Here is a 288,358-nt window from a genome sequence, read left to right as displayed (position 1 = left end):
ACAAGGCACCTCTCCCCCACAAACTAGCCTTCGACAAGTTCAGGTCAATTTGTGAGGTTTTTTTTAATTTTCTGTAAATGCAGTGTATATGGGATGCTTTATAGTCAGAGCCTGTGTTTCATTGGCTCCAGGCACCATTAATACTTCTCTTCAGCACTTTTCAAGAGTTAGCCTGCAGCACAGAGCAGGCCACTTAGTTTAGATGCTGGGCGTAGTTTGGTGATACCGTCTCACCCCAGCTGAGGTTGGTGCTTGCTAAACAAGAGAGGTTGGAGCAGGGGCTGCTAGGTGATATCAGAGTACGGAATTGGGTATCCGGGATTGGTACTACTTGACTTACATAAGTGTGCAATTATGCCTATTGGATGCTCTCAAAAGGCGTTTTGCTCTCATGCAACAACTCCACCTAATGATGTTAGGGGAAGATTGAGTCCAATTTGAATTTTAACATATTTGTAGAGCTCGCTTATACCGGGACGGTTTCATGGCGCTAGGTAGCGGTGAACCAGTGGACACAGAGACGGAGGCTAGGCTGCTAGGGATCTGGAGAACAGGAAGGTCTTGAGATGTTTACGGAATTCCACATAGGAAGTAGAAGCTCTGAGGGTAAAAGGGAGAGAGTTCCAAAAAGATGGAGCTACCAGGGTGGGCCTACAAATGAGGAGGCAAGGTTCATCATCCTTTGGAGCATACTAGCCCATAATTGCCCGCCAGAAAGCGGTAAACCCAGTGAAGGAGAACTGAGCGCATAGGCATTAGCAACTGGAAGGTAAGCTATGCCAGGCAGAGTGTATCTGGGACAATGGGTAGAACCAACTTTCCCTAGTAGGATCAACTGCTTTTCTTCGGGGTCCAAAGGTCCATTGATTAAGCTTATGGGTGCATGACCATTGGGCAGGATTAAGGCCTCTCCTTTTTCCCCTATTCCCCAGTGAGAAATGAATGCGGATGGATGGATGCCAAAGGATGTGCAGCAACAAGTATTTGCTTTGTTATCTAGAAAATGGAGTGCCCGGTGTAGTACTGGGAGCCATTTTCGGGTGAGGCTGAATTTTTAGTGCTGTATGCTTATAGATGGGTAGGAGTGGGTTTTGCTGAGGTACTACAATGAGGTACTACAAGAGAGTGATGAGCCAAACTCTGGAGTGGAAAGTGGGATTCAATTGTAGACCATGCCTGGGTCAGTATGGCCAAGTGATTCATGCCACACAGTACAGTGTAACTCAGTGCAAAGGTGAACCTCGACTACACATAGAAACATTTTCAAACTTTTTGTCTGTTTGGGGCTCAGCTATTTGTACCATCAGGCATAACTTTGACTCTGGGTTCATGAAGGAGGAGCCATCTGACAATAGCTTGCTCCTGCCATGGGGGTGGGGTGTCCTTGATACAATATGGAGATACCAAAGAGGCTCAGAAGGGGGCATCCATCCATGGGCAAATTTGTTGAGCAAGGGCATGTTTGCCTCCTAATTTGGTGCAAACGGTGATCTGCTGGTATATTTACATTACTAGATCAAATTGATACATTGCATCTGGAGTTTTCAGGTAGTGCACTCTATGGCTGTGGTATGGTTACCAGTTTATGGTGCTGGAGTGGTCAGCCACAGACCATATACCCAATGGTAAATGTGGGTGCCGAAATGTGACTTGAAACACCCCTAGAGAGGCGTCTTGGGGATGGAGCGCTGTTGTATGGTGATGGGTACATTATTCCTCAGATGAGCTTCAAGTTTTTCATTGGATATTCACAAAATTTTACGGGCCATTGCTGAAGCCTTCCAGTGGTGTTTGGGTGGAACATGAGATTGCCAGTTACCTCTTGTCCCTGTGTAGGAATTGCTAGCAGCACAACAAGGGGGCTAACCAACCTTTATGGACAGATTTACTGAGCTGACCATGTGAAGGGGCATTGATTTCTGGGGGCACTGGGCAGACAGGAGGGGGGACAGACCTGCTTGTGGTCCTGGACCTTTCTGCCCTACCCTGGGATGCCGGGAGTTGAACATTTTGGGGATATTTGCCTGGTCACAGGTGCTCCAGTGTGGACAGAGCACTATGCTATGCCCTGGTGTATGTGTTGGTATGAAACTGAGGGTATTGCCCAACCCTGTATGAGATGGAGGGGAAGTTGCCACTAAGAAATGCTTACCAAGAAACGCTGGGTTGCCCTTGGTTGAGGGCATGGGTGATAGAAAGGAATGGGGGCCTTCTGGCACTCTGCATTCTGAAGTGTTGCACTGTAATGGAAAAGGTCACAATTGTTGTAATACTATATTGCTTGTACAATCTTTGAGCTGTTTTGCTGATCTTATGTCCTGTATTCTCATATTAATAATACCTATAATGTCTGCTTAACCATGGTTTTCGTTTCTCACTGAAGCTGTGTGAATAAAGATAAGGGGTACGGCCTTGTCTAAACCATAATCAACGCTGTCTGTCTCTTTGTGAGACTATTCAGTGGAGGGTAGTGACTTGCATGTTGTGAGCACACTATGGCCAGCCCCCCCCTGCAAATAGTTGAGGGGCACAATTAGTTGCTCCACAAGCAGAAACCAAGGAGGGAAGTCCATCAGTTTTGCCACAAAAGGAGGGTATGACGTCATCAAGAGGCGCCTGAAAAGAGAGCCTTTCAAACATTGAGGGTTGAGGGTTCAGTCTCTTTTCCCTCCACTGCACATCAGCATCCAGTTATACCTAAAGGTTTTGGACTGAATTACTGAGCTGACCCCATGGAAAGGTGTTGATTTCTGTGGGCATGGGGCAGGCAGGAGTGGGGACTGACCTGCGGGTGGACCTGGACCTTTCTGGCCTACCCCGGGATACCTGGAGTTGATCATTTGTAAGGGATTTGCCTGGTGACAGGAACCTCGGCATAGACGGATCGCTATGCAGTGCCCTTGTGTATGTGTTAGTATGGAACTGTGGGATTTGCCCTTCCCACTGTGAGATGGAGGGGAAGTTGCCACTAATGTATGTTTGCCTATAAACCCCGGGATGCCCCTGGTCGAGGGCATGGGTGATGGAAGTGAATAGGAGCCTTCTGGCACTATGCATTCTGGATCGTTTCACCGTTATGGAAAGAGGCGACAATCGTTGTATTGCTTGTACAATCTATGAGCTGTTTTGGTGATCTTATGTCCTGAATTCTCATAATTATAATAATTATAATGTATGCTTAACCATGGTTCTCGTTTCTCACGGAAGCAGTGTGAATAAAAATAAGGGGTTACACCTTTTCTAAACAATAATTGAAGGTTTTTCTCTCTTTGTGAATCCATTCAGTGGAGAGAAGCGACTTGCATGTTGTTAGCGCACTATAGCTTGATAAGTGCTTAGAAAATTCATGCAATTTCCCTTTTACCAATTGTTAGAATCTGCTTTCCTTTGTTGTTAGAATTTCGTGTCAAAGCATCTGACACTTTTATGCATAACTTCGTCTTGACTTATCTTTATGTGGAATCCTAGGGGTGCTGCGCTACTTGCTTTCCGTTACACTACCAGTGCATAAATTATCAAGTAGTTGGACAGTGGTGCAGAATTTCAAGAAAATACGTTGTGTTCGAGAAAGTTGACTGGTGCTACGCTTTGCGCTGTTTCGAGTCTTACGAGTCCCCACGCAAACCATTAACAAATCAGGGCCTACATTTATTTTTATTTTTTTATTTTATGCGAGTGCTGGCAAAGAAGTCCAAGAAGCAAGTGCACCCCTGGCTTAATTCCGATATTCTAGGCTTTGAACATGTATTTATATCACCGAAAAGCAGGTTCATGCACACAGTAATGGAATAATTTTCTCTAACAAATGAATCCCAAAGGACCTATAAAAGTGATGTTAAAAGCACGTTATTGTCTTGCATTAGATTACTTTCTGAAACAAGAGATCCAATCATGAAAAAAACTCATTGCATTTTTCCCTGTCAGTCCGTTGGGAGACTGGAATATGCACTATTACCCTGCGCTCCTTGGGATTCGAGCAGGCAAGAGCACAAATTCATATTTTTTACTTATTAGACGAACAGGAACCAGGTGTCAGTATCTTGTTCGCAAGAACTCAGAATTTTTAATGCAGCACGGATACAATACCACAGCCTACAAACCATATAGCATAATGCTTACAAAGTTCGCAAAGGTTGCAATGGAGCCATGTGCCTTTCCTTCGACCAAGTGTGCTTTTAAAAGGCGGAATAAAGACCATGAGGACATTTGTACTTCCGGGAACATATTCAAGTGGCCTTGCTATATAGTCATGATTAGGGCTCCCGGTTGTCCGTTTTTATAGATTTTTACATATAAATACAGACAGCTACCCTTAGCTTTTATGAGAAGATTTTGAGCCCACAGTTTCAATGGTTAAAACAAAACCACAGGTCTCAGAATGGATGTGTACTAGGTTAAAAAGGCGGGACTAGTAAAAGTGACATACAGACTAGAAGAACTCTTGGCAGCTACAATGGTACAGTCAAGAAGTCTTCCATTTATTCCAGATTTTATTTCACGTTTCACAGCTCAACTGACTGACAGAGGTTGTTTTCTACTTAAAATACACACAGAAATTGAGTTGGCTTCAGAGGAGTAAGCATCTCCTACTTCAATATAATTGACTGTTTGGGTGTATCATTGCACCACAGAGGATGTGTTTGTAGTGCATTTGTCTCATTAGATTGCATGGAAGTTGTGTTGAACAATGAAACATATTGGAAAGAAGCGTTTCACACACAAAACAGTGTATTCCGCAATACAAACTACATGTGTGCCTGAAATACAATCTAGATAAGGAGGCACATGCAATATTATATTTTTCAGATGTTATTTTTAAAGAAAATATTTTTTATGCACAAAAGCTACATAACAATAATAGTTTATAATATTACAACTTAACATGCATTTTAGTTTTAAACTTGTAGGTCCTTTTTGTATGTGGAGCCTTCGAAGATCAACTACAAAAGAAGCAATGGCACAATAGGACATCCTATTGAATTCTATTGAAAGAGAACTCAGCAACATCTCTGCCATGCCTCCTGGGCTGAGCAAATATTTATAGTTTTAAGCTAATTCCCTGCATTTTTCAAGTAATTTGTACCTCTAAGTATTTATTATAACCCTATAGCCTGCTGCCAATGGCTATACTGTTTGGTAAAGGCCCTGACCCCGAATTATAGGCCCAAGCTGCAGTTCTTAGAACATTCCACTCACTAGGTATAACATTTTCTAAATTATAAAGGGAGAAACATGAAGAAAAACATTGGAATGTTGGAGCTCCGGGTTTATACCAGCCATCAAAAGCCTGGAGCTACTTCATTGTCTTCAATTGAGCTCTCACCATTCCAATATTCAAATCATGTTTAGCTAACTTTCTATTTTGCTGTAAGGCTGCTACTTTTTTTGATTTTAGAATTTTATTTCACTCTCAAAAAACGGATTGTGATGAAAACATATGTAAAAAGTGACAACTTTCCACTGTGTTGCTTGAAAGATGCTCATTAATGTACGTGGTATTGCATAATTTTATTTGCACTTGCACCTTTATCTTTTATACAGATTATTTTTCAGACTGAAAATATTGCATTTTGAAACTTTTTGAGTTTAGTATGTGGTTATGCATGCTATTTACAACTGAGAAATGAAAACTAATTTTGACTGCCGGCTTCTGCTGCTCGTTCCTAAAATGCTTAGGGGCAGATTTATGTTAACTGGCGCATCCCCAGGGATGCGCCAGTTAACGTGCGCCACAGTGCGCCACAGCTCCGCCACCCATGGTGCGCCGCATTTATAATGCGGCACACCATGGTGCAAAAACGGCACAGATGCGTGACGCCCCTTAGTATCAGTTTCTACTATTCATTCTCAAGACACATAGTCAACCCTGTGGTACTGCTGTCTTATGCTACTAATACTTGGAACACTAAGTGACAGACTGTGGTACTGCAGGCTTGTGCTACTAACTTTTGAAACATCAAGACAGCTTGTGTTACTGTAGACTTGTGCTGCTCACTCTTACAGCACCCATTGACAGCCTAATGTACTCCAGGATTGTGCTACTCACTCTTGGACCACCTAGTGACTGCTTTTGGTATTGCATGCTTGTGTTACTTGCTCTGAGAACACCTAAAGACAGTAAGTGGTACTGCAGTCTTGTGCTATTCAGACTTGCAACACCAAGTGAGGACTTGTGGTACTGCAGGCCAAGTCAAGTTTTTATTTCATGATATGGAACTCCAAAGAGGTTCACATAAGACAAGAGCATACAAAAAAGATAAAGCAAGCACAAGCTATATACCATAACAACCAATTCAAATGCTTACATTCAGATTCAAAATCAGAAGAACAAAATTCATACTGAAGTTATTAACACAAGTTTAAAAAATACTGTAAAAAGCTAAACATTTGGCTACAAAACATTTGAAGGGCTAAACATCAATTTCGAGGCCTTAGATGTTGTTATTGTGGAAAGTCTCAAGAAAACTGGTTCCAACATCTTACGATGTTGTAACAAGAAGGCGGGCAGAATAATAAAACATGCTTCAAGTCCTGGACATCATTTTGACAAAGATTGCATACATTTGATGATCCATACCATTTAGACATAAGTACATTTAACAGAAGAATGAAGAATATCTAATCTCATTAGTATCCAAAAACGTTTTACCCCAAGGGGCATATTCCATGTCAAGTACAGTTGTGATCTTTTCACATTAATAGAGTTCAATTTTACTTCGTATCCCGTTTTTACTACAGAAGTTCGTATCCAGACAAAGGCTTTGATTGAGCAAAGCTTGTTTAAGATAGGCCTTTAATTGAGTTAGTGATAAAGAAGATATCAAGCTTTGGTCCAATTCAATTTGGTCTAGTGCATAACAAGTTTTTTAAAAACTGAGATTTTTTCTATTTTCCATTCAAAAATCTACTTGCAGATAAAATGCCATAGGCAGGTACCGTCACTTCTCAGTAGGAAAAAAGCCCAATGCAACACTTCTATCAAGCCCTGTGCAAATGAACTTTTAATCCCAAATTCCAACCTTAAAGCTGCAGTATCCACTATTGTTGAACATGAAACGTGGGAATGATTTTAGCCTGGTGCACAGGAAAAATGTCTCCTACCCACAGCATTGTAAAATACACCTAACTCCTTGGCCTGTGATTGCGCTTTACCAACACTATTTGAGATGTGAACTGAGTCATTTGAAGTGCTGCACATTATTTTCTATGAGAAAATGTAGACTCTAACTGTTTCCAGTTTTTGCAAACCTAAGTACCACAAATAATACGAGTGTTTACATACTTTCTTCCCCTGAAAACATAAGACTGTACTTTATGAGGAGGTGATTTTCAGATAATGCAAATTGGTGTACTGCTGTAAAACTGCTCAGCAGCAATTTAAATCTCTGGGGGAGATATCAAGAATTACAATGTTGTCTGCATATTCTAGGCAAGATGAAGATCAGCGCCCAAAAACTGGAGGAAAGCCCAATCCTTTTGAAAGGAAACTGGACAAGTCAAATATTACAGGAAAAATGATAATGGTGCAAGTAAACGCTCCTGCTTGAGACCATTTTTTATCAGAAAGCCGACAGATAGTCCTCGATCTTCACCTAACAAGACTTGTCACCAGGTTGAGGAGTGCAGGGCAAACATTCAATACAATAAGGTTCCAGGCATGGCTAGATTAAATAACTTTTTCCACTGAGTTTTTCCGATCAACTTTAGCAAAGACTGTGGAAAAATCAATAAACACAGCATATACTGAGGAATCCTTGATTGTCACATACATTTTATTAGTGAGCTGCAGGGTTGCAATTTTATCTAAGGTGCTGTGTTTTATAAAGCCCATTTGTTCTAATGGAATGATCATATTATCGTTAAATCAGGTATTAAGCTGATACCATAAGCACCTAGGACTTTTTATACAATGGTACGATTACACTAACAGTCCACAAAGAAGGCACTATAGAGTTAATCTAACAATATTGGAAGACCGGAAATAGTAAAGTTGCCCAAATTTAATTTCTGTGTTTTATAACCAAGATCAGCTCTTCTTCTGGGCCCATTGCACCTGAAGTCTGCATTGTGTGGATTGAGGTCTTGATCTATCTCACTTAAGTGAGGCCACTGCTAGCTGTTACCAACTCCGGACAATTGGAAGATCTTCAATATGAAGTGTAACTTCTGGATTCTCTGCATATAGTATTGAAATAAAACAACTCATATCTTTGCGGATGGGAGAAGGGCATGACCTCACTCTAGACCCACAGCAGTCTGCAATAATCTCCCAGAATCTTCTCACATTTCTCTTACGTACAGCTACTCCTAAGTCAATCCACCTATTTTAAAAAATTCAGCTTTTTATACCAGCCTTTGAACAATTTCTTTTCTCCTTCACTAGTAATACAAGTCTATCTCTTTCCTTTGAAAGAGGCTTAAATCATATACTGCCCTCTCCAATAGTCCTTTTATATTAAAAATCTTGATGGGGGTCCGTGCTTTCTACCAAAATTCCTATTGAATTTCAAATTGGGTCGATCAATTTTCCATGACCCTACTTGGGAGATACTGATCTCTAAGAAGAAGACTAGGAGCCTGTGATTACTAAGCGGGGAATCAATAATTTTAAATCAGGTAAAAAGTGAAAAATAGAATAATCAATAATAGACTATCCCAGCGGAGATTTATGGGTATAATGAGCCGGAGAATCTTGAGTATATCTTTCATTTGTAATCGCACATTAATTGTTTCTGAATTGGTCAAAAACTAATTGTCCTCTCTTGTCTGTTCTCAGTTATGACAGTAAAAGTAGTGGGGGAACGTACAATGCTACTTCTTTTTCAATATTCAAAAATAGGGTAATAGAGTAGATGGAGACTCTACAATTTAAGACTCCAACCCAAATAGTCTGAAGTCCACCCACCTTATCCGTAACCTTACTTATGAAGGTGGTACTGAAGGCTTCTGCTGCTCACTCTTGGAACACCTAGTGACACCCTGCGGCACTGCAGGCTTGTGCTGCTCACTTTCAGGGCACCTAGCATTCAATAGCAAAGAGAACAGATTTGGCTTTACTGTGCAAACATATGCAAACAGCATTTGTGCATTCCTTTGTTTCATTGCATTAGCACCAGTCCATGCCCATTGGCTCTGCCAATGATTGTTTACATTAAATATCTTCGCACAATGGAAGCATTTGACATACTGGCCATATTTTTAATAGAGGAGCCAAATGCCCATTTGTCAGTGTCAGAATGATGAAGTCAAACCAATGCATCAAACCTCACTTACCACATCATTCAGGGGAGATCAATTATTGTAATATTCATTTTCAACTGTGCAGGTTTACTCCTGGAAAGTGAGACATCCATCTTTATCAGTTGCATACCTTTAATTTCTTACAGTGTTTAATACGAATCCTGTGGTTGGGCCAGCCTCTCGCCCAATTTTGTAGGAGCAATATTTTTTAATTTCATTTAGACACATTCCAATTTATCATCATTGTTACTTTCTGAAAATTCAATAAGTTCCCATCTTATGAATTCAGTCAGATGCTTCTTGCTGGAGAATCTGTGCGAAGGGCTGGCTGTGCAAAAGTGAGAGGTGACTGCACCAGTTAAATACTTCAAACAGAGAATTTTGCTGTCTCTGCTGCCCAACCATTAATGTTCGCTGACTGTGTGCAGTGTACCCTGGCTGAGCTGTTCAACTATAATCATAATAAGGAACAGACTAAACATTTCAAACCTGCCTGCTGTCTCAAAGGATTGTTACAGTTTAATCAGTTTATTTTCTTTCATCTCCGCGCCTCCTGTTTCTCCTGCTTAAGCTTGAAATGCAATGTCAGGGTGCTTGCTGCTAGCTTTGAAGTTAATAATTTACACAAATTGACAACAGATAAGATCGCTTTCTTAGTGCTATCGACGAAAGCTGCTGTGAGGAATTTGAATACGTGGGACTGAAGCTCGGAAACGCCGTGCGCGCCGCCCCCCCAAGACTTCAGGATTAAAGGGAAGATGTTGTGTTCTTCTGCATTGAAAGATGGGAGGGGGCAGTGATCAAAGCACGCACGCCATACCGAAAAACGCGATAACTCGGAGTTTATATGTTGAATCACAGACTTCAAAAAACACAAAATATGCTGGAGCATTTTATTGTTTCAGAGAAACCCTAGAATCTCGTGACACCCAACTTGCAGAACTCAAAATGAAACGGATCCTCATTTTAAGGGGCAGATTTATGTTGGTAATGCTCCACGTTTGCGTCACGCAACTGCGGCGTAAACGTGGCGCATCCCTACGACTCATTTACAACGTGACGCATCTAGGTAGATGCGTCACGTTGTAAAGCCCTGCGCCACTTGTGGGCGTTCCGGCGCAGGGTGGGCGTTCCGGGGCAGGTGCGCCTCGCAAAAGTAGCTGATTGAAATCTATAAGATTGCACTCAGTCACTTTCAGGCCAATGCTGCGTCAAAACCCTGCGCCTGTTTGAAGCAGGCGTAGGTCTTGACGCAGCATTGTAAAGATGGGGCACCCCCGAGCCTTGCTGGAGCTGCGTCGCGCTTACGACGCAACTCCAGCAATGCGCCACCTTTACGGCACAGATGCGTCACGCATCTGTGCCGTTTTTGCCCCGTGGTGCGCCGCATTGTAAATGCGGCGCACCATGGGTGGCGGAGCATCGGCGCAAAATAACTGGTGCATCCCTGGGGATGCGCCAGTTATCATAAATCTGCCCCCCTGTGTTTTATAACCATAGTAGTTTAACAGCAATGTTACATGTATTATCATTTCCGAACTTTGTCATGGTCATTCCATTCACTGTTGGAGAATGAAAGACTGAGCAGACTGGGCACGAACTGAGCTTGTGACCTTGAGATGAAATCAGTTTACTGCAATAGGAACATAAATCACTGATCTATCTGGCCAAGTTTCCTTCCCAACTCCAAATTGGGAAGGTGTATTAGACTGTCAACCTGCCTCCTACAGACATCTATGGGTAGCTGCAGCTCTCAGAGACCAACACTAGCAAGATAGTTCACATGGTTAATGCACTAGCTACACACTCTGGGCCATAGTCTCAAGAGCATGTGATAACCATCGCAAAAGTAACTTAACGCAACTTCCAACATCGCAGTCTATCACGGGAAAATGAAGCCATGTTAACCAAGCATTCTCAACACGGCGGTACCATGCGATAGTCTCGAGATAACGCGTCAAATGTCCGCGTTAAAATCATTGCCACGCCGCATAAATGCGAAACTCGAACGCAAAAAATCCTGCAATGAGACCAATCATGGTACAAAAAGCAGTGAATACCAGCGACAGGCCTTCAAATCCCATGCGTCTGGTGGGAAAATGCACTATAAAAGCTCCAAATACAACACACCAGAAACAATCCAAAGTGCCTAGCAACATGGATACACCCTGACCGAGCGCAGAGGCCGAAGCAAACCCTACAACCCCCACAGACCACCAGAAAGGAACAACGGCGTCAGGGAAGGCCAGGGAGAAAAAGGAGAGGAAAACGGGGTGCAGTCCGCAGGAAAATCATATCAGCGTCACCGAGGTGACAGAACACTACCATCAACTGGCCCACAAATAATTACCGGAAATGAAGTCAGAGTGTCGAGGAGGCCAATCGAGCAGGCAAAGAGGCGCTGGCATGATGTGAAAATCTAAAACAGGCACAAAGTCGCTGCAACAGGAAGGCAGCAATGGCGACAGAAGGCGGAAGTCCTGCAACACAGGATGGATGAGCTGGAGAAAACGGAGGCCACAGTCAAAAGTGTGGGGACGGTGCAAGGAGTTGGGAGTCCGGACACAGCTCGGGAGGACCTGACACAACATCAACAGGGTGAGTAACCACCAGGGACTGGGGGCACGGGGGGAGATGGGCACAATAGCACACATGCACAATTTTGTGTAGCAAACTGTACACCCACAATGACCCAGGGTCATGTCCATCTTCCCTGTAGCACACACATAGCAATAACAGCACACCCACATTGACGACAAAGTGGTACAATGCCCAAACATGACTCTGTATAACAGAGGACACAACTGGGTCCGCACACTTGCAGAAACAGGCCTACTACATCTGACAGAGCTGGAAACTGTGAAATGGAAATGCATGCATACAACCACACATCCTTCATGTTGTAAAAAATGACATGGCCCACATCCAAATCCTGCACCTCCCAAAAAGTCACAATGTACATTGTCTACTAGTCAGCATGTATACAAGAACATTGTGCCAACATACATCTCAACACAATGTCACCATGCATCTCCCCTTCACATGACAGAGGGACACACAACACCTCTAGCAGAGCAGAGAAGACCACACAACAGTGATGCCGGAGAGGACGGCCACACCTCCGACACCGACAGCCTACCACAGCCCGTGGACATCCCACGCAACCCACCACCAGGACCAAGGCAGCCAAGCTACATAGAAGAAAACACAGAGCCTGCAACAGACCACCCATCAGGAAGCACCCGCAAGCACGGCTAGCTCACAATACTTCACCGAGCCACACATGGCACCCCAATGCCAGGTGTCAGAACACCAAAAGGAGGTGGAGGAACAAGTGCGGGTGGGGTCTGAACACACGGAAGGCAAACTAGATCACAGACATGGGTGTCCATCATCCTTCAGGCACCAACTACACCTCACAGAGAAGACCCACACTGCCATTGACACATGCAGAAGCACATACCCAGTACATAACCACGCCAATGGGCACGCAAACATAAGTTACACACGCACGTTGGCTCTGTGTACAATGGCCCACTCCACTCCCCTTACGAATTGAGTGGTTATCGACAAAGCTACATCTCCAAGCTCCAAACCGCTGCCTGCGGTGACATGGTTGCATCCGCTGTACACAGCACATAGTAATGTGGTAGGGCCCGGGTCCCTCATGCATACAGCAAGACCACAGGGAAACACGCATATATCATGTCGAACTGGCTAGGGTACATGTACAGTGACACCTGTGCTGGGTTTGTGTGGGGTGATTGTAAGCCATCCCACACAGAGTGTTTGGTCCTGGCAATAACCTGAACAGTGGACACCAGAGTAATGGAAACATAGAAACCTGCATAAGAATCTCCTGCTGAGCAACATGGAGGGAGCCGGAGCAAGTACAGAGGTCACCCAACATACAAACAGAAGTGTCCTTGAGTTGCAGTGCACTGAGGTAGGGGCACTAGAGCTGGGCACGCTCCTGTGAAGAAAATGTCTTATACTGTGTCCCTTCAGGATATTCGTGATGAAGACTCAGTGGGGTGTGTTAGACGTCCATCATCTTCCACATCAACGTCCCAGGTCTCCCACACTGCCTGAGGTGACGTGCTGCGCAACCTCTCTACAGCACCAATCTCAATCAGTGATGGTACATGGGCTGCAGTGAACTGAGTTAGTGGCACCTGGAGTGCTGAGCAGGGTAACAGGCAGATGATGGCATCCACGACAGGTGCAAGCAACTCCGTTAGAATGTCAGTACCACTATTTTGACTCTGGCAGATGGCGGTTGGAGGTGGTCCTGGCGATGGGGGTGTGTGCCTCCTGCGGTGCTGCGATGACCGGGTCGGTCTGGACTTGATGTCATATGTGAGCCCTGGTGGGCCGCATTTGTGGCCGGAGGCAGCGGACAGCGCAGGTCTACAGACACATGGCGTTGCTGACCCCAAGACCATCGCCTTGGAGGCCATCCAATATCTCAGAAAAATGGGTCCCGGACCTGACCAGCACAGAGTTAGTGGCCCCGGATGCACAGCGGCTGGCGCAGCACCCCGCCACCGGACAGTGACTTGCGGTACACTAAGGTAGGGCCACACAGACTGAGCGGGTCCACGTCGAGGTCCTAGGGGAATGTGACAGAGGGTAGTAGGGGACAGTGAAGATGGGCTCCAGGGCATGATGCAGAGGTTTCATCTTATCCGGAAACAGCAAATAGGGGAGTGAAAAGCGACAGCATCGTTGCCACCAACAATTCAGTGTCAGCTGCATGAGGATGAAAACTACCCCCTAGTCCATAGACACAGACGCCACCAATGTTCGACCAGCGAGCGTCCATGTATTTTGGGAAACTGACTTAATGGTATGGGGGCTGAGAGGGTATGCAGTCTGCGATGATGCCGGTACACTGATTTGAACTCCATCATTGCTAAATCAAGACTCTGTGATCTACTGGACCGCAGTTTAGGCCGGAGGCAGCAGTCAGCAGTGACCCACTGCCACGTATCGTAGGCTCATGATGCACAGAGTTAGTGACACCTGGGTAGTTGTTGGTAGTGTCCGATCACCTAAATAACGAGGATCCTTTTTCCTCCTAAATGCAACGCGTCATCCTCTTACGCCTCTCCTTGTGTGCATTGATATGTACTCTGCCTTTGAATCATCGATGTCCAGTTCCAATTCTGTGACATACTCGAGTGCAGCATAGGCCGTAGGCAGTAGTTTGCGTGAGCCCACATGCTCGTGTGGATTTGATGCTAAGCACAGACTTGATGGCACCACTTTGAAGGGAGTATACTGATTTCAAGTCAGCCAGAAACATCGTCCTCTACCATGGTGTCATCAGGACTTAGTTCCAAATGTGTGACCTACTAGTAAGCTGTGTCAGCCGGTAGAGTACGTAAACGAGACGAGTCCTGTGCTCCTTGCTCAGGAAGGCCGTGACGGTCGTTGCAGGTTGCCAGGGTCACAGGCATCAGGCTTGGTGTGTGCACTGGCATTTGGCGGGCCCTCTTCGGCACATGCTGGTGTCGGCAGTTGGGCATTGAGGCCTGCCTGTGCAGGGGCAGGCAGGACTGGTTTGGGGACCAAAGTCCTGAGGTGCAACAGATGCACAGGATCGCAGGCAACTCTTCTCATGGCGACACCAGCAGATTTGTGGCGGGGTGAGATGCGCCCTGATGGCAGAAACGTTGGGCATTCCAGGAGAGGACCATGCCCAGATTTACGAGCCTTTTATTCAAACCCCTATGCTGCCCTAGCTTTTTCTGGGCCATCCCACTCCGGTCATACTTACGGGGGTGGAATGTAACAAGCTACAGTATAGCGATCTTTCCCACTGGCTGGAGTGACATGGTTGCGTCCATTGTCCACTACACTCCAGACACCAGCAGTGCGTGTCGACATGGATATGAGTGTGGTCTGCATACCACAGTTTGGCCATCACATTCACTCCACACTTGGCATTGTGTACATGTTCATTCATCGGTCACTTGCCTCCTCCAAACATGCCTGGTCCCCACCTCTTGTGACATTTTACTATTGTAGATGAGGTGCCATGCTGTTGCTAATGTACATGGCTGGGCCACGTTCCCACAGTAAGTTGTGCTGTCGTGTCTGGTGGGTGTGCGTATTGTATGTGAATTTGTGACGTGTGCATTTCCTTTGTTGTGAGTTGCATGATTATGGACTTGAGGTGTGTAGTGGGTGCATTTGGTATTGGCCAATGAGCAGTGCATTACCGTGGGTACCATCCTGGTGATGCAGGTTGATGATGGACTGTCAGAGCTTTATGAACCATGCACACTGCCTGGGTGGTTGGCGGTGACGTTGGCAGAGATTCCCAGGTGGTCACTAGTGCCTGCACATTAGTGGAATATGTGCGATTTCTGTAGAATTTATTGTGTGCAAAGTTGCCAGGGGCACATGTGGAAAATTTGTGCAGTCATTTTCCCCCTGACACGGGCGGGAATCCAGCTGTGACATAGACACCTTGCTTGGTCTCCGGCAGTTCCTGCATAGTGTGTGGGATGTTTAGATAGTGGAGTACCAAGCTGATGGTGAGCTTTGCTGTGTGACTATCAGCTTGCATTGGCCTGGCTGTGTGACTCCACCAACACGGGCCGGTTGTTGGTTGGTGAGTACCAGAGGACAACAGGTGGATCACAGGCAGCATCTTTGTCTGAGCTGGGATGTTGGTTGTCTGCTGTGTGGGTACCATCATCCGGTGGCCAATGGAGGTCAGGATGCGGATGTGTTTTGTCCATTTGAGTCTGTAGTGGGCAATGACATTCTCTTGTGTTGGGTCTGTGAGGTTGGTACATTTTCTGGGATCGCTGTCTTTGTCTGTGCTGCCTCAGTGTTGGTCCAGGGGGGGTGGTGGGGGTCCGGGGAGGTGGACAGGTCCTTGGAGTGGTGGTGGTTGTGGCCCTCTTGGGTGTCCGTCCTGCATGTTCTGTGGCTCCATGGCATCTGTTGTTCTTCAGGTGTGGCTCTGTGCTGGGCTTCCTTTTGTGGTGCAGGCTGTGGTCTGACTTTGCAGCTGGTCAGAGGAGGTGTTAGTTTCCTGCTGCTAGCGCTCCTTATCGTATGTCTTGTGATCTTATTGCCGATCTGACTGGTTTTTGAGAATATTGTGAAGTGGTGTTGTTGCGGCATTTGGTTGAGGAACGCCTACTCTGCATCTCATTAGCGATAGTTGCGGGGGAAATCTGTGGCAATGTTTTTTTGTGGCTGCTATCACAGTTAAACTGGTGCTATGGGCACCAGCTTTTGAATGGGGCAATAAATTTATCTCAACTTTGGCTGCGATAAAGTGCTGTTAACTCGGCAATAGCTCCTTGAGTATATGCCTCTCTGTGTGAATAAGTAGATTTAAAGGTTTAGGGCTTTTTAAATGCGTGTCAAAGGGTTAGGGTTCCTATTTAGAGGTGAAAAAACAGTTTGTCATGGGGAGCTTCTTTCTTTAAAGCCATTAATCAGGATTGTTTTGTCTTTCTGAAATGATGTAATTATGTCTGCCCTTAGCAATTCTCTGCATTGAATGTTTTGCCACCGGGGCAAAGATCCCCGTGTGGTAAAGTATAAAGAAAATGTAAAACGTTTGATAAGCTTGAAAAGAATTGGCAAACATATTTTTATGTTACAGAAAAATGTAAAATATTGAATAGGTCTGTTTTAAATGTAGAACAAAATAATACATGTTACTAAATTATTAACTTAATTGTAAATTAAATAATTTAAATGCATTAAATGATAAGAAAGGTATGCATTTTATTACATAATAATGATAAAAAGTGATGTATAGAATGGCATAAACATAATGTAATTATATTTGATTAATAATAAATGTTACATTACAGGTTTTTATTAAAATATGTTACAATGAAACTACAATTATGTTTTTTTGCCAATTGTATAAACATTAAATTATATGTATTCATATTGCACCTATTTTCACTAATTTAAGTTACTTAAATTTATTTTAACATCATATGTATCATAAGTTCCTATCTTCATTATTTTTAATAAGAAGGTCTTACAACATCAGTGGTTAGTCATGTGTGGTGCTGGATGTACTACAGCTTTTTTTGTCAGTAGTAACTTACCCTCATAAATTTGGCTCCAGTTCATGTTTCAGGAGGTGGAGACATGTCAGGAAACATTTCGGAGAAATTTTTTAGTCGTAAATGGTGAATAGCTAAAAGTAGTATCTTTACTCAAAAGTGTAAGAGTAAACTTAGAAGTGTAAGGCACCTATGTGATTTGTCCTTCTTATACTTTAATCGACAGACCTGTACCAGCTACAGACTCCTTTTTAATCAATTTTGAATTTGTACTGTTTGGTGTTTTGTAACCCTGGGCATAGTATGCGTAGTGGGGCTACGCGAAGCTGCACAAAGTGGGTGAGAAACTATGCCCACCTACGCACTTCACGTAGGCCCCACTACCCGCCGCCTGACCCCCTCCCCTCCATACCTAATTTTTGAAAATATTGAAAGAAAAGTAAATAAAAAGGCACTTACCTTGGGGGCTGCGTCCCGGGGCTCCCTCTGCTCGTTCGCGCCGCCGTCGCCGCCATCTTGAATACCAATGCGCATGCGCGGCCACCTGCGCATGCGCATTTCTCGCGAGAAATGCGCATGCGAGGGCTGCCGCCCATGCGCATTGGTATCAAAGACGGTGGCGACGGCGGCGCGAACGAGCAGAGGGAGCCCCGGGACGCAGCGCACAAGGTAAGTGCCTTTTTATTTACTTTTCTTTCAATATTTTCAAAAATTAGGTATGAAGGGGAGGGCGGGAGGGAGGCGGGTGGCAGGCAACTTCGCTATGCCCACGGGGTGGGCGCAGTGTTGCCTGCTACACCTACTTTGCAAAGGGCGAAGTAGGCAACACTACGCCCACTCCGTGGGCGTAGCGAAGTCCTTTGCCCAAGGTTAGTGTTTTGATTTTATCACTGTTTTGGTACTACATTATTACTTCACAGGGTGTGCTGGTGCACTATTTCTGTTACCGGAACACAGAAGTGACATTGCGCTATCTGAGAGAGAGAGGAAGAGCTGCTCAGTGTCAGTGTCAGTGCTGCTGAAGGCTAACACTGTTTCGCCAATGTGCCCGTTTGTGTGTATTGTGTCATGCTCAGCTTTGAGCGGTTCACCATGTGGTAGGGTGAATTTGAAATAACTTGATATTCAGAAACAGGAATCAGGCAGTACTCGAAAAGGAAACCTGAGAAGAGCAGTTAACTGTAGAAAACTGTGGAGGTGACTCCAGAAGTGGTTGGGGTGTTCATGCCACACCTGCACAGCTGCCTTGTTCAGCTGGGGCTCCGCGATGCCCTGGTGCCATTGGGAGTGGCAAGAGTCATAGAGTGGACATTCCAGATCCTGTATTCCAGGACCCATTAAAACTCGCCAGCAGTGAAGGTCTCGGTGAGACCGGTGTGTGTAAGGTCGGGGAGACATTGTCACTCCTAACAAAGCTCCTAAAGAGGTGAGGTACAGCTTGGTCCCTACATGCGCTGGGCAGCTGCAGGCAACTGGTGACCTTAGTGTGGCTTGCAGCTCATTCCAGCAGGTGAAGTCCTGAATCATATCACCCGGTATTGATGAGGAATGAAGGAATACTAAGGTCAGGTATCTTCATCATCATATATCATCAACCACTCTGTGGATTCCCCAAGGAAGATAAATCCAACTCTCAAAAGTTGAGATCAGATGAGTTAAAGAAAGGAGGAAGGTAGCAGAAGAAACACAGCCATGCACTCTAACAACAGATCAGTCTTCCTAAGAGATAATGATATGGATACAAACAAGCACACATGTGGGAGTCTGAGGAGTTTGGAAATGGGACAACCCCATTAAAATTGCTAATGTCCTTAAGACTAAGTACCACAAAATTAAGGAATTAAAGAATGACACATTTCAAATTAAGAGGAACTGCAGAACTATCATTTAAAATAAACTACGTTTGTATGTTATGAGGGGAAAAAAGAAGCAACCAGTTACTATGGCTAACGGTAATCCAGTTACAACGGTTTTCCTAAATGAAAAACCATTTGTTGATATTAAAGCTATTGGTCTTTGATAATACGGTCCTTGAGCAGAAGGCTGTGATATCCGTAGCTACAGCAGTAGCCATAATGGTCCATGAGACAGCTGATTCTGTGGTCCATGGTCGGTTGGGAAGTAGCCGTTGTCAAACTCTGGATAGGAATATTGCTGGAAGGAAAGTATCAATCAGGGAGTATCTGATGGCAATGTCTGTATCAAAGGAAGCATTAAACACAAGAAAGTTATTAAAGAAAACAAAAGCTGAAAGTTTCAAATCAAACCTAGTAATTTCTCCTTAAAAACATATAGCAACATGTTGTGTGTTGATGCAGATACCGTATATAGATTTCCCTATTCATGCCATTATATAGATACAATTCCCATTGCCCTTATTTAGGCATAGAAATCCAGCCCTCACTTAGGCATTGCTTATTCTAACCAAATACAGGCATGGTCAACTACATACATTCATTTACGTCACAAAAAGTTCTTGGAACACCCTTGGATATTGATTTCTTCAGGAACTCATTTATTATGCATGAACATCTATTCCTTAGGTGTTCATTCATGACGTTCCTATGCCCGACTTGTAAGTCAATACTGGCATTCTTACCTTCAAGGTATAAATATACCTTCACTTACCATGGCAAACCACGGTTCTTCTGCCTACTTGCACGACACTGCTCACCATGGCAAGTTCAAAAGGAAGTCAAGTCCCCAACTGACGCAATGACCCGAAGCTGTCATCCTCCTTGCAGCGAATCCAGCTCCAGTGTTTCTCACTCCCCTTGCGGGGTGTTAGAGATCGAGTCTCAGAAAGTGATTCCAACCTCTCTCATTCTAAGGTATGGAGCAGACTAGAACCCAGAGTAACTTTTGGCAACTCTTGGCTAAACTAGTTCATATGTTCCAGATGATCCCTGTTTCCTAGTAACATTAGACATTGAAAGTCTTTATTTGTGTATACCTCAGGATACTACCATCAGGGGTAATACCTGACATTTTGGAGCAGTCCCCATGGGACTATACTACCTCTCGATTTTTGTGGTAGATTGTGCTACTTTGGCATCGAAAAGTAACTTCTTTGAATATCAAGGATAGATCTACCTGCAGGCCATGGTACTTCGATGGGCGGCACTTTTGCCCCAAACGTGGCAAGCCTTTATGTTTATGGTTTCGAGTGTTAGCACATCCTGTCCCAGTCCAATCCTTTTTTCATCAAATGTAACCTTCTGGCAGAGGTACATTGATGACGTACTGGTCATTTGGAAGGGCTCTGAGGAGGCTTTGCATACTTTTTTCGAGTGGATAAACACCTATGATCCACATTTAAGATTCACACACAACTATGACAAAGACAAAATTGTTTTTCTGGATGTAACAATTTCCAAAGCTGAAGACCAACTATCAACCAACTCTTCTCAAGATACCATCCTCGCCACCTGAGGGAGAACCTCCCCTTTGGGCAATATCTATGGCTCCGTAGAAATTGTAGCGAACTGGCCGATTATAAGGAACAAGCACGAGACTTGACTGACAAACTGCGCAAAAGAGGATAACCTAACCAGATTTTGTACAAGAGCTGTAAAAGGGCCAAGAACCAGCATAGGGATGCTTTAATGGAGGACTATCTCAAAGACCTCACTGAAAGTGTTCCTGTGACTTGTTTTACTACATATAACCCTATCTCCAATGCCGTGAGCCGATGCATTAACAAGCACTGGAACATTCTTAGAAGTAACCGACACGAATGGGATAAACGACTCTTCTCGTACAAACGGGAAAGAAGCCTAAAAGATTCTTTAGTGCATACACGCACTAGGCATCACCAGAGAGTAGGAGATCAAACTGTACTAAACGCTTGGGGCCTTACCCCTGTCACGGGACATTTCCGATGTGGAGGATGCAGTGTCTGCCATAATTTAACTACCAGTACTAAATACCTAAATCTGGAAGCAGGCAAACAATGGCAGCAAAGCAATCACACCAACTGTAATTCAAGTGATGTTGTGCATCTGATTTCATGTCCTTGCGATTTGAAATATGTAGGCATAACCACAAGACGTATGAAATAGCGTATCTGAATACCACCAAACTGACAGCATATTTTTTACAACACCATCATAGTCCCGATTATATTAAATGGACTATAATAGAACAACTCCATCTAAAGACTGGAACAGATGGACTCCTCTTTGAAAAGAAACAGCGATGGATGTATCGCCTTTCCACTCACCTTTCAGTACTCAATGATGATATCCCTTGGGGTACAGTGATGAAAAAGTGAGCTGTTTATTCAAACATTAGATGAAACCCTAACCCTAAGTATAAGCACCTAATCCAAAACCTTATGTTCCCCCTCTTGGTATACTTGTCATTTTAAAGTTTGAGACTTATTAGGATTCACTGCTGTTATTCCATGGGGAAAAGTGATGAAGAGTTGCTTATTCCAGCATTAGTTGCAGCTCTAGCCTTGAACATGAGAACTAAAATCCTATGTTTCCTTTCACGGTTGGTAGTTGCCCATTAATGAGGTATATTTTGAATCAAGTCACTAGGTCTTGTGAACTAATCGATTTGTCCCCCTCGATAAGCAGGAGGCGGCACTATAACTGATAACTCTACTGCCATACGACCGCACACTGTAATTATGCGGTACTATGCTTACCAAGTCTTTATCTTCTACACAGAAGGGATAGATTTAAAGTCAAATTCTTTTGTTTCTATACCCTGTGGTTAGAGGGCAAGTATTCAATACCAGCCTTTCTCATTTGCACATTACACAACTTTGCACTTTTGTAACACTCTTTTGGGTTTACTAATAAAGGGGCATATTATCAAGGGGGTTTATCTCCGCTTTTTTGGCTTTAAAAGCCAAGAAAGCGGAGATAAAATTATCTCCCTATTACCAAGCTGTAGCTAACACCAGTTAGTGACAGCTAATAGGAGGTAGCGACCATCTTGGGCCCCGCTTTGCATGTCAGTGATATTTATCACTAATGACATGCAAAGTGGGCGTGCCAAGATGTTAGCGACTGGAAACAGTCCCTAACATCGCTATCTCCTATTACCAACTTTTGGAGATATTCGCGCTAAGCGCGAATATCTCCAAAAGCTAACACCTGCCATGAGCAGTTCTTAGCCATGTTATCCAATGGGAGGTGGATAACATGGCTAAGAGCATTTGCTCGATAATGCATGAATATCGCTGACTTTTCAGCGATATTCATGCATTGCGGCCGTTTTTTATCGCATTTGCGATAAACCTTGCTAATAGCAAGGTTTATCTGCGATAAAAATCGCCGATGTGCGGCGATAATTTTTGTCTCTAAACAAGTTAGAGACAAAAATTATCGCTAGTTGTTGGTAATATGCCCCAAAGTTTCTTCAAATGATGCTACAAGCTTACACCTTTAAGTAAACACGTAAACGCCATGAAGGCGGGCACATGACTTGGTGTTTGAGCATTTCAACTTCCGCGTTCCGTAGTTACACCACCATTCGGGCTGCGGAAGTGAACCAAATAGGTTGCCGTTGAGGAGTCGCAGAGGAGCTAGTAAGTTCTTTCCCTTTGCGGTATACGGAAGCGTTTGTAGTTTGTCTGCCATTTCCTTTCAACTGTTTTAATATACGTACTAATAGAGAACTGTTATTCAAACTTGAACCTTTTCTTGTTTAAGATAATCCTCGGCGTGAATAAATAACCCCTGCCGCCGAGCCCAGGAAGTGTCGTATTTTTACTTTCCCAGTAAGTTCTCCGTTCTCACTGTTTTTATAACAATAATCCTCGATCTTGATGCCAGAGTCTTTCATGTTGTTTACGGGCCGCATTACTCGTTTCAAGGGAGTGCGAGCCAATTAGATTTACTGATGGGTCAATAATTATTCCTAGTTTTTTGTTGCTTTTCTAGTCGCTCATTCAAATTGAAAGTATTTGGTGTGATAATTTAAGGCAACATTCTATTTAGCACATTCGACGTAATGATGTTCTGGATAAACTTAACATCTGAGGCAATGAGCCGTGTGATAATGGGTTTGTTTTCAATCATAGACAGCCCCCTGTCACGTTCGGGTGCTATAATGCGGTTTTGTATAAATCAGGCCCAGAAGGGTGTTTGCTTTTTTATTTTCAATTTTTGGGTATGTCCCATTGCAAAGGTTTGTGTGGATGTTTAGACACTTTAAAAGTAATTGTGTACATTGCTATTTGAAAGGACAGATAAGATGTCTGGCTGCATGACTTAATGACTTTCTTTCTTCCACAGCTGGGGTCCTTGGAAATACCAGGAGTTCCCAGCAGGGTAGAACCGTGAGTTTTACCTAAATACACGCACACCCCCAAGGTTAGGGTATGCCTTAGCGTGCATACACCGCATGGGGTTTCCACCTGGTCCTGATGAAAGCTTTGCTGATCTAAGCACTAAAGCAGAAACATCTCGACCATTTTTCATTACGTTCTAAGGACACATTTGGTTAAAATTTTTACCACTGGTGTCCGACTCACTTATGTTTTAATGATAGCTGGCTGGCTCTATATTAAAGTTAGTGCTGGGATCAGCTTGCTACCTTTTAAATTCACCATTCACTATTTTTGGGCACCATCTTGACACATCCAATAATAACCAGCTCCGCTGTAAGTCAGGCATGGCTGCACACCAAGGAGACATTTGGTCTCCTTGGTGGAACCCAATTATGAAGCATGTCACCAACCATGTTGGTGAGTGAGGGTTCTTTTTAAATAAAGGTTATTCCCACTGCTCACGCACCCATCGCCACCCTTGTTTTGGTTTATAATTAACTTTGGCTGCAACTCGTAGAATTCACTATTTTCCATTTATTTTGCGCCGTTAGTCACTTCTTTATTGTTCACAAGCATTACTGAGGGGAAGAGGAGTGACTTTGAGCCCTATCTCTCCTGTTGTTTAAATATAAACTAGATTATAGCTAAACAACACCTGATTCTACCCTCGTACTACACTTAGGTTAGGTACACTGTGGTAGGATTATTTTAGAAGCACCAGATGAGTATTTTAGCCTGTGTTATTTATGTATGTATTTTTATCAATATATGTCATAGCTACAGACCATGATATCGCATTATTGTTTTAGCTTACTGCTAATGCTGCACGAATTATACTTCCCATTCTGTCTTACAATTGTAGCAGTTCATATCTCTTGCATGAGAAATAAGACTGTTCAATAAACCCTTTTTTATTGAAACTTCCCTCTCTCTATTTCTGTGCAACTCTGTAGAAACGAAGCATGCACGATTGACTGAGTGAAACTGTTATCTATTGTTTCCACGATTCTGAGACTGTTCCGATTATAAGGGAAATAAAGTTGTCATGTTTATGCGGTTGTCAGAGACTAATCCCTTTTTGTTTATTCAAGAGGTTTCTAGTGACCTCTGAGTTAGCTGTCGAACACAAGTAATTATGTTTAATGTACTCGATAGAGACTTACTGACCCTAGTCCTATGTCAAATCTATTGTGTATATTATTCCAATGCATAGAGCCTATCAGGGATATACTACACTACAAACAGTGAAGAAGAAAGCTAGAGTGTAATAGTCCTTGGAGCAAACTTTAGTGGAGAAGAGTAAGTATGATATTAATGTAGCCCCACCTTGTCTTCCACAAAAGGGAGACACAGATATCACTTTCGGGGGAAAGCACAAAGTACAGTCCTGGTGGATATCCCTCCTTAGCCAAATACACCTGGGCTATGTTTTGAGCAAGAAATGTTCAAATATGTGAATTAAGTGATAATTGGTCAAAGGTCGTTAAAAAAGTAGGTGAAAAAACGAATACTGCCAAACTCATGGAAACCATCAGAGTGCCTGATAAATTTGCAGGAAGATATCCCAGATTGTGACCTATGCTTGATATTCTAACTGATAAAAATTTAGAGAGAGACAAATCACTGCTTGGTACCCTCAAAGGAGATTGCACTCATAAGGATCATCTACAAATGCCACATTGCCCAATGCTCTTTGACAAACTAGAACTTTGTCCAGTTAAACATGCCACCAGTTCGAAATTCAAGGGAGTTACTAAACTAGAATCATTTCCAGCCTTCACAGCCATAACAGCAGTGTTTAAAAAACAAAAATATTTATTTCCATACTTATTTGATTCATCATTGTAGAATGACCACTTTCTCTCAGGGGAAGTATGACCCTCCCTAGAAAGGAAATGGGCGTGAGAGAAACTCCATTAGGGCTTAAAGATTCTATTCAGTAAATAAACATGTTTTTGACATCCACTGTGGAATGAACACTTGAATGTTGTAATTATTGACAAAGGTTGTCAAAGATTCATAACATTAATTGTTCTTTAGTAATGTTGCAGTATTTGGAGGATCTGAGGTTCAGAGATTCTGAGGACAATTAGAGCAATCTTTTTAACATGAGGAATTAGTATAGGATGATATTCTCAGTAAAAGCACAGACAAGCGTGTTTCTTCTATATGTAAAAAACTAAGAAACAATTGAGGGGATTAAATGGGACACAGAAAAGAAAGAAGAGAATATTTAGTAGGAATGTCCATAGAGTCTGCTGATTTACAGGAGATCAATTCAGGGATGTCTGTTCATGACCCAAATTCCAGTTCACAATGTGATAATAGGAGTACTGATAAATATAATGCAGACTGTGAGTTCTTACGTGGTTAAGTTCAACCTAAAGGTATTACAACATAAAAGCTTTCAACTTTGATAATTTGTGCTTCATTTTCGAATTAAAGACTAATAGTCTCCCTCGTACAGGAGAAAGCAAAACCTACACTGCCCAAATTGTAAGTGTGGTCTTTAGAGGCTTGGAAGGAACTTAAAGCATTTGGATAGCCAAGAACCATTGACAAACTCTGGAATGGGTTCACAGGAACTGTCCAGGAATGTGAATGATTTGCTGTGAATAGAACTGATGGATATATGTACCAATGGAGATCTGAACATATTCTTGAACCACTCAAGAATGTTAGCAATGTTTATTGATTTCCCCAGATTAATAAAAATCGCTTCAAGCAATATTACTTTGGTTCATCCGCATTCTAAACAAGACCATTCTCCAAGCGGGTCAAGATCTATGATTGACTTTTATTCTAGAATTGTTGTAGAATTAGCCTTGAATTATATTGATGACACAAGTCATCTGGGGTATGATCTGTATGTGGTGAATTCTATAGACAATAAAGTCAATGCTCTCCAGTTTGGATCCGATGGAGGTGCGCCAGAGGTAAGCCTGTCTGCGCCCGTAAAGACCCAGTACTTTACCCTCTAACCCCCACAACCCCCTAGAGTATTCTAGGGACTCCATGCTCCAATTGAGACAGCTTTCCCAGATGCTCTGCACCCATTCAATTACACCTGAAGGCCCTCACAATCATTGTTTCCATTGCCCATTTACGTTATCCTCTGGTGAGCCTTCTCTTCCTTCTCACACCACACTCAACATGGCCCTGTTAAATTGTGGATCCCTGCCTAAACACGCACTGGAAATCTCTATACTCCTAGAAGACCACCAGCTTGAGCTTGATGTGCTGTTTTTAACAGAAACATGGCTTTCCCCAGACTCTGACCCGGACATCGTTCTGGCTCCGCCCTCGGGCTTTCTCATTCTTCATCTTGACCGATCGAAGGGAAAGGGAGGGGGATAGCTATAATATATAAAGATCATCTTTCCTGTCTGCTTCACGGAAGCCCCATATCAGACTGTGAAAATGCCCATTTTGCTATCCAAGTTACCCCGTGTAAATCTTTTTCCGGAATCCTTATCTACTGCCCTCCAGGTGTCATTGGACAATTCTGCAGCTCCCTTTTGGAAGCCTCAATGACCCTGGCCAGCACTCTTCCCAACTTTGTGATCTTAGGGGATCTAAACATCCATTTTGACAATAGAGGAGATAAGTTAGCAGTTGAACTGTCACAGGACTTAGCCACATATCAGCTTCACCTGGGAAACCTTCAACCCACTCATGTACTTGGGCATCTTTTGGACCCCATCTTTTCCAACATCTCTGATCGGTACCGTGGTCAGACCATCTCCTCATTCCGTTTAGCTGGTGGATTTCGGCCATTCACCATCCTAGAGCAGCCCCAGTAGGCTGGCACGCCCCTGGTCAAAACTGGATCCGGAAAAATGGAAACACATTCTGGTGCTCTCCCCTCCATCTTGTGAGATGGATCCTGTATCGGCGGACACCATGTTCTCTTCGTGGATTGAAAACTCTTTGGACATAGTCCTCCTGAAAAAACCTGCACTTAAACTCGGGGCAGAACCACCTCACCCTGGTTTACTAAGGAGGTTCGACTCTTAAAAAACTTTGTAAAAGATCCGAAAGGGCTTGGAGGAAGAATTTTGACCCTAGTAGAAAGCAGGATTATAAACTTGCGATTCTAAACTATAAGAAAGCACTTAAATCCGCACAAGCCGCTTTCTTTAAAGAAAAAATTAAATCGGCTTCTAATTCATCAAGAGAAACTTTTCAAATTGTGAAAAAGCTTTTAAAAACCCCCGACCCCCCGTGTCCCATGGATCCCTCCGATAGCCGCTGCAATGAGCAAGCTGAGTTTTTTGACCAGAAGATTCAAAAAATTCTGAAGAACCTCCGCCTGCAGTCCATTGACAATCCACTAGAACCGCCTCTTCCAGTACCTAAGCAAGGAGAGCCCAGATTGGACACGTTTGCTCCCATTACAATGGAGACTCTTTCCCCCATCTTTCAATCAATTAAGAATGGATCCCCGTTAGATTCAGTCCCTCTGAACATCTTAAAACTAGTCGAACCCACCATCCTTACCCCTATGGCGAATCTTCGGTAGTCGGAGAGGCGAGAAAGATAATAGATTCAGGGGGATCAGTGGCAGTGATCCTCCTGGATCTGAGTGCAGCCTTTGACACCGTGAACCATGGCACACTGGTCCACCGGCTCAGAGACCTGGGCATTTCTGTACTGGCCCTCTCTTGGCTGACATCCTTTCTACACTGCCGCTCCTTTCAGGTGGCCAAGGGCAATTTCATCTCCAATATCCTGCAGGGCTCGTCCTTGAGCCCTACACTTTTTAATGTGTACATGTCTCCCCTTGAAAGAATTGTCACTTCATATGGCATTAAACTCTTGACCTATGCCGATGACACCCAGCTCGTTGTATCCCTAAGTCAGCAGGACCACCCTTCCATCGATCTCCACTCCTGTCTTGGGGATATAGCCGGCTGGACGGACAGGTCCCACCTTAGGCTTAACGGTGACAAGATGGAGATCCTGGTCATAGGGAACCAGTCACATTTTTGCCCTGAGACATTGTGGCCCCCATGCATGGATCCGCCCCGACGTCTGAAATTAAAAGCCTGGGGATCTGGTTGGACTAAGGCCTTACGCTTAACACCCAAGCTAGGAAAACCGCTGGAATTTGTTACGGCCTTCTTCGTACTTCCCACAAAATTCTACCTCTGCTCCCCACTCAGTCCTGAAAGCTTCTGATCCAGGGCCTCACATTGTCCAGATTGGACTATGGGAATGCCCTATACCTAGGCGTTCCAAAGAAAGTGACGGCTAAACTTCAGGTTGTACAAAACACCGCTGCCCGGCTCCTTACTGGCGCCAACAACCGAAGCTCAGCAAAACTGGCTCTCAGTTCACTTCATTGGCTACCTATTTTGGAAAGAGTTCATTTTAAGGCCCTTTGCACGACTCACAAAATCCTTCATGGCAAGGCCCCCCTATTCTAAAAGATCTTATTGTCCCCTATAAAACCAACAGAACCCTGCGGTCTACCCATCTTCATCTGACTTTGACACCCAGGATATCGAGGGCTCGATCAGGAGGCCGCCTTTTTTCGTATAATGCCTCTAAACGGTGGAATTCTCTTCCACTGGACATCCGTGCTCAGCCTAATCTTCTTTCTTTTCGTAAATTTCTGAAGACCTGGCTTTTCCCCTAATCCCCCTCTCTTGGCCTCACAGGCTCTATCACTAGCGCTGGGACGCTCATGGGCAGCCATGCGCTCTAGAAATCAACAAACATAAAACATAAACATAAACATCTATTTCACAGTTTATAAGGAATCTCGGAATTGACATGGAAGCATCTCTCACAACCGATTTAGATCAGATGACTAAAAAGATTCGGAAAAAGAAAGGTGACTAAATAATAATAACTAAAATACATTCAATGAGAAGGGTATTTGCAGGACCATCTTATACAAAAATAAATGGGAAAAAAAGATTGCTTTGACCCAAGGAACGTCGAACATGGCCATAATAAACGGTAGAACATATAGTGACTAGCCTGCAAGGAACACATCTTACTGGCATGTCTTTTGTTTTTCTTCAAGGACATGTCACAGAAGGGGGTGGGCTTTACCCCCATTAAGCTTCTGTTTGGAAATGCTACAAGTCACCGCTCAGTCTTGTAAAGGAAGTATGGCAGAAACACCCAAGGAAAGCTTCATAAGCCCTAATGTCTAAGATGGGGCAATACATAAGAGAGGCCAACATGAATTTGGAGGCTAGCCAAGAAATGATTAAACATTGGTACAACTAGAAGGCCACTCTGGGTAAATACCAATCTGGCCAAGAAATGTGGGTAATGGAGCCGGTGGAGCCCTGAGCCCTCCATGACTGGTGGGACCGTACGAGGACATGAAGAGAAAGTGAGGTCACCTACATGGTGGACCAGCAGTCTCCCAAAAGCCCTTTGAGGGTAATGCATATAAATAGACTCAAACCATACTTTGACATAACCATGCTCATGGTGACAGATATTGTGGAAAGGAGGAAAGTGGCCATGTGCCATATCTTCTATTGTGCCAGAACCAAGATGGCTCGGTGGAAGAAGTAGTCCTCTGCTACTCTGACAGAAGAGCAACAGAGGTAATGTCACCAGTTGCTGTGAAATTTCACTGCCTTGTTCTCACTGTTCCCAGGGCTCAATCACTGGTGTACCCATGATATGGAAACTTAGGACAGTATACTGAGTAGAAAATAAAATCTACAGAGTTTCAGAAAGGGTGAGGGCTAGCATCAACGATGAGGTGTCTAAGATGCTGAGCTTTGGAGTGAATGGTCCAGTGGTCCCTGGCCTAACTCAGAGGACTTCATGCCAAACGCTGTCCCACTGGGTGGCACCCTAGACTTGCGTGCAGTCATATTGGGACTCAACTCAGTCACCAACACTGATGCAAACACCATACCCCAAGCTAATGAGCTTATTGGCAGGTTACAGGCTGCCAGGTTCCTCCTCTGGCTCTTGACTTGGTGGCATGGTACCTGAAAATTGCCCTAACTGAGGGTGCATAGGAGAAGTCAACATGTTCTACTTCAGAGAAGTATTTCCAATTCCAGTTGATGTCTTCTGAATTATAGAATGGCCTGCCACCTCCCAGTGTTTGGTCAACTGGGTGCTGTCTGGGGTTGGGTGCTGCCTGCTTTGATGACATTGCAGTCTTCAACTCCAGCTGGAAGGACCACCTTGTCCACCTTTTAGGAAGTGCTTCAGGCACTGCAAAAAGTATGCCTGATTATCAAGGCAATAAAAGTCCAGATAGGACAGGGCTCTCTGTTATACCCGTTTGACAGTTAAGAAAACCTGATTTAAATATTACATTTCACTCCTAAGTGCACATTGCTGCACACAAAGTAGAAAGCATCATCATCACTGGTCAGGCTGTAACTGGTACAGTGTGAAAGTCTTTAACTTTTGACCTGTATAAACTACCAACTCCACTCAGAGTTATTTTTATATTTAATAAAAATCCAATCTAACGATGAAGTCAGATTTTTATTAAATATATTGGAAATTAAAATGTAAGAAAGATACCTCTATCCTGCCTGAAGCTGCCGGGCGCTAGTTTGCATTTGCTCTCCAGCCAATGCCCAGCTGTGTTTGGTCTGAATGAGATGTGAGACAGTGGCCTAGAAGTACGAAGGTATTTTCTTCCTCTGAAAGGGAGCCCACCTGGGGTGGACCCCAGGCCTTAATTTACTTCAAAGGGGCCTGCCCTGACTCAAGCAAATGTTGGATGACACCTTTTCATTTTATTACAAGGCTGGAGGCTCATATCATGCTTGGCTCTTCCTATTATATTAACGCAGCAACCAAGAAAAGAAAAGAACTTCATTACCCAGAAACCCTGGGAAAAGAACGAACATATTACATCACAAATGAATAACCAATAGAAAGTCAAGTACCACAATAATTATCTTGACTGAGAGCAACAAGCTCTCTTTTCTTGCTGCTTGCAGTAAAGATAAGCATTTTGCTCATCATTTTCTTCTATTTCATTATGTATTACATTGGTTCTTTAGACAGTACCTTGTTAGCTTGCCGTGTTTGTCCATCGTTTACTTAGACTGTTTTGTATGCATCACACTCTGTTCCTCAGCTCGTCCCTCACCCGCATTCCCTACTCTGCATTCTTTCTCTGAGCTTTTTTTGGGTTAGGCAGTCTGTTGGAGCCTGCAGTGCATCACTCATGCACTCTCCACTGTGAGGATTTTAATGACATCTGCTTCTCTTTTTGAGCGCTTCAATCCCCCCGCACTCACTGTTTGAAGTGTTGGCTTGCCTCAGGCAGCTTTTATCCTTGTTCAGAACTGCCGGAGATTTCTGCATCTCTGGTCATGCCTCTTCCCTGTTCAACCCCCCACTTGGCTTCCAAGGGTCGTTTTTAACATGTTAGTTTCCAGTTTAATTTCTTAGGTTTGCAATAAGCAGTTGTGTCAGCCTTTAAATATACATTTAGGCTGTTTATTGGTAGTTTTATTGTATTTTTGATTCAATTTGTCATGTCTGAGGACGAGGAAACAAAGTCCATGAAGAAAGATTTTAAATCCTTTATTAAGGATTCAGTTCAAAAGGCAGTCTCTGTTTCTATGTTAGATGTTTCCAAAAATCTGGAGGCTTCTTTGTCAAAGTTGTTACAGAGCCCTAATGAAATTCCTTTGAAGAAGGGAAAAAAATGTGTTGATCTTCAGTGTGTTTCTGCAAAAGGCGTTTCTGTTCAAAATTGGTCCTCCCACATTCTTCTGGGCTCCCTTTATCTCCCCTTCACATTACAATGTTACAGGACACTGATGGTGATGATGACAACATCCTTAAGGATGATGGGGCCAGAGGCAATGTTAAGGATGACTCTTATGATAATGGGCTTTTGGAGAAAAGGTAGAACCTATGTTTGACCCTTTTTCATCCATCATCCCAATTCCACTGAGTGGTTCCCTTCTCCCCGTGTATTAGATTATGTTTACTTTTTATATGCAACCCGTTAGATAAATCCTCTAGGAATAAGTTAAACTAAGAGTGTCCCCACACTTCCCTCCCTAAAAAAATGGCTGATACCAGTAGGATTGACCCTAATATGTTGTTATGTTTTACCAAGTTTAGCATCGACCCCAAAAAAAGTGTTGATAGGGCTGGTGAAATTGTCAGGACAGAATTTTGGATATGCTGGGTCCATTGATCAGGATTTTGGATTTGGTCAAGAGGCTAAGATGGATCCTGTCACTCTATTTACTGGGTTCAACGAGATATTTGGATGTTGGTCAATGGTAACACTTATTTTTCCCAAGAGAGGCGTAAGAGTCTTCTACTGAAAATAGATCTAAAGCTCAACAGTCTGGCAATGAAGGAAGAGGGTCCTCATCCAACGGCATTTTTGTTGGTGATTAATTTATAAAGGAAATGGGCAAGTATGTTTCCACTTTTGCCACTATCGGCAAGGCTCAAATATCAATGAAGAAGATTTTTGCCCTTGGATTTTTAGCAGGGCAAGCAAAGGCAGGAGTAGCTTTGCCAGACACTATTCCTTAAGTGGTTAGTCTTTCAGCTCGCCTTCAATCAAGGCTCACAGCAAAATTATCAAGAATACAAGCCATAGTTCTAACCCGCCATTCCAGTGGATTTAGAAACAGGATATAGAAACAAAGAAGATAAACTCACAAGATGTTCACATTTTGGCCAACCTCCTGTAGGAGGCTGGCTTGCTTATTGTCTGGATCCTTGGTTGTAACTAACATCAGATCCTTGGGTCATTCAAACTATGCAACGGTATTGCATAAATCTTTATCAGGTTCCACTTCAGTGTAATTTTCTCCCTCCTCTTCATTTTTCCCAAGAACAGTTTATTCTTGTCCGACAGGAGGTACGATCACTTCTTTTCAAACAGGCCATAGGGGAGACTCCATTCGGCCCCTCAGGTTTCCTCAATGCCATATTTTTGGTCCTCAAAATGAACCAAAAGTATTGTCCGGTTATCAATCCAAAAGTTTTCAATAATTTTGCTTTTACCACCATTTCAAGATGGGGACCATCCTTCATCTCAGAGATCTGCTTCAGCAGGACAATCAGTTGGTGAGTCTTGATCTCCAAGACAATTATCTGACGGTTCGTGTCCATCCTTTCAACATCCTTCTTACAGGAAGTTCCTTCAATTCCAATGGGGTCAGTCCTTTTTTCATTTCAAAACTCTTCCTTTTGGTCTCTTGTCAGCTAATTAGCTCTGTCTCAATGCTTTGAATTTCACAGTTTCATCATGGACACTTCTTGATCCATTCTCCAACTCCCTCTTCAGAAGGTGGTTGTAATAAAAAAGGAGATACGTCACACATTATCTCTTCCCATATGTTCCCTCCGATCTCGAGCCAGTCTGGTAGGACTTCTAGCCTCTTCCATTCAAGCCATTTTTCCCAGTCCTCTGCATTAAAGGGCACTTCAGTGGTTGAAGAATGGCCATTTGCGCAGAGGGTTGGCTTATTCAGATCCAGTTTCTCTAGATTCAGAATCCAGGGAAGAACTCCTTTGGTGGCTAAGCCACTTAGATGCCCGCAATGGGAGAATGAGTTTCTCTGTCGCCACAGATATTGTCTTAGAGTCAGATGCAATTCGGATAGGATGGGCTGCAAGATTGGAGAGGATATGGCCTAACAGCTAGAGCTGGGTAACCGGGTTTTAGTCTCGGCAGGGATTCTCAACATTCTGTGATCCTGGGAAAATCACTTACTCAAATCAAATCAAATCAAAAATAGCTTTATTCGGTATTTTGACAAAAAACCATAAAAGCATACAAAATACAAACGTAGGCAGACTAAATAGCTTTTCTAATTAAAAAACTTCTTACAAAAATACATATCATGAAGACAGAACAGATGAAGTTCATTAAAATGCATAAAAATTTCTAAAGTTCATTAAAAGACTCTTGGAATTCATACAGTCTCCTGTATTACGTATTATTTGATGTGATAAGGTACAATATAATACGATTTTACAATTTTTGTTTATCCATGAAGTCCTAATCATTACCCATGGTCCCTCTACACTGGAGTTCTGGACTTTTTGGTTCCGTCCAGAGGTGTCAGGGATAACACCCGAAGACCCCGGAGTTCTACCTGTCTCGGTGCACAAATAAACAGAAACACGGGCTTCTCGATGGTGGCGTCAAAGACCAAAGGTTTATTACTGCAGGGACACAGAAGTCACAGAAACTACACACGGGCAGTGTCTAGGAGCCTGTTCGATTTGTACAAAAAGGGTTGCTCCTTATATACTGAATATTGGGCTTCGGGCAAATTCTTTACATGTTACTACATTCCAAAACCTTTGTGTCCTAAACAATAAATTTTTGGCGTTGCACAGGAATCGTCAACAATATCTGATGTCAAAACATTACGAACGAGGGGTTCCCACTGTTCCATCATAATCCCATGTCAACTTTTCATTCAAGACCCGGACCGCCTCATCGTAAATTTCGTTACCTCCCCCTAATAAAGGCCCAGAAGGAAAGGAGCAGAGCCAGGTGCAGAAGATAGAAAAGCAGGATAAGAGATGTTTGTGGGTTGTAAATGGGCAAGGCTACCAGCTTCGGCCGCCTAATCATGATCAGGCCAACGAACACGAGAACCAGTATAGCAGGACTGGCCTCAGGCAGAGGAGGCAGTTTCTGTCGAGTCATGCAGCCATGGCGTGTTCTGTTCTAAGGTGCACGTGTCACTAGCAAGGTGAATCTCCGGCTAAAGCTTACGTGTCCTTAAGTGAAAAGGGGTCACTGCGTGTCCATTGTCTATGTGAGGGCAAGAAATACAAAATGGCTTCCGTGATCTAGGATGGATGCCATGGGTAGATCAGAAATGTGTTCGTAACAGGAGTGCTCTTGCTCGTAGCATGGCGAAAACACCAGGATATGCTAAATGGATCATTATGTATTTACGACAATGTTGAAAAACACGGGTTCAAATCGTCACGGAACCTCAGACCCTCCTTTTGCCCTTACATAGGCAATTTCTCTATGTCTGAGTCTATCTCTATGCTCATCAGGTCAGTGACATGTTGTTGCATCATCATTCTTTCTCGCGCCTTTTTTCCAAACGCAGGTGGTTTTCTGAAACATGTTGCAGCACAGAGACTACACAAAGCGGGACCACACTGGATAATCAGGCAGCATGAGAATAGAAATACTAGGATGACACCGATGACCATCAGAACCTTCCATCCCCACGCTGATATCAGAGTCCAAAACCACTCCATGAAGGACCAGTTTCCCTTGTCTACGTGTATAGAGTCGGAAATCTTGTGGAGCTTAGAGATCGCCTCATAGACAGTCGGAGCATTATTGGGAATAAAAACACAGCAGCTCGATTGGATCATTCTGCATACTCCACCTCGATCTGCAAGTATTACGTCTAGAACCATACGGTTCTGCAACGTCATGAGACGATCCGCCTGAAGCTCAGCTATTAAGTTACTAAGGGCACCAGCAGTTTCTGTAATAGTAGATTCAACTACCCGTGTTAGCTGACGTAGATTTCTACTATTGGCCATAGGCCCCCAAAACGGAAGGAAACCTTTGAAGAAGTCTCCAGCTTCCTGACCAGCGGTATCTTCTTTGCTGAAAACACCTCTTGCTACTCTGGTCTTGTGATAATCTGAAGAAGCAGTGTACGTTGGAGGCAACAGTCGAGCAATATAACATGAACCTGGAAAGTCAGCAGGCAGCCATGTATACGCTCTGTCTTGACAGATGAAGTAGGTACCCCTAGCAGTAAGAAAGGCAGGGGAAGAGTTAGACGGAAACACGTACGTCTCAACGCACTCACTCCTCCCTAGCTGAGCTCTCGGATTTTTCCCATTTCCTTGCAAACAGACCTGACCTCGGTGAGGCACGACCCAGACTGGAGTTGAGCTTTTACGCTTGCTTTCTCCCAAACTAAGGCGATACTCTGTAGAGTTCCAACTCAAATATACCCGTAATTCATCTCTAGGGTAAGATGGAGTATTATTGACGTCTTTAATCATGTCAATAATTCCCCGGACTAAAGCTTTGTTGGCAGAGTTGTATTTAGTGGAACGTGGTGGACGCGGAGGATAGGTCTCAAGGGCATAGGCAAAAATGGTCTGGAAGGCCTGAAATGATCCATTATAGCTAAAAGGCAAGACTAGATAGGGAATGCCTTTATCCATAGTGTGGGGTATCAAGCCACACACCTAGCAGTCTGTAGTGTTAACTACCAGTTGGTGTAGATGTAAGAGCTGTACAAAAGTGTTATTTATGAATTCTGAGCGTCGAGCTTGCTCGTGTTCAGGAAACGAGTGAAAAGAATGCATAGAAGAAAAAGTAGAAGTAGCAGGATCAAGGGGAGGTACTGTAGTTACCGGCATAAAAATCAAATGCACACCAAAGACGATTCCACCCACCAACGTTATTAAAACAATCAAAAACGTAACTGCACATTGCATTAGAAAGCATTTGCTGTGGAGAATTTTGTACAGTCTATTTCTGGGAACATAAATTACATTCTCTCGTTGCAGCTCAGGAAGCTCCATCTTCTACAATCCGCTCGCGACCACTGATGATGTGTACGTAGATGAAAATGCCTCTATCAGCCCTGGGAGTTCCCAGAACTAACAGAAAGATCGACCTTGTGTCTGACCCCCGCAGATTCAACTAGGCACACAGCCACGACCCTACGGCTACCCAGACGGCAAGGCAATTTTAAAATAACAAAACAATAGCAAACTTCCTGGCTGGAGGCAATGTATCAAAAATTCAGATGTATAAAATAGGCAGTTTCCTGCTTTATTTGTCCATATTGCGAGATCTTAAATTGTATCTCAGTTTAGCAGGAGCTGTTTGATCTGGAAACAGTGTATTTTCAGCAGACGTTGCAATGTTCAGGTTCGCAGATGGCAAATGTTCTTTTGTTGCAGATGGCAAATGTTCAGAGTTCAAAAGAGCAGTTTCAGGAGGAGAGTCAGAGTTCGATGTATCAGGGATTAGTTCTGCATCGCTGAAAGGGATAAACCTGGGTATATGTTCTGTCTCAGAGGCACCAATTCCCTTCTTCACCCAGTTATCGTAAGGAAGTGGCAGGGGCACACGTTTGACGTGTGTCGTGTGTATCCAGTTCTTTCGTCCAGCCACACGAATAGCAGTTCTCGTTGCTAGCAGCACCTGGTATGGGCCAACGAATCTGGGTTGAAGATTTTTCGTCCTTGCAAAATTACGAATGACGACTTGATCCCCTGGTTTCAGCTGATGACCTGGACTCTCCGGTGGCTTTGGCAATGCATCGAAAACCTGTTGGTGAATAAGACTCAATTTAGCAGTCAAGTCGAAAAGGTAATCAATCAACATTGGATATTCCAGAGAACAGAATTCTTTTGGCCTTGGCACTCCCCAAACATTGGCGGGACGACCAAAAACTATTTCGTATGGACTAAGCCCTACTCTAGAATGTACAGTCGCTCTCGTTGATAACAAAGCCAAGGGTAGTGCATCTGGCCAGGACAAACCCGTGGATGCCTGTATTTTAGCAAGTTTCAGCTTGAGGGTGCCATTGTAACCCTCAACTAAACCAGCAGACTGGGGATGGTTTGCACTGTGGAACTTTTGTTTAATCCCTAAACCGGCACACACACTCTGTATAACTTTCCCTACGAACTCACTTCCGTTATCTGACCATACAATCCGTGGCATGCCATATCTTGGGAAGTATTCTTTGAGAAGGATTTTGGCAGTGGACAAGGCAGTATTGTCCTTCAGTGGATATGCTTCGATCCATCTGGAAAAAGCACAAACTACCACTAGGACGTACTTTAGATTGTTGCAACGATCCATGTGAATGAAGTCTAACTGAATTACTTCAAAGGGACAGGAAGGAGGAGCGAAATGACCAGTGGGTGTGGGGATTCCCTTGCCAGGATTATGCATCAGGCATACCATGCAATTTCTCACCACTCTCTCTGCACATTTACTAATCCCATCATTCTTCCAGACTGGAGCCAACATCTTATAAATCCCTTTAGAACTGATATGCGCTGCTCCATGTGCCATCGTTACTACTGCAAGCACATACGCATCAGGCAACATCCAACGCTGTTGTTCCGACAAATCAATCCAACACCCACTCGAGTCCAATTTACCCGTACTCTCTTTCCACGCAAGCTTTTCCTCCTCAGTCGCCTCCTTCTGAATTTCTTTCACACTTTCCACTGTGTCCTCACACATTCCAGACTCAGAAATCCATCTTGCAGACTTAGCAACATACATTCTACTCATCATATTTCTAGCTGTCTGTTTAGCGGTCTCATCAGCAAAAGCATTCCCACGACCAACATCATCCGTGATTGCTTTATGAGCGCTGCACTTCACAATCGCAACTTCAGTCGGCAAGGTTGGAGATTCCAACAAGTTGTTAACTAGCTGACCATGTTGAATCTTAGTCCCATGGGACGTAATGAAACCTCTCTCTTTCCACAAACGGCCGAAACTATGGGCCACGCCGAACTCGTACTGACTATCTGTGAACACATTCACTCTCATTCCCTTAGCTAAAACACACGCTCTCGTTAGGGCAATTAATTCCGCAGCTTGGGCAGAATTCTGACTCACTCTTGCAGTCTCCACAATCATACTCAAAGTTGTTACTGCATAGGCAGCAGTCACATCACCATTCTCCAATTTAAAGCAAGACCCATCAACATACAACGTGCCATCTGGATCTGACAACGGGGTGTCTTTAAGATCAATTCGTTCTTTTGTCTCTTCCTCGGTTCTGAAGCAACAGTCATGAGGTTCGGAATCACTCGACTCTTGACTAGTCGGCAACAATGTTGCTGGATTCAATACATTGCATCTTTTGATCTGAATATGACTCGCTAGCAGTGTCAGCTCGTAGCCTGATAATATAGCACTGGTAAGGTGTTGCGTCTTAGTTCGATTCATGAGTGTATCCACAGCATGAGGAACCATGACCACTAGCATATTGTTCATCACCAAACCAGCAGATTGTCGAATGGAAGCCGCAGCTGCCGCTGTAGCTCTCAAACAACTAGGCAACGCTCTAGCTACCGGATCTAATGTTGATGAAAAATACGCACAAGGGCGTTGTTTATCACCAAATCTCTGTGTCAGAACACTCAACGCACAACCTTCTCTCTCGTGAACATAGAGCGTGAATGGCTTACTGTAGTCAGGTGTACCCAACACAGGAGCTGAACACAATGCATTCCGTAACTCAGAAAAACTCTCCTGACATTCGGCAGACCATGGCACCGGACTCAGAACATTTTTCTCAGTCAAAGCTGCCAACGGTTTTGCCAAAAGAGAAAAATTTGGGATCCACTGCCTACAGTATGAGGTAATACCTAAAAAGGCACGTACTTCTCTCTGTGTGCTAGGAACATTCATCTGCGTAATTGCTTTTATTCTCTCTGGGGTCAACTTCCTTCCCTCCTTTGACAAGAGATGACCTAGGTAGGTCACTTCTTGGCAACAGTATTGCATTTTCGAAGGTGACACCTTGTGATTCAAACTAGACAAATGATGCAATAAGGAAATTGTAGCCGCTTTGCAAGTTTCCTTGTCATCAGCAGCTACTAGAAGATCATCTACATACTGCACTAAAGCAGAACCAGGAGGAAGTACAAAGGAATCTAACTGACTTTTTAATGCCTGACTGTAAATGGACGGGCTCTCACAATACCCTTGTGGAGCACGTTTAAACCTGAAGCTTCGACCTCCTAAAGAGAAGCCGAAAATATCCCTGCTTTCCTCGGCTATTGGAATGCTGAAAAAGGCATTCTTCAAGTCGATAACTGAAAACCATGTGGCTGTAGCAGGAATCAACGTTAACAATGCAGTTATGTCTGGAACCACAGGAAACTGTGGAATCACAATCTTGTTAACCTCCCTAAGATCTATTACAAACCTATAGACTGGAGGCTTTGAAGGATCTGTACGTTTCAAAATTGGCAAGACAGGACTGTTACAGACATTTCCTCTAGTTTCTTCTACTACAACTTTCTCGATCAAATCTTGCACAATTAATAAAAGTGCGCGTTCACCTTCACTAGAGATTCTGTATTGTGGAATTCGTGGAAATTTGACATTCGATTTCAAAGTGACTACATATGGTGGAATTTCTAAAAGACCTACATCGTTAGGACCAGTCGCCCAAAGAGTATCAGGGAGAGAACGCAGCTCTGGTGGGAGCGCATCCATCGACAAGTACATCGGAGATGTGATTCTTTTACCCAACGTTAGCTGTATTCCTTTCGGAGAACAGTACAATGTCGCATATAGGCGTTTTAACAAGTCTAAACCAAGCAGATTTTCATTACAACCTGTCGTCAAAATCAAGGGTGCTTTCAATTGACGGGGTCCAACAGAAATAGACAAAGGACCAGATACGGGGTTGTAAACATGGGCGCCTGAAAAACCTACAGAAACATTCGTTAAGCCAGACAAAGGTGCGCCAGGGAGTTTCTCATGTATAATAGAACTTTTTGCTGCACCAGTATCCAACAGAAACGGTTCGACTACACCTGATGTTGCTACTGCGACATAAGGCCCACTCTGATCTACTGGAACTGATACTACTCCCTCTCTTTGTCCATGGCTGTCCTAGTACTCACTTTGCTGAAATTCTTCACCAATTTCACAATAGTCTTCAACATGATACTGCTGAGATTAATTTTGTTGAGCAGACTGTCCATTTCGCTGATCAAAATGATTAGAAGGGCGATCGTTCGTTTGTGGAGGCATAGCACCTCGTCCTCGACCCCTAGAATTTTGCATATAACCACCACGACCTCTCTGAGCTGCTGCAGCATTATTTTGCGCTAAGACTGGACACTCATTTTTATAATGACCTTCTTTCTTACAATATGCACACTGATTCCACTGGTATTGCGGTCTCTGAGATTTATAATCTGTCCTTTGATATTACCCTTGCTGTGTATTAGTCTGATTCGTGCGAGGCGGATACGCTTGCTGTAAAAGAACTTTAGTTTTTAAATCTTTTGTCTTCTTCTCTGATTTCTCCTTCTCCTCTTTATCCCTATTTTCATAGTACTGGGCAGTCGCAAGTATTTGCGCAGTCGTAGAGACAGCCCACGCACTCTCGGAATCTTTCAATTTATTACTAAGTTCTGGCAACAGATTGTGCACAAATTTATCAACGAATAATCTCTGTCCCCCTTCAGTACTCATATCCTGACCACTATGATCTACGAAAGTCTCTTCAAACCTTGTGAAAAAGTCGGAAACACTTTCGTCCTTCTTTTGCTTGCACGCGGACAATTTGTCCCAGTTAACGCCAATGCTGGCATCAGAGTCTTCATTAAGTCAATTATTCTACCGGGTAAATTAGCAATTAGAGGTTCGGGTTTGGAACCACCTATTTGTTGACCATCCGCTGCAATTATAGCTGCCCAATCACCACCTAGGGCAACTGGATGATTCTCTTTACGAATTTTAGCCCAGATTGGTTGCGGAACTACATTCCCAAATAACATGTCAATGTCCGCTAAATTCATCACACAAGCTTCAACTGTCTGCGCTAACTCTTTGTAATATCCGGCTGGATTTTTACGCGGATCAGGCAAGGCTTGTTTCACCGCTAACACTTCGGCTCGCTTCCACGGAATGTGTATCCACACTCTCTGGAACTGGGCCAGAGCGGCAGCAATACCATTCGGTACGTCAGCTTGTACAGCTTCGCGCAAAATTGGAGGAACCTCCCTCATTGGATATTGGCGATTCTGCTTCGTACTACGTTTCTCTAATTCCCTCGGTGAACGAAGTGATGGATCATTCCTATAACTTAAAATCAGTTCCATCGCTTCTTTTATATTTTGACCAACTATCATACCTGCAGCAAATTCTTTCTGAACAGTAATTAATTCTTCTAAATTTGATTCAGAGTCATCCTCTTCCAATTCGTCACGCAAAAGAGAGCACATTTCGTCGAACACATATCTTTGTGTCGGTTCCTTCCACTGCATAAATGTATCTAATACATCTCTAGTACTATATCTTCCACTTTTCGAAATCCATTTAAGAGCTGTGGAATCTAATATTCCCCGTTCTTCAGTACTGGGAAGCTGACTACGTCTCTGCACAGAGTCAGAGGTAGGAGTCTTAATTAGAGTTTTATAGAAGGGAGATAGAATATTAGAGACAGAATCAGTGATTCTCCGACGAACAGAAAGTGGAGTCATAACACTAGCAGAAGCAGAGAATAAAGTAGCAGTTGGGACAGATAGAACAGGAACAGTAGGAATAGCAGGCAGAGTAGCCTGTGAAATAGCAGGTGTAAGCGATACAGGTATAGGTAAAGAAGCCGGCAACCCTGGAAGAGGGGGTGCCAAAGGAACATTAACATTGACCACAGGAGGTACAGGAGCTTGATTCAGAGGAGCAGGAGCAGGAATACCAGGCTGTCCAGCAACCGGTAAAGGTGGAGCCGTAGCACCCTGTGCATACGGTGGGGGTGACCGTAACAAGTAAGACAACAGAGGATCATTTTCGGGGTCCTCTACTATCTTAGCTGTACTCGATGGCAAGGCAGGATAGCACTTGTCTATCGCTAAATTACGCTCTCTATTGGCCACCTCCATTGCTTTCTCAGACTCGTTGAGTTGCAGCTGCTTAGCAAACTGTTCTAAAGTCAACTCTTGCTCTTTCTGTTCTTTCTTCAACTTTTTAATTTCTCTCTGTTTAGATTCTTTTCGCCAATAACGAAGAGAATCAAACATTGCCGGCCGGGCTTTCTTCTTAAACAATTTCATTTCTAAATTATCAATAACTTGGGGTTCAAAACTACCATGCAGTGGCCAACTAAGGACACCGTCTTTCTCCGTATATCGGATCCACACCTCATTATAAGATATAGGACCCACTCCAAACTTACAATATAGATCATAAAGAGGAGTTCCAATCGGAGGAACCAGACATGAGTCCTCCAACCGGGAATCACTGTTGCAACCAAAACACGACAACATACAATTTTTCCGACTTACCATTTTATAATCCGGAACACAGAACAGACAAAAACACGAACAAAGGTGCGCACTTGAACCAAGAACTTAGGCCTACCAAAGCGAACAAATGTATCAATACCCAAAACTAAACCAAATGATTATCGTAACTAGAACAACCAGTGATAATCTTACGAAACCAAACCAAACCAAGAACTAAAAGGATTCTATCCTAACAGGAACAACCCTTACGAGATAACCAACTAGCAACCACTTAATACTTAACTGAGGCACTGAAGACGTCACCAAGGAGAAACCCGTCTTGTCTCGCCGTACTAAGGACTGCACCTCGGGTCCAAGACAGGGCGACGGTCAAGGCAACTGACCACTGCAGCCGTACGAACGGGAACCCTCGTGGAAGAGATCGTCGGGCCACTTTTGCGATATGCCGGGATCGATGAAGTGGGGCGCCTCCCTCAGGAATCTTCTCACGAAGCTTCTCGAACTCTTCAGGCTTTTGGACCGGTACCGAATGACGTCGCCCGACGTGGGCGCCAATTGGAGTTTCGGACTTTTTGGTTCCGTCCAGAGGTGTCAGGGATAACACCCGAAGACCCCGGAGTTCTACCTGTCTCGGTGCACAAATAAACAGAAACACGGGCTTCTCGATGGTGGCGTCAAAGACCAAAGGTTTATTACTGCAGGGACACAGAAGTCACAGAAACTACACACGGGCAGTGTCTAGGAGCCTGTTCGATTTGTACAAAAAGGGTTGCTCCATATATACTGAATATTGGGCTTCGGGCAAATTCTTTACATGTTACTACATTCCAAAACCTTTGTGTCCTAAACAATAAATATTTGGCGTTGCACAGCAATCGTCAACAATATCTGATGTCAAAACATTACGAACGAGGGGTTCCCACTGTTCCATCATAATCCCATGTCAACTTTTCATTCAAGACCCGGACCGCCTCATCGTAAATTTCGTTACCTCCCCCTAATAAAGGCCCAGAAGGAAAGGAGCAGAGCCAGGTGCAGAAGATAGAAAAGCAGGATAAGAGATGTTTGTGGGTTGTAAATGGGCAAGGCTACCAGCTTCGGCCGCCTAATCATGATCAGGCCAACGAACATGAGAACCAGTATAGCAGGACTGGCCTCAGGCAGAGGAGGCAGTTTCTGTCGAGTCATGCAGCCATGGCGTGTTCTGTTCTAAGGTGCACGTGTCACTAGCAAGGTGAATCTCCGGCTAAAGCTTACGTTTCCTTAAGTGAAAAGGGGTCACTGCGTGTCCATTGTCTATGTGAGGGCAAGAAATACAAAATGGCTTCCGTGATCTAAGATGGATGCCATGGGTAGATCAGAAATGTGTTCGTAACAGGAGTGCTCTTGCTCGTAGCATGGCGAAAACACCAGGATATGCTAAATGGATCATTTGCGGTTCACTGGTACCAAAATTATGTATTTACGACAATGTTGAAAAACACGGGTTCAAATCGTCACGGAACCTCAACACTTTACAGTGAAGGTCAAAAATGTTATCGCTGTCACTATGGTGAGTTCATCTTGCATCATGTACAGTCTGACCAGTGCAGTTTTACAGGTTCTCAAACCCCATGTCTTTAGCAATGGTAACAGATATCTTTTTCTCCCCCACTGATAATACTTGCAAAAGAAAATGCAATGTAAGTTTGACTGTTTGGATAGGTCATCACACGGGCATTTTTCCAAATTAGCAGACCTATCATTCGGGGCAGGAAATGATATTAACCTATAAAATGACTCCGTCCTCATTCGAGTCAGGAGCATTCTGTGATAACACGAATAGGTTGGGGCTAGATAAGCGTGAAGGCCTGTACCATGTAGGATGTTACGATGGGCTACTATTGTAGACTTGTGCCCATCTAAGTACCATCTCATTTCCTCAAGTAGGTCAAGGCATGCCGCTTTTAGAGCTTTTTTTGCTATTTGTGAGCATGATGCAGGATTTAGGTAAAGATCTAGTTTACCAATGGAGAACAAAAACTTTTTCACATAGGCTAACCATGGCTGCTTACTAGAAGCAAAATGATTTAAACAGTCTTGGATTACTTCCCTGTTGAAACCTGTATCATCACATGTCCAGATCTTAAACCACAACATCACTGGCGCTATCTTTATCAGATCGGTGATGTGGACTCTATCCAGTTCATTGTGGCAAATGGTAGTAGACGTGGAGCGGGGACTGATAATAAGTGCCTCAGGAAAGCATTTTCCACTGTTTGAATTTGTGTACAATCTGCTAGTCCCCAAATGCCGGCCCCATATACAGCGGTGGACACACATTTAGCTGCGTAAATCTTAAGTAATATGCCTACAGGTTTCTTACCCAGTCTTTTAGCAAATTGTTTAAGAGCACCTATCGTGCGAGAAATGGCCAGGTTCCAGGAGGTTATTGCTGTTGACCATGTGCTCCTGTTGTTGAATATGATGCCTAGGTAGGAAAAGGTTTTGGTCATAGCTATCTTAGTGTTGTTAACGAAGGTTTTACAATCTGGTATATTTTTCCTCAATGTACATGACATTGTGAATGTTTTTCCCTTGTTTATTTTTAAGCCTCTCGTGGTCATAAAGGTTGAGAATCTTGTTAGCGCTTTCTGAAGACCCAGCTGCGTGCGAGCCATGATCACGGCATTGTCAGCATATAATAGTAGTGGTACTGAGGTGCCATTTATTTTGGGGTAATCCACTTCAAGATCTTTTAAAAAGTCTGCTATCTCGTTAATATATAAATTAAAAAGGAATGGCGCAAGGATGCAGCCCTGTCGAACACCCTTTGCTATAGGGAATTTTTTAGTTCGCTCACCATTTTTACCGTATCTGACTGTGGCACCTGCGTCTCTATATAGTTCCTGTATAAAATATAGAATGTTTTTATCTATCCCCAATTGTTTTTTTTTTTTTTGGAAAACCTTTATTAGATAGTATGTGCAAAACAGATACGGGCCTACAACCCACAGGCCGGCCTCGACAATAAAAGGCACATCAGCAAGCAGTTAGGCAACCCAGCAGCATATCAGAGCAGGCACGATTAATCCAAGTTACACTATACATAATTGCGCCGCCGAGAAGTAGGATAATGAAGGTTTAATTTTAAAGTTTTGAAATGAGTCCATAGCAATAAGGGTCATGAAGGATCCGAGTCAGAACAATACGATTAGGACAGAAGTGGGCAACGATCAACAGAAAAATCAGCAAGCATTATCCGCAAAACAAACGGCTGTAAGCAAATAAGTCAGGATAGAGGATGAACACGCCACCTAATGACCCCCAGTCGCTACCCGCAAGATCCCAATCCTCCCCCTGACCCAAGGAAATAAGAAAGGGAAAGAATAGAAGATAAGAATAATAAGAAGAAAAAAAAAGAGAAAAATAGAGGCCCCTAGAAACTGAAACAATCGAATAAATAACCCCCCACCCTACACGCATGCAGAGGCTACGGCCTACCCCCCCCCCTAGCAGTGTGTCTGTCGCCCCAAAAGAGTACCCGAAATTCAGAAGAAAGAAAAAGAAGAAAAAAGGAAGAGAAAATTCACATATGACCGGAGGAGGGCCAAGGATATAACCAAAGCAATCAATACTATTACCCGCGGCCACCCAACCCCGGGCCCCGAACTAGCACCTAACCAACAAGTACCTCCAACAATTATCATTTACAGTCCCAGCCATGCACGTAGCAGGTTGCAGCAAAAGAAGAAACATCCTCAGCCCTGTCCCCTCCGAACCGGCATGACAACGGAGTCCAGTTCTAAAACAGCCAACATGGACGGGAAGGGCCACCGTGGAATCCATTGCAGAAGTCGAGACGCTTGGGACGAGTCAAACTGACTTGGAGCTCGATAGCAAAAGTCAAAAGAAGTCACCACCGCCTGTCCGGGGATAGTACAATAGGGAGCAAGACGAGGCGAGAGTTCCAGCGTAGCAGCCGGCCGATGCGCGAACAGCAAGTCCAGAAGGACGCCTGGAAGCATGCCACCAGAGGACAAAGGAGATGGGCAACATGGCGTCTGAAATATAGGCACCGGCCATCGCGAAGGATCAGTATCACCAAACTCCTTCAAGGCAAATCCGGAGAGTGCTGCAGCGGATACTGAGGCGCGCCCATCCGTCGCCTCCACATATTCCATAGCAGGTGATTCACCGTTAACCGGGTGAGGATGTGGCGTAGTGTGCAGCACTGAAGGACCATCATGGCCGGCTGGAGAAATCTCAGCAAGCCGGGCCCCCAAGCCATTGGCAGTGTCACGAAAGGCCAACCGCAGGTCTTCCAGAGCCTCCAGGATATCCCGAAGTCTCAGCGGCGTATCCAGAATGGAGGATGCAGCATTGACCCCCATCCATAGCGACCGGCTGCAGAGCGCCTCAGGAAGCAAGTCTCCCTCATCAGCCATCAACACTCGCGAATTCCGTAGAAAATCTGCAGGGCTCAGCTGGGGCAGAGACATGAAGGCAGCCGGTCGTGGGGAAGCTCCAATTGGGAGGAAGCCGGCAGAGCAGGGAACCCCCACGGCAGGCACAGGGTTCCCAATGCGGAAAATGGCGCCCGCTACGTAGGAAACTAAACAAAGAAGCAATCCCGGCCCTCTCCCAGCCAGGCCGGGATACAATGTATAGGAGCCGGTACAATGTTGCAAGGCGCGCTGGGCTGCCGAGCGGAGGGAAGAGCTACGGCAAGAAGCCCAGCGCCACACCGCAGGTCCAGTCAGCCGGCTCCTCCTCCTCCGCGGCGGCCGCTGCTGTTGTTGTCGCCGCTGGCCGTCTCTCCCAGGCAATGACCCTACTGTCTTGGTCTTTCTCAAAGTTTAGGAACAGACATGTGCATATATCTTTGTGAATATGCCTTTCGCAACTTGTATTTTGGATCTGTATATATAGAGATAAAAAAAAGGTTTTCATATCTGTGACAAGACCTAAAGTGATATGATAGCAAAACATGTATTAATGCCTATCAGTATAAAATAAATCTTTTTCGAGTGTATTATTTAATAAATAGGATATTCAACATGCACATCCCTCTCTCTTTAACAGTTGTCCCAAATGGAATTAAGTGAATGTTGTCCTTTATCATTAGGGATTACACTTGTGAACAATATCTTTATCATGTCTTGTTCCTATAAATTATGGAGTATTTGCTAATTAAGTTATGTGTTGCTTCAGAGACCAACTTATATGCATAGGTATTTTAACTGTTTAGTTGTTTTATTAAAGCGGTATATCATTAGCTTGGAATGAAGATTGTACTTTTACCAATAGAATGTAGTAACAAACTCTAAACTAGTTCAGTTGTAATCATGTGACGTTAGCATTACAATAACAGTAATACTATGTTATAATTATGTTTTACAGAGCTTGTTGATGGTTTAAGTCCTGATGAAGGCATATTGTATATGTCGAAACGCGTTGACTGGATGCCATTTGACCACTTTTTTATCTGTTTTGTGAATACATATGTATCATTATTTTTATCAATTGTGATTAATGTACTTAATTTTTATTACCCCTTTTTTATCAAATTAAAATAGGAATATTTTTTCTAACTGAGCTAGTTTGTTTGTTGAATCTATTGTGTATTTTCCTCAGTGTATGCCTGGGATTGTTATTTCTCACATATTGTTTACCCTGTCCCAGGATATCTATCCTCATCAGGGGGTCCTTGCTACCTACAGCCAATGACCCGGCTGCAGCCACTCGTAAAGGCCGGGAAATACACTGGGGCCCCTCGCCGCCGGGACCACTCCGTTTTCGCCGAGAGTTGCAGCAACGTGATCAGGAGCGTCCCACAAATAAGCGTAGCGCATGGAGGTACAGGATGTGCGGCAGGATAATGGAGAAGGGCACAAGGGTCGGCGGAGCCGAGGAACTAGGCGGCCATCTGGGCTGCAGGCTAGGCTCCTCCTCATCTATCCCCAATTTAACCAGGGTTTTCCATAGCACACTATGGTCTAAACAATCAAAAGCCGAGGTTAGGTCGACGAATGTTAGGAACAGATTCCCTTTTTTCCTTCCAATATATTTATTTGTTATTAAGGCCAGGTTTAAACCCTGCTCTACAGTGCCTACACCAGTTTTAAAACCATACTGTAATTTCGATAGGATCCCTTTGCTCTTAGACCAGGTTTGTAATTTAGATAGGAATACTCTACCTGCAACTTTCATCAGGGTGTCTAGCAAGGAAATAGGGCGATAGCATTTTGGGTCCTGTCTATCCCCTTTTTTAAATATTGGAATTACTATGGCTTCGTGCCATGTGTCAGGAAAACCCATTTTGCTGTACGTGTTTATTACATTTGCTAATAGAGGAGCCCAAAGATCTGCATTTTCTTTAAATAAATCAATGGGAACTCCATCTGGGCCGGGGGCCTTTAAGTTAGCGCTCTGGGAAATTGCTAGCTCGACCTCTGGGGGGGTAATGACTATATTTAAAGGGAAACTATCTTGCATCACTGCCTGTTCCCCCTGCCTATTATTAAAATCATATTCTGGGGTCATAGGTATTAGGTCTTTTTTATATAGGGAGGTAAAGTAATCAACCCAGACGTCTTCCGTTATGGCTATCTCCATCGAATCAGCCTTGCTGTCCGTGGAGAAGAAGGGGGCATTGATTTCTTTCCAGAAAGAAATATTATCCCTTGAGGCGCTTGCCTTTACTAGGGCTTCCCAGGCCTGGTTTTTCAGTTCGTCCTGTCTATCGCGTAGGGTCTGTTTATAGACTCGCCTGGCATCCTTAATCAAACTAGTATCTTTAGGGACTGTCTTTAATGCCTGTAGCAGGTCTTTATGGGCTTTGGAGCAGGCGGAGTTAAACCAGCCGTGTACTCTCTTTACTGCCCCTATCTTTAGTTTTTTTGTTAACTTATCATTTATAGTGGCAGTTATCCTTCCATAAGCCGCTATAATTGACTGAGGGTTAATATTAAATTCTAGGCAGGTCGTAAATTGTTTAATTTCTTTCTGGACTAAATCCTTCAAGAAATTTGTAGAATCGATTTTTGCCCATTTTATGGCATATCCATTCTTTCTTGCCAGTGACACTGAATGACCGTGAAGAATACTAGGTATGCTTGATACAGGGCTCTCGGACTTCCCAACAGAAATAGTGGTGCTAATCGGAAAGTGATCGCTTAATGCCAGGTCTTCCGTGTTAAACTCCTCCAAACAGCCCTGATTCCTATTGGACACTAGGATGTAATCAATTACAGTGCCTGACCCTCGACCAAAAAAGGTTGTCTGAAAAGCTACAGAAGACTCACATAATTCGTTAGCAAACCCCAGGTCCCAATCGTGCATTAATTGGTTTAGCATGTTACCCATAATGGAGTGTTCAAAGTGTGTGGTGGGGTCCCCTCTTAAGTTATAAATGCCACAGTTTTTTGTGGCACTGTAAGGACATAGATGACAATTATAATCGCCTACTATTAGAGTACAATCTGCGTCCTGCCCACCTCTCGTAAGCATTGTAGTGAGCTCAGCTATTAAAGCTTTAGGATCTACTTTTGGCACGTTGATGTATATGTTAATCACGAAAAGGGACCACCCCTTTGCTTTGACCATAAGTCCTTGCATTGATCCAGCCACCCCTACTTTGGGTCCACTTGCCATATATGTGGACAGTTTTGTGTTACACAGATTGGAGGCGAAGATACACAAACCCCCCGACCCTCTACCTCGATTACCCTGTATCGACGGGATATAGAAGGTACGAAAGCCCTCAATGTGGGTCTCCTCCTGGTCCCAGCATTCCTGTAAGCATATTATGTCCTGTTTTTCCATAAAGGATAGGAATGACTGGGCCCTTGATTTGTTGTTCAGCCCTGCGATATTCCAGGAGGTTATTTTTAGGTTGGATTTATGTTGACTGGCTTCTGGTGCCAGTGTCTGAGGAGTTAACCTCTCAGCGCCCTCTACGCTATGTTCTACCTCCCTTTGGGTTTGTGTGGTGTCCCGCGGGATTATGGGTATAGCCCCAACATTAAATTTCTCTTGGACTGCGGAACCTTCCCGTTTTGGGGCCTTAATTAGTTGGTCTGGTGGTTGCTGAAGTGTTAGCGATGTTTCCCCTATTGGGGAATCGGGTGTGTTCCCTAATGGCAGGATATTAGCGATGGGAATCTGGTGGTCATTTTTACAGGTCTCATCTGGGATACCTAAATTATTTCCTTTCTGTTTTGTTACCATTATTGGTCAATCGACCATGTCCAAACAGTCGTACCTATTCCTTGTGGGGGCCCCCCTCCAGTAGTCAGGATTTAAGTTTTCTCTTCTCGGTGGCCAGGGACGATTATCCCACCCTCTATTCCAGTGGTTGTTACTATTCCTATTTATATTTCTGTTATAGTGCCCCACCTGTGTCCAAGGCCAGTCCTGGGCTTCCTCCCAACTATTAGGGTCGCCATAATTAAAAGTGTTTAGAGGTGGGTAGAAGAAGGAGAGACGCTGTACGTCGACCCCCCCCCCCCCCTTTTCTCTAGAGCTGGCCATGAGGAAATATAATCAGCTGTAGCGGGGTCCTCACAATTAAGTACAATGCAATCGCCCTGTAAACTTTTTTTGGTATCGCCAATCCAAAACACTCTTCTCATTGAAATAATTCTGCTATGATTAGATGGATGGAGAGGTCTGTTTTGGCTCAACCACTGCAGTACCTTGTTGCGCAAAGACCAAGGGGGTTCGTCTATGCCATCTGCCAGCTCGGTGACCCCAGTAAGTATGATAGTGTATGGGGTCGCCTCGGGCGGCAGATGTATCGGACGCCTGTACCTTGGTCCTTTCCTCTCATTGGCTTGTGGCTGGGGTGGTTGGGCTTTTTGTGATGTCTGTGGGGTATCCTTCTGCTTCGCTGCTTGGCTATTTGACTCCACGGGAGCCGAGGTTTTTTGAGGGTTATCAGTGGGGCCTTTTTGTTTTCCAATCCCTTCTGTTGGGGCAGGTTTTGAAGTAATTTGTTTGTTTTGCCTGTCGTTTTTTAGAGCTTCAGTGTTTGCAACTCTTTCGAGCGGCAGGGGCTTGGGGTAGCTGGTAAAGACGGGGGTTGCGCCGGGTTATTTGTGTCTTTCGCGATCCCCAGGCCCTTGGCAGGTGTACCCAGTGATTTCTGCTTGAAAGCTGGGGTATTTAATTTAGCTAGTTGCTTCTCAATAATCATGATGCTCTTTTCCAATGGTTGCAAATGGTGTTTTAGCAACAGCCCCATGCTTTTTGTGATGAAATCGTGTAGTGTTACACATGCGGTGCATGGTTTCTGTATGCCACCCCCGAGGGCTTGGTTCTCTGTCAGCTCTCGGAGACCAGCGTCATGTGAGGTCAATATACAATCGGCACCACTATTGGTAGGGATCAGTTGATCTGACAGGATTGTATCAGTAGTTGGGTTAAGGGAGGTCGTGATGTTATGCAGAGCTCATGTGATCTCGTGTGGGGTCATCTCTGTGTTTTGCCTCTTAGCTATGGCACCCTCCCGCTTGCCCGTAGAATTAGGGTCTACGATATCCACCTGATTATGGGAAAATTGTAGATCTGGTGTTTTTTCCAAGTCCTCACTGGAGTTGGACCCCAGTGAGAGTTGGGTGGCGGATAGATCGACAATATTTGGAACCGTGTGTATTAATGCGTTCGTGTTGTCAGCTTGCTTAAGCAGTGGAATGATTGGACCCTGTTGAGTAGGGGTTTGTGCAGAAGCCAGGGGCCCCATGGACGATCTTCTTGCAACCTCCAGTTCATGAGATACCCTGCGTTCTAAAATGAGTATGCTTTTGTCTATGACTTTGTGGGTCTTAGTAATGAATAAGTCTATAGGGCCAGTGATGTCGGTTAGGCTAGAGGTCTTTTTACTTCTAGTGCGCTTATTCATTGTTGCGTCAAGTACGACAAAAATAATAATAAGTGCGGGTCAAATACAATGTCAAAATCCAACAGGGGGTCACAGATAGAAGTAGCGGGCTGAAAATGTGAATGTAAATACCGTGGCCCAGTCCAGTCTTGCTCAGTCTGGAACGGGCTGAAACGGGCCCGCCCTTGGCCCGGGCTTCGCCCGGCGTCCCGCGAGGTGGGCAGACGCTGGATTTAAGCACCTCCTGGCGCGGCTTGGTATGTTGCAGCCCGCTTGGGCTGATGGGGCTTGTAGTCTCCTGCCCCGCGCTCCACTCGGCGGCTCAGCTTGACCAGCGAGCGGCGGGAGGCGGGCAGGGTGTGCAGAGGCTGGTATGTTCTTTACCCCAAAAGGCGTCTGAGATACAGCAAGGCTCTCTTTTCCTGTGGCGATTCCACGCTTGTCAGGGCGGACGCTGGATTTAAGCGCCTCCTGGCGCGGCTTGGTACATTGCAGCCCGCTTGGGCTGATGGGGCTTGTAGTCTCCTAACCCGCGCTCCACTCGGCGGCTCAGCTTGACCAGCGAGCGGCGGGAGGCGGGCAGGGTGTGCAGAGGCTGGTATGTTGTTTACCCCAAAAGGCGTCTGAGATACAGCAAGGCTCTCTTTTCCTGTGGCGATTCCACGCTTGTCAGGGCGGACGCCGGATTTAAGCGCCTCCTGGCGCGGCTTGGTACGTTGCAGCCCGCTTGGGCTGATGGGGCTTGTAGTCTCCTGCCCCGCGCTCCACTCGGCGGCTCAGCTTGACCAGCGAGCGGCGGGGGGCGGGCAGGGTGTGCAGAGGCTGGTATGTTCTTTACCCCAAAAGGCGTCTGAGATACAGCAAGGCTCTCTTTTCCTGTGGCGATTCCACGCTTGTCAGGGCGGACGCTGGATTTAAGCGCCTCCTGGCGCGGCTTGGTACGTTGCAGTCCACTTGGGCTGATGGGGCTTGTAGTCTCCTGCCCCGCGCTCCACTCGGTGGCTCAGCTTGACCAGCGAGCGGCGGGAGGCGGGCAGGGTGTGCAGAGGCTGGTATGTTCTTTACCCCAAAAGGCGTCTGAGATACAGCAAGGCTCTCTTTTCCTGTGGCGATTCACTTACTCTCCCCGGGCCTAACAAAATGAATGTGTCTGTCTGTAACACAACTGGTGCTCATGTAAAGCTCTCTGATACCTAATACCTTTGGGTCGAGTTTGTGCTATGTAAAATTTCAATTTCCCAGCTTTTGTCCCCATATTCAGACCGACATGAAACTCAGTGGGAGGAACACTACCACTAGTAGAGATTTTGAGTGACCACCGAAGAGGGGACTGCTCATTACTCTGGCAAAACCTTTGGGCAGGCACACATGCTCTGTACAAGGGGAGAAAGTATACCCCACCTTGGATTTGAGGTTGAGTTGCACTGTGGGATTGTTTGCAATAGGACAAACAGGAACTGCTGAAAAAAGAGGGTAGGGTTGCTCGTGGGAACAGTCATTCCCACCCACTAGCTGATGTAAGCTTTAATATGGCACCCCAAGGCACATGCTTAGAACACTTTCTAGACCTGCGGGAGATAGAAGAGGACTGGACCCACTGCCTGTGGCCCAAGAGGAGCTGGACCAGCTGTTGTTGGAACCACTCACCTGAAATACAGGTAGTCTGCACGGGCAATGCTAGACCCCCTGACCTCCTGAAACACTTATCGACAAAGACAGATATGTTCTTCCTAATGTTGGTCAGAGGCCATTCCAACTCCAAGTTAGCGGATCACCTTCATTGACAACCAGAAAGGAGTGCATATCTGTAGTTATTTTGCTAGTTTGGGTTCCCCTGCTAGGATCAATCATTCCGCTGTGAAAGCCTGCGGCTCTTTGGATGGCTGGTTATTCAAATAATAGCTTCCTGAGGGAGTGGCAAGTGTCTTCCAGAGAATGCTGTACGCTTAACAACATCTTTGCAGGACCTGATGCCTTTAATCTGAGGGTTGTATCTAATTCTTTGCAAGGGCTTTTTACAAGTGCAAATAAAAGGAGAGGGTAGGTCGAATGTGTCACATTCCTGAGCACTGCCCATGTACCCTAACTTTGGTCTAGGGTGCCTCTTTATTACCCAGCATCAGGCATTCGTTTTTGAGTCCAGGCTATTTTAGTTGATCGGACTTGTGCCAAAACCAAATGGATGTTTGTACTGACCCAACCTCAGTAGCAGTTCCTTAAAAAATGCAAAGAATTTGGAACTGTGAAAAGATATCTTTTCAGTGCAAAACACCTTTTATTTTGGAAAGTAAATCACTGATGGCGATTTCTATCACCTTGCCATCGGAATACAGCCTTATTAATTCTAGGCCAAAGACCTGTATGCATACATTTGTACATCTGGCTTGACAGCATAGCTGCTTGCAAGACCTATTGCTACCAGTTCTTCAAAAGATCTCTGTTTACTTTGCCCTTAACTATTTTCCTGTATCTTTACTCCTTACCTTTATTTATGGGGATGCTTTGTATCCTTTTCTTTCTCATCCTAACTTTTTCCCTTCCCTTTTTGTTTTAATTTTCATATAAACCCTTCCCTAATTCAACATGCATGTTTTTTTTTATATTACTAATGTTTACCCAATGTAAAAAACAGGGACTTATGCGTTATGGAACGATCCTTAGGAAAAGACGAGTCATCTAGGTTCCTACTGATGTCTGGTATAATGACCGAAGGCTGCTAGAATCTAAACGTGTGCCCCAAGAATGAAACAGCATCCATGTCATTTTGTTTTGTTCTGTTTAAAAAACACTTTAGTAACACGGGAACCTCCAAGGACTCCAATGCCTCTTAATTAAAGTGAGTTGATCCAAGATTAACCACAACTGTTTAAATATCTCTGGGATATCATCTGAATTGGGTATTCATCAGGGCAGAATACATCTCCAGAAGGAAATGAAAGAGCTAAAGATAGTTCAGAAAGTGTGGCTTACCTTAGCAATTCTGGAACGGCAAGGTCTGCATTCCTCAAAAATATCCTTAACAAATACAAATATGTGGTTCTGGTGTGAACACACTTTTCACTCAGGACTGAAAAAAACACGTGATTTGAACAACACATTAACAGTAAAACGATGAAGTGGGCCTCTTATAGTAAAATATGTGGTCAATAGAAGCTTCAAAAGAACAAACACCCTTTGTTGAAGCAGATTTCCCATTGTTGCTGGCCTTCAGACTAGATGGTGTTGAATGGTGTTCTGTGGTATTATGGGTAGTGCTGATATGAATGTATATACAAATATGAAGCACAACGTAGTATAAAAAGTATAGGTTATAGTAAGACTAAAGGTATCTAAAAACACGCAATTGAACATTATAGCTACGTTGGCTACGTATGCAACTCATAACTACTAATGCTACCACAGCAACAATATTCTGTCCGGCCCTAAGTACTCAAATGTGTGTATCTGATATCCTGGTTTGTGATTTTCACCCTGGAGTTTAGTATGTGAGTGCAGGAATCAGCATGTCCCTTGACATGAGTAAGGTCTTAATTCTAGACTGTGACCTGTAGGAACTCACCACGTGCACTCTCGTTGACAGACAATGGACTATTCTCGCTGTTATATGTTAGCACATCGAATGGTGTTAGCAGTGTACCATGTTTTGTGAAACCTCAGTTGTGGCCAGACCTTTTTATCTGCATCACTGGAGTGGAGGCCTACTGGTCTTATTGAGTAAAGTTCCCTTATACTACTATCTGCTTAGCCAATGCTTAGTGCTAACATCCGAAGTGTATATTATGAGTATTTGTGTGTGTGCCCTACATGGCTCTGAATGTAAAGACTTTGGATACAAACCTCCATTAAGCTGTTACTGCCTAAAAGTGGGCCCCACTAGTTGTTTCAGTTCCAAGTTATCTATGACCAAGGTAGGGAGTGATCTCGAGACTCCTGAGAGGGCTGCTGTGCAAGCAAAGCTAGTGTCTGCCTGACAACCATCTTCTCACAGGCATGACTTCATCACATGAGTCTACGCATTTCTGGAAGAGCTGATTACCTGAATGGAAGTACCGCGAAGCCAGGTTTCATCCTTGGAGAGGAAGGATGTTTGCCCACCCTAGAAATTGGCCCAGAGGAGGAACATGCAGCATGTCTCCAGTGCTAGTGGTTTCTGCTAGAAAGGACTGTGCAGAGCAATTTTATACCAGTGTTGGTGGGTAACACACTCTCCACCCACACTTTCTGTCAGTACTGTGAAAATGAGACCTGAAGATCGCAAAATTTCATTCAGGGCTAGGATCCAAATCGACATTGCCAGTACCACCATCATGCCAGGAGAAAAGTACCCGTTACCTGACCATAGTTTTAACCAAAGAAACTGTAGATTCGTCTGAACATTCTCGCCAGGAGAAATCACAGCCTGAACCGAGCCACCTTGTCCTTGAGAAATGAGGCTAGTGAGCAGTCATCTTAAAATCTACTGAGATCTTCCTGTGTATCGACTCACTGCTCTTGAAGACTGGCCTGTGCATCACTAAGACAATATCAACATGAGCGGGCCCCACCTGTCGACCTGTCCCAACTGTGACTTAGACTTCTATGGGGAACGCAATCTCTGTAAAACGGCCATCGCCAGCTACTAGAGACATGAATAAGCAACCTTTCAGAAGACAAGGGAGTCACGAGCCACCGAGAAGTCCATATTGGAACTGCCAGTTTATGTGCTATTCACGAAGGTTGAGAGAGGATGTGCGGAAATTAAACCTGACAGTAACCTGATTGCACCAAATCACTACAGACTGAGTAAACAAGCCTTACTTGAATAGAAATGTAAACATGAACTGTGAAAGACGGAGCACAATTTCCTATCGTGGGGGTGAACGGAACCTGAGCCTAAACATGCTAATACTTGGACCCTGGGGGTCCGCTTAGGCCAGAAGGAAGGCATGGGAAGTAGCTGGTAGATGCACCTCCCAAGCTCAGTGCCCGAGACATGAAGTTACATTTTCCCACTGTTGTGTGTGTATTTTATTTATAGTGTTTTTGTGTGGCTGTGTTTTTGTTCAGTTTGAGTAAGAGCACTCGAACACTACGTCCCTGCATAGTTTGTGACTGCTTGATATTCCTACCTCTGAGGGTCAAATGCTGAAGGGTTTGTACCAGTTTGCTGAGCCATAGTTTGCCTGACCCAGGACTTCAGAGGATGATGATGTCACATTAATGCTTGAGGGCCGGAAGCACGCACTTGCCAGGTGGCCCTCTGAATGGGGTCTGACGACCATTACCCAAAAGGTTCGCAAAAGCACAGTAAGCTACTTTGTGCAGTGCATGATTTGCCCTAAAGCTTTCACACACCTGGTTCTTGCTCTTAGAACAAGCGGCATAAATTCCAAGATATTAAAAGGCTCGAAGGAAAAAGGAAGCGTGCTGGGCTGACATTCAAAAACAAAACAATTTCATTTGTGAAGGAAAACACGTTTCGGCGTAATGATAAATCTAAAACTAGGTGAATAGGAGAGCCCGGGATATGACGCTACATTAATAAATAGTACTTCACAGAAAGGTTAATGGATTCATGGAAAGACCTGCAAGAGGGAATGATGGGTACAAGAACTGCAAATGAATTAAAGAAGGAATCAGGCACACACATGTCATCATTATACTGAGAATGCATGAGTAGCGCGCCAGCAAAGCCAGGCATTTGGTTTGTGATTACACCAGCAAAACAAACGCGCCTCACCGACAAAACGTTGTTATCAAATATTGTGGGCAGCTTCTTCATTATTCAAAATGAAATAAGGGAATTGCAATGTTCTCATTTTGTGGCCATAGTTTGTGAATTTAGTGATAGAGTTACATCAGTCTCTCTCCACCTACTGAAAAATACAAATGACAAAATGTATATCAAGTAAAATATCTACAATATAACTGAATTGTTTGTACATAGTAGATTAATATTATTAAAATATTTCAGCTATTTTTAAAGTGTGTTTGAAGTATTAGCTGCCGTTTTTATAACTGATATTTTATTTGTTTCATATTATTGTCATGAGCCAGTGGCAGGAATGAGTGAGTGTGTTGGTAAGTTTTTAGTTGTGAAAAGTGCATTATGTTTTTGTGAGTTATAATGCTAGTTGTAAGTGAAGTATAGTTTGCATTATAGTGCAAAAGGTCAGTTGTGAGAACTATGGGCCTCATTTATGAGGCCGTGCGTCACTTTTATGCCGCCGGTGCGTCACTTTTTGTGATGCACCAGCAGCGTAAAAAATGTGCCTTGTTGCACCATATTTACAAAGTGACGCATCTAGGTATATGCGTCACTTTGTAAACACCTGCGCTACATTATACCTGCTCCGGGTGAAGGACTGGGTTCTTTACGACCCAGCGGTGCCAGGGGGCAACACCTGAAACCTTCGTAGGTTACCTGTTCCGGCGTACGAATGACAGAGACACGGGACACTTCCTTCGGCGTCAAAGATTCAAGGTTTATTTACTGCAGGGAACACAGAAGTCACGACAAGTACAACGCATGCAACTTGGGGAGACTGCTTCAAATTGGTTCTGTGGATCGCTCCTTTTATACAGAATTTACCCATAAGACAACATGATACACAAAAGTTTACAACCCGGTTCCCATAATTATCCCCCAGAGGGGTCGCTTTGGTCACTTTGAAACACACAAGGTCCGGAACATAAATGCGGAAACATTTGGCGGTTCCCAACTGTAAAAACCCATCTTCCCAACATTAGTGCATTCCAATCGGCAGTAAAACAGATCGAAATAGGAACAAGGACAGGTGCAGAGGAAGATGGAGACAGTGGGGAGATCGGAAAGGGTGTAAAAGGGGAGGTATCGGGAAACACGAGATACAAGCATCAAAGGGACGTGCCTAATGAGATGCACGGCTGAGACAATAAACCAGCACGGCAAGATGAGCCTCGAGCGGGGCCATCTGCCTTACAGTATCATCCCCCTCATCATAAAGACACTTACAAAGGACATGTGTCTTCCGCAAATATCTTGGGAGTCCCAGGGTCGCGAAGCGGACAGCGTCCGTTCGCTGGCTACTTGAGGGCAAGAGACAAAATGGATGCCGTATCTAAGATGGAACCCGTGGGTACAGATGAAAAACCCACATAACAAACGAACGGTTTAAGTTAGCACAGCGAAACTGCGCACACTTACTAAACTCGTCATTTGCGGTTCATAGATACCAGACTCGACCATATTCGTGCGAGTCGAAAACACCACTTACAATTGTCACGGAACCTCAGACGCTCCTTTTGCCCTCATGTAGGCAAACACTAGTCGGAATCATATTCGATATTCATCAGACCATCTAGATGTTGCTGTAGCATAGCTCTGTCCAATCGAGTCCCCTTGGTAACAGGTGGCTGTCTCATACACGTTGTAGCACAAAGGCCACATAAGGCAGGACCGCACTGCACACAAAGGCAACACGTGAACAGGAACGCTACAACGACTCCGATAATCATCAGAATCTTCCAACCCCAAGTCGACATCAGGCCCCAAAACCATCCAAGCAGCGTCCAATCCCCTACATCCACGTGTATGGATTCAGAGATCTTATGCAACTTTGAGATGGCTTGATAAACAGTCGGAGCGTTATCAGGAATGAAAATACAGCAGCTCGAATGGATCACCTTACATACCCCACCTCGATCTGCTAAGATCACGTCTAAAACCATACGGTTTTGTAACGTCATAAGTCTATCCGCCTGAAGTTCTGTGGTGATATTACCAAGGGCACTGGCAGTAATATTAGCTGTCGATTCTACCACTCGAGTCAACTGTCTCAGGTTCCTACTATTAACCATAGGTCCCCAAAACGGGAGGAACCCCTTGAAAAAGTCTCCTGCCTCTTGACCGGCAGTATCCTCTTCGCTAATTACGCCTCTCACAACTCTAGTCTTGTGATAATCTGCATATACAGTAAACGTCGGAGGCAACAAGTTTGCGATAAAACATGAGCCCATGAAGTCAGAGGGCAACCATGCATACGCACGATCATGACAGATAAAGTATGTACCCTTGGCAGCCAGAAACACAGGGGACGAGACCATCGGCAGAATGTAATTTTCGGTGCAAGCACTCTCTCCAAGTCGGGCTTTCGATCTTCGGCCACGACCTATTAGACAAAAATTACCAATGTGGGGTACGACCCATATCGGAGGTGAGCTTTTAAGCTGTTTTTCACTAGTGAACACACTATACTCGCCTCTACTCAGGACCCTATAAGCTTGTACCTCTTCTTCTGGAATAAGCGAGGGATCATAGATATCGCTATCTAAATCCTCTATCGCTATAGACAGGGGTTTTTGATACGAGGTAGGACCAGAGTAGGGGGAACGTGGTTCTCGAATGGGGTGGAAACCCAGTGCGCTTCGAAACATTGTTTGAAATGCTCGAGCAGACCCTTGGGAACTATACGGTAACACCAGATATGGAATTCCCTTATCCGTAGTATGTGGCATCAACCCACACACCCAACAATTAGTAGTGTTGACCACTAACTGATGCTGATGAAGGAGCTGAATAAAGGAATTGTTGCGGAATTCTGCACGTCTAGCCTGCTCGTGTTCAGGTAAGATATGAAAAGAATGAGGAGAAACAGTGGAGGTGAGTTTAGGGTCAGGGGTAGGAGTAGGTATAGCAGAAGGTAAGAAGTAAGACATCGTGTAATACATCCCACCCGCCAGTAATGCAGAAACAGTCAAAAACAATACGAATATTTGGAACATAAAACATTTGGTATGACTGAGTTGCCGCAGCTTGAATCTTTGCGCTTGAGCTCCTTCCAAGTCCATCAGCTTCGAAAATGCCATCCCCTATGACCGTCCGCAACGTTTCTTGACGCACTTCGTTCTGTGTAGCAGTAGTCAATCCCCAGGAGTTCCCAGGAACCGACGGTCTTTAACCTAGTGTCAAGACCTACTAACCAGAAGGAAGTACGCGCGCGGCCCTACGGTCTTTATTTCACAAATATTTATATGCGAAAACAATGTTTCTCAGCTGTGGAAGCAAAAAAGTGTAAGGAACGAAACTCAATGAATATATACAAAAATAATTACAATGATATGAGTGTTCAAACTGATCGTGGAAAACGGGATAATGCAATCGTCAACGGACAGAACAGGATCTTTTATTAGTCTCTGGTGCTAGATCGCAAAAAGTATCGGGTTTTCCCAGGACGTGTCTGTTCATCAAACAAAGGATCCGTCGAAGGGACAGCGCCCTGTTGATCAGCTGAATGTTCTGGTCTTGAGTCTTTTGATGACAAATGTTCAACATTGTCTTTTTGCTGCACTGAGGATTCTCCGACAGGTTGTGCGTCACTGAAAGGTACAAACGCCGGCAATCCTTCGGTTTCAGTTGATGCAATGCCTCTCCTCACCCACGAGTCTGCTGACAACGGAATAGGGACTTTTTTGGTGTGGGTGGCGTGCACCCAATTCTTCCGCCCCTCAAGACGAACTGCAGTTCTCGTGGCAAGGAGGACCTGGAAGGGTCCAGTGAACCTGGGATCCAAGTTGTTCTTGCGCGAAAAGTTTCGCGTCACCACCCAATCTCCGGGCTGGAGCTGGTGGCCTGGACCCTCCGTCTGCGTCGGCAGTGCTTCGTAAACCTGTTGATGAATTAACCTCAGTTTAGCAGTCAAGTCATGAAGATAATCGATCAACATTGGATACTCAAGATCAGAGAATGTACCCGGCCTAGGGACCCCCCACACATTTGCAGGACGACCGAACACTATTTCATAGGGACTGAGCCCTACTCGGGAGTGTACGGTTGCCCTTGTTGACAATAATGCTAAGGGTAAAGCGTCAGGCCACGAAAGACCAGTCGTAGCCTGAATCTTCGCTAACTTCAGTTTAAGGGTGCCATTGTACCCTTCAACCAAACCAGCTGACTGGGGATGATTGGCGCTATGGAATTTCTGATTAATTCCAAGGCCCTTGCACACACTCTTCATCACACTCCCCACAAACTCACTTCCGTTATCTGACCACACAACTCTAGGCATTCCATACCGAGGAAAGTATTCCTTCAGTAGGATTTTCGCAGTTGACAAAGCAGTATTGTCTTTGAGAGGATAGGCCTCGATCCATCGGGAGAATGCGCAAACCACAACTAAAACGTATTTTAGGTTATTGCATCGCTCCATATGGATGAAGTCCAATTGAATCACCTCAAAGGGACATGAAGGGGGAGCAAAACTACCAGGAGGAGTTGGGGTTCCCTTACCAGGATTGTACAACATGCACACCATACAGTTCTTAACCAAGCGTTCAGCACATTTCGTGATACCATCATTCTTCCACACAGGAGACAACAACTTACAAATACCTTTTGCGCTAATATGTGCTAACCCATGTGCCATTGTCACAACAGCCAGCACATACGCATCCGGTAACATCCATCTCTTTTGTTCCGACAAATCAATCCAACAACCATTCGCGTCCAACTTTCCCGTACTTTCTTTCCACTTCGTCTTTTCAGTCTCGGTGGCCTCATTCTGAATTGTTTTCACACTCTCTATAGTGTCTTCACACATACTCGATTCCGTAGGCCACCTAACTGAACTCGTCACATACATTCGAGGGCTAAGGTTTCGAGCAGTCTCCTTAGCAATCTCATCCGCAAACGCATTACCACGACCAACATCATCCGTCACCTTACGATGCGCACTACATTTAACAATCGCACTTGCTTAGGCAACGTAAGTGCATCCAAAAGGTCATTCACAAGCTGGCCATGCTGAATCTTCGTACCATGCGATGTTAGAAAACCTCTCTCTCTCCACAACCGTCCAAAACTATGCGCGACACCAAAAGCGTATTGGCTGTCGGTAAACACATTCACACGTTTCCCTTTTGCTAACACACACGCTCTAGTGAGAGCGATCAGCTCTGCAGCTTGGGCAGAATTCTGATTCAATCTTGCAGTCTCAACAACAGTATTCAACGTTACAACAGCATACGCAGTAGTCACATCACCATTCGGCAGTTTAAAACATGAACCATCCACATACAGTGTGCCATCTGGGTCTTCCAAAGGAGTGTTTTTAAGGTCCACTCAACCTTTTGTTTCTTCTTCTGTCCTCAAGTAACAATCGTGTTCTGTTATTTCATCTCACTCTGAGCTAATTGGTAACAAAGTTGCGGGGTTCAGAACATTACAACGTTTTATTTGAATGTGGCTTGCCAACAGCGTCAACTCGTACCCAGACAACCTCGCACTCGTCAAGTGCTGAGTTTTCGTACGATTCAAAAGAGTATCGACTGCATGCGGAACCATCACCGTAAGCATATTATCCATGACCAGTCCTGCTGATTGTCGGATGGAGACCGCAGCTGCCGCTGTTGCTCTCAAACAACTCGGCAATGCTCTAGCTACCGGGTCCAAGGTCGAGGAAAAATATGCACATGGACGTTGCTTACCACCAAAAGGTTGCGTTAAGACACTCAACGCACAACCTTCCCTCTCGTGAACATATAATGTAAACGGCTTACTGTAGTCAGGAGTACCTAACACAGGGGCCGAACACAATGAATCACGTAATTCAGAAAAACTTTTCTGACATTCTTCCGTCCATGGTAAAGGAGTTGGAACATCCTTGCACGTAAGAGCCACTAATGGTTTCGCTAGCAATGAAAAGTTTGGAATCCATTGCCTGCAATTCGACGTGATACCTAAAAAGGCACACACATCTCTTTGGGTTGTTGGCACAGCCATTCGCGCAATTGCTGCAATTCTCTCTGGGGTCAACCGTCTTCCCTCCTTTGACAATAAGTGACCTAAATAGGTTACTTCTTGACAACAATATTGGAGTTTAGAAGGTGACACCTTGTGATTTAACTCGCAGAGATGTTGCAGCAGCGACACCGTAGCAATTTTGCAAATGTCCTGAGTATCTGCAGCCACCAATAAGTCATCGACGTATTGGATTAAGGCCGCACCAGCCGGCAACCGAAACGCATCCAGTTGACCCTTCAAGGCTTGACTGTAAATCGATGGACTTTCACAGTAGCCCTGAGGAGCGCGTTTAAACCGGAAGCTGTGTCCACCAAGAGAGAAACCGAAAAGGTCTCTACTCTGCTCTGCAATGGGAATGCTGAAGAACGCGTTCTTTAAGTCAATCACCGAAAACCACGATGCAGAAGCTGGAATCAGAGTCAGTAGCGCCGTGATGTCAGGCACAACGGGGAACTGAGGAATCACAATTTTATTCACCTCCCGTAAATCGATAACAAAACGATAAACAGGTGGTTTCGAAGGATCAGTACGTTTTAGAATGGGCAGTACAGGGCTGTTGCAGACGTTTCCCCGAGTCTCCTCAATAACGTCTTTCTCGATCAAATCATAGATGATCGCTAACAATGCTCGTTCACCGTCAAGAGAGATACGATATTGGGGAATACGTGGTAACCGCACGTTAGATTTCAACTGAACAACATAAGGGGAGATGTCAAGCAGGCCCACGTCATTGGGACCTGTTGCCCACAAAGATGCAGGAAGAGAACTCAATTCCGGTGGAAGCTTATCGAGAGACAAGTACATAGGAGAGACAACCCTCTCTCCCAACGTAAGCTTTACACCCTCAGGAGAACAATACAGAGTTGCATTCAAGCGTTTAAGCAAATCCAGACCCAAAAGATTTTCACCACAACCCGTGGTCAAAATCAACGGAGCTTCTAGTTCACGAGGCCCAATTGTAAGGGGCAAAGGGCGCGAAACTGGATTGCTAACGGGGGCGCCAGAGAATCCAACGGAAACATTTGTTAAGCCAGACAAAGGTGCGCCAGGGAGTTTCGAATGCTTTATGGAACTTTTCGCTGCACCAGTGTCCAACAGAAAAGGCTCAACGACGCCCGATGTAGCAACTGCGACGTAAGGCCCTCTCTGATCAACCGGAACTGATACCACTCCCTCCCCTTGTCTATGGCTGTCCTAGTAATTACTGTCGTCAGTTCCCTGATCGACGTAGTAATCGTCTACATTGTACTGCGCAGATCGTCCTTGCGACGATCCACGTTGATCGAAACAATTATCGGAATTTGACGAGCTATCTGATCGGCCATTTTGAGCACCACGACCTCTACCGCGTGATGTCTGTTGAGAACCACCACGACCTCCTCTAAATGAATTACCACTATTACGATCGTTCAGAGCAGGGCAATTGAATTTGATATGCCCCTCCTGTCTACAATAAGCACATTGATTGTACCCTAACGACGATCTTTGGAAAGAGGAGTCATTACGAGGTTGTGATCGATTCGATTGTGGCTGTGATCTATTCTGTTGGGGAGCATTCTGATTCGAACGCGGAGGATAGGCTTGCTGCAACAGCACTTTAGTTTTAAGCTCTTTCGTCTTTTTATCGGCGCGGTCGTTCTCTTCTTTCTCTCTGTTTTCATAATATTGTGCCGTGGCCAATATCTGAGCTGAAGTAGAAACGGCCCACGCACTTTCTGAATTCTTTAATTTGTTGCTCAAATCGGGCAATACGTTCGAAACAAATTTGTCCACGAACAACCTTTGACCACCTTCCGTGCTCATATCCTGACCACTATGGTCGATAAAGGCCTCCTCGAACCTCGTAAAGAAGTCGGAGACACTCTCATCCTTCTTCTGTTTGCAAGCCGATAATTTATCCCAATTCACCCTCATAGCTGGCATAAGAGTTTTCATTAACGTGATTATTCTTTGAGGAAGATCAGCAATCAACTGTTCGGGTTTAGCACCACCAGTTTGTCGACCATCCGCCGCTATAATGGCCGCCCAATCACCACCTAACTCATTTGCGTGATTTTCCTGACGAATCTTAGCCCACACCGGTTGCGGTACAACATTACCAAAAAGCATGTCAATATCGGCAAGATTCATTACCGTAGCGTCTACGAGCTGTGATAATTCCTTATAGTACCCTGCAGGATTTTTGCGAGGGTCAGGCAAAGATTGCTTTACCTGTAACACTTCTGATCGTTTCCATGGGAGATGTATCCACACTCTCTGAAAATGTGCCAGTGTCGGAGGTTGAGCATTAGGATCAGCTGGCATCCACACTGGTGGAACTTCACGCATGGGAAACTGACCAGACTCATCCAGTTGTCTTTCAACATCTTCAACAAACAGGGCTTGAGGTATAGGAGTGGGATGAAAAGATAGCAACCGCTCGACAGCACGTCGAACGTTGGTATCCACTATCAATCCAGTCGAGAACTGAAGTTGCAAATCAGACAAGGCGGTCAGCACCTCGTCAGGTGCATCAGCCGATATCTGATCGCGAAGGACCTTACACATTTCCTCGAACACATATCTTTGTGTCGGTACGTTGAATTGACAGAACGTATCAAGTACAATACGTGGTGGGTTTCTAAGAGGATGCGTCATCCAACCCATCGCCATATTATATAGCGAAGCACGTTCCCTGTTACCAGGAAGCTGACTACGTCTCTGAGGACCATCTGAACCAGCGGACCCAAGAACAGGTCCGAGCGAATGAAAGAAGCTAGCCGCAAGAGGAGAATTACGACTACGAGTAGAGGGAGACGTATAGGACACAGGACTAACAAGTGAAGGAGTAGAAACAGAAGCAACAGCAGGAGTTAACAGAGCAGGAGCAGTAGCGGGAGCAGGAGTATGTGGAAGCGGAGGAGCAGTAGGGATAGCAACAGACAAAGGAGCAGGAACAGTCGGAAGAACAGGTGCAGGTTGAGGGACAGGTTGAGGAACAGGAAGAATAGGTGGAGGAATGGGTACAGGAGGAACTACAGGAGCTGTGGTACCCTGTACATACGGAGGTGGCGACTTCATTAGATAAGACATTAAAGGATCCTCAACTGCATCTTCCTTCTTTTCCGACTCCGTAGGCAAAGCAGGATAGCATTTATCTATAGTCATACGCTGTAATCTATCGAACACTTCCTTTTCCTTAACCTCCTTATCATGCTGAAACTGCTCTGCTTTCTTTACAATGGTACCAGCACTATCTCTCTGATTTCGTTTAGTCTGTCTGATTTCTTTCCGTCGGGCTTCTTTGCGCCACAACCGAAAGGCATCAAACATCGCCGGCCTTGACTTTTTCTCGAACAATTTAGCCTCTAGGTTATCTAAGATCTGGGTCTCAAAGCTACCGTGAGGTGGCCAACTAAGGACACCGTCCTTCTTAGTATAACGAATCCAATAACTATTAAAGGTAATCGGGCCTAGCCCATGTTTACTGTACAGTTCATAAGTCGGAGTTCCAACCGGAGGTATCGGACACGAGTCCTCCAGTCGGGAATCCACACCACAAGGTCTAAAACAACCGAACAAAGTACTACGACCAGGCATCTTGCACACTAGCCGAGTTTCACAAACTTCAAGGGTTACGGGATTTACCAAGTCCCAGCAAAGAGCTAATACCCTCGGTTTTTGGCGTCTGCAGTCGTCAAATAATACAACAAAGTACGCTAGCAAAGTGTCACCGACAAAAACACTCACACAGCGTCAACAACAAAAACACTCGCTAAAGTGTCAACAACTAAGAACTCTGGGAGCGACCCACAAATACTTAACTCAAAGATCGATGGCGTCACCAGGAAGGCCCGTCAGTCGTCTCGCTATACCAATGTCTACGCCAGGCGCCAAAACAGGTCTACAGTCAGGGCAGCAGTCCGTCGCAGCCGTCAGGAGGCGGGAATCTTCGCGGGAAAAGTCTTCGGGCCACTTATTTCGACAACAGGATCGATGAAGCGGAGTGCACCTTCCCTCGGAGATTTCACACGAAGTTCCTCACGATCGTCGGGCTTGGACCGGTACCACTGATGCAGCCCCACGTGGGGCGCCAACTGAAGGACTGGGTTCTTTACGACCCAGCGGTGCCAGGGGGCAACACCTGAAACCTTCGTAGGTTACCTGTTCCGGCGTACGAATGACAGAGACACGGGACACTTACTTCGGCGTCAAAGATTCAAGGTTTATTTACTGCAGGGAACACAGAAGTCACGACAAGTACAACGCATGCAACTTGGGGAGACTGCTTCAAATTGGTTCTGTGGATCGCTCCTTTTATACAGAATTTACCCATAAGACAACATGATACACAAAAGTTTACAACCCGGTTCCCATAATTATCCCCCAGAGGGGTCGCTTTGGTCACTTTGAAACACACAAGGTCCGGAACATAAGTGCGGAAACATTTGGCGGTTCCCAACTGTAAAAACCCATCTTCCCAACATTAGTGCATTCCAATCGGCAGTAAAACAGATCGAAATAGGAACAAGGACAGGTGCAGAGGAAGATGGAGACAGTGGGGAGATCGGAAAGGGTGTAAAAGGGGAGGTATCGGGAAACACGAGATACAAGCATCAAAGGGACGTGCCTAATGAGATGCACGGCTGAGACAATAAATCAGCACGGCAAGATGAGCCTCGAGCGGGGCCATCTGCCTTACAGTATCATCCCCCTCATCATAAAGACACTTACAAAGGACATGTGTCTTCCGCAAATATCTTGGGAGTCCCAGGGTCGTGAAGCGGACAGCGTCCGTTCGCTGGCTACTTGAGGGCAAGAGACAAAATGGATGCCGTATCTAAGATGGAACCCGTGGGTACAGATGAAAAACCCACATAACAAACGAACGGTTTAAGTTAGCACAGCGAAACTGCGCACACTTACTAAACTCGTCATTTGCGGTTCATAGATACCAGACTCGACCATATTCGTGCGAGTCGAAAACACCACTTACAATTGTCACGGAACCTCAGACGCTCCTTTTGCCCTCATGTAGGCAAACACTAGTCGGAATCATATTCGATATTCATCAGACCATCTAGATGTTGCTGTAGCATAGCTCTGTCCAATCGAGTCCGTGTATGGATTCAGAGATCTTATGCAACTTTGAGATGGCTTGATAAACAGTCGGAGCGTTATCAGGAATGAAAATACAGCAGCTCGAATGGATCACCTTACATACCCCACCTCGATCTGCTAAGATCACGTCTAAAACCATACGGTTTTGTAACGTCATAAGTCTATCCGCCTGAAGTTCTGTGGTGATATTACCAAGGGCACTGGCAGTAATATTAGCTGTCGATTCTACCACTCGAGTCAACTGTCTCAGGTTCCTACTATTAACCATAGGTCCCCAAAACGGGAGGAAACCCTTGAAAAAGTCTCCTGCCTCTTGACCGGCAGTATCCTCTTCGCTAATTACGCCTCTCACAACTCTAGTCTTGTGATAATCTGCATCTACAGTAAACGTCGGAGGCAACAAGTTTGCGATAAAACATGAGCCCATGAAGTCAGAGGGCAACCATGCATACGCACGATCATGACAGATAAAGTATGTACCCTTGGCAGCCAGAAACACAGGGGACGAGACCATCGGCAGAATGTAATTTTCGGTGCAAGCACTCTCTCCAAGTCGGGCTTTCGATCTTCGGCCATGACCTATTAGACAAAAATTACCAATGTGGGGTACGACCCATATCGGAGGTGAGCTTTTAAGCTGTTTTTCACTAGTGAACACACTATACTCGCCTCTGCTCAGGACCCTATAAGCTTGTACCTCTTCTTCTGGAATAAGCGAGGGATCATAGATATCGCTATCTAAATCCTCTATCGCTATAGACAGGGGTTTTTGATACGAGGTGGGACCAGAGTAGGGGGAACGTGGTTCTCGAATGGGGTGGAAACCCAGTGCGCTTCGAAACATTGTTTGAAATGCTCGAGCAGACCCTTGGGAACTATACGGTAACACCAGATATGGAATTCCCTTATCCGTAGTATGTGGCATCAACCCACACACCCAACAATTAGTAGTGTTGACCACTAACTGATGCTGATGAAGGAGCTGAATAAAGGAATTGTTGCGGAATTCTGCACGTCTAGCCTGCTCGTGTTCAGGTAAGATATGAAAAGAATGAGGAGAAACAGTGGAGGTGAGTTTAGGGTCAGGGGTAGGAGTAGGTATAGCAGAAGGTAAGAAGTAAGACATCGTGTAATACATCCCACCCGCCAGTAATGCAGAAACAGTCAAAAACAATACGAATATTTGGAACATAAAACATTTGGTATGACTGAGTTGCCGCAGCTTGAATCTTTGCGCTTGAGCTCCTTCCAAGTCCATCAGCTTCGAAAATGCCATCCCCTATGACCGTCCGCAACGTTTCTTGACGCACTTCGTTCTGTGTAGCAGTAGTCAATCCCCAGGAGTTCCCAGGAACCGACGGTCTTTAACCTAGTGTCAAGACCTACTAACCAGAAGGAAGTACGCGCGCGGCCCTACGGTCTTTATTTCACAAATATTTATATGCGAAAACAATGTTTCTCAGCTGTGGAAGCAAAAAAGTGTAAGGAACGAAACTCAATGAATATATACAAAAATAATTACAATGATATGAGTGTTCAAACTGATCGTGGAAAACGGGATAATGCAATCGTCAACGGACAGAACAGGATCTTTTATTAGTCTCTGGTGCTAGATCGCAAAAAGTATCGGGTTTTCCCAGGACGTGTCTGTTCATCAAACAAAGGATCCGTCGAAGGGACAGCGCCCTGTTGATCAGCTGAATGTTCTGGTCTTGAGTCTTTTGATGACAAATGTTCAACAGTGTCTTTTTGCTGCACTGAGGATTCTCCGACAGGTTGTGCGTCACTGAAAGGTACAAACGCCGGCAATCCTTCGGTTTCAGTTGATGCAATGCCTCTCCTCACCCACGAGTCTGCTGACAACGGAATAGGGACTTTTTTGGTGTGGGTGGCGTGCACCCAATTCTTCCGCCCCTCAAGACGAACTGCAGTTCTCGTGGCAAGGAGGACCTGGAAGGGTCCAGTGAACCTGGGATCCAAGTTGTTCTTGCGCGAAAAGTTTCGCGTCACCACCCAATCTCCGGGCTGGAGCTGGTGGCCTGGACCCTCCGTCTGCGTCGGCAGTGCTTCGTAAACCTGTTGATGAATTAACCTCAGTTTAGCAGTCAAGTCATGAAGATAATCGATCAACATTGGATACTCAAGATCAGAGAATGTACCCGGCCTAGGGACCCCCCCACACATTTGCAGGACGACCGAACACTATTTCATAGGGACTGAGCCCTACTCGGGAGTGTACGGTTGCCCTTGTTGACAATAATGCTAAGGGTAAAGCGTCAGGCCACGAAAGACCAGTCGTAGCCTGAATCTTCGCTAACTTCAGTTTAAGGGTGCCATTGTACCCTTCAACCAAACCAGCTGACTGGGGATGATTGGCGCTATGGAATTTCTGATTAATTCCAAGGCCCTTGCACACACTCTTCATCACACTCCCCACAAACTCACTTCCGTTATCTGGCCACACAACTCTAGGCATTCCATACCGAGGAAAGTATTCCTTCAGTAGGATTTTCGCAGTTGACAAAGCAGTATTGTCTTTGAGAGGATAGGCCTCGATCCATCGGGAGAATGCGCAAACCACAACTAAAACGTATTTTAGGTTATTGCATCGCTCCATATGGATGAAGTCCAATTGAATCACCTCAAAGGGACATGAAGGGGGAGCAAAACTACCAGGAGGAGTTGGGGTTCCCTTACCAGGATTGTACAACATGCACACCATACAGTTCTTAACCAAGCGTTCAGCACATTTCGTGATACCATCATTCTTCCACACAGGAGACAACAACTTACAAATACCTTTTGCGCTAATATGTGCTAACCCATGTGCCATTGTCACAACAGCCAGCACATACGCATCCGGTAACATCCATCTCTTTTGTTCCGACAAATCAATCCAACAACCATTCGCGTCCAACTTTCCCGTACTTTCTTTCCACTTCGTCTTTTCAGTCTCGGTGGCCTCATTCTGAATTGTTTTCACACTCTCTATAGTGTCTTCACACTAAGCGTGGGCGGAAAATCCGTTCCGCTCGCGGATTTTGCGGATTTTCGGGAAATCCGCAATCCGCGAGATTTGCGGATTTCCCGCAAAATCCGCAAATTCGCACAGAGCGGATTTTTTTGGCGGCGCGCGGCGTTGGTGATACAATTTTTGCGGCGCGCGGCGTTTATCATCGTTTGCCGAGTTCTTTTTCTCGATATTTTGCGAGTGCTGCGCCATTTTGGATCTTGCTGTGTGATCCCGCGGGAATTTGGCGAGCGCGATTACGTCATCGCGGCTTGCCAACTTGCACAGCGAGAGTTTGTCAACGCGAGTACGGCGAGATCACGTCTCGCGGTACTTCGCAATTGCGAGATTTGAGATGCGGCGAGCGAAAATATAAATTTGCAATTCTGCACAAGAAATCCACCAGCAAGCAGCATAAACCTTCTAGAAATGATGATTTTTATGTGAATAACTCCTTAGTTTGACATTTGCCTGCACTTTTTTAGCGAGGAGTCCATTTTGGGGAGGGGGCAGGGGGGTGGGAGGAAGGAAGTGCCCCATAGTCTTCAACTTCCTGTTCCTGTTCAGCAGGCTCCTCCCAGTGCTTTGTCCATCTCCTGGTCACTTTTCATTTGGATGTGGACCTGGAAGGATTACTTTTTGTGGATGCTGCTGGATCTTTGGATTTGAGGCCTTTTTGACTTTGTTTGGATCACTGTTGGATTAGAAATTTTACAAGTAAGTTTGTTTGGGGCATTACAGTTGCTGCAACTAAAATTTTGGGATTTTCGATTTTTGGGCTGTTTTGGGGCCTTTTGCCCAGGGGTACTCAGTGGTGGGTGGACTGATTCTTTCTGTGGGTTGTCTTGAACTTAAACATCATGGAGGCCATAGATGAATTGGGATTGTGCTGATTTTTCTGTGTTTTTCTATTTTTTTTTTTTTGTAAAATTTTGTGTTTTTCGATTTTTGACCTGTTGTTGGGGCCTTGATCAGGGGTAGTGAGTGGTGCATGGGCCTAGTCTTTCTGTGGGCTGTCTTGAATTTAAACATCATGGAGGCCATGGATGGAATAGGATTGTGCTGATTTTGCAGTGTTTTTCGATTTTTGGGCCTGTACTTGTGGCCTTTTCACCAGGGGTATTTGAGTCTAGCATGGGCCTAGTCTTTCTGTGGGCTGTCTTGAATTTAAACATCATGGAGGCCATGGATGGAATGGGATTGTGCTGATTTTGCAGTGTTTTTCGATTTTTGGGGGTGTTCATGGGGAGGGACATGCCATGTGGCTGGTGGCCATTTTGAGTGCAGCTACAGGCACTGGCCATGTGCTGGCAGGCAAGTGGCCATTTTGAATGCAGGCTTTGTTGTTAGGCCTCCAACCATTTTGCCTACTTTTCAACCTTTATTTATGCCCAGGGGTAGTGAGTCTTGCATGGGCCTAGTATTTCTGTGGGTTGTCTTGAATTTAAACATCATGGAGGCCATGGATTGATTGGGATTGTGCTGATTTTGCAGTGTTTTTCGATTTTTGGGCCTGTACTTGTGGCCTTTTCACCAGGGGTATTTGAGTCTAGCATGGGCCTAGTCTTTCTGTGGGCTGTCTTGAATTTAAACATCATGGAGGCCATGGATGGAATAGGATTGTGCTGATTTTGCAGTGTTTTTCGATTTTTGGGCCTGTACTTGTGGCCTTTTCACCAGGGGTATTTGAGTCTAGCATGGGCCTAGTCTTTCTGTGGGTTGTCTTGAATTTAAACATCATGGAGGCCATGGATTGAATGGGATTGTGCTGATTTTGCAGTGTTTTTCGATTTTTGGGGGTGTTCATGGGGAGGGACATGCCATGTGGCTGGTGGCCATTTTGAGTGCAGCTACAGGCACTGGCCATGTGCTGGCAGGCAAGTGGCCATTTTGAATGCAGGCTTTGTTGTTAGGCCTCCAACCATTTTGCCTACTTTTCAACCTTTATTTATGCCCAGGGGTAGTGAGTCTTGCATGGGCCTAGTATTTCTGTGGGTTGTCTTGAATTTAAACATCATGGAGGCCATGGATTGAATGGGATTGTGCTGATTTTGCAGTGTTTTTCGATTTTTGGGCCTGTACTTGTGGCCTTTTCACCAGGGGTATTTGAGTCTAGCATGGGCCTAGTCTTTCTGTGGGCTGTCTTGAATTTAAACATCATGGAGGCCATGGATGGAATAGGATTGTGCTGATTTTGCAGTGTTTTTCGATTTTTGGGCCTGTACTTGTGGCCTTTTCACCAGGGGTATTTGAGTCTAGCATGGGCCTAGTCTTTCTGTGGGTTGTCTTGAATTTAAACATCATGGAGGCCATGGATTGAATGGGATTGTGCTGATTTTGCAGTGTTTTTCGATTTTTGGGGGTGTTCATGGGGAGGGACATGCCATGTGGCTGGTGGCCATTTTGAGTGCAGCTACAGGCACTGGCCATGTGCTGGCAGGCAAGTGGCCATTTTGAATGCAGGCTTTGTTGTTAGGCCTCCAACCATTTTGCCTACTTTTCAACCTTTATTTATGCCCAGGGGTAGTGAGTCTTGCATGGGCCTAGTATTTCTGTGGGTTGTCTTGAATTTAAACATCATGGAGGCCATGGATTGAATGGGATTGTGCTGATTTTGCAGTGTTTTTCGATTTTTGGGCCTGTACTTGTGGCCTTTTCACCAGGGGTATTTGAGTCTAGCATGGGCCTAGTCTTTCTGTGGGCTGTCTTGAATTTAAACATCATGGAGGCCATGGATGGAATAGGATTGTGCTGATTTTGCAGTGTTTTTCGATTTTTGGGCCTGTACTTGTGGCCTTTTCACCAGGGGTATTTGAGTCTAGCATGGGCCTAGTCTTTCTGTGGGTTGTCTTGAATTTAAACATCATGGAGGCCATGGATTGAATGGGATTGTGCTGATTTTGCAGTGTTTTTCGATTTTTGGGGGTGTTCATGGGGAGGGACATGCCATGTGGCTGGTGGCCATTTTGAGTGCAGCTACAGGCACTGGCCATGTGCTGGCAGGCAAGTGGCCATTTTGAATGCAGGCTTTGTTGTTAGGCCTCCAACCATTTTGCCTACTTTTCAACCTTTATTTATGCCCAGGGGTAGTGAGTCTTGCATGGGCCTAGTATTTCTGTGGGTTGTCTTGAATTTAAACATCATGGAGGCCATGGATTGAATGGGATTGTGCTGATTTTGCAGTGTTTTTCGATTTTTGGGCCTGTACTTGTGGCCTTTTCACCAGGGGTATTTGAGTCTAGCATGGGCCTAGTCTTTCTGTGGGCTGTCTTGAATTTAAACATCATGGAGGCCATGGATGGAATAGGATTGTGCTGATTTTGCAGTGTTTTTCGATTTTTGGGCCTGTACTTGTGGCCTTTTCACCAGGGGTATTTGAGTCTAGCATAGGCCTAGTCTTTCTGTGGGTTGTCTTGAATTTAAACATCATGGAGGCCATGGATTGAATGGGATTGTGCTGATTTTGCAGTGTTTTTCAATTTTTGGGGGTGTTCATGGGGAGGGACATGCCATGTGGCTGGTGGCCATTTTGAGTGCAGCTACAGGCACTGGCCATGTGCTGGCAGGCAAGTGGCCATTTTGAATGCAGGCTTTGTTGTTAGGCCTCCAACCATTTTGCCTACTTTTCAACCTTTATTTATGCCCAGGGGTAGTGAGTCTTGCATGGGCCTAGTATTTCTGTGGGTTGTCTTGAATTTAAACATCATGGAGGCCATGGATTGAATGGGATTGTGCTGATTTTGCAGTGTTTTTCGATTTTTGGGCCTGTACTTGTGGCCTTTTCACCAGGGGTATTTGAGTCTAGCATGGGCCTAGTCTTTCTGTGGGCTGTCTTGAATTTAAACATCATGGAGGCCATGGATGGAATAGGATTGTGCTGATTTTGCAGTGTTTTTCGATTTTTGGGCCTGTACTTGTGGCCTTTTCACCAGGGGTATTTGAGTCTAGCATGGGCCTAGTCTTTCTGTGGGTTGTCTTGAATTTAAACATCATGGAGGCCATGGATTGAATGGGATTGTGCTGATTTTGCAGTGTTTTTCGATTTTTGGGGGTGTTCATGGGGAGGGACATGCCATGTGGCTGGTGGCCATTTTGAGTGCAGCTACAGGCACTGGCCATGTGCTGGCAGGCAAGTGGCCATTTTGAATGCAGGCTTTGTTGTTAGGCCTCCAACCATTTTGCCTACTTTTCAACCTTTATTTATGCCCAGGGGTAGTGAGTCTTGCATGGGCCTAGTCTTTCTGTGGGTTGTCTTGAATTTAAACATTATGGAGGGCATGGATGGATTGGGATTGTGCTGATTTTGCAGTGTTTTTCGATTTTTTTGTGCTCTATAACTGAACTGATGTTCCTCTGTCTTCCATTTTTTTTAGGTGCACAAGACTCAAGAGAACCACCAGTGCCAGGAAGAAGTCCTGCAGCGGTGCGTGTGTGTGTGCAGCATAACGTCACGCGACGTCACGTCTGGCCTCAGACAACTCTACAATTCGTGCAACTGCGGCCTGCTGTCTGACCTGCTCTGAAGAAGATGGCCCCGCCCCCAAAGAAAGTTCTCCGTAGCTCCTCTAGCAAGAAAGTTGCTAGTAAGGAGCAGAAGAAGCAAGTTACCAAGGAGGCTGGTGTGCCACCCGCCACTTTTTTTGGGAGCAAAAAAAAAAGTACGCCTGCAGCAGCAGGATCTGCTGGGGACCAACCTGAGAGCAGCACCCCTGCTCCATTGGGTTCAGTGCCTCCACCACCAAGGCAACTTAAGTCAAAGCCCTTGAGTGCTTCAGAGGCAGTCAGTGTTCTTCTCCAATCACCATCGACCAGTGATGTTGGCTCATCGCAAGAAAGTAGCAGCAATGTCCCTGAATCAACACAGGTTGTTGTAACTCATCTGACAAGTGTTGAACAACCACAGCCGCAACAACACCATGTGCAAGTACACGCCCAAGTACATGTGGAAGGAGAGGCAGCAAAAGGAGATGCGCAAGCAAAGGTGCATGGAGGTTCACAAGTGCCCACAATAGTTGTTCCTCCCGAAGTAGGGGCACATTTGGAAATCGACATTGAAGCTGAGGTATCATTGGAAGCCACTCCTCCTGATGATCATTCATTGTCTTCCACATCCCAAGCAAGGAAAAGATCAAGGGGGGTGTCTACATCTTCTTCAAGCCCACCTCGTTCTGGTGCAAGTGATCTGTCTTGGGAACCACAACAACTGCGGTCTGACAGTGAGGCAGAGGCACACCATGATCTGACACCGGCACCTAAGCGTAAAAGGAAGGTCGTCCAAAAACTCAAACCTATGGAGTGTGATGAGGCTCAACAAGAAGTGACAGATACTGCTGGTGATGAAGCCTCTCACGATGACGACGAGCCAGTCATCACAAAGGTCACTGCAGCCCCACCGGGCATGCAGCAAAGAGACATTTTGACCCTATCCCGAGAAGCTGCTGAGCGTGATGATGATGTCGGCGAGGAGGCAATGGAAATGGAATCATTAGATTTGGAGTTAAGTAGTACACCAAAACCTACCGCTTCCATATTTCTTCGCAAGAAGGTACCCACCTCGTCCTCGACCTCAATTCGTGGTGGTGAAAGTGCAAAACGTACTGAAGTTCGGCAATCCACATCCTCCACTTCATCTGTCATTAGCAGCAGGACCACCACCACCAGTATCGCCGCCTCCTCCGGCCCCCGAAGACATTTCAAGTCTCCAGTTTGGGACTTCTTTAGTGTTTGCCCAAAAAAGGAAAACATAGCCATTTGTAGCCTTTGTAAGCTTCGATTTAGTCGTGGTAAGCTTGATTCTAACTATGGTACCGGAGGCCAGAGAGGTCATCTTGAGAGAAGGCACGCTGTCGAATGGTTTCCGCACCTAGAGGCGGTCAAGAAAGCCGGAATTGCACGTAATGAAAACGTTGATTTGTCATCTGCTGATGACGAGGAGGTAGAAGAAGACGATTCAAACACTTCACTTACACCCAGTTCCCATGTCAGCAGCACACCCCATGGGAGCCACACTAAGAGTGTGGGAGAGAGTGAGACATCAATGCGGAAAAGTTCATCAGCGAGCGTAACTGGGTCGAAGAGATCATCATCATCCCGTAAATCATTGGTCCAGGGCAACATTAAAAAGATGTTGTTTACAGAAGCGCAATATGAACGCAACCACCCAATGACCCGTCTGTATAACACTAAGCTGGCTAAAATGCTAGCTCTGGACCTTCTCCCTTTTTCTTTTGTAGAAGGGGTTGGTTTTCTAGAATTAGTGGCAGTGCTCTGCCCTAAATGGAAGGTTCCTAGCCGGTTCTATTTTGCCCGAGTTGCGGTTCCAGCACAACATGAAGATGTTCTGAAGGTGATTGGGGCAGCTTTGCAGAAGAGTGCTGTTCACACTATACATCTGACAACAGACATGTGGACCAGTGGCGCAGGCGCTGATTACATGTGCATCACTGCACACTGGGTCTCTTTTTCAGGGGCTAAAGCAAAGCTAAACTCAGGTGTTGACACTAACATTGTTTTTAAAGGTGCTCGGAAACATGCAACACTAGCCATGTTTGGTTTGGAGAAACGTCACACAGCAGAAAACATTTTGGATGTCTTTAACACAAAGGTCCTTAACTGTCTGTCCCCACTAAAACGCAAGGTTGGTTATGTTTCCACGGACAATGGCTCCAATATAGTTAAGGCCATGAGGGACGGTTACTATTTCAGAGTGCCGTGTTTGGCGCACTGTATAAACCTGGTTGTCCAAAAATTCTTGGGTAATAAACGCAGTGCAGCGTACAGTGTATTGGAGAACTGCCGAAAAATTTGCAAGCATTTCAGGCATTCTTTTAAGGCCCGCAAGCAGCTGAGGAGCATGCTATATCAATGTCAAATGCCAGTGAAAGCACTCATCCAGGAGGTGGTAACACGTTGGAACTCAACCTTCTACATGCTTGAGCGTCTGTATGAGCAGTATACGCAACTCTATCAATATTTCTTGAAAGAGGGTATAGAGGAGCTGAGGATGGGTGGGCCGCAATGGAACATAGTTGAAAGCCTAACACGCATGCTTCGTCCTTTTGAGGTCTTCACGCGTGCAGTCAGCAAGGAGGACTCTAATTTGGGAAAAGCTATCCCATTGTTGTACATGCTGGAGGACCAACTGAAGGAGGTGTGTTCTGTGTTTCGAAAAGATGACAAAAAGAAAGACTCTTTGCTTCTGGCTGAGCAATTATTAGAGCTCCTACAAGGTGATGAACGTCTTAAAAAGATCCACTCAGAACAGCATTACATTTGTGCTACTATTCTGGATCCACGCTACAAAAAGGCGCTGGCAGGCAGAGCATTCTTTCCTTTTGCTGATGAAGATGTTACAAAGTACAAACGTTGGCTAGCCTTGTCAGCCAAGAAGTTTGAAACAGAACGGCTGGAAATTGAAGGAAATGGCAGTACATCAGCAGGCCATCCCCAGTCAAAACAATCCACTTCTGCACCTGTGGCTGTGGCACAAGTGACCTCTCAGCCGTTAAAGACACCGGCAACCGGATCATCTGCACGAAAGACAACAGAAACATTGGAGGCTGAAGAGGATTGGCTAGCTCTGCGTGGGTTTGGTTCTCAAAAGGTCAGAGGCACAGCAAGAGCTACGCAAAGTGGAGGAACCTTGGAGGAGGACCTTGAGTCGATGGTGAAGGACTATCTGAATGACTCCACAGAGGTCTATGTTAATTCTGACCCATTGGCGTATTGGCATGGGAAAAAAGAATTGTGGCCACAGCTCACCAACCTGGCTTTAAACTACTTGTCTTGCCCACTCGCAAGTGTGTCTTCTGAACGGGTTTTCAGTGCGGCTGGTGGGATTGTAACTCCCAAACGGAGCCGCCTCTCGCCCAAAAATGTGGAGAGGTTAACAATGATCAAGATGAATCAGCACCTCATACCACCAGATATAAGAGTACGAGAGAGCGTGCCGGATGAAGAGGAGGTGGCCAGCACCATAGATGAGGGAATTTCTACTCTGTCAGGTGGCACTGACCTCACCCTGGCTGAATTCGCAGAGTATGATGACGAAGCCTTATTCTTATTCCTGGACCGTGATACCGACTTCGAGCCCTGAAAATGAGACAACGAATCAATAACTTTCTTTTTCATCCTTATTCACTTTTATTCCTGTGTGTCTGTCTTTCTTTGTTGTGCACAGTTAATATAATTCAAACTTTAATCAGATAATCACAAAAACAAGCCCATCAGCAGAACTGTCTTCACTTGTTTGCTAATTTATTTGAAGGTGCCGCAGTCTGCATTCCTCAGGTTCACAAGTTCAGAAGAACATGCTCCTCTATCCTCCTCCTCCAGACTCCTATTTCCATCAAAGCAGAGGGCTGGTTTACGCCCAATGAAGAAAGACTCAGCACTTGTGGGGGTGTTGTTCTACCTCTTTGCAGGTGAGTTGACGGGTCTGGGGCCATTGCTGGGAAGCACTAAAAGTGGTTTGTGCCAAATCCGAGGCGGAAATTTTTTTGTGTTTTTGATGACTTGCTTGCCTTTGAGGTGCTCTTAGGGGGGGTTCCGTCTGTTTGTGGGTGAGTTTCGTGGTCTGAGAGCATTGCTGGGACACTCTAATCTTGATTGCATTTGCTTTTCAGGAAATCCGTCGTGCCAACCCCGACTTATGGCCTAGCTACGCAGCGCGTTTGGACCGAAGGCCCAGAAATATTGCAAGTATGAGATTTTGCTTTTGGCCTGTTTGGGGGTGTTATGCTTCTTGGCGGGTGGGTTGCCGGGTCTTGGGGCATTCCTGGGAAGGTCTAATACCGGGTAGAAGTGGTTGGGACAAAATCCAGGCCGATTTTTTTTTGGGCTATTTCTGACATTTTGCTCGATGTAGCGTTTTCGGGGGCCTGTTTGGGGGGCTTCCTGGTGTTTGTGGGTGAGTTTCGTGGTCTGGGAGCACTGCTGGGACACTCTAATCTTGATTGCATTTGCTTTTCAGGAAATCCGTCGTGCCAACCCCGACTTATGGCCTAGCTACGCAGCGCGTTTGGACCGAAGGCCCAGAAATATTGCAAGTATGAGATTTTGCTTTTGGCCTGTTTGGGGGTGTTATGCTTCTTGGCGGGTGGGTTGCCGGGTCTTGGGGCATTCCTGAGAAGGTCTAATACCGGGTAGAAGTGGTTGGTACAAAATCCAGGGCGATTTTTTTTTGGGCTATTTCTGACATTTTGCTCTATGTAGCGTTTTCGGGGGCCTGTTTGGGGGGCTTCCTGGTGTTTGTGGGTGAGTTTCGTGGTCTGGGAGCACTGCTGGGACACTCTAATCTTGATTGCATTTGCTTTTCAGGAAATCCGTCGTGCCAACCCCGACTTATGGCCTAGCTACGCAGCGCGTTTGGACCGAAGGCCCAGAAATATTGCAAGTATGAGATTTTGCTTTTGGCCTGTTTGGGGGTGTTATGCTTCTTGGCGGGTGGGTTGCCGGGTCTTGGGGCATTCCTGGGAAGGTCTAATACCGGGTAGAAGTGGTTGGGACAAAATCCAGGCCGATTTTTTTTTGGGCTATTTCTGACATTTTGCTCTATGTAGCGTTTTCGGGGGCCTGTTTGGGGGGCTTCCTGGTGTTTGTGGGTGAGTTTCGTGGTGTGGGAGCACTGCTGGCTATATATACTTTACTTTGCAAGAGGTTTGAAGCAAATCCATGGTGGCTGAGGGGACTTAGGGCCTAGCTGCAGAGCGCGCGCGGAGTGATTTGGGAAATTTGTGAAAAAGTGACTAAGTCCCCATTTTTGTACTTTTGCTCTTTGGCTGTTTGGGGGTCTTCTACTCGTTTTCTCCTGGGTTGACGGCTCTGGGGCCATTGCTGGGAAGCTCTAATACCGGATAAAAGTGTTTTGGACCAAATCCCAGGCGGAATTTTTTTTGTGTTTTTGATGACTTGCTTGCCTTTGAGGTGCTCTTAGGGGGGGTTCCGTCTGTTTGCAGGTGAGTTTCGTGGTCTGGGAGCACTGCTGGGACACTCTAATCTTGATTGCATTTGCTTTTCAGGAAATCCGTCGTGCCAACCCCGACTTATGGCCTAGCTACGCAGCGCGTTTGGACCGAAGGCCCAGAAATATTGCAAGTATGAGATTTTGCTTTTGGCCTGTTTGGGGGTGTTATGCTTCTTGGCGGGTGGGTTGCCGGGTCTTGGGGCATTCCTGGGAAGGTCTAATACCGGGTAGAAGTGGTTGGGACAAAATCCAGGCCGATTTTTTTTTGGGCTATTTCTGACATTTTGCTCTATGTAGCGTTTTCGGGGGCCTGTTTGGGGGGCTTCCTGGTGTTTGTGGGTGAGTTTCGTGGTCTGGGAGCACTGCTGGGACACTCTAATCTTGATTGCATTTGCTTTTCAGGAAATCCGTCGTGCCAACCCCGACTTATGGCCTAGCTACGCAGCGCGTTTGGACCGAAGGCCCAGAAATATTGCAAGTATGAGATTTTGCTTTTGGCCTGTTTGGGGGTGTTATGCTTCTTGGCGGGTGGGTTGCCGGGTCTTGGGGCATTCCTGGGAAGGTCTAATACCGGGTAGAAGTGGTTGGGACAAAATCCAGGCCGATTTTTTTTTGGGCTATTTCTGACATTTTGCTCTATGTAGCGTTTTCGGGGGCCTGTTTGGGGGCTTCCTGGTGTTTGTGGGTGAGTTTCGTGGTCTGGGAGCACTGCTGGGACACTCTAATCTTGATTGCATTTGCTTTTCAGGAAATCCGTCGTGCCAACCCCGACTTATGGCCTAGCTACGCAGCGCGTTTGGACCGAAGGCCCAGAAATATTGCAAGTATGAGATTTTGCTTTTGGCCTGTTTGGGGGTGTTATGCTTCTTGGCGGGTGGGTTGCCGGGTCTTGGGGCATTCCTGGGAAGGTCTAATACCGGGTAGAAGTGGTTGGGACAAAATCCAGGCCGATTTTTTTTTGGGCTATTTCTGACATTTTGCTCTATGTAGCGTTTTCGGGGGCCTGTTTGGGGGGCTTCCTGGTGTTTGTGGGTGAGTTTCGTGGTGTGGGAGCACTGCTGGCTATATATACTTTACTTTGCAAGAGGTTTGAAGCAAATCCATGGTGGCTGAGGGGACTTAGGGCCTAGCTGCAGAGCGCGCGCGGAGTGATTTGGGAAATTTGTGAAAAAGTGACTAAGTCCCCATTTTTGTACTTTTGCTCTTTGGCTGTTTGGGGGTCTTCTACTCGTTTTCTCCTGGGTTGACGGCTCTGGGGCCATTGCTGGGAAGCTCTAATACCGGATAAAAGTGTTTTGGACCAAATCCCAGGCGGAATTTTTTTTGTGTTTTTGATGACTTGCTTGCCTTTGAGGTGCTCTTAGGGGGGGTTCCGTCTGTTTGCGGGTGAGTTTCGTGGTCTGGGAGCACTGCTGGGACACTCTAATCTTGATTGCATTTGCTTTTCAGGAAATCCGTCGTGCCAACCCCGACTTATGGCCTAGCTACGCAGCGCGTTTGGACCGAAGGCCCAGAAATATTGCAAGTATGAGATTTTGCTTTTGGCCTGTTTGGGGGTGTTACGCTTCTTGGCGGGTGGGTTGCCGGGTCTTGGGGCATTCCTGGGAAGGTCTAATACCGGGTAGAAGTGGTTGGGACAAAATCCGCGCGGAAAAGCCTTTAGTTTTGGCACTTTTTGTAACTTAGGGTTCGTTAGGGTTAGCCCTAGCAGCAGGATTGCATGTGTTTCGGGGTGTTCTAGATTTTTCAAACTGAGTTCTGGGGTCTTAGAGCACTCGTGAGAATGTGTAATTTTGGTTGCAAGTCATTTGAAGAAAATCCATGGTGGGAAAGGGGGGATTTGGCATAGTTAAAGAAAGCCTTTGCCACTATTCTTAACTTAGGGTTCGTTAGGGTTAGCAGTATTTCTATTGCATGTGTTTGAGTGGGGGGGATTTCGAGTCTTGGAGCGATGCTGGCTATGGCTACTTTTGCTTGGTTGCTTGCAAGTGGTTTGAATGCAATCCACGGTGGGTAATGGGTAATTAGGGTACTTCGGCCTACTTTTACTTTCAAAGTAAGTTTTGTCACCAGTTTTCTGCTAGGCCTCGTTTTTTGAGATTTGATTGGGGGTCTTCTACATTTTTGCGACTGGCTTTAGTAAGGGTCTGGGTGGGAGCACTGCTAGGAAGATCTAATTTTGTTCTAAAACACAGTTTACAGCCTACATACCTTATATTTATTTATCAGTGGTGTTGTAATATTATGTCACTTCCTGTTTTTCGTTGAATAATTACAGGCCGGGTTTCAGTCTCTGCAATGGGGAAAAAAGGATGGAGTCAGGCTTCACAGTAGCGAGCCACAATTCAGCATCAGGCAGGCAGTGGACAGGGTGTCTTCTGGTGACCAACATCGATGGACGAAGCGTCGGCTGCAATGGAGGAGTGCCGCTAATAGGAGGATGTTTTTTCTGCGGGCAACTTACTTACCACTTCCAACAGGACCACTACAACCACATAGATACAGTATCCCTTGCCTTTTTCTCTGACTGTGACTGCATTTCTTGGCTCTCTCTCTGCTTCTACATTGATCCCTTAACACATCACTTAGTCCACTCCACTATCACATCTGCACCACACATAGTCATTTGTAAGTGCTCCTACGTAATTCGCAAGTCGCAGCACGCCCCAGGCCGTAGAGGACTGGGATGGCCCCAATGATGAAGCATGTCACCAAGGGGCAACCCTGGTGAGTGAGGGGACACCTAGAAAAAAAGCAATTTCTCCTTTTCTATCTACTATACCTTCTGTCAGGTTACGCAGCCCCTAAGCGCCTACCGTACTATGAAACTACATTTCCCATGAGTAGGCGGGAGACTTGCAGACTATTTAGTGAGACTATATGAGAGTACCCTTGTATGTTAGGACAGCACTTCACTGATGCCTGTCTTGTCTTCTGTTACAGGTATCCTTTCCCTGCTGACCCTACCTTTACCCATCCCACATTTTTTATTTTAGTTTGTTATTTTTCTCCCCCGCCTAATGCCTCGAACACCCTGTGTTTACACTTCTGGGTGTTGGTGACATTTGGAGGTGGAACCATATTTGCATCGACTGGATCACGGGGAGTAAACCTGACACCTTCCAGACCAACCCCATTGAGTGTTGTTGTGAATGGATTTATAGTGACCAGCAAGGCTCTCAGGTATCTGGCTACAGAGACCTTATGTTGAATATAGTTATCAATATTTCCACCCACGCCCTGTACTGTCGCATTCTTTCTTCCACAGTTGTCGAAAGTACTAATTACTTTTAACTGACATGCATGCAGTTACAGTAGTGTATGCACTTTCAAAGATTGATGGATAGGTTTGTACCCAAAGATTTGTTTATGTTCACAATTGTTCGTCCATGCTGTGCTACTTTTTCTTGTCTCCCAAAACCTTTCCCAAAAACCCCCGTACCCATCCATTTTTCAAACCCTAACCCTCTTCCCCCGGGCTGTGTGGTTTTGATTGATGTGTGACTAAATTACAGCAATAAATCCACACACTTGCTGGGGAGGATAAGGTGATAGCAACAGGCTGGTGAAGAAATCCGAGGATATATTCTTACTCTGCTTGACAAAGACCCATGGCTAATGTCAAAGAACTTCAACCGAATTAGTTATACTTTAACATTTGTTAGGCTACAACGTGGCACTGTTCTAGTGTACTTCTGTCACCTGCTATATTCTGTATTGTACCTTTGTATTGCTCAGGAGGACAAACCAGATTTCATTTTCTTTTTTTCATAGGCAAGCAACTGCCACTGTGTCACACCACTAGTACCACCGCTATGAGGAAATTTTATCCGCCCAGGATTGCCAACCTTATTTGCTGTTTCCCGTGGAGCCAGCCCTGGGCCTAGCCCTACTTGCAAACAGAAATTACAGGTAAGATAGGCGTTTGGTTGGAGGTAGTATAATGGAGTATTAGGAGAGACGAGAGATTTGATTGACGGTAGTACTACTAAAGTCCTAGGACTATTCAGGAAAACAAACTTACTGTTATGTTAAACCCCCACCCACCAGACTCAAAAGCAGTAAAAAACAGGTATGGTCAGATAAAGTTTCAAAAAGTATATTTTTATAGCCCTAACAAAAGAATCTCCCGCAAGACCCTCCCTAACCCCAACGATTGTCCTTCAAAAGTCCCCAAAAATCACAACTCCCAATTCCCACCCCCCAAAAGTCTCTAAAAAAGGGGCAAGGGACACTATGGCAGGGTGCTGTTGGAATTAGCAGCCAGGGCATCATGCTCCTTGCGGAGGGTGGCAAGTTCGAAGCGGAGGCCCTCCACCACGTTCTTATAATTATGGACCTCCTGCTCCAGGTAGGACAGTCTGAGGGATAAGCGGCGCCGGTGTGCCTTGCAAATCCTGTGAGGGGCAGCTGCTTTCTTTGCTGCTGGGCGGTGGCGTTTGGCTTTGGTAGCCCGGCTCCGTACCGCTGGAGCACTGCGCTGGCTGGCAGCCCGCACGGAGGAGGAGGCAGCTGTCCCAGTGGACGTTGTTGTTGTTCCAGACTGCGTCTCCTCCTCCTCCAGGGACACCAGCCGCCGATATTCAGCAACAGTGGCATCCAGCCTCCGTTGCCGGGCCATTCGAGCCTGCTCCTTCCTCCTTGATGGTGTCTTGGATTTGGAAGGAGCAACTACATGAAAAAAGAAAGACATAGTCTGTAACCAATGCTCCTTAAGATTAACACAAAATGATTGAGCAGAAAGTTGTCACAGTACAAGTAGCAAATTGAAAGCACAGTGCATAACTATTGAGGACAGTATCTATGTAACCTCCGACTTCTTCATCCTTGCTCTAACATTAGTGGGAGTTTAAGGAACAAATTCTACGAGCACTATGGACTTCTATTACAGTCGACTATGACAGTACACCACTCTTATTCTTCTTCTTCTCTCTTGTTTAGGAAAATTGGTACGTTATCTTATGCAAGCCGGCATAATGCCAGCGCAGTGAACTTGCACCCGAGAAAAACAGACGCACACCATGGTGAGTGAGACAGACTTGCGTTACTGTACCGGTCCAGTACATGCAGGTGGTGAAGCTCTTACTTTTCTATTACGGGTGGCACTGAGAATACTCTGTTAAAAGGGCTACTGCTTAATTAATTTAGCTTTCACCCTACAGTGCAAATGAGTATTAGAAAAGGAAAATGAAGAAGCTAAATTATCTGATTATCTATCACTTCACATGGGATGTATTTGATGACATATGGGATGACTTTAGGTGCTTTGCTTATTATTGAGTGAACAGTGATACCCCCACACATGAATGACGTACTACTACTAAACTAAAGTTATTAAGGGAGGTAGGGAGTGCCCACCGTAATAACTGGATATATGCTGTGCTTGCAGTTGCAATACAAACTACTGCTACTATTCATGGTAGTCTTTGGACAACGTTACAACTTCTTTTCCTTGCCTTTCCTACACTGGAACGGACGTGCGGGACGGGTGCGGTGTTACATGCTCTTCAAAGTAACACTTAGTTCATCCAGTGACCGTCTACTCTCTCTAGATTCACATATGCTATCTAAGAGTCAGATAGTACCATGAATGATCCAGGCATCCATCCATTCAAAGTATATTGCACACATACAGTTTCTGTCTCACCCACCCAGGCTGTTCTCCTTCCACCCATCCTTGCTTCATCATTCACCCAGCCATGCACCATACCATTTTCTTACCTTCCCAGCCACCTCGGGGACCAAGCAAACACATATCATTCTTCTTTGCCAGTCATCATTACATTTCTCGTGCTTCCACACTTACTTACACCCTTCTTTCGCTTTTCGTTCATCCCATCCATCAAGTTCACCTCAGATCTGATTGGGATTCTTCTCGCCAAAAACTTCACAGCTAAGTCGAAGTACATTTAGAGGAGGCTACTACCTGCTTTTTTTATAATACACCCGTGCAGAAAGCACACTCTGCAGTCTTCAATCTCAATGACTAAGGAATGTATAGCTTACCTCTGCCCGCCACCACCGTGTGAACCCTCACAGGCATGTCCTTTTCCGGCACTTGCACCGCCTCCTCCCCAGAGTTGTCCTCCTCGTCCAATGCCACCACCTCCGCGCTGGCCCCGTCTCCAGATGTTCCACCTACAAAGTACATTTAATAATGTTAGAATACACCACTCACTACTATATAATATTTGGTCTAGGAGGAAGAAAGAAATGTGAAAAAAAGTGTACAATTTAATAATTTTTGACTGTGTACTCTAGAGTAAAAATGTCCCTTTTTCCAGGGAAGGCTGTTGTCTTGCTGCACTTTTTGGCACAACTGATGAATGTTTGCTTTTTACTTTTTAACACGCACCACTTTTTCTCCTAACAGACAGAACCTTGACTTCTAAGAACACGAGCAGGATCAAGTTCAAACCAGGTGAGAGCTCGGCTCGACCACAAGAAATGTGTCCAATTAATCGTCAGCACTAAGCACTTTTCCATTTTCAGTTACACGTTCACTTTTATGACAAACTTGAATTTAATAAATGTGTTTACTTTTAATAAAGCTTTTAAACTTAAATAGACTCTGTGGTTTTTGGTCCTCCAGACTAGAGTGGATGAGCTAAAGGTTTTCGAATTTTTGCAAGCATGAGTCCGTGCCTCTGCCATCGGTGACTTTGGGAGCTAAATGACTCTGCCACACTATCTAGTCAGTAAGGAGATTGGGGGTTCAACTACAAAGTCTGTTATCACTGAGGTATGTGGAAAGTCTAACAGTTACAGCACCTATTATAATTGATAAGCTAAGCGATGCATTATTTAGTGTCCATAGTTCTGTTTGTGCAGATTTGTCCCTGCAACAGTAGTAGAATGGATTGTCCTATCCAAACCAAAAGTAAAGTAGTATCTTATTATTTCTTGGTGGTGGTCATTCACCTTTTTATTGTTGGCAATGGTCAAAGCATAAACATTTAGAATACTTGAAAAGACATTATGGACAATCCCAGAGGACTACACTCAGTGCATAGAGCTATTGCTGACTAGAATGGGAGTCCAATGGAAATGCCAAATGTGCAATCTTAGTTAGCTACACAGACAGACTAATAAGAATAATCTAGTAATACCACACGGAGTCATAGGGATAAGAATTTAGATCCTGTCTACAAGAAGATCAAAGACGATTTAGAAAAAATCGAATGAGGAACGCTAGGAAAAAATAAGTACTCTATATTAAAATTAAAACTTACTGGGGCCAGCAAAGGAGCCCTCGACTGCCCGGTCCTGGCCTGCATCGACAACAGCACCCTCCTCCTCCTCCTCCTGTGTCCTCCTCTTGCCCCTGGGGGAAGCTGATGTACAACATGAAAGAAAGAAAAACAGAAAACATGGATGATATTTATTTCTCAACCAAATCAAACATTTAAAAAAGAACTAACAAAGTAACAAAATATTTTTGCGAAATAGCAAATAGGGAACGACTCCACGGGATATATTATTGACCAATCTCATGTGGTCGACTACGTCATTACTTTAGTATTGCTTGATTTGCGGACCGTCGAATTGGAAACTACCCTATGTAACTCACTAAACAAAGTACTAAAAAGGTTTGCCTAGGATTGGCAGGCAGCAGTCCGCAGCACGCAAAGTGACAGCCAAAGTCCATCGTGATTGAAGATCAGCGACAACACTAAAGTTTCCTACTACATTCACCAGTCATTAAAATACTCAAACTATTAATCCACCACCACTATTTCTTCTTATCGCCATGTGTACAAAGGAAGGACTGGACTTGAGTCTGTAGGGGCTGATTTATAAGGCCCTTGCGGCTCTTTTGCTCCATTGTTGCGTGACTTTTGTGACGCAGCGACAGCACAAAAGAGGCGCAATGGTGCGGCGTATATTAACAACGTGACGCATCTGGGAGATGCATCACGTTGTAAAGCCCTGCGCCAATAGGGGTGTTCCGGCGCAAGGGAGGGCGTTCCTGCGCAGGAACGCATCCTAAAAGTGGCTGAGGGAAATCTACAAGATTTCAATCAGTCACTTTGAGGACAATGATGCGTGACTCAAACCCTGCGCCTGCTTGAAGCAGACGTACGGCTTGACGCAGCATTGGGGAGATAGGGCACCCCAGAGAATTGATGGAGCTGCACCATCGTTGCGACGCAACTCCAGCAATGCGCCACCTTTACGGCACAGATGCGTAACGCTTTGGTGACGTTTTGGGCCCATGGCGCGCCGCATTGTAATACGGCGCACCATGGGTGATGGTGGCGTGACGCACAATTACTGGCGCATCCCTGCAACTTTGCAGGGATGCGCCGGTAATTAAAAATCTGAACCTTAGTGTGTAGCATTGCGCAGTTCTTTCAACTACACTCATACATAATTTCACAGGCCAATGAAATGAACACAAAATCTAAAACAAATAAGCATAGTAGCAACACTACTGAGAAGGAGAGCAGTGTACCTGAAATGCACAGAAGATTTTGAAATAAAATGTACCTACAATGTAATGAGCAGCATTATTGCTCTTGGTAAAAAACAAAAATTTGCAATATAATAACACAGCAGGAGAAAACATAGTAGTAAAGACATAGCTACTACTACTCACCAAGCCCGGGGATCTCAAGGCCAAGGAGGTCGAGCAGATCTCGCTCACGGGTCAGGACATCCGTCCAGCGGTGGGTGGCCTGGTTGTAGGTGCGCCAGACCCGAGAGTGGTGGTAAATGGCCTGGCACACCTTCTCCCACCGCTTCCGGCGCTCCCGGGCCCCGTACCCGGCACTGATCTTGCCGCCTCCCATGATGGTCCTGGGGAGGCGGCGCTGAACATAAAAAATGAGTTGGGCCACCTCCTCCGGGGTAAAGATCTCCCGTGGCATCACTAGCTCCCCCCTCAAACGCCCGCACGGGAGCCGGACATGGGGTGCGGGACCCTTCCCCTTCTCGGGATGCTTCCTGGCTCCCTTGACCATGGTCTGGGCGGAAAGGAATAAAGAAAATAGAATAGGGAAGAGAAGAAAAGAAAAGAGTTTACAAAAGTAGTTTAAAATTAACCAAAAGTAGCAGTAAACACAAAAATATAGGGCTAGAAAAATAGAGGGATAGATAATAAGTAAAATAGATAAAAAAAACTTCAAACAAGCAAAGGATGGCAGAGATTGACAGAGGATACAAAGACCATGCCCAGAACCATAGCAATGAATGAGAAACAAGATGGCCGCGCCCGTTCACGACCGCGCGGGTAAGTTCGCGCGAGATTTTCCTTGCGAACACGCGCGAGACTGTACTGGCAAACCGCGGACTTTGCGAGATTACACTTCGCGCCCGGAAACGGAAATACGTCAGGCAAACAAGATGGCTGCGCCCTTGAACGACCGCGAGGGTAACTTCGCGTCTTGCGCTACGAGCGGCTCGCAAAAACGCACAAAACCTTGCCAACTAACACGCCGCAAAAAAAACAAATTGCATATTCGCACGAATTTGCGGCTTCCGAATCCGATCTTGCGCGTGTTCGCACCCCGCGAACCCCGCGAAATTGCAGAAAAACGAGTTTTTCAAAAGTGAAAGCACTCGGCAGGGGCAAGAGTTCAAACTCATCATTAGTAACAATTCCCGGTAGTGCTTCCTGACTGGGGCCCCTCCAGAATTCAGTTGCTAGTTGCAACAATTGTATGACCCTGCTCTGACCCTCACAGCAGGCTCATACAATAGCTACAAGTAGGCCACAAAGAAGGTCCTGGGGAAAAAAATGCACTGCAACAGAAAGCAAAATTACAGATAAGGAAGCAGGTGCCAGACTGGAATTTTAAAACAGTGACACATTAATAAACTAACCCCAAATTAATTCATCTGAGTTGAAGCAGGGATGGTGTGCTTGCTTTTCCCCCCCATAATCTACAGTAATGATGAACCAGAGGGTGGCATTGATGTAACAGAGGGTTGCAGTGGTGAAACAGAGGGTGCTGGGAACCTGTGATGATGAACCAGACGTAGAAACAACATAATTCGCGACCGTTGCGCGACGAAATGTAAGTTCGCAATTGCGAACTGGTACGAAACCCTCGCGAACTGGCAGAAATCCTTGCGAACACAAAAAAAAAAAAATCCGCAAATTCGCAAGAATTCGCGGATTTTGCGGATTGCGAGTTCGCAAATCCGCAAAATTCGCGAACGCGAGATCCGCAAAATTCGCCCATGCTTACTTCACACATACTCGATTCCGTAGGCCACCTAACCGAACTCGTCACATACATTCGAGTGCTAAGGTTTCGAGCAGTCTCCTTAGCAATCTCATCCGCAAACGCATTACCACGACCAACATCATCCGTCACCTTACGATGCGCACTACATTTAACAATCGCCACTTGCTTAGGCAACGTAAGTGCATCCAAAAGGTCATTCACAAGCTGGCCATGCTGAATCTTCGTACCATGCGATGTTAGAAAACCTCTCTCTCTCCACAACCGTCCAAAACTATGCGCGACACCAAAAGCGTATTGGCTGTCGGTAAACACATTCACACGTTTCCCTTTTGCTAACACACACGCTCTAGTGAGAGCGATCAGCTCTGCAGCTTGGGCAGAATTCTGATTCAATCTTGCAGTCTCAACAACAGTATTCAACGTTACAACAGCATACGCAGTAGTCACATCACCATTCGGCAGTTTAAAACATGAACCATCCACATACAGTGTGCCATCTGGGTCTTCCAAAGGAGTGTTTTTAAGGTCCACTCGACCTTTTGTTTCTTCTTCTGTCCTCAAGTAACAATCGTGTTCTGTTATTTCATCTGACTCTGAGCTAATTGGTAACAAAGTTGCCGGGTTCAGAACATTACAACGTTTTATTTGAATGTGGCTTGCCAACAGCGTCAACTCGTACCCAGACAACCTCGCACTCGTCAAGTGCTGAGTTTTCGTACGATTCAAAAGAGTATCGACTGCATGCTGAACCATCACCGTAAGCATATTATCCATGACCAGTCCTGCTGATTGTCGGATGGAGACCGCAGCTGCCGCTGTTGCTCTCAAACAACTCGGCAATGCTCTAGCTACCGGGTCCAAGGTCGAGGAAAAATATGCACATGGACGTTGCTTACCACCAAAAGGTTGCGTTAAGACACTCAACGCACAACCTTCCCTCTCGTGAACATATAATGTAAACGGCTTACTGTAGTCAGGAGTACCTAACACAGGGGCCGAACACAATGAATCACGTAATTCAGAAAAACTTTTCTGACATTCTTCCGTCCATGGTAAAGGAGTTGGAACATCCTTGCACGTAAGAGCCACTAATGGTTTCGCTAGCAATGAAAAGTTTGGAATCCATTGCCTGCAATACGACGTGATACCTAAAAAGGCACGCACATCTCTTTGGGTTGTTGGCACAGCCATTCGCGCAATTGCTGCAATTCTCTCTGGGGTCAACCGTCTTCCCTCCTTTGACAATAAGTGACCTAAATAGGTTACTTCTTGACAACAATATTGGAGTTTAGAAGGTGACACCTTGTGATTTAACTCGCAGAGATGTTGCAGCAGCGACACCGTAGCAATTTTGCAAATGTCCTGAGTATCTGCAGCCACCAATAAGTCATCGACGTATTGGATTAAGGCCGCACCAGCCGGCAACCGAAACGCATCCAGTTGACCCTTCAAGGCTTGACTGTAAATCGATGGACTTTCACAGTAGCCCTGAGGAGCGCGTTTAAACCGGAAGCTGTGTCCACCAAGAGAGAAACCGAAAAGGTCTCTACTCTCCTCTGCAATGGGAATGCTGAAGAATGCGTTCTTTAAGTCAATCACCGAAAACCACGATGCAGAAGCTGGAATCAGAGTCAGTAGCGCCGTGATGTCAGGCACAACGGGGAACTGAGGAATCACAATTTTATTCACCTCCCGTAAATCGATAACAAAACAATAAACAGGTGGTTTCGAAGGATCAGTACGTTTTAGAATGGGCAGTACAGGGCTGTTGCAGACGTTTCCCCGAGTCTCCTCAATAACGTCTTTCTCGATCAAATCATAGATGATCGCTAACAATGCTCGTTCACCGTCAAGAGAGATACGATATTGGGGAATACGTGGTAACCGCACGTTAGATTTCAACTGAACAACATAAGGGGAGATGTCAAGCAGGCCCACGTCATTCGGACCTGTTGCCCACAAAGATGCAGGAAGAGAACTCAATTCCGGTGGAAGCTTATCGAGAGACAAGTACATAGGAGAGACAACCCTCTCTCCCAACGTAAGCTTTACACCCTCAGGAGAACAATACAGAGTTGCATTCAAGCGTTTAAGCAAATCCAGACCCAAAAGATTTTCACCACAACCCGTGGTCAAAATCAACGGAGCTTCTAGTTCACGAGGCCCAATTGTAAGGGGCAAAGGGCGCGAAACTGGATTGCTAACGGGGGCGCCAGAGAATCCAACGGAAACATTTGTTAAGCCAGACAAAGGTGCGCCAGGGAGTTTCGAATGCTTTATGGAACTTTTCGCTGCACCAGTGTCCAACAGAAAAGGCTCAACGACGCCCGATGTAGCAACTGCGACGTAAGGCCCTCTCTGATCAACCGGAACTGATACCACTCCCTCCCCTTGTCTATGGCTGTCCTAGTAATTACTGTCGTCAGTTCCCTGATCGACGTAGTAATCGTCTACATTGTACTGCGCAGATCGTCCTTGCGACGATCCACGTTGATCGAAACAATTATCGGAATTTGACGAGCTATCTGATCGGCCATTTTGAGCACCACGACCTCTACCGCGTGATGTCTGTTGAGAACCACCACGACCTCCTCTAAATGAATTACCACTATTACGATCGTTCAGAGCAGGGCAATTGAATTTGATATGCCCCTCCTGTCTACAATAAGCACATTGATTGTACCCTAACGACGATCTTTGGAAAGAGGAGTCATTACGAGGTTGTGATCGATTTGATTGTGGCTGTGATCTATTCTGTTGGGGAGCATTCTGATTCGAACGCGGAGGATAGGCTTGCTGCAACAGCACTTTAGTTTTAAGCTCTTTCGTCTTTTTATCGGCGCGGTCGTTCTCTTCTTTCTCTCTGTTTTCATAATATTGTGCCGTGGCCAATATCTGAGCTGAAGTAGAAACGGCCCACGCACTTTCTGAATTCTTTAATTTGTTGCTCAAATCGGGCAATAAGTTCGAAACAAATTTGTCCACGAACAACCTTTGACCACCTTCCGTGCTCATATCCTGACCACTATGGTCGATAAATGCCTCCTCGAACCTCGTAAAGAAGTCGGAGACACTCTCGTCCTTCTTCTGTTTGCAAGCCGATAATTTATCCCAATTCACCCTCATAGCTGGCATAAGAGTTTTCATTAACGTGATTATTCTTTGAGGAAGATCAGCAATCAACTGTTCGGGTTTAGCACCACCAGTTTGTCGACCATCCGCCGCTATAATGGCCGCCCAATCACCACCTAACTCATTTGCGTGATTTTCCTGACGAATCTTAGCCCACACCGGTTGCGGTACAACATTACCAAAAAGCATGTCAATATCGGCAAGATTCATTACCGTAGCGTCTACGAGCTGTGATAATTCCTTATAGTACCCTGCAGGATTTTTGCGAGGGTCAGGCAAAGATTGCTTTACCTGTAACACTTCTGATCGTTTCCATGGGAGATGTATCCACACTCTCTGAAAATGTGCCAGTGTCGGAGGTTGAGCATTAGGATCAGCTGGCATCCACACTGGTGGAACTTCACGCATGGGAAACTGACCAGACTCATCCAGTTGTCTTTCAACATCTTCAACAAACAGGGCTTGAGGTATAGGAGTGGGATGAAAAGATAGCAACCGCTCGACAGCACGTCGAACGTTGGTATCCACTATCAATCCAGTCGAGAATTGAAGTTGCAAATCAGACAAGGCGGTCAGCACCTCGTCAGGTGCATCAGCCGATATCTGATCGCGAAGGACCTTACACATTTCCTCGAACACATATCTTTGTGTCGGTACGTTGAATTGACAGAACGTATCAAGTACAATACGTGGTGGGTTTCTAAGAGGATGCGTCATCCAACCCATCGCCATATTATATAGCGAAGCACGTTCCCTGTTACCAGGAAGCTGACTACGTCTCTGAGGACCATCTGAACCAGCGGACCCAAGAACAGGTCCGAGCGAATGAAAGAAGCTAGCCGCAAGAGGAGAATTACGACTACGAGTAGAGGGAGACGTATAGGACACAGGACTAACAAGTGAAGGAGTAGAAACAGAAGCAACAGCAGGAGTTAACAGAGCAGGAGCAGTAGCGGGAGCAGGAGTATGTGGAAGCGGAGGAGCAGTAGGGATAGCAACAGACAAAGGAGCAGGAACAGTCGGAAGAACAGGTGCAGGTTGAGGGACAGGTTGAGGAACAGGAAGAATAGGTGGAGGAATGGGTACAGGAGGAACTACAGGAGCTGTGGTACCCTGTACATACGGAGGTGGCGACTTCATTAGATAAGACATTAAAGGATCCTCAACTGCATCTTCCTTCTTTTCCGACTCCGTAGGCAAAGCAGGATAGCATTTATCTATAGTCATACGCTGTAATCTATCGAACACTTCCTTTTCCTTAACCTCCTTATCATGCTGAAACTGCTCTGCTTTCTTTACAATGGTACCAGCACTATCTCTCTGATTTCGTTTAGTCTGTCTGATTTCTTTCTGTCGGGCTTCTTTGCGCCACAACCGAAAGGCATCAAACATCGCCGGCCTTGACTTTTTCTCGAACAATTTAGCCTCTAGGTTATCTAAGATCTGGGTCTCAAAGCTACCGTGAGGTGGCCAACTAAGGACACCGTCCTTCTTAGTATAACGAATCCAATAACTATTAAAGGTAATCGGGCCTAGCCCATGTTTACTGTACAGTTCATAAGTCGGAGTTCCAACCGGAGGTATCGGACACGAGTCCTCCAGTTGGGAATCCACACCACAAGGTCTAAAACAACCGAACAAAGTACTACGACCAGGCATCTTGCACACTAGCCGAGTTTCACAAACTTCAAGGGTTACGGGATTTACCAAGTCCCAGCAAAGAGCTAATACCCTCGGTTTTTGGCGTCTGCAGTCGTCAAATAATACAACAAAGTACGCTAGCAAAGTGTCACCGACAAAAACACTCACACAGCGTCAACAACAAAAACACTCGCTAAAGTGTCAACAACTAAGAACTCTGGGAGCGACCCACAAATACTTAACTCAAAGATCGATGGCGTCACCAGGAAGGCCCGTCAGTCGTCTCGCTATACCAATGTCTACGCCAGGCGCCAAAACAGGTCTACAGTCAGGGCAGCAGTCCGTCGCAGCCGTCAGGAGGCGGGAATCTTCGCGGGAAAAGTCTTCGGGCCACTTATTTCGACAACAGGATCGATGAAGCGGAGTGCACCTTCCCTCGGAGATTTCACACGAAGTTCCTCACGATCGTCGGGCTTGGACCGGTACCTCTGATGCAGCCCCACGTGGGGCGCCAACTGAAGGACTGGGTTCTTTACGACCCAGCGGTGCCAGGGGGCAACACCTGAAACCTTCGTAGGTTACCTGTTCCGGCGTACGAATGACAGAGACACGGGACACTTCCTTCGGCGTCAAAGATTCAAGGTTTATTTACTGCAGGGAACACAGAAGTCACGACAAGTACAACGCATGCAACTTGGGGAGACTGCTTCAAATTGGTTCTGTGGATCGCTCCTTTTATACAGAATTTACCCATAAGACAACATGATACACAAAAGTTTACAACCCGGTTCCCATAATTATCCCCCAGAGGGGTCGCTTTGGTCACTTTGAAACACACAAGGTCCGGAACATAAGTGCGGAAACATTTGGCGGTTCCCAACTGTAAAAACCCATCTTCCCAACATTAGTGCATTCCAATCGGCAGTAAAACAGATCGAAATAGGAACAAGGACAGGTGCAGAGGAAGATGGAGACAGTGGGGAGATCGGAAAGGGTGTAAAAGGGGAGGTATCGGGAAACACGAGATACAAGCATCAAAGGGACGTGCCTAATGAGATGCACGGCTGAGACAATAAACCAGCACGGCAAGATGAGCCTCGAGCGGGGCCATCTGCCTTACAGTATCATCCCCCTCATCATAAAGACACTTACAAAGGACATGTGTCTTCCGCAAATATCTTGGGAGTCCCAGGGTCGCGAAGCGGACAGCGTCCGTTCGCTGGCTACTTGAGGGCAAGAGACAAAATGGATGCCGTATCTAAGATGGAACCCGTGGGTACAGATGAAAAACCCACATAACAAACGAACGGTTTAAGTTAGCACAGCGAAACTGCGCACACTTACTAAACTCGTAATTTGCGGTTCATAGATACCAGACTCGACCATATTCGTGCGAGTCGAAAACACCACTTACAATTGTCACAGAACCTCACGGGTATAATGTATGCAGGGGGGCGTTCTGACGCAGGAAAAGATCATAAAAGTGACGCAGTGAAATCTATAAGATTTCACAACGCAACTTCTAGGACGCAAATGCGTCAATTTCTTATGCCTGCCTCACAGCAGGTGTAAGACTGATGCAGGCCCTTTCACATGGGGCTTGCCCCATGTGAAAGGACACATTGCTGGAGATGAGTCACTTTTGTGACACACTCCATCAATGTGTAACTTTTGCGCCATACAGATACGTCAGAAATACTGACGTATCTGTAACTCCTTGCGCAATGATGTGTCATACTGTAAATATGACGCATCATTGGTGTTGCAAGGAGGGCACATTGAAAAGTGACGCATCGCTGTTTTCACGCAGCGATGCGTCACTTTTCATAAATGAGGCCCTATGTGAATATTTTCTGTTACAACAATTGGAAAAGTTTATTCGATTTAATATGAATCCCGTGTTTTATGAAGTGCATGAATGCATACATATGGTATTTCTATAGCACACATCTAGCCAACAGGCAGCGGAGTGCAGTCTATGGTAAAAGACAAGCATTATGAGTAACAGAAGAGGGTGCTGAGTTCTGGATGGTCAATGACCTGTGATGTAGTGTTCTTAATGAGTGAGTCTTCAACTCTTTCATAAATTGCAGCAGTGCTGTGATGGTCCTGAACTATATGGGGATGTTGTTCCATTTCCTGGATGCGTAGATGAAAAAGTCTGCTGTCTACTTTCATTTTTATTTTTTGCACTTCTTATTGTGCTGTCTGTTGGTGTCCTGGCAGCAGATATGTCTGAGATCCACCAAACATGGTGAGCTTGTCTGCAAGATAAGCATGGACGCTGATCACAATAGCCTTATTGTTGGACATGGCCCTTTTTGCAGGGTCATCCCTGAACTTTTTGCCTTCCTCCCAGTACTTTTCTGACATGATGTTGGTGGTTTTAGAACTCTGAGCACTTTATCACTGCGGTCCAGTGTAAATGATGCAGCTGTTATTGAAGATGGTGTGGGCTGGCACTGGGAGCCAATAGACTTCCATCAGGCTGCGGGTGATTTAATCCAATTGTATCAGCCCTTGTATGAGATGTGCTCCAATGTATCGGATTGCCCTAAGGGGTGCCAGTGGGGAGTCTTGGAGGCCATGGGGTAGGGCATTAGCATTCTGCAGATGTGAGATCACAAGGACTTGAACAGTAATCATAAGAAACTTTTTTGATGAAATGGGGTTACTTTCTTTAGAAGACAGAGCTGGTACAAAGCCGTCTTTGTTTTTGTTTTTTGTGCAATGTGTTCCCTGAGGGTGAAGTTGGTGTCTAGATTGAATTCAACTAACTTGACATCTGGTGAAAGGGGTGGTTTGAAGCAGTCAAGTTTTATGTCATTAAGCCTGTTTTGTGCTGTTCTTGGCAAATGACAGGAATTCTGTCTTGAGTAGGGTGAGCTTCTGATAGACACCAGGCATCGATCTACAAAATGTGCAGCAAGTGGTTTAGGCATTGGATGTCTGAAGCTGGGGAGACCTTTGGCACATTGGTGAATCTTTGATGCTGTTGTCTGTGAGCAGAAAACCAAGCATCTTCATGTATGGGTCGAATAAGAAGGGAGACTGTATGGAGTTCTGGTGAATAGGTTACATGGATCTTTTGTGACCTGGACCTACCCATCTGAACAAAATGGTGCTGGGTGGAATTCTTCAGTGTGGTTGAATTCAAGATAAATATAGGCAACCACGTTTTCATAAAACTGTCATTTCAGGACAAACATGTAATTGATGTACTCCGCAGGTGGAGCTATGTTACAAATAGCAGATTAGGAAGGTTAGATTTAATAGGGTAATTATAGTAGGTCATTTACAGTATACATTTGTGGTATGTCAGAGAGGTAGGTATGGTAGGTAGATTAGGTATATTAGGTTAGGGATGACAAAGTAGAAATGGTGAGTAAGATTTTTATGGTGGTTGGCTATGTATGTTTGTATCTATGTATGTCGGGTAGGTAGGCAATAAGGGTGTTTCGATATGATAGATTAGGTAGGTAGGTATGGCAGGTAGGAGTTGTAGGTATACAGGTAGGATGTGTGTGGCAACATAGGAGGGATTTTAGGTTACATAGATTACCTTTAGTAGGTAAGATATTATAGGTATGGTTGCAAGTATGGTTGATTTGAAATGTTAGGTATGTAGATGTGAGAGGTTAGGTTTAGTTTAGATATGGTAATTGGGTGTAATCAGTTGGATATAATTTGGTAGAGATGTATTTTTCATATGTTTGGTTGATATCATGTGTATAGCTGGTTATTTTTTGTAGACAAGGCATGGCAAAATGACAAATTAATGCCCCTAAGCTATTTCCTTATGGTTCCATGCTCTTTGGTGTGGGTTGCATCTTGTTGAGTATAGTGTGCAGTGGTGATAAGAGGTTTGGCCAGAGAGCTAAAGCCGTCTAGAGCTAACTCTGCCCGCTCCAATACGAAGGTTAGCAAAATGGGTCAGACGATGTTGGTATTCTAATTGGTGAATTTAAAAAGCACACACAGCTAAATATTGCTGAGTAGATACCTTTCATAAAGGTCCGGAATTTTTGTTGCATCCATGAGAAAGCCAACATTTGGACTCATCTTTACTTTTTTTTTTTTTAATCCTCATAAGCCTTTAAGCCACCCATATTAAAAAAAACGACACAATACCTTCTATGGGCTTTTTATCTCATATACCAGCCTTACAGAGTAGGGCTTGTGCAACTTACCAACAGGTGCCAAGTCTCTCAATTCGTACCAACTTGGGCTTACCGAGACCACAGCCCCCTGGCAGCCACTACCTTATCTGTGTATCCCTCTTGAGGGAGGGAAAACTGCCGGCGAGATAGGCCAAGAACGTAATCATTGGATTGTTGGTAACAGGCCATATTCCCGACCCTATTCCCCCCCCTTAACCAAAGTGTTGTAAAAAAGGGAACCAAAATCTGTGTTTTTTTATTTTCTGATCCATTGAATCTAATTTAGCAAAGTATCTCATGGCTTTCAACCATTCCAGAAGTGTAGGGGATATGGGCGAGACCCATAATTTACAGATTTCTCTGCGGACAAGCAAAACTCCATAAAACACCAACTTAACCTTGTCATTAATATTCTTATTCTGCAAATCATATCTTCCAGTAATAATTAGTTCAGGGCTTACCTCAATATTCAGATCAACTGCCCATGACAAGCTTTTACTTACTGCCTCCCAGAACTCCCCAATACTTGGACAGTCCACAAACATATGCAAATCATCTACGTTGATACTTCTGGATTTAGGACATTCCGCCAAGCCACCAGCCTTCAATTTCGAGAGTCTGCTGGGAGACCAATATGCTCTGTGGATAGTGAACAAAAGATTTCGCCTTAAATTTGCAGACTTGACTATTTTATATAGCATAGTCATTGTTACTTGCCATTGATCTTACGTGGCGATGTCCGGCAAGCAATCACCCCACAGAGCCTCTGGAAGCAGGAACAAGCCATCCTCCATCTCCAACATTGCCCAATACCATATAGCATTTTCTTTCTTGTAGACTTGAGTTGAGAAAAGTTTATCTTCGAAGTCATTCTGGAGGCTGATCACAACATCCATTTTACTTGCCCAGCTTTGTATCTGTAAATATTTGAATTTTGAAAACCCTTTCCCCCAGGAGACTTTCCCCTGTCCCCAATCAATCAATTTTACGTCCGGAATAGATTACCCCAAGTCTGTAAACCTGCAGCTCTTAACGGCATAGACAATGCATCCTGAGACCATGGTCGTGAGCCTGGGGCATCCCAAATGGGAGCCCTATATCCATAGTAAGACATTTTTAGAGCTCTCCTGATTTTATACAAGAGCTCTGCCGCTTCCCGTAATATTTTCAGTCTTACTTTTTAAAAAAACTTAGGATCAGAAAATTTACACAAAAAACCGTCCTCATTATAGTTGCTTTTCTTAAGCATAGCCAAAAACATATTTCCAATAGCTGTGGCCATCGGGACACCCAGTAATATTTTAAAGTTCTTTAACAAAAAAAGCCCTTGCAAATAACATAAAGTCTGGAGCCGCCAGTCCACCTTTAGCCTATCTTCTTCTGAGCTTCTTCCATGATGGACGGGACCCTTTCGATGCCCAAATAAAAGAGCAAATCTCACTTTCTAGCTTCTTAAACCACTCCTTATTAAATGCCAGGGGGATTGTCTCAAACAAGAAAGTCATTTTTGGCAGAATCACCATCTTTACCAGATTCGTACAGCCGTATAAAGTAAGTGGTAAATGCCCCCAACCACGCAATATAGAACCTATTTCTTTTTTTATCCTCATAAAATTGATTCTTGTTAATTCTGAAATATTTTGCGTAATCCTTACCCCCAAGTAACGCATCTCCTTTTTACATAAGATGCCTTGTGAATCTAGGTTCCAGGACATAATTTCAGTCTTGTCCTCATTAATTTCGTAGCCAGAGACTTGACCAAATTCTTTTGTGAGTTCGAATAAACTTTGCAATAATTGCTGCAAATTCGTGGTATAAATGATAATATCGTCTGCATAAAGACCTATTTTTTTCTCCCATACCTCTACAACAAACGGTGGTATGGTATCTGCATTCCTAATCTTGCATGCTAGTGGTTCTATATATAAATTAAATAATAGTGGGGATAGGGGACATCCTTGCTGTGTGCCGCGGTTCACCCTAATGGATTGTGTTAAAATTCCATTTACCAGTACCTTGGAAGTGGGAGAACAATATAAAGATAATAGAGTGTTGGTAAAACACGTCCCTAACTCAAGATGAGAGCTTTCAAAAAGGACCAGTTAACTCGGTCAAATGCCTTAGCGGCATCGCGTGCTATTACTGCAAGCGGGTGATTATAGACCGTGGCCATATCAATAGCTCCAATTAATGAGAAAGTGAGTTCCTTCAACAACCTGCCCCTAATAAATCCTTTTTGATCATCCTGCACTAATTTTGAGATGACCAAACTTAACCTGTCTGCCATAATTTTTGCAAAGAGTTTGTAGTCACAATTTAATAGTGATATCGGCCTATATGAATCAAGATATTTAGGGGATTTTCCCGGTTTTGGATTTAAGGCAATAACTGCCTCATTTCAAGATACGGGCATGACTGCCTGTCCTTGGAAAATACTGTTAAATAAATTTGTTAATACTGGAGCAATTAATCCTATCATAGATTTATATACCTCTGACGGAAGCCCGTCTGGCCCCGGAGCCTTGCCTCCCTTAGCAGACTTTATGGCCTTTTCGACTTCCGTTAAAGATATTTCAGTGTTCAAAATCTGTTTAAGCTGCGCTGGAAGTGGGTTTACTAACTGCAGTCATTCCCTGAGGTCCGGGAGCTCCGGATCTTGATCCTCCTTATAGACCTTTAAAAAGTAGTCAAAGAAAGCCTCTGCAATTTCTCTACTTTCTGTAATTACAGTATCTGTGTCGGGGTTTTTTACTTCCTTAATAAAGTTGCGTACATGGTCCTTCTTCGCCTTCCATGCTAGTAATTTACTGCACCCTTCCCCATAGCTGAAATGTGTCAGATTACTAGCTTCCCACTTTTCCTTAATTCTGTGGGCCAGAACCGCCACCAGGTCTGATTTCAGCCCTACTAAATCAATCCTTGCCTGATCCGTTATTTTAGGTTCCCCCTCTGCAATAATCTTAGCTTCCTTGTGACGGATCTTCTCTTCCAATTCTGAGACCACTTTATAATATTCTCTTTGCACCCAGAGTTCCCAGCCTACCTCTCAAAAATGCTTTGCAAGTTTCCCAAACTGTCTCAAGCTTAACTGAACCCAGATTAGCCTCTAAAAAAACTTCTAATTCCTCCCTTACCACTTTCAGACATTCCTGATCTAGGAGGAGGGTACGATCTAACCTCCAGACTGAATCCACCATATCTAACTTGAAGCTCAAGTTTAAAGTTATAGCAGAGTGGTCTGAAATATGAGCACCTATATGATTAGTGCTTTTTAGCTGATCCATTAATCTCAAGTCCAGTAAAAAATAATCAATTTGATATTCATGATTATATTTTCGGTTATAATATGTATATCCAAACTGTAGGCCAGATTTTACCCGCCATATATCACATAAACCAAACTGAGTCAGCAGCAGCCTTACTTTGTTAGACATTTTCACATTACTCTGTCCTCTCTTGCCTGAACGGTCTAAGTTATTCTCCATGACCGTATTGAAATCACCTGCTATAATGATCTTGCCCGAAAAATTTTAAAGTTCACTAGCCAGCGTATCCAAGGGTCCCACATCATCTTGATTTGGCCCTTAATATCCTGTAATAGTAAGCTTTTCCCCTGCCACTTTTGCCTGTAAGATCAGCCACCTCCTTCTGGGATCTGCTGCCATAGATTCAAAATAAAAGTGCACTCCTTGCCTAACCAAAATCGCCGCCCCTTTTGTAACTATCGTTTGAGGTGTATAAAAAGAATGTGCAACCCACCTTTGAGTTCCAAAAATGTCCTTGCACTCGGTGGCAGTCAAATGCGTCTCTTGTAAAATAACTATATGTTCCAATGAATCCTCTAAATATTTTAGAATTAGGCGTCTCCTAGACCTTACACGTAAGCCGTTAACATTCCATGACAGGAATTTCAGCTCCATAGCACTAGCCCCACTGATTAATTATCAACCAAAATACCCTTATCAACCTAGTGGCAAATACGCTTCTGAGGATCATTTTTGAAGTCCCCCCCACCTCCCACCCTCCAAATCGCCCTCCCACCTCCCCCTAGTCCCCTCTCCCCCTTACCCCTCCCTTGGAAAACCCAACCGACCTACCCATGGCCTCGACCTTTCGAGTGGCTCTGGTAGTGGTACTAACCCTACTAGTGCTAAAGTTAACATACATTTTGTACAGGCTTATCTTCCGTCATTTTTTTTGAGTCAGGCATTAAATTAAACATTTGCCTCATGAGCCATCTCTCTCCATTTCTCGATGAATGTATCTACTTCTTCAACAAAACGAAATGACTCATCCTTACTTTGTTAATATAAGCAGTCATTAATTAAAAAAAACATGTCATCTTGAAAGGCAAGGAAAACAATTGAAAATGCAAGAGTGATTAGTGAATATATCTGTGTCTTTATGACACTCTAAGCCAACCAAGCAGCAGAAAATCCTAAAAAATAAATTGCAACTCAACAATCAAGATGTCTTCGCATCAGCCAGGTAAATTATTCATGGAACACACATTGCCTAGTAATAGGACCACTTGACGCTCCATAACCAACTCCTATTGGGAAAACAAATGTGACATTATAATCATCCTCGAAATGTCATGGCCATCCAGGCAATTGCAAACTGTGAACAGCACATAAAAGCATATAGCCTAAGGGGGTGACTCATGACCTGCTCTCTCTGTACTATTTGTATATTTTCAAGAATTGATGACGTGAGATCTTCTAGATCACTTCAGTAGACAGAGTATTAAAACAAAACCCACTTCCCAGAAGGTGCATGGCACATGCAGCGAAGCAATATTTGACTGGTACTTGCATACTACTCATTTAGTGTGTTAAAAAATACGATTGGCAAAATATTTCACGTCCATGTTAAGACTGCAAAAACATTAGCATTAATAAAGAGGCAGTGTTCTATCTACTGTATAAAAAACAAACAGCATTTTTAGGTCTCGCCTAGCGAGTGCAGCGCATGCGATGCTTCGCTTGGCGAGACTCTATTGTTGTGGCTTTGGTGAGCGAAGTGAGACAAACCATGTGCATGCACGGACAGACACACGCTTGCTGCTTACTAAAAACCCTGACTTCAAGAAACGGTTCACAACCTCTCTTTCCTTCTTTCATTTAGTTCCTTCCCTGTGAAATGGATTCAAAAACGAAAAACACTCTTGCAGAAAATGCCCTTTTCCAGAAATGTTTCTTTTCCAAAGTGCAGCCTCAGGATGGAGAGAAATAAAAGGTTTTAAATATGGATTATAATTAAATAACTAAATAAAGCAAGACAGAGTAGTTGCAAAGTGGCCAGATTGGTTTGATCCAAACCCATCAGCCTCACTCTACAGACTTTGCAGTGAAGCGCTGATTTTGTTTTCTCGTCTTTCTTTGAACTGCATTGTTGTCCCCAGTTGGGGAAATGTACCATTACTGCAATACCTTGTTGATGGGTGGATTGGAAAACAAAATGTGTACCATGGCTCTGTGTTTATGGACGTGGCCTTTCTAAACCATTCTGCTTACGTTTTGTAAGGATATAAGCAATGGAAATTCAAACGGTTCCCTTCAGGGCCCTGTAGTCATGTCTTTACCTTTTCAGGTAAAACACTCGCTGATTTCTGAAAAGTGAGTGAGAGATCATTTAGGTAACCATGTTGTTTCTGCTTACATTTCACATGCTTTACTTAATCTTGCACTCCGTATGAGTGTTTGGTTTTAATTTTTTTTTAGGCAGCATAATTTGCATTTTGCCACATCCAAGTGTTTATAGCGGGCACAATTTGGTTGTAGCTGAAGGCAGTGCAACTTTCTCTTAGTGGGGCAGTATGGTGTTCAGTGGGGGAGAGGATGTGGCACTATGGCCAGAGTTGTCGAATTTGGACTTGAAGAGTGGGATACTAACAATCTCAGGGCGCTCCTCACTATATATCAGGGATAATATGTATTCTGTACCCAATCTAAATGTGGTGCATCTAGAGGAGGGGGCGTGTACCCAACACCCCAAATTTTCCGTTACAAACAGAAATGAACAGTTTAATGTACCTCTGAGCACTCAACTATATACTTTAATCTAGTGTACCGAAAGACTGTTCATGCGCTCCAAATTACTCAGCAGTCCACAAAATTCAATAGTTGCAAATCAATTTGACAAAGTGAATGTCTCTTGGTCGTCTTCAAAGATTTATTCAAAGTTCCACGTAAATTCCAAAATTCCAGTTATATATCTTCAATACATCAATTCCAGTGAGGAGAATACTGTTGCCTTCAGAACAATTTCTCCTTGCTCTAACCATTTCAGAGTAGGGAATAGATCTCTTTTGACAATTGGGATGACAACTTGTTGCATTCAAAACTGCATTGCAACTGGTATCCTTCCTAAACATTTTGGAACAGAGTTTCATATCCTTTACATACAATTCAACAGCTAAGAACTCAATTTTACTTGTGTCATATTTCGTAGTAAAGCGTAAATTGACGTCATTGTCATTCAAGTAATCAAAGAAGCTATGTAGGTCATCAAGTGAACCAGTCCAGATCATGAGACAATCGTCAATGAATCTGCCCCAATATTGGATATTACCAATCCATCTCTGTCCTCGATGGCCCCAGATCCACCCCGCCTCAAACCACCCCATAAAGAGGTTAGCAAAAGACGGAGCGAATCTGGAACCCATTGCGGTACCAAGGCGTTGTCTGTACCATTTCTGGTCTAAAATGAACACATTATTCTTCAATATAATTTCAGTCATATCTAACAACATCCTTGTGTGTTCAAAAAACTCCACTGATCTCTTATTTAGAAAGGTCTCCTCTGATGTTATTCCTAGGGAGTGTTCAATATTAGAATAGAGAGAAACAACATCTAATGTCACCAAATACATTCCCTCCTCCCAGATAACATCCGACATAATGTTCAGTACATGTTTAGTATCCTGGATGTATGAGGGCAATGACTGTACATAAGGTCTCAAAAATACATCAATATACTGTGATATTCTTTCTGTGGGACCACCTATTCCAGAAATTATAGGTCTCCCCGGTGGATTGTCTCTGTTCTTGTGAACTTTCGGTAGTGTATATAGACAAGGTGCCCTAGGTGTTGAAATAGTCAAGTAATTATATTCATCAATGTCTAATAGTGTTAAGTCATACCAATCCTTAAGTTTCTTGTTAATTTTGGTTTTCAAAGTATCAAATGGATTACTACTTAATACCTCATAGTATCTAGAGTCATTTAGCTGCGAGTAAATTTCTGCATTGTACTTTGTCGTGTCCATGACGACAATATTGCCACCCTTGTCCGCCATCCGGATGGTAATACTGTCATTGTTTCTCAAAGTCTTGAGTGCTATTCTTTCTGAAGCAGTTAAATTATCTGGCTTTCTGTGAAGCCCCCTTCTGGAGCCCTTGTCTATAATCTTATCAATATCCAATTCCACCATTTTGTGAAATGTGTCAATAGTATTACCAGTTCCAAGTTGTGGTGTCCACTTAGATTTCAGTTTTAGGCCACTACTCACACTCAAATATCTGTTAATTTCAAGATCATCTAGTAATTTAGCCATAGTAATAGGATCCTGTTCATTTTCAGTGAGTGAAAGTAGCAGCTTGGTTGCATTCGCCCCCTCTATACTCAGGTCACTAATAGTCCGTAAATAATCATCACTTTTGTCTTTAATTGGTACATGTACAAAATGCTTCCTAATTTTCAGAAGTCTGACAAATCTATATACATCAATCTTAGTATGATACCAATCTGGTAGCACATTTGGACAAAAACCAAGACCCTTCTTTAACAGAGAAATCATATCTTCAGTGAGAACCATATGTGATAAGTTGATAATCTCCAATTCCCAGTCTGATCTGTTAGAACTATCAGTTACTCTTTCCAAGATCTGAGTCTCATTCCCCTTCTTGGTGCCTGCTGACCCCTTGCCCCTGGATCCTCTCCTTGTCTTGACAGACCTCCACCTCTGCCCTTGAAGGTACTGTCCCGATTACCTATCCTGGCACGTTTCACTTCCTCTAAAAAATTACTATTATCTTCTGCATTTGCCTTGGCCTGTGGTATACCATCCACCTCTTCATTCTCACTGCTTACTAGCGAGGATGCTTCAGTTTCACTCGCACTAATACTTGGTGTAGCAGTTGACTTCTGTTTAGAACCTCGGGATTGTTGAATCAAATAATCAAAACGTTTAGCAAACGTGAAGACACGGCCATATTTATAGTCCCTTTCATCACGTTGTAGTTTCCTAGCCTTCCTACGTTTGATGTCAGCCTGAAGGTCATTCAAATAGTTATCTAGAATGGTATAATTCTTAATGGTGGCCTCAGGCATATTGAACTCTTTTATTTCTTCCTCAATTTTCTGTATTTCCTCCAGTAATTTTCTGATTTTACGATCTGCATTTTCAATAAGTATATTCATCAAATTTCTGGAGGAAGTTGGTAACTCTTTCTCCCACTTATCTAATAAATCTGATTCCAAGTCCTCGTAGGTAGGCATTATCTGTGATCTGAGACCCCTCGGTATTCTATTAAGGGTCAGATACTGTTTAGGGGTTGCTGCGTCCCACCATTTATTCAATTCTTGTTTCTTTAAATACTCTAATCTCTTAAATTTATCCTTCAATCGTACATTCTTGGTAGGTTGTTGCACATTTGTGGGCTTGCTGGTTCTACCCGTCTGAAAGTTACTGAAAAGATCCTGTGCTTCCTGATCTCTATTCAAAATGTTATATCCCTGTGGGTCTGCACCTGAATTGACTAAAAGACTTGAAGAGTGGGATACTAACAATCTCAGGGCGCTCCTCACTATATATCAGGGATAATATGTATTCTGTACCCAATCTAAATGTGGTGCATCTAGAGGAGGGGCGTGTACCCAACACCCCAAATTTTCCGTTACAAACAGAAATGAACAGTTTAATGTACCTCTGAGCACTCAACTATATACTTTAATCTAGTGTACCGAAAGACTGTTCATGTGCTCCAAATTACTCAGCAGTCCACAAAATTCAATAGTTGCAAATCAATTTGACAAAGTGAATGTCTCTTGGTCGTCTTCAAAGATTTATTCAAAGTTCCACGTAAATTCCAAAATTCCAGTTATATATCTTCAATACATCAATTCCAGTGAGGAGAATACTGTTGCCTTCAGAGCAATTTCTCCTTGCTCTAACCATTTCAGAGTAGGGAATAGATCTCTTTTGACAATTGGGATGACAACTTGTTGCATTCAAAACTGCATTGCAACTGGTATCCTTCCTAAACATTTTGGAACAGAGTTTCATATCCTTTACATACAATTCAACATCTAAGAACTCAATTTTACTTGTGTCATATTTCGTAGTAAAGCGTAAATTGACGTCATTGTCATTCAAGTAATCAAAGAAGCTATGTAGGTCATCAAGTGAACCAGTCCAGATCATGAGACAATCGTCAATGAATCTGCCCCAATATTGGATATTACCAATCCATCTCTGTCCTCGATGGCCCCAGATCCACCCCGCCTCAAACCACCCCATAAAGAGGTTAGCAAAAGACGGAGCGAATCTTAATGTACCTCTGAGCACTCAACTATATACTTTAATCTAGTGTACAGAAAGACTGTTCATGTGCTCCAAATTACTCAGCAGTCCACAAAATTCAATAGTTGCAAATCAATTTGACAAAGTGAATGTCTCTTGGTCGTCTTCAAAGATTTATTCAAAGTTCCACGTAAATTCCAAAATTCCAGTTATATATCTTCAATACATCAATTCCAGTGAGGAGAATACTGTTGCCTTCAGAGCAATTTCTCCTTGCTCTAACCATTTCAGAGTAGGGAATAGATCTCTTTTGACAATTGGGATGACAACTTTCAGTCATATCTAACAACATCCTTGTGTGTTCACTGATCTCACAAGGATGTTGTTAGATATGACTGAAATTGTATTGAAGAATAATGTGTTCATTTTTGACCAGAAATGGTACAGACAACGCCTTGGTACCGCGATGGGTTCCAGATTCGCTCCATCTTTTGCTAACCTCTTTATGGGGTGGTTTGAGGCGGGGTGGATCTGGGGCCATCGAGGACAGAGATGGATTGGTAATATCCAATATTGGGGCAGATTCATTGACGATTGTCTCATGATCTGGACTGGTTCACTTGATGACCTACATAGCTTCTTTGATTACTTGAATGACAATGACGGCAATTTACGCTTTACTACGAAATATGACACAAGTAAAATTGAGTTCTTAGATGCTGAATTGTATGTAAAGGATATGAAACTCTGTTCCAAAATGTTTAGGAAGGATACCAGTTGCAATGCAGTTTTCAATGCAACAAGTTGTCATCCCAATTGTCAAAATAGATCTATTCCCTACTCTGAAATGGTTAGAGCAAGGAGAAATTGCTCTGAAGGCAACAGTATTCTCCTCACTGGAATTGATGTATTGAAGATATATAACTGGAATTTTGGAATTTACGTGGAACTTTGAATAAATCTTTGAAGACGACAAAGAGACATTCACTTTGTCAAATTGATTTGCAACTATTGAATTTTGTGGACTGCTGAGTAATTTGGAGCACATGAACAGTCTTTCGGTACACTAGATTAAAGTATATAGTTGAGTGCTCAGAGGTACATTAAATTGTCGAATTTGGAACTGGGGAACCAGGTTCAGCCTTCAGGACCAGTCCACCAGACCACTCTACTGAGGGAGCATATTCCAATGCTTGACCTATGAAGGCCCCGAAAGACCTTAGAAGGCCTGATGTCTTAGCACAAGCAGGTGTACCCTAGTGGTGTCAATTTTGGGTTAACCTTGAAGGCCTGTCCACCACAATCCATTCTGAAGTTCATCTCCAGTCTTGCGGGCAGGCCTACGAAGCGGCACACCCTAGAGCAATAGTGATCCAGTCACTGTGACTCTGTCACTGAGGTCACAAGAACTATGAGCAGGTTAGGGCGGTGTGAACGGTGTGACCCCACTGGGTACTTATTTCAGGTGGGTGCGTAATGTTTTTAAGTATATTATGGTTTAAAAATCCTTGCTGCTTCCTTCCTGGCCTACAGCAATTTTCAGCAACAATAAAAATGTCATGATAACTTCAGTGATTAATGTTCTTCCTAGACAGAGATCAGAGTTGTGTCTAGTGGAAGGGTTGACTCCTGGAAAGGTAGCACAGAAGGATAATGTGCCTGCTGCAAAGTATGTGTACCATAAAAATCACAAAGTGCACATAATGTTAACTAGGTTGGTAGGTTACTGCTTTTGTCAGAGAGATCCGTTTGTTATTTGCAGTACATAAGTTAAAATGCTACCATAGAACAGTGAGCTATTAAACTATACTGCCTACTTGCATGGTTGTCATGTGGCTTCTACACCTTGTAGTCCTTTGTCTTATGTAACATTTCCTAAACAGCGATTTACACACATATAAACGATTTTTTTTGTGTAGTGTGTGTGAGATTTAAAGTGCCCTGACACCGTACACTGGTATAAGTGGTGCTGTAAATCAAACTAAATGCATCTGAGAAAGAGTGTGGTTATGGAGACTTGAGGGGGACTGTTAAAGGGTGGTAGTGAGGGAGTTCGAGGTATAGGTGATCATTGGGGGTCACCAACAAACATTGTTGCACAGGGCGCCACCAGCACTAATGCGGGCCCTGCTATCGAGGCCAGTCCACCTCACCCATTGGTACCTCCATTGGCCTTGTTTTAGCAGTAGTAGGTGGAACTCACCAAGGATCGCCAATGCAGGATTTGCATGCACACCAAACTAAGTTCACAGTCTCTCTGCTTCATGCACAAGCACTTTTGACATTTGCTATCTGTTCTGGTGCCACTGGAATTATGCAGCAATGGGGGACAAAATGATTCCGCAGTGTTGACTAAATTATGCAACAAAAAAAGACTGCAGCGTAATGCTATATATTTTCTTATATTTTATTATTTAGACATTTTTACACATGTTAAGTCTCTGCAAAGATTCTGCCTCATCAGTATCAGTATAACATACAAATGCAGCAGTGAGAAAGGTGATCAGTCAACCTTTGTAAAGGGCCATCCACTTTGAAGCAACTCAAATCACGTTTGAGCTAAGAAAATAATTAGTTAAAACTGTAGGATTATACAGTGGATGATGTATTTTGCGGCAAATATGGCAGAGCCATAATTATATAGAAAACATTTGCAAACTAGGATATTTTGCCATTCATGTTTGAACTGCTCTAGTGGAAGAAGGGAGGAGAAGTGGGAAAGAGTGAAACTGCATGGCTTGGAGACAAAGGGCTTGTGAGTCCACTTTTAAGCGTAATTGGGACATTGTGTGATTAGAAATAAAGCCTACTTTGTGAATGTATTTAAATGTCAATAATTCCTATTAAACCTTAAATAATCAAGTGTATCCATTGGTTAAAATAAATAACACAATAAGCTGTAACTGGTCGGTGAAATGCCAAACAAATACTAAAAGACGGGATGTTTGGCACATTCTGGCCACACCTCTGAATCCGCTCACTGATCCAATCCTTGGGTTATCCCTGCCCTCGGAGTCTTCGCCCACAGTTCCCCAACCTTTTTTCCCCCACTTCGACCACTGCATGCATGTAGTGACCTGAATCAGCACTAGAACTCCCCATGTACTTCCGCAGGACCAGGGTGGAACATGAACCCCATTCTTTGGACAACTTCACCCCACGGTGTAGCAGTGTCCACCATGGGGGGTAACAAAGTGCGAACCGTGCTCTTTGAACGGAAACAAGGTCCCTATACAAGGCGGTATTTACTTTGCTTTTGTTCTCTTAACACAGAACAGTGCCATCTTCTGTAGCATTTGCTGCTCTTTCCAACCTCCTCCCTCCGCTCCCAGGGGTCTCCCTGCTCCACCATGCAATAAATGTACCGCCAGCACTCGGTAAGCGGCACGCTTTATTATGCCCATTTGAAGGTGTTTGCGACTGTGTAATTCGTAAGCTATTGTGGCAAACAATTGCGCAGTAGTAAAAGCATTTATGCCTGCTACGTATTCTTATGTTGAAAACTGAATGTCAAAAACACAGTCATTTTGGGCTGTAAAAGTACGCTTCCCAACAAAAAGGCCTTTGTAAATTGGTCCCCAAGTTGTTTTAGACCCCCATACCCCAGAAAGTGAACATTCAGCATTTGTACCACTAATGACTTTATTATGCTCATTTGAAGGGGTTTGTGACTGTGTAATTTGTAAGCTATTGTGGCACACAATTACGCAGTAATAAAAGCACTTATGCCTGCTACGTAGTCTTTTGTTGAAAACTAAATACTAAAAACACAGTAGTTGTGGGCTATAAAAGTATGCTTACCAACGAAAATGCCTTTGTAAATCGGTCCCCAAGTTGTTTTAGATCCCCGTACCCCAGAAAGTGAACATTCAGCATTTACACCACTTAGGATCTTTGCCAGAGTGCAAAGACGGGGCTGGAATCGGAGCAGGTTGGCGCTGGGGCGCAGCTCCCATGAATGTGTGCAGTCTGTGTGGGCCAGGGCATTTCAGGCTACCTATTGTCCATGTATCTGAGCACAGATCTCTTCTTTTGCTTTCATGCTCTGTGAAAATGAAGATTCTTAGACTACCTGTGTGTTATTAAATCTTTGGTGCTCAATTGTTACCGCTCTCTCACATTTTTAATTAAACAATTTATGACTCAAAGTAAAGTTACATTGTTTATTCTTCTTGGCTTAAGCTGGGCAGCCTGCCACCCTGTGCATCCTTATTTTGCTGGTCTACATCCGGTTCCAACTTTAGTTTGGATGAGGGTAGGGGATGGGGGGTTGAGAGGTCATGCAATTCCTGCTGTAATTTGTATAGTCAGTCAGTCAAAAAGTTGTATTATCGGCTAAAAACAATAAAAGCACATATATGTACAATTTTGAGTAAAAACATACAATTATAGAATAATACAATGTACTCATAATAGAGGACGATACTCCTAAAACAGTTTTAGATACAATATTAAAAGCGTGGAAAGATCCTTTACAGTTTAAAACTTAAACAAAAAATGAAGGAAAAGAGGAAATAATCAGTCCCTTCACATTTTAGTAATAAGAATTCCTTTCAGATTGCAGTGGTTATGCAAGCGCAATTGTAACAGTTAGGCATTTTTAATTTATGCGGCTCTTGCGCACCGCATAGACATAAGGTATCTGGAGGTCACAAACACAATCAGTGGGGGTTGTGTCATATTTCAATATTCTAAATACTTCCCTATAATCCCTGAGTCCCCTAGAGTTACATAGTTGGACGATCCATTTAGCTCTGGCCTTAGAGTAGAAAGGGCAGAAGAGCAGAACGTGCAGATCCATCTCTTCACTACTTTCACACCCTGGGCATGAACTAGGTACGTGGGGAGCAAATGACCACCCTTTGGTCACTGCCCTCACTGGGAGTATTCCATGTCTAAATTGGACATATAACTTCTTTGCCAGAAATGGCTGGATATCGACCAAGAATTTCTCAGATTGATACTTATCCTTGACCTCCAGAAATCTATTGGTCGCACCTCTCGCCTGAGCTTTGTAGATTTCCACTGGCAGTCCCAAGGTTTTGAATGAACACTCATTATAAACCTTTAAAATACTGCCAGAGGCTTAAGCCAATTTCATATTTGCCTTGGCCATATGCGACCCCCATTCCATCTTGTCGTTCAGTGTTACCCCTAAGTAGTCAAAAGTAGAGACTCTTTCCAACACCGAGCCATTCAAGTGAGGATGGGGACAATTGGGTGATTTAGCGTTAAAAACCATATATTTGGTTTTAGAGAGGTTGATCTCCAGATTTCTAGTTCTAGAAGAGGAGCAGAACGCCTTCAGTATTCGCTGTATACCCATGGAAGATTTTGATAACAAAAGGGTATCATCAGTGAACATCAGGGCTGGTATCTTGCGAGCTGCTAAACTAGGAGAATCTAAATCCCTCGCACCCAATAGATGTTCATTCAATCCGTTAAGGAATAAAGGGGCATATTACCAAGCAATAGCGATAATTATCGCTATTGCTTGGTTAGAGACAAACATTTACCGCTGAGCTGCGGCGATTTTTACCGCAAATAAACCTTGGTATTACCAAGGTTTACCGCAAATGCGATAAAAATCGCCGCAATGTATGAATATCGCTGAAAAGTCAGCGATATTCATGCATTACCGAGCTAATGCTCTTAGCCATGTTATCCACCTCCCATTGGATAACATGGCTAAGAACTGCTCAGGGCAGGTGTTAGCTTTTGGAGATATTCGCGCTTAGCGCGAATATCTCCAAAAGTTGGGAATAGGAGATAGAGATGTTAGCGACTGGTTTCAGTCGCTAACATCTTGGCACGCCCACTTTGCATGTCATTAGTCATAAATATCACTGACATGCAAAATGGGGCCCAAGATGGTCGCTATCTCCTAATAGCTGTCGCTAACTGGTGTTAGCGACATCTAGGTAATAGGGAGATAATTTTATTTCCGCTTTCTTGGCTTTTAAAGCCAAAAAGCGGAGATAAACCCCCTTGATAATATGCCCCAAAGAGAAGAGCGTGGGGGCCAACACGCACCCCTGCCTCACACCCTTTTCCACCGGAATGGAGCTGAAAGATCTCCATTCCTTCCATACCTCACCCTCGCAAAAGTGCCTTGATGTAAATGTTTAAACAATTGGCACAAGTATACTGGGGCACCCATCTCTAACAATATCGCCCAGAGCTTGTCCCTCTAAACCAAATCAAATGCAGATTGAAGATCTACAAAGATCAAATAAAGACTACCAGCCCCCATAATCACCGTCTTCCAGTAGATCAATTTTATTCTAAACAGTTGGTCGATGGTAGTGACCTTAGCACGAAAGCCCGCTTGGAGGGAGGTCAGGATGTGATGTTCGTCCATCCAACACTGCAACCTTGTTAGTAAAAGGCGGGCAAACAGTTTCTGCAAGACGTCAATAAGACTAATAGGGCAGTAGTTAGCCGGGCCGAGTGGGGAAACCTTTTTATGGATTGGGATGATCTCTGCCCCCAACCAAGTTGGGGGGATTTCCATGCCATGAAGGATGGCATTAAAATATAACCAGATATAGGGAACCCAAACCTTCTGCTCACTCAAAAATAGATCTCCAGGGATTCGATCTAATTCCGGAGCCTTCCCGGAAGACAAGCTTCTAAGGGCCGCCTTGATTTCCAGCATAGTGCAAGGTTGATAATCGGAATCTTGTGCATCCACTGCTACAAGAGCGAGTGTACTCTTCGATGGTGGAACTAGGTCTGATAGGGGTGCAGTGTTTTGTTGTGGGAAAAGAGAGGCTTAAAGTGGGCTATCCAGACCTCTTTGCTCAGGTTAGGTAATAAAGCGGACGTCCCCTCTAGCGAGCCTGTGCTAACTAGGTTCCAGAACGCCCTGTAGTCACGTCCGTCCAAGGCTTCTTTTATACTTGCCCATCTTGAAGCCTCCCATTCCGACTTAGGGGCCCATTAGGATAGCGGGCGGAAAACCTCCCCGACCGCCATGGAGGCGGAAAAAAAACGCCCGCCAGGACTGCGGAAATACCACCCGCCAAATTAGGAATAACCGCCACAAAAGACCGACCGCGGCGGTAGCGGGCCAAGCAAATCCGCCCGACGCGGGCGGAGATGGCCAAAAATTGACCGCGGCGGTCGGGAAACCAGTGGAAAAGGCACAACCCACTGCATGGAAAGCGGACACACCGCACAGTAAATTACGATATCCCCGAGGGTGTCACGCTCGGAAATGGCGGTCAAGCAGCAACAAAGCCACCGCAGCGGACAAATAGGAAAAATATGGCAGTCGATGTGAAAACACTGCAGTGATGCCAACATCCCATGAACAAAGTAGCACTGCCCCCAAAATATTCAACACACATACACATAAATATAAATTAGTAAAATAAAAAATACAACCACAGAACTACTCACACAACATACCTGACAACCTAAATCCAATTGGACACACCCACACAGCAGAATACAAAGCCACCCCCTTCACTGACCACAATCCTTTAAATCACTCCAGAAGAGAAGGCCATACACCACACCTGACAGGAGAGACAATAGAGCACAGCACACACACACACCCACCACCACCATCAACACTACCATCACACCATCACAAACAAACCCCCATCACACAACCCACCTCACACATCCCCACCACACCCCTGCACCCACACACCCCTGCTCCCACAAACACCTCAACCCCCACACACCATGACAGCACCAAAAAGGCCCAAATTCACCGATAGTGAGTTGACAGTCATGGTCAACGAGATTGTGAGAGTAGAGCCACAACTATTTGGTAGCCTGGCCCAACAGACACCATTAGCCACCAGGACACAAATGTGGGAAAGGATAGTCCAAAGGGTGAATGCAGTAGGGGCCACCCCAAGATCCAAGAAGGAGATCCAGAAGCGGTGGCATGATCTGAAGAGGGTTGTCAAGGAGAGGAGGAGCAAGAACTGGACGCTGGCTCACCAGACTGGCAGTGGCCCTCCCATCTCACCGAAGACCTTCACACCATGGGAAGAAAAGGTGCTTGCCATACTTCTACCTGAGAGTCTCACAGGAGTACCCGGGGGAGCAGAGGCTGTAAGTACAGACAAATGACAACCACCACAATGCCAATTACTACCTTGCAATACACAAACACCATTACACTGTCCATCCCCACCCAACATGTAGCCAGCCATCCTGCTGAGGAGGCTTGTATGAGGGAGGGAGCTCTGTACAACAACTGACACCATAGCCCCTGTCCCACACCCTAGCAGCTTGGAGGCCTCCCCCACCCTGGAGCATGTGCCAGCCATTGCACCGTTTAACAAACAGACTAACAGGTTGGTAGCCATCTTGTATTGGATTTCATTTTCAGGTGGGAGGCCAGTATCACTACTCCCATCATGCCCCCTGTCCTACACTCCAGTAGCATGGAGGCCTCCCCCACCCAGGAGCATGTGTCATCCATTGCACTGTGTAATAAACAGTCTAACAGGTTGGTAGCCATCTTCACTGAGAGGGTGTGGTAGGGAGGGAGGGATGGAGACCTGCACTACTCCTACCACCATTCCCCCTGGCCCACACCCCAGCAGCATGGAGGCCTCCCCCACCCAGGAGCATGTGTCAGCCATTGCACAGTGTAACAAACAGACTTACAGGTAGGTAGCCATTTTCACTGAGAGGGTGTGGGAGGGAGGGAGGGAGGCCTGCACTACTCCTACCACCATTCCCCCTGGCCCACACCCCAGCAGCATGGAGGCCTCCTCCACCCAGGAGCATGTGTCAGCCATTGCACAGTGTAACAAACAGACTTACAGGTAGGTAGCCATCTTCACTGAGAGGGTGTGGGAGGGAGGGAGGCCTGCACTACTCCTACTACCATTCCCCCTGGCCCACACCCCAGCAGCATGGAGGCCTCTCCCACACAGGAGCATGTGTCAGCCATTGTACAGTGTAACAAACAGACTTACAGGTTGGTAGCCATCTTGTATTGGATCTCATTTTCGGGGTGGGAGGCCTGTTTCACTACTCCCATCATGCCCCTGTCCTATACTCCAGCAGCATGGATGCCTCCCCCACCCAGGAGCAGGTGTCAGCCATTACACAGTGTAACAAACAGACTAACAGGTTGGTAGCCATCTTCACTGAGAGAGTGTGGGAAGGAGGGAGGGAGGGAGGGAAGGAGGCCTGCACTACTCCTACCACCATTCCCCCTGGCCCACACCTCAGCAGCATGGATGCCTCCCCCACCCAGGAGCAGGTGTCAGCCATTGCACAGTGTAACAAACAGACTAACAGGTGGGTAGCCATCTTCACTGAGAGGGTGTGGGAGGGAGGGAGGGAGGGAGGGAGGTAGACCTGCACTACTCCTACCACCATTCCCCCTGGCCAACACCCCAGCAGCATGGAGGCCTCCCCCACCCAGGAGCATGTGTCAGCCATTGCACAGTGTAACAAACAGACTTACAGGTTGGTAGCCATCTTGTACTGGATCTCATTTTTGGGGTGGGAGGCCTGTATCACTACTCCCATCATGCCCCCTGTCCTACACTCCAGCAGCATGGAGGCCTCCCCCACCCAGGAGCATGTGTTAGCCATTGCACAGTGTAACAAACAGACTAACAGGTTGGTAGCCATTTTCACTGAGAGGGTGTGGGAGGGAGGGAGGGATGGAGGCCTGCACTAGTCCTACCACCATTCCCCCTGGCCCACACCCCAGCAGCATGGAGGCCTCCCCCACCCAGGAGCATGTGTCAGCCATTGCACAGTGTAACAAACAGACTTACAGGTTGGTAGCCATCTTCACTGAGAGGGTGTGGGAGGGAGGGAGGCCTGCACTACTCCTACCACCATTCCCCCTCACCCACACCCCAGCAGCATGGAGGCCTCCCCCACCCAGGAGCAGGTGTCAGCCATTGCATCCTGCACAGTCACCTAACAGGTACGTATCTACTGTTATTCCGCATGAAGTGTGTGTGTGTGACCTGCATCCAGAAAACCTACAACTATAGAACCCTATGCATTGACAATCAGCATGTATGACTCCATGATGTCCCTCAGCACTATGAAATGTTACACGGTGTTGCCATGATTTGTACTACTGATGAATGCATATGTAACTAGTGTACAGTAGGCATGAGCGGATTTTGCGGATTGGCAATCCGCGAATTTGCGGATTTGCAAACTCGCAATCCGCAAAATCCGCGAATTCCCGCGAATTTGCGGATTTTTTTTTTTTTTTGTGTTCGCCCGTGTTTCTGCCATTTCGCGAGGGTTTTTACAATTTCGCAATTTGCGAACTTACCTGTCGGGTCGCAAGTTTTGCGAACTTGTTGTTTCTACGTGTCCAACCTGTTTGGGACACTCTTCTTCATCACTGCCACTCTCTGTCACCACTGCCACTCTCTGACTACTCATGCCACCCTCTGGCCCACCCATGCCACCCTCTGTTTCATCACCACACCCTCTGGTTGTCCAGTGTACATTATTTTCGGCAAAGCAAAGCACACCTTCCCTGCCTCAAGTGACCTGAATTAATTTGGGGCTGATTAATGTGTCACAGAATATTTTTTTAGCTGGCACCTGCTTCCTTAGTGCGCCCTGATTAGTGATCTTTTGCACTTGCTAAGTGCTTTCATTGTTGCAAAATTAGTTACAACACCTGCCCTGCCCCAACTGACAATAATGAATTAGGGGCTGATTAATGGATTTTAACTTCCAGCCTGGCTCCTGCTTGTCTCCCTTAGCTGTAATTCAGGACCTTTGTGGCATATGTGTAACTATTCTGAGGTTCAGAGCAGGGTCACATAATAGTTGCAACTGGCAACTGAACTCTGGAGGGGCCCCTCAGGAAGCACTACAGGAAATGGCTACTAATGATGTGCCTGAACTTTTGAACCTGGTAAGTAGTTACTTTCAGTTTTGCTTAGATCGTATTTCTGCAATTTCGCACTTATTCGCGGGGCGCGAACTCACGCGAACAGTGCGAGCAGTGCGAGCAAAATCCGCTGCTCGCGGATTTGCGGATTTTGCAGGAAATTCGCAAATCTCGCGGATTGCGGATTTCCCGAAAATCCGCAAAATCCGCGAGCGGAACGGATTTTCCGCCCATGCCTAGTGTACAGACAGATGATGATATGCAGATGACACAAACACTGACCACTCCCCATCTACTCCACAGGTGACGAAGCACTCACTGCTGAAGACAACACCAACGACCAGCAGAGCCAGTCTCCACCCCCGGAACATGGACTCTCAGATGTGGACTCCCAGGACAGTTTGGATGATGAGCTCCATGCCGGCCCATCTGGTGTGCCACAGAACCAGAGGTCCCAGGCCCCCATCCTCCCCACCACCACCTCTGCTGCCACTACAACGCAGCAGACCCCTGCAGCCACGTCCTCTACCACCGCAACCACCACAGCCACCACCGCCACTGCCACCAATACCACCAGTACCACCTGCAGCAACCTCCCTGTCCCTAGGGATGACCATCTCACACCAACAGCCATGGAGGGCAGGGATAGAGTGCGTGGCCCCCCAGTGGCGAGGGAAGAGGTCCGTGGCAGCAGAGCATGTGGGCGGGCTAGGGTCACCACCAGACCTTGGGAGGAGTGGACACCATCTCTGGACCACTTCACCAGAGTTGTGGAGGCCTACCAAGAGGTCCAGGGACAAAGTGGCCGGTCAGATGAACTATTGAGGGAGCTCATCCTGCTGATGAGGTCCATCAATAACCACCTGGGACAGATGGTGGACCTCATGGGCCAGCAATTGGCATTGCAGAGGGACAGGCCTGTGTCCCAACCACCACCTCCGTCCCCTTCTGTTGCACTGCAGGATGACAGTGGACCATCCTCCCTTGCACCAACAGAGAGGGACGAGTCCCCTGATGCCGCTGGCCATTCAGCAGGCCCCCCACCGCCCAAAAGATCTAGGGGGCGTCCAGAGAAGAGCCTGGGAGTCTCCGGAGGCAAAGCATCTACCACACGCCAGTCACGGAGCCAGCCGTGAAGACAACCCTCTTCCCAACTGCATTCACTGTTTGGACTATCTTTCCCCACATTGCCCTGGCAATGGCACCTTTCTGTTGGACTGGGTGACCACATGAATGTGGTGTCTACTCTAGCATCTCATTGAACAGGACTGTCAACTAACTGCTCATTCCACACCTTCATGTATATATTACTGCACCAATCACATGTCCACTCCCAAAATAAAATACCTGATGCACCTGATTTTGTGTAGTGATTTATCTAGTGCAGTATTTACATTGTTGATAATGTCCATGATGTGTACAAATGATGTACAGTATGCAGGGCAAGAACCCTCTGTAGCACCTAGGGAGACACAACAGGACAACAGTCACTGGCCTCAATGTGGCAACTCACAGATCACTGCACAATTAATATATCCAAGACATCACAGGCATATTACACAATGTCTAGCAGATGTGCACAAATACAGTCCAATATACATCTCTGCACTGAACGGCAATTTCACAAATAACACACATGGGTGATAGAACATGTGCCCATCGGTAAAATCCGCGCATAGCCATTCATAACAAGAGCAACAACACCAGACAATGTACACGTTGTACCTCGTCAGCCACCTTCAAGTGAAGTAGCGTTCAATGAGCTGTTGGTGCAGGTCAACTCCTTCCTCATCTCCACTGTCCTCATCACTGTATTGAGGTCCTTGAGCAGGTGGTGGCCCTGGTTCATCCCCATCGTCCAGGAGCAGGGAAACACCCCTGTGGATGGTCAGGTTGTGCAGCATGCAGCATGCCACAAAGATCTTCAACACCTTCCCAGGTGAGTATGCCAGTGCGCCTCCGGTCCTGTCAAGGTACCTGAACCTTGACTTCAGCAGGCCGAAAGTCCGCTCGATCACCCGTCGGTTCCTGCCATGGGCCTCATTGTAGCGGATGTCTGCTGGAGTCTGGGGATTCCGGAGTGGGCTCAACAGCCATGGGCGACCGGGATATGCTGAGTCACCTGTGCAGCAAGTGACACACAGCACGCCATAGCAGTAGTGACACTCACCTACAATCCAGGCACGTTCGGGATGCAGATTCTCCATCATCCGTGGCATCATGTTGTTCCTCATGATGTACGAATCATGTGCCGAACCTGGATACTTTGCACACACAAGTGATATGGTCATGTCCGCAAGGCACACCACCTGCACATTCATGGAGTGGTAGTGTTTGCGGTTCCGATAAATGTGCTCCGTCGCCAGCGGTGCCAACAGACCCACATGGGTGCAATCAATTGCACCAACTACATGTGGGATGCGCCCTAGGGGATAGAAGTCACCTTTCACGGCAGCCAATTCACGCCCCCTGGGGAAATGTATGTAGCGATTGCGATATAGCATCATGGCCGCAAGAACATCCCGCAGCACCATGCTGAACATGGGCTGCGACATCCCCCCAGCGTTAGCCACGGTCTCCTGGAAGGAACCAGTTGCAAAAAAGTGGAGTGCTGCCATCACCTTGTAGGTCGGTGTGAATGCCGTAGGATAGTGACGGTGAGGCAGAGGGTGGGGCTCCAATAGATCACACAAGATCTTCAATGTTGGTCTGTCCAGCCTGAATTTCCTGATGATTGCCTCATTCTCCATGTCCTCCAGCCCTGTTAGTTGACGTAGGAGATCCAGCCTCCTCCTAGTTGAGGAGTGAAAAGAAAATGTCAGGGACAAGCATCATGAGATGGGCATAGCACAAAACATCAATGATGTCATGGTAAAACCACGAGTGCCAGAGAGATGCATGGCACTTCAGGTTACATGTCTGGCCAATAGCTACACACAGACGGCACGCCTCTCCAGTGACAATACACAAGTGCCACAAACACATTTGGGACAGTGCATGTGGATATGATGGATGAACAAATCACATGTGCAGACAATTTGCAGCAAGACCCGCCAAGGTATTGTGACTTACTATGTCTATCATACCCATCTGCTGTACCTGCCACACCTCAAGGCATCATGTAAAGTCAGAACACATTCATCAACACAATGATTACAGTAGCAGGAACACTTCCGGTTGTGTGCATGAGCAGTTGTGATAGCAGAAGTCTGGTCCGATACAATGCGGTCACACCAGCCAGGTCAAGGTCTGCATTGACCATAAACTCATTCTACGTCATGACATCATTTACAACAGCTGAAGTCTGTCAATCATCAACAGCCATCAAATGTGTCACTAAAATGGCTGAAACACAGGCCAAAGTGACTCACACTGAACGTGCGTCCACCTGTGGATGACATGGCTGTGTGGCATCGTGTATACAATGATGTCCCCTACTCCATGTTGCTGCAGGGTACTGATACAGTGTCCTTGATTGACATACACCAATGGGTACGAAAATGGCAGTACCTACCGCTGGCCGCCGGCGGTGTGACCCCAGCACCACCATCTCCCCAGACAAGGTAGTCATTGGCATGATGACATGTGTATAAGGCGGTGGGTATGCTCCGCGGCATGAGTCGTGGTACCTACCGCCGGCCGCCGGCGGTGTGACCCCAGCACCACCATCTCCCTATACAAGGTAGCCATTGGCATGAGGACTTGTGTATATGGCGGTGGGTATGCTCCGCGGCATGAGTCGCTGTACCTACCGCCAGCCGCAGGCGGTGTGACCCCAGCACCACCATCTCCCCAGACAAGGTAGCCATTGGCATGAGGACATGTGTATATGGTGGTGGGTATGCTCTGCAGCATGAGTCGCGGTACCTGCCGCCGGCCGCCGGCGGTGTGACCCCAGCACCACCATCTCCCCAGACAAGGTAGCCATTGGCATGAGGACATGTGTATATGGCGGTGGGTATGCTCGGCGGCATGAGTCGCGGTACCTACCGCCCGCCACCGGCGGTGTGACCCCAGCACCACCATCTCCCCAGACAAGGTAGCCATTGGCATGAGGACATGTGTATATGGTGGTGGGTATGCTCAGCGGCATGAGTCGCTGTACCTACTGCTGGCCGCCGGTGGTGTGACCCCAGCACCACCATCTCCCCAGACAAGGTAGCCATTGGCTTGAGGACATGTGTATATGGCGGTGAGTATGCTCCGCGGCATTAGTCGGGGTACCTACTGCCGGCCGCCAGCGGTGTGACCCCAGCACCACCATCTCCCCAGACAAGGTAGCCATTAGCATGAGGTCATGTGTATATGGCGGTGGGTATGCATCGCGGCATGAGTCGCGGTACCTACCCCCGGCTGCCGGCGGTGCTTCACCGCCATGGGGCATTGCATGCAGACAATGGCAGCGATGATGGCGGTGGCCTGATGCATATTTGAAAATCACGGAAGGTGTGCTCCGCTACCGCGGAGGCGGTCATTGGATTCTTTTGAATAATGCTGACCAGGACAATCAATTGAAGCAGCTTTTGACCTTCCAAACGAGCCCAGGGGGCTATAAATCTGTGGGTGTGAGCCTCACATTTCCACTGCTCACAGAGCCTGCTGTTTCGGAGCCTGTCCTGCTTCTGCCCCAAGAGCCTGCTGTCTCGGAGCCTGTCCTGCTGCTGCCCCAAGAGCCTGCTGTCTCGGAGCCTGTCCTGCTGCTGCCCCAAAAGCCTGCTGTCTCGGACCCCTCACAACTCACTTCCGCCACAGGTCTGCCATATCCACAGGGATGTCAAGAACAGATAAGATCCGTGCCAGGCCATTCATGAGTGAGGAGCTTGATGTTCTTGTGGTCGAGGTGCTGGCACAGTACCCACGGCTGTTTGGTGGGCCCAATATTGTGGTAAGTCACCATGAAGGGAGCTGTAGGGCAGGGTGGTGTCAGACGTGTAGTGGTGATGCTGCATTATATGATTGGGGATGTGGGGTGATGACAAACACTGACAGACAAGCTGTCTCCAGCTCGAGGGAGTGTGTGTGTTGCAATGTAACTCTTTCCTATCCCTGTACTCGTATGTGTGAGTGGGGTGTGTTACATTGTCGCCCATACAGAACCAACGGTTGTTATCCTTTTAGATGGCAGGACAGTGAATGCTTGTGAAGACATTTGTGAGGGCCCCTGTAGTCAGAGTCAGTGTGACCCACAGAGTAGGTTCAGTGGCAGCACTGCCAAACGTTGAACATCAACAGACTCACCTGCCACAGTAGCTGCACACTGAATATTAGATATGCCCCATCAGTGCCCTATACAATTACTGATTTACACACTGCTGTCGATGCATTTGTTTAGAGGCATCATGCATTTGTGGGAATATCATTGAGACTAGAAACCACAATGTGTGCATGCCTTCACTTATGTTTATGTCATGCAGAGTGCCCTCGTGAGGGTACCCCCAGTTCATGAGGGAGGGAGGTTACTGTGAGTGCTGAGTCAGTGTCTGGCTGCTGTACATCAATCAATCAATCAATCACAGCATTTATATAGCGCACTACTCACGCGGAGGGTCTCAAGGCGCTAGGGGAGGGGGGAGTCCGCTACTGCTCAAACAGCCAGGTCTTGAGCTGCTTCCTGAAGGTGAGGTGGTCCTGGGTCAGGCGGAGGCGGGTCGGGAGGGAGTTCCAAATCTTGGCGGCCAGGTAGAAGAAGGACCTTCCTCCTGTGGTGGCTCTTCGGATCCAGGGGACGGCGGCGAGGGCCTGGCTGGTCGATCGAAGATGGCGTGTGGGAGCGTAGAAGTTGAGGTGGCTGTTGAGGTATGCTGGTCCTTGGTTGTGCAGGGCTTTGTGTGCGTGGGTGAGGAGACGGAAGGTGATTCTCTTGTTGACCGGGAGCCAGTGCAGATATCTCAGGTGTCCGGAGATGTGGCTGCGACGGGGGATGTCCCGGATGAGTCGTGCTGAGGCGTTCTGGATCTGCTGGAGTCTCTTCTGGAGTTTGGTGGTGGTCCCGGCGTAGAGGGAGTTGCCGTAGTCCAGACGGCTGGTGACGAGGGCCTGGGTGACCGTCTTCCTGGTCTCGGTGGGGATCCACCGGAAGATCTTACGTAGCATGCGCAGGATGTTGAAGCACGACGAGGAGACGGTGTTGACTTGTCTGGTCATGGAGAGGGAGGAGTCCAGGATGAAGCCTAGGTTGCGTGCGTGGTCTGTTGGTTTGGGTGCGCTGCCCAGGGCGGGGGGTCACAAGGAGTCGTCCCAGGCGGAGGGCGAGGATTCCAGGATGAGGACTTCCGTCTTGTCCGAGTTCAGTTTCAGGCGGCTGCTCATCATCCACTTGGCTACGTCTGTCATCCCTTCGTGTAGGTTGGTTCTGGCAGTGGCGGGGTCGTTGGTGAGGGAGAGGATCTGCGGGGTGTCGTCGGCGTAGGAGATGATGTTGAGGTTGTGTTGTTGTGCGATGTCTCTGAGGGGGCTCATGTAGACGTTGAAGAGGGTTGGGCTGAGCGAGGAGCCTTGAGGAACGCTGCAGATGACTTTGGTGGCTTCTGATCTGTACTGATAGATGCTGACATTTCACAGTTCATAAATGTTCTTTTGCTCTTCTTTACTCTCATACCTGCAGCTCAAGGCACACAAACGTAAGGCCGTGTGGAGGGCCATAGCAGCAAAGTTGCAAGCCCTGGGGGTATCAAACAGACGACACACACACTGTCACAAGAGGTGGGACGACATCAGCCGGCTGGCTAAGCAAGTGACAGGGATGACCTTGGGGATGCTACCACGCACAGGGCGTTTGGCACGGCGCACCATGACTCATCGGATGGGACTCATACTGGCAGTGACCAATCCAGACCTGGATGCACGTCTGAAGGGGCATCAGCTGCAAGACAGAGATGGTGAGTATCTGGGGAGGGATAGTGTGTCTGGGAGTGGATGACTGTGTACAGGGCCTGTGGCAGCGGTGACACATGTGATGTGCGTGTGTTGCCATGCTGTGATGTGTGATGTGAGTGGCGACTGTGATGTGTGCCTGTATGAGGCATTGGCCCACCATGGCCTTACTGTGCAGCTCCTGCCTGCAGACCTCAATCCGTGACAGATTAATTGTGGCCACATGGTCACTCTTCATTGGAATTGTGTGGGGAGTCCATATTGGGCTGGACTGCAGTGTCCACTTCATGGTTCTGACTCCTTGTCTGTGTACTTTGCATGCACCATGATTTTTTAGGCCCACACATCCGACGACAATGTGCACCCAGATTGGCAAATGGTGCTTGCTGTGGCCTGGTTGGCATCGTGGCATGTGTAGTCAGTACAGGTGTGTGTGGTCCCCTCTGGTTCCTTGTATGGCTGTCAGTGGTGATGAGTGTTGTGGCCACATCATGTCCATGGGGCAGGTGTATGTGGTGTGGGGGCACTCCATCCTATGGCAGGGTGTTGTGCTGTGTGGCATCGACATGCCTCACTCCAGTCAGTTTGTCTGCATGACAGGCACTGTTGTGGACTATATGGTGTGTAGCTGCATAGTGATTGGAGGGTGTGATGAATACCATGTAGCCCAAGGCCTGTACAGTGCTGCATTGATCTGTAATCATGTGACCAGATGATGACACTTACACAACCCTATTGCTCTCACTAATGTAGAATCACAAGACCCCGCGGCGGAACATGATCCAGACACAAGTGGTGGCGAGACCAGCATGACAGCGGCAGCGGAGCAAAGTGAGACTGAGCCAAGTGACAGTGAGCACACCAGCGCATCTGAGGGTGACAGGAGTATGCAGGAGGAATCCGTGGCTGAGACACAGAGTACCACTTCATCTGATGCCAGCGGTGATGCATCCATGTTAGCAGGCACAGAGGATGGGGAGTCTGCTGCTGCATCTGACAACCGGCGGCCATTGCCCTGCCTCCCATCCACTTCCTCTGGTGTTTGCCGTATCCATGTCCTAAAAGAGGGGAAGAGTGACATTCACACATGGCACTGCTGCCGCTGCACCTGTCCCCCCTGCTGCCCTCAGTGCAGAGTGCGTCGAGGTCCTGCGGCAAATATGCGTGGGCCAGACCGCCCTGCTCAATGCCTTCAGTGCCCACAATAACAAATTGGGCCAGGTGATTGCATTCATGGAGGGCATACACTCTGACGTTAGTGGGCTACACTGTACAGTGCAGGCATTGTCAGCCACAGTAATGTCAGCCCTCCAACAGGCACATGCTCCCATTGCAGCTCATGTGCCTGTGACGACCAACCATTCAGTGGCCACATCAGATCACAGTGACCACTTGGCACCTACATCACCTAAAAGATACAACACTAGGAGCACACGTCAGACCCAAACAAAACTATCACGTCCACAGACTCCTTCCCCGAAGAAGAGCAGGGCCTCCCCAATATGGACAGACAAGGGAAAGTCACAGAAGAGCAATGCCAGTAGATCATTGTGGCAGACTTTCAGGCTCATTAGCTGCAGAGGCATCTCCAGTAATTGACTCTCCTATGCCCACAGAGGATGTGTTGCATGAAATGGGTACACCTGGGGGGAGCACAGGGACACAACCACCCACCACATCAACCCCAAAACACAGTACATCTAGGAAGGTGGAGGTGAGCCCTGTTGTGACCAGCCCTGTCATTGAGGCAGGGGAGAGCCCTGTTGTATCCAGCACAGTGATCAAGGGAAAGGAGGGCAGTGTTGTGACCAGCCCTGGCAAGAAGGGACGGGAGGGCAGTGTAGACACCACCCCTGGGGGAAGTGGCAGGGTGGCCACTGTAGGGAGTACATCTTCCAGAGAGGCTAAGGTGGTCCGGAGGCATAGCCAGCCAAAGCGTTCAGCAGGATCAAGCACATCACCAGAGGGAGTGCCAGTGTCTGCCCCTGATGTGCGACAGTTGCTGTGTGTGCCTATTGTGTCATCACCACTTCCCATCAACCCCAACACAGGGAAGCCATTTAATGTACCCAAAAAGTGGAAGGGCACCACTCCAACCTCTCCCACCCACACTGTGTCAGGGGTGTGCATGACTCCACCTCCACGTGCCACTGTGCCACCTGGTCTACACAGCCCTCCACCTTGCAGGCTCTCATGTACTTGCAGTCTCCCCCACCATGGACTCTGGGCCTGTTGCTCTGCTGTCCTGCACTCCCCCCCTGTGCAGCCTCTCATGTACTTGCTGTCTCCTCTGCCATGGACTCTGGGCCTGTTGCTCTGATGTGCTGTACTCTCCCCTGCCATGGACTCTGGGCCTGTTGCTCTTATGTGCTGTACTCTCCCCTGCCATGGACTCTGGGCCTGTTGCTCTGCTGTGCTGTACTCTCCCCTGCCATGGACTCCGGGCCTATTGCTTTGATGTGCTGTACTCTCCCCTGTGCAGCCTCTCATGTACTTGCTGTCTCCCTTGCATTGGACTCTGGCCTTCTTGTTTGTGTTTCACCTGTGCATAGTCTCTGCCATTTTTACATGATTTTGTTGCTTGCTGTTGTCAAGTAATATTGTATTGCTACATCTGTGCAATTTGTGAATAAATACAGTTACTTCTGGTGTGTGTTTTCTCAGTCTCCTTGCTGATTATAGTCCTTTTCTTGTTTGCATTAGCTTGAGTGTGTACCATGCTCTATTTTTGATTTCTACCTTGCAAGGCTCTTTGTAGCTATCTGATTTGTAAACTGGGGTGACAGGGTCTTCAGTCCATTCTGGCACTACTGGTGTTGTACTCTGTGATGGCTATTTTACAGGACTGCAATTCTCTTGTTGGTGATTTGCTATTGTTGCATACACTGTTCACAGGTAATGTTGGGGGACACTTGCAGCACAGGGTGTGCTGTGGTTCAGTGGGTTTGTTTCTGGCTGTGATGTCAAGAGGTATGTGTGTGTTTTCCGTTCTGTATGCCCAGGCGTGTATGTGTATAGTCATATTGTGTTGGACATTAGACCTGGTGGCATGGCTTATATGTCATGTGTGGTGTTGGGTGTAGCAGAGGTGTGCTGTGTGAAGGGTGTAAGTTTGTAGTGTATGAATGTGTGCCCCTGTATAGTGTGAGACACACATGTGTCAGCCAGGAGTTGTATGCCTGTTGTTTGTTTTTTCTTGCCCTGTGTGGATGATTGTATGCAATTGTGTGGGCTGTGGGAGTTTACTGGTGTTGTGTGTTCCTTGTCAGCCAATCCTGCAGTGCCTGTCTCCCTGGCTGTGTGTTGTTTGTTGCTGTGTGTGTATTGTGCTTGTAGTTACAGTGCTTGTTAGTGTGCATGGGGGTGCACGGGATGAGCACCTGACCTGTGATTTGCTCTGGTGGGGTGCAGTGTGGTTGTGGGTGGTTTGTCCCAGTGATGTTTGTGCCCTGCCCATGCCTTGGTGTGGCCCTGCCTTCTGCATGGGGCGCATGTGTTGACCGCAGAGGTGACGTGACCGTGACGTCGCTGCTGGTTGGCGGACGTTGTGTGTTCCGGATGCTGTGGGGTGCCTTGTTGTGAGGTGGGTTGATGTGTGGGTGCCCATACGGATGTGTTGTGTCCCCCAGCAGGTTGCCTGTGTGGTGCTTGGGCCCTGTGTCGGCATATGTGTAGTGTGGTGCATATGTGTAGTGGCGTACCTGCGGCGGTGTCCGCGGCGGCCCATCTGGCGATAGTGTTGCAGCAGGTACATTACCGGATGCATATGGAGGGCTGGGTTGATGGGGTTCATGTCGAGTATCGGCGTTCGTGCTCCGCTGTCGACTTTCCGCCTGCTTCACCTGTGCGGTGTGTCCGCTGCGGTGCGTCTGCTTGTTTGTGCCATCCTGATTTGTCGGGCGGGGCGGACGTCATCGGGCGCGGCGGAGGGTCTCGATTGGCTCCCTCCACAGCGTTGGCGGGTGCACTTTGATGGCGGTGCGCGGCGCTCCGCGGCAGATGGGAAATGACCTGTGTTTACCTATCCTAATGTTGCAGACTTGTGTTCCGCTGCTCGCGGGCGGTAACTGCTGTTTTTCCGCCCTTAGACTCCACAATTATACTTTTGTGAGCAAGTCTAGCCGCTCTAATACTCTGCACAGAACCAGTTTTAACCTCCCAAACAAGAGCACATTTAGCCACCCTACAGGTTTTATTGAACCACTGCGCCTGATTTTTTGGCCGTGGCCTCTTGTTAACTGTGGTATAAAAATAGTCAGCCAGGGTAGAGATTAAGTTAGTGTGGATATGCTCAAACGCATGAAAATAAGAAAGATCATAATTGGCAGCCGGGAGTTCAAAAGCCTCTGCTAGGGAGCAGGCAGCATTTTGATATAGCTCAGCTATTTTATCGGGAGCTAGCACAAATTTGGCCCACCTGATACGTCTGCCACCCACAGCTATGATTAGATTTGAGTCGGCGTGGGATTCCAGCTCCCCCAATCCATGTTGGAAACTCAGTGTAAATTTTAGTTCTAGTCATATAAGATTATGGTCACTATCTACCCTTTGGATTATGGTAAAGGCCCTGATTTGGGACCAAAATTCTACATTGACCATAATATAGTCAATGGTTGTGCTTTTCCCCACTTCCATGTAGGAACTCTTACTTGGAACATCAGGAAGGAGTCTGCCGTTACAGGCTCTGAGGGAGTGAGTTACTAAGAGCTTATTGATCTGCAGCGCCAATGGCGTCAAGCACTTTGCCGGGTACATGGAGCACTCCTGTATGTGCCAAATGGAATCCTCATCTAAGATTACAGAAGGGATCCCAGCCAAGGGTTCAAAATGACAACTAAAATCATCCCCCATAATTCTATGTGTAGGTGCGGAAAATCGAGAAAGGAGTTCATCAAGAGCCTCTAACATAGATGACCCCCGCGTATGAGGAGTAGGGCGCAAATAAATATTTAAAACCACCACTGTCGAACCATCCAAATATTTAAGTTCAAAACAAAGAATGTCCGGGGAGTGGGAATCTATCACTGTCACTGAGCATCCAAAATGTGTGGCTACCCAAATGCTCAGTCCCCCCAAGGGTCTTCCCCTGGGTCCCTGTACAGCAGGTATGTAGAATGTTGCAAAGCCCACCCTTGTGGGTGCGGTCACCATCCAGGTCTCTTGAAACAAGCACACATCATACTGGTCCACCAACTCACCCCATGCTGGATTGGGCAGCTTAGATCCTAACCCTGCCAAGTTCCAGGACCCTATTAATGATCTACGGGGTTCAGGCTTTACGGGACTAACTATAGTGGGTGAAAACACATTGGTAGGCGGAGTTTCTGCGAGATTCCATCTCCTGAAGGACATGAATTTAAACTTAAAATTAATGGGGTCGTTGTTATTCCATCTTCCTTAACCCCTAAGGCCGTCTTGGTTAGGCCCTCCTCAACCCTCTCGCCCTACTCCACCACCAGACAGCTAACTACATTGAAGTACATTTCGTTCGGCCTTGATGGGTGGAGTAGTCAATCTACATTGTTCAAGGCACTACATCTATTGACTACGGGTATATTGTATTCTACCTCCTGTCCACCTTGGTGGAAGTAAGAAAGTCCAAATCCACCAGGTGCTAATTCCAGTGAGTAAAAATACCCCAGGGGAAGTGGATTAATTGTACCCAGTTGACAAGGATCACCCAACTCGAGGATGTGATTGACCACTCCAGGATCCCTAAAGTTACCAATCACACAATCCCCTCCAATATCTTTGGGTTTGGATTGGTGTTGTTACAACGCATACATTTACAACGACCTACCATTACAACGGAACTTTTACAACGCAAAAACTTTTACAACGCTTGTATTTACAACGCATTTTTTTACAACGCAGGTACCTTTACAACGCATACCATTACAACGTAAGTATTGGTAAATATATATTAATTTTATAATCGTAAATTAATTGAAAAAATATATAATTTAATGTAATTTAATTTAATTTCATTTCATTTAATTAATTTAATTTAAAATTAATTTTAATTTATTTTTACCCTGTACCCCTGTACCCCAAAAACCCAAAACTGACCCTGAACCCCAAAAATACCCCTTTACTCAAAAACTAAAAACTGACCCTGAACCCCAAAAATACCCCTTTACCCAAAACTAAAAACTGACCCTGAACCCCAAAAATACCCCTTTACCCAAAAACTAAAAACTGACCCTGAACCCCAAAAATACCCCTTTACCCAAAAACCCAAAACTGACCCTGAACCCCAAAAATACCCCTTTACCCAAAAACTAAAAACTAACCCTGAACCCCAAAAATACCCCTTTACCCAAAAACTAAAAACTGACCCTGAACCCCAAAAATACCCCTTTACCCAAAAACTAAAAACTGACCCTGAACCCCAAAAATACCCCTTTACCCAAAAACTGACCCTGAACCCCAAAAATACCCCTTTACCCAAAAACTAAAAACTGACCCTGAACCCCAAAAATACCCCTTTACCCAAAAACCCAAAACTGACCCTGAACCCCAAAAATACCCCTTTACCCAAAAACTAAAAACTAACCCTGAACCCCAAAAATACCCCTTTACCCAAAAACTAAAAACTGACCCTGAACCCCAAAAATACCCCTTTACCCAAAAACTAAAAACTGACCCTGAACCCCAAAAATACCCCTTTACCCAAAAACTAAAAACTGACCCTGAACCCCAAAAATACCCCTTTACCCAAAAACTAAAAACTGACCCTGAACCCCAAAAATACCCCTTTACCCAAAAACTAAAAACTGACCCTGAACCCTAAAAATACCCCTTTACCCAAAAACTGACCCTGAACCCTAAAAATACCCCTTTACCCCAAACATATAACATTTAAAATATAATTATATACTTACCAATACTTACGTTGTAATGGTATGCGTTGTAAAGGTACCTGCGTTGTAAAAAAATGCGTTGTAAATACATGCGTTGTAAAAGTTTTTGCGTTGTAAAAGTTCCGTTGTAATGGTATGTCGTTGTAAAAGTTGCGTTGTAAGTGATGTTTCCCTTGGGTTTTTACCCCAACCAGCTAACTCTTCTGGCAAATAAAATTTCCCCCTGGCCCGATCTCATTAATGGTCTATATCTATTCAGCCAAAAAATAATTTTGTTAGTGTGCATTTTATTTTTCAGCTCGGGGAACATTTCACCTCGCTTGCCTGACAGTAAAGGGACTCCATTTAATACCACCACATATGGAGAAGCCTCTGGGGGTAACTGGGGACAAGGTAGTGATTGTTGAAATCCATTATCGGGAGATTTCATGGCAGGCTTTTGAGGCGCCAGACCCCGGTCTGGCTGCTGTTTACTTATATGTTTTGTGATTAGAAATGGTTCTCGGGGGTAAAACTAGCTTTAGCTATGTGCACCCTAGGTGGAATAGCGGGGCCGGAAACAGTGATGTTAGGGGTACGTTTAGACGAATTCATTGAAACCGAACCTTGTGCCAGGTTGTCTAGACGAGGGCCTTCACCTGGACTTGGGCCTTGGATTTCCTGATTAGTATTTCCTGGGACCGGTTTCAGAGAGTTCTTTCCACTAGAGGTGGGTAACTATTCTCCTCCTCCACTCTTGTTGTTTATCAATGAAACAACTTTATCAATTCTACTCATCAAGATTTTAAAATGAGATTTGATAAGCTGTTCTATTTGTGCTTTGAAATCAATTAATAAATAAGGCAGATATAGTGGTCTTAGATACTTATTTATGAGATTTCAATTTCTTATTTCTAGGGCGAAACTTAGGTACCTTTATAGCTACCTGGGGGACTATAGAGGGTGGAGGATTGATGGGAGAGCTAATATCTGGCTAAAGATGCATTCCCGGTTGGCAAAGGGGGGGCATAGCAGGTGTAAGAGAGAGACGTCTTTCAGTGTTCTCTATAGCCGAAGCAACCACCCCTATTGTTTTTTGTAACATTTTGTCAATAGCCGTTAAAGTCGGGACTGGAGTTATTAAAGCTGCTTTTTGCCGTGTGAGAGGGCGAGAGTTTGGGGGGATTAGTTTTGCCCATGGTACTCAGCGTAGGATTCTTGGACATTTGTAATAAAAGGACCCCAAATTTTAAAGTGTAAAAAAACAAACTGAATGCTTGGAAATATTAGGAGCCTAAAAGCACAATATCAATAATCTAATTAAGATAGTCACATTAAAGCCTAGCTTTGACTGAAATATAACAATAATTACCACAGTAAAAGGGGCCCAGTCCATTCACTGCCTGTCCAGCCAAAAGGGATGGCCCGGGCCGGCCTCCTTTGGCCCCTGACGGCCAGCCCTTTACCTGGGCTTATCCCGGCGGCCGCCCGCGCGAGTTCCGCATTGAGGGAGCCTTTAAGCAGTTAAATATCCTCAGGTGGAAAGGGGGAGGGGCTGCCGGTCCTCACACTCGCCCCAGCTGCTGGCCACAAGTCTCCAAGAACGGTGCATCTCCCGCGAAGCGGGAGGCGCTATAAGTGATTATAGCCCCTGGCGGGAAATGGGAGGGGCTGCCGGTCCTCGCACTCGCCCCCAGCTGCTGGCCACAAGTCTCCAAGAACGCCGCATCTCCCATGAAGCGGGAGGCACAAGAAGTAGTTATAGCCCCCTGCGGGAAATGGGAAGGGTTGCCAGTCCTCGCACTTGCCCCCAGCTGCTGGCCACAAGTCTCCAAGAACGCCACGTCTCCGCGAAGCGGAAGGCGCAAGAAGTAATTATAGCCCCGGGCGGGAAATGGGAGGGCCTGACGGTCCTCGCACTTGCCCCCAGCTGCTGACCACAAGTCTCCAAGAAGGCTGTGTCTCCCGCAAAGCGGGAGGCGCAAGAAGTAGGTATAGCCCTCAGTGGGAAATGGGAGGGGCTGCCTGTCCTCACACTCGCCCCCATCTGCTGGCCACAAGTCTACAAGATTGCTGCATCTCCCTGCGAAGCGGAAGGCGCAAGAAGTATTTATAGCCCCCAGCGGGAAATGGGAGGCGCTGCTGGTCCTCGCACTCGCCCCCAGCTGCGGGCCACAAGAAACGGTTCTTTGAAACTAAAATTGACATATCAGTCAATAAAAGTAAGGAAATATTTAAAATCGTTAAACACTTCATCTCACCGCCAACAGCTCTTCCTAACAGCGTAGTCTCTGAGGTTTGGACACATCAAATAGCAGATTTCTTCCACAGGAAGATAGTCGATATACAGCTTTCCCTCAACCCCCCCACTAAGACATCCACTGACCCATGGTCGCCACACGTCAAACCATTACCAACCATCACCTTCCTTCAATTCCCCTCCATTTCATTAGCTCAATCCCTGAAAATCATGAAGAATTTAAAATCCGGCTCTCCATTAGACCCCTGCCCAGCTAAAATATTGGCATCTGTAGCAGAGGTGATCAATACCGAGGTCAATACTGTGCTGAACCTATCACTAAGCAGTGGCCAGGTTCCAGCTATGTGGAAACACGCCAAAATTCTGCCACTGCTGAAAAAGCCCACAGCAGATCCACAGCAGATCCTCTAACAGCGTCTAACTATAGACCCATCCGTCCATTGCTAAGGTCATCGAAAACCATGTGAACTCGGTTACCACCGAATTTATGGAGTCGAACAACTGCCTCCATACGAGCCAATCAGGTTTCCGAGCGGGCTTTAGCACCGAATCAGCCCTCCTCGAAATAACTGAATCCATCAAAATGACCCTTGACGCGGGGGGAGAGCGGCTCTGATTCTGCTCGATCTTTCTGCAGCTTTCGACACCGTGCCCCACGTGAGACTCCTTCAGAGACTGAGAGAATGTGGGGCTGGGGGCTCGGTGTTGAAGTGGTTCCCTTCGTTCCTTCAAGATCGAAGGCAGGAAGTCTGGATCTCACCTTTCTCCTCCTTCATGCTGCCCACGGAGGTGGGTGTCCCTCAGGGCTCTATCCTGAGCCCATTACATTTTAATCTTTACATGGCCCCTCCCACCCTGCCGGCCGAAGCTGCTGGAGCCCGGATTATATCCTACACCGACGACACCCAGCTCCTGTTCACCTGTAAGAAGGGAGAGGATCTAGATGGCGACAAAATCAGGAACTGTTTAAGACAGGTCTTTTCCTGGTTTAGTCACAACCAGCTTCAGTGCAACTCCGCTAAATCCGAAGTAATTCTTTTTGGAGCCTCGGACCAGGATGTCTGTAGACAGTGGTGGCCACGTGACATGTCCCCCCTGCAGTCTTCGGTGGGAGTAGCCAAAAACTTAGGGGTCAAACTGGACAACGCATTGAACATGAAGACCCAAGTTCAAGCTGTGGTAGGCACCTGTTACGGAACTCTGAAAATGCTCCAGAGATTCCTCCCCCTTTTGTCCCTCTCCCACAGAAGGACTGTGGTCCAGGCCCTTATCACCTCCAGGCTGGACTACGCTAATGCCCTCTATTTGGGTCTTCCAGAATATCTCCTTGGAAGACTCCAGGTCGTGCAGAACTCGGCCGCAAGAGCTATCCTTATGCTGGGCCCCAGAGTCCATATCTCGCCATACCTAAAGAAGCTGCACTGGCTTCCCATCCGACACAGAATCAAGTTCAAAGCTCTATCCATTGCCTACAAGGCCCTGCATGGTTTAGTGGCCACCTATCTGAGGAAAAGAGTGAGCTACTACATACCTGGTAGAGCACTCAGATCTTCTCACCAACATCGGCTGAGTGTGCCAAAAGTCAACCGTGCCCACTTGGGAGGACGTTCCTTCCAAGTCCCGGTCGCTAACCTCTGGAACGAACTTCCTTTAACAGTCAGACAAGCGCCTGATATTCTGCTCTTCAGGAAATTACTGAAGACATGGTTGTTCCAACAGTAACTCGGACCCTTCTCCCGTACCCACGCCTCTTTCTAATCGCTCTGTCCGCTAGCGCCGGGACACTCAGCTGAGTAGCTGTGCGCTCTATAAATATGTTAAAATAAATAAATAAAATAAATGTGCAAATAAAGAATTCTATAAAATACTCAATGAATTTCGAAAACCAAATTGCCTAGAGAGGACTCATCCTGTTACACAAGATTTCAAAGACAAACAGGCAAATCATTACAAGGACAAAGCTGACACATTGGACTCGTACTTAAAACTGAAACAAAGCACCAGCACTAACCCTTGTACAAACAACTATCCAAGAACGCTCTGATCAAGCCTCTTTGTTCCTTCCAACACATCTCACACGATGAATTTATGGACCTGGTCAAAGCAAGCAGGCCTGCTGGCAGCCCTTTTGACCCCTGTCCGCCACAAAGTTTCAAGACAATTCTTTGAACAACCTCTGCTGCCATTCCAGTAAGAAGAATCATCAACGATTCCTTAACTACTGGAATATTTCCAGAAGAACTCAAAAAGTCATACATATGCCCTTTACTGAAGAAAGCAAACTTGGACCCGCTGAACCCTGACAACTACAGACCCATTACAAATGGACCTTTCCTGGACAAACTGATAGAAAGAGCAGTGTTCGCCCAGATGTCACAATTCATTGAGGAGAATGACATACTTTCAGATTTCCAAACAGGATTCTGTCTGGGAAGAGGCACTAAATCTGCCCTCCTTGCCATCTGGGATGACCTAAAGAATACAGTTGACCGCAAGACTTCATGAAGCCGGCATAGAGGGAACTGCTCTAGACTGGATTGCATCCTACCTTAGAAACAGAACTAATGTCATCCATACCCCACCTTTCTCGTCCAAACCGTACTCCACAAAAGCCATGGTCCCTCAAGGTTCTATCATCTCGACCATGCTTTTCAACATCTAAATGAAGTCTTTACCAGTACTGATCAATAAATTTCACCTCACGTGCTACAACTATGCAGATGACACGCAAATACTCCTTCAACTGGAATGCCCCAAAGACATTGGAAAATTACCAATTTTCAGCTGTCTCAGAGCCGTGGATCAGTGTATGACTTGGAGCCATCTCAAATTGAATGCTTTAAAAACTGAAATACTCACGTGTGGTGATTGGAAAAATTTCAACCCGCTTGCCGCATGGCCTGATGAACTGGGATCACTGCCTAAAGTATCGAAGGACTGTAAGAAACCTCGGAATGACCATGGACTCCAAGCTGTCGATGAATGCCCAAGTGGATAAACTAGCAAGATCAAGCTTTGCTACTATAAAAACTGTGCAACCAATTTTCCCTCATTTGGGATTTCCACACAAGGTCCAATCTACCATCTCCCTTGTTCTATCCAAACTCGATTACGCCAATAGCCTCTACCTCGGATCACCTTTAACGACCATGAAAAGACTACAACAGATTCAGAACTCGGCTGCCAGACTACTCTTGCATATCAAAGCGCAAGACCACATCTCCCTTGCCTTGAAAGCCCTGCATTGGTTACTGGTTGCCAGAAGATCCAAGTTGAAGCTGCTCTGTATTACCCACAAAGCAATACATGGAATAGGACCACTCTTCATCAGGAATAAAATCACCAAAAACATTCAACAAAGGAACCTCCGCTCTAAAGGAGCATCTCGCCTCAAAATCCCACCATACAAGAAAAAACCATGGGTAGCACATCCTTCTCTGTTCAAGCAGCCAAACTATGTAACTCTTTACCCCCCAACATAAGATCCACAGACAACCACCCTATCCTCAGAAAACTACTCAAGATTTGGCTCTTCCCCACATATGCACCATACAGAAACAGAAATTTACAGCATATCCCTCTGTACATCAGCATTTGTTTTCACTATAGATATGTACCTATCTTTGTGTATTACTTTATAAACCATGTAAAATAATTATGTTGTTAAGAGGAAAAAATAATAATAATATTAATCAATAAATAAAAATCATCTTTGGTCTACATGCACATACTTCCATTGTGCATCTATGTACCTTCCATGTACTTGGATCTGTGTGTCTGTTACATTTCTCCTGAAAAAGCATATCCAATGCACTATCCTATTTCTCATCCTGTGCCTCTATCAATATTTTTATTTAAATATACTTACTTCCTTTATGTATCTATATACTTTCAATGTACTTATGGATCTATATATGTATCACTTTCTTCTAATTTAGCATTTCCAATGCACTAGCCTATTTCTCAGCCTATACGTTGCTCAATATATTGTCTAGCCCAACCTTCTGACTCATCTCAAACTTCTTTCTACTGCTCCTTCCAATGCACTACCCTATCTCTCATCATATACATCTATCAATATATCCTCTACATCCGCTCACTCAATTATCCCAAACCCCATACCACTACTATGATCGCCAAAGTAACCCTTTCTAGACTCTCTCCTGCTCTACCCCTTCTTGCATCATCTGACACCTCTTTTTACTACACTGATCCCATAAAACAAACCTTTCTAAAGTCTCCCCTCTAACTCCTCCCCTCCAAAACTCCTTTTTACTCATCCAAAAGTCTCTTCTTACTGCTAAGACCTAAAAAAAAATAATAATCCTTAACTCTTTTATCCCTCCACTATCCTATTCAATCAAAATTAACAGACTAACATGTTCACTTCTCAAATTCCATATTCAACTATACTAATATACTGCCCAAATAACTGAATAACATATCTACTACTAAAATTACTTCATATTTATACTATACTAATTTTCAACACTAAAAGCGCTTCAACACCCATCAGGGGTAACAAGTGCTATATGAATGCTAATCTTTCTTCCCCTTTTATATCTCAGCTATAGTCCTTATCACTCCAAGTAACAGAATGATATCCACCACTGAAATTACCTCATATTTCACCATATTAATTCACCACTAATCCTTTATAGGCTTCCTGAATAGCGTGCGTCAACAAGTGATAAATAAATATAAACCTTTGTCCTCCTCTATCCTTCTGCTATCATTCCATATCCAAATAACTGACTAACCTATCCACCACTTCAAATGTACTTGCATGTTTCACTATACTAATTCAACACTAATCCTCTATGGGTCCCGGAGTAGCGTGTTACCCGCCGAAAAAGAGCTTTGACGCCTCGTCAGGGGTAGTAAGCGCTATATAAAGGCAATTACAATACAATACAATATGTTTTAAAAATAACACATAAATAAAAGACTTTGTCATTTACACTGTCAATAGCTCAAACTCTCGTAAATGCGAGACCTATTGCATTGCAAATGCTTGTTATTTTTGTTATTTTTTTTTTACTTCGTATGACAGAACCAGTAGATGGATTTGAACATTGAGAAAAATGTGATGCTGGATTTTTGTACAAGTCTCTGCGAGGAACTCATTTGGGTCAGTCTTATGCTTCAACTATTTGATTTTTTAACAACAAAAATATCAAGCGCTCTTACTGTTAAGCACACATTCTCTGTAGTTTGTGTGTTAACTCCCCATCAGCAGCTTGATCCAATCCAGTACACAAGATGTTTAAGGTAATCGTTTTTCTTGGTTCTGCGATGAGTCTAAATCCCCCTGTGCCTCTCCACCGTGTTCTACTGTCACCCTAGCAACTATCCAGATACAATTGACTCCCCGGGGCCACAGCAGAGTCCGCCTGCCTAACAACATCAGCCTCTGAAGTGAAAGGAAATGGACCGAATGCGGACGCTAGACACAGAGTACACACTGTTTTGCTTTTGATATCAAAAGTGACGGGTCTTAAAAACGTTGTTTACTTTCTGATGGAATACATTTTTGATAAATGGAAGAATGATGACTTGTCAACTTGTCCGAGTTTTTCACAGATGCTGTTGGGCAGGTTTTCCTGATCCAAACCTGAGAGACACTTGAGATCAGAACCTCCCAAATCAGCTCCTAGTACTCATCCTAGGTTGCAGTCAGCATTCTTTCTTTTGTAATGTCAGGTACATCTAGCTTTGAGCTTCGAACACATGCAGAGCTCAGATTGAAAGTCATTATCCCATTTAATTCGATGTTATATTATAGAAGTGCCCAATTGAAAATAGCATTTTCTGTCCAAAGGAATGCTTTCCCACCAGAAAGACACACCTAGCAGATCAAATGTTAAAGCTCAGCTTTATGACTCCTGATACACACCTGTCTCCCACCTGCACGAGGCCGGGGCTGATGAGGTTACTGCTGCCAATATTTCAAATTCACATTTGTCACAGAGAGAACTTGCAAGAAAAAGTCTGAACAACACTGGAAACCGACAGCAGGCAGAAACCCTGTCCTTTATGAAAATCTGAAGCTTGTCCCACAAAGTAGTAGCCAAGGATCCAGCATCACACATTCTGCGGGTTTACCAGCAGAGACTAGCAAGTGACTGCATCGTGAGGTTCGCTAGTGTCACGTGGCCCATGTTGCAATTGTCCAAGTTTTCCCTATGTTAGCATGAACCCATGGCAGCCTGTCATCTGCTTCACACACGTTACTAAACATCGTATTTTGCTTTGTGCCACATTGCAACTTTCATAAAGAACATGCTGTTGTTTTTGCATTCTGATCTTTCCTGGAATTTAGTCTAAACACTGCGGACAAGGTCGGACAACGATGTTCCTTTGTTATTCTGTTCTGGTCAGACCCTAGCACCTAGAAAAAAGATGCAGCTGTTGTTTGGGAACATGTACTTTGGTCATATAGGTACACAAAGGTGGGTAACACACACATGGAGAGGGATGTTTCTAGAGAAGGGAGTGTGTGGGCACGTGTGTGAAAGCACCTGTTCTTGCGTCTCCCTCGAAGCGGGAGGCGCAAGAAGTAATTATAGCCCCCGATCTTGTCCCTCGCAGCTTGCTCTGGAAAACGTTAAGTGAAGTAGGCCTACCAGGGTGCCTCCTGGCACAAATAGTCGAGTTGCACGCTGGAAACTTTGCAAACATCAGGTGGGGTCCAAATGGTGAGCTGACGCGCAACATTCCAATTGAACGCGGGGTTCGCCAGGGGTGCGTCTTGGCCCCTACCTTGTTCTCTCTGTTTGTTAATGATGTCCCAGACTATTTGAATGGTTGTATTAATGATTCCCCGCAGCTAAATGGAGAAAGGGTGCCTGCGTTGCTCTTCGCAGATGATACTATTCTCATATCTCAGACCAAGAAGGGACTCCAGGCACTCCTTAACTCCTTCAGCCGATACTGCATGACAAAGGGTTTGGAAATTAATGCAGATAAAACTAAATGTATGTCATTAAATCCCAGTAAACCAGACAGAGGGTTCCTGACCTTGAATAGTCAGAAACTAGGAACTGTGGAAAACTTTTCTTATTTGGGAGTTGCACTTGATTCGAAACTAAGTTGGAAAGCCCAGATTGAGAAAAGTAAGATATCATATGCCCACAATGTTAAACCGATTATATGCAAACTGAATGCTAGCACAAGTAAAAGTGTAACCCCTGTTTTAGAACTTTTTAAATTCAAAATTCAATCTGCTGTGTTATATGGAGCAGAGATATGGGGACCTTGGGCAAAAGATAGTTTCCAGAGCCTGGACAATAAATTTATGCGAGCCACTGTAAGGGTCCCAAATAGCACACCTGTATTACCCCTCCAACTTGACCTGAATTTTAGAAGAACGGATTATTTTGCCATTTTAGGACCACTAATATTTTGGGTTAGGTTATGGACCACCCCAGAACTGGTAGAATATAAAAATGGTCTACAAGAACTGTTGAAACTTGATTCTTTTAATTCCATCCAGTGGCTTGTGCATATTAAAAAATGGTTTACTCTCCTGGGCTTATACTCAATGTGGGAGACTCCTGACAACTTGCCGGCCTTTTCTAAATTAATAGTTAAGCGAGCCTTCTGGACTCACATGAGCGCCAAACTGGTAGATGGAAGTAGAGTTGGGTCCGCAGTTCAAGATTTCCTATCATTCAAGGATGAGTTTCGTTTTGAATCATTCTTGGACGAAATAGAGCCACCTATCGCAAAGTCCCTCTATTTAAAGTTTAGATATGGAATACTTATGCTTAACCATAATACAGAACGATGGTCACAGAAAAGACTGGGAGAACTGAATGTTAAAAGTGGGTATTGCCCTATGTGCTTAAACGCCTTTATGGAGAATGAGGCTCATATGTTCTTTATATGTAGTGCATACATGAAGGCTAGAAAAAAATGGCTAAAACCCATGTGTAACCTTCTAGGAACCAGATCCTGTTCTATAGCCTATAGGATCATGAAAAGCAATCCAACCCAGTACATAGTATTTAGCATAAGCAGGTTCCTCTACTCTGTTTACATTATTCGTAAGAAACATGGTCAGGTACTCTGAGTAGGACCCTTGTATATGTTTACACAATTTTGTAGCTAAAATGAAATATGTCTTAAAAGGAGATTGTACAAATCATTTTTAACAATACTTTTTATTGACTGTTGTTATGTATGCTGCTATGATTGTTTACTTTTATGTGTACATGTGTCTTTTATGGCCAAATTGGCCGAAATAAAGAATAAATAAATAAATAAATTATAGCCCCCGGCGGGCAATGGGAGGGGCTGCCGGTCCTCGCACTCGCCCTCAGCTGCTGGCCACAAGTCTCCAAGAAAGCTGTGTCTCCCGCGAAGCGGGAGGTGCAAGAAATAGTTATAGCCCCCGGCAGGAAATGGGAGGGGCTGCCGGTCCTCGCACTCGCCCCCAGCTGCTGGCCACAAGTATCCAATAACACCACGTCTTGGAAATTTGTATATTATCTGCAAGTTACTCGCCCCAATCCAAGTGTTTGATTGGTCATTTATTGCCTTTCATTTTATAGCACTTAATACCGTAGCCTGGGCTTCAAAGAACTTCGAATAGTAACATTAGGTGTTACCTATCAACACAGATGAGAGGTGGTGATGTGAGTCCAGCTTGGTATTTTGAAAGGCTGATCTCCCCCACCCCCATCCTCATTCGTTACATCCAAGATATGTGAGGATCTGTATCATATGTTATGTGCCTGTATCTTTAATAGTTTAGAGTTTATGTGTAGGAGGATTCTTAGAATGTAAAGTCTGTGAGATTGTCAGTTAAGCTGAGACCGTTTGTGGCTGAGGTGAATTAAACCTATATGCTAAATGATCCACTGGAAAAGTATCATTATTTACATGTGGTGAACACCACATTAATTTGGCGACGATTAGAAGAAGGGAGAACACCTCAACACATTGATAAGCCTGAACTCGGTTAACTCCTCCAGCGGCGATGAAGTAGTGAAGCAAAGCGTTGTCTTCTCAGCGGCTGAAATCGAAGAAGGAATTCACTCGATTGATAATAACGGTGAGGAGTGTGGTGGGAGGCTTACTACGAGTCAAGAAAGGGCCCGATTAATTTTGGTGAAAAGGCCGTGTTTAAAAAATGAAGAAACGACGTGCGTGTCAGTGACCTGTGCTCATGCGTTCCAGTGACGTATGTGAACGATTCTATGTCTTGCGTTCCATGGGAAGAAATAAGCAGCGTCTTGCGTGTCATTGACGCGAATGACGTTGACTTCTTTGTGACGGAGTATAAAGACAAGGGATGCAATCAGGAGCATTGTACCTCCTTAGCAACGCTGTAAACACTAGGCGTAAAGGGGCATTGTGGTTGCCTAGTGATAAAGTAAGCTCTGAAGATGTCTAGTAAAGGCGCGCTTAGAGTGAAAGCACATGTTACAGCTGGAATACTAGTTGGTAATAGGAGATCGTAAAAGTCTCTCATTGAAGTACATTTTGCTTTGTTTCTCTGGTATGGATTCAAAGAGAGGAGCAAAGGGCTTTTACTACTTAAACATAAGTAGAAGGTCCAGCTACAGCGTGCCCTGAAAGGGTAGGTTAATGCAAAAGTGCCCTGCTGTTCCTGGTAAGAGAGGGAAGGAAGAAACCTATAAAATGTATGCTGCGGAAGGTGTTATTAGGATAAAGAGGAATTAACCCTGGGAATCCATTTTGTTGGATCTAATGCCCTCACACACCTGCTCCTCGTTGGGTCGGCGGTGCAATGCCCAACGGGCAACACCTCAAAGAGGGGCTCTTTGGCGGAGATCTTTTTCCAACAGCCATATGGATGAAGTGCGGGTGTGGGGCCAGAATAGTAGACATTGACAGGTGATTTAAAATAAAGCTAGGAGTACCGGGAATGATTTATTCAGGTGGTCCGCTGCTTTACTTAAAAACGGGTTTCTAGAGGAGAGGGCTGGAATATTATGCTTCCAGAGATAGTCGAGATTGTGTTACTGTCCGGTCAACATGTTTCTCGCTGGCGTATTTTAAACAAGCGATTCTTCAGGACCAATGGGACTATTAGCTAGTATGTAAACAAGGGGGAACTGTCTACTATAATTCTCTAATGTATATTGTGTGTACAATAGTGTGGGTACAAAACACCAACAACCTGGGATGAAGGAAATTGGGAGGGAATTTATCCCTATATTACCCTTTTTCTATAGTATACCTGTGTTAAGCTGTCAATTACCTGTTAAGGAAAGAGGAAAAGCAAATCACAGCAGGGTATGTTAAAAACGCATCAATGACTGTATATCTTGTGTGGGTTGCATGCCAGTGTCATATTCTACTAGAGTGTATCGACACCATAACAGTTGTGTACATGCACTCTCATACGTGAGACATTCAGTGAGAGTAATGTGGAAGGAATATTAAAACATTTATACAAAGAACATTAAAATACCTAATAGGTATGGGTTGCAGCAACATATCCAAACTCACCTAAAAAGTATAATGGTCAGATAACAACAGTATCCAGCGGGTAAAACTACAGGTTAGATCTTCCACTGCAAGGCTATGTATAGGGAGGAATCTAGGTTAACTAGTAATCAAAAGTCACTTGTGTGTCAGTAATCCGATGTGTGTGTAGATCACACTGTCTGTGTAGTTGCTCTAAAGAGCCTGAACACCTTGTGTTAAAACAGGATATGGCATATATTCATATGGCCCTCGTGATGAGTAGTGGCTGTGGCCTAAATTAGAGTGAATTTCTGCCAGGGTTATGTTATAAATGTACGTGTGGCATCAACCATTAACATCCCTCGGAGAACCCGTTACCAATAGATACTGACTATGGGGTTCCTAGGCGGACCGGAGCTGGCTTAGGGCTAGGGTAAAGGTATACATCTACACATGTTATCGACAGTTTGCAGCCCTCGGGAATTCACCCGTTGCCGTGTTAACTGACATAATGGTTCCGTGGAGAACAGAAGCATGGTTTCTGGCTATTCAACAACCCTGTGCCGATGAGAACGTTATATAATGCGGAGGGGCAGAATTATCACAGCTTAAAGGAACTCAATATAGGATTTGTGTCGCTGCCCCAAAAAAGAGTGAAGCCGCCATAAAATGTAAGGTTTAACAAAATATATTTAATACCGGGTACCCTGCTTTGCCGGAGTTGGCGGGTCTGTTAATTTAGACATTAGCCGATAGTATAGGTTGTTACATAGCTTACGTATAGGGACTTACTTGGGAGTGCCTGAGCTGCGTTGCTAGCGCCTACCCCTTGCCGCTGGATCCGGGTGGAGGCGGAAGGCTGGGATGCGGCCGATTATAAAGGATAGAGCGTGATTTGTGCTTGTAGTCTAAACTGTGCATTCACGTGATTATGGTGTTATTATGGCGGCCATATTAAAGTGTCTAGCCTCAAGTGTGGTATCACGGTAAACTGGGGTTATTAAAAGGGGTTTTATGGGAGAAATAGCCAATTGTTGGGTCAATAAACTATGCTGGTATTGAGGTTCCGTGACAATTCTAAGTGGTGTTTTTGACTTGCACGAATATGGTCGAGTCTGGTATCTATGAACCGCAAATGGCGAGTTTAGTGGGTGTACGCGTTTTCGCTGTGCTAACCTAACCCGTTCGTTTGTTTCGTGGGTTTCTTCATCTGAACCCACGGGTTCCATTTTAGATACGGCATCCATTTTGTTTCTTGCCCTCAAAGTAGCCAGCGAACGGACGCTGTCCGCTTCGCGACCCTGGGATTTCCAAGCTCTTGCGGAAGACACGTTTCCTTTGAAGGTGTCTTTATGATAAGGGGGATGACACTGTAAGGCAGATGGCCCCGTTCGAGGCTCATCTTGCCGTGCCGGTCTATTGTCTCAGTTGTGCATTCATTAGGCACGTCCCCTTTGATGCCTGCAACTCGTGTTTCCTGGTACCACCCCTTTTACACCCTTTTCGTTCTGTCCACTGTCCTCGTCTTCCTCTGCACCTGTGTCTGTCCTTTCCTCGATTCGTTTACTGCGGATTGGAATGTACTAATGGTGGGAAGATGTACTTTTACAGTTGGGAACCACCGAATGTTACTGTAATTATGTTCCGGGCCCTGAATACATGAAAGTGACCCCCTATGATCTTTACGATGGGAACCAAGTTGTAATCCTTTGTGCACCATGTTATCCTATGCTTGAAAACTGTATAAGAAGAGCGATCCACGGATACAATTTGAAGCAGTCTCCTCGAACCTACACATGTTGTACATCTTGTGACTTCTGTGTTCCCTGCAGTAAATAAACCTTGAATCTTTGACGCCGAAGGAAGTGTCCCGTGTCTCTGTCATTTGTACGCCGGAACAGGTTACCCACGAAGGTTTTAGGTGTTATCCCTGGCACCGCTGGGTCTTAGCAGAAAACCCAGTCCTTCAGTTGGCGCCCACTTGGGGCTGCATTAGTGGTACCGGTCCAAGCCCGACGATCGTGAGGAACTTCGTGTGAAATCTCCGAGGGAAGGTGCACCCCGCTTCATCGATCCTGTTGTCGAAACAAGTGGCCCAACGACTTTTCCCGCAAAGATCCCCGCCTCCTGACGGCTGTGACGGACTGCTGCTCTGACTGTAGACCTGTTTCGGCGCCTGGCGTAGACCTTGGTACAGCGAGACGATTGACGGGCCTTCCTGGTGAGCGCAATTGATCTTTGAGTTAAGTATTTGTGGGTCGCTCCCAGAGTCCTTTGTTGTGGGTGCTTAGTTGTTGCATGGTTCCATTGCATTTGTGGTTCTTGGTATCTTGTTCTTTGTTGTGATATTTGACGTCTGCAGTCGCCAAAAACCGAGGGTTTTTGCTCTTTGCAGGGACATTGTAATCCTATAACCCTTGACGTTTGTGAAACTCGGTTAGTGTGCATGATGCCTGGCTGTAGTACTTTGTTCAGTTGCTTTAGAGGTTGTGGTGCGGATTCCCGACTGGAGGACTCGTGTCCGATACCTCCAGTTGGAACTCCAACTTACGAGTTGTATAGTCGACACGGTTTGGGTCCAGTTACATTTAATGAGTGTTGGGTTCGTTACACTAAAAAAGACGGTGTCCTTAGTTGGCCACCTCATGGTAGTTTTGAGGCACCGATTCTAGATAATCTTGAAGCTAAATTGTTCAAAAGAAAAGCAAGGCCGGCCATGTTTGATTCCTTTCGGTTGTGGCGTAAAGAAGCCAAGCAGAAAGAAATCAAGCAGCTTAAACGTAATAAGAGAGAAGGGATCGTCACAACGGTAAGAAACGCAGAGCAGTTTCAGCGAGATAAGGAGGAAAAGGAAAAGGAAGTTTTCGATAGATTGCAGCGCATGACTGTTGATAAGTGTTACCCCGCTTTACCGACGGGTACAGATAAGAAGGAGGACATAGTAGAGGACCCCTTGTTGTCCTATCTCTTGAAGTCACCACCTCCGTACGTACAGGGTACCATAGTTCCTGTGGTTGCCCCTGTCCCTGTCCCTCCACCTGCTCCTGTTCCTGTACCCCAACCTGTCCCCGTTCTTCAACCTGTTCCTGTTCCTCTACCTTCTTCCGTCCCTACTGCTCCTCCGCTTGTACTTCCTCATACTCCTGTTCCCGCTCCCTCTACTGTACTGATTACTCCTGCTGTCCCTTCTGTTCCCGACACTTCTCTTGTTACCCCGGTGTGTTACTCTACTACCCCATCTGCTCGACGTCGTGTTCCTTCTGTTGCTGCTAACTTTTTCAATCCTCTTGGACCGGTTCTTGAGTCCGCTGGTTCTGAAGGTCCCCAAAGACGAAGTCAGCTTCCTGGTAGTAGGGAACGTGATTCGCTATATAATATGGCGATGGGTTGGATTAGATACCCCCTTAGGAATCCTCCACGTGTGGTACTTGATACGTTTTCTCAGTTCAACATACCGACACAGAGGTTCGTGTTTGAGGAAATGTGCAAGCTTTTACGTGATCAAATATCGGCTGATGCATCTGATGATGTATTGACTGCTCTAACTAATCTTCAGCTCCAGTTTGCGAGTGGTGTAATGGTAGGTAGCAATGTTCGACGTGCTGTCGAGCAGTTGCTATCTTTTCGTCCTTCAATAATGCCTCGGGCATTGTTTTTAGAAGACATTGAGGTACCGCCAGCAGCGCCTGGTCAGTATCCCATGCGTGAAGTTCCACCAGTGTGGATGCCAGGTAATCCTGGTGGTAATCCTGCGGTCTTGCCGCACTTTCAGAGAGTGTGGATACATCTTCCGTGGAAACGGTCAGAAGTATTGCAGGTGAAGCAATCTTTGCCTGACCCTCGCAAAAATCCTGCAGGGTACTATAAAGAATTGTCGCAGCTAGTGAATGCTATGATAATGAATTTTGCCGACATCGATATGCTGTTTGGCAATGTCGTACCTCAACCGGTATGGGCAAAGATTCGTCAACAAGACCATGCAGCAGAATTAGGTGGTGACTGGGCTGCACTTCTTGCTGCGAATGCCTTGCAAGTTGGTGGGGCTAAGCCCGAACAGCTGATTGCTAATCTCCCTCAGAGAATAATCACTATTATGAAAACGATTATGCCGGCTATGAAGGTGAATTGGGACAAGTTGTCTGCTTGCAGACAAAAGAAGGACGAGAGTGTCTCTGATTTCTTTACGAGGTTTGAGGAGGCATTCATCGATCATAGTGGTCAGGATATGGGTACTGAGGGAGGTCAGAGGTTGCTCGTGGACAAATTTGTGTCTAATTTGTTGCCGGACTTAAGCAACAAATTAAGGAATTCAGAGAGTGCGTGGGCTGTTTCCACTTCTGCTCAGATATTGGCTACGGCCCAATATTATGAGAATAGGGAGAAGGAGGAGAATGATCGTGCCGATAAAAAGACAAAAGAGCTCAAAACTAAAGTGTTGTTGCAACAAGCGTATCCTCCACGTTCGAATCAGAATGATTCGCAACAGCGGAATCGATCGCAGTCTCAGTCGAATAGGTCACAATCACGAAATGACTCCTCTTCGCAGAGATCTTCGTTGGGGTACAATCAGTGTGCCTATTGTAGGGGAGAGGGTCATTTGAAATTCGATTGTCCGGTTTTGCGTGATCGAAATAGTGGTAATTCATCTAGAGGAGGTCGTAGTGGTCCTCAACAGGCATCACGTGGTAGAGGCCGCGGTGCTCAAAATGCTCGTTCTGATAATTCTTCTGATTCTAATAATTGTTTCGATCAGCGTGGATCGTCGCAAGGAAGATCTGCGCAGTACAATGTGGACTATTATTACGTCGATCAGGGCACTGACGACGGTAATTACTAGGACAGCCATAGACAAGGAGAGGGAGTAGTATCAGTTCCGGTTGATCAGAGAGGGCCTTACGTCGCAGTTGCCACCTCGGGCGTCGTTGAGCCTTTTCTGTTGGACACTGATGCAGCGAAAAGTTCCATCATGCATTCGAAACTCCCTGGCGCACCTTTGTCTGGCTTAACAAATGTTTCCGTTGGATTCTCTGGCGCCCCTGTTAGCAATCCAGTTTCACGCCCTTTGCCCCTCACAATTGGGCCTCGTGAGCTGAAAGCTCCTTTGATTTTGACTACTGGTTGTGGTGAAAATCTCTTGGGCCTGGATTTGCTGAAACATCTGTATGCAACTTTGTATTGTTCTCCTGCGGGAGTGAAGCTTACTTTGGGTGAGAGAGTTATCTCTCCTATGTACTTGTCTCTCGATAAACTTCCACCGGAATTGAGTTCTCTTCCTGCATCTTTGTGGGCAACGGGTCCCAATGACGTGGGCCTGCTTGATATCTCCCCTTATGTTGTTCACTTGAAACCTAATGTGCGTTTGCCACGTATTCCCCAGTATCGTATCTCCCTTGATGGTGAGCGAGCGCTGTTAGCAATCATCTAGGAATTGATTGAGAAGGACGTTATTGAGGAGACACGGGGAAACGTGTGCAATAGTCCTGTGCTACCCATTCTGAAGCGCACTGATCCATCAAAGCCTCCTGTTTATCGTTTTGTTATCGATTTACGGGAGGTGAATAAAATTGTGATTCCTCAGTTCCCTGTGGTGCCTGACATTACGGCTCTGCTGACTCTGATTCCAGCCTCTGCATCTTGGTTCTCAGTGATCGATCTGAAGAATGCTTTCTTCAGCATTCCGATTGCTGAGGAGAGTAGAGACCTTTTCGGTTTCTCTCTTGGTGGCCGCAGCTTTAGGTTTAAACGCGCTCCTCAGGGCTACTGTGAAAGTCCATCGATATACAGCCAAGCCTTGAAGAGCCAACTTGATGCGTTTGTGTTGCCGGCTGGTGTGGCCTTGATCTAATACGTCGACGACTTATTGGTGGCGGCAGATACCCAGGACATTTGCAAAATTGCTACGGTGTCGTTGTTACAGCATCTCTGTGACTTACATCACAAGGTGTCACCTTCTAAACTGCAATATTGTTGCCAAGAAGTAACCTATTTAGGTCACTTATTGTCAAAGGAGGGAAGAAGGTTGACCCCAGAGAGAAATGCAGCAATTGCCCGAATGACTGTGCCAACAACTCAGAGGGATGTGCGTGCCTTTCTAGGTATCACGTCATACTGCAGGCAATGGATTGCAAATTTTTCATTGCTAGCGAAACCATTGGTGGCTCTTACGTGCAAGTATGTTCCAACTCTTTTGCCATGGACGGAAGAATGTCAGAAAAGTTTTTCTGAACTACGTGATGTGTTCGGCCCCTGTGTTAGGTACCCCTGACTACAGTAAGCCGTTTACACTATACGTTCATGAGAGGGAAGGTTGTGCGTTGAGTGTCTTGACGCAACAATTCGGTGGTAAGCAGCGTCCATGTGCATATTTTTCCTCGACCTTGGACCCAGTAGCTAGAGCATTGCCAAGTTGTATGAGAGCAACAGCGGCAGCTGCGGTTTCCATCCGACAATCTGCAGGATTGGTCATGGATAATATGCTTATGATGATGGTTCCGCATGCAGTTGACACTCTCTTGAATTGTACGAAAACCCAACACCTGACAAGTGCAAGGTTGTCTGGGTATGAGCTGACGCTTCTGGCAAGTCACATTCAAATAAAACGTTGTAATGTCCTGAACCCGGCGACTTTGTTGCCAATTAGTATGGAATCAGACGATGTAGCACCTCATGACTGCTACTTACGAACTGAGGAGGAAACGAAAGGTCGTGTTGACTTGAAAAATACCCCATTGGAAAACCCCGATGGTACCTTGTACGTGGACGGGTCGTGTTTTAAATTGCTGAATGGCGATGTAACGACTGCGTATGCTGTGGTGACGTTGAGTACGGTTGTGGAGACTGCGAGACTAAATCAGAATTCTGCCCAGGCGGCAGAGCTGATTGCCTTGACTAGAGCGTGTGTGTTGTCGAAAGGGAAACGGGTGAATGTGTTTACGGACAGCCAGTACGCATTTGGTGTTGCTCATAGCTTTGGACGATTGTGGAGAGAGAGAGGTTTTATGACGTCGCATGGTACGAAGATCCAGCATGGACAGCTTGTGAATGATCTTTTGGATGCACTTACATTGCCCGAGCAGGTGGCGATTATTAAATGTAGTGCACACCGTAAGGTGACGGATGATGTTGGTCGTGGCAATGCGTTTGCGGATGAAGTTGCTAAGGAGACTGCCAGGAACCTCAGCACTAGAATGTATGTGACGAGTTCGGTAAGGTGGCGTACAGAAACGGGTATGTGTGAAGATACTATCGAGAGCGTGAAAGCGATTCACAATGAGGCCACCGAGACTGAAAAGATGAAGTGGAAAGAGAGTACAGGAAAGTTGGATGCAAATGGCTGCTGGATTGATTTGTCGGAGCATAAGAGGTGGATGTTGCCAGATGCGTATGTGCTAGCTGTTGTGACGATGGCACACGGCTTGGCGCATATTAGTGCGAAAGGTATTTGCAAGTTGTTGTCCTCTGTATGGAAGAATGATGGTATCACTAAGTGTGCTGAGAGATTGGTCAAGAATTGTATGATATGTATGATGTATAACCCTGGTAAGGGAACCCCTACACCTCCTGGCCATTTTGCTCCCCCTTCACGTCCCTTTGAAGTGATTCAGCTAGACTTCATCCATATGGAGCGATGCAATAACCTGAAGTACATTTTAGTTGTGGTTTGCGCATTCTCCCGATGGATCGAAGCCTACCCTCTTAAAGACAACACTGCTCTGTCCACTGCAAAAATCCTGCTGAAGGAATACTTTCCTCGGTATGGAATGCCACGGATTGTATGGTCTGATAACGGAAGTGAGTTTGTGGGAAGTGTGATGAAGAATGTGTGTAAGGGCCTTGGAATTACACAGAAATTCTACAGCGCCAATCATCCCCAGTCAGCAGGTTTGGTTGAAGGGTATAATGGCACCCTTAAACTAAAACTAGCGAAGATTCAGGCTACGACTGGTCTCTCATGGCCTGACGCTTTGCCTTTAGCTCTTCTGTCAACAAGGGCGACTGTACACTCCCGAGTAGGGCTCAGTCCCTATGAGATTGTATTCGGCCGCCCTGCAAATGTTTGGGGGGTCCCTAGACCCAGTGTGTTCTCTGATCTTGAATACCCAATGTTGATCGATTATCTTCATGATCTGACTGCTAAACTGAGGTTAATTCACCAACGGGTCTTTGAAGCACTGCCGACGCAGACGGAGGGTCCAGGCCACCAGCTCCAGCCCGGAGACTGGGTGGTGACGAGGAATTTCAACCGGAAGCGCAACCTTGAGCCTCGTTTTACCGGACCCTACCAAGTGCTCCTTGCCACGAGAACTGCTGTTCGTTTGGAAGGGCGTAAGAACTGGGTGCATGCCACCCATACCAAAAAGGTACCTATACCTTTACCAGCAGACTTGTGGGTGAGGAAGGGCATCGCCTCATCTGAAGTCGAAACTGTGCCGACCTTCGTTCCTTTTAGCGACGCTCAGCCTGTCGGAGAGACCTCAGTGCAGCAGAACGACATTGTTGAACATTTGTCATCACAAAACTCAACATCTGAACAATTGACTGATCAACAGAACTCTGTCTCATCATCGGATCAACTGTTTGACGAACAGACACGTCCTGGGAGAAGCCGATATTTTCTTCGATCCAATACCAGAGACAAATAAAATTATCTTTGCTCTCTCCCCAGACATCTACGTTACCCCATTGCCACTATTCAGTCTGAACACACTGGCATAATTGTGATTTCGTGAATTTAGAGCCATCTTTCATGTATGTGTTTTGCTTCCACAGCTAGGAGATTTTTGTACATATTGTTGATTAAAAGATACCCTACATCTGGGTAGACCATAGGGCCGCGCGGGTACTTCCTTCTGGTTATTAGGTCTTGACACTAGGTCGAAGACCGTCGATTCCTGGGAACTCCTGGGGATTGACTACTGCTACACAGAACGAAGTGCGTCAAGAACGTTGCGGACGGTTTTAGAGGATGGCTTTCTCGAAGCTGTCGGAATTGGAAAAGGCTCAGGCCCATAGATTCGAGTTGCGCAGAATTGCAAAGACAAAATGTTTCATGTTTCAGATGTTCCTCTTATTCCTAACTGTTTCCTCGCTATTGGTGGGTGGGGTGTATTACATGATACAGTCATTGTTGCCTACTGCCTCACCTACCCCTTCTTTTGAACCTAAACTTACCTCCACTGTTTCTCCTCATTCCTTCCACATCTTACCCCAACACGAGCAGGTTAGACGTGCGGAATTCATGAACAATTCCTTCGTACAGCTCCTTCATCAGCATCAGTTGGTGATGAACACTACCAATTGTTGGGTGTGTGGGTTGATGCCACATTCCACCGATAAGGGAATTCTGTACTTGGTCGAAGCGCACTAGATTCCTACCCCAATCGAGAGCCACGTGCTCCACACTTTGGTCCCGGTCCGTACCATAAACCTTTGGCAATAGCGATTGCTGATTTAGATAGGGATATCTATGAGCCGTCGCTCATCCCAGAGGAAGAGGTGCGAGCTTATAGGGATCTGAGTGAGGTTGAGTATAGTGGCTCGTGGGCGAAAGACAGCTTAAAAGCTCGTCTCCAATATGGATCGTACCCCATCTTGGTAATTTCTGTCTGAAAGGCCGTGGCCGAAGCCCGAGAGCTCACCTTGGGGAGAGTGCTTGCTCTGAGACGTATGTCTTACCAATGCTCTCTTCCACTGTACTCCTGACTGCCAAGGGTACGTACTTTGTCTGTTATGACCGTGCATTTACATGGTCGCCCCTGGATTTCGCGGGCACCTGTTATATTGCAAACTTGTTGCCACCGACTTTTACGGTTGCCTGAGATTACCACAAGACTAGAGTTGTGAGGGGCGTGATTAGCAAAGAGGACACTGCCGGTCAAGAGGCAGGAGACTTTTTCAAGGGTTTCTTTCTGTTTTGGGGGCCTATGGTTAATAGTAGGAACCTGAGACAGTTGACTCGAGTGGTGGAATCGACTGCTAATATCACTGCCAGTGCCCTTGCCAATATTACAGCAGAGCTTCAGGCGGATAGGCTTATGACGTTACAAAATCGTATGGTTTTAGACGTTGTCTTAGCAGATCGAGGTGGAGTATGTAAGGTGATCCATTCGAGCTGTTGTATTTTCATTCCAGACAACGCTCCGACTGTCTATCAAGCCATCTCGAAGTTGCATAAGATCTCTGAGTCCATACACGTGGACGTAGGGGATTGGACGCTTCTCGGGTGGTTTTGGGGCCTAATGTCGACTTGGGGTTGGAAGATTCTGATGATCATCGGGGTTGTTGTAGCATTCCTGTTCACGTGTTGCCTTTGTGTGCAGTGTGGTCCTGCCTTATGTGGCCTATGTGCTACGACGTGTATAAGGCAGCCGCCTGTTGCCAAAGGAACTCTGATGGATAGAATTATGTTGCAACAGCATCTAGATGGTCTGATGAATATCGAAATCGATTATGATTCCGACTAGTGCTTGCCTACATGAGGGCAAAAGGAGCGTCTGAGGTTCCGTGACAATTCTAAGTGGTGTTTTTGACTCGCACGAATATGGTCGAGTCTGGTATCTATGAACCGCAAATGGCGAGTTTAGTGGGTGTACGCGTTTTCGCTGTGCTAACCTAACCCGTTCGTTTGTTTCGTGGGTTTCTTCATCTGAACCCACGGGTTCCATTTTAGATACGGCATCCATTTTGTTTCTTGCCCTCAAAGTAGCCAGCGAACGGACGCTGTCCACTTCGCGACCCTGGGATTCCCAAGCTCTTGCGGAAGACACGTTTCCTTTGAAGGTGTCTTTATGATGAGGGGGGTGACACTGTAAGGCAGATGGCCCCGTTCGAGGCCCATCTTGCCGTGCCGGTCTATTGTCTCAGTTGTGCATTCATTAGGCACGTCCCCTTTGATGCCTGCAACTCGTGTTTCCTGGTACCACCCCTTTTACACCCTTTTCGTTCTGTCCACTGTCCTCGTCTTCCTCTGCACCTGTGTCTGTCCTTTCCTCGATTCGTTTACTGCGGATTGGAATGTACTAATGGTGGGAAGATGTACTTTTACGTTGGGAACCACCGAATGTTACTGTAATTATGTTCCGGGCCCTGAATACATGAAAGTGACCCCCTATGATCTTTACGATGGGAACCAAGATGTAATCCTTTGTGCACCATGTTATCCTATGCTTGAAAACTGTATAAGAAGAGCGATCCACAGATACAATTTGAAGCAGTCTCCTCGAACCTACACATGTTGTACTTCTTGTGACTTCTGTGTTCCCTGCAGTAAATAAACCTCGAATCTTTGACGTCAAAGGAAGTGTCCCGTGTCTCTGTCATTTGTACGCCGGAACAGGTTACCCACGAAGGTTTTAGGTGTTATCCCTGGCACCGCTGGATCTTAGCAGAAAACCCAGTCCTTCAGTATAAAGAGACCTCGACATAGGTGTTGTAGAGGTTGGAGCGGGAATCGCGCTCTGTGTGGAATCTAGGTAGTCACGTGGTGGCTGTGTGGCTATAGCGGCATATTGTAGTGTCTAGCCTGAAGTTTAGGAAGCACATGTTTTGGTAGAGAACATGGTAATAGGGGGTGTTATAAGACCGCCAGCTGAATATTGGGTTGTCAACCTATATTGGTTCAAAGAGACCTAGACAAAAGTGACCCCACCTCTAATTTCAGGATGTTAAAAGTGGTAGTACAATATGTGTCTATGGCATACTCTGAGTTACAATACTGTTTCAATCAGTGATACCAGGTAAAAATTGGGTCCCGGGGTAGAGTGGTGAAGACATTCATAGAGGGGACCTGATAGGCAAATGTGTCGGTCACCTCATGGCCAATTAGGTAAGTGCAAAGTCAGTGACCCGTGCTCATGCGTTCCAGTGACGTATGTGAAAGATTCGATGTCTTGTGTTCCATGGGAGGAAATAAGCAGCGTCTTGCGTGTCATTGACGTGAATGACATTGACTTTTTTGTGACGGGGTATAAAGACAAGGGATGCAATCAGGAGCTTTGTACCTCCTTAGCAACGCTGTAAACACTAGGCGTAAAGGGGCATTGTGGTTGCCTAGTGATAAAGTAAGCTCTGAAGACGTCTAGTAAAGGCGCGCTTAGAGTGAAAGCACATGTTATAGCTGGAATACTAGTTGGTAATAGGAGATCGTAAATATCTCTCATTGAAGTACATTTTGCTTTGTTTCTCTGGTACCAAATGTGCGTATGGAAAGAGGACATCCCTGAAAGTTTCAAGACGATTTGTTTGGTAAATAATCCCAATTCTTTGAGTAGGGTTCTAGCCCTCCTAACAGAGCGAAGGAGGGATGTAAACATTAATATAGAAAAGAGCTTGCTCAACTTAATTGCTGCTGAGCATGCATCTATGGCCAGTGGGTATGATTTACAACTGGTGAAGGGTTAGTGAATAGACCGTGGCTCTAAAAGGGTTTACAATGGATCATACTCTCATTAGTGCCACTCTTAATGTTTGCGAATGGCCATACATGATGATTTTGTCAATGCTGGGGTAAGTGGCGCCTTGAATAATTCCGTGGGTTGTATAAATTGAATACACGAATCACCGACATCAATAAGAAGTCTATGGTGTGGCATTCATAGAATGGCACGGTTCCGCATGCAGTTATTCCCTCATTCGTGAAAACATACTGCCAACGGAGATGAAGCTTTGTACACCGTGAGTGAAACGAAGCGCGCACAAATGTGAACGAATCAGGACATTGGAGCTACAAACATCATAAGTTAGCATAATGTAGCATCTGAAGCTTGTCCAGCTTCTGATGTCATAGTGTCCTGGTAACCTAAGAATCTATACTGGGTGTTGGTATCCCAGGTTATAGAATGTGTTGTTTCAAATGTGCAAGGGAGCTGTTGGCTGTGCTGGCCGGGACCTGGATTGGTTTCTTCTTAACAGGAACAAAACTTGAAGTTCAACTCTACAACCTGCCTTTGCGTGATCCTTACAGCTGCCTCTTTGGATCTTACACATACCCTGCTTGAGATGGTCCTGGGATGGGCTCGTCCACAATTAAATCAAAGGTGGAAATTGGAGATGCAGAAGTGTCATTATAGAGCAGCCAGCAACCGGCTCATTCCTGGATTGGTTGTGAGGCTACGAACTCAGGCGTCTTCTGCGGGATATCTCATAGCCCGCAAAAGAAGCTGGGAAATGAAGGCCAAGTCACGAATGTTGGGGCTACTTAATGTGAAAGTGCTATGTAAATGTACAGAAGACTGCCGGTTCTGATTACACTAGTGACTCATTGTAGTCTGGATTGCCCGGGTTGAGTTTGTCATTGCTGGGATGTTAACATGCTCACAATACAGCTTATTTCCTTAGATTAGTGTCAGAGCTGAGTGTACTGGTGGGTGAAGCCACACAACTCCAACTCATCTTATCCTTAAGTGGATGGTGAAGATGTATTCACTCTCTATGTGTACTGCTGGGAATGGTAGCTTGTATCACATGTGGATGGGGTACCTCATATACAAATGCAAAATTAATGCACAAACCCTTCTCCAGTGATGCAAATGAGGTTTCTCAGTGGGGGTTTGTAATACTGCGGCCTCCCCTACCTCTCTGAGACAGCGTCATCCAGGACGATCCCCTTCCTCGGAACCCAACCCTGAAGCGTCCCTGACAACCTGGACTCTACCCCTCTGTCCTTCGTTTCAGGATCCAATCAGAACCAGAGTTATACCGGAAGTACATTCCCGTGACCCCGGAAGACCCTCCCTAATCTTGGAGCTTGAGACCGGAAAAGACGGAGCCGAGGAGAGAGAGACGTTCAGCGTGGCAAACTCTTGGCAGGAGGCTCGGACGAACACGGAACCAGAGACGGCGATCCAGGAAGAGGAGGAGGACGTTTGGAGCGAGGACTGGTGGAGTCCGCAAGAGGTGGCAGGGGAGCGGTCGCAACTCACAGAAGAGTTGTGGCGGGCATGTGAGTACAAGAACCCCAAGATTACTTTCTGTAGCACCTTAAATGCAGTGTATATAAAAAGCGTCCCCTTGAGATTGGTAATTGCACTGTATTCAGATCTTGTATAGCACCACTGCAGTTTCACTCAGACACTATTGTAAATACCCGTTCACCAAACCCTCACCGACTTTACGCTCTCAGCCTCCCTACCCTTACCCAATCCCCTACCTTCCTCACGGTCTCTTTAAAATCCCCCACACCACCTGGTGTCGGTAGCAGTACTCGATCATTTCAGTTCAGTCGGACTAATAGCCCCTTTTGTTTCTTTGTTCCCTATAACCTCCGAGGACACCATCCGGAGCAGCCCTCCCCGAAGACCCGACATCCCGGTTCAACCTCTGGAGAAGACCCGAACACCCATCCCTTCGAGTTCATCTTTTGTGTTCTACCTTGCCTGCGCCAAACGGTTGTATCTAATGATAAAAAGAAAAACATCTCCCACTACATACAGCCTCCACGCCTGTTATTCCGGTCCGCCACACCCCCACAATCACAGTTGGTGTCAGAAATAGGATACACCAGAAGCAGGGAGGCTGCAGTGCAGAAACTGGCGGAAACCCAAGAACAGCTGGGGAAAATGATGGAGCAGTTCCTCAAAACAGCCGAAGACGATAGGGGGCAGTTACACAACGTCCTCAAGGGTCAAGGAGTTGTCCAGGATCAGGCAATGGGAAAATTCACTGACGTTCTAGGACAGCAAAGGCCAGTTGCTTCCCTTCCTTCGGCTGTCCTTCAGAAATATGTGCCGGGGGAAGACCCGGACTATTTCTTTACAAACTTCGAACGACTGGCCGAAGCCGCTTCCTGGCCACCTGAACGTTGGGGCCAATATTTGGGAGCCTGCTGACAGGAGACCTGCAGTCAGCATATCAGCAAGCTAACATCCAGGGCCAGACCCCTTACAAAGATATCAAAAGATGTATCTTGGAACGATTAGGCATCGATGACGAGACGTATACGGTAAAGCTCAGTTAAGCCAGGGAAGGACCCCAAGAGACTCCCCGGGCTCTGTCCTTCCGCATCAAGGATCTAAATAACCGGTGGCTTAGACCTGCAACGTCCTCAAAGGAAGAGATTCTCTCCAAGATATATTTGGAACAATTTCTGGCCTCTCTGCATCCCTACACCCAGAGGTGGTTCCGTCAACATGCACATCTCACGCTGGAAAGTGCTGTGGAAATCGCGAGCGCCTATAGACGAGCTCAAGACTTCCAGAAAGGAAAGGACAACCACCCCACCCGATTACAGCCCCCTGGCAGCACTCGGCCCCATTGGGCCCCCTTACCCCGGAAACCAAAGCCCGTCCCTCTTTTCCCATACCCCGTCATGCCCAGACCACCCCCTCCCGGACCACAGTGTTACAAGTGCAGGGGTTCTGGTCACATTGCCCGAGTGTGCCCCCAGAAGGAGGAGCCTATGGAGGTGGGGCTGTTCAGGAACTTTGTTTGTATATCCCCTAGAGCTACACCTCCATGATATCACTGCCCTGTGAGAATCGACGGACAGCCCGTGCTAGCTCTGGCGCACACGAGGTGTAGGTAAAGTGTCATCCGACCTCAAGAGTTGCAGACACCGGTGGGGTCTGTAACCTGCACCGTGGCGATTCAGTGTGTACATGGCGACACCAAAAGTTATCCGACCACCCAAGTACACATTCAGCACCCTACAGATCCTGGAAGCCTCCTAACAGTAGGGCTTATACCCGACCTACCTGAACAAGTGATTCTGGGGAGTGACTACTCTGGCCTTCCACACCTCCTCCAGGACACAATGGACTCTTTAAAGATATGGTGGTCAGAAGCCCCCTTTCCCCATGTCCAGCCTTCCCCAGAGTTATCCGTTAAGCAACAGAAAACAAAAAAACAGAAAAGGAGGGAGAAAAGAAACCATGTTACAGCATATCCCGTGCACCTTGAAGAACATCAATGGGAGACAGATAGAGAATTCCGAGCTACTCAGCGAGAAGATCCTGTCCTACAGGAAGCTTGGGGAAAGCTTTGGACAATGAGGACCCTCTACAAGTAGGTCCATATTTCTTTATAAAGAATGGTCTATTATATAGAAAGGGCGGGCCACGTCAGTCACCACAATTGTCTACACCCAGAGGTGGTTCCGTCAACATGCACATCTCACGCTGGAAAGTGCTGTGGAAATCGCGAGCGCCTATAGCCGAGCTCAAGACTTCCAGAAAGGAAAGGACAACCACCCCACCCGATTACACCCCCTGGCAGTACTCGGCCCCATTGGGCCCCCTTACCCTGGAAACCAGAGCCCGTCCCTCTTTTCCCATACCCCGTCATGCCCAGACCACCCCCTCCCGGACCACAGTGTTACAAGTGCAGGGGTTCTGGTCACATTGCCCGAGTGTGCCCCCAGAAGGAGGAGCCTATGGAGGTGGGGCTGGTCAGGAACTTTGTTTGTATATCCCCTAGAGCTACACCTCCATGATATCACTGCCCTGTGAGAAACGATGGACAGCCCGTGCTAGCTCTGGCGCACACGAGGTGTAGGTAAAGTGTCATCCGACCTCAAGAGTTGCAGACGCCGGTGGGGTCTGTAACCTGCACCGTGGCGATTCAGTGTGTACATGGCGACACCAAAAGTTATCCGACCACCCAAGTACACATTCAGCACCCTACAGATCCTGGAAGCCTCCTAACAGTAGGGCTTATACCCGACCTACCGGAACAAGTGATTCTGGGGAGTGACTACTCTGGCCTTCCACACCTCCTCCAGGACACAATGGACTCTTTAAAGATATGGTGGTCAGAAGCCCCCTTTCCCCATGTCCAGCCTTCCCCAGAGTTATCCGTTAAGCAACAGAAAACAAAAAAACAGAAAAGGAGGGAGAAAAGAAACCATGTTACAGCATATCCCGTGCACCTTGAAGAACATCAATGGGAGACAGATAGAGAATTCCGAGCTACTCAGCGAGAAGATCCTGTCCTACAGGAAGCTTGGGGAAAGCTTTGGACAATGAGGACCCTCTACAAGTAGGTCCATATTTCTTTTTAAAGAATGGTCTATTATATAGAAAGGGCGGGCCACGTCAGTCACCACAATTGATAATCCCAGGGCCAATCCGCGAAAAGGTTTTATTCCTTGCCCATAGCCATTTGTTGGAAGGGCACTTTAGTGATGAGAACATGGGGCAGTCCATTGTAGACAAGCTCTATTGGCCAGGTGTTCATCAGCAAATAAAGAAATATTGCAGCGAATGCCTGGTCTGTCAGAGGAACAGTAGATATCGCCGCCTAAAGTACCCCTTCAACCCCTGACCTTCATTGACATACCCTTCAGTAGAGTCGGAATGGACATTATAGGCCCCCTATCACCCTCCCGAAGCTGTTGTCGGTACGCCACATGCTTTCCCCGAGGCCATACCCCTACGACAACCTACCGCCCAAAACATAGCCAATGCACTGGTCACAATCTTTTCCAGAGTAGGATTCCCTAGAGAGATCCTGATAGATCAGGGAACCCCTTTTATTTCCGCCCTTTTGAAACAGGTGTGTTCACAGCTAGGCATAAAGCAGAACAGGACTTCCGCTTACCACCCCCAGACCGACGAGTTGGTCGAGCGGTACAATGCCACGCTAAAAGAAGCTATTAGCACTTGAGACTAAGAGGTGGGAAGAGATGCAACCTTTAGCCATGTTTGCAATCCCGTGCAAAGTGCAGAGCAGCACTGGTTATTCTCCCTATGAACTCCTTTTTGGCGTCCTCCACGAACCCTTCTGGACATGGCCCAAAAGGCCTGGGAGGCCGCACCTGTCCGGACCAGACCCCTCCCTGAGTACATCGAGAACCTCAGGACCCATCTGGGACAAATACGAGACATAGTAAGACAAAACATGGAGAACGCACAAGCATCCCAGAAACACCAATACGACAAAGGCACCAAAGCCCGAACCCTTGTAGCAGGAGACTTGGTGCTCCTGCTAATGCCGTCCTCCGAGCAAAAATTGTTCGGTCAGTGTCTGGGCCCCTTTTGAGTTCTACGACAAGTGAACACTGTTACCTATGAATTGGAGTTAGACCCTGTTCGGGGAACCGCCCAGATTTACCACATAAACCTTCTCAAAAAGTGGGAGGGACCCTGACCGGTACTATCAAGCATGAACCCCAAATCAGGTCTCTCTTATGAGGCTTGTATAGACCCAGACTTAACAGAGTCCCAGAAACAGAACCTTCGGGATATCTTGTTTCCCCTACAACAGGTCTTTTCCTCCAACCCCGAACATACCACTATCATTGAACATGCTATACAGACCGATCCAGGGAAGACAGTACGCCAACGACCCTAGCGGGTCCCAGAGGTCCGTAGGGCTGTCATCAAACAAGAGACAGACCAAATGTTACGCATGGGAATCATCAAGCCATCCATCAGTAGTTGGAACTCTCCCATCGTATTAGTCCCAAAGCCAGACGGATCGATAAAGTTTTGTATCGACTTCCGCGAAGTGAACAAAATCTCCAGTTTTGACACCTACCCTCTACCTCGCGTAGACGAGATGGTAGAAAGTATAGGGAAAGCTGTATACATCAGCACTCTTGATCTATGCAAGGGATGTTGGCAAATACCACTGAAAGAACAGGATAAAAAGAAAACGGCTTTCTCTACGCCCGACGGCTGTTTCAGTTCACGGTATTGCCCTTTGGCCTTCATGGCACTCTAGCCACTTTTCACAGGACAATGAACCTTGTTTTGCGTCCCCATAGCCAATATGCCGGGGCTTATCTAGACGATATCATTGTCTACAGTGACAGATGGGAACAGCACTTACTCCATTTACAGCAGGTTGTCTCTTCCCTAGGGTCCTTTGGTTTCACGATCAATCCTTCCAAAACCACCCTGGCCGCCCAAACAGTGAAATACCTTGGTTTTCTCTTGGGCAAAGGTGTTATTCGACCCCAAAGCAACAAAATCACAGCCATTCAGTCCCTCCCCTTTCCCCAGACCCGAAAGGACCTCGGAGCTTTTTTAGGTCTTCTGGGGTACTATTGAAGATTCATCCCCATTTTTTCCCAAACAGCTGTCCCTCTCACAGATCTATTAAAGAAAACCTCAAAAACAGAAGTGGCCCTGAAAAATCCGACACCCCAACTTTTGCAAGCATTTAACAGACTCAAGCTATCCCTGATGTCCGATCCAGTGCTCATTAGCCCCGACTATTCACAACCATTCATTCTCCAGACTGACGCCTCAGATCAGGGTTTGGGGGCAGTTCTATCCCAAAAAGACAGAAACAGGGATGAAAGACCCATACTTTACCTGAGTAGAAAACTGTTTCAGAGAGAAACGAACTATGCCGTTGTGGAAAAAGAGGCTCTTGCCATTAAGTGGACTATTGAAAGCCTGCGCTATTACCTGGAAGGACGAGGCTTTATACTGTACACGGACCATGCCCCTTTGGAATGGATGGCCCGGAACAAGGGACAAAATGACTGCGTCCTCCAATGGTTTTTAACTCCACAACCATATAGGTTCAGAATCCTACACAGGAAGGGAATAGACCAAGGGAACGCTGATTTCCTCTCCCGGTACCCCCCCCCTCCAACCTGTACAAGAAGGAAAGCTAGGGGAAGGGGATGTAATACTGCGGCCTCCCCTACCTCTCCGAGACAGCGTCATCCAGGACGATCCCCTTCCTCGGAACCCGACCCTGAAGCGTCCCTGACAACCTGGACTCCACCCCTCTGTCTTTCATTTCCGGATCTAATCAGAACCGGAGTTATACCGGAAGTACATTCCCGTGACCCCGGAAGACCCTCCCTAATCCTGGAGCATGAGACTGGAAAAGACGGAGCCGAGGAGAGAGAGACGCTCAGCGCGGCAAACTCTTGGCAGGAGGCTCGGACGAACACGGAACCAGAGGCGGCGATCCAGGAAGAGGAGGAGGACGTTTGGAGCGAGGACTGGTGGAGTCCGCAGGAGGTGGCTGGGGAGCGGCCGCAACTCACGGAAGAGTTGCGGCGGGGCATGTGAGTACAAGAACCCCAAAATTACTTTCTGAAGCACCTTTTGTGCAGTGTATATAAAAAGCGTCATCTTGGGATTGGTAATTGCACTGTATTTAGATCTTGTATAGCACCGCTGGACTTTCACGCAGACACTATTGTAAATACCTGTTCACCAAACCCTCACCTAAACACCCTTCCGACTTTACGCTCTCAGCCTCCCTACCCTTACCCAATCCCCTACCTTCCTCACGGTCTCTTTAAAATCCCCCACACCCCCTGGTGTCGGTAGCAGTACTCGATGATTTCAGTCCAGTCGGACTAATAGCCCCTTTTGTTTCTTTGTTCCCTATAACCTCCGAGGACACCATCTGGAGCAGCCCTCCCTGAAGACCCAACAGCCCGGTTCAACCTCTGGAGAAGACCCAAACACCCATCCCTTCTCAGTTCGTCTTTTGTGTTCCACCTTGCCCGCGACAAACTGTTGTATCTAATAATAAAAAGCGAAAACATCGCCCACTACAAACAGCCTCCACGCCTGTTATTCCGGTCCGCCACACCCCCACGATCACAGGGTTTGAAGGCAATCATACTACAACATGAGCCCTTAATTTAATTGCTGGCTAAATATTTTTATTGGATGGAGCCTTCTATCCCTCATCATATCTAATTCAAAAATGGGTGTCAAGCAAGGTAATTTCCAACCTGTATATACACTATGGTTATTAAAAATTGGACTAGAATGGCCTAAAGATAATCAATCTGAAGGTTCCAGATGGGAACACATGTACAATGACCCCAACATTTGTAAATATCACAGGATAGATCTTTATCCTCCGGGTGCCCAGGACAAATCTGGATAGGATAATGCATGACAGGTACCTAATGGTGCAATCTTTAATATAGAAAAAGTGCTTTATCTACTCAATGAGGGGAAATATATTTCCATGTACCCGTAACATATGCGAACTGAGGGAAAGTTATATTTTGTACACATATCCCACTTCTCTGCAAAATTATTAAACCAGATTGGCGGTGACATACAACATCAGGATAAATCATATTCCATGGTTGACACTTTAAAAGACAAAGGCTCTGAGAAAAGCTATATTGCAGCCAATATGGTTGTTGTTACAATATCGATTAACGCATTCTTCAAAAGGTCTAAAATGTCACACATCTACATCAGGACATATCTGGTAGATTTAATCACAGGTATATCGCATTTATTGCCATTACTGATCCTATATCCCCAGAGTTGAAGCAAATCCCAATCAATACTACTACCCTCTGTAGTCATAGAGTTATCGCGCTGTAGGGCTGACACTTGAAGCAAAAGTGTCTAGACTGCACACTAGCCTTATGCGCAAAACGACACTAAATTGAAATATCAAAAAGAGAGGTAGGCGGGTTTAGAGGACCAAAATAAAAGAAAAGGAGCAATAGGACAATATAAAGCAATAAACCAAAATCCAATAAAAAAGAATAGAAATTAGAAAAATATTTAAAACTGGTCGCTCCCCTTAAACAGACAGAGCAATAACACAATATCTTGATCGGTAAACCTAACCAGTAAAATGCAATGTAGCACTATTTTGACATGTCGTTCTTTAGTAATATTGCAGTTTAGGCATCTCAGAAGCAGTCAAATTTTTATTCTGGTGGGCCAGTCAACAAATGAAGTAGGATGCCCACTAGAGTTAAATCATTGATTGCACTTTACTGGATAAGGATGCTGAACAAGTTATTATTTTTTTGTCCTGTCTATTCCAGTTGAGTGGCAGGTTGTACATTTATTCTTAGCTTGTATTCTTATTTATTGGAATCATAATTTCGCACTAGAGCACATGCTTTACACCATCCTCTTGGTGCTTTCCATTAGTTTACAGTGAAAAAAACAAAGGTTAAGGTGACAGTATAAGTAGGAGCTTAAATAACACAAACACTAATGTTTCAAATCAAGACAAAACCCCACATTTATCAGTTTTAATTTACTGAGTAACTAACTTTAACTTGTGTCCCCAACATACACAACTTATGACCTCATGTATTGCATCACTCTTAACATGTTAAATAACATCAACGAAGACACCACTGATGACATTTCAAATTCAATCACTGATTAAATCATCCAATGAATGTGATAGTTTGTGAAGCAGTTTTTTACTGGAAGGTATTCAACAAAACTACAATGAGACCTCATTTTCTATCACTTCTCTTTCGCTAATGAGCTTAACCTTTCCACACATGCAGGAGATTAAGTATTTCTGCATAAAACACCTAAATATATAATACTTTCTTATGCCTTTTACTGAAAACGTAACAGATATTTATAAAGTCTATTAAAGAAGCAGTTTGTCATCCTCTTTGTTCTGTACTTTAAAAATGTTCAAACAAGAATTATGACTTAAGTGTCTTCCTGTTCCTTTTGAACATCTTGCAGAGCAATTCATTTGTTAGAAGATGGCAATTAGTGAATATTTGTTCAGTTTCCTGAGCACCTGGGACCTAATTTATGGGGTTTTGTCATAGGGCAGAGCACTAAGTCACCTTGCTGAGCTGCCCGCCATCAAAACAAAAGGGCATGAATGCACCATATTTATCTAATAGGGTGCATTCCTGTCCTTCCCCCCAGTGCTGCAGCTGTTTCGGCAGCCTAGCACCAATGCAGGGGAATTTATAGTGGGCAACCCAGTATACCCTTGAGGGTTTGGGCAAAAGGTATGATAGGGTGAACTTGTTAGTGATCAGTGAAAGGAGAGAGACTGTGGCTTTATCTACCATTGAATGCTTATTTAATTTTGTAATAGGTAGAAAAGCTTCAGCAATTGATGTAGTAAGGGCTGTGTAGACTAATGTATTTACCCTTCTGCGTCATTGTTGTTTATCATGTACCCACCAACATTTTATCTTGATTTGAAAAGATTAAATATATACTTTTTTTCTATATACATGTTTGTCAATCCCCTTTTTGCTCTCTCCTTTCACTGATCACTAACAAGTGAGAGTTTTTATTTTATTTTATTTTATTTTATTTCTTTCGATTTATATAGCGCGTTATAACCCAGGGGTCTCTAAGCGCTTGTCCGGTAAACACCGCAGAAATCCTGAAAAGACCCTTCCCAGAAAATTATAGCCCACCCCAGGCCTTCTGGAAAAGAACAGTTTTCAACTTCTTCCGAAAGGGCAGCAGATTAGGTTCCTTACGCAAATCCGCCGATAGATTATTCCAGACTGCTGGGAGGGTATTCGAGATGGCACGACCACCCACTGTCGCCAATCTGAAACGTGGTTGTGTGAGAAGGGTTGCTTCAGCAGATCTTAGCACCCTACCCGGTTTGTATGGGATCAGGCGGGTCTTAATATATCTTGGCGCCTTACCATAGAGAGATTTGTGTGCAATACATAACCCTTTGAAAAGCACCCTCTGCCTTACTGGGAGCCAATGTAGCTCGCGCATAAGTGGGGACACATGCGTGCTCCTGGGTTTCTTATGAATGAGCCTGGCGGCATCATTCATCACCATCTGAAGTTTGTCCAGGAGTTTTTGGGGTAATCCTAGATAAAGCGAGTTGCCGTAGTCCAATCTTGCTAGAATCATTGCGGAAACCGCCCGTCTCAAGGTGGAATAGGACAGTAGTGGCGCAATTTTTCTAAGTTGACGGAGCAGGCCAACACAAGTTCCTACCACCGTGGTGACTTGCTTCCGCATGGAAAGTTTATCATCCACATGGATGCCTAGGCTTTTTACTGCCACTGCCGGCACCGGGGGCGGCCCAAGTTCCCTAGGCCAGAACCCGTCATGCCATGGATTGCCAGCGATGGTAATAGGTAAAACCTACGTCTTGTCCGGATTAATTTTTAAGGAGTTCAGCGACATCCAATTAGCTGTGTGCTTAAGAATGGTTTGCAGATTTGCTGACGCCCCAGGAGCATTATCCATTTGGATAATGATTTGGGTGTCGTCAGCATAGTTGTATACCTGACAATCCATTTGATTCAGGAGTGCAATCAATGGTTGGAGATATATATTGAATAACAGGGGCGACAAAGCCGACCCCTGTGGCACTCCACAGGAAATTGGTGTTGCAGTGGAGATCAATTCTCCCAGCTGAACTCTTTGTGTTCTCCCTTGTAGGAAAGAAGCAAACCAGGCGTGGGCTGTGCCCTGGATGTCGAAATCCCTCATCCGCGACAGAAGTTGTTTGTGACAAACGGTGTCAAACGCCGAGGAGAGGTCTAACAGCACCAGGGCACCAGGTATCTTCTTATCTGCCCTATTCCGGAGCTCATCCATGATAGACAGCATGACCAGTTCCGTGCTGTGATTTGCACGGAACCCTGATTGATTTGGTTCCAACAGGCCGTTCCTTTCTAGATGGTCAGAAAGATCGGCCAGAACATGCTGTTCCAGCACTTTGGCCAGGAAAGGGATCTGGGAAATAGGCCTAAAGTTTTTTAGGCATTTCACATCTGCCCCAGTCTTTTTTAGCAGAGGGATCAACCTTGCCTCCTTAAAGGCAGTAGGAACCTTGCCTAATGCTAAGGATGAGTTCAGAAGAGTCAGAACCTCCTCTTCTATTCCTGGCATAGCCAGTTTGAATACATCAGGGGGACAAGGATCAGCCTGGGAGTCAGACTTAACTCTCCCAATAAGCAGGGACAGTTCCTCTTTCGTGATGGGGGGAAGAAAGTCCAGAGGTCTGTCCACCAGTTTCTTAGCCGACGTGTTCAGTGGGGGGCAAGCATGCATGGGAGTACAGGCAATTTCTGAAATAAGATCTTTAATTTTGCTAGTGAAGAAGTTCTGAAATCTCTGACAGTCCTCTAAAGTGAACTCCGGCCTTTTTTCTTTTACTTTCTTGAGTTCATTTAGGACTCGAAAGATTTCTTTTTGAGGATCTATTTTTGAATGTATATAATTTCTGTTGTTGCATAATCATCATTAGTGGGTTAAATCAGTAAGCCCACATGATTTCATTCTCTAAGTGACTTTGAAATTTTTTTGTTTACTAAAATCCCTTGAAGGTACCTTCACCCTATCATAGCACCAATGCAGACACCCTTGCCCCAGTAGCGCTTTAATACAGTAAGGAGCTCCTTAATGCACAGAACAATCCTGAGAGGCGTTTTCTTCATTCTATGTGTGCTGCACAATGAAAAGAGGAATAAAAGAGAAGAAAAAAGTCACCTCAGCTCGGAAGGTGTAAGGTTTTGGCTCTTCCCCAGGTTTAAATTCTCTTGTAAATCTTGGTAAGCATCACAATCCATGGGTATAGCATGGGAACCTCCACTGTAATGCCCATTGAATGCCTCCTAAGCACAGAGTCAGGCAAAGCAGTGATTTGTGCTGCTTTGCATTAATCCATATCTATGAGGCCATTCAAACCCACACCAAACTGACTTTGCGTGGCATCATAGATGACACTCTTCCCGGCACAAGGGACTCATAAATATGCCCGTTGATTACTAGTAGTTCCTATCCCTTTCCAATGACAAATTGCACTATGTACAAAAGTGAAATTTAATTTCGAAAAATAAAAAGTTAAGTAACGCTGACATTTATATTTATCAATATTTCATATTTATCATCAGTGCCTGTTCTGTTAATATATTTTTTTTTAGATAATTCACCCTCATCTACAGAAGTGTACAAAATCAGCCCTCTTCCTCTTTGCAATTTGCAAGCAGAGTAGTCCGCTGTGATCAAACATTTGACACATGGCTCCTGAAAAGGTAACTGTGCTAGGAGACATAGGCCATACAATACCTCACATATCTTCTGCTTTGATGAGAGAGTGGAAACAGTGCTTTGAACAAAGCGGGCTCCATCTGCTGCCTCATACAGCTATAAAAAAAAGTGTGTTGTGATTGGGCCCTTCCTGTCGTAAATCGATGTTAAGATTAAACGGTCCTATGTTGCCACCTTGGACAATGTAAATGATTGCTTGCATATGAACAGTGATAGCTTGTGCTAATGTCATCCAGAAACCTAGCACCAATTGTTAAAATATTCAAAGGCGATTCATGGCATGAAAGAACAATCTAAAATATTATAAAACTGCAAAACAACACGAACATGATAAGACACACCACAATTAAACTGGGGTGAAACTCATGTAATAGCCTTTTCAGAATTTACAGGAAATCTTCAAAAATGAATGAAACCAAATAGATGGCATTATGCAAAATTCCGTTGCTGCATCTATTAATCTCAGTCGTGGTATTCACACAAAATAGCACAAAACTATGCTTGACACGACTTATGCAAGTGGCCGTTTTGGACAGTGTGACACTTAAGATCCCAACATTCTTCTGTCTGCTTCTTTGGTTACCTATCCCAATCCAGCTTGACCACTTATCTTCCAAGTGCCCAATTTTTTACTGTATTTTTACTTCGCATTTTATTTCCAACTCACTCTGGGCCCGATTCACAGAATGAACTTAAGACTCAATCCTAAACTTACTACTATTTTGGTATTCACAGAATGCACTTACTACTTTTGGCATTCACAGAATGCACTTACTACTTTTGGTATTCACAGAATGAACTTACTACTTTTGGTATTCACAGAAGTTAGGATTTTGTCTTAAGTCTGTCTTAAGTCTGTTTTAAGACAAACTTAAGACAAAATCCTAACTTCTGAGAATACCAAAAGTAGTAAGTTTATTCTGTGAATGCCAAAAGTAGTAAGTGCATTCTGTGAATACCAAAATAGTAGTAAATTTAGGATTGAGTCTTAAGTTCATTCTGTGAATCGGGCCCATAATTTTTATTTTACATGTTTTTCTGTATTTCTTGCCTGCCTGTGATATTTTCTGAGAATATGAGGTGGGTGCACTACTATTTTATGTGTAGAGACAGTTCCCCTTCATGTTGGCGGCAGGCCCATCAAATGGAACAGACTTTCAGAATGCGTAGTCTATTTGGGGCAAATGTGGCATAGCATGCAGACACAATCACCCTGGGCAAATTACTACGCTACGCTCGCATAGTTTGCGCAATTTGCGCTACTTTGCACTACGCAAATTGCACGTAACACAGTGCAAACACGCATAGCGTAGTGTAGCAGTCATTTTATTGCTTGCTCGGGGTCCTCAGCGTCAAGTTGGCGACCGCGCGCGAGCAAAATGACATTCTGGCGAGACTTTTTCCTCGTACGCGATCAGCAACATCAAGTTGCCGATCGGGAGCTTGGAAAATAAAGCTCCCGGCGAGATTCTCAACGTGGGGAGGTCAGGTTTCTCATTGAGAGTGGTTGCGTATGCACGCGACCACTCGCGATGAGAAACTACCAGTCTGCGTTGAGAAAGCTGCCGCTCGAGTAGAAATCTACTCGAGCGGCAGAAAACAACCCTTTACACTGTGCAAGATGCGGTTTGCACTGATTGCACAGTGCGGTCAAGCATCGGGCACTGTGCAATCAGTGCGAACAGCATTTTGCACAATGCACTGCGCATTTCGCGTAGCTCGCGTAGTGCGAAGTGCACTTCGCCTAGCTACGCGTAGCACTACTACGCGAACAACACCCAGGGTTAGTCACAATGGCATCTCCTGGACCAAACAGCATGTCACGTACCTGTGAGATGACACCATAGATTGAGGGCAAGATCTGGATGATCTGCTCGACTGTGACAGGTGAGTGATGTTTCCAATTTTTTTTTACTTTTTTGTTTTACTACTCCACATCAGATAAATGTGAGTTTATACATACACACACATATGCTCCTATATAGACACTTTTCTATATGTAAAAAAATATTAACACACATATATATATATATATATATATATATATATTATTCCGATTGCCCCTGAACACAAGGACGCCACTCCGCTGGTGCAGTGTAACAACACTATTTATTTCAAGGAACTGCCAATTTGATCCGGTTTTCATACATCCCCCCGACGCGTTTCGAAGCTGACTTGCTTCTTCCTCATGGGGTCCTGGGCAGCACGTAACGGAATTGACTGCAGCTGCACTTTTAACCAAAACGCATGCTCTCCCTGGTGAGGCATGCTGGGGGCTGCAGTCCAATATGCTCCTTCGGTGGGGTCCGTTATGTGCCAAATTATTGATGCCTCTGGAAATTGTTTCTCAACCCTTCAGTGGGTTCCCGGCACACAATTCAGTCCTTAATTGCGACGCACCAGCGCTGAATACAGGCAGGGAAAGCCCCGCCATTCAGTCCCGTTGTAGGAGGTCCTGCCGGGTGGTGCATCCTCCGCGGCTGAGGCCGCCGCGTACAACATTATTCCGATTGCCCCTGAACACAAGGACGCCACTCCGCTGGTGCAGTGTAACAACACTATTTATTTCAAGGAACTGACAAATTGGTCCGGTTTTCAAACATCCCCCGACGCGTTTCGAAGCTGACTTGCTTCTTCCTCATGGGGTCCTGGGCAGCACGTAACGGAATTGACTGCAGCTGCACTTTTAACCAAAACGCATGCTCTCCCTGGTGAGGCATGCTGGGGGCTGCAGTCCAATATGCTCCTTCGGTGGGGTCCGTTATGTGCCAAATTATTGATGCCTCTGGAAATTGTTTCTCAGCCCTTCAGTGGGTTCCCGGCACACAATTCAGTCCTTAATTGCGACGCACCAGCGCTGAATACAGGCAGGGAAAGCCCCGCCATTCAGTCCCGTTGTAGGAGGTCCTGCCGGGTGGTGCATCCTCCGCGGCTGAGGCCGCCGTGTACAACATTATTCCGATTGCCTCACCAGGGAGAGCATGCGTTTTGGTTGAAAGTGCAGCTGCAGTCAATTCCGTTACGTGCTGCCCGGTACAGTTGGATTTAACATTACTATTTTAGAAATGTCACTTAGAAATTTTTATTTTTAGTCAGCCACCACATAAATCTACCCATTACTAACCTTCACGCTATTTGCGCATTGAGCAAGACGCTGCACTCTTTTAGAGTTGCAGTATGTAATGTCACCATACATTGATGTTCACATAGTGCTACATTCACACTACCTTAATATGGAGGACAATTTTTTAGTTTCACACTCGCGTCACCTTACACGCTCAACTAGTCCTCTTTCTATGTGCACTAGCTTTTGGACGTTTACAATGTTGTACACGAACGCAGCGCGTACATCGTGACTGGCGTTATTTCAGAGGAACCCCAGGTTAGAGTTTGGTATTGCGGACAAGTGTCTTTGTACACTTCTCTACCTCACACTGTAGGCATTGAAGCTATAGAATAGGCTCAACTGAGACAATGTGATATAAGAGCTAGCAAGGTATTTCATTTGGAAATAGTTCACTTTTGCTTGTTTCACAGTTACTTTCATTGACGTAAACAGTTGTTTCTTCAAGCTAATGGCACTTCAATGGGCTTTTCCGGAGCCCCCAGCTATGCGAACATTTTTTAATGCTAAAATTTGAAAACCAAAACATTCTCTCTGATTACACTTGGAGTTCAAATCTAGTCTTGATCAGACGTTTTATAGATGACATACTCATCATTTGGAAAGGGACACGCAGTCTGCTTGAAACACAAATTCTCAAACCTAATAACATCAATCCCCGAATTAAATTCACGTTTCAAATAGAGTCGCACAGCATAGCCTTTCTGGATGTCATGCTTAAACGATCAGGCACCACCATAGAGACTACTGTTTTTTAAAAGTCCACTGATCGCAACAATGCTCTACTTTACCAGAGTTCCCACCCATGGCCTTTGAACGCCATTTGCCTTTTTCTCAATTTTTGAGAATTAAACGAATGACTTCGAATCCGGAGTTGGGCCAGCAGACTATAAAAGAAGCCAAACAACAATATCTCTCCAGAGGGTGTCCTCAACAAGTCATCGATCAAGCAGAAAGAAGAACATTGGCTTTAAATCGTGATGAACTTTTGAAAAAAAGTACTGCTTCTCCCCCTCAGTCTAGAGAAGTATTTGTCTCAACTTTTTCCACTCATTCCATGACTGTAAAAAAAGTATCCTACAAAGATGGGATTTACTTCAATCAGAGCTAGATTTCAAGGGGCATGTTTACTTAACCCCCTTTATTTGCATACAAAAGATTGCGCAATCTCAAAGAAATGTTGAATAAACGCCCTGAAACTCAAAAAGTTCAGTTTAGAGGCATGACTAGATGTATGAACTGTTCACATTGCAATAATGTCAATTTTGGCAACAGTATATGTGATCCTCGCACTGGCAAAAAGATAGCTTTGAAATTTAATGCAAATTGTAACAGTCACCATGTAATTTATGTAATTAAATGCCCATGTCATTTGCTATATGTTGGAAAAACAGAGAGGATCCTTCGTTTAAGGATCACTGAGCATAAGAGTAGAATTCGCACAAAGACCATGAGCTCACCCTTAGCACAACATTGGCAGCAACAACATCATTCTATTGCACAGCTGAGATTTGGGGTGTTGGAAAAAGTGGAGGAACAATCAGATAGGGATATGTCTAAGCTACTTTCGCAATGAGAATCTCATTGGATATGGTACATGCAGACATTTTCCCCCATGGGGCTTATTGATAAATTTGAATTGTCGTGTGTTCTGCAAATCATAGTCTCTCTTGCCATATCTTACATATATTCGCTTCTCTCGACTTGTGAATCATATATGACAACTGTCATGCACCATTGTATGGATATCTTTCACGATTTTTAGATAGTCATATTTTGTATTAGAACAGGCTACCCCACATTCATGTATTTTAACTATATTTGTTTGCTTTAGGTGCCAGAGGATCTTTATATTGATACTTTTTTTTGCTTTCATTTTCACCTATCCATTTATTTGTATTTTTGGTCAGCCACTACATAAATCTACCCATTACTAACCTTCACGCTATTTGCTCATTGAGCAAGACGCTGCACTCTTTTGGAGTTGCAGTAGGTAATGTCACCATACATTGATGTTCACATAGTGCTACATTCACACTATCTTAATATGGCGGACATATTTTTAGTTTCACACTCACGTCACCTCCAAGCTCAATTAGTCCTCTTTCTATGCGCACTATCTTTTGGATGTTGTACACGAATGCGGTGCGTACATCGTGACAGGCGTTGTTTCAGAGGAAGCACAGCTTAGAGTCTGTTATTGCGGTCATCAGAAAGCTCGAATCCCTACTTTTTTATTATCTTATTCTTGTTGCATTATTTAGCTTCACCAGCAGTACTCCATAGAGTTTTTTAAAGCGGGCGCTCTGTTTCCAGGTGCTTGTGCGTCCAGTTAGTTTGGGGCTCCAGGTTGGAGGCGTTTCCATTATCACCAAAGCAGCGGAAATCTAAGGTAAAGAGGGGTTACCTTGGTATTTTTTATGTTCGTCTTATTAAAGAGAATCCTCTCAAGGGGATTAGACGCTAGTTCATCGATGGTTATTTAACGGTTTAACCATTCGGAGGCTGGTTCTGGATTGTGGCAGTCTGTTCACATAGTTCTGCTTTCAGGTATACAGATTGTGTTGGTCTTCAGTGGTTCTATTTTATGTCTCAGCGTTCCCACATTTACATCAGTGCTGTTCATCAGTTTGGGTGTGGTTTCTCTTTTATTCTTCATTTTCAAGTCTCTTTGCACCAAGAACCCTAACAGTTTGCTTCTTGTTTTGACGCTTGACTTTTCTTATCACCTCCTTTTTTTTGTTTACGTGAAATCGGGGCACTGGCACTTTCCTTCCATTTGTTTCTTGAGTCTATGTTATTGAGCCATTGTCAGCTAAATTTTTTGTATGAAATCATTACTGATCATTAATTTTGCATTTCATGTACTTGTTACAGATTCCCCTAATGAAGGGCTATTGTTTACAACCCAAAATGCATGGGAACATTTGAAATGTGTTTCTGCATGCTGAATTCAAGTTGCAACATTTCTTTTACTTTGGATTTGATCTGCTAGGACTTTGGAATAAACCACGCAGATTTTCAACTATTGAAGCTTATGAAGATCTTTTTTCAATTTTTTGATGCAATTGATTCTGCTTATTGATTACTGTGGATTGATTGTACTAGTACTCACATTTATCCTTGATACTCTGAAAACGATGGTTGTACACTAATATATGACACATTTGTAGTGCATTGGGTTAACCTAGATATCAATCCAGGTATTTCTTTTTCATTTTGAATCAGGTGGCTTGCAAAACCTCTTGCCTGGTGCACACGTGATTTTGTTTGTATATTTAACATTATATAGTAATTTTGAAACAGAGAGTTCGAATTAGTTTCTTGAGTGCACACCTGCTGTGTTCACTTACTTGTATATTCAATTTTCTGCCCAGCAGCTACTAAAGTGCACCACCTAGCACATAATTGTTTTCAGAATATCGTTTGATGATATTGTGCATTTAAAAGAAAACAGAGCTCAAACTAAGGTCTAAACTACCTCAGAGAGTGCTGACATGTATGGGCTCATACGAGAGGTAAGAACATTTGATACTACCACAGGTCCTGTTCAACAACAGATTTGACAGCTAGAATACCTCATGCGCAGAGAAATTAATCAACGTCTGCACACAACCACTCTGGTTCAATACCACAAGGCTAGTCACATACCTATGGGGCTACGTGTGGCTATCAAGCCAATGCTTTCTAAAATGAACAAGAAGTTTATGGAAAAATGGTATGAGATTTAAAATAAATGTTCATTAGATTTCATTTTGTTTATTGTTTAGGAGCTTTCTCAGGTTTTAGCTGGTCTTGAAGCAGAAATTAAAGAACTACTATTTAACCTGACATCCAGAATGGAAGCAGATGTTTGGACCACCACTCTTGATGAAATCAACAGCAAACTTGATGTTTATGCCAAGGAAATTCACGAGCGAAAGATTAGAAAATGTTGCTGTGATGCAATTGATTAGAAACTTTATGAAGTTTATTCCTGAGCCAAAGTTTATGCTCAAAAAAGAACGTGGCAAAAGCAAGGAACTACTTCATCAGAAGAGAGTCTTGTATCTGTTACTGACACTCAATTATCTAGACCTCCTGTAGCTACCATAATTCCCTCTAGTGACGTTGCCACTGCTAGCCCAAGTACAACTAAGGTTTTTTTGTTAGAGATCAGCCCTGCAGCAAATCAACCACCAACGCAGGCAGTAGCCGAACCCATAAAACCTGTAGAGGCCATCGATTCAGTAAATTTAATTGTGGGTTTATATAGTGCTAGAATCGACTCCCGGAGGAGTATCTCCACGCTTCGACCGCTGGGGAACCCATCCTGACTCACCCTGAGAGATGGTCCCTAATGGGTATCTCTAAGGTGCGACCAAGCATCCCCGGCGGTCTGGGGGGGCCGTTGTGAAGATGAGGCAAGCTAATGCCCAGAGTTGCCGAGTATGGTCCCTGACTGGAGTAGGCACCAAGGCGAGAATTATCGAGCCCGCTGACCCTGGTCCACGACCCTGCCGCGTCGGGAATCGAACCCTGGTCCCTGGCCGTCCTCTGCTTACGGGTCTGCCGCCTCTAACCAGTGAGCCACACCACTCAACCTTGTTACAGATTCCCCTGATGAAGGGCTATTGTTTACAGACCAAAACGCATTCGGAACTTTAGAAAATTGTTTCTGCGCGCTGAATTCAAGCTGCAACATTTCTTTTACTTTGGATTTGATCTGCTAGGACATTGGAATAAACCACACAGATTTTCAACTATTGAAGCTTATGAAGATCTTTTTTTAATTTTTTGATGCAATTGATTCTGTTTATTGATTACTGATGATTGATTGTACTAGTACTCACATTTATCCTTGATACGCTGAAAATGATGGTTGTGCACTAATATGTGACACATTTGTAGTGCACTGATTTAACCTAGATATCAATCTAGGTATTTCTTTTTCACTTTTAGAATGTGGGCCTTTCTCTGCTCTATTGCTCTGTGAGCCTCTCAGTCTACTTCCAATACATGTCTGGAATGAATGACAGCTCCACTATGTGAATTTCCTCCAGGCAGATACAAACACAGGATGTGTCGGTGTGACAGAGGACACATCTGCATTCTGATAGCTCTTCTTGGGCAGGAGAAAGAGGGGGGGGGAGCTGACACTCATACCTGAATAGGCAATGTCCTGTTTCCCATACAAAGGTCCTTACCTCCTATTGAAAGACTGGAGCAATGGCTGGGATGAAAGGGGGACTGGTGCATTTCAAGGGCCTAGTTTGAAGTCACCCCCACTTCACTGGGATAGGTACTAGGCCTCTAACCTCATCAAGACAGTACACTACTGGACATGGGAGGAACTTTTCCAGGTATAAAGACTGCTGTGCTACGAGGATTGCCACAAGGATTGCCACTCTGATTTATTGCTGCTCTAGAACAACTGGCTTTCTGCTTTGCCATGCTGCCGTGCTGCCTGATGATCTCTACACTTCCGAAGACAAGGACAGGACCGATCTCACTTGAACATAGAGTGACTTCAAGAGTTTGCTGGCTTGCCCCCTGTTGTGAAGTTTCAGGGCCATCAAAACATTCTTCAAACTTGCAACAGCACCCGGCCATCTGTGAGTCCTATCCTCCCAAGTGGTGCGAATCCAGTCATCATTTCTGCTGTCCATAACCATCAAAATCGATGCAGTGACAACTTTGTGCCGATTGGAACCAATGCATTATCCTTCGATGCCGGAGGCGATTGACAACATTGCTTCCACAGTCTGTGCAGCTCAAAGATGGCTGACAGCGTAGCTTGATAACAATGCAGTGCCTGCATTGTAATGGGGTTCGTCGATAAAGCCTTCATTGACTATGCAGAGCAGCACTGACACTCTGTCTCCATCCATGGGATCGCAGTGCCCTCTCCTCTCCTCTCATAGAGTCTTGGACGTTGATACTTGCTCCATCAAAGGTACTTTTTCAGCGCGACCTGTGCAAATCCTGCAACCAGCCTGCCCTTTAAAGTGGAGGGCCTGAACTATGGATTCACCCCGGTCCAGCATGACATCAAGTAACCCCTTAGCGCTATTTGCTTCTAAGCACTACTTTTTGATTTATCCTTAAAAAATTCATAAGTCCAGTTCTGCTTATTAGATTCTTGTTCTTTTGGTTTTATTCTGCTCATAAAAACATAATCATTATCCAAACCTGTGTGTTGCACATATAATTAACACATTGCCCCTGAAGATAGGCCTGACTGCTCTGTGCTAAGCTACCAGAGGGGGAGTACAGGCTATTTTTTAGTGTGTATCTAGCTCACCTTGACTAGAGTGGTGGTTCCTGCTTGGGCAGGGTGCATATCTCTGCCAAACAGCAACCTCAGGTCTAACAGAGGGAATCAGAGAATGATAATGGCATACACAGAGACAATGAGGAAAGTTGTTAGGGTTTCAGCTGTAGCAAGCTAATCACATCAGACATGTGTGAGGGGTAGTGGCAGCACAAAAGATCATGCATGGCAAACAGGAAGGTTAGTGGCAGCAGACAAGGGAGAGGTAAGGGTCGGACACAGGCAAGAGAGGGCAGCTGAAGGGGGCCTCTCAAGACACCACACAGCGAAGGCAGGAGGAGCAGTTGCCGTAAACAGAGCATGGAGGGCAGTAGGGAAGTGGCAGCAAAATGGACCATGGAGGATGGGAGGAAGGGTATAGGGGCAAAGAACAATAACAAGCAAGGTGGAGGGTGCTGGGACAGGCAGCAGCCATCTGACCATGCTGGGAAGTTGGGAGGGGCAGTGGCAGCTCTACGGAGCAGACAGGAAAGGCAGTGAAGTTCCATGGCACACAGTGAGCAGAAGGAAGAGAGCAGGGGCATGAATACATAGATCATAGGGTGAGAGAAGGAGGGTGAGGGCAGCAAGCTAAGCACAGAGGCTAAGCAGGAAGGCAATGATAGTGTCATAACCTCAGGCCACAGAGGGCAAGATGAATGGGAAGGGACATCATCAACCTGAGGGCGCTGGCAACACATTGGACCATGCAGGGAAGGAGGTGAGTTAGGATAGCAAGCTAACTGTGCAGGGCAAGCAGGAAGGGCAGTGACAGAACATCGGCCACACAGGCACTGGACGAGGGAAAGGGATATAGTTTTGGACAATGGAGAGCAAGGAGGAGGGGCACAAGGGCAGCACAATGGACAATGCCAGCCAGACCCTGCATCCAGCCCCTCACCGTGCATTATGATAGACATATTACTTACGTTAAAAGAAACCTAGAAATTCACAAAAGAAAATGAAGGTTAAAGTGATGTTATAGTTAAAAATATCAACTTTTACATTTTAAAAAACCTAGAAATTTACTGACAAAAATAAAGGTGAAAGGGATGTTATAGTTAAGCGAAATGTTGACTCGTAAAGCATACCATTTAAAACTATAAAAACGACTGAAAGTCAGCAGGTATATTTATCTCACGTAACATGAACTCACACAGTGAAGTCACTATAACTAGCTCCCTCCTAATGTACTACTTATGATCTTACATATGAAATCCCTCATGACATTCATCGACTACATTCATAACATCCCTAATCACATCTGAAAAGGCCATAATTGTTGATAATACTGTGCATGGTAGGGGCGCGAGTTATAGTTGCTTTAGGGTGCGAATTATACTTGCTTGAGATAGGCTCAAGGGAGTCTCACAGGTGTGGCAATTTAAAAATGGAGTATTCTCTTTGGCCTAGGGATTTTTTTCCCCTATGTAGCAATCCACTCCACTGGAGTCAGGGGGAGCAAGCACTCTGATTGGTTTCCAGTGACATCAGAGAAATGTTGCAAGCAGTCATTATATGACTCCGGGACATAATCCTCTGTCCTTAACTTTAAAAAAAGTTGACATAAAGGAGCAGGGTAGGGATACTCTGCTCCCTGAGGCCCCATGAGGGGGACACAGAAGGACCTCGCAGGATTGGAAAAAAGCCCAAAATGGTGGTCCGGCAGTCCATTCTTTAATTAAAGGGGAGTGACATTCGACCCCTTCCTTGAGTCATGTTTTGGCCCCGGGTACCCCATACTCCAAGGGAGTTTGTGGCTGTTAGAAATGAGAGTCTCTAGTTGGCAGAGGTAGGTACCTTTGACCAAATAAGGACCCTTGCTTCTAGTCAGGTTAAGGGGCAATGTGTAAAGTATTTGTACCAACACTCACAGTAACACAGTGAAAACACCACAAATGGACATCACACCTGTCTGGAAAAAAAAAAGATGAAGGATTACCCCCACTATGCTAAATTTCAATGGGCAGTAGCCCCATATATAGTAACCATTTCACCCACAGAAAGATTGTAATCACTGTTATTTAATCATCATATCAAAATTCATTACATTTTTTGTACAAAAAAGGTTTTTTCTTAAATAATTTTTTTTCACATAAATATTTTAAGTGAATAAATGTGCATACACAATAAAGAACAACATTCATATGTATACCAAGCGAGTAATCACAAGACAGAACAAGCCCTAGAAAAAAGAAGAATTAACAACACTATACAAAGGATCAACTCACTGACGAATAGACCGTAACTGAATGATAACCAGCATCAATAAGAAACTAAATAACTATCCTAACAAGACAAAAAGAACAAATATTATACAGAAAATACAAAACCAGTACATTACAAATAACACATATGATGACAAAGCTGAAAAGCGCCGAAGCGCGTTTCGGAAATGCCGCTGCTTGAGGATTCCTTTTTCAGGGCGCAGGCTTCATCATTTTGGTTTGTGGTCAAGAGGAATCCTTCAACAATCAATATACTCAAGGGCAGATTTACAAGGCCCTTCCGACACATTTTCGGCACTTTTCCCATGTTAAAAATGAAGCAAAAGTGGCACAATGACCTTGTAAATAAGCCACACTGTGTATAGTGTATGGGTAGGGCTATAAACAATTTTCTGCTTATGAAGAAAAAAATCCAAAGGTCTTGTGCTACACTGGAATAACAGAAGACCGGGGAGGAGTATGTCCAGATGGAAATACGTGCAATCTAAACTAATCCAATAGAAGCTAGCTTTGGCATTTATTCATCTGATATTGCCAAACTTGAGATCTCTCAATGGTATCAGAGGGGACCAAAGTATTTGTGGGGGTATAGATGATGGAAAAAATTCCCAACATGTTCTCAGGCACGCCAATGCAATGGAGTGCTTAGGTGATGAGCCATAATTTCAAATGTTGGTCGCCAGTGCCGTTAAAAAATATATATATCTCCCACGGTTCTGTGGGTGACATGGTTATTATATATGGAGCTACTGCCCATTACATTTTATGATAGAGGGGGTATTCCTTCAGGTTTCTTATTGTACTTCTATTGGCTTAGAATTTCCCCCAGAACTAGCGTTCTCAGGGTCCCTCTTGTGTTCTTTTGTCTAAACTCAAAAAGACCAAAACAACAAAAATCCAATATACAGAAACTCAGTAGAATGTCTTTAAAAAGGGTTGATGTATAAATAAGCTTGTTGATAGTAAATGCAACACTTTACTCTCAAAGTACCTGGGATGCGTAACACAGAGCACACATAAGGGTTGCAGAGAAAGCGATGCATCAGTTCTTCTTGCTCTCCAGTCATCATGCGACAAGATGGTGCCTCGAAGCGTTGCGACGATCCGGTGCGATGAGACAAAGTGGAGTCTTTGATGCAATGTGTCAACATGGATGCGACTGCGTGTATGCCCAATGGTGGTGCAGAGAAATCGGTGGATTCCTGAGCCACGACAGGCCCTGCGACACGCTTCTCCCGTGATGCGATGGCAATCAGCGGCGGCAGCGGCACGCTTGCTTAGCGATGCGACGGCCCTGTGAGATGCTCCTCCGGGGATGCAGCAGCAAACAGCGGCAGCAGTGACACGCTTCCTCAGTGATGTGATGGCTGGTGCTGTGGCGTCAGGCTTCTCCCTCGCTGCGTCTTGCTGCCAGCTCTAAACAGCAAGGCCTCACACACAGTTACAGGCACCTCTGGGCAGGTCAGAGCTTCCAGCAAGAAAGTCAGGGAAGCTGGGGGTGTAGTCCTTTTGTACCTGGAACTTCAGAAACTGGAGGCCAGCTCTTCTCAGGCCTTTGGAGACTTTACCTCAGATGGACACAGCACACAGCAAAGTCCTTCTTCAAGCAGGGGACACAACACACAGCAAAGTCCCTGTGTTCTCTCCTCAGTAGAAACAGCAAACTGCAGTTCAACCCCAGACACACAGCAAGGGCAGTCCTTCTCCTCAGTCTCTTCAGCTGTCCTCTTTGGCAACAGGTTCCTCTTGATCACAACGTAGTCTAATTTACAAGAGTTACAGCTCTTACATTTATACCCCAAAATTCTTTGTTCTGTGTGAGGGGTCCTGGACCCAGTCCAAACCAGTTAGGTGCACTGTGCCAGGGCACAACTTCTTCATTTGTGAATGTAGGCCAGGGTCTTCAGTCGCACCACGGAGGTGGAGCCAGCATTGTGGAAAGCAGGCTCAGCCCTATTCAGGCCCAGGTGCTACTCCTCCCATCACTCTAAATGCAGATCGGTCCATTCAGCCTAGCGCTGAGTCACCCAGGCTCCTGGAGCCACCCCAGCCCCTGTCACTCTCAAGCCAGACAGTAAATCCACAAACAGGCAGAGGCACACAGAAAGGTTGAACAAGAAAATAGCCACTGCCTAAAAGTGCTATTTTCAAACACAGAATTTAAAAACCATCTTTGCAAAAAGATGTGTTATTAATTTCTGAGTTCAGGGATACCAGACTTCAATTTACCATCCCACACCAATAGGAAGATATGCAGGTAAACATGTTACACTGCATTCCCAATTCTGGCCTAAATTGGCAGTATTTCACTATCAGGACATGTTACACACACTAGTACATATCCTACCTTTCACATACACTGCGCCCTGCACAGCGGGGTACCTTGGATCTACCATAGGGGGGTCCTATGTGAAAGAAAAGTGAAGGTTCAGGCCTGACAAGTGGGTACACTGTCCAGGTCAACATGGCAGTTAGCATACTGCACACAGGCACTGTGGTGGCAGGCCTGCAACATCTTTTTGGGGCTACTCATGTGGGTGGCACAATCAGTAATGCAGGCACACTAGTAGCATTTAAATTACCAGCCCTGGCACACTCAGTGCACTTTACTAGGGACCTACTAGGAAAACAAGTATACCAATCATGGATAACGAATCACAATAACAATGTACATAGGGAGCACTTGCACGTTGGCACTGATAAGCAGTGGCAAAGTGCCCAAAGCATCAAAATCTAGCACAGTGTCAAAAATACAGTAGGTAGAGGCAAAAAGTCAAGGGGAACCACGCCAATGATGCCAGGTCTAACAGTGGCACCAGCAGATTCCACAACCTTCATCACAGAAATGAGAAAAATGTTTTTGTTTTTTAAAGAATGAGGTTTGCAAGGGGTTCTTGCACACATGTCTCGCCTTCCTGGATTCCCATAGGTGCCTAGTTTAAAAAAAATTACAGGTTTACTAGGTTTCCCTAGGTGTTAACTGAGCTAGGGTCAAAACTTCACAGCTAGACACATTGCAAAAAAGGGTCAGTTTTCAGTGCAAAAAATGTGATCTGTCCCCGTTGTGTTTTGGGCCATAACCTGTCACGGTCACCAGGCCTACCCACACAAGTGAGTTACCATTTCTATAGGGAGACTTAGGGGAACACAGAAGAGTACAACAAGTGTTTTTACCAATTATCGTTCTATGCATTTCTGCCTTCCAAATGTTAGAAAGTGTGTAAAAAAAGAAGAAATTTTGAAAAATGCCCTTTTATTCACATGCTAGTAGGAGTACCGCCAAATTTAGAGATGTGTAAATAATCACTTCATCCCAACTCCATAGGTTGTTTCAATATCAGAAATACATAGGTTTCCTTGATTCCTATTTTTCACTCTTTATAGTTTAATAAATTAATTGCTGTTTACCCGGTACACAAGGAAGTCCCAAATCAGATAAACGGCCGGCTGGAGAACCCACGCTTTTGCTAGGCCCTTGAAGGAGAGTTCTGGGCTCCTAAGTGGGGTACAGGACATGTAAACCTGTTTAATGTGAAATGGGTAAACCGTATTGACGAATGTACTGGAGTCATGCTGGTGCAGGTGGTTGACCGCATGCCTACAGTGGTGTTGCTACAACCCTAAGACACAGAAGTTGAGGTGACCCATCGGGTCAGGCGTTTGAGCAATTGGTCGGCTATGCTTTACCGCAATTTATAAACAAAGAATATTGGTAGCGTAGATATCACGAAAAATATATGAGAGAGCGGAACTAAAAAAGAGGTGCTATTGCTGGTCTCGAGTGTGTGTGTGGGTGATGCGCTGGTCTTGCAATTATGGAAAGTTAATGTGGTTTTGTGGTTGCCGAAGCTGCCTCACTGTGTTCAGCACAAAAGAAATGTATGTTCAAGAACATTGGGGCCTAGTAGATTTTATTATCAAAGATGGTAACATTGAGGCAGTGGGCGTTGGCTTGGGCCTATATGCAGGGGGTTCAAGGGATGTGTGGACTATCACTTACTGACTGTGTATGGTGAAGAAATTGTCAAATTACCATGTTTCCAGATTTTAGCTCGCAGGGCCTCTGCATGGATCTTCATTCTACATGGGTTGAGAAAAAATTCTGTGTTGGGAAATGATATGGTAAAACGTGATCCTTCAACATTTCCCTCCTCTTGTTAATTTTTTAACACACTCCTTACAGAGTAAATCGGTGACCATTCTGCTAGTGGGGGGATCCAGGGCGTTAACATAGCCTTTAAACCCGGCTTGTTGTTGCTTTGGCATATTCTGCACCTGATCCATTAAGCAGACATTCATTTCGAACAGCTGCAGGGCCCTGGCTCAGGGTGTCTCTACCTGGGGGAAGTAGGGGAGCAGTTTGTACTTAGTAATTGATGTCGGGAGGGATCTTCTGCAGGTGTGAGCCAGTCGTTGTGAGCTCAACTATCTCTAACAGTACTAATCTATTCCTGTTACTTGGTCTACTGACCGTGCGTATGGACTTCCTGTATATCCCTATCTTAGCATTGTTCATCCCTATTACTTAATACTCAATTTTTTCGCACAATGATACTTATCTGGGGGACGTAACACAAAGAGCAACAGCAAAAAACCTTTTAGAACAGCCACAAAGGTTTCCAGTCAAAGTTCAACTAATCAGTGGCGGTCTGCTATGGCACCTCCTCCAGCAATCCATTAATTTTCAATCTTGTTCAAGTTGTTGATGGCATTGGTGATGGAGCCATTGTCTTCATTGTTGGCAATGTGCAGCACAACTCCTTATCCAAAGGCATACCCTCCTCTTGATATTTTGAAGCCAGAGTGCTTTGCCTTAAACTGGAACTTCACAATGATGGTGTTGGAAAAAGAGCTGAACTCTGTTCAATAGGCAAACCTCCTTTAATAGGTTTTTGAAAGCTGTCCACCCATACTGCCACTGTCGGTGGATCCAGATAACAGAGCGAGAGATGAGCATCGATGTGGGAGATATTTGCAGCTGGAACTATCATGTAGACTTTGTGCAATGTTCTAGTGAGCACAGGCTGCTCCTTAGTGAGTACTGTTGGAGATAGAGACGTTCTCTGCAGGCCCAGTAACAGTCCATTAGGCTGGAGGTGCCATATTTAATGTCCGAATTAAAAACAGTGCTCTTTGCAATTTGTGTCATGACCCACAGGTAACATGCCCTCCTAGAAAACAGAGAAGAGGTGTCTTTTAATTTGAGATCATGTTATAATTTTGGATATTTTCTCCCCACCCCAAGTTGACTACCTGTCTATCTCATCTTCATAATCCTTGTCTACCCTATGTTGCCCTAAGGGCGCTGCTTTATAGCTCAAGTAACCTGGGGCACTCAATTTTCAATGGACGTACATTTTTGCAAATAACAACAAAGCTGTTCTAATCTATCATGGGCAATCATGGACAATGTAGGGTGTGGCGCAAGGAGAAATGATAGTCTGATAGAGATCCTGTTTATCATAAACCCATTGTTCCTGCAAAAAGCAACACTATGGGTTATATCATGAACACTCATCTAAAATATCCTTGTTTCCTTCACTTCTATTCTGGCATTGTCAGTGATAACCTTATGCATCATTGATGTGTGGTCCCTTACTGTTCTATTTACAAACACTTTAGAGAAGGTGGCCTCAATAATCTGACATTTGTTTGTGTATTCCGTAGAGGTACAGGTGTAAGAGATATTCCACAGTGTGTGGTAGTACCTCCCTAGGAAAATCAGTTTATCTGTGCCTTCTTCATGGGGGTGTATGAGTCATGTACTTTTTAATCTTCTGTCTACCTATTGTTGTCATCTGACTGTACAACATGTTGCTGAGAAGGGAATCATGAGCAGTATGCTTTCCAACTGCTTGGACATTATTCACATTATTGCATTATCACTTCCAACAGGGGAAGGCGATGAGGACACAGGGTGCGCATACATATTTGGGTGCGGACAGTACTGGCAGAGGATGTTGAACCTTTTTGCATTCTTACAAGGGCCATTTTCTTCATGTGCCAACAGGTATATTGGAGGTGACTTGGGGTGCAAAGTGCTGTTGGCAACGTCAATATGTTGAGCAATACAAGCCTTTCTATTAACACAATGAGATATAACAGTGAACTAATTAAATCTTCCTAGTGCCACTTCTGCCAATACTGCAAAATATTATAATACAAATACATAACTTTGCATAAGACACTTCTGTGCCGCGGGTGTTGCGGCTATTTCTGAATCCATAAACGACCAAGCTGTCACCGCCTTCTTCCTCTTGGACAGTCAAATGGAAATAAGTTAACCTGTTCAGTGATGAGGGGGTGAAGGGTTGACCCTGAAGTCTGTTCAGTTAATTCTTTCCTCTTGGCAATGGGGACAGTTGATGGTGAGTAGTCTATTATTATTCCAAAATCTGTGTTTCATTATTGATGTCGAAGCCCAGGCCTTCTTCCTCCACCTGGGACCCTGAGTTTGAAAGAAACTTCGCAGTGCATGTTAACTCATACAAATGGTTTTTTTTTCAGAAGACTTTCACTTTCAGGGCTAGTTGCTAGTACTGATGCATAAATAATAATGTTGCAAAACCTTGAAACATCAATTAACTCTGAAAGTGCAAACAGAACCAAAACATTGTACTCTAATAATTCCCAGGAAATTGAATCTTTCAAGGTTGATAAAAACTCATAGTGGTCGAACTGCAAAATATATGCAACCACCTCCAAAGTCTGCAACTGTACTTCAACAGGCCTTGCAATAGTTGTGCTATTTATTGGTGTATGCTGTATGTTGGCCAAGCTGAGGGAAGAAGGGCACTCCAAATGAAGGAAAGAACCTAAAAATTATATTGGCATTCCTATAAGACACTTTAAAAATAAATCCATTATCTAAAAAAAGAAGAATTAAAACGTAGTGCTATAGCTTGTCCCAATACCAAACATGGTTAAAAATCTCTATCACAGTAACACCCTTGGGAATCAAAATACTCATTGTGGTCAAACTGTGCCAAGCCTTTATACCTTGACATCTAATTGGAACCACCCTTAAAGACTGCACCTGTATATTTAAAAGACACATTAAATCTGTACACACTGTATTCCAAAAACAATGTAATATGAAGCACAGTCATTCAATGCATACTGTCCTTCTGTATTTATATATCCTAATATTTTCATTACTAACCCTCAATACATAAATATGATATTACTATATATTATTTTTGTTTTGTAGTCCCTGGTGAATGCACTGCATTAGAATGCATTGTAGCACATTTCACCGTACAATGTCATTTGAACCTAGAAAGGAAGAACCTAAAAGTTAAAACCATTAATATACATACACATTATTTCTTTAAGATACACATATGAACTAAGACTTTACCTTGCGCCATCTAAGTAAGCAAAACCCTTCAAGGACGCAATATACCAAGTGCTATTCTATTTATATATCTGTTTCTGAAGATGGCGGTCTGTGGAGTGAGAAATTGGGGAAACAAGCCAGCTGCCTAACCTGACCTAGTTGTGTGATCCTGGGCAATTTATAATTCTTTACACAGCTCTCTGTGTTCTAAATGTATACATACATATTTTTACAAGAACCCACTCAATCTCCCGATCATTACAAATCACAGGAAGTCTGCCGGGAGGGACTTACAATGCAGGGGATGTTAGCTTTACTAGATTTCAGTTGTAATATGTGCCCTCCCCTTCAACCACCCCCTTATTTCTCTTTCCCTACACCCCCCTCCACGTATATTGTATCACATAAAATATTCTGTTCCACTATGTACATCTGCTGTGTGACCCAGTTTCAATAAAAATTAACTGCACACAAAAAAACATTGCGAGGTGAAGCTCAGTTATTGGCTCTGGCAACCTCAACTTCTTGGTGACCCTATAAGTCCTATATATTCCCGCACCAAGAAGGGTCCAGCGGACATAACAATATATTGCTTTCAAAAATCTACTGTAGTCAGAAGACATTACAGGTGAAAACCTAGGCACAAATGGCTGTATTTTTCAATTCAATTTAAAAATGTTTTTTTTCAACTGTTACATTCTATAGAAAAACCTTGAAGGTTCTACAGAAAGGAGCCCTTGCTGAATTAGGATTTCTACCTACTTTTAAGAAACGTATATATTTCCAGGATCCACTATTGGTTTCACACCCATTTCTCCCATTAACTGGAAGGAGGTTGCAAGCACAAAAAAATAGGGTATGACCCAGTAAAATGCCAAAACTGAGTAGAAAGGTTTGGTTTTCTGACAAAGGTCTGCCTGTTCCTGAAAGATGATGACTGTGCCACCACAAACCCTTCATTGATGCCATTTGCAGTGAAAAAAACGGATGCTTTCTTGTGCAGCACTTTTTCCAATTATCTGCCATAAATCAAAATTATCTGTATTTTGGCTAATTTGTAGGTCCCCTCCAGAAGAATCCACAAACCCTGAGTACATTTATAATCCTCAGGATGTTGAAAGAAAAGGACTCAAATTTGGCTTGGATACTCTTGTTAACAAACAATTACAGGGCCCTAAGGGCACACTACCCCAATACGCAAAAAAGGCTTAGTGGTGTGGGCATGCCTAGCAGCGAAAGAGCTAAAAGGCATCTCTTGGTACTGCAATCTGAGCTTGTCACATTTCTAGCAAAGAGGCCAACTTGAGCCATTCCAATAGGAAGGTGACAATCTTTCAGCATCTGTTTGTAACGTTCTTTGTCTGCTGGTATGTAGTCTTTCCTACAACTTCATTCTAGTGTCTTGCAGAGCTTAAGCTTATTCCTAAATTCATCATTGAATGAAGGGGCAGATAAGTGTCTGCTCTTAGCTGAGCCTGAAATCCCTATCAGTGATGCCATCACATTTGCCATATGTGGTAGCCTCTCATTAACCACCCAAGAGTCAGCCTCAATATCCCGCTCACTTTCGGGTTACTAGAGCAAAGAGTAGTTGTTATCAGTTTGGTTGATATTTTAGACCAGTTTCTGTAGAGAAGGTCAGGAATAGTTATTTTGCCTAATAAACCCTGTTCAACCTTCCATGCGAAATCGACAGTAGTATGGTCAATTCAATAATTTAAAGGAATTTCTAGGGCTTTTATATGACCATTAGTAAAAATAGAGTCAAGAATGTAACTGATTTCATGGGTAGGACAGTTTACTAACTGTTTCATATTCCAAGAGGACATAGTTTCAAGGAGTAATCTGTGTGGATCCAAGGTATTATCAAGGTGCTAGTACAATTTTCTGAACAGATTGAAGCTGGAATGTTTCAGAAGGTACTTGGGTAGAAATTCATCTAACGATGCCAAGGATTTGCCAGCGTAGTCGGTAGAATAGAATCCCGGCTAGCGTTTTATTCGCAGATAATGAAAGATCAAATCCAAGCGATTCCACTGTCTGAAGCTCTTTAACGCCAAACTATTGCTACCCCTCCTCCTCTCTTGTCTACCCTCTCACAGTGGAGCATACTGTAGCCATTGCGATGTCCTGTGCTGAACTCTCAGACAGCCAAATTTCTGTGAGGAACAGCGAATCAAGATGATCATCCATTAGAAGTTCACTAATGAGGAGGGCATTTTTATGCAGGGATCATGCATTAATGAATGCAGCCCACATCTCTAATTCCTTTGCTGGCCAATATGTAGAGTCCTTATGAACATAAATTGTTTTTCTTAGACCTACTACAACTTGGTAAGGACCTAGAACAAATGATGCATACTGGAGTAAGGCCAGTTTTGGAGTTAAATCCCAATTCATCAAAATGAGTGCCATTGCACAGTGAAAGGAGACCTGCTGAAGAGTAAACCAGCCGCTTCCTCAGATAGAACTCAGAATGGGCATGTGCCTGGCACTGAGCACGGTCAGAATGTGGACGGAGTGCCAGGTGTGTGCTCGCTGCACATGTCTGCTGCACATCTGAACATTGGCTCATTTTAAGTAGGCTAGGGACATCGCTCAGCCAACAACTACATTGCTGCTTGCATCTAAAAGGCAGCTCCAATGGCGTGAGGTGAGTCTTCCTGTGTCTAAAAGTGCCCCTCAAATAAAATCCCAAATGGTTTTTCTAGCCCCTAACATGCTGCCCCCAACACCGCTAGGGCTAAGTGAAAGAGAGCATTAGGTAAAATCCATTCAGAATAAGGTATTTTGGAAATAGACAACCTGCAGGCATCTACAGTTAAGATCAATAAGCTAATATATTCCCTAGATATATGTGAAAAACTGCTACTAGTTTGTCCTGTGAGTTTAATCAAAAGAACATGAATAAGGAATTGTGCGTCAGTGAAATCTTCAAGATACTCATGTACAATGGGCTCTATTCACAAAGGTTGATCTATGAGTAAACAATGTCATGAGGGTATCCAGGAAATATCTAGCCAGTTTGGATGGACAGCCCTGGAGCTTACTCTAAGCACCAGGGGGCAGATTTCCAAGCAACTTGCGACACTTTAGCGCTGCTGTTGTGTCACTTTTGTGATGCAGAGGCAGTGTAAAAAATGCGGCCAATTTATAACGTGACACACCTAGGGAGATGCGCCATGTTGTAAAGCCCTGCATCACATTATACCTGCGTGAGGTATAATGTATGCTGGCTGGGCGTTCCCACGCAGGAAAGCCTTATAAAAGTGATGCAGCGATACCTACAAGATTTCACTGCGCCACTTCTAGGACGACACTGTGTCAAAACCTTACTCCTCCTTAAAGCAGGCGCAACGAGTGACACAGTACAATAGGTATAGGCCTCAACATGCATCACTGGCATTGCATCATGCTTGCAACACAACTCCAGCAATGCATGACTTTTGGGCAAACTGATACATCAGAAATTTTGACACATCTGTGAATCCTAGCGCCATGGTGCGCATTATAGTAAATACGGCACATCCATGGTGTCACAAGGGTATAGCAGGGTGGCGCATGGAAACTGACGCATCTCTACAGATGTGTAAGTTTCTTGTAAATCTACTCCAAGATTTTCAACTTCTTGCATAAATCAAAAAAAAAGGAGGCTCAGATGTGTTGTGGGCAGTCGTTCCAGGCTTCAGGAGCCAGGTTTGAGAAGGCATACGCCCTTGACCCGATTTTGTGCATAGGTAGGGGGTGCTCGTTAGAGACTGGCAGAGTAGAGCCGTCTGGAAGGTTAGTGAAAATGAATTTGGCCATTCAGTTAGGCAGGGCTTTTGATGTGGTGACTGTAAATGTGGGAAGGGACTCCTTGGTTACTCTCGAAAGTCAGGAGTACTACAAGAGTGAGCCACAGAAAAATCCTTCTGAATCACGCCATTGTGTTTTTACTTTGTAAACCTCATGCGCAATAGCCTGTGGGGACTTAGGAAAAGGTGTGCCAAACTGGATCAAGGAAAAGTTCTCCCTTGTAGCATTTAATACGGTCACAATATATTTAGTAATTTATTTTCAAATACGTTGTGTTCCATACTCTGCAAAAAAAGAAAAATAATTCAGGTTTGGACGTTAGTTTCTACTCCAATAAAGTCTTATTACTTCTCTGTATGCCTTTTTGATTGGAACTTTTCTTTTGGCCACATCTATTTATATTTTACCATAATAACACTATTTGAAATCTCTTTAAAAAAATTATTTGTTCCTCAACATATTACATCTAATTTCACCAATTGTATTGTATTGATTGTCCATGCATTTGTTTTCATTCATTTTCTACATTGATATTCATGGGTGAATGATGTCTCCATAAACAAGTGAAAGTATACAGTTGTTTTCTTTTGGTAGGTTCAAAAGTATTAGTTCTTACTGTGTTCACTAACTCCCCTATGTGCAGTTAAACAGCGTACCTTTTACAGAACGATGACTCTCTTTTAAAGAAACGTTGTTAATCCACAGTGGAAACCTTCCTCCCTCCACGACTTTAAATGTAGGTTGAAATCACATATCATATCGTTGGATTTGTTTCATACTAATACCTTATTTTATTGTTATCTCTTTTTGAATTTACTAATTTTTAGACATTACTGACTATAATTTTTTCTTTGTATTGCCTTTGATATATTTTCTTTAATTTCTGAGAACTCTTCTCTTTCATGTTTTGTTTCAGACCTACAAATATTCTAGTTATTTGAATGGTGATAGAACCGTTGGGTGAGAATAAAAATAAAAAAGCCGGATGTATGACGTTACAACGCATACTTTTACTCCGCATACCATTACAACGCGGTATTCACAACGCATACCGTTACAACGCATAGCGCTTTGGGGTGCTGGATAGTGGTAAGTATAATTTACTATTCTAACTCCAGTCCCCGTGGACCCTAGGGAAGGTGTTGGATAGTAAATTAAACTTACCTCTTATCCTAGCGCGCCCCCCAGCGCAATGCGTTGTAATGGTATGCGTTGTAATGCCTGCGTTGTAGTGGTAGTGCGTTGTAAAAATTGCGTTGTAACAGGTGAATACCAAAAAAGCCTGATGTAGCCTAAGCTATCTCGTATATATTTGAGTTTTCTAATTTGTTAGTGTCGTTTGTTAGAATGATTAAATTGGTCATTCATTGAAAACAAAAAATAACTATTCATTGGCATATAACAGTACTGGCGAGATTTATAAGATGATATTATTATTAATTAATATATAAATAATATATGTATACCTAGATGGATTGACTTCCAATAAAGCAGCCCACTGTACATGGGGCAATCAAATACCCAACCACTAACTGCAGTTTTCTTAGTAGGGGCATATTTATATAGCTTTCATGCAGCGTATCACAGCATGCCACCTTGCTGCACTGCGTGAAAGGGCAGGAATGCGCTGTATTTAAAATATTATGAAGCATTTGTGCCCTTTATGTGCGCTTATGGCCCCTTCTGCTGTGGTGCAAGGAGCCTGTGTTGCAAGTAGGATTGTTTTTGTACGGAAAGGGGCACCTTCCTGCACACAAACAATCCCCTGAGGCTTTTTCCTCTTTCAATGTGTGCTGCAGAATTCTGTTAAAGCTTTGCCGAATAATAACATTAGTATCTGCCGTCCAGATATCTCTCTATTAGAATTCCCCCCAATCAATATTAAACCAATTGGAAGGCACATTACATTTTTGAGCTAATTCTTGGAGAGACATAAACAGGATTTAATAAAAATGAGATTGATAATATGAGTATCTAACGTCCAGGTATCTCTCTATTAGAATTCCCCCCAATCATTATTAAACCAATTGGAATACACATTCAATTTTTGGAGGTAATTCTTGGGGAGACATAAACAGGATTTAATAAAAATGAGATAAATGAATATATCAATATCAGGCATTTAAGTTCTAAGAGTACAGAATAGTCAAATAAAAATTTGGGTTGACACGAATTACCAAAGCTCCAAATAAATTCAGGAAGGGGCATGAGCCATGACTGCTCAAAGATACTCGCCCCCCAAAATGCTGGGAATGCACGATATACATTGGCATGCACATTGTGATAGGCACCGCGCGGTGCCTGCCACTTTATCCATGCCAATGCAGGGGGGCACCATGGGTACCCCCCCATGTGCATCCCAACAGCAAGGACCGCGATCCTTTCCATGGCGACAATGCCGCCATGGAAACACGAGTGACCGCCTGCATTGTAATATGGATGGCGGTATATTGCTGACACCACCACCATATTAACCTTGTTTTTCACCGGCCGACGAGTCGACCAGCCGAAAAGCGGCAGACAGTCTTTCTGTCTGCCTCGAACCCCCCAGCCATCATAATATGGCGGGAGGTCTTTGCTGTCTGGATGGTGGGGGGATCCGTCCGCCATCATAATCGGCCCCTATGTTATTCGAAAGACTATTTTTATCTAATGTACACTCATCTGTGTTCTTTTGTGATGTAGTAACTATGTTTTCTCAAGATTTCTCTCATGTTTCTTCCACGTATTGTTTGTATAGCAGATGCACATTTATCATTTGTGTCTTAAAGTGTCTTCACCGGTTTAGGTGTCAGTTAAAGGATTCAGCAGTTAATCTGCTTCATAATCTATCAATTTCCAATTATTTTATGCATGCAATCCAGCAGTAGAACCAACCACAGAGATTCTAATAATGAACACTAAGCATTAAAAATATGGGTATCACTCCGGCTATGTTCAAGAAAGACCTTAAATCCCTTCTTCTCTAGAGACTCTTCCCTTTTGGTCTCAAACCGCTTTATTCTGATCTCTGACACAACACTCATGACCCTTTCTCTGCTTTACCCCATACTCCTTCATGTCATCTCTATCAAAAGATTCTCTTTTTAGCTCCTTAGGAGTGGTAAGGGTGAGTGAGGCCAAAGCATAGCTGAATTTAAAGCCATTAACATCTGAAGGTACTGCCCTCTCCATTCCATGGCTAATGTTGTTTTGCACTATTATTGCTGGTGTATTTTGCTACACTGCTCAATGGATGCTGATGGTTATGCTTCAATTTTGCTTTTACAGTTGCCAGCGTGGGCATTGATGTTTTTTTGTCATTTTATTGTCTAGGATTGATTCCCTAATAGTACTGTGTCTGGGTGATGTTACATTTTATTTTAGATTTATACTTTGTCGACTAACCTTGACCAATGGCAAAGGATTTGCCTAGGTGAGTCCGAAATGTCTAAACTAAGTTAATGCACTGTTAGGAGCACATAGTGGACCCGAAATAAGGTTTTGTGCCCCTGTTCATTGTTCTGTCTTTTTTCTTTCATTTAATATTTGAAGTCACTCTTGAATGCCATTTAACTATAATGCCTTGGTAGATGTATGTACCACTGTAAAGGAATTTACCTTTTCTCTAGACCATTTAAAAAAATGTTTTTTAGATACAATGAATTCTGCTAATTTCAAAGTATACTTGATAAATTATGTAGTAACACCACATGCACTTTGCTATTCATGGGTCTGGGTTGCATAAGCTCATTTAAGTTCCTTTAACTTTTGCTTATTACAATTGCAATGCAATCTGTACCATGCTCTACGAGATAAAAAACAATGTATTCTTGCTTTAAGTTGTGTATGTTATTTCTGTTTTTTACTTTGATGGCCTTTTTCCTGATTAATGATATTTATTGATTGATTGATTGAAAACATGCTATCAGTATCACTCCAGCTATGTCAAGACAGACATTAAATCCCTTCTTTTCTGAAACTCTTCCATTTCGGACCCAAACTGCATTATTCTGATCTCTGACATGACACGCATGACCCTTTCTCTCCTTTACCCCATACTCCTCTGTACCATCTGTGTCAGTAGTTTCTCATTTTTAGCTCCTCTTCATTCTCTCGCAATATCAAAGTGGACACTCTCAAACACATTGTCTCTTTTACAAGATTCCGATTTTTTTACCAGTACTGTACTCACAGGTAGTTATTTAACTTTGATGACTTTCTTTGTATACTTTTCTTGCAACTGTATATATTCCATATATAATATTCTTCCCCCTTCTCAATGTTATTGTTTACATAGCTCAGTATCTGTAATAGCCCTATTTTGGTGCATTGATACTTGTACTTTGACAGTTGCTTTATTGTAAAGTGTATTGTGGGGATGTAAAAGTCCCTTCCATGGCGTTGGACATGCACCCTCACCCTGAGTGAAGCAACTGTGCTAATGTCTTGACCCCTAATGCAGATTTTTTCCTTGTCAAAAGCAAACAAGGATCATTTGAATGTGTCATGACATAGGCCACTCTCATGGATTGTGTTCTTATTAGGCAGAGAGGGGTGCCCAAAGCACTACGCTCTTGTGGTGAAAAGCCTGCCTTTACTAAGTGTTAAGCCGCACAAGTGTGCTGCTGGCAGCATACAGTGAACATGTCTTTTTTACCTGCGTCACTGGAGTAAGGCCTACAGGCTCATTGGTAAATTTCAGCAGCTGTGTGCTTAGCTCCACCTTGGCCTACATAGGTTTAGTGTGGTTTGTAGTGCTGTGACATGCATGTGCAATCTACATGTGCTGGGTGTATATGTGCCTGTGAATGCTATAATACATGTAGGAAGTAGTGTTTTGCAGTGCATATATTCTGTATGCATATGCTGGATGTATGTGTGCCTGTGAATGGTACAATACAGGGAAGACTCTGGATTCCATTTTGGCAGACCCAGGACTGCATGGTAAAACATGAAGAGAGGAGTTAGAGGAATCCCACCAGGCAGATTTGTGTAGTGCTGCATTCCTGTAAGCTGGCTAGGATGCACTTGAGTAAGGGAGAGCCAGGCTCTCCAGTACACTTCAAAAGGTGCTCTTTGATTAATTGAGAAGTCACAAGGAAGGGGATGTTCGCATCTTAGGAAGAAGATGGGACTGATAAGAGAATCATAAAGAGTAGGGCTGAGCCCCTGGGATAACCTTTTGATACACGTATAATTGTGGATTACATCCAGGTGTGAACATTTAGTCAGTGCCATGGCCAGTGCTGTGGGGCTGCTAGATCTGGAGTCACTCCTGCTGCGCAGATTGCTTTCAGTAGGAAGACAGAGCAGAAGAGTGGACACTTCAAAAGGAAGCAGACCCTCAACATAATTGTCAAAGACACAGACCAAAATCACATTTGGTGTTGGGAAATAGACGATAAGAAGAGGGAGCATATGACCCCCAAAAATTGACCACCATGAAGCAGCCAGTCGCATTGTGTGAGGAGGAGGAGGAGCACTGCAAGACTTCTGCCTATGACTGAGCCTATGCCCTATGTGCTGAGCCTGCCATAGCCCATGTGTGGTGATGAGCTGGAAACCCCTTATGCCAAAGCTGCTGTGAAGAGAGCTGATATGCCAATCATTTCAGGGCACATGTGCAGTGAAGAAACGGTGACCCCATATGCCAGAGGAGGCAATGGGAGACGATTTAAAAGAGTGACCTGGTTGAGATCATCAAAGAGGAGAGAGGCCACCGTGGTGAACATAGTGGACCTGTGCTGCAACTGAGGACCAGCGCCATGATCTTCAATCCCCTACTACTCTTGGGAAGAGCTGATGAACTTACCCACTTTGGAGGAGCATTGAGAACACCCCTGCCACTGCTGCTGCAGGACCATGTGTGAGGAGCTCAAGGACAGTCAATCACAGCTCACCTGGGCCAGTTTTGAAGACTTACTGGAAGCAGCAACTTCAGCACCAGAGCCAACAGAGGGGGCATGGTGAGAGCCTCCAGTTCCCCCGATCCTGTTGGTGCAGGTAATACTGATTTGAGATGAGTTGGCCCCAGGGAAACTTGCTTGCCAGATAACACTTCAGCGCTAGTACACAATTGACTTTAAAACAGAGAGTCTCATTACTATGTTGGTCGGAAAGGCTCCGAATGGCAGAACCATGTTACCGCGCAACAGATTATGATAGAAGGAAACTGTTTGTTCATTCTGAGTTGGTTCCGAACAGCAGTCAGCAAAAGCGAGCCGGTTGGAGCCAACTCGTACAGCTCTATTGACTGCATTTCCCACCAAGCAATTACACTTGTCAGATTCAAACAGCCTTTCCGAATCAATTTGTCTAAAATGGAACAGCTGTCAGAAAATGAATTGGTGGCCCGTAGCAGGACCCCCTTCACCCAGAGCCCTCCAGTTGGGGCCTGTGGGGGTACCCTAGGAACCCCTCTTTCAAACCTTGGGGTGCTCACCACAGGGTGCAGGGTTTTCTGCTACCATACCTTTTTGCAATGGGAGCCTGTGTTGTCGGTCGGAACACAGGCTCCAATTGAAGCCAATGGGTGTCCGACTGAACATCGTAATCAGTCGATTGGACTCCCTAAACCCGAGTCGGTCAGAAACAATTCTGACAAGGAGTCGGTCAGAAAACTTTCTTTCTGACCGATATCGGAATGAGGCCCAGAGTCGTTGTGGGACTACTGAGACTTGGACCACTAGTGGAGGTTAACCTGATTGCCACCTACAGTGATTGGGTAATAACCAGTATCGCCAACTTGAAAGGAGTGGGCCCCAGGGATCCGCCTATGTGTTAAGTCCTCACTCACCTGAAATCCAGGTAGTTCTGCCGGAAAGACGTGATGCTTATTCACACCCTCTCTCAAACCTCTATTCCTACTGCACCGAGATAAGATCAACGCAGAAAGAAAAAGAAGTCCAAAGGAAGTGGGAAGTGGATAAAATAACAAAAGAGAGAAACACTGCTCCTCCTGACGTCACACTCTTGCACGTACATCTGTTTGTGTTGCGAGGACTTCAGGGAACAAAGAATACCCACCTTACTTATTACTAAACTCTAATTGTTAACCATACATTAAAAAGGGAATTCACTATAAACCATTCACTAAAACATTGTACCTCTCACTACTGGCGTTTTCCTAATTTCACCAGGTTGCAAATTCAGGAGATAATGATTCTGCCTCCTGTAAGGAACTAAAACATAAAAAGAACAACTATATTATTCATACTCTCAGTTCAATATACTTATGGGTTATTAAAATCATCCCTTGGTTACTTTTCTATTATTGGCAAGTATTAGCAACATAACCACTCAAGTATTAAAGGATTTTTCATAACAGTTATTTGCTGTAAATAATGTCTTCAATTCTCGCTAAAACAATGTCTTTTATATTGTTCCGATGAAGGACCTGTGACCCTCCTGGTATCCAGTCTTTGAGTAATTTCTCTGAATCACGGGTTTTAGGAATGCAATAAAACAGTCTTGCACCTTTCTGTAATCACGGGTGTAGGAATGCAATACACAGTCTTGCACCTTTGAAACCTTGAATCTTCTTTATAAATATTGTTAAAGTACTTACCTTGTTTCTGTGGTAAGGAAATGTGTTTACCCAGGTCTCGAGTTGGGTACAACGGGGGTGGACAGCATCCCCCCACTTATTTTACCGGGGGGACACCATCCCCCTGCCAAACAGCTGGACTTCACTCTTTGGCCTCTCTGGGACGAGGAGCTGGGCACCTTTCGTGACGTCACTTCCTTTCGTGAAGTCACTTCCGGTGACAGGGTCCCCCCACTTCTTTCTTCAGGACCTGTGCCCTGTCTTTACCGTTCTTGTCTCTTTCTGCCTTTGTCTTTTTGCAGCTCAGATGACGCTCCCTCCAAGAATGACGGCTGCAGAGAACCGGAAGGAACAGGAAAGATGATTGAAGCCGGACGAGGAAACACCGGAAGGAGCAGGGAAGGAAAGAGGAGACGGAGTAAAGTTGCAGGAAGAATCCCTGAAGAGGAGCGCCGCTTGATTCAGTGAACAGGAAAGCTGGATCGTCAGGTGAGGAAGGATGAACAAATTAACACAAGCGCCAGCTCGTGTTCTCGCGTTTATTTTATGGGCGAGGCTGGGTGGGGTCTGCATATTTACACGTGCAAGCGGTAGAAACAGTTTAGCCGTTTACAAGTGAGGGAACGCCTTTTCAACGTAGGAGGCGTCTTTACATTGCAAAAATTGCACCATTGTTCATGAAAGTGATTTAGTCACATATACAGTCCTTAAACTACAGCGTGTGAAAGAACCAATCAATCAATCAAGAACATTTATATAGCGCACTACTCACCCGGAGGGTCTCAAGGCGCAGAAGTCTTGAGCTGCTTCCTGAAGGCGAGGTGGTCTTCGGTCAGGCGGAGGTAGGTCGGGAGGGAGGTCCAAGTCTTGGCGGCCAGGTAGGAGAAGGACCTTCCTCCTGTGGTGGCTCTTCGGATGCGGGGGATGGCGGCGAGGGCGTGGCTGGTCGATCGGAGCTGACGAGTGGGAGTGTAGAAGTTGAGGCGGCTGTTGTGGTATCTTGGGCCTTGGTTGTGTAGGGCTTTGTGTGCGTGGGTGAGGAGGCGGAAGGTGATTCTCTTGTTGACCGGGAGCCAGTGCAGGTCTCTCAGGTGTCCGGAGATGTGGCTGTGTCGGGTGATGTCCAGGATGAGTCTTGCTGAAGCGTTCTGGATCCGCTGGAGTCTCTTCTGGAGCTTGGCGGTGGTTCCGGCATTGAGAGCGTTGCCGTAGTACAGTCGGCTAGTGACGAGGGCCTGGGTGACCGTCTTCCTGGTCTTGGTGGGGATCCAGCGGAAGATCTTACGTAGCATGCCCAGGATGTTGAAGCATGACGAGGAGACGGCGTTGACTTGTCTGGTCATGGAGAGGGAGGAGTCCAAGATGAAGCCCTGGTTGCGTGCGTGGTCTGTTGGTTTGGGTACGCTGCCCAGTTCGGGGAGCCACCAGGAGTCGTCCCAGGCGGAGGGTGAGGAGCCCAGGATGAGAACTTCCGTCTTGTCTGAGTTCAGTTTCAGGCGGCTGTCCATCATCCACTCGGCTACGTCTTTCATCCCTTCGTGTAGGTTAGCTCTGGCGGTGGCGGGGTCGTTGGTGAGGGAGAGGATCAGCTGGGTGTTGTCGGCGTAGGAGATGATGTTGAGGTTGTGTTGGCGTGCGATGGCCGCAAGGGGGCTCATGTAGACATTGAAGAGGGTGGGACTGAGCGAGGAGCCCTGAGGAACGCCGCAGATGACTTCGGTGGCTTCTGATCTGAACGGTGGTAGGCGGACTCTCTGTGTTCTTCCGGCAAGGAAGGAGATGATCCATTCTAGTGCCTCCTCCTGGATTCGGACGTTGCTGAGACGCTGCACTAGGGTGCGTTGGCAGACAGTGTTGAATGCCGCGGAGAGGTCCAGGAGGATGAGGGCCGCTGTTTCTCCATTGTCGAGCAGGGCTCGGATGTCGTCAGTGGCTGCGATGAGGGCGGTCTCGGTGCTGTGGTTGGCCCAGAAGCCAGACTGCGAGAGTTCGAGGGATCCATTTGTCTCGAGGAAGGCGGCCAGCTGCTTGTTGACGGTCTTCTCGATGACTTTGGCCGGAAACGGGAGGAGCGAGATGGGGCGGTAGTTTTTGAGTTCGGTGGGGTCCGCTGATGGTTTCTTCAGTAGAGCGCTGAGTTCGGCGTGCTTCCAGCTCTCCGGGAAGGTGGCGGTGTCAAAGGAGGTGTTGATGATGTCTCGCAGATGGGGTGCGATGACAGCGTTGGCTTTGTTGAAGACGTAGTGAGGGCAGGGGTCGGTTGGGGATCCGGAGTGGATGGAGTTCATCGTACTGATGGTGTCTTCGGTGGTGATCGGGGTCCAGGCGCGGATGGTGGTGGTGGGGGGCGTCGGTGCGGTCGTGGGGTGCGTCAGTTGTGTGCTGAAGCTGTTGTGTATGTCAGAGATCTTGTTGTGGAAGTAGGAGGCGAGGGAGTTGCAGAGGTCTTGCGATGGGGTGATGTCGTTGTTTTCGGCGCTGGTTGTTCTTAAAAAGAACAACAACAAATAAGCAGTACAAATGGATTGGTGCATCAGCAAGGAAGTGAAACAAGGACAGTGATAAAAGCATATGTACAAGATGGCAAAAGAACCTTAACGAGAGGCAAGTGGACAGGCCATCTGTTTAGAACACACCCTAACACTATGAAACATTAGAGCCCTGACCTCAGGAGGCTGCATGTATTGCTTATAAATGTTGCATTATAATTGTATATTATTTATTACTGTTGCTGCGTGTATTTTGAGTTACGAGCCTGTGTTCACTACACTGTGTCTTAACTTCTCTCTCCCTGAGATTCCATGAACTGCTCAACCCGTGCTACCACTGAGAGTCAAGTGATGAAGGGGTTCTTCCCCTATTTACTCAGGTCCATAGAAGGCTGGTCCCTAGGACATAGGAACTGGAAGGTCTCAACTCCCACAGTTGAGCCCAGTAGCCAGTGTTTGCCCTGTGGCTATCTGAGTAGCATTCTGAAATGCATTAAAGCCCTTGTCCAACTTATGAGTATAAACTTACTCTGCCAAAAAAGAACAGTATCAATCCAGCAGCACACATGGCCAGCCACTAATACTGGTTCACACTCCCACAGAAAACAATGGAAGTAGGGACCACCATTCAAAACAATGCTAAATTAAAATAAATTATTTAACATAGTTAAAAATATAAATATATTTTAATGGCAATGGGCCCAATTCACAAAGATAAACTTAGACCAAAAGTCTAAGCTTAGACCTGAAGTAATAGTTTAAACCTAAAGTCTAACTTTACTCATAGTAAAGTTGGACGTTTGGTCTAAGTTTAGACCAAAAATCCAGCGATACATAAAAGATACTAGAAAGAGGACCTGACACCAGTAGCAGTGGCCATTTTAGTTTATGGATTAATCATTGTTTCTTAAAATGGCCTATTAAGAAGAACCGAAAGAGGACTTAAACACCAGTGCCAGGAATTGGCAGCCATTTTGGAATGTTCCGTTGCTTCTCACTTCTATCCCTTTTCTCAGCACCCTTACCTCCCTATACGTAGAACCAGATAGGAAAATCCTCCATTGCCTCCCTTTCAGAAGTAGTGGCACCAAGACCTTAAAAACTTAATAGGAAGACACTGCCCTTTACACCACTCTCAGGAGTACTGCCACTGAGAGCTGAGAAACTCACTACACCACAACTTTTAGGATTCATCTATCTGCCTTTTCATCTGGGAATCAGTCTTCACACTGAAGGTCTGAATGCACGTAACACTCTGGTCATCAAAAGAGTTCCCTGTGGCTCTTCAGTGGTAGCCACCTTGGCTGACCTGATTCCATTCAATAGGCCTCTACCCTACCCACAGAACAGTCTACTTCAATCCACTCTAGGTCCCCTATGCTTTTGTAGCTCATAATTTAATCAACATGCATGCCTCCGCAGCACCCCCACTCTATACCTCCTGCAACCTGTACGGAACTCCTTCTCCATAATTTACCCCCAAACCTTTCAGTGAACACCATCAAAAACTTCAAACTCAGACTGATCAAGCAACACCAAAAACACTCATGGCGTGTATCTATTTCAAAACCTCTGAAGGTCTAAAGAAAACTGATCTCATATTCCATACATCCTGACCTGAGGAATGGGGCTCAACCCTATCTAACCTCCTTAATCCACCAACATTCTGCATGGCCGCAAACAGACGATCGCCACCTTCCCCACCTTCAAGGAAAAAGACACCATCTACAGAAACGGAAATAACATAATTCAATATAATGATTACAACCTTGGTTCCTTTGAGTCCATTTTCCTGACATTATGTAATGTCGTACCTCAAGGCTCTGTGCCCCCCTGACCCAACCTCCACCCAAGCCTTAACACAAGATGGAAAACTCATGAGACCCCACAGTCATTCTAACTCTAGCCCCACAACTATAACACTCTCTGCCCACACCTCTGCCCCAACTGAATCTGCTTACTCTACCTCACCCGAATATATCACACCCCCACGCTATAAACCTCCCAGCCAATCTGAGTACGGACATCAGAATAAGCCACTAGCAACAACACCAGGCCTAATCGTCAACCCATCAGCACCCCAGCAACGCTAACCTTACCCACCCCTTCTCTCTCCTTCTCATGCCCAAGGAACTCAGACGTAGAGGCTAAGCATGGGCGCAAAATCTGTTCCACTCGCGGATTTTGCGGATTTCGGCAAATTCAAGACCGCGAATTCCCGCGAATTTGCCGAAAATCCGGCGAATCCGCAAGCAGAACGGATCCGGGGGGCAAAAGTTCAAGCTTCAAGCTTGTAACTATTTTAGAACGGCGCCAGCAAGCTGCCAGCACCATTCTAAAATAGTTACTAAGTTAGCTTCAACAGGAAGCACTAATAGATAAAATGCAGGTGCTAGAGAACCTGCTTTATTTTATCTATTAGTGCTTCCTGATGAAGCTAACTTAGTAACTATTTTAGAATGGCGCTGGCAGCTTGATGGCGCCATTCTAAAATAAAACAGGAGTGGGGCAGAGGGCAGAAGGTCACAGACTGGGGCAGAGGGCAGAAGGGCACAGCAACGAGTGGGGCAGGTGGCAGAATGGCACAAAAACAAGTGGGGCAGAGGGCAGAAGGGCACAAAAAAACGTGAGGGTGGCAGTGATGAACCAGAGGGTGCATCACGGTCTTGCACAAAAAAAAACCCTGCGAACACGCAAAGCGCCCCACGAACACGCCAAGCGCCCCGTGAACACACAAAAATAAAAAATCCGCAAATTCGCACAAATTCGCAAATTTTGCGGATCGCAAATTTGCAAAACCGCAAATTCCCGGATCGCGAATTTGCAAAATTCGCCCATGCTTAGTAGAGGCGGCCACACACAGTTTTCAATAACTGCCTCCCATTACTAGGGCTGGGTGGTATATTTGTTCCGCTGGCGGAATTTGGGTAATTTCACATTCCGCGGAGAACGCAGGAGTGCCGAAAATTCCGCGAACCGCGGCTTCAAAGAATGTTTTGCTTGTTCGCACTTTCAAAATGCTTGTTCGCAAGATATTTCTCCCTGACCACACAAACAGCGTTCGTGAACAGGAAAAAAGCATTGCGAACGGGAGGAACTAGCGATTCCGTGTGTTTGCAGAACTTTTCCCTGCTCGCAGAGATTTTTTACTGTTTCTCTGAGCTTTGCATAGCGCGTCTACGCAAATTCCGCCCACACCTACCCATTAAATGAGAGTCGCCGAAGCTCAAGCCCTTCTCTGAACCTGACTAAACCTGGGTAGAAACATGTGGCAACTCTAACCCTGCTCTCTCTGACTTAAACCCTTCATATCCAGAATCCCACGCACATGAAGACACACACCTCAACTATTCCTTGCCTGACCCCATGCCCATGACAGATGTAAAGGAACGAATTACCCACTTGGAAATTTAACTCAACAAAGTAACCAGGGCATCAGCAATATCCTAAGGATCCTCGAATCTTATTCTTAACTGGCCCAAAGCCCAACTCTCCCCTCCTCCTACACCTCTAGACAACTTCCCCAAATGTCAAAGATCCAACATCTCAGTTGGAACACAACTTCCCTCAACAATGGATCACACAGGCTATAAATACCGACCGTGGGATGTCTCAGAGAGAAGCAACAGCCTAAGACAAAACCTACATCCTGACTCCTACCCAAATCTACCCAATCTCCAATATACAGGTGATTCTTCCACAGAACACTAGAGGAAGCAAAAAATGCCCCACAGAACTTTTCAATATCATTGAACAGCAAACTTCAAAATCAGCTAAACCTAATCCCCAAGTCTCCAAAGAACAATATGGCAAATTCACCAAATTCTTCAGCGACAAAATCACGAAGATAGAACTCTACATAGACCCCTACACTCTGCCTCCCACTGGAATCTGTCCCCTCAGAATGAATGAAATCGACCCACCTTCGCTCTCAGTGAACTCCCAATATATACCCAGGATGCCCCTCAACTCTCAAGAGGTGGTGGACGTTCAATTTACTCACAGAGGAAGACATATCAAAAAGACGATCACAAATTCAAAGCCCACCTAGCAGATCTTCTTCTGGCCTCCCTAGTGAAGACCCATAACCACACACAAGCATCTCTCTGTGCGAAGATAACAAACTGCTCCCTGAACAATAGATCAATTCCAGACTGCCTCAAATCCAGGTGCTGACCCAGATGACCTCAACAACTTCAGGCCTATTTCTAATCTTCCCTTCCTGTCTAAATTACTTGAGAAATGCATTCTCTCTCAGCTCAACCAGCACATTGACTGCAACAACCTACTTGACTCATTCCAATCAGGTTTTAGAAAATGATGTAGCATGTAAACAGCCCTACTTACCATAGCAGATGTCAATCAAAAGTCACTGGATTCCAATAAATGCTGCCTACTCATCCTCCTTGATCTATCAGTGGCCTTTGACTAGGTTCATCACAAGATGCTTCTAGAATACACTCGAAAGTGGATTAGAGCGAACAGCCTGCTTTGATGAAATGGTTCACCTCATATCTTCATAATTGCTCCCAACATATAAAAATAAACAACTCAACCTCTGACACTTCCACCATAACCAGGGATGTCCCCCAATGCTCAGTCCTCTCACCTAATCTCTTCGATATTGATATGGAACTCCTCAATGCTATACTGAAACAAGCCAACATCCTCCGCCACATGCAGATGACATCCACTCCACATAGAAGTTTTCTCACTAGAAGACCTACAATGACTAAACTCAACTCTCAAAAAGATTCAACATGGGCTCCCTCACATCTACCTGAAACTCAACCAAAATAAGATGAGACCCCTACTCCTATCCAAAAATGGACAGACAAAACCGGTCCAAAAGTAGCTAAATCCCATTGGTGTTCTGAATTGCAAATTGAGGCTATCTGAATCTGTTAAATCTCAGGGATCACCCTGGGCTCAAGTCTGAGCATGAACTAACACATAATGAACAATGCGAAGAGTGCATTTTACAACCTATAACTCTAACATAAAATCAAAGCTTTCCTCCCTATTAACCATCTATAAACCACCAAACAAGTAATGGTGCTGTCTAAACATAACTATGGGAACGCCACCCTCACTGCAGCACAAAGTAACACCTAGTCACTTTAGTAGCCACACTAAATTTAGCAGCGAGGATGGTCACCGGAATAAAAATACAAGATCACATCTCCCCCTCCCTAAAAAATATCAAGTGATTCCCAATCGAAGCCCGCTGTAGATCCAAAAAAGCCTGCCTCACACAGAAAGTCATCCACACCAGGAAACCAGATTACCTTGCGTCCAAGATATCAGAGGCAGGTCAGACAAAAAATCTAAGAACCACAACACTCTTCTGCTCATCTCACAAATAAAACACAAGGAAAATGCCCTTGCACCTTCCTTTTCAGTCAACACCCTTAAAATCCCAATCCAGATCAGTATGAGCCGCTCCTATATGAGGGTTGAGAGACAATTAAAATATCTTCTCCTCAATCGACCCCTCAACCATCCGGCCCCTATCATCATCAGTGGAGAAGTGTGACTCACTGGTTAGAGGAGGCAGACCTGGAAGCAGAGGTCAGCCCGGGACCAGGGTTCAATTCCCAGCTCGGTGGGGTCTTGAGTCCTAAAATGTCCATGGTCTTGACAATTCTCACTCCGGTGCCGACTCGATTCACGGGTTCACACTCTGCGACTCTGGGCAATAGCTTGCTTAATCTCCACAACGGCCCCTCGCGGCGGGATGCCTGGCTTTCACCTTGCGGATACCCTGCCGGGGTTATCTCACGGGGGAATACCAGGACGGGTTCCCTAAGCAAGCGCTTAGAAACCACTCGATGATTTGTGCTATATAAATTCCTGTACATTTACATATCATCTAGCCTTACTGTAGGCTTGCACCTCTACAGAACTTATGTGACCTAACGCTCAACAAGTCTGTGGCTTCTGCAACATATGTTTCCTCAACATTGTTTTGATCATATGTATAAAGCACTCTGATACCCCGGGTCTTGCCAGCACTATATAAAACCCTTTGAATTGGTAACAGTTAAGGAGTCCACGTTTGACACCTTCTTTATGAATTGTGGAAAACGGTTCATGGGGAACAAGCAGTTATACAAGGGACCACTGCAAACTCTCAAAGAAACTTCTTTTTAAAAAAATCTTTTTTTACAACAGCCCAGGTTCATTTAAGGAAATATGGATGTTTTAAAAAAAATGATAAAGCAATCACAGGCTTGGTGGTTTTTCGACCCTTGCTGGCCACCATCACTGATATTGACAGCAAATGGGGTGAGTTGTAATTTGGACGTACCTTATGGATATTAATGAGGTTGCTCAGACTGTGACCTATTCCAATGCAGAATTTTGTATTAGCACAGAAGTCAGTTTGCAAAGTTCAATACTGTTCACAAAAAGACTACTTACTGACTTCATGCCCACCTCATGTTCTATATGGAAGTCCTTTAGTTACAGGATCCGTATAGGTCCTTCACTACCACTTTACAAAAATGTAAACTCTTTCCTAAACAAGAGACAGGATACAAATGAAGTTCAGACAGCTACTGTATTGTCTCTGTTAATTTTATTAGCTTATTTCACAAATAAAATAGATCAAGGATGCCCTCCAAGTCTCACTTCGCTATAGCTCAGGAAAAAAGGAATCTGATCGACTACAAGACATACCTGAGTCAGAATGGAAGAATAATTCCTCATAGAATTGAACATCACATAGATTGTCTGATTACTAAGATTTTCATATTTTCTGTTTGGTGTCAAGACTAGTACTCACCATCACCAGAAAAGCAGAGGAATAGTAAGTGTTACCATCAGAATAAAATGATAGCGTGTTCAAGACAGTATTCCTCTTAAAAATTGAATTGAATTGGACTTAATTGAGCATATAGGTGCAGATAAGAGCAAAGCAGGCTGTAACATCCTGGCAAGTGGACAACTGACATATTTACTTCAACTATGCAAAGAAGTTAGTGTTTGCAAATTATTTAGATATGATTATTAGTAGGCCTCCTACCAATGGTTTTTTCTTTGATATCCTTGGAACTGTCCCTAATATACCCAGTTTCATGGTTTCTGAAGGGTACAGCAAGACAGAAGTAATCAGTATTTTAATTTTCACTCATTTGCATTTGTCGAGCCCCCAAGCAGCATAGAGATGTGTCGTGAATGGTTAAGATGACAAGGAGTAAATGTCATCAGAGGACAAATAGTGCATGGTGTCACATTTATTACCCCATCATTTTATACGTTGCTATATGTCTTTGTTGTTTTAATCAAAATTAGGACCACTGAATGTGTACCTAAGGGGATCCAATCAAAATATTGTACATTTATTCAAGTTCTACATTTTCAAATTCGATTCGAATTATTTTTCCGCTGCTGTGATAAATTAGCATATGGGCCATCCTGCTGAGCTCTGCTGTGTTTATTGTTCTTTCTTAGCCAATTGATGTAGTCTGCATATTACATACAATCTGCTAGCCTGACCTCTTTACTACAATTTTGTTTCTTGTAAAATTCTTGTAATATTTCACCTTTACATGACTGAAATTATACAATGCCGTGAATGAAATAACAGATCTTTGATCGTAGATGGTCCCAGAGCCGGCGATTCCATCGATTCCTCCCGATTTCAGGGTTTGCCAAAGTCCGTGGAGATTAGGTCAGTGAAGCCCAGAGTGCTCTGCCAAGTGAGAAACGGCTGAGAGCGGCACCCATTCTTTAAATAAAGCCTTTATCCTTGAAAATGTCTACCAAGAGGGGCAGTAAATACCCCGAAGAAAAGAGTGCAGCAAATCTAACACTCAGCACTCTAGATGCTGAAACACTTTTCTTTATATATCAAGAATTCTCAATAAGATTTTAAGGGATGCACTTTTCAAATAATTTAGAATAAGTTTTAATCCCTTATGTTCAAATTCTATGTGTACCAATCGGTTACATTTTACAGTAGGGTATTGTTGGTGCTTTACTAAACCTCAGGTGTTACTAGATTGTTATTTATGATCTAACCGTCGACGTCACTATCTTAACACTATTGTTAATAAATGTGGCACTTTATTGCATGATGGTTCACAATTGTACATAACTGAAATGAAAGTTATGGATGTAACAGTAGCATTAGGACATTATTTATTAGCCGTTAAAGATCAATGTTGAAACATATTATGATCTTTAAAAAGTCTGTTTCATGTTATATTTTAATAAGGTAATTGAATATGTTGTGATTTAATTGATGTTCTTGTTTAGTTTTTTATACTGTGTTCTAAACAGACATTTAATTGAAGTGAGCCGAACAGCACTATGTCCATACAAAACAATTTAAAAAACAACATTTAAATGCCTAGCAATGTAAATCACCTTACAATGCACTTAATGCATGCCTGCTGCATTCTGATTTAAAGGGCTCATCCTCCAAAACAAGTATACCATGTAAAGGAGAAACATGCAACTGCAAACAGAAGTATAATTCTTGGAATTAACAGCACAGGGACATTTAGCTTTAAAATCAAATAAAAACGAACAATTTCCCTTAAACATACACATGGGAATTATTCCTTTGAAATGACATGTGGACAACTTGTGCAAAATGCAAAAATCATTCACTTCAAATGCTAGGCCTTAACTAGACTTTTTCATTAATAGATAATGTCCTTTTAGGTAATGCTGAACCATGCACCAATGTATTTGATAGTTCTACCTAAATGTGACCGACTTAGATTTTGTCCAAACTGTAGAATGTGCTTTTATTAAACTTATAATAATTAAACTTGTATGCAGAAATAACATATCGTTTGTATTGAAATAAGACATAGATGCTAGACCTGGCATCATTGGCGTGGGTTTCTCCTGTGTTTTATCTGACTGTGGGATTTTATTATGCTGGTCTAGATGCTTGGGCACTTTGCCACTGCCAAAGTGCAAGTGCTCCCTCTGTAAATTGGTATGGTGGATTAGTGTTTCCATGATTAGTTTATTTGGTCTACAGTTAAGTCCCTAGTACAGTACACTCAGTGTGCCCAGGGCCTGTAAACCAAATGCTGCTAGTGGGCTTGCAGCACTGATTATACCACCAACACAATCAGCTTTGTAACAGAGTCTCAGGCCTGCCATCACGGTGCCTGTGTGCAGTGTTAGTACTGCCTTGTCATCCTGGCAAGTGCATCCACTTGCCAAGCCCTAAGCTTCCCTTTTCTTTCATGTGAGTCACCCCAAAGGTAGGCCCAAGATACCATGCCTGGAAGAATGCAGGGGTTACATTAGGAAACCAATGCATCACCTCCCCTTTAGTAAAGAATCAATGCATCACCGTCCCTGCTTGGCAGTAAGGCAACAACACATCACCTCTCCTGAAGTAAGGAATCAACGCAACACCTTCCCTGGGTGAAAGGAAACAACACATCACCTTCCCTGCAGCAGATTTTGTTTGTGCCTGTGACGCATCCAAGGTATTTTGTGTGAAAAGTGTTGCATCTGCAATTTGCTTATTTTTATTACTCTATTGTGGATTTTTGATGTTTTGGTCTTCTTTGGTTTATATACAGATTACTTATTTTTCTAAACTGGTGTGGTGTCCGTTTGTAGTGTTTTCCTTGTATTACTGTATGGCTGCACAAATGCTTTGCACACTGCCTCTGAGATAAGCCTGTCCGCTCATGCCAAGCTACCAAGGGGGTGAGCAGGGGTTATTTGAGAAGTTTGTCCCCCTTAGCCTGACTAGGAAGAAGGGTCCCTACTTGGACAAAGGTACCTACCTCCGCCAATTAGAGACCCCCATTTATAACAATAGACATACTTAGTATATTTAAATCTGTTGCTGGTAAATATTTTGTTCACAAAGAAATCCATTCATAATTGACTAAACTTTCATTTTACTTTCCAAGGAAAGCAGAAAATACATGTATTAACAAAAATGCATTGTTCATGGTATCATCTTTCTTTTAACAGTTTCAATGGATTCCCTGCTTAATAATCTTCTCTTGCTAGTAATGTAATGTTTTAAACAGATTATTGCTTAGTTAAAATAAATGGTGCTTTATTCGAAGTTTAGGAAATGTAGTGAAATAATGGAAAACAAACAAAGACTTGAGCTTAGAAATTTGCTTTGTGGAGATAGATTTATTGTTGCAATGTATGAGATAGCCTGCTACAGCCTGCTCGGATGATGGAAGAAGTGTGAGAACAGAAGTGAAATGTGCCCTTTTAGAGAATGCTGAATTCGTATTGGCTGAAGAGAGAACAAGGCAACATATTATGCAACATTAATTATATTGTCTTATTAAAACGTTATTAGTTTAAGAGATAAGTGTAGCAGATGAGCAGCAGATGAGGGCATGGCTAAACAGAGCAGAGCAGAGGAGGGAGACAGAGAGAGGAGACAGGCTGAGCCTTTTGACATTTTATTCAGACCCAAGCTTTACTTCTAGCTAATTGGATTTTTGTCAATGTCGATTTGCGCAATGCAGTTTTAAGATTCTACTGGATCGTTTGAATGTCTCTTTATTGGAAGTTCTTCAATTATTGATTTGAGCTTCATGGTCTAATGTCAATCTTGCCTTTAACTTTTGAACTCTTCATGTGTTTTGATTCACATAATGTGTCACCCCATTCTTAGAATAGGGTTTGCATTATTTTAATATGATCTGCTCCAACCATAATTTTCTATTATTAATTTTGTAGCCTGATTGTCATTTATTGAATACAAAAATCAGAATTGAAACTCTTGAAAACTACTTACAACTCATTGTATATGATAACAAATTTGGAATTGCATTTGAGATTTTTTTTATGATCAAGAAATACCTCTTTATTTCTTTATTTATAAATTGAGGAAAGGAGTTGGCCTAACAGCTAGTGGGGAACTGGGTTCGCGTCTTGGCAATGTCTCTGACCATCCTGTGATTATGGGCAAATTGCTTAATCTCCCTGTGCCTGACAAACAAAAATGAATGTGTCCTCATGTAATGCAACTGGTGCTATGTAAAGCGCTCTGATATCCGATTTGGGTCAAGTTCGCGCTATATACAACTCTGTAAAAAAAAAAAAAGAATACTATTGCAAAGATGAATCACCTGACACTTGAAATCATCTCGGGAACAGATCCTGAGCCTGTGAACGATGATTGGAAAGATTGGGCCTTCGACTTCTGAACATCATTGACACACACCCTGAAGCAGCGAGGAGGAGCTGTGTCTCACTCAGTGGAGATAAGGGGAGCTGCGGGCCGGGCCGCAACTGACAAGCCGCCGCAGCTATAATCGGTGCCCCACGCGGCCCCTCGCTGTACACAGAGGAGAAGATTGGTGCTGTTACCGACTAGGTGCTGCTGGATTGAGCGCCGCACCGGGCTCTCGGGGGAGAGGGGCAGCAGCAGCTCAGAAAGATTTGAGGGGCCAGCTGTAGCAGAGAGTGTGCCTCGGGAGGTCCTGCAGAGGCAGCCTGCTTGGCGTCAGGTACGACTTGTGGGCATCCCCAATTCTCAGTGTGCCTCATTTTAAACTTCGAAAGGTACATAGGTCACATGAAGCTGCCCTCCACTGAAGCCCTCCACTAAATCACTGCCTGTTTCGCTGCAACTGCTTCAGCTGTTTACCGCTCCCCCCTTTTGCAGGATCAGCCTGTACAGATCGAGATGGTGGAATTCGAGGCAGTTGGAGGAGACAGAAGAGAGAGACTCTGCACCAAACCTGACAACATGACAAGATATAGAGATTACCGGGGACGGGATGGCTCCGGAGTTCCACGCCTCCGGATAGCCGTCACAACTCTTGGCCCCACCCACCTCCTCGGCAGCACGGCAGAGAAACGCAGCAGCCGCAGTAATAGCGCTTTGGCATTTTTGATGTACTCGAACTGCGAGAAATACCACGGTTCATTGTTCTCTCGGGTCGGTGCCTTCAAGAAACCGTAAAAAATGTATTAGGACGCTTCCTGTGCTTCTGTTGCCTCGTCCCAACATTGCTCGAATTTTCATCCCCGCTGTGATGCTGTGGAGTCTTGCTGAGGGATTTCATTGAGCTTGGGACTGTAGCTACGTGGTCACACCCTTGATGTATCACTGTGGAGTCTTGCTGAGGGGAATTGCTGAATTTGAAACTGCAACCACGTATCCACGCAGGGTGAGAAGTCCACTTCACTTCTGCGCAGCCACTTAAAGGAGGGAAGGAGGAAGGCTTTTCTCTCATTGGAAATACAAGAAGCGAGGCAGCCCTTCTCCATATTTGCCTATTGCGACCTGCATCACGATCTCCACACCTCCGGCGCACCTCCTGCGCACCTCCTGCGCACCTCCTGCAAGTCAAAGGTGAGGTGAGGTGAGGGGTAGCATTAAAAAACTGTTTGCTGTTTGCCGCTTCCTGCGTGCTGTTATAATCGCAATTCGCAGTATCTGCCTTAATTTAAGATCCTTTTTTCTTGAACCCCGTGAGGCAGCATGGGGAGACAGTTAAAAGATATTGAAGATAGCGAGGAAGCAAGTAAAACTGCAAAAATGGAGCTAACTGCTCAGCTTTAAAGTAAAACACGTCTAGCCCTTACTAGAAAAGCAAAATAGTGAGTTGGGCAATTAATTCATTTTCCTCAGCGACTATTTTCTAACAGTGCGAGTAACTAATTAAGTTAAGTCCCGCATCAGCTGACCACTTATAATAGAAATAAAATCCCTTGCTGGCCCAACTCACTATTTTACTTCTCTGCCCAAGCCCGCAAGGGTACATTGGGTTGCTCACCTCTTTGTAAACTTACTAGAAAAGCAGCACGGCTTGCCGCCAAAGAAAGGGAGAAGGCTAAGAAAGAAGAGGGAAGCTCTACCTCGCCCGTGGTGGGGAAGGACTCTGTGGTTGAAAGCTCCGAAGACGAACTTCAGATTACTTTAGCCTCTCCTCCCAATGAAAGGTCAGGGGAATTAGGAGAAGCAGGAGGAAAAGAAGGAGAGATAGCCTCATGGAAGAAACGGTGGAAAATACCCCAATATCAAATAAAAATGGTGCATCAACAAAAAATTGAACAAGGGCCTAGTCTCCCTCTGGTGAGAAAACTGAAAATCCAGTGAAGGAGAAAAGAGACTTCCCCTTATTTGAAAAGAGAGCCGGTCGTACTCCCCAAACTTCAGTTATCCTGCTTGAGAAAAATCCAGAAACAGGAGCTGAAATTCTAGCCTCAACTTCAGCAACAATAGCAGGGGATGTATCTCTTACACAACTGCCCGAGATCGTACCACCAACAAGATGTGTAGCTCTCTCCTTATCAAAGACAAGCGGCACTATGATGGTTGAAAAGCCTCAAACAAGCAGTATTGCAAGTGAGACGGAAGAAAGTCTGATTTTGATCAGTGAGGATCCTAATCTAGAGACTCTCTCTGAGCAGAATTCACCATCTGTTCCAGTTCCAGCTCCTCAATCTCCCTCCTGCTCTTATGTCGGAGTACATCAAGTAGAGAATCCAAAAGGTTTAACATCAGTAATTTCAACCACAGCGCCCCAGCTATTTCAAAAGGTGGAAATCAGCAGCCCCGAGAAGGAAGAGAGTTATCAAATGGACATCCGGGAGATGTTAAACCTGATCTCGGATGAAATACGAGAGATAAAATCGAATCAGCAAGTGGAGATAGCTGCTTTACATTCCAGATTGGAAAAATTTAAAGAATCAATGCAAGGTCTCCCCAGAAGATTAAACGAGGCGGAGTAAAGAATCTCGGCTCTTTAGGATCACATCAATCAGGAAAGAATAGAGGCTGAAAAGACAGCAACTAAGAAGAGCCTCATGGAAAATAAACTTGAAAACAAGCTCGAAGAGCTTGAAAATCATTCCCGAAGATCCAATCTTAGGATAGTGGGGGTTCCCGAAGGATTGGAAGGTTCAAATATGCTCCAATGGGTCAACTCCTTTATTCATCAAAAGGTATTGCCTGAGTTTGAAGGTGATTTGTCCATTATGAGAGCACACCGGGTCCCGGCTCAGAGGTTCACTAATTCAACTTTTCCCAGAACTATCCTAATGAACTTTGCTGATTATAGGATAAAGGAAGAGATTCTGTCAAAATCTTTTTCACAAAGACAATTTTCCATTAACGAAACAATTAAATGTAGAATCTTTTCAGACATGACTGCTGCAGCCACACGCCGTAGTAAAGAATTTGTTAAAATCCTGCATTTGTTTAAAATGAACGGCGCCCAAGCCTCAATCGCCCAGCAGTCAAAGTTAAAAGTCCTAGTAAAAGAAAAGTTTTACATGTTTTCCAATCTTGAAGAAGCTCAATCTCTATTAAAAGAGATATCTTCAGAAACAAATGTTTGAGCAATCAAATCTAGCCCATGGAGTAATAATGGCAGAGCTTGAAGGAAATGTATTTTTTCCCCTGTTTTTTTCTCTGTACCAAAATAACATAGTATAAAAAATGTTGGCTGTCGAGTGGGGGGCACCGGGCTAAAAGAGTCACCAGGGTGTTACAAGAAGACACCCAGTCCATCCGAAGGGAGGGGGAATGTGGTCAGCGTGGAAGGTACGAAAGGGGCCACTTCCCAGGGGAGGGAGGGGGTTCAGCCGGGGAGGGAGAGGGAGGGTAGAGTTGAAAGCAGTAAAAAGTAGCAGAAATTGTAGGCAGGGTGTGTATCAAAATTTGAATGAGGGAATTGTTGATGTAAAAACTTATCAATGGTAATGAACAAATGTAATATCCTATCAGTCAACATCAATGGTGTTTTAAACACACAAAAATATGGCGCTCTCATAAAATGGGCAGTCTCTCTAAGTCCCACAGTGATATTTCTTCAAGAAACCCATTTAAAAACCAACACCCCCAATTTATTTATCCCGAAATATTTTTCCCATTTGTTTTTTGCTTCAGCAGGGGTAGCACAGAGAGGCGTTGCAATCTACTTTTCAAGGAAATTATCCGGAGAAATTCTAAAAATAAAAAGGGATCCTAAAGGGAGATGGCTATGGGTAGCAATCAAAATCCAAGGGAAAATAATGAACTTTGTAAATTATTATGGGCAAATATTCGACGAGGTATCTAGTATTTTAGAAATCAACAACCTCCTTAGGGGAGTCCCTGGACAGATCATCATGGGAGGGGATTTCAACTACTTACAAAACTTTAAAAAAGACACCTCTAATAAAAACAAGAAACAACTAAAACCTAACACAAAAAAAGCTGTGAACGCCCTTATCTCAGAATACCAGCTTATAGATCCATGGTGTTTTTTAAACCCAGAAGGGGCATCTTACACTTTCTCACCATTTTAAGACGGCATCAAGAATTGCTTTTTTCTTGATATCAAGATCAATTCAGACTTTAACTTCAACCATCGGTTGTAATCCCTTTTCTCACCATGGGAAAATAGAACTGGAAGTTAATTTAGGTGATGGGGGCAGGGAACAGTCCAGGTGGCAGCTGGATAGGACCCTGCTTCAGAACCCCGACTGGGTGGCTGGTTTCGAGAGAATGGATCTCAGAATACTTCACTATTAATAATAATTCAGCCGAACCATTCTCTGTCTGGGAGGGAATCAAGGTGGCAGCACGTGGACAGATACTTTCTTTTACTTCCTCCCAGGCCAAAAAGAGGAGAGAAAAGATAGTGATGCTCCAAAAAGCTGTAGATATAGAATATGCTCTACAGCTCATTCTTTGCCCGAATCACTTGGAGAAGGCAAAAGCAGAATTAAGGGATTTCTTTGTTCTGGAAGAAATCAACAGCTCAAAAACCTTCCAACAAAGAATATACGAGGACAGACAATTAGCTGGAAAGCTCCTAGCTAACTCTGTGAGGAAAAAACAAGAATCTGCTGCGATAGTTAAAATCAGAAATCCATTAAACAATCAAGTGATAATGGACAATAGGTCGATCCAAAGGGCTTTTCTGGAGCATGTTAATCACATTTATTCCACAGAATACCAAGTAGAGGAGGGCCAGATTCAGGAATATTTTATGAATCTAGATATCCCAAAGATCACCTCTAATCGGGCTCTACAATTAGGGTTAGAAATCAATACAGGAGAAATAGTAGAAGCTATAAATACAACACCAGGGGCGAAAGCCTGTGGGCATGACGGGTACCCAATTGAATTCTATTAAACCTTTATAAAAGAACTAGTCACTCCACTCATGAATTTATTTATTTAATTACATCAAGTCAGGAGGAATGGTACCCGCGTCTTTTAAAGAAGCAATAATAATATAATTTATAAAAAAAGACAAAAGCCCAGAAGATATCAACTCTTACAGACCAATAGGTTTTTTAAATTCTGACTATAAAATCCTTATGAAAATCTGGGCCCAACGTTTTATGTATCCGGCACAAGAAGTCATACATAGTGATCGGTCAGGATTTATAGCAGGTCGTAATATGGTTTCTAACACTGAATTTTTAATACAGGCTTTAGACTATTTTAATGTAAATTCAACCCCCGCCTGTATCCTCATGGTCGACGCTGAAGAAGCATTTGACCTAGTTAATTGGGCAACCCTGTTCTACTCTCTTAATAAATTCGGGTTCCCCGAACAGGTGATTGAAATGCTCCAGAACATCTATCAAGGCGCCTCTGCACAGATTATAATAAATTCAGAAAAAGCTGGCTCAATCCAAGTTAATCGTGGAACCAGGCAGGGGTGCCCTTTATCCCCCCTCCTTTTTACTTTCTTTATTGAACCCATGGTTATCAAAATTAGAAACAATCCCGATATCCTCCCCCCGATTACTGGGATGGCGAAGCTTAAATTATTCGCCGATGATATTATCCTCTATGCAAAGCCAAACAAGGAGAATATTGAAAGCATACTAAAAGAATTCAAAGCATATGAACAAATAGGAGGCTACAAAATCAATACAAAAAAACAGAGGTCCTTGCATTAAATACCAGTCTTAGCCATCTTGTCTGCATGTCCAGGCCATGAGTCAAGACCCAATTAGATACTTAGGCATCTATGTGACCTGTGATTATCACCAGCTTTATCTCCTTAACTATGAGAGAATGAAGAATAAAATAAAGAATCTTCTCTCCCAATGGCTTTTAATTCCTCTATCCTTGATAGGTAGGATATCTCTGATCAATATGTCGATTTTACCCTTATTAATCTTTTTATTTAGTAATGTACCTATTAAGCTGAATTCTACTTTTTTTAAAGACATCGAATCTATGATCAGAAGCTTTGTTTGGGGGGTAAAAACCCCAGAGTAAAGCTTTCCGTGATTCAACTCCCAGTTGACCAGGGGGGACTTGCTCTTCCACACATAAAAACATATTATGAGGCAGCCTTTCTGGACTTGGTGTCAGGTCTGATAGGATTAAAAAACAAACGAGATAGCTTCTTCTTAGTAAAAATGCTACAAGAGTCTGATTCCCAAACTCAGGTATTTTTAAAGACCACAAAACTCCCCAAAAGGACAAGATACAAGACAATAAAAGAGCATCTATTCAGACTACAGTCCTTTTTTAAGAAAAATCAGAGCTCTTCAGCTTCCCATTTTTTAAGCCTAAGTGAGTGCTCCTGTTTGGGCCTCCAAATTAGCAGTAGCCGAATTTTAAATTGGGAGAAGTTGGGATTCCGGGAATTAAGACACTTCTTTGTCCAAAACAGAATAATTTCATGGCAAGAAGTCCTGGCTAGAACAACTACTCCCATGCAACCAACTCTTTTTGAATATCTACAAATCTCCCACTTTTTAAGAAAAACTATTGGTGGACATCTTCCCATAGTGGGTGAGTTGGTTACATTTCTTTATGAGGCTAAAATTACCGGCATAGCAAATTGGTGCAAAAGGCTCCATTGTGGTGGTCATCTAAATGCGGTTGATAGCCATTTAGAGAAAATATTTAACCAAACCCAATGTAATATAACACATAAGGAATGGGAAACCATAAGTATGTTAGGATATAAATCGCTACGTGCCGCTAATTTTAAAAGGATGTCCTTCTTGTCCCGCTGGCTAGCGTACTGGACTCCGGAAGCACTTGAAAAAAGGTTCCCAGAGGCTGAAAATAAATGTTTTAGATGCCTAGAAGCCGGCCAGGGATTTGGCTCCATACCTTTTTTCTTATCCTCAATTGAAATCCTTTTGGGAAGCCATATTCACAGACATCAAGGAGGCAATAGGGAAAACACTAACACCTTCAGCTGAACTGGCCCTTTTTGGTATATCCAAAGATAGAGGTTCCCTCAATGAGAACAAGGAAACATTTTTGTTCATCTCATGTACAGTTGCTCGTTCCCTAATACTCCAAAATTGGAAGTCTAAGGAACCTCCATCCCATTTAAAATGGCTTAATAAAATGCGGAGGTCCAGGAACTTTGAAAAAGCTTTTTCCTGTAGAGTGGGAGAAATCAGAAGTTTTGAAAGAAAATGGAAATACTTCGAGATATTAGAGACGATAAAAGAGGGGCTTAATTAAAAATCAGATCGAATATTAAAAATTGATGGAATTTTTTTAAAAGCAGGCATGAAAAAAATTGTTAGACTGATTTAAATAAGCAAACTGTTCTATTCAAGCACTTTATTTCAGGTTGGATTGCACTATTTTTGCATTTGCACTTTACACTTAAGTTTGCAGATTTTGCACATTGTCTCTATCATGTTGGACTGTACTGTATTGCACTTGCACTTTATGATCAAAGTTTGCGATTGCTACATACTGACTGTATTTAAAAATGTAATCAATATGCTGTGAAATTATGGCGTATAATAATGCCTGCTTTAGGGTTTTGTGTATCTAAAATGTTTTACCCCTTTTTTAATTCGCTCCTTAATCATGTTTTATCTTTGTGTATTTCAATTTGCAGAAGAAGCTTCTTTTCTTTTTTTTTTTAATAATATTTTTATTTTATTTTCACCTGGTACGAGACAACAATATATTCACAATTATTTCACATCATACTGTGATTTGACTTGGATGAACTACATTTTTACAAAAAGTTTGATTAAATACAAAAATTGCTATTAATAAGGTCAAGTATATCACAGAAATCTATAATTCAAATCAACATAATAGGGAGAATAAGATATACCAACATAATCCACTTGTCAGTCAGAATTAGTCTTTACATCATTCAGCTCAATCTAAGTCCCACCAAATTTTCTCAAATTTCTTTAGCGACCGAATGCCTCTTAATTCTGCTAGAGTACACTCCATTGTTTTGATTTCAGTGACTAAATACCACCAATTCATGACGTTTGGTACATTAAGGCTAATCCAGGCCCTTGCTAAGGTTAATTTGGCACATGAAATTAGTATTGATGCCAAAACAGGTCGTGGTTGATTAGTCAGATGTAGACCAAGTAATGCCATAGGCTCCGTTATAAGGGAGCTAAGGATGTTTTTAGCAGCCATTATTTTTCCCACTTCTTCCCTGTATTTCCTGAGCATTGGACAGGAGAACAACATGTGCACCAAATCCGCAGCATATTCAGCGCATTTCGGGCATTTGGTTTTGTCTCCCAAGGCATTGCTTGTGAGCCATTTCGAGAATTTTTCTGGCGTATAGTAAAGCATGTAGGTGGTTCTGTATTGTTGGAGTCTTAAACTAGATGACCGTACAGAGTTATGGATATTGGTGTAAGATTGAATTATATGTTTCCTGTAAAATTTGTTCCAAGTTTGAGGTTCCATTTTTTGGCAAGTATATCGCTGTCGTCAGGTCTGAGGCCTGTAAGAAATTTGTACGTCGAGCTGATAAATGATTTCTCTTTCCTAGAGTTTAAGCAATCCCAGATACCACCGCTTGACACGCTATTGATTTTATTTTTGCACGCTAAAAAATCATAGATTTGTAAATATTTAAACCAATGTATTTCAGATAGGCCATATAAATGTTTTAGAGTGGGAAAGTCTAGCATGCCTTGAGAGTTGTACAAATCACCCAAAACTGTTACGGCTTTCAACTGCCATCGACGGGTTTCTCCATCGCTGAATATGCTCGGTAGGCCGGGATTGTTCCATAGAATCAGCTGAGAGTGATATATGGTAGTTTTGCAGTAATCAAGAATATCCTTCCAAACTCTTATTATATCACGTGCGGTCTTAAACTTGACCCGTTTGTAGTAGTTTTGGTCGGTTATGTGTAGTAAGAATTGGTTAGAGTCACCTTTTAGCAATAAATGGTGGTAAAATAACGTATCCTCAATATTTAATAATGACCGTATACGTCTTACATATGATGCCCAAAAGTATAATTTCAAATCAGGAAAATTAAGGCCGCCAGACCCTATCTGATTTTTCAATACCTTTAATGATCTTCTAGCCTTCTTGTACCCCGAGATGAAGTTACCAACAATCCCATCCAACTGTTTAAAAAAAGACCTATTCAGTATCAAAGGAATTGATCTAAACATATATAAATTTTTGGGTATGATTTTCATTTTGATCAGATTCATTCTACCAATTAGACTTAGTGGAAGTCGATGCCATTTTTTCAGAGTCGAGATGGTAGTTTTCGTTAGATCGTTATAGTTTATAGCGTTAAGTTCTTTAATGTTTGAGGTGATTTTAACTCCAAGATAGGTTGCAGCCTTACAGATTTCCGGTACTGGTGTCGGGCGGGGCAAAATTAGCTATTATTTGAGTTTTATGTGTATTCAGTTTATAACCTGAAACTGTGCCGAATTTAAGTGCTTCAAGATAAATAGTTCTTAGGGACTCGATTACTTCAGACGTATAAATAGCAATATCGTCTGCATATGCAGTAATTTTTAGACTATGCGTGCCAGTCTTGAATGGTGTTATTCCAGGTTGGGTATCCAAGGCCTGTAAGAACGGTTCAAGTGAGAGGGCAAATAGCAGAGGTGATAAAGGGCACCCTTGACGAGTGCCCCTCAAGATTGAAAAACACGGCGAAGTAAGCCCTCCATAACTAATGTGTGCCGTTGGTTTGTCGTAAAGTGCACGGATCCCGTTTAAGAATCCCCCTTCAAAGCCCAAAGATCCCAGTGTGGGCCATAAATAGTCCCATCCCACCCGGTCAAATGCCTTTTCGGCATCAAGCATTATCATAGCAAGAGGGGTGGCCTCTACCTCTGCTATGTCAAATGCTGTTATTGCTGTATTGACATGGGCTGATGTGTCCCTCCCTGTTATGTACCTGTGCTGTTGTATATTTACAATTCTGGGCATTAATGGTGCAAGTCTTTTGGCCAAACATTTTGCGAAAATGTTTGCGTCTGAGTTAATCAGGGATATGGGTCTATATGAACCCATCTCCTCTTTAGGTTTGCCCTTTTTGTGGAAAAATATTATTTTAGCTTTATTCCAGGAGCTGGGGGCCAATCCTGTCCTGCCAATATGTAATATCACTTCTAAAAGAGAAGGTATTAGTTCATCTGAGCAAAGTTTATAGATTTCCAATGGAATGGTATCTTCCCCTGTGGCTTTCCCTATAGGCAATGATAGTATAGCCTCTTTTAGTTTGTTTCTCGTTATGCCTATGGCGAGAGCGTCTACTTCAGTCGCGGTTAGCTGGTTCGTTAGATTTTCTCTTAAGTAATCCTCAATTACAGAACCGTTGGGCGTACATTCCGGGGTGTACAAAGCTTCGTAATATTTAGCGAACTGTTGAGTGATATCATTAGGTTGACTATATTTCTTGTTGTCAAGTCCCGTTATTTGAGTAATCGTGGAATCTACTCTATCTTCTGCCACTTTAAAAGCCCAAATTTTGCCTATTTTGTCTCCACCCTCATAATTGGAAAATTCATATTTATGTATCTGAACACAATTTTTAAAAAAAAAAATATTCTTTGGTCTTACATTTTAGCTGGCTAAGATTTGCGCAGATTTCCAGAGTAGGTAAGTTATCTCTTAAGGCTAGTGCTAACCGAATCTCTCCAGCAGCAATATCAGAAGTCAAAGCTACATCGTTCTTACGTCTTTCATAGTTCTGTTTCAGGACATAAGATTGCGTGAACACTCGGATGCTTGCCTTACAAGCGTCCCATACTATTAGACATGAAGCAGTATTTCTGTTGATGTCTAAAAATTCAATTATACGATGTTTTAACTGCAAAATATAGGACGTGTCTGATATTAAATTCCTAGGGAACGTAAAAGGTCTGGGAGGTTTACGATTCGAGGAAATAGAAAATTCCACCATGATGGGGTTATGATCGGATGAGATGCGGGGGTAGATTACTATTGATGCAGAATTCATCAAGAAAGCTGAAACAAAAGCCATGTCTAGACGGGAGCATCATTTGTGAGGTGCTGAATAATATGTGTAGCCAGGAGAGTTTGGGTGTAAGTATCTCCATGCATCTTTGACATTATGCGTCTTACATAGATCTAGAATAGAAGCTCTAGTTTTGGACATTCGTTTATGATTACCCGGCCAAGTAGTGTCTATTTGGTAGTTCAAGATACAGTTGAAGTCTCCCATCGCTATTAATTCTCCCTCCCAGTCTAGTAATGCTATATTTAGCTGATCAAATATTCTGGGTTCATCTTTGTTAGGGCCGTATACAACACAGGCTACAAACTTCGTATTGTTGATGCAGAGTTGAGTAATCGCCCACCTTCCCCTTTTGTCGTGTGATGATTTAATTATTTCTTCTTTAAATCTTTTATCTTTCAAGATTGCTACCCCCTAGTTGAAGAAACCACAGCTGAGCTTATTACCAGCTCCAATCCCAGTCGATTCAACAGTTTCTTGTCTTTATCTGTGATATGGTTTTCCGACAAGAATACTAAATGGGGGTTATAGAGTCTTAGCTCTTCTGCAACTAAACGCCTTTTACGTTTGTTATTCAGCCCTGAGACGTTCCATGCCAAGCATTAAATATTATGCATCACTGGTATAAAGTAGAATGACAATAAACAACATCCATTCCATCAGCTCTATTAAGCCATATAAATTGTTCTTCAAATACTGTTCAAAGACAAAAACATTTTTTACAAAATCAAATCTTACGTTGTGTCCCTCTACCAGGTTGAAAATATTTTTCATTTTTACCTCCACCCTCCCCCCCTACCCTCTCCTTCCACACCCTCCCCTGACTGCGGAGACCCCCCCCACCCCCCTCACCTTCTGCTGCCGTTGGTGAGGCAGCACCTGCGGCAGAGAGTCCGAGCCTCCCTCCCCCCTCCCCCTGAAGTTGCAGCTAATAATAATGCAGAGTTAAACCATGATACCATGATGATATAATTAACAGAGTAATTTGTAAGTTCACCACTATCTAGTAACACCTAGTAATACCTTATGATTAACAGTTCGATCCCCCCCCCTCAACCTTGGATTTCCCGTGTCCCTTCGCATTCCCATTACTAACTGTCTAACATACTTATATCATATGCGAAAAAATAGGGGTAAGCCCCCCCCCCAAAAAAACATTTTTTTTCCTTTCCCCCCCCCTTCCTTTCAGTCCTTGCTCCTACTGATACTAGACAGAAATGCCTGTGCCTCGTGAACGTCGTTAAAGAAATTTGTACGCCCATTCATGGTCACTTTAAGTCTGGCAGGTTCCTGCAAATATGCTTGACCTCCCAGTTTATTGACTGGATCGATTAGTTTTCACATTTACCATCTTTTGTCCATCGTAGTTTTACTAAGATCTGAGCGGGTAAAGATGGAGAAATTGCCAATAGTTATTGGGGTGTTGGGCTTGGCTTTTTGCCATACGGCTTGTCGAAGCAGGAAATTGCCAAAGTATATTAAAAACGGGCGTGGAAATTTATTGTTCTGCCGTTTTAAGCCGAGTGGAAGTCGGTGTGCTCTTTGTATTTGGGAGTCCCAATCCCAGTCAGAGAGTTCCGGAAAGGCTTGAGGTAACAGTTTCACCAGAAATGCCCTTGGGTCAGACCCCTCTAGCCCCTCCAGAATTCCATAAACTTTAAGGCTGGATATCCTTTGCCAGTTTTCCAAGTCCTCGACTTTCCCCTGTAGTTGGGCTAACTGGGCGTCATGACGCTCCGCAGTAAGACCTATCCGTGATGTCTCCTCTTCTATCACAACTGTACATTGCTGAAGATCTCTTATCTCTTGTGTGATGCCACTTAAGCTAGTAGTTAGATCTGATATGGAAGCTTGAAGTCTTACGTTGTCACTTTTTAGTTGTTGATAATGCTCTTCCTAGTCTCCCCTTTGGCTTATCAAAAGTTTTAGTATTGTGTCCAACTGGGATTGGTCGGTATTCCCCGTCCCAGTCCCCTCTGTTGGGTTCAATGTCTCATCAGATGGTTTATTTGGGTTTGTATTTATATTTACAAAAACCGGCTGATTAGAGCCTGCAGCTGATGGCAAATGATCCTTCTCTCCTATGGCGGTCTCAGAGGGTGTGCTCCTGGGGGTTTGCGCACTGAGTGGTCCCGGTATAGGGACCTGTGACGTCTCAATATCTGTGGGGCTACCCCCTGAAAGCCTTAGCGCCATGCTCTTGACTAGCCCCTTGGCCTCGATCCATCTCCTTAGCGGACTTTTGTCAGTAGCCAGTTTTTTAGCAGCTAAGGGCACTGCTCCTGCAGGGCGCGCCAGGTTAGACAAAACTTTCCCCCTCTTCTTGTAGCTTACCTTGGCTTTACCTCTACGTCTTCGAGAGGACAACCTAGTCAAAGAATTATCTGTAGGTTTATCCTGCTCCTCCTCTGTCTCATCATCAAGGTCCTCAAAGGAGGGCTGCTCCTCAACCAATTCCAAAAAGGAATCGCAGGTTTGACTCAACCCAAGTCCATTATCTTCTTCCATTAGAGCTGAAGTTGTGACAGTGGCCGTAGAAATATCAAACAGAGTCTCTCTAGAGCTCCCGGGAGCACCGGGCAACATTGTGGAAGTTTCTGCTGAGGGTAGCCCCCCGCTGCCTCATTAACACCTTCTGTTACCTCTGAGTCCTCTAGGATCTCCTGGGTCCCTTGAGTCTCATTGCCCCTAGGAGAGGTGGCGTAGTCATCACAGCTGATTTTATCCAATAATGGCACAGTTGGGGGGACTATCACTGCTCGCCCTGTTTCTGTGATGGGGGCGGTTCCATCCGTAGACAATCCTGATGGTGGATGTGATAGCGCCTGTGTTTCGATTTCATCATTTATTGCTATGGGAGTGTCTTGTGTCCTGACACTGACACTAAGCGGTGGGGCTGATATCTTCCCCGAAGCCACCCCAGTCTTTGAAACATCAGCAGTGTCAGCACTAATGCCCTTCTGAACAAGCACTTTTGGTATTGTTCCACAGTTTGTTAGTACAGGAGGGCGCAGAATCGTCTTACCTGCCGCCTTCCTGTCGCTCCCCTTCAGAATCACAGAGTCCTGGGATGCATTGTGCGAAGACAGGTGCTGTAAGGAAGAAGCTGGGTTTGCCATGAAATTCACCTGGGCCAACACTGCTGCCGCCGCCCCCGAGGTTGTAGTAGTAGATGCTGCCATTGATACAGCTGTCGCTGGAGTCGAGGTAGCCAAGGCAGTAGAGGCTACAGAGATAGAGGGAGCGGCGGCCGCCGCTGCCGCTGCAGTTGCGGAGTTTTTTGTGTTACGCGTAGTGAGCGATGGATGTTTGGGCAACATAGCTCTGTGCAGACGTGCAAGTGCTGATGTGGCTACCTTCCGTGTCCCGGACAGCCCAAGCAAATCGATCCTAGATCTGGCGAGCCAGTTTCCAAGCGCTCGCCAAACAGCCGGAGGCAGCCACTGCATCCGTTATGTAGCCGCCGGGAGGCTGCCGGAGAGCCTGCAGGTAAGAAGGACAAAAGACAGAGAAGCCGAGATGCTGGTTTCTTTTCGTTTGCTTCTAGCCAGTTTTCCAAAAGCTCTCCAAACGGCCGAAGGCGGCCACTGCACCCTTTGCATTGCCGCTGGAAGGGCCGGAGAGCCTGCTGAAGAGCCCGCAAGTGAAAAGGGGAGCGAGCGAACGAGAGTAAGCGAGATGCCGGTAGCTTACTTTTCGTTATCGTTCTCACTACTGCTTCCGCATTTGCCCGCAATGTCGGTTAAGCTGCTGCTGTGGATATCGTAGCAGTCTGCTGTCTCCAGTGGAGGGCCGAGCTCTCGGTCTGCCGCGTAGCAGAGTACTCACTCCGCCATCTTAGACTCCGCCCCTCTATTCTGCTTAGAAGAAGCTTCTTTTCTAAACCTGTTTTTAATTCCATTGTTTAAAACTCCTCATTCAAGAATTGTATTTTAACATCTTTCTGCTCAATAAAAACTTTATATAAAAAAAAAGATATAGAGATTACCAAGGCAATGCAGTGCACCATCTTTATTTAAATTTGACCCAACTAGGCACTCACATTCACATGCGCATTCTGATTTAAAGGAAGCATGCTCCTAAACAAGTAAAGGCAGAACTACTCAACTGCAAACAGAAGTGTCAGTTTTAGCATTAAACACTCAAAAATGTTCATTTGGAAACGCAAAAATTGTAAATAGTTGAAATTAGTTTTATGGATGTGACAATAGCATTAGGTCATTACTTAATAATAGGTGTTAATAAGGAACGTGGAAACATTTTATATTGTTTAACAAATTCTGTTTTATGCTATGTTATAGTAAGAAAATGTAATAGGCTGTGCTTTAATTGAAGTATTTCGTCTGTTTCAAAGACTGTGTTCGAAGTAACCTGAATTTGAACAGAACTGAACATAAATATGCCCATTTAAAAATGCAATTTCAAAAGTTAAAAAACTAGTAAGAACAGCATTTAACTATTCACCAATGCAAATCAACTTAGAATAGACTGCATGTATCCCTGATTTTAAGAAATATAACCTTTTTAACAAGGATATTATGTCAAGGCAGAAACATGCAACTTAAAACATAGGGGCATATTACCAACAACTAGCGATAATTTTTGTCTCTAACTTGTTTAGAGACAAAAATTATCGCCGCACATCGGCGATTTTTATCGCAGATAAACCTTGCTATTAACAAGGTTTATCGCAAATGCGATAAAAAACGGCCGAAATGCATGAATATCGCTGAAAAGTCAGCGATATTCATGCATTATCGAGCAAATGCTCTTAGCCATGTTATCCACCTCCCATTGGATAACATGGCTAAGAACTGCTCAGGGCAGGTGTTAGCTTTTGGAGATATTCCCGCTTAGCGCGAATATCTCCAAAAGTTGGTAATAGGAGATAGCGATGTTAGCGACTGTTTTCAGTCTCTAACATCTTGGCACGCCCACTTTGCATCTCATTAGTGATAAATATCACTGACATGCAAAGTGGGGCCCAAGATGGTCGCTATCTCCTACTAGCTGTCGCTAACTGGTGTTAGCGACAGCTTGGTAATAGGGAGATAATTTTATCTCCGCTTTCTTGGCTTTTAAAGCCAAAAAAGCGGAGATAAACCCCCTTGATAATATGCCCCCTAAATAGTAGTCTTGGATTAAAAAACTCAACTGTGTATATCTAAAAAAAGTCATTTTTAAAATCTGTTAACTGATAAAAATATCAATTATCTGCTCACATATGTAAAAAAATGAAGCCTTGGATAGCCAATAATTTATTTGTCAATGCTACAACATGCCTTAATTTATACGACAAGTGAACCGATGCATGAAGAATGCTTATCTTTAAGTCTTGTAAAACAAATGATAACAAAGGGAGACTACTTCTTCTTGGGCTATCTCATAATAAGTCGTGAATATTCATTTGTTTTTGATTATTTAGCTGTAACCAGAGGATATAAAGTTAAAGAAAATACTTGTTGTGTATTTCCATTTATGACCTTACAGCATACCTACAACACAGTCTAGAATGAAAACGTCTTGCCAAAATATTAGTTCGTGGCTTTCTTTTTCTTTTGTTATCTCATGTAGGATCTGATAAATAAACTACTATTATTCAGTGCTGGAATTAAGATTTATGGTATAAACAAACAATGGTCCGAGACCTATTATTTTAAACACGAAAAATCACAATTTAATAAATCGGAAGGCGTCTGTAATTTTAACCGCCCAGATCAATTAATGAAGAAAGATAGAGAATAGGCAACAGCAACAAACTCAAGATGTATACACAATATTTTAATCTATTGTCAGGGATTTGGAGCGGAAACACAATATGCAATATTTCAATCTATTGTCAAATTGTTGAAACGAAAGCACAATTCACAGTGTTATGTACTTTTTTTATGCATTGTCCCGTATTAAGAACGTGCAGTAAAGCAAAAAAAGGGGTGTCAAAAGAAGGTGAGCGTGAGAAAGTGAACGGAAAAGAATCACACAGATTTAAGAAAATATATTTCAAGCAATTCAAAAGAAACACCAGCCAAAGAAGGCCGGATCCATATAACCTGGCCACTTCAATTAGTCAGCATAATTTCCTTAATTTTTACTAGACAACAGATGGCAAAAAATGTCTGCACTATATCTACAAGGGTGATACAGTTAGTGGTCCAGGTTAGTTAATGAAATGTCGACGTTTCAACTCGACTAGCGGCCATGCGGTCGTTTTATTCCTGGGCAATGCGAGTCTTCTTCAGGACAGGTGGGGGACAGGACAATAGGGATCCCATTGGTGACCCCTTCTAGGAGATAATGGTCATATTTCCCACTCCACATATGCTCAGTCCTAACGTTTCCAGGGAAGTTATCCAAGTGGTCTCTATGTTCTTGTTAGGTTTCCTATCCGATGGGTAATCATGTTGCACTACATGTTTTAATTTCCGGTCCCAATCCAAAGTATTGGGTAGTGTCAAAATCAGGCACCTCCTCGTGAGTTAATCAATTGGCCTGAAAGACTGTGTTGTCTAGGATAGAGGGGTCGCTTGATTGATGCAGGCAAAATCGGGCCTCGAAGTTAGGTCCGTGGTCGTCAGGAGCGAGGCGCGTCCACTAGGGGTTATCTTGCAAGGAAAGCCAGGACGGGTTCCCAAAGCTAGCGCTAAGAGACCTGTCGGTGATTTGGCGCTATATAAATCGAAATTAACATAACATAGTATCATCTTAAGAATTTATGGGGCAGCAAGCAAAGCACTTGGTAAATGTTATCACCCATTTTCTGCTAATTCAAGCAAATACATTGCAAAGAAAATTCCTTTATAGGTTAAATATGTCTTGGATGCGAGTTTGTCGAGAAGTTACACTAACATGAATGTGATAGATATTACACCCACCTTATTACTGGTACTATAAGATATAATGCTAAGGTGGATGGCTATCCTTCACTTTTGTGATGGAGTCGCCTATTTGTAAAACTCTAGATCAGGTCCAGAGTCTGAGATGGAAGTAGTCTGAAAGAGGAAAAGAGGTTGATAGAGAGAAATAGACATGATTATAGAGAAAACTAATTTTCGTGGAAAGGGTCTTCGATGGGAGGTGTGTTGCAATTTTCCACTTTGTCCATGCCTTAAAATACCTCTCATCTCAGTAATTCAAATAAACATAACCAAGCTTCCCAAGAGATTGTGTGTTAAAGGAGCATTGTGCATACAATTAGAGAATGTTCTTTGCATCCAGACAACTGCTTTGAGAACATCTTTCAGTTTAAGTCTAGCAAAATAAAGGATAGGAAAAAAAGTCTGCCACTCCCAAGGCAATCACATATAATTCCCACACATACCAAATACCATTACAGAGGCAAAATGCAGTCGTTCACTTCAGTTAGCAAATGCCAGTTCTATGTTCTGGTCTACAGGCTGGCTAACATTGGCACTAGAGGCAATGACCAATTACGAGCTCCATTTATGCTATCCTGAGGACGGAACAACATATACATTGACACCCTAATGAATGATGATATGATATGATATAATAGGATTTATTTATAGAGCGCACGTTCACCGATGGTTTCTTGGCGCTTGGGTGGAAGGGCTGAAGACAGAGGCAGTGTGCGAATTAGTTGTATGCTTGGGAGAATAGCCAGGTTTTAAGCGACTTCCTAAATTGAGGATAGGAGGGAGTTTGACGGAGTTCTAGAGGGAGACAATTCCAGAGGAGCAGTGCTTGGGTGGAGAAATGTCAGACCACCATGTTTCTTTTGTTTGAAAGTACAAGGGGACAGGCGGTTAAGACAGGATGAGTGTAAGTCACAGGGAGGGACATAGCGATGGATAAGGGAAGCAATGAAAGAGGGTTCATGGAATGAGAGGGCTCTATGGATCAGGCAGCCAAGTTTTAAGAGACTGCGCTGGATCGCTGGGAGCCAATGAAGGCTCCTAAGGAGGGGCTTGGTGTGACTGGTCTTCAGCTGGCCATGGATCAGCCTGACTGTCAGATTCTGAACTAGTTGGAGTCAGTGGGATTGGTATGCAGGGATTCCGGCGAACAGAGAGTTAGTGTAGTCGATGCGGGACATGACAAGTACCAGGAAGACTTGGATGAGAGCTTCTTGAGAGAGAAATCTACTGATCTTCCTGATTCTGCGTAGATGGAAGAAGCAGACAGAAACCACTGAGTTGATTTGGGCCCTCATGAAAAGGTCGATACTGATGGTGACGCCCAGGCTCCTGACCGAGGTGACTGTGGGTGGCGTGCAGTCCAAGGAGCGAGGCCAGAAGTTAGAGTTCCAGGGGTTAACTGGGGGTCCTGTGAAATCCAGCTCTGTCTTATCGGGATTGAGCTTTAGCTGATTAGCGTACATCCAGCTACTGATGAAGGTCATGGTGGATTGAACGTTCTCAATGGAGGAGGGGGAGGGATCAATGCTGAAGATGAGCTGAAGGTCCTTGGCATAATTAAAAATTACTACTGCTCTTTTCTGGAGTTCGGAGATCAGGGGGAGGATGTACAGGTTGAGCAAGAGGGGAGAGAGGGAGGAGCCCTGAGGGACTCCGTAGGTGAGTCTTTTTTCCTCCGAGGAGAAGCTCGTAAGGCGGACCACCTGGTGGTGGTCTTTGAGAAACGAGGTAAGCCATTTCAGCGGTGGGCCCCGGATGCCGGCACTCTCGACTCGATTGAGTAATAGGACAAGGTCGACGGTGTCGAAAGCCGCCGACAAATACTGGAGCACCAGTGCCTGTGAGATGTTCTGATCGGCCCCCTTTCTGAGTTCGTCATGGACGGCAAGGGCGATGGACTCGGTGGAGTGTTGGGGCCTAAAACCAGCTTGATGGGGGTCTAATAGGAGGGAGTTTTCCACAAAGGTGCTGGGGAAGTTAGCTACGAAGACCTCCAGGATTTTTTGCAGGAAGGGAAGTAACGAAATGGGGCGAAAGTGCTCAGCACCTCCGGGTCGGCCCCTGCTTTTTTAAGTATGGGTGAGACTACCGCAGTCTTAAAAGAATTGGGAACCACGCCTGAGGAGAGGGAGTTATTGAGAAGAGAGAGAGGGGGGTCGGGATATTAAGAAAGATCTCCTGGGCAATGTGGGGGGACAGCTGTCCCGCCGGGAGCCGGATCAAACTTTTTTGAGGAGGGAAAAGAAAACCTCCTGAGAGATCAAAGGGAAGTGGGAAAAGAGAGAGGGGTTGCGGGGAGCCTCACTGGGATCGGGGGGGGGGGTGAGGCAACATATAAATTGACACCCTAATGAAGTAAAGGTAAACAAGTCTCACCTCGACAAAAATAATAATAATACCTTGGAGACAGTCAACACAGTAGAGCAACCTAAAAGGCAGGAACGTGCTTAAACTGGAATTTCATTTAAGGGTTGCAACTATAATAGAAATGATTGTGGGTATGCAAATGTAACACAAAGGTGTGCTGGATGCACAGCTTAGCTATTGCCTACTCTACCCATATCTTGAAGGGAGACCTTCTTACATTGTGCACTTGCTTTTGCCTACGGTATGAGTAAATGTGAGCCTTGTCTGGTGAGTGTACCGTTGGTTACAGCACAATTGTTTGTGCTCACCACCTAAAGCACACAAAGGCTACACAGGATCTCGTGGTGAATAATGTACAAACACTGCAGTTCCATTGATAGCTGTTAGAGCAAGTCACTTGTAACTGTCTGTTATTTAAATTCTGAAAAAGCACATAGTCTTAAAGCAAAATTATATTACAACTGCAAAACTTGTATTTATCAGGGATCGACAAGCTATATTTTGTTGCAGTTAAAAATGAAAACTGTTGATGCATAGGTCAGGACACTAGTATTGAGGAACAATGGTATTCCATGACAAATAATTACTTAAAAACTGAACTACAATGTACTTAACCTGATAAATCAGTTGATATGACTGTACATATGCAGCAAAATCTGAATAGTCATATAATTGGGGCAGAGATTTTAAAGCAAACCCAGCAGTGTGTGCCTGAAAGCCTTAGAAGGGGTTTGCTTTTATTAAACAGGTTTGCACAGCATGCTTTTGGAGGAGCCACTATCCATGGATCACCAACAGAGTCTTGGCTCCTGCACACTTATATCTAATGAGAGAGCAGTCAATGAACTGATACATTTCCTGTTTGATGTTGGATCCTGTGCTTGCTGTAATTCTAAACACTACTAATGAGTGATGTGAAAATGCAAACATATATGAGTTCAGGATGACATATTACAGGAGTATTCTTTTACCTACTCTTACCGCCTTTATGACTGAGCTGAAAATCGTTCAAGTCATATTTAAATACAATCAAAGCAAACAAAAAGGACTGTGCTGTTTGCACCTTTACTAATAGGGTCCTGAGAGTTTTAGGTCAAACTTAAAAAGGCATGCATATAAGTAAAAGAGTATGTAAAAGAGTACTCCTGCAGGACTTCTTCTCACACTCAAAAAAACGTTCGCGAATCGACCTCAATAAAGAGACACAGAGACAGAGAATTTACAACACCCACAATAATAACCATTAACAATTTATGGTCGGGCATGGCCAAGATGGCACTGTGCATGGACGCACTTTGCTGAGCTCTGTGTGTGGCCTGCCCAAACATCCTGGCTATATCTCACATGTGCCACTTATCCTAGGTGTAATCAATGGATGAAACCTCCTGAAGTCATGCTGAACCCCACTACAGAAGCAGATTTGTGTTAAGGGCGGCGACGGAAGCCTGGCACCGTGACGACCTGCTACCACAGACCTTGGATGTGGCTCACTACAAATCTGCATATACTGCCATGGCACAGGCCAGCGTGGTGTGTGGGGTGAGAGCCTATAATGACTGTTGACTGCCTCATGGCACTTTACCTACTTTTCCACTTGTGCGCCACTTGTGTACGGACACAGCCACTCGAGTATCCATAAATTCCACCATATGAGCAGGTTTGTGATCCTGCTGCCAGTAGGCTCCTGCACCATACTCTGGACCTACCAGAGGCATGTCATTACAGTAGAGCCTTGAGACTTTCCTATGGACCGCTGATCCGGGAGCCCGGACTCACTTCTCTCTAAGATAAATAATAATACACAGGCATGCTTTTAAAGTTAAGCTCCAATGCTAATAAAAAATGGGAAAGCCCAGCTCAAACAAGTCACAGCCCCAGCTGTCTGATACAACAACTTCTGCTGCCGGTGGAAGTTATGCCTCACAACAGGTTGCCTCAAATATAAACGCCCCATTAGACCACTCACATTGATTTGTCAAACTGATGGCCGCAATACTGGACATTCAAACTGAACTGGGCCCCAAAATTGACAGATTATGTACAGAAATGGGATTCTTAAGGGAGGACCATAAAAAAGTAAAGCCAGAGAGGAGAAGTTGGAGCCTGCATTAGCATCCTTATGCCCTACTGTGTCCACAGCCACTGACCAGGTCAAATCTCTACAGCAAGAGGTGGAATGCTTGACGAGCCTGGTGAAGGACCAGGAAAGTCGCTTCAGCAGGAACAATTTTTATATTGTGTGATTGCGATAAAGGGTGGAGGGACCCAGCATGGGCTTGTACCTGGAATCCTAGAAAACCAAAGATATCCTACAGGGCAATGTCTCAAACCTTTTCTCAATAGAAAGGTCGCATAGGGTTCCAGGTGGTCCTCCATGCCCGGGCAATCCACCAAGGCCAGTAATGACGAGATTGTTTAATTATCGAGACAGAGACAATACGCAACAGTACACATTTACCCTGATCATACCCTGAATGTGCAGCCCTGCAGATCCCGCTATATGGAAGTTAAGCAATGCCTCCGGGATCACCAGATACAATACGCATTGCAGTGCCCAGCCACACCGCGCATCCTTCGTAAAGATATCAATATATACTGCTCTACTCCAGAGGAGGCCTGGTTGTGGATAGACCAAAATGGATTTGTACGTCCCTCGCCCACTACCCTGGTGGACTCACAACCTACCTGGAGACTTGTGGGTGCACGTAGAGTGCACAGAAGAAACAAAATACACCGGCCTACCAAGAAGCAAGTGGCAGCGGAAAGTGCGCAGTCAATAAATATAGCAGAAAACCTGAGTAGTCCTACAACGCCCACCAGAATTGACTCAGACTAAGATGCAGGGCAAGACCGGTTCTTAACCTTAGCAGACTTCCAAAATGCAGAGTTGCAGGGAGGAGGTCCAGAGGTCACTTGCAGATGGCAAATGACTCAGATGATGCATACCCTTTTTGAGTACTTGCAGTCTGATCATGGATAATATGTCTCTAATGTGAGGGTCGACCCGATATCTTTATCTCTTATTGTCTGAAAATAGGGGGCTGTATTAAAGAATATCATAATGTTGTTTCACACATATGCCAGCCAATCTTATTTAGGATATAATACAGCTATACCCCCTAACTACGTTAAGTGGCTGAGGTAGCAGTCAATTTAGAATAAGTTCGATAGCATTTCAGTGCATGTGGCCAATTGCCTGTTGGCAAGCCGGCCTTGGGTGGGAGTTGGGGTAATGTTTTTATTGTTTAATATCATTTTTATTTCTTACTACAAAATGTATGTAATACAATATGAATATTGTCGAATGTGGGCCTGGGGGTTGGGGCAGGGGAGCAATACACTGGAGGGACCCTCTATGTTTTTTTCATTGGGGAAAGAATGGCAATCAGTGTTTACACTTTATTAACCTGGAATGTGCAAGGGCTGGCAGGGTGTGTTAAACAACATAAAATCTATCAATATTTGCGTAGCAACAAAATTTCAATCACATGATTACAGGAGACACATCTCACCACTCAAACACTTGCTTCGCTTTGCAAGCATTGGAGGGGCCCTTATATGAGTGGCACCAGGCACACCTTTAAAATTGTTACACACACAAATTGATCCACAAGGCCGCTACATAGTGCTAGAGGGTCTTCCAGATGGTTCCCCATTGACATTAATCTCCCTGTATGCCCCTAACACCGGGCAAGCACAGTTTATACAGACACTTATGCCATCCCTGCTCTCTGACCCCACAGCACCAGCATTATAGGGAGGGGATTACAATTGCACTTATGATCTTGATCGGAATCACTCGTGTCCACCACTCCTGGGAGAGCAATCCATTCAGCTATCACAACACTTGAGAGACTGGGCAGACCATATGCAGCTGTACGACGTATGGAGTAGTTACCACCCTGAAACCCTCACATATTTGCATTATTCCTCGCTAAATGATCTCCACACGAGGATTGATGCAATATATTGTTCCGTGGAGGTCTTTACTAGGGTAACTACATAATACCTAGCATGTGCACTTTCTGATCATATCCCACTACAGTTACACCTTTCGTGGGCACTCACAGTCACAGGGCTAGGATCCCGACCTGGCGTCTTTCCGTCTCAGCGCTCAGGGACATGACATTTTGCTCCTCTCTCAATTGATCATCACATATTTTCAGAACAATACCGGCACCGTCTCCTACAGAGGCATAAAATGGGATGCATTTAAATTGGTCATTTGAGGACATGCCATCAAAATGACATACAGTTCCTGCATGGCACTTGCGGCAGAACTACAAAAGTATGTGTTGGAAATCCAAAGGTGTGAACGCTTGGTATACACAGATCCCCAGGTGACTCCTCTGCTAGCTGAAGCACGGCTAGCATACAAGGAGACTATAGATAGTCTTTGTACGCTAGACTACAAACAATATCTAGCTCATCAACATACAGAGGGTGACAAAAAGAAGTAAAATGTTAGCCTGGCTCTTGAAAACTGACATTTCACAACCTCGCATCACAGCGATATATAATAATGAGGGTGCGTTGGTAAATACACAAGTGGCAATTAATGACTCCTTTCATAAGTATTATACGTCTTCGAACAGGGTGCCTATTACTGATAATCTCCCCCATATTCAGTGATTTTTGTCACAAATACAACTTCCGCAGGTCACACAACCTCATCATGACTCGCTTGAGGAACCCATCACAGTGGATGAAATAGTCGATGCCATTAGGCAGCTAGCAGCGGGTAAGACTCCGGAAACTGATGGTTGGCCCCAGAGTTTTACTCTACTTACTCAGAAAAACTTGTACCCCAGCTTTCCAATGTATACAAGGATGCATTTGAGAGGGGAGAGCTTCCGTCATCCTTGCTGAAGCACAACTAGTGGTACTACCTAAAACGGAAGGGTTCCGCTACAGATGGAATCATATAGGGCTTTCTCCTTATTAAATACAGATTATAATATTTTCGGGAAAATACTTGCCAACAAGCTAATAGAAGCAGTATCCCTTTTGATATATGAAGACCAGAATGGCTCAATTCCGGGGAGGAGTACTGATCTGAATTTGCGCCATTTTTTAAAGCTGCTGGACTGGGCCCATTTGGAACCTGACACCCACTGGCTAGTCGCCTTGGATATTGAAAATGCATTTGACACCTTGCGCTGGCAGTATCTGCTGGAAGTGCTAGGTAAATTTGGCATTGGATCTAAATACATACGTTGGGTGTGCATATTATACACAAAGCCACACTCAAGAGTAAAGAAAGACCGAGATGTCTCTCCACAATTCGTAATAGAGTGGGGCACCATACAGGGATTGTACTATGCATAACTTGTTGAAAACCAATATAGAAGATTTAAAAAAGTAAATATTAATAATGTATAGTTACATTCAGGAATGTATATTGTTTTTAATGTATATTCCTGAATGTAACTATAAATTAATAATGGTTATTATTGTGGGTGCTTTTAATTGACGCTTTCAAGTGGTCCTAATGTTGCAGTATGGCATGTAACCAAAGATATTTTCTTTTGTACAGACGCGTATTGTTTTATAGGAACTAGATAGTGTTGTTTATATACTGTTTCGTTTTTAAAGTTTCAATGATTTTTGTTAATCAAGCAATAAAGAAAAATTCATTCAAAGAAACAGAGAGAGTGAGTGTGTGTCTGTGTGTATATCACGTACAAAACATCTTGTGTATGTCACAATCTTTCACACTAGATATCTGCATATCTACCTTTCAAACACTTGGCTTTTCATATTAGTTAACAACTCACTCCCCTCATGCACTTCAAGGGCACATAGGGAAAACATTAAGCAATATTTGTAGCACATAAACAATTAAAATATTTCTACATGTCCTATTGGCTAGGTTGAGATCATGTGACCCACAAAACGAAAACATGCAGAGAACATGTATACACAATGTTGCAATTAGGTTTCTTATTTTTTATCTTTTTTTTTTTTGGATCCTCATTTCACTGTTGGCAAACACAAATAAATGCTAAGAGCCCTGATTCTGTCCTGGGCGCCCCGGGCTGAAGTTATTGCTCGTGCCTTAGGCTGGCCCAGCCTGCCCATCTAACTGTTTTCAAATTAATTTTAACCTTGTAAATGCCCTCCATAGCTTTCTCCGTGTTAGCCCAAAAAAGGTCTAAGCTGGGACATTCATAAAATACATGAATATCGTCAGCCTCTACTGTTCCACATCTGGGGTAACAAGGTGGCAATGTCGCAAACTTAGCTATTTATTTGGGAGTGTAATACAACCTGTTCAGGGCAAAGAAATGTTTTTTCTTAAGAGAGGTATACCTGACATATCTGTAAAGGTATTGGAGAGATGTTTCAAATAATGCACTTGAAGCAACTTCTAAGGCGGATGAGTTCCAGACAAAATGTAACGATGGTGCCTGACCTTCCTCAGCCTCAAGCATTCTTCTGTACCAATAACCCACTTCTTTTTTCCTATACCCCGGTGTTTGGAGGGCAGATTCAATGTCCCAATTACCACCAATGTTAACCCTCTCGGCGGAGAACCAGAAACAGAGTTGTATATATTTGAATCTAGAGAAGGAGTCCCCAATCCTCGACCGCAACACCTCCCAGGGAAGAACCCCTTCAGATGTTACCAGGTCTGACCATACTGTTAGTCCTGCCCTCCTGATAGCAGTAGAGAGACTATATTTAAGGCATATTGGTAGACCAGGGGATTCCCATATTGGGGCAAATTCAGAGTAATATTTTATACCCAAACCTTGTCTTTACTCTACTCCAAACTAAGAAAGCCAGTTTCAAAACCTTGAGGTGGACCTTTTTATAGAACTTTGGAGCCTCAAACTTATATAAAAAACCAGTCCCACCCCCTTCTTGGTGGGCAATGATCCCCAGAATCTTCCCCCAATTGGATTCATCTGGGTTAGAGAGAAAACTAGGAATGTTCTTTAGCTGGAAAGCAAGGGAATACCAAAGAACATCTGGAAGGACAAGACTCCCCTTTAACAATCTTCTTTTCAGCTTTTTCCACGATAGCCTGGAATTTTTATTGGCCCAGACAAAACCTCCGATTTTTCCCTGAATTCTTCCTAGGATTTTATCTGGAAAAACCAGGGGTATAGTATTAAAAAGGTATGTTAATTTGGGCAAAATCACCATTTTGACCAGATTGACTCAGCCATAGATCGTCAGAGGGAGGTTCTGCCATCTCAAAAATAACTAGTCTATCTCCTTGGCCACCCTCTTTATATTAATCTGGGGTATATTATTTAGGTCTGAAGTTATTAATATACCCAGATATCTGAACTGAATACTCTGTGCTCTTTCCCAGTTGTTAATCCCCCAACACATTGTTTCAGTGTTTAAGGTGTTAATCAGGTAGCCAGAATACCGACCAAAATCAGACATTATCTCCTCTACTTTGGGAAATACCTCGACCGGATTGCTTGTGTATACCATCAGGTCGTCCGCGTACAACGCAAGTTTACAGCTATAGTCATCTACTTTGAACGGTGTTATCCGATCATCTAATCTCAACGCCTGTGCCAGAGGCTCAATATAGAGATTGAACAGGAGGGGTGAGATAGGACACCCCTGCCTAGTCCCCCTCCTGATGTCAAAACGAGATGTCAATAGGCCGTTCAACAGAATGGCAGCTGTGCCACCCTCATAACAACTTCTCAGTACATGGGGGAAAATTGTCCCAAACCCCATGGTGCTCAGGACATCCCATAAAAATCCCCAGTTGACACGGTCAAAGGCCTTCGCAACATCGTACGCCACCACTGCCAAGGGCTCCGACCGTGCCACTGCCAAATCAATACTGCCAATCAGCTGTGAGGTCAGCTCATTGATGTATCTGCCAGGCATAAAGCCCTTCTGGTCGGAATTAATGAGTAGGGGAACCAATTTAGCCAATCTCCGTGCCAAAATACTGGTAAAGATCATATAGTCCGCATTTAGCAGGGAGATTGGCCTAAAGGAGTCCGCCTTAAGAGGGTCCTTCCCTGGCTTTAGTATAAGGACAATTGTGGACTCCTTCCAAGACAACGGAACCCTACCCTCCAAGCTATACACCTAATTAAACAGTTCGCATAGTCTTGGTAACAAGGCATCCTGAAACACTTTATATACCTCGCCAGGGAGGGCATCAGGCCGGCCGCTATATTATTTTTGATCTTTTTTATGCAAAGTCTAACTTCTTTATCCGTAATTGGTCTATTAAGGATCTCACGACCTTCATCAGTCAATCTAGGTAAGGCCTTACTCTCTAACCACCGTAGAGTATTTATGGAACTTGGAGACTGTTCTTCATTATATAATTCAGAAAACATAGTAAGAAGACATTTTTCCATGTCCTCCTGTTTACAGGACAGTGCCCTGATCGTCAATAATTCATTTATCGATATTGTTCTGCACCCGATCTGCCGTGATCTTACTGGCCAGGATTGCCCCTGCTCTTTCTCCCTACTCATAGTTTTCCATAGAGTACGCGGCCCACTGTGCTTTAACTTTCAGGTCCAAAAACCCTAGATATTCGGATCGAAGACATTCTAGGTCTACCAAGATCTGTGGTACATTGTCTGCATGGGATTTTTGCCTTAAGCTCTCCAAACTTGAGATTTTATCCTCTAAGGTTTTAAACTTCAATTTCTGTTCCCTATTATTAGAAAAGATCAAACTATGGAACTGACTTCTTATATGGGCCTTATAAGCATCCCAAACTATTTCGGTTGGCGCTGATCCCATATTATCAAAGAAATAATTAATAGTAGAGGTGGACACCATGGTGACCATATCTGGATCCTTTAAGACTGCCCCTTTTAAAGTCCACCTGGGAGTTGTTGCACTCCTAGCCACCCCCTTCGAAAGTGTAAACATCACAGGGGCATGGTCAGATAGGATACTTGGCAGTATTTCTATCTTTACTAAGATGTCTAAACATAACCTGTCTACGAGGATATAATCCAGTCTAGAGGCATGGCCATGCTTTTTGCTAAAGTATGTAAAGCCCGGCTCATTCCCATTCATGGCCCTCCAAGCATCAATCAGACCAAGCTCATGCATCATATTTATCATGGCACGACGTGATCTTGGGGCTGCGTTATAGCGGCTGTAATTGGAGTGATCCTGTTGGGGATCAAGAAGGACATTAAAGTCCCCTCCTATGACTGACGGGGTAGTAGCCTCAACCAGATTGGACTGTACTTTTAATAGACAAGAAGGATCATCTATGTTTGGTCCGTAATATGATACAATAGTTAGTTCACTTCCACTAAAATCAACTCCTGCCAGGACCCATCTTCCTGACTGGTCCGTTAAACTAAACTTTATGATGCCACCACTTCCAGCTTAAATCAAAATGGCGACTCATTTGTTTGCCACGGACTGCCCAGAGCAGCAAAAAGCAGCTACCCATCTGATCCTCCCAAAGAGTTCCCTTGCATCAGTAACATTCAAGTGGATCTCCTGGAGAAGAATTATTTTTGCCGGCGACTGTTCTAAGTATTTTAAAATTAACCTACGCCTCCGTGGACAACGGAGCCCATTAACATTCCAGGAGATACAGGGTATCTTATTATCCGTCATCTCTTAATCTCTCCTCCTCCGAACCCTGTTTATCAGAATAGAAATTCCTATAAGCTATTGTGAAATGAGGACACTTTTTTCTTTTTTCCCTTCCCCCTCCATCCCACTCCCACCTCCCTCCACCCCCCTTTCTTCCCTGGGGAACCCTCCCTTCCTCCATGAGCATTAAGCTCCTAGACGGAACCCACTCCTTCCCCCTGATCTGTATGGATTAAACAAAGGGTGCATACATTATATGAAGAGATTTTTCTTGCTATATCACCAGCAAATGCTACATAATGAATGATGGTAGGGAAAAAGGAAAAGTAAAAAAAAGAAAGAAGGGAATATGTATATGGAATATGTATATGTCATACTGGCTCAATGTTGTAGCCTCGCTGTTAAACAGACTACCTCATATTCATCTTACCCTTACCGCCTGACTACCAACTACATTGCCTCTCCACTCCCCCCTTTACTACCCCCCTGATCTTATCAATCAGAATATCCGCTTCTTAAATATGACGAATGTTATGCATGTGGTTATTCCACATTACACGGAGTGAAGCGGGGAATCTAAGTTGGGCACGAGCCCCCAATTAATTCAAAGTCACGAGTCTCTTGCCCATCTCCCATTGTTTTGTTGCAGTGATATGGGAGACATCTGAGCATATTGTGAAGGAGAAGGGACTAGAAAAAGAGGTTGATCTTATTGAGCCTGCTTTGAGGGCCAAGGACAAAATCTTCTCTTTGATGGTATATGTCAAAAAATTGACTAGAATCGTCCTAGGATGCTCCTTCGCTGGATTCCTTCTATACAGGTCCCAATGGACTCTCTGAATATCTGTCAATAGATCTTGATCGACATCGGTAGAGTCCTTTAAGATTGTTGATTTCAGGACCGCGACAATAAACGCCTTAATGTCATTGCCCTCGAGATCCTCAGGCACATTCAGGAATTTTAAATTATTTTTCCTTGAATGATTTTCAAGTCTTTCAAGATCATCCTTCATTTCTCGGTTTTGCCGAACCAGTTTATCCATGGTATCTGTGGAGGCAGCGATTGCTTCTTTAACCCTTTCGATGCTAATGACGAGCTCAGCTCGTCATGAGGCACACTGGAGCTGTGCTTATGACGAGCTGAGCTCGTCATGATACACTGGGGATCACGGATTTCCAGCACAGGAGGGGAAAAGTCCTAGCAGCCAAGGTGTTAATCTTAGGGAGCTCCGTTTCCAGTACATCGGTTCTTAATGAAACCTCCTCCACCTTCCGGGCCAAGGCCTCGCAAGAAGCCTGAATGGCGGTCTGATTTGCCTCTGATATGGTGAAGCGCTTCCCTATGTCCTCCTTCAAGCCCAATAGAATAACTGCCAGAGTCCCCGGGGTGAAGTCTATCGGAAGGGTATCGCTTATAGATATTCCGTTGTTAATTGAGTCAGGGCTTTCTAGGTTACAATTACTTCCAACCTCCCTTTGGTTAGTTTAGTCCTTCTTGGGTTCTCCTAGATCTCCCCCAGCTGTATCTTGCCCCTCTTGAGTGTCTTGGAAGTCAAGGGCGGAAAAGCTATTCGAAAGTTCTATTGTAGGGTGCACTATATACAGTACAGGCGATGAAAGCATCTGTATCTTAGGGCTAGGCTGAGATGACTGAGATGACTCACCCTCAGTGCTAAATAAAGGCTCTGTATGTGTTTTGTCTGAAGTAGCTTCTACCGTAGCACTGCCCACGGCGTTAGGATTAGCACTGTTCACAGCCATTTTGTTTGACCTATCAGAGCCGCATGAGGAAAGAACCTTATAATAAGATTTCAGCGATGGGGTTACTCTTACTGAAGCAGAGGCTCCACCTTTTGCTCTTTTCCTATCCTTTCCTCATCTTGGAGGGATATCTGCACCAATATAACCCTCCCTCCCCATCCCCCTCTGGGAAGTAGGCTTAACTTGAATTATAGGAGGAGAAACAGATGGATTTCTATTTAGAGGGGCTGATGTTAGATTGACGGCCTGGTTTCTTAATGTATAGCGAGTTAATCTCGCATGAAAATTATGTGAAGTGCTCTGGGCCGAAACAAAGCCCGACTCTAATAAAGGGGCATTGGGGTCACACACCACTGCGCTATCAACGCCTTTCTCCATACAAGGCTTCCTTCCCTTACTATCGAATTTAGAGTCGCTAATGGAATCACTGACAAAATTAAGATTAAATTTGCCCCCAGTGCCTAATATGCCTGGATTGCCGAGTGTCTCGCTAGAGGCTTCCCCCCTCCTATATTCCTGAATCACCCCAGCCTTTTCAGACCACGTTAAGAAATGTAATGCGGTATCCACAGACTGGTCACAATACCCACGGGAAGAATATCTGTAGCGGTAGAGTCTGAGAGCCTTTCCAGTGATTGAGCACACCGTCCCTGCTGAAAAAACAGATCCAAGGAGCCTTCCGGTATTTCGTCACCACAATCGTGCGGCGCCGAGCTCCCGGAGCCAAGCCGGATCTGAAAGGTGGCCGCCCTCTTCACTATAAACTATCCGTGTTTTCCAGAAACCAGAAAACTGTCAAAAACTATCGACTACAGAGTGCAATTGAATGCGGAGGCCAAAACACCGAACTGCTGAACCGTTCAACACAAATTCGGCTCGGCTCGACTCGGTGCCAAAATCGGAACGAGAGAAAAATGCGGTGGAGAAAAGCAACCCTTCCAGGTACGTAGAAGAGGAGCCAAGAAATACCTTCTTTTTTCAATTCTCAGTTCTCATTTCCCTGCCGACAACCATACCAGTATGCACCAAACACAGAGAAATCTCCAGCGAGCTGCCAGATTCAGAGCACCATACTCAGGGGGAGGAGCTCCGTCACGGCCGTTACCTTCCGGCCGTCATGTTCCCCCCGGGCTGTTCAGAATGATGTATTGCAGCCTGCAATTAGGTTTCTTAGCTGTCATATGAATAAAAAGGTTGTTCCCACATGGCTGTAGCATTGTCTTTACGTACAAAAACACAGCCAAGGATGAACATTCCTTCTGTGACAGTAGGCCTGTATCTCATATGTTAACTTTCAGTTTACAGAACACATACGTACAGTAACCTTTTTCAAATGCCAATTATAAAGTGCAGCAGGTTCAAAAGAATAGAAAGTCAACCTATTTGCCAAAAGCAATTTCAGGTTGCTGATGCAGTAGTAAAGATTATGGGTATGTAGAAAGTGGACAAATTATTCAGGGCACTGTAGATATCCTGCTCAACTATCTCCGACACTCCCACAGCTCTTGAAGGCAGGGCTTTAACCACTGTGTTTCATGTGCATCTGGATGTTTATAAATACATATAAACATTTTTCCACAGGGTGTAGAGTCATAGGCAGTAGAGACCTTTGTTCAAGGACTGACCCACACTGAAAATAATGGGCAAATGGTTAGAGTTTCAATGAACTTCATTTGTGATTGATTGCTTCTATTTGCATTCAAGAAAATACACGTCATCATAATGGAATGTTTATTAATGCTGTAATCCATGCACTTGAAAGAATGCTCCACCAGTATTAAGCAATTTGCATAAATAAAATTCATATATGCAGGGAGCCATACATGGTAGTATTACGTGGAAAATACTGGGGCCTCACAAATCGTTCCTTGGGGAACTTAATGTATTTTACTTTATGTGATATCTACATTTTATGTTGTCGTGCAATGATGACTCTCAACAATGCAGGAGCAGCTCTTGCCAGGGAAAAGTGGCAGGTGGGCTGGAGGGTTCGGGGGGTGGATGGGGGACAACAGATGAAAATAAAAAATAATTTACCTGCTGCCCTCCATTATTGGGTTCTTTTGCTCCCCTCCACTTCAGACACATGCTCCTAGACTGCCCTGCATCCAATACTGAAGGTGCTCTCATGCATGAGAGCAGCTTCAGGATTAGCCTGAGGGTCATAAATTTGGGAGCATGTGCCTGCTGTCTCCAACCCAGAAAATCAGCTTTGGTTCAAGAGAGCTTCAGTGCGCATGACGGTTTGGCTGTCCTGGGCCTGCCTCCAAACCGTCATTTGCACTGTTAACAGTGTTCACCATTCCCCCTCCAGTACTGTCAACCCCCTGGTCCTGCCCACAACACTCAGCACACAGTCACCTAGAAAAACGGTGCTGGCGGGGGGGTCAATGCTCCGCTACCTTAGCGGAGGAGGTGCTCCTGCAACAATGTTAAGCGTCCCAGGATGAAAGCACTCAGGTACTGTAATGTTTGTGATCATCTCACAGGGTACACAGTCAAAATATCGAGACCTAATTGTCGACCTACACAAATATCGTGTTGCAAATATCGAAGGTACAGAATTTCGATGTCAAGAATATCGTTGGACATAATATCGACCCTAAGGTAATTAATATCGAATTTATTTATATCGATGTAAGTAATATCGAAGTTAGTAATATCGATAGCATAGATATCGATGTAACTAATTTCGATGTTACTAATATCGATATTTGTATTATTTTTATGTTTGTAATTATGTATGTGTAATATGTTTTTGTTAAGTATTTTAATTTATTTAAATTATATATGTATTATTTTTATATATTAATAATGTTATGTTTAAGTAAATTTTATGTTTTAGTACCGGAGCGGGTTGTGGGTTTATAGGGGAATAGGGTGGGAAATAATTTTATTGTAATTAATAAATGATTTTTTGAATTTTTATGGATAAGTATTTTTGTAAATAATTATAAATTGGCAATTAATTATTTTAATTGATTATTTAATTATTATTTGCCAATTAATTATATTAATTGATAAATAATAATTAATTTGCAATTCATTTTTAAAATGATAAATTAATTATTTAATTGTTATTTAATGTTATTTTTAAGTAAATTTTATGTTTTAGTACCGAAGCGGGTTGTGTGTTTATAGGGAAATGGGGTGGGAAGTAATTTAAATATACTAAATTAATTATGAATTTATAGGAATTATACATTATTTTTTATTAATTTTGTTTCTATTTCTGTAGTGGGTTGTGGGTTTATAGGGGAATCGGGTGGTAAGTAATTTAATTGTAATTAATTATTGATTTATAATTTTTTGTTATGGATAAATAATTTATTTAAAATTAATAAATAATTGACAATTACTTATATTAAATGATAATTTATTTTTTTATTTGGTAATTAATGTTTTTAATTGTTAACAATTTTTTTAAATTGGTACTTCATGTTTGTAATTGGGAAATCATTTTTTACATTGGTAATTCATTTTTGAATAGGTAAATAATTGTGTTAATTGGAATTAATATTTTTAATTGGTCATTATTTCTTATTAAATGGAAAATATTTGTACTTAATTGGTATTCAATATTTTATTTAAAAAAGTATTATTTGGTATATTGTTTAATAATTTTCAATTGTGAATTAATTTAAAATCATATTTTTATGTAATGAAATGTATTTAATTCTTTAATATTTATTATTTGGTGAGTAATATTTAATAATTAATATTTATTGGTATTTGTTGATAATTTATTGTTAATTAATTATTCAAATGTAATTGCTTTTAATAATTATTAATTGTTTGTAAATTATGTAGATTCATTTAAAAATGTAATTATACATTATTTTAAAAATAAAATGTATTTATAAGTATGTTAAATTTAAAGTCTACGCTATCAAACACTTTCCCTACTGTTGCACTTTTGGAGTTGGAATAGTATTTTTTCCCCTACGTTATCCAACGCTTTCCCTACTGTTGCACCCTTTGGAGTTGGAATAGTAATTTTTACCCTTACGCTATCAAACGCTTTCCCTACTGTTGCACCCTCTGGAGTTGGAATAGTAATTTTTACCCTTATGCTATCCAAAGCTTTCCCTATTTTTGCACTCACTGGAGTGGGAATAGTAATTTTTACCCCTACGCTATCCAACGCTTTCCCTACTGTTGCACCCTCTGGAGTTGGAATAGTAATTTTAACCCCTACGCTATCCAATGCTTTCTCTACTTTTACACCCTCTGTAGTTGGAATAGTAATTTTTATCACTACGCTATCCAACGCTTTCCCTACTGTTGCATCCTTTGGAGTTGAAATAGTCATTTTTACCCTTACGCTATCCAACACTTTCTATACTGCTGTACCTTCTGGAGTTGGAATAGTAATTTTTACCCTTACGCTATCCAACGCTTTCCATACTGTTGCACTCACTGGAGTGGGAATAGTAATTTTTACCCACCCGCTATCCAATGCTTTCCTTACTGTTGCACTCTCTGGAGTGGAAATAGTAATTTTTCCCCCTACGCTATCCAATGCTTACCCTACTGTTGCACCCTCTGGAGTTGGAATAGTAATTTTTACCCTTACGCTATCCAATGCTTTCCCTACTTTTGCACCCTCTGGAGTTGGAATAGTAATTTTTACCCCAATGCTATCCAACGCTTTCCCTACTGTTATACCCTCTGGAGTTGGAATAGTAATTTTTATCCCTATGCTATCCAATGCTTTCCCTACTGTTGCACCCTTTGGAGTTGGAATAGTAATTTTTACCCTTACGCTATCCAACGTTTTCCCAACTGTTGCACCCTCTGGAGTTGGAATAGTAATTTTTACCCTTACGCTATCCATCGCTTTCCCTACTGTTGCACTTACTGGAGTGGCAATAGTAATTTTTACCCACCCGCTAAGCAACGTTTTCCCTACTGTTGCACTCTCAGGAGTGGGAATAGTAATTTTTCCCCCTACGCTATCCAACGATTTCCCTACTGTTGCACCCTCTGGAGTTGGAATAGTAATGTTTACCCATACGCTATCCAACGCTTTCCCTACTGTTGCCCCCTCTGGAGTTGGAATAGTAATTTTTACCCTTACGCTATCCAGCGCTTTTCCTACTGTTGCACTCACTGGAGTGGGAATAGTAATTTTTACCCACCCGCTATCCAACGCTTTCCCTACTGTTGCACTCTCTGGAATGGGAATAGTATTTTTTACCTCTATGCTATCCAATGCTTTCCCTACTTTTGCACTCTCTGGAGTGGGAATAGTAATTTTTACCCCTATGCTATTTAATGCTTTCCCTACTGTTTAATTTTCTGGAGTGGGAACAGTAATTTTACATTCTACGCTATCCAATGTTTTCATTAATATAGTTTTTTGGGACTTTAAATAGTATTTTTATTTATTTATGTATTTAATATTTTTTGTATTATTTTAGATAATGTTGTATTTAATTAACTTTTAAAATATTGAAAGTATATTTCATTTATTTCATTTATTAAATATAATTAATTATTTGTATTTATTTTATTATTTTATGTGTGTAGATGTATTTGTAATTTATGGTATTTGTTATTAATTTATAATTAATTAAAATAATTACTACAAATTATTATTAAATAAGTATATATTATATATTTTATGTTTATTTTTAATTAAAGTTTTATTATTAAATATGCATTATTTATTAATTTTAAACATGATTAAATATGTTTAAATATGTTTAATTTATTTATACGTATTATTTACTTTATTTAACTTTTTTGTTTACAGAAAAAAATGATATTTTTAACATTGATATTTTAGTTTCGATATTTTTGTACTTACCATGTTGTAGATAGGGTGTCGATATACTTGCCTTCGATATTCCAGCGTCGATATTGCTGTAGGTCGATATTCTGTCCGTCGATATTCTGTCAGAGATTCATCACTCACTCCCTAACTTAAGATAATGGGCTAATATTTGATTAATGTGAGTCACTTGGAAAGAACAGTTGAACTGTTACAAACTACTCTTTTTCTGAGGTCTAATATGATGTGCCCCAATAAAAAAACAAGACACGGAGAGCCCATGATGTTCCCATGTATAACAAAGTCCTCTCTTTTATTCCTGCACTGCAGCTTTCGTACTTTGGCTCCATAACAAGAGTCGACATGCACTACCATGCAGAATGAGACCTTTTAATAACCCTAATACTATACATTTCAGGCCTCTCAGACTGACCCCGATCTATAAAATCCCTTTAATACAGTTGCAGTGGTGCAGACACCTCCATAGCACGAACGTGTCACAGGTTCCAAAGAGTATCCCATCCAATAAGAAACATTTGGGCAATAATAATGCAATGAACAAACATTTGGCATGCAGCCACATGGTAGTTAATGACCGCATTCTGAATCTTCCAATCAGCTATGCTTTGTGCAAAAATAAGAGAGACCCAAGCTTGGAAGTTACAGCATGAAACAGGCTTCCCAAAAAACATGGCATAAAGAGCAAGTGCTCAGCGCTGTATTTGCATAGTTTGGCACTTTAAAACCAGGCCCCTTTACTTTGCCAATATTAATATAATTTGTAGGGTCCACTTGAGTTAGACAATGCCATGTTTTCCTTCTTATTAAATAAATATCTCTCTCTGCAAACAGATTATATTTTCGGTTGTAAGAACAATACATTAAATTGAGTTTCAGCATTTAAAAATAGGAAACAGGATATGTGTATGATAAATCTGTTTTGCAGAAAAGGCCGTCCTCTAGATATTGGAATTTAAAAAACTAATAAGGGAGAATTCTGTTTTCTGGGCTCTGCCTAGCAAGGGAACTATAATGCGCCTTTCAGCAAAAAGCTTTTTTCATTATGTTCTTCTACCCGGTGCAGTTTGCTCTTCAGAAAAAGCTTAACGTATGGAGGATGCCGAGCTCCTAAACACCCAGGTGCTGACTCAGACACTTGGTATTTAAAGAACAGGTCAAGAGAGGTTCACAGAAGCATGTTTCACAGAGCTCCAGCATTTCAAATGGGCATCCTTCTGACCTCTACTTCTTTGCAGAAAATACCTTTCTGAGCTGCTAGTTAAATGTCTGAAAAAAACATGAACGTTCTAAAGCAAAAGAGAATCAACCAAACCAGTAACCCAAAAATGTAACTTATAATTATACCAGTCAACGTATTATTAACTTCAGGAAGATTCATCATATAACCACTTCATAGATATCCCTTTTATATGTGCATGTTATTCTTATACAAATAATTTGCATCGTTTGGAGCATTGTGTTGCTGAAACGCAGATTTATTTGAAACCTGGAAGATGCATTCAGAGCAAAATGTTTGGGTCGATTATTTACTGTACGTCTAGTCTACAATCATGTTCAGTTTGAATGCATTTTATCAAAGAAAGTTATATCTTTTTTGACACTTCGATAAAAAACAGGCAGAGGGGCCCTCTGTCCCCCACTCTGACCACCAAAACCCCATGGCGCACCTGGCGATGAATCCCTCACCCCACCCCCCTTTTTGTTATCCCCTCCCCCCTCCTACCCTTGAAAGGGGGCTCTCCCTTTTCCTCTGTTGACTTATTTCTCTTCTTGTACTTTTCTTTCTTCTCTCTTTTCTACTTCTGTCTTCCTTTTGTTGTTTGTTCTTGTTTGCTTTTTGACGACGCATAGACTGTTTTCTAGTGCCGCAATGTGGTATGCCTACCCTCTGACTGGGGATAATGTCTAAGATATGGAAGCTACAGTTAATTAGCTTTTACAGTACGCCCAGTCACTTTGCTATGTCATCCTCGTAATGGACGTTCAGACTCTCTATGGGCAGCTTTTTGTTGATCTCCCTTATGAGCCCTCCTTAGCCTCCGGTCCTTTGGCCTTGCTGCTTGTGCACCGGGAGGGCTCTACATCACGCTTTATGTTACCTCACCATGTTTGGTGGATGGGGGTTGTTTTGATGGGTGCCCCTCTAGCGGATATGGTCCCTCGGCCAGACTGCCGACTTTGGTGCTGGAAAACAGGGGCCTCATTTATGAGGCCGTGTGTCACTTTTACGCCGCGCACCAGCAACGTAAAAAATGTGCCTTGTTGCACCATATTTACAAAGAGACGCATCTAGGTAGATGCGTCACTTTGTAAACCCCTGCGCTACATTATACCTACGCTAGGTATAATGTATGCAGGGGGGCGTTCTGACGCAAGACAGGGTCATAGAAGTGACGCAGTGAAATCTAAATAATTTCACTGCGCCACTTCTAGGATACAAATGCGTCAATTTCTTACGCTTGCCTCACAGCAGGGGTAAGACTGACGCAGGCCCTTTCACATGGGGCTTGCCCATGTGAAAGGACACATTGCTGGAGTTGCGTCACTTTTGTGACACACTCCAGCAATGTGCCACTTTTGCGCCCTACAGATACATCAGAAATACTGACGTATCTGTAACTCCTTGCGCCATGATGCATCATACTGTAAATATGACGCATCATTGATCTCGCAAGGAGGGCGCAGTGAAAAGTGACGCATCGCTGTTTTCACGCAGCGATGCATCACTCTTCATAAATGAGGCCCCAGGGTTCGAGCCTCGGGGTTGCGTCCACATCCTGTAATTCTGGTCAAATCACTTAATCTCCCTGTGCCTGAATGTGTAATGTAAATACGGTGCTCATGTTAAGCGCTCCAATACCTTCGGGTCGAGGTCCCGCTATATAAATTTGCAAAACAAAACCAACAAAAATTGTCCAACCTAATCAGTGATGCCTCCTCTTCGTTATCCTCATGGCGACATGTATGTATGACTTGCTTGTTTCAATAAACAGAATTTAAACAAAAAACAGGTAGAACCCCTCGAACGGTAGCAACGTGGATTAGGAATGGGAACCTAATTGATTGATACATGGCGAACCTAAATCCCAGCTACATGTGAAAACTTACACTATTCCCATATCCATAATTAAAACGTCAGACTCGACATGTTATCCTAGTCATGTTAGTTGCATGCAACAATCACACACATGTAATGCCTGTGTACAATCATGTTCAATTTGAATGCATTTTATCAAAGAAAGTTGTATCTTTTTTGACACTTCGATAAAAAACAGGCAGAGGGGCCCTCTGTCCCCCACTCTGACCACCAAAACTACATGGCGCACCTGGCGATGAATTCCTCACCCCCCCTCCCCTATTGTTATCCCCTCCCCCCTCCTACCCTTGAAAGGGGGCTCTCCCTTTTCCTCTGTTGACTTCTTTCTCTTCTTGTACTTTTCTTTCTTCTCTCTTTTCTACTTCTGTCTTCCTTTTGTTGTTTGTTCTTGTTTGCTTTTTGACGACGCATAGACTGTGTTAGGTCTTCACCATTGAATCCTACAGTAGTAATGGAGAACAAAACTCCCAACCTGGAGATTGCAAAACGCGGCAGTGGAGGACTCAACATTTTGACCCTTTAAAGCAGATTAAAGAAGTTATTTCGAATGAATTGAACGAATGAATGGGTTGATGACTCAATAGAATGGGAAGCCCTTAAATCAGTAATGCAATTCATGCAGCATGTAGCATTTAAAAAAAAACACACAAAAATCCGGACAGGGTCATCTAAATAGACAGGCACCAAAAATGAAAGATTTAGAAAATATTAGGCCATTAAGGATGAACTAAGCTAGAGCAGAAACAACGACACCAAACTTTTGGAACAACTGGAAATTAGCCCATAGGTGATACATAAGAAAGGTGCACAAAGAAGGGGATGAGTCCAGTAACTTATTAGTATGGCTAATATAGCCTGAAACGAGGGGTGTCACAAACAATTATGAAATAATCATTAATGATAAGAACACAACATGCAAGAGAGCATTAACAATGTCATCTTTCAGTATTACTCTGAAGTCTATGCAGACAAAGGTGCTGTTAACTTGCAAGTAATACAAACCTCTACATGGCCACACTCAATGATGAACATAGAGGGAAATTAGAGGTACCATTATTAATAAAAGTGGCTGAAACAGATCTGGCCAATGGCAAAGACACCAAATGTGTTAATCTGGTATTTGTAAAGCACAAACTAATCACCCCAAAGGGTGTCTAGGCCATCGGGGAGATTAAGTGAGCTATTGTCCAGTGTCACAGGGTGCTGAGCTGAGCTGCCTCCTGGGATCGAACCGCGAACCCGTGTCCCGGAGTCAGCTGCTCTGCCACCAGCCTGGGGGTGGTGACGTGGGGAGGGGGTGGGGCAGGATCGGGGGTAGTAATGTATGGATTACGGACCTTAAAAAGTAAGTTAACATATCTATAAATAAAATGAATTTTGTTGCGTACACTGCTTCACCAAATGCAATGCAGAGTGCGCAACAAATTTCGTTTTATTTATTTATATGTTTACTTACCTGTTAAACTACGTAATCCATAAATTACTACCCCCCGCCCTGCCCCTCCCCCCCCCACATCACTGCCCGCAGGTACTTCCACCACCGGCCGCGGCTGTGTGCCACAGCTCTCCAGATTGAGAAGGCCGGCTCCTAGAGTTCTACTCATCATGTACTGACACCATAGCCCCTGAACTAAGCACATAATCCAGCAACATGGAAGAGCATCCTTCTACTTACCACCAAAGAGGTGCTGATAGTCTCCCTAGACAATCCAGGACAAACACATCAGATGTTAGGGCATGCAGACCCCTGCCCCTGCTAAACTCTAACTGCAAAATAATACATAAGGCTATAGCATAACATATATAAAAACTACCAACCTTGATGGTACATTTGGATCAGAGTCGCTTTATAATGATAAGGTACATTTCCCCAAACATGTGCTGTCTTTTCTGTGACCCAGAGCAACAACCCACAAAGTTACCTTGAAAAGTCATTCAACTCTGGTGCTGTATACTTCAGATCTATAAGAAAATAGGCTTTAGGGGATGCAGTTTCTAAGTGGATGCATTAACTACTAGGTTCTAACAGAAATTGTAAGCCTGCCTGTTATCCCCTCTCATATTTATGCCTGGCTATATAAGAACAGTTTTGGCATGCAAACTTGGGATGAAAAATGTATCAATATCTCAGGCAGATCATATTCAATATCACTCTATTCAGAAAGTAGTCTGATCTACTCTAGGAATTATTTCTCCCACAAGAATCAAGTAGTGGAAATTCTGACACAATTCGAACAAAAGCCAGACCTCTGACAAGATTGGAGCAAGTCATGCCTATTTTCAGTCTGACCACCTTTAAAACTGGAAGTGCAGGCAGCTTTGAAATTCAATATTATGAGAGTGCTTGCACACATTTAAATACTAAAGAATCCAAATATACAGAGATGAAACCAATATGATAATGGGCAAAGTAGACAGAGCAATATACTCTACTGAAATAGTAGGACATTCTGGAGAATGTAGAAAACATTTTAACACGTTTATTAAGCATTAGAAAAATTAAGAAAACTATTTCTATCATAAATACAATTGTATATTAATTGTATATATTATTTTCAATGTAGAACAAAAAAATGCTATGACACCATTTATTATAAACATTTACATATATACACACAAACACACCCGCACACACATATATATACATGCACACACATCATACATACATTTATATTAGATTACATTGAATTTTAAAGATTTATTAAAAACAATCCCACCTAAAGTAAAATGTTTATATGTATTTATTGTTTTTCACTATGCGTTAAAAACTACAAAAACTCTGTATAGAATAAATTAAAATTGATGCAATTTTTCTTAAAATGTTACATTAAATTAATCCTATATATATATTAATTTACTTCCCCTATTATTATCTGTGGGAGGGTGTTGGAGTATGAATGATTGGCCAAGTGTGGTGCTGGACTTCTGCTTCTTTTTATCTGTATTCACTTACAGTCGTAAATTTGGCTCCGCCCGCTGTTTCAGCTACACCCATTCAAGTATACACTTTTGAGAAACTTTACAGTCACAAATGGAAAATAGTCAAAAGTAGTAAAGATATTCAAAAGTGTAAGTCTAAACTTTCACATGTAACTTGATCCCAGGTGTGAGTTATCCTCATGATTAGTCACTTATGATAAAATCATTATGCTACTTCAGGCACCATTACAGCAGGGCAGAATTAGATGCATTATACGCCTCTCCGATATCAATAAGTACACTATTTGTACCAAACAATAATGTATACAAACACCGGAAACATTAAAAATTAGCATCAACAGAACTGTAGACCTATATGACGCAGGCACACTTACACCTTTACAAGATTTGGGAGGAGAAGCCTAAGTACCCAAAGAGCAACTTTTAGCATGTTTATGGCTAGTGGAAAAGCACAAGACAGGTGGATGGATTTGTATTTGATTCAGCCACAAACATGTGGGGGCTTATTCATGACCCCCTCTACTGCCGGAGAGTCACTTTTTGTAATGATCCGGCAGAGCAGATTACAAAATCATATCAATGAGCCACACAAAGCCATTATTCGTGGCTCTGGATGGCTTCATGGAGTAAGGCAGCAGCAAATCGCTGTGTTGCCTTACTCTTCACTTGGAAGACATTCCATGTGGGTTGCTGTGGGTTTCCACACACAACATCTGTGAATTTTGATGCTGTCCCAGACTTACAAGATCATGTTAACCTGGGGAAGTGCCAAACGCTCACGCTTCCTATTGCCTTGATTTTCCATCTTTCTATGTGTGCAGCATTCTGCAGCACACATAGAAAGAGGAAAACGCCTCCAGTGGCGGCACCTCCAGTAAGGCAGAGGAGCTTCACCCCACTGCTTTAGGCAGTGGAAATGAAGGAAAAATAAAATGATTATTACTGGCTGTTATTATCATTTTATTTATACCTGTTACTGTTTGGCAGGCAGGGCGGGTCAGCTCTGCTCCCAGGGCAGAGGAGGAGTAGTGGCACCCTCCTAAGTGTGCAAGACGGTTTGGCCGGCCTGAGAGGCGGGCCAAACAGTCATGCGTACTTTGCATGTTCTCCATGCGTGGAGAACATGTCCAGGCCCCCATTCCCTGGCTGAGCACCAAACCATGGCAATCAGACTAATCACAATGCTGCATTGCAGTGCTTTGATTGGTCAAGGGAGCTTGGGTGTGCGTTTTGGTTCCTACAGAGCAGGAGTATGATAATGAGGGATGACGAGAAGGGCGAGGAGGTAAGGTAAGTTTTATTTTTTTTCTTTACTTTACCCCCTTCTCCCTCCTCGCTCCCCGCCCTCCGCCCTGCCACCCCCGATCAGTGCCAGATATCTCTGAATGCCTCTTAGAGCTGTTTATGTGCAGGAAGGTGCCCCTCCCTGCACAAAAACAATCCTGCTGACAACACAGGCACCCTTGCACTATGGTGCAAGGATGCATGCATTGCTGCTAGGCAGCCAAAACAGCACCAGCACAGGGGGAAGGGACTGGAATACACTGTATAGCATAAATACGGTGCATCCCTGCCATTTCTCTTTGGTTCACCAAATCCCGGTAAATGAGTCTGGAGTGTGTTGCTGCTCTCTCCGGTTAAAGGAAAAAGAGCTGTAACACAATTGCATAACTGGTAGAGACACTAAAACATATCTATCTACCTTTCAGGACAAACCAGCAGCAGATATGGGAAAAAAATAATAATGATGAGTGGAAACTAATCTAATAAAAAGCTTGTAAAGTCTCCAGGAATGCAAGACATAAATGACTACATTTTGTGAAAGTACCTCACCCCCAAGATGTTCACCAATCTGATCAACACTAGCAACAGATTACCTTAGATGTTGGACTCTAGAAGCAGTTTTCTGCTATACAGCGTGGTTATGCCTTATGTTAGGAACATACTGGGATCAAATGTTAAAAATCTCAGAAATATTACTAAATAGGATAGAGCAACAAAAGCCTGAGGCATGCCTCAACACAGTGTAGATATAACTATTCTATTTATCACAGCTATCAAACTGCTTATGACTGTTTTGAATGAAATGGTGATACGACTAATCGACTAATTTATCAATAATGCAGGAAATCAGGGAAAACCATAGTGATTCATTTAATTATATAAGTCAATTAAAACAACACTGATGTGGATGAATGAACAGTCAATGCTGGCGCTGGTCTTTTTAGATTAACTCCAACCACAACTCACGGTCGACTCGCAGAACGATGAACAGACGAGCGTAAGAGGGAGACGCCACTGCGGCCCCAGACCCCCAGCCTGCCTGCGGTTTCCGCTGACTCCCACATGGCGGGAATCCAGCAAAAGTGTCTGCAAGTGTCTGCAAGCTACGGCCTACTGGCTGTAGGAACAAAGAGTTTCTGTCCCCCATAGAGCACAGCCCTCGAGCCATGATGGGCTCTGCAAAGCCTTAGCGTCTTCTGCAGCTGCACCTGGACCAGCATAAGACCAGCATGCGGTAAGCCGAGCCTCCCCCGCAATCCTCCCTGTAGCAGCGCTCGAGGAAGACTAAGCCCACAACTTCACCTACCCACTTACCACATACAACCTTACCAGTGGAAGGGTTGGAGTGGGGGCTAAGGGGGAGTGAGCCTCAGGAACCCCTCAACAGGAATCAGCACAGAAAGGGGCTAACAGCAGTGGCAAGCACAGCTGCGCATAAGCAGCTGCAGTAAGTGAGTGCTCATGGCGGGTACGGAGGCGGCCTGATAGGTCAGGGGGAGCCCGCAACCTGCCTGGAGAGCCCCTCACCCAAATCGTCCCCCCGCAGACAGATCTACCTGCTCCCCACCACCTCCACCTCTGCCTTGTGCCCCCGACACCAGCGGGGGAAGGGGGTACATCGCATCATCAAGGCAGCATTAGAGACCCAAATGATATCACCTTCACCACTAACTTAAGCATCAGCTCAAGCACCATCTAAAGGAGCATCAGCAGCTCTTGCATCTCCCGCAAAGAAAGAGTAGAGAGAGACAAAAAAAGAGCAAAAATAGACAAAGTGACGAAAGGGCAGCTAGGGATTCGGACTTGGAACCGGAGCAGTCACCCAGCAGCCAGTTTGGCCCATCCCAGCTGACCCCAGCGAACCATCTGGCACATCGGGTCCAAAAGGAAGGGCAGATTGCAGACGACCCCAGAAGAAATCCTCATGAGCAACCCCCCTAACAAAGGAACTAAAAGCACTATGAGGAGCAAATTATTAACTGATCACCTAAAAGAAATGCCGCAAGAGGCAGATCAAAGGGGCTCGATTAGAAACTTCCTTATTAAGAAAAACGATCCTCGCAGCTGAGACAATGGTATAACACAGGACGCTCCTCCCGCTGGCCCACGCTCAGCTCAAGTCAGCAGCACTAATGAACACAGCCTACGACATCCCAATCACATCTGCACACTGAAGGACAAGACCCCCCTGCAAGGAACTTAGGAACAAGCAGGAAACAACAAGGGTAGCCCACGAGTATTCCCCTCCGAAGCAACCAAAAGGCCCATACAGGGATGGAATCCCCCCACTTCTCAAAGAAGATATGGGGCAGGACACCACAATTAGTAAGACTCTCAGCACAGCCCCTCCCAAAAGCAGCTCCATAGTAATGACGGCCATGCAACTCCACCAGCCCAACGCCCTTGGTCTAAACCCTCAGACCACGGAGATCAGTAAGCCCCGAAACGATTCTAAAGCGCCTAAGCCAACTATCTCCCGGTCTCAACCCGCTCCCTCGGACCCAGTGTATCCAGTGGCTGTGGAGCTCAAATCCTCGTTCCTTTACAAACTCGAACAAAAGATCGAAAGAACTCTTGATCAAACTTGTCATGGCTGTCAGTCTCTCCATGGGCCCCTAACTCAAAAATCAAATATCTTTCACACAACATCAGTGTTGAAACCGGTTCAGAGAAATCACTCTCGACTGCGACAAACAGCACCACAAATAAAGCCCTCTTGTGGCAATGGACCAAGATGGAAGTGCAAATAGACCTCCTACAAGCAATTTCAGGATGGCTAGTTAACATTAGCTGCAAGGTGGAGGACCTAGATAAAAGGATCTCCCAATATATGGCTTCCAACCAGGGCAAATGCTCCTGTAGCTGTTCAAATCTCATCGAGAAGTGGGCCTCCCTTCCAGAGGTTCTAGCTGACAAAGTCGAGATAGCAAAAGGGCGCACGGAGGCACAGTATTTAAATAACACAAACAATCGGGAAAAGCCCAACAGTCCCACTTCAAAGACTAACCAATCAGCAGCAGTGTCATTGGAACAGAAGATCACAGGCGACATTGGCAAAAGTGCAGGGCACGCGATCTATATTCCTGTCAGCAGCCCCAAAATACCTAAAGACACACAAAGTCCAAACCTCAGGGTTAGTGAAGCTGTTGGAACAGATTTGCAGGAACATACTTCACTCTCAACTGACAAACACAAACCATCCCTATCAAGAAGAGCAAAAAAGAAGCTGAAGCAGCAGCAGAAAAAGTCAAAGTTAAAGGTGAGACAATTGCAGTCATTAAAGATCACCCAACCTCCCTCACAAGGGGACACAAAGATTACTCAGCTTTACACAATCTTCAGCTACAAAAACTGGGGCAAAAAAAAGTCCCCCCAGTCTCCACGTCTTTGGAAATTCAGCACAAGCCAACCTCACCACCAAACACCTCCAGTGTGAAGGGCCAAATGTCATTAGAAAGGGCAAACCACCCCACAGATAACGATTCAATGGCCGGAACAAGTCCATCTGCCGCAGAATCCCTCATCAAGACAGCCTCGGCAACACAGACATTACAGTCGGCCATTCTAAATCCACCACAATTAAGTCTGGGCTTCAGCCTGCTACTAGGAGTAATCACTGCAAAAACAAGCGGCCTCAAGCAGGACCTGCCTCAACTCACCAAGGAAGCACTAGCATACAATCAACCCCAGCAGAGACAGCCACTGAAAGGAGAGAAAGGACCCTAAGTGTGGGTGCACCAGCAGTTGTATATGAGATGGTACTCACACCGAGATTCCTTAGCACGGGACAGCATGACATCAGGAATCGGAGCAACATTCTACGTCTCTTCAAACACCTGGACACCCTAGACAAGATACAAACAGGAGACCTAGAATGGGTGAAATTCCTGAGCATGAAGGGAGACACGCTTGGCTACTCATCAGTGGTGGGCCTGAGAAACAAAGATATACAACAAGATGTTGTGAATAATTCCACCCAAATCGCTGAGTGGGGCCTCGAAGTTCAGATGTTACCGCACTCAAAATACCCACACGTCTTGGCCCCAGACTCAGGGGGCAAGGCTACCCGGTCGGTCCTGCACAGGACAAATAGCTAAGGACCCTCGGATAGAAGCCAGATGGGTCAAAGGGACCTAATGGGCATCAGGATCTCATGCCAAAACAATTAGGTTATACACACCATCTCCCGTAATACAGATCAAAAGAGACTCACAAGAAGGAGGTCACAGTATTCCTAACAACGACAATAGCCTGCCGGTCAGAGGAGATGCTGGGCCAGGATTAATCCACAAGCAGCAATTAACTATATTTCCTGGAGCATAGCAGGGATTAGCAAAATCTGCTAAAACAAAAATCTGAAGCAGTTCCTGGAAAGCGGGAACATAATCGGTTTCCAAGAAACATGGGCCTTGTCCAGCACTCCTCTGGCTGGGTACTACGAACATCAGGTCCCAGCCATCAAACGGAACCTCTTTGGCCATCCAGCCGGTGGTTTATTGGTTTTCATAAAACATGAATATGCCATTGCAGCCACAGCTATCAACTCAAACTCTCCCGGACTGCAAGCCCTACAGATCAGAGGACTGAATTTTAACAAACATCCAATGCGTTTTTTATTAATAAACTGTTATATCAACCCAGCACAGACCCTCATGAAAGATCAGCTGGAGGCAAAGGCACAGAAACTCGAAAATTTGCTAAACAAACATAAATCACACCAGGTCATCCTAGCCAGGGATTTCAATCTGAAGGATCTTGACAAAACTGAATCACTCCCTCGGGGCTCAGGCAGGGCAGCTCCCTTGCAGGACCTTCTCAACAATTACAAGCTGACATCAACCCATGTACTGAAAAAAGCTTGCTTGCCATCCTCAGCTCACCTTCCGGGTCACATCATAAATCGATTACATTATGGCCAGCGAAGAGATGGCTGCTAGAATAGAAGAATTCAAAGTCGCATACAGTAAGGAAAGCGATCACAGGCCATTAAAAGCAGTGTTTCAGCTAGAAGTTCCGTCAGCTACCATTTACCAACCTATTGGGGAGACCAGTGGGGAGGAAATACATAGTGTCTTGAGGAGGATCAAGTGGTCAGACTAGACCGGGAATACACTTCAAGCTTGGTTGGCCAGAGACAGAAAGGGAGCCTGCTTGCCGAGCCTTCACCCACAAAAGGATGGGAGAACATTATTGAGGACCTACAAATCAAGTATGGGAATTTCAAGACCCAAAACCCAAGATTGAAAAGGCAATTGAGACCAGGAAGCATCTGCGCAAACAACGATATACGAGAATGCAAAAGGCTACTGCGCAAGGCCCTCGCAGAAAAGAAAAGAGGGGGTAGTCAAACAGAGGGTTCATCAATCCCATCGCTGAAGTCATCTCTTAGGAAGAAACTATGGGAACACAAAAAAGCCAACATGGAAAGCGAATGGCTTAAAGTTTTCTCCTTACTCATAAAAGGAACCCAGCACAACTCTGGAGATACATAAATCAGCGGAGCAATCGAGGACCCTCAAGAGAAAATGGAGTGTCTGAAAAAGATTGGTTGAAACAAGTGAAACAGCTATATGTACCAGCACCTTCCAACAGAGATCCAACAAGTGGTAGGGTGGACCCAGTCGGGCAAGCAAAGCCAGCTAATACAAAGCCAGGAGTCATGATCTCAAGCCCAGGCAAAGTCTCCATGGGCAATAGATCTCCGGTCAATGCCCAGGGCCCCTTACCAGCCCAGATAAAAGCCCAACAGGTCATCAAAACCATCAAGAGCATGAAAAATGATGGGGCCCCTGGGCCTAAGGGACCGCCTAAAGATGTCTAATTATAGGCTCATTGCCTTGCTTGATACGGAAGCTAAGGCATACGCCCGTCTACTACTAACAGACCTGGAGAAGTGGGTTGAAAAAAGAAACATAATACCATTGTACCAGACTGGCTTTAGGCCACAGACGTCAACCATGGATAATGTTCTGGCGATAGCGTATCTTTCAGCCGAGGCAACCCTGAAGAATCTTCCACCACTCTGCTGCTGCTTCGTGGATTATAGAGCAGCTTTCGACAAAGCAGTCAGAAAAAGACTATTGTGGAAGTTAGAAAACTGGGGCATTCCATCAAATCTCCTTAGGGCAATAAGATCATTATATGAGGGCACCTGGGTGCGGGTTAAAACAAGTGCCAGCACAGTATCCCCCAAAATAAGCACAGAGAATGAGCTGAAGTAAGGAGGTGTCCTGGCCCCCATCCTCTTCAACCTATACACGGCGGAATTGGGGGAGGCCCTAAAAGGAGCAAGTTTAGTGGCCCCAAGACTAGGAAGTGTTAGGCTGCCAGTGTTACAGTATGCTGACGACACAGTCATAATGGACCACACAAAGGTGGGCCTACTAAGAGCCCTAAATGCACAAAATACCTTTAACACCATTAACAGTCAACCAAGGAAAGACCAAGGTCATCATTTTTGGGTCCTACCATCTGAAAAAGAATGCACTGTGGCAACTGGGAAACGTGCAAATCAACTCGGCGGCCTTATACAACTACCTAGGGGTTTGGCTGTCGGAACGGGCTAAGGCGAAGGCACAACTAAAACAGCAGAGCTCCAAGGCCAGCAAGGTTATACATCTATTAAGTCAACTAAGCCAGCATCTGATCAGCCCGTCCGCCAGCCCAATTCTTACAGTCTTAAGAGCAAAGCTCCTTTCAGTAATTAACTACGGTCCCCTTGCCTTTCCTGGAAAACTGGATGCACTCCTTAACGCAGCCCAAGCCAAGGTGCATAAGGCAGTACATTCCGATACAGAGGACAGCATGAAAAACAAGGCTATGACTGGAGTTAGGTCTGGCAAGGCCAGATCTTTTGTGTCAGGGGGAGATCATAAAGTCATATCTATGGATATTAAGGGCACCGGCTAACTCCCTAAAAAAACATCTGAAACCAATCATTGAGAGCTAGGCTCGGCCTGGCACTCTAGCCTAGGAAACGCAATTAAAGCATTGAAGATCGAGGAAGAAAGCATCATGCGGCTGGACATCCCCCTGAATGCCTGGAAGAGAGCAGTCAACAAACAGGTGCATTAAATCTCCTTTAAACAAGACTTTAAATCTCTCAGCCGAAGCTCTCATTTAGATTCGTTGAATAATTCCTACATGGTAGGTAAAGCACAACCTTACCTAAGCGAGGCCCTCACTACACAAGTCTACACTACGCAAGCACCTGGGGAAAAGGTAGCTGGGGATAAAACAATATGTCTAGCTAGATGGACATGAAATCCAGGCCCTAGCCTCGAACAGGTACATGCAGACAAAAAAAATCTGCATTTTGCATTTAAAACAAGGCCGTACACAAGCCCCCAAAATTAGGAAAAAACCTTTAGCACAGCACCAGTGATACTGTGAAAAATAAAAAATAAATTACACTAAAGGCCTACTGAAAAAACAACTCAGTACAAGCATTAACAAATCTTTACAAAATTCAGAAAAAAAAGAGAAGATGGGGAAAATGTACTTTACAACGACAGGCCCCACTTCCCCAAAAATATGCTAACAGTACTCCTTAAGAAATTCTTAATTTCAGAAGGGCCGCTACGCTGAACTCCAGTCCTTCCAACAACAAAGAAATAAAAGGAAGAAACCCCCAAGTATATTAGAAAAGTAGTGGTGCCTGCCCTCCCTCAAAATACAACCTTTTTGCAAATGACTGCATTGAAATTAATTGATTTGTCCCAAAATGTAAAGATTCCAAGGGTGTAGATGCCGGAGAGATAGTAGACACAAAAAGAGTGAGGATTTTACTCCAAAATCCAAATTCACCACGACCAAGGGCTGAAAAAAGCATGCAACATGTATTTTCCATTCACTCACATTAAAAGAACTGCCACTCGCTTTCAAAAACATAGGGGCATATTACCAAGCATAAGTGATATTTATCGCTATGCTTGGTTAGCGGCAATAATTTTATTGCCGTGCTTTGCCTATTTTTATCGCTTAGGAGCCTTGCTATTATCAAGGTTTATCTCCTAAGCGATAAAAATTGGCCGAAATGCATGAATACCGCTGAAAAGTCAGCGATATACATGCATTACCGAGCTAATGCTCTTAGCCATGTTATCCACTTACCATTGGATAACATGGATAAGAACTGCTCAGGGCAGGCGTTAGCTTTTGGAGATATTCGCGCTTAGCGCGAATATTTCCAAAAGTTGGTAATAGGAGATAGAGATGTTAGCGACTGTTTTCAGTCGCTAACATCTTGGCACGCCCACTTTGCATGTCATTAGCGATAAATATTGCTGACATGCAAAGTGGGCCCCTAAATGCCCGCCATCGCCTACAAGCTGTCGCTAACTGGTGTTAGCGACAGCTTGGTAATAGGGCGATGAAATTATCGCCGCATTAGCGGGAAAAAGTCCCGCTAATGCGGCGATAATGGCCCTTGGTAATATGCCCCATAGTTTACCACTTAAAAAAGTATCTAATCCATTTTCTTGAATAAAAATTGCTGACTGCCTTCAATAAAGAACTTCAGCTCTTGTTGGGTAGATGCAACTCTACTTCATGCTGATCGTGTAGTTTTCATGCTTCTCCTGTAATGATTTTCCCCGAAAGGTATTTATCGAATTGTGACGTGCCATAGTGGCATTATCTCAGTAATCACACATAAACTACTTTAGCCAAAGTTACCAAAATAATGTCAAATACACCACTGTAAAACATCATCTATGAGGGTACTGTGAAAGACTGTGAACTGTAAAAATATAAGTAAAAGAAAAGTAGAAATAAGGGGGCAGGAGGTAGAGAGTGAGAGGGGCAGAAAAAGTACTTAGAGGAGAGTCAAAGGCTGTGTGCAGTGGGGGGTCAGAGCTCAAATATTGCCATTTGCGGTGGTTTGGGTGTAGGACTTGGCCTGCAACAAGTTCCTGCAGCCAAGACCTGCTAGGCATGACTCAGGTGCATCTGGATTCGATGCCTACAGCATTCTGGAACAGTGCTAGGCTGCCAGCCTTGTGGTTTAAGTCACCAGAACCCCTCGGTGACAATAATGCAACATTTTCCATTGATAATCGTTCTGTGACTCTCTCTCTCTCTCTCTCTCTCTCTCTTTCTCTCACACACACACACACACGCACACACTATCTTACCTCAATACCTTCTCTATCAATATCTAATTTATTTATACCTATGAAACACTAAGGCATCCAAATTAGTGTGCTCTTACATTGTAGCAAATCCACCTTCCTGGATCTGACATAGAGGTTATCCAAAAGTGAGTAACTGAAATTGTGAGTGTGTGGCATCAGTGCCAGTGCTACCTGTGCGTAAGTACAAGGTTGAATCAGATAAACATTTTTCTTCGATCAGGTTGCATACGTGTGTATAAATATGCGTTTGCCAGAGCCTCTTACACCTGCTGCACAGCAGGGACTTTTCTTTAAAACATAGAGAGAATGAGTTACAGCTCAAATCTGCTTTACCATAAAGATGACAATGGGATAGACGTTACTATGGGGTCCCTTCCAAGAAAGAGTTCTAAAATTAGAGGTCTATAAGGAAAACAAATGGAGGGGGTTGTGGGTCAGACCACACATTATTATACTTTTCCTATAAGCTGCTTCTCTCCTGCTCCTGTGAAATATCCTGTCACAATCCTAAACACATTTACATTGCTGCCCTGCTAACAATAGATTAAGTCAGAAAGAAGCATTTTGCAAAATATAGTGTCACAGGAAGAAATAGGGAAACGTTGGCAAAATAAGTTTAAGCAGTTTAAAAGAGGAGGCTTGACAGCATTTGAAACATAGACATGCCGGGAGACACGCGAGCGAGTCAACCAAGATGGTGGCCGCCACCGGAGCTCCGTGATCCTCGGAGCCTTTAACATCAAATAAACAACGAAATCCTGTCACAAAGTTGGCGAAAATACCGGCGCTTGCCTCCTGATGCATATTCTTACCTGTGGAGTCGTTTTACGTCGAGTTTCTACACCGGAAGTGTTTTCTCCAGCCTCCATGGTTTCTGCTCCCAGCTGCTCCTCCAGGTATTGCCGGAATTGAGTGCCTGGGGGCGGAGTAATATTTATGACAGAGGCTGGCTTGGGCCTAGCTCCGCCTACTGTCCTGTTTAGCTGCTGCACCTGGGGTTTTACAGAGTTTTTTGGCATTTTTTGTCCTTATTTACTAATTTTTTCTCACATTTTGAGGTTATTCTCCCTCATTATATTTATTCTACGTCTTAAAGAATATTTTTTCACCTCAAAATGGATTCTAAGAACCCCTCCACGAATAAAAGGAAGCAGCAGGTTTCTCCTCCTCCAACCAAATCTAAGGTGGTGGAATCCTCAGAACCTTCTCTTGCCCTAATTTTGGAGGAAATTAAAGCCTTACGTCTGAATACTGACACCATTGCCTCAGAAGTCAAAAATGTTCGTAAGGATATGGCTTCTATTTCGATGAAGGTGTAAGATATTGTCATTAAAATTCAAGAAAACAAAAATAAGTTGGACGCTTTTACACCTTTAATGGCCAAAATTATTCCAATGCACACTCAGCTGTTGGACTTGGAAAATCGCAATAGGCAATATAATCTTCGCATTTTTAATTTGCCTGAAAAGTTGAAGGGACCAATTGTCGGCTCTATCTTGAATCTCTTCTACCTGGTCTTTTGAATATTAAATTCACAGAAAAATTTGAGATTGACAAAGCACATAGAGTCCCTTCACACGGGAATCCTCGTCATACACAGCAACGGCAAATTTTATTTAAGGTGCTGCGTCATCATCATTTGGTTCTTATTCGAAAAGCTGTGAGAGAAATCCCGTCATTGTTGGTGAATGGAACCAAAATCTTCATCCATCAAGATTTTGCTAAAGAAACTGTGGCTATTCGTAAAGAATTCTCTTCCCTTCGTCCACAGCTGAGGAGACTTGGTTTCAAATATGGACTATTTGATCCTTCTACAATGCGTGTCTGGAAAGACAATGTCTCCAAATCTTTTCAGCATCCAGAAGATCTTCGACTTTTCCTTGAACAACAAGCTCCTCCATTCATGGATACATAAGATCCTAATTCTTGAATTGAGTTCGCTGACTTCATGTGGCACTTTTATGCATAAATTTCTTCATGGGCTCCAACGGTAACTGGCCATGCTTGAGGAACGGGTGTGCGTTTCCTTGTCTTTATTCATGTTGCTTGTTTGTGCCTTACTCTCTCTTTTATGTTTCTCCCTCTCCTATTTTTCGCTTAGAGTTACTCTTTTAACCTGTCTTTCTCTTCCTTCTTCTTGTTCTCATTCCTTTCTCTCCTTTCTCTTGAATCCTAATGGCTAATATTCATAATATTAAAATTGTTTCTCTTAATGTAAAAGTTTTAAGACACCCAATAAAACGTATGAAAATTTTAGATTATTTAGGTAATTCTAAAGCTGATATTTGTTTTGTCCAAGAGACGCACGTTGAAGATAAAGTTTTAAATTATATGAACAAAAAGTGGATAGACTCTATTGTCTCTTCAGCTGCTAAAGGTAAAAAGAATGGGGTCGCTATTTTCTTTGCCAAAAGATTACATTGTCAAATTTTGAATAAGATTTCAGATTCTGAAGGCAGATATATTATAGCCAAAGTCAAAATTCATGACTCTATTTTCTTTGTGATTAATGTGTATGGCCCTACAGCTGATGATCCTGTTTTCTGGGCTACTGTTACGACTGAAGTTCTAAAGTTGGGGAAAGTCCCCTTGATTTTTGGGGGAGATTTCAATGTTTTTGCAGATCCCTTGTTAGATAGATTATCTACCTCTAGATTTAGACCATCCAAGACTTTTCATGCCTTTAAGACTTTTCTTCATACCACCAAGTTAGCTGATATTTGGAGATTGCACTATCCTACTAGTAAGGAGTTTTCCTTTTTCTCCAATCCTCATAATTCCCATTCCAGAATTGACTATTTTTTACTTTCCCCCTCTCTCGTTCAATTTGCAAATAATCCTACCATTGGTACCATTGACATATCAGACCATGCAATGATTTCATTTGTTTTAAATGTTTCATCTTCTTTTGCTAAACAATCAAGATGGCGTATGAATACTGATATTGTCCTTAATGACACTCATAAAGCCAAATTGTTCCAAGCGATTAAGGATTATTTTACATTCAATCCGGAAGGCTCTACCTCTATTACTAATCGATGGGATGCATTTAAACCCTATGTCAGAGGTACTACAATTTCTATTATGGCACATGAAAATAAGAAATTTTATTCTAATGTCAAATCTTTAGAGAAACTAATAGCTCATTTTGAACGTTTATTTATTACGTCTAGTGATCCTCAATATAAACTAAAGCTACAAAAACTAAGATATGAATTTAATGCTATTATTAGTACAAGAGCTGGGGTTCAGCTTTCTAAGTCCAATGCTAAATTCCGCTTTAACACCAATAGGTCTGGTAAGCTTCTTGCTAATTATTTACGTATTAAAAGGGATAAAACGCAGATTACCTCTATTCAAGGCCCTCAAGGTAAAATTGCACTTTCCCATAATGATATTGTTCAAGAATTTTTACATTTTATTCCACATTATAAAATAAACCAGATTTTTGTGATGAGTCTATAATTGATGCCTTTTTAAAACATTCTGATTTACCTCATATTTCTCCCTCTGATAAACTTGGGTTAGATTTGCCTATTACTAATGATGAAATCCTATCTGCCATTAAATCACTTCCAAAAAATAAATCCCCTGGTCCTGATGGCATCCCTGCCGAGTTCTATAAAGTGTTTCAACATCATCTTTTACCCTATTTGTACCAGATTTTTTCTCATTTTTCTTCATCAGGTACCATTTCGGGCTCTTTTTCAGAAGCATTAATTGTTGAACTTCCTAAACCTGATAAAGACCCTACCCTTGTTGCTAATTATCGTCCCATTTCTTTGATTAACCAGGATTGTCAATTATATGCTAACATTATATCCTCTAGGTTAGCTCCTGTCCTTCATTCTATCATCCACCCTGACCAATCTGGTTTTATGAAAAATAGATATTCTGCTAACACGAACGTTATTACATATTATTGAACAAAGCTCCACAATTCCTATCCCCGCTGGCGTTATGGCATTAGATGCAGAAAAAGCTTTTGATAAAATTCATTGGCAATTTTTATTTAAAACTTTATTATCTTTTAATTTTGGACCATCTTTTATTCGTATGACTTCTGCTTTATACTATGCTCCCACTGCTCGATTATTTATTAATGGCCAGATTTCTAATCAATTTTCCCTTTTTAGAGGAACTCGTCAGGGTTGCCCCCTATCCCCTCTTTTATTTTTATTGGGAATTGAGCCATTTCTTAATTTCATTCGTAAATGTGAAAACATTCATGATATCGCTATCAAAGATGTTACTGTTTAAACTTTGGCTTATGCTGATGATGTGTTATTATTTATTAGTAATCCTGCTTCATCTGTTCCATTTTTGCTTGATATTATTTCTAAATATTCAACTGTGTCAGGTTATAAATTAAATGTTACTAAAACTGAATTTTCTTTCGTTAAATATGTTATGTACTCCTGATATGTTACCTTCACCGGATATTGTCTGGCAAAAGAATAAGTTGAAATACAATGGAATATTATTTTCATCATCCCTCCATGCTACCTTGAAATTAAATTATGAGTTCATTCTTGAGTATATTAGGCAAAAAACTTCCAAATGGTCTTCCCTTCATCTTTCCTGGTGGGGGAGAATGGAGTCTAATAAAATAACTATTGCCCCAAAAATATTTTATTCTCTTGCTATGATACCAACTCAATTTCCACTCAAATTTTATAAAGATATTGACAAACTATTATCTAAATTTCTGTGGAATAATAAGCCTTCCCCTATTGCCTATAAAAAATTCAAGATTCCTAAATGCCAAGGTGGTTTTGCCCTACCTGATTTCTTTCTATACCATAAGGCATTTATCCTAAAACAAAGCTCGTTATGGTTTAATATTTCACCTATTGTTAGTCCTCCTATCTGGTTTCATATTGAAACTTCCCTTGTAAAACCTTTTCCCCTACTGTCCTTGTTAACTATGTCTCCTACCTCTAAAATTATACATTCTTCTTCCATAATCAAATCATCGAGATTAATATTTAATGATTTAGACTCCAATTTTGCATCCCCTTTACTTTCTACGGTGCATTTGTCCCTATGGCACAGCGCCTTAATCAAATTAAATAGGAATGTCTCTTTTTGGTCTTCCTGGATTGCTAAAGGTATTTTCTATCTTAAAGATGTTTTCTTAGATGATGCATTTATTCCATTTAATCAACTCCAATCAAAATTCAATTTACCATTATCAGATTTCTTAAAATATCAATTTCTTTGTAATTCTATTTTAGATTCCTTCCCAAATGGTTTCCCATCTACAGTGTCAGCTGATTTTTTAATTTATGTCAATACTGTTTCTTTGTCTTCTAAAGCAGTTTCTGTATTTTATAAGAAAATTACCGTCTCATTAGGCTCCAATGTTGATACAATTTCCACTTTTTGGAATACTGAGCTATCTTTGTCTATATCAACTGATTCATGGTCATTAATTTGGACTAATAGTATTTCTGGATGTTTACCAGTGTCAATTTATTAAACCAATGCTTATATTTTGTTTAATTCTTTATGGAATCCATTGCATTTATTTAAAGCTTAATTGTTACCATCAGACCTATGTTGGCATTGTAATTTACATCCTGGTTCTTTACGTCACATGTTATTTGATTGTCCTATTATTATGAAATTTTGGTCTGAAGTATGGAATGTAATATTGAAAATGTTACCTCTTTCTGATTAGCCCTCTTATAGTTTGATCATATGTAAGTCAGTTGGTTTGAGTGTTCCTCTTGAAGATACTGAAGCAAAGTTATTTAATTCTTTGATTTCGGCTGCGTTAAAATCAATCACTTTTTGTTGGAAGGATACTACTTCTCTTTCAGTTCATGCTTGGTAGTCTTGGATTATCTTTACAAGAAGAGGTGCTAAATTTTCTCTACAAGGTGTTCATCATAATTCTTCACATTTTCAATCCTTTTGGTCTCCTATAGATTCATATGTACAGTTATGATTATTGTTTTCTTATTGTTAATATGTTATTGGTAACTCTATTTATCCAAGTTATTATGCTGTGAATTGTATATTTCCCCTTCCCTTCTTCCCTTCCACTTCCTTCCTTCCCCCCTTTATTGAGTTATCCTTTGATTGACAATACTATATTGCGATGTATCTCATTGGTGACTACATATTTATGATTGTTCTTATTCGCTTCCATGTAATTTTTTTTTTTTTTAAAACCTTTATTATGTAAAGAAAGAGACAGTTACAGACCTACAACCACGGAGGCTGGTCAGTCAAACACAACAACATCAACATCAAAGTACACAGCTCTTCAGCCGACAACCCGGGGGTCCGGCAGCGATATCTTGTGATCATGTAGAGCAGGTGGTATAACTAGGATCAGGTATTGCCGGAATTGAGTGCCTGGGGGCGGAGTAATATTTATGACAGAGGCTGGCTTGGGCCTAGCTCCGCCTACTGTCCTGTTTAGCTGCTGCACCTGGGGTTTTACAGAGTTTTTTGGCATTTTTTGTCCTTATTTACTAAATTTTTCTCACATTTTGAGGTTATTCTTCCTCATTATATTTATTCTACGTCTTAAGGAATATTTTTTCACCTCAAAATGGATTCTAAGAACCCCTCCACTAATAAAAGGAAGCAGCAGGTTTCTCCTCCTCCAACCAAATATAAGGTGGTGGAATCCTCAGAACCTTCTCTTGCCCTAATTTTGGAGGAAATTAAAGCCTTACGTCTGAATACTGACACCATTGCCTCAGAAGTCAAAAATGTTCGTAAGGATATGGCTTCTATTTCGATGAAGGTGTCAGATAATGTCATTAAAATTCAAGATAACAAAAATAAGTTGGACGCTTTTACACCTTTAATGGCCAAAATTATTGCAATGCAAACTCAGCTGTTGGACTTGGAAAATCGCAATAGGCAATATAATCTTCGCATTTTTAATTTGCCTGAAGAATTTGAAGGGACCAATTGTCGGCTCTATCTTGAATCTCTTCTACCTGGTCTTTTGAATATTAAATTCACAGACAAATTTGAGATTGACAAAGCACATAGAGTCCCTTCACACGGGAATCCTCGTCATACACAGCAGCGGCAAATGATATTTAAGGTGCTGCGTCATCATCATTTGGTTCTTATTCGAAAAGCTGTGAGAGAAATCCTGTCATTGTTGGTGAATGGAACCAAAATCTTCATCCATCAAGATTTTGCTAAAGAAACTGTGGCTATTCGTAAAGAATTCTCTTCCCTTCGTCCACAGCTGAGGAGCCTTGGTTTCAAATATGGACTATTTGATCCTTCTACAATGCGTGTCTGGAAAGACAATGTCTCCAAATCTTTCAGCATTCAGAAGATCTTCGACTTTTCCTTGAACAACAAGCTCCTCCATTCATGGATACACAAGATCCTAATTCTTGAATTGAGTTTGCTGACTTCATGTGGCACGTTTATGCATAAATTTCTTCATGGGCTCCAACGGTAACTGGCCATGCTTGAGGAACGGGTGTGCGTTTCCTTGTCTTTATTCATGTTGCTTGTTTGTGCCTTACTCTCTCTTTTATGTTTCTCCCTCTCCTATTTTTCGCTTAGAGTTACTCTTTTAACCTGTCTTTCTCTTCCTTCTTCTTGTTCTCATTCCTTTCTCTCCTTTCTCTTAAATCCTAATGGCTAATATTCATAATATTAAAATTGTTTCTCTTAATGTAAAAGGTTTAAGACACCCAATAAAACGTATGAAAATTTTAGATTATTTAGGTAATTCTAAAGCTGATATTTGTTTTGTCCAAGAGACGCACGTTGAAGATAAAGTTTTAAATTATATGAACAAAAAGTGGATAGACTCTATTGTCTCTTCACCTGCTAAAGGTAAAAAGAATGGGGTCGCTATTTTCTTTGCCAAAAGATTACATTGTCAAATTTTGAATAAGATTTCAGATTCTGAAGGCAGATATATTATAGCCAAAGTCAAAATTCATGACTCTATTTTCTTTTGGATTAATGTGTATGGCCCCACAGCTGATGATCCTGTTTTCTGGGCTACTGTTACGACTGAAGTTCTAAAGTTGGGGAAAGTTCCCTTGATTTTTGGGGGAGATTTCAATGTTTTTGCAGATCCCTTGTTAGATAGATTATCTACCTCTAGATTTAGACCATCCAAGACTTTTCATGCCTTTAAGACTTTTCTTCATACCACCAAGTTAGCTGATATTTGGAGATTGCACTATCCTACTAGTAAGGAGTTTTCCTTTTTCTCCAATCCTCATAATTCCCATTCCAGAATTGACTATTTTTTACTTTCCCCCTCTCTCGTTCAATTTGCAAATAATCCTACCATTGGTACCATTGACATATCAGACCATGCAATGATTTCATTTGTTTTAAATGTTTCATCTTCTTTTGCTAAACAATCAAGATGGCGTATGAATACTGATATTGTCCTTAATGACACTCATAAACCCAAATTGTTCCAAGCGATTCAGGATTATTTTACATTCAATCCGGAAGGCTCTACCTCTATTACTAATCGATGGGATGCATTTAAACCCTATGTCAGAGGTACTACAATTTCTATTATGGCACATGAAAATAAGAAATTTTATTCTAATGTCAAATCTTTAGAGAAACTAATAGCTCATTTTGAACGTTTATTTATTACGTCTAGTGATCCTCAATATAAACTAAAGCTACAAAAACTAAGATATGAATTTAATGCTATTATTAGTACAAGAGCTGGTTTTCAGCTTTCTAAGTCCAATGCTAAATTCCGCTTTAACACCAATAGGTCTGGTAAGCTTCTTGCTAATTATTTACGTATTAAAAGGGATAAAACGCAGATTACCTCTATTCAAGGCCCTCAAGGTAAAATTGCACTTTCCCATAATGATATTGCTCAAGAATTTTTACATTTTATTCCACATTATAAAATAAACCAGATTTTTGTGATGAGTCTATAATTGATGCCTTTTTAAAACATTCTGATTTACCTCATATTTCTCCCTCTGATAAACTTGGGTTAGATTTGCCTATTACTAATGATGAAATCCTATCTGCCATTAAATCCCTTCAAAAAAATAAATCCCCTGGTCCTGATGGCATCCCTGCCGAGTTCTATAAAGTGTTTCAACATCATCTTTTACCTTATTTGTACCAGATTTTTTCTCATTTTTCTTCATCAGGTACCATTTCGGGCTCTTTTCAGAAGCATTAATTGTTGTACTTCCTAAACCTGATAAAGACCCTACCCTTGTTGCTAATTATCGTCCCATTTCTTTAATTAACCAGGATTGTAAATTATATGCTAACATTATATCCTCTAGGTTAGCTCCTGTCCTTCATTCTATCATCCACCCTGACCAATCTGGTTTTATGAAAAATAGATATTCTGCTAACACGAACGTTATTACATATTATTGAACAAAGCTCCACAATTCCTATCCCCGCTGGTGTTATGGCATTAGATGCAGAAAAAGCTTTTGATAAAATTCATTGGCAATTTTTATTTAAAACTTTATTATCTTTTAATTTTGGACCATCTTTTATTCGTATGACTTCTGCTTTATGCTATGCTCCCACTGATCGATTATTTATTAATGGCCAGATTTCTAATCAATTTTCCCTTTATAGAGGAACTCGTCAGGGTTGCCCCCTATCCCCTCTTTTATTTTTATTGGGAATTGAGCCATTTCTTAATTTCATTCGTAAATGTGAAAACATTCATGATATCGCTATCAAAGATGTTACTGTTTAAACTTTGGCTTATGCTGATGATGTGTTATTATTTATTAGTAATCCTGCTTCATCTGTTCCATTTTTGCTTGATATTATTTCTAAATATTCAACTGTGTCAGGTTATAAATTAAATGTTACTAAAACTGAATTTTCTTTCGTTAAATATGTTATGTACTCCTGATATGTTACCTTCACCGGATATTGTCTGGCAAAAGAATAAGTTGAAATACAATGGAATATTATTTTCATCATCCCTCCATGCTACCTTGAAATTAAATTATGAGTTCATTCTTGAGTATATTAGGCAAAAAACTTCCAAATGGTCTTCCCTTCATCTTTCCTGGTGGGGGAGAATGGAGTCTAATAAAATAACTATTGCCCCAAAAATATTTTATTCTCTTGCTATGATACCAACTCAATTTCCACTCAAATTTTATAAAGATATTGACAAACTATTATCTAAATTTCTATGGAATAATAAGCCTTCCCCTATTGCCTATAAAAAATTCAAGATTCCTAAATGCCAAGGTGGTTTTGCCCTACCTGATTTCTTTCTATACCATAAGGCATTTATCCTAAAACAAAGCTCGTTATGGTTTAATATTTCACCTATTGTTAGTCCTCCTATCTGGTTTCATATTGAAACTTCCCTTGTAAAACCTTTTCCCCTACTGTCCTTGTTAACTATGTCTCCTACCTCTAAAATTATACATTCTTCTTCCATAATCAAATCATCGAGATTAATATTTAATGATTTAGACTCCAATTTTGCATCCCCTTTACTTTCTACGGTGCATTTGTCCCTATGGCACAGCGCCTTAATCAAATTAAATAGGAATGTCTCTTTTTGGTCTTCCTGGATTGCTAAAGGTATTTTCTATCTTAAAGATGTTTTCTTAGATGATGCATTTATTCCATTTAATCAACTCCAATCAAAATTCAATTTACCATTATCAGATTTCTTAAAATATCAATTTCTTTGTAATTCTATTTTAGATTCCTTCCCAAATGGTTTCCCATCTACAGTGTCAGCTGATTTTTTAATTTATGTCAATACTGTTTCTTTGTCTTCTAAAGCAGTTTCTGTATTTTATAAGAAAATTACCGTCTCATTAGGCTCCAATGTTGATACAATTTCCACTTTTTGGAATACTGAGCTATCTTTGTCTATATCAACTGATTCATGGTCATTAATTTGGACTAATAGTATTTCTGGATGTTTACCAGTGTCAATTTATTAAACCAATGCTTATATTTTGTTTAATTCTTTATGGAATCCATTGCATTTATTTAAAGCTTAATTGTTACCATCAGACCTATGTTGGCATTGTAATTTACATCCTGGTTCTTTACGTCACATGTTATTTGATTGTCCTATTATTATGAAATTTTGGTCTGAAGTATGGAATGTAATATTGAAAATGTTACCTCTTTCTGATTAGCCCTCTTATAGTTTGATCATATGTAAGTCAGTTGGTTTGAGTGTTCCTCTTGAAGATACTGAAGCAAAGTTATTTAATTCTTTGATTTCGGCTGCGTTAAAATCAATCACTTTTTGTTGGAAGGATACTACTTCTCTTTCAGTTCATGCTTGGTAGTCTTGGATTATCTTTACAAGAAGAGGTGCTAAATTTTCTCTACAAGGTGTTCATCATAATTCTTCACATTTTCAATCCTTTTGGTCTCCTATAGATTCATATGTACAGTTATGATTATTGTTTTCTTATTGTTAATATGTTATTGGTAACTCTATTTATCCAAGTTATTATGCTGTGAATTGTATATTTCCCCTTCCCTTCTTCCCTTCCACTTCCTTCCTTCCCCCCTTTATTGAGTTATCCTTTGATTGACAATACTATATTGCGATGTATCTCATTGGTGACTACATATTTATGATTGTTCTTATTCGCTTCCATGTAATTTTTTTTTTTTTTAAAACCTTTATTATGTAAAGAAAGAGACAGTTACAGACCTACAACCACGGAGGCTGGTCAGTCAAACACAACAACATCAACATCAAAGTACACAGCTCTTCAGCCGACAACCCGGGGGTCCGGCAGCGATATCTTGTGATCATGTAGAGCAGGTGGTATAACTAGGATCAGGTATTGCCGGAATTGAGTGCCTGGGGGCGGAGTAATATTTATGACAGAGGCTGGCTTGGGCCTAGCTCCGCCTACTGTCCTGTTTAGCTGCTGCACCTGGGGTTTTACAGAGTTTTTTGGCATTTTTTGTCCTTATTTACTAAATTTTTCTCACATTTTGAGGTTATTCTTCCTCATTATATTTATTCTACGTCTTAAGGAATATTTTTTCACCTCAAAATGGATTCTAAGAACCCCTCCACTAATAAAAGGAAGCAGCAGGTTTCTCCTCCTCCAACCAAATATAAGGTGGTGGAATCCTCAGAACCTTCTCTTGCCCTAATTTTGGAGGAAATTAAAGCCTTACGTCTGAATACTGACACCATTGCCTCAGAAGTCAAAAATGTTCGTAAGGATATGGCTTCTATTTCGATGAAGGTGTCAGATAATGTCATTAAAATTCAAGATAACAAAAATAAGTTGGACGCTTTTACACCTTTAATGGCCAAAATTATTGCAATGCAAACTCAGCTGTTGGACTTGGAAAATCGCAATAGGCAATATAATCTTCGCATTTTTAATTTGCCTGAAGAATTTGAAGGGACCAATTGTCGGCTCTATCTTGAATCTCTTCTACCTGGTCTTTTGAATATTAAATTCACAGACAAATTTGAGATTGACAAAGCACATAGAGTCCCTTCACACGGGAATCCTCGTCATACACAGCAGCGGCAAATGATATTTAAGGTGCTGCGTCATCATCATTTGGTTCTTATTCGAAAAGCTGTGAGAGAAATCCTGTCATTGTTGGTGAATGGAACCAAAATCTTCATCCATCAAGATTTTGCTAAAGAAACTGTGGCTATTCGTAAAGAATTCTCTTCCCTTCGTCCACAGCTGAGGAGCCTTGGTTTCAAATATGGACTATTTGATCCTTCTACAATGCGTGTCTGGAAAGACAATGTCTCCAAATCTTTCAGCATTCAGAAGATCTTCGACTTTTCCTTGAACAACAAGCTCCTCCATTCATGGATACACAAGATCCTAATTCTTGAATTGAGTTCGCTGACTTCATGTGGCACGTTTATGCATAAATTTCTTCATGGGCTCCAACGGTAACTGGCCATGCTTGAGGAACGGGTGTGCGTTTCCTTGTCTTTATTCATGTTGCTTGTTTGTGCCTTACTCTCTCTTTTATGTTTCTCCCTCTCCTATTTTTCGCTTAGAGTTACTCTTTTAACCTGTCTTTCTCTTCCTTCTTCTTGTTCTCATTCCTTTCTCTCCTTTCTCTTAAATCCTAATGGCTAATATTCATAATATTAAAATTGTTTCTCTTAATGTAAAAGGTTTAAGACACCCAATAAAACGTATGAAAATTTTAGATTATTTAGGTAATTCTAAAGCTGATATTTGTTTTGTCCAAGAGACGCACGTTGAAGATAAAGTTTTAAATTATATGAACAAAAAGTGGATAGACTCTATTGTCTCTTCACCTGCTAAAGGTAAAAAGAATGGGGTCGCTATTTTCTTTGCCAAAAGATTACATTGTCAAATTTTGAATAAGATTTCAGATTCTGAAGGCAGATATATTATAGCCAAAGTCAAAATTCATGACTCTATTTTCTTTTGGATTAATGTGTATGGCCCCACAGCTGATGATCCTGTTTTCTGGGCTACTGTTACGACTGAAGTTCTAAAGTTGGGGAAAGTTCCCTTGATTTTTGGGGGAGATTTCAATGTTTTTGCAGATCCCTTGTTAGATAGATTATCTACCTCTAGATTTAGACCATCCAAGACTTTTCATGCCTTTAAGACTTTTCTTCATACCACCAAGTTAGCTGATATTTGGAGATTGCACTATCCTACTAGTAAGGAGTTTTCCTTTTTCTCCAATCCTCATAATTCCCATTCCAGAATTGACTATTTTTTACTTTCCCCCTCTCTCGTTCAATTTGCAAATAATCCTACCATTGGTACCATTGACATATCAGACCATGCAATGATTTCATTTGTTTTAAATGTTTCATCTTCTTTTGCTAAACAATCAAGATGGCGTATGAATACTGATATTGTCCTTAATGACACTCATAAACCCAAATTGTTCCAAGCGATTCAGGATTATTTTACATTCAATCCGGAAGGCTCTACCTCTATTACTAATCGATGGGATGCATTTAAACCCTATGTCAGAGGTACTACAATTTCTATTATGGCACATGAAAATAAGAAATTTTATTCTAATGTCAAATCTTTAGAGAAACTAATAGCTCATTTTGAACGTTTATTTATTACGCCTAGTGATCCTCAATATAAACTAAAGCTACAAAAACTAAGATATGAATTTAATGCTATTATTAGTACAAGAGCTGGTTTTCAGCTTTCTAAGTCCAATGCTAAATTCCGCTTTAACACCAATAGGTCTGGTAAGCTTCTTGCTAATTATTTACGTATTAAAAGGGATAAAACGCAGATTACCTCTATTCAAGGCCCTCAAGGTAAAATTGCACTTTCCCATAATGATATTGTTCAAGAATTTTTACATTTTATTCCACATTATAAAATAAACCAGATTTTTGTGATGAGTCTATAATTGATGCCTTTTTAAAACATTCTGATTTACCTCATATTTCTCCCTCTGATAAACTTGGGTTAGATTTGCCTATTACTAATGATGAAATCCTATCTGCCATTAAATCCCTTCAAAAAAATAAATCCCCTGGTCCTGATGGCATCCCTGCCGAGTTCTATAAAGTGTTTCAACATCATCTTTTACCTTATTTGTACCAGATTTTTTCTCATTTTTCTTCATCAGGTACCATTTCGGGCTCTTTTCAGAAGCATTAATTGTTGTACTTCCTAAACCTGATAAAGACCCTACCCTTGTTGCTAATTATCGTCCCATTTCTTTAATTAACCAGGATTGTAAATTATATGCTAACATTATATCCTCTAGGTTAGCTCCTGTCCTTCATTCTATCATCCACCCTGACCAATCTGGTTTTATGAAAAATAGATATTCTGCTAACACGAACGTTATTACATATTATTGAACAAAGCTCCACAATTCCTATCCCCGCTGGTGTTATGGCATTAGATGCAGAAAAAGCTTTTGATAAAATTCATTGGCAATTTTTATTTAAAACTTTATTATCTTTTAATTTTGGACCATCTTTTATTCGTATGACTTCTGCTTTATGCTATGCTCCCACTGATCGATTATTTATTAATGGCCAGATTTCTAATCAATTTTCCCTTTATAGAGGAACTCGTCAGGGTTGCCCCCTATCCCCTCTTTTATTTTTATTGGGAATTGAGCCATTTCTTAATTTCATTCGTAAATGTGAAAACATTCATGATATCGCTATCAAAGATGTTACTGTTTAAACTTTGGCTTATGCTGATGATGTGTTATTATTTATTAGTAATCCTGCTTCATCTGTTCCATTTTTGCTTGATATTATTTCTAAATATTCAACTGTGTCAGGTTATAAATTAAATGTTACTAAAACTGAATTTTCTTTCGTTAAATATGTTATGTACTCCTGATATGTTACCTTCACCGGATATTGTCTGGCAAAAGAATAAGTTGAAATACAATGGAATATTATTTTCATCATCCCTCCATGCTACCTTGAAATTAAATTATGAGTTCATTCTTGAGTATATTAGGCAAAAAACTTCCAAATGGTCTTCCCTTCATCTTTCCTGGTGGGGGAGAATGGAGTCTAATAAAATAACTATTGCCCCAAAAATATTTTATTCTCTTGCTATGATACCAACTCAATTTCCACTCAAATTTTATAAAGATATTGACAAACTATTATCTAAATTTCTATGGAATAATAAGCCTTCCCCTATTGCCTATAAAAAATTCAAGATTCCTAAATGCCAAGGTGGTTTTGCCCTACCTGATTTCTTTCTATACCATAAGGCATTTATCCTAAAACAAAGCTCGTTA

This window comes from Lissotriton vulgaris, chromosome 4_1 (assembly GCF_964263255.1).
Source record: "Lissotriton vulgaris chromosome 4_1, aLisVul1.2, whole genome shotgun sequence".
NCBI classification, from domain to species: domain Eukaryota; kingdom Metazoa; phylum Chordata; class Amphibia; order Caudata; family Salamandridae; genus Lissotriton; species Lissotriton vulgaris.
The sequence above is the reverse complement of the archived record's forward strand: the minus strand, read 5'-3'. Positions refer to the sequence as shown.